The sequence below is a fragment of the Haemaphysalis longicornis genome, unplaced genomic scaffold (genome assembly GCF_048455015.1).
Source record: "Haemaphysalis longicornis isolate Haplotype H1 unplaced genomic scaffold, Haemaphysalis longicornis Haplotype H1 scaffold_10, whole genome shotgun sequence".
In the NCBI taxonomy this organism is placed as follows: domain Eukaryota; kingdom Metazoa; phylum Arthropoda; class Arachnida; order Ixodida; family Ixodidae; genus Haemaphysalis; species Haemaphysalis longicornis.
Genome location: NW_027526204.1, coordinates 115443030 through 115675856, shown reverse-complemented (window position 1 = coordinate 115675856; position 232827 = coordinate 115443030). Strand labels below are relative to the sequence as shown.

General features: G+C 46.9%; 2 protein-coding genes and 3 long non-coding RNA genes across 13 annotated transcripts; 2 read left to right on the top strand and 3 right to left on the bottom strand.

Moving 5' to 3' along the window:
• Positions 1-54004: 54004 nt before the first annotated feature.
• LOC144159165 (uncharacterized) lies at positions 54005-89203 on the bottom strand. The gene is made up of 4 exons (XR_013320261.1): positions 88817-89203; positions 86580-86961; positions 80444-80584; positions 54005-57487 (listed from the first exon to the last, which is right to left on the bottom strand). It is a non-coding gene; the product is annotated as an uncharacterized LOC144159165 (long non-coding RNA).
• A 339-nt stretch (positions 89204-89542) lies between these two features.
• LOC144159164 (uncharacterized) lies at positions 89543-97530 on the top strand. The gene is made up of 3 exons (XR_013320260.1): positions 89543-89656; positions 93768-94983; positions 96027-97530. It is a non-coding gene; the product is annotated as an uncharacterized LOC144159164 (long non-coding RNA).
• A 16631-nt stretch (positions 97531-114161) lies between these two features.
• Positions 114162-182223, bottom strand: LOC144159162 (uncharacterized). 5 transcript variants are annotated; one of them, XM_077690485.1, is made up of 6 exons: positions 182072-182223; positions 179735-179967; positions 150790-150954; positions 146928-147017; positions 118578-118695; positions 114162-115548 (listed from the first exon to the last, which is right to left on the bottom strand). In XM_077690485.1, the coding sequence occupies exons 5-6, from the start codon at positions 118666-118668 to the stop codon at positions 114560-114562; spliced, it is 1080 nt and encodes a 359-aa protein (XP_077546611.1). In that variant the 5' UTR covers positions 118669-118695; positions 146928-147017; positions 150790-150954; positions 179735-179967; positions 182072-182223; the 3' UTR covers positions 114162-114559. The 5 variants fall into 5 exon arrangements, with proteins under 5 accessions (XP_077546611.1, XP_077546614.1, XP_077546613.1 ...); XM_077690488.1 differs by lacking the exon at positions 118578-118695; XM_077690487.1 differs by lacking the exons at positions 179735-179967; positions 182072-182223 and adding an exon at positions 158947-159276.
• A 980-nt stretch (positions 182224-183203) lies between these two features.
• On the top strand, positions 183204-196398 carry LOC144159161 (uncharacterized). The gene is made up of 3 exons (XM_077690483.1): positions 183204-183411; positions 189836-191072; positions 195194-196398. The coding sequence occupies exons 2-3, from the start codon at positions 189868-189870 to the stop codon at positions 196140-196142; spliced, it is 2154 nt and encodes a 717-aa protein (XP_077546609.1). The 5' UTR covers positions 183204-183411; positions 189836-189867; the 3' UTR covers positions 196143-196398.
• A 2693-nt stretch (positions 196399-199091) lies between these two features.
• Positions 199092-231488, bottom strand: LOC144159160 (uncharacterized). Of its 5 annotated transcripts, none has more exons than XR_013320257.1 (4): positions 231194-231488; positions 220015-221597; positions 216177-216474; positions 199092-201332 (listed from the first exon to the last, which is right to left on the bottom strand). It is a non-coding gene; the product is annotated as an uncharacterized LOC144159160 (long non-coding RNA). The 5 variants fall into 5 exon arrangements; XR_013320258.1 differs by having other exon boundaries at positions 216177-216391; XR_013320259.1 differs by having other exon boundaries at positions 220398-221597.
• Positions 231489-232827: the final 1339 nt, after the last annotated feature.

Sequence of the window (232827 nt, the reverse complement as noted above, 5' to 3'; positions counted from 1 at the left end):
TGGCAAGCAGCGTCGAACGCAGGTGGCTTAGTAGAAAGGTCAAAAGAGCACGACTGAGGGCGTCTACCCTACGGGCGGAAGCGTGGAGGCATCGCGGTTACACGGCAGTTGGTTAGAACTTGGCCCTAGAAACGGTTGATCCCAAATAAATCTCCCAACGAGTCTTTATATATTGCAAAAGGGTGTACTGAAGGGCTGGTTGGCACATTATATCGTTTAAAAACAGCGCGGAAGAGGGGACTAACGAAGGAACAGACAACGCAAGCGCTGACGAACGACTGTGCGCATTTTAAAGGGACCCTGCAAGCTTTCCAAGTTTTTTGAAATCATAAATGCTTGCAGAACGTAGCCACCCAACACACCCAGTACTTAGACTGGGGGGTCGCAAAGTATCTCAGTCAAAAATTACTGCTCTATGCTCATCAAATAACTTGCAAACTCTCTCGAAAGATTTTTCTCTCTTTCCCGGTCTTGACGTTCTCTCACGGCTCGAATTACGTCACTAAGGCCATGTAGCGTCTGTTGGCCGGTTTTCCTTCAGTTGCAGCACTGAACGATTTTCGATAGCAAATTTAAAAAGAAAAGCCCCAAAAATAAAGCAGAAATGGAAGGCGTGTCTGGTGCGACGAGCTAATCACGCAGTGCCGCTCCGTTCTGGCGATAACTATAGCTTTCGCAGTGGTTCCAGACGCAAAGGAAAGAGGGAAAGCGCTTATCGAAAGTGTTGCAGGGTCCCTTTAATTCCCAGGATAATATACATGAAAAGCGAAGGGAAGAGAAGAAGAAAATAAAAAAAAACGAAATAAAAATTTGACGTAAAAGTGATAACAACAGATTCGCAGTATGGCAACAACCATTTTATCCGCCTTGTGGCGATTTGTAGACGTCTATGTTAGGTGCGCGATCTCCTTATCTAGCAGTGTATGACAGGCTTAACATTGTAACTCAACAATTTTGGCGCGAAAACGCTATTTCGCTGGAAACTTGTAACGCAGTGTCTAGAGTGCCGTCCCAAGGAGCTCCAGCTAAACACTGCAGTCTGGGCTATAGTGCCGTCCAACGACGTTCGAGTGCCTATGACTCGCAAAGCGCAGCGCTAAGCGTCTGCAGTTAAGGTGCACAAGTTTCGCCTTAGCTTCGTGATTGCAAGGACGGTGGTTTGAGTCCGACACTTGCCTCATTGATTTTTTATCTGTTCAGTTTCAGTTGTAGTTTTCATAACTTAGGTTAGTTCTCGTTGTTCGAAATGATTGCTTTCTGGTCGTTGGTGGATCTTTAATTAGGATATTGTTACGATATATACGTGACAGACGCGGCATTTCTTCTACGAAAAGAGAGTGGACGCTGCGCTTTACTGGACGGCTTATAGTATCGTCGGACGGCTTTTTAGACAGAGCCTGTTTCTAGAGTCTGCTTCGGGAAGCTTCCCATATTTTACAGTTTATAACTCGCCGGCGCAAAGAAAGCTAGCTAGGTCCGCAGCAGACGGAAAGGGAGCTGCGGGTTTGCGACGGCTCGCCTTCGGGCCTAACGTCTCTGTTTGAGGCCTACACTGGGAACTTAATTACACCCTTATGAATGTAAATCACTCCTTATAACTAATACTGTTACACCATGTAAAATAATCAAAGCGAAGAAAAACACCGTTTAAGGGTGTATTGTCGTTTCTACCACACACACACTAGCAAAAACGGAATACAACCCTTTAAAATGTGTTTTATCGTTAATTGCTCCCTTTTAAAGGGTATTTTTATTCGTGTTTTGATATGGTGTAAGGGTGTTAGTTATTGTGTAGTTAGTTAGTTAGTTAGCCAGTCTTTTTCATCTTTGAAAAAGACCGGTCCCCAGTCGAAACGCTAGAATAAATATTTTTATGTTTTTCAATTTGACTTCTCTATCGTACAGTTAGCCTTATAGCAAGGGACCTCTTCTCTTAACTTTACCACAATGGCTACAGACACAGTCAACGTGAAAGACACAATTTGTAAATTTCCAAAGTATCTAGCTACTTCAGTTGTCTTTGGAGACTCGCACTGCAAGCACCTGCATCACCACTTCGACCCAGGGCGGAAAAGGAACGCCAGCGTTCACCAACGCGCGTCGAGATATCCTCTCCAAACGTTATTGCAAAACACATTCGTGTTCAGTGCATCCTAGAATCTAACACAACCTCCATAGGCTCCCATACGCATACACAAACCCGAATTTCAGCAGGCTTCACTGAAACGTGCAGCATCCCACCACCTCGACTCTCAAGAGAGACACCACGGTGGTGGAATACCCCTTGCTAGGATTATTGTTCTCATTAAGTCCCCTGGATGGCCGCCAGTTCCTTCCCCCCGGGCGGCCGGGTCTCGCGAAGTCGCACCAACTGCGAACTCTCGTACACACTCAGCTGTGGAGGCCCAGCTCCGAGCAACGCTAATTGTCGTGTTTGTATACGGGACGCTCGAGAGATTATGAAGACGTGACATTTGTGGCTTCCGCGAAACCTGAGCACGATGCGTGACGCCCACGGAGCGTTGTGACGTCATAACACGTGCGCAGTTAGTAGCGACTATGTGACGGTGCGAGGACCCCAACACGTATAAGCTAGCGCCCACAAATGCGTACAGGTTCGCCAGAATCTGCATAGTATTTTCCAGAACCAATGCGCAAATTTTCTGCTGTAAACGTTTAACTAAACATTTCTACGTAGACTACCCGCCACGGCGGCTCAGTGGCTAGGTTGTTATGCTGGTGAGCCCAAGGACGCGGGTTGGATCCCGGCGGCGGTGGCCGCTTCTCAGATGGAGGCGACAAGTGAAAACGCCCGTGTGTCGAGATTTCGGCGAACGTTTAGGACCCCCGGGTGTCCTAAATAAACCCGCATCCCTCCACTACGGCACGTCTCATTGCCCAGGGGAAGCTTCGGTGCGCTAAACTTACCAAATTTAATTTCTTTATACGTAGACTCAACGCGAAAACCCGTCTCTGAAGCTGGGTCTGTCTGACACTTTCGCCGCTTACGAAAATGCGACGAACAAAAAGGCCCCCGGGCCTTCAAATGTCTGTACGGCTTCCTATATTGCACCTGAAAAATGTCTTCCGAGCATAGCATTTACGTATAAGGCGACTTCAAAGGATCTGAGTGTATTGCCCTCTGTACGGATAGATGTGATGTCAGGAAGTATTTAAAGGAGCAAGGCACTGCATGCTTCGATATTAGACTTTTTTCTCAGCAATGCAGTTGAGTACAGTATTGAAGTCGACTATGAGAGGGCTCGGTGTGTGGCGCTTGTTAGGGACGCGTGGAGTCCGATTAATAAAAAGGCCTCCCTACTTCGGTTAGCAGACTGCGCTTATAACGCCTCAAAAGATGTCTTTCCAGCAATACATGCACGTGCAGCGATGAAGCCCATCTTAAGAGAACTAAAGCATTCATTCGCCAATTCCCTCTTAGAAGTTGCGGCAACTTTTTTTGCCAGAACGGTTTAATTAGGACAGAGAGATTCCTAACAATACATATTCCCAGAAAATCCCGAGTTCGGTACAGCAGCTCACGATAGATACAGTTGTCATATCGTATCGCTGGCGCTTGGAAGATGCAATGAGATATATCCCAAGACGTGTTACTGCAGCTCAAGCATGATCTTCTCCTTGCTCCCCCTACTGCCCACTCGTCAGCTGTTCTAGCGCTAGACCTCCAAAAGGCTTTTGATCGGGTCTCCCACCACGCCAGTCTGCGCCATTTGGATGCTCTGTCTCCTGGAGCATGCACCTTCAACTACGTGCGGTCTTTTCTCTCTAATCGCACGGCCATCATTCAGATGAATGATCTGCGCTCCGACGTCATTACGCTGCCCTCCATAGGCACCCCACAAGGAGCAGTTCTCTCCCCACAGCTCTTCAACATCGCTATGATAAACCTCCCTCCTGTTCTTGCTAATATCCCCTCGCTTCGCCACAGTTTGTATGCCGACGACGTCACGCTGTGGGTTCCAGGCGGCAGTGACGCACACATTGAAACCACCCTCCAGCAGGGGGCAGATTGTGTTGCTGCCTATGCTCGTGATGTCGGTTTGACTTCTTCGCCCGAGAAGGCAGAGCTGCTGCTTCTCTTTCCCAACAGTCCCAAACGCGCCCGCGCAGCTCCGAACATTACCATCCGGCTGGATGATAACCTTGTTGCCCGAGTGCCATGCCTTAAATTCCTAGGCCTCAATATCCAACAGAACCGCGCCAATACCACATTCCTCGCTCACCTAATATCCCAAGTCAATCAGACCATCAAACTCCTCCGCCACATCATCACCCACCACGAAGGGCTCAAAGAGGCAGAGCGATTGCGGCTGATACAGGCTTTCGTCATAAGTCGCATCACTTACTCTCTTCCTTATCTAGCACCGTCCTCCAAGGAACTCAAAAAAGTGGATTGCCTGATTCGAAAAGTGTACAAGACGGCGCTTAGGATTCCTCAGAGCGCTGCCACCGCTCGTGTAGAATCGCTTGGTGTCTACAACACCGCATCTGAGCTCCTCGAAGCTCATTTTTTTAGTCAGTACGTCCGCCTTACAGCAACCTCAACAGGCCAATCACTCCTCCGGCGACTTCCACTCAACTTCCCTTTCGCTACAGAATCCTCCCTTGCCATCCCTAGCAATATCCATGACTTATTCATCGTACGGCCCATTCCCCGTAACATGCACCCGACGCACAATCGAGCACGCCGGGAGCAGCGTGCGCGGGCCCTTACGAAGCGATACCCAGTACATCCGGCAACTGTTTATGTTGACGCAGCCAGCTACAGGCACCACGACGCCTACGCGGCCGCAATCATCAACGGACCCAACAGTCCCTCTCTTACCACCCTCACCCTTCGCACTTCTTCCCCCGCGACTGCGGAAGAGGCGGCTATTGCTCTTGCATTAGCACTACGGCCTTCCCCTGCGATGATAATATCCGATTCGAAGACGGCCATTCGAAATTTTGTCCGGGGTCGAATTTCTCCCCTGGCACTCAAAATCCTTCTTCAAAATCCCCCTGACTCCCCCACCGAGCTGGTGTGGACCCCAGCCCACACGGGTGTGGGAGGGAACGAGGCAGCACACAGAGCCGCTCTAGAGCTCACCTTCCGAGTAGGTCTTAGCCTTGATCCCTTCCATGGAGCCCTGTCAGCTCGAGATCGGCTCCTTTCATTTCATGAGATTACGTCTCATTACCGCCTGTCCCGCCGTCTACTTCCCCCTGCACATCCGGCGTTCTTCCACGCCGAAGAACGCCTATGGCGCTTAGTGCAAACGTATACCCTTCCTTGCCTCTCCCGCCTGCACCACATGTACCCCGGTCTGTACTCTTCACCCCACCCCACTGCCCCGCTTGTGGGGTGGTCCAAACCATGGATCACCTCCTCTGGCAATGCCCCCGTAACCCATTCCCCCCATATCGAGGCGGTGAGCACTGGGCGAGGGCGTTGGGCAGCTCGGATTCGACGGTGAAAGATGCCACCGTCGCCCGGGCTGCCAAAGCCACCAGGGGCCTTTCTCCCTCGGTCACCACCCCTCCCCCGAATGAGCCCTTGCAAAAATAAAAGTTCTCTCTCTCTCTCTCTCTCTCTCTCTCTCTCTCTCTCTCTCTCTCTCTCTCTCTCTCTCTCTCTCTCTCTGAAATTAAACGGATTTTGAATTGAATTGCATATCTGTCACGCAATTCTATTGTCTTAATAGTCTATCTTTTTCAATTATATCGTTGATATAACGATGTTCTAATCCGGGGTTGAAACCACTCAGGTACGAATACCAAGGAGAATTCGCCATATTGAGAGCCAATCGTCGTTGTATAGTCGCGTAATGCAACTTCGACACACCTGGCACACAAACTACTTCACAGTAACTCATTTCCCATGTCCCCTTTGGCATTCTTGACGGGGAGCCTACCTTTCTGTATGCATTGAACGAGCCCTGCATTTCCAATTCTGATTAGTTACGCGCATGTATTGTTGGTTCAATCAGTTTTGGTGCCCGCTACCCGCTTTTAGGTTTACTCGCTAATCGACTGCTGAGTCCTGACAAGTAGATATTTGAAGGAGTGGAAGCGTGCGCGGGCGAAGTGGTGTGCTATGACTGTAAAACAGCGCATATAGACGAATACACCAGAGGGTGACCGACACAAACCGCAGCGTTCGAGTTGCTCCCGAGAAAGCGACGTGGAGATGGGGTCGGGGGAGGTCAAAAGAAAGCCCCTTCCCCCCAAAGTTGTTGGAGAGATGGCTACTACCCCCGAACGCAGGAAGCACACACACATAAGTGTACACAAGAAAGTGCACAAGGTAGAATATCGGAAGCATTGTCCGAAGATTGTGGGTTCGGATCCCACCAGGAGCGCATATTTTTTTATCAGCGAAGCTGTTTAACAAATCGTAATTTTTCGTGTCCGCTGTTAAAAATACCAAGATATTGACAAGCGCCCGCACGTGAACGCGGGCCTAGCGGAGGCCGCGCGGCAGTTAACAAAACGAAGAAAATGCTTGTCGCTTTTGTGTGCGTGCCTCGCGACGACTTCATAGCGTCCCCTGCGCCCGTTCGTCAAGCCGAGCATACCCACTTAGGGAGGTTGGCCGAGATTGCTGCGACGCCCGGCAGTTAAAAAACAAAAAAAAAATGGCAAGCGCTCGTCTGTACGTGCCTCGCGACGACCGCCCAGCGTCCCCTGCGCACGTTTGTCAAGCGAAGCATGCCCACGTAGGGAGATAGGCCAAAAAAACTCCAGCGACCACCGTAATCGTGCCAACACTTGCTCGGAACGAGAAAGACACGTCAGAGTGTACGCCCCTCCAAGGTGATGTCGAATGATTAGCAATTCCAAAAAATAAAATACGCTCACACTTACAGCAACGCTTGTGGAGTAAAGGTCGTTGCGCTAGCGAAGAAGCAAATCAATCGGCTGCAGTCGTGGACTTAAACGTTAGTGATGTTCATGAAAGTTGCGTACAGCTTGGCTACCTTCAAGTCTTACGTGTTAATGTGAGCTCCCTTAATTTCTTTCATTTTATTTGCTTACTACGATTACAAAATTCCTATTCTTTTCTAATCACTGTACTTCTCCTGCGCCCCCATTGACGTTCTTGACTGTTGGCTTTCCTCCCGTGGCTCCTCGTGTGTTCTAACTTGATGGCAGGACATCTGCAGAGAATGTGCTTCAGGTGCTCGCCAACTGCACAGGTCGGACACAGGGGGAAGGAGGGCTGTCAAAAAAAGCGGCAAGGCAGATAGAAACGGATAAATCAAGAAAGAAATTGGAAGCTAAAACGTCGTTAGAGATATACAAATTGGACATCAGAAAGGAAAATTTGTACGATAATTCACAGGGCAGTGTTTTGCTTTTTTGAGGCTAGAGCAGGTTGCTTGCGAACTAAGAGCTTTGTGGGGAAGTATTCACAAAATGATGGGGTATATGCGTGGTCTGCGGAAAAGAAACGGAAACTATGCGACACATAGTGTTAGAATGCGAGGGTATCCATCCAAATCTACACTAGGGAAATATTCAGCTTCCAGAAGCCCTCGGATTTAAGGGTAGCACAGAGGAAGTTAACTTCAAGGCTGTAGAGGCGACGGAAAGAAGATTAGAATGCTGGTTGACGAAAAGCAGATAGGGGAATTTTGCCTAGGGCAGCTACCACCCGTAACAGGGAAAAAAAGGATTTTGTGCCTGATACGTTTTTGTGCCTGCCCTAAGCAGCGCTAGTATTAAACCAAGAGTATAAAACAGAGTTACATTAGTTCTTTTTGGTAAAATGACGCGTCATCACCCCGCTACAAAGGGTAAACCAATACCAATCACCAATCATCAATCATCATCATTATTTAAAGAGAAAACGTTTAGTGTAGCCAACGTTGAGCCCACCTCTCTCTCTCTCTCTCTCTCTCTCTCTCTCTCTCTCTCTCTCTCTCTCTCTCTCTCTCTCTCTCTAACTCGATTGCAAGCGCCTACGCGCCAGCTTACTACCAAGGTGCCGTTTCCATACGTGTATACCTGAGCCCCACATTGTGGTTTCAGTTAAGGGCCGGCTATAAGCGGTCTGATTTGAGGCACGCCGCCTGTGAAGACGCTTCCGTGCGCGAGGGAACGTGAACCGTGATGTTAACTATACCTTCAGGCGCGCTGAATCACAGGGCTGCTCACAACAGAGTCACCACTTTGGGGCCAAATGTGTCACCAAGATTGGAATCATTGCAGTAAACATGGCTGACGAGACCTTGTTGCCGCACAGTGCCACTTGGTGGTTTGTGATTACTTGGTTCCCACTTTCCTCTCTCTCTCTCTCTCTCCGTTTTATCCGATGAGTGGCGAGTGATTCACCGGATCGAGAAAGAGAAAACGTGCGTGGAAGGAAAGCGGAGAACAATAACCAAGCGTGCGCGCACAACGAGAATAAATAAAATAACAAGAGAGAGCACGCGCTTGCGTAGTCACACAGCTGCGAATTATTGCGGGCACGCGAACGTTTTCCGGCACGTACAGGAAAGAAAGTCTCGACCGCGTCGCTGCAGGCCTGCATTTCGCGAGTTGTGTGGCGACACGAAAAACTAAAATAAGAGCCGGAGGTGTACACCTCTGCTCACGCATAATTATAATGAGAAGAAAAGTCTTGGGAGATAATAAATATAGAAAAAAAAGCCCACCGCTAACAACCTCCGTACACGGTTTACAGGAGCGCGTGATAAAGAAAAAAATAATCGGGGGAAAGAAAAATTATGCGGCATAAGGGGAAAAATAAATTACAACTTTCAGGCCACTCCAGCTCGTTGTCGCGGCTGCGGACGACGCTAGTAGCGGTATTACGCTTCTCCTGCGGGAAAATTTGCCTTTTTTTCTCTTACAGGCCTTGCCAACACATTCGCACTTACACGGCTCTACAGACGCACACTGGAGCGGGGGGGGGGGGGGGTGGATGGTGTACAATTGTCGGTCACGTACCACACGTCCGAACCCCTGTGTCTGCGTGCGCGCGGACGAGTGTAAGTATTCGCGCAGCACGCACAGGAAATGAGACGCGAAAAAAATTACGAAACAACTCGTTCAGCAACCAGCTCAGGTTTGTGCTGTGTTACAAGAGGAAGAACTGCCACCTCAATACTCAGCTCTCTTCGTTCCCGTTGTGAACATAGCAGGACTTTCAGTTTAAATAGTTTTTCCTTCGCTCAGGGAAGAATCGTCTCAATGGGTGTACCTCAGGGTAGTGTTTTGTCCCCAGTACTGTTCAATGTGGCCATAACTGGGCAACGTGGAGCACTAAGGGGACATCGACAACAAGCCCACATATCTGTGTGCGCTGGCAATGACTGCATTTAGTTGCCTGGATTTCACTTGGCAGCGATCGCTCAACAAAGTGTTCCCACCGTGGAGACATATCTGTCCTCAGTCGGCCTGACTCTCTCAGCACAGCAGACATGCTGACTTCTTTTCCCTGGGAACCGGCGAGGGTTTACACCTCTCAATTTATCATTGACAAGCCCGGGTGTTCGTCAAGCCACTCACGTGGTGTTCCTAGGAGTCACCCTAACAGCAAACTGTATTGGTGCCGGGTAGTGGACACAGCTGCTTAGGCTCTAGCTGTTTCCCTATGGGAACATTCTGAGGAACACCGCCGCAGCTAAGTTGAGGAATCACCCGATCCATGCTTAAACTGCACTCAGCCCTGATTTTTAGCAGGGTCCTTTATCCGCTGCCTTTTACTTCCCTTCAGACTACCAGCATGTGCACCTCGAAACGTTGCAACGTAAAAGGCTTAGAACAGCAATCGGTGTGTTCCTCAGGGAGCGGCAAATGAGAAGGTCATACGGGAAAGCCAATCTTCTTCACTCTGATCGCTGCGTCGCGTCGCGTATTCACGTAGAGAGCCAAATACTGCAGTGGAAAAAGCCAGGTACTTGGTGCTTGAACGCCTAGAGAACACGTATCCGACCTGCCTTCAAATTTTCGGATATGGTTCAGTTAATCAGCACCAAGGGGCTTGAACGGCACCGTATGTCATTCCGGCTACGCAGGTGTCCTGGGATGCCCAACTAGACCACAAGGTTTCCTCCACTAATACCGACTGCGTAGCCATCACGGCTGCTTCGAGGAAAAATAAATCATACAGGCCGCTGCAAGTCGTTATCCGGCAGATTCGAAAGCAGCACTACAACTTTTGCATCGTGGGAACCTCACGAAAACGATTCGTCGGAGTTAATTAAGGCTTGTGCAAGAGCTCAGCAGCTAGGAGTTCCCAAATGCGGTTTCAGTGGTTTTCATCCCATGTTGGCGTCAAGGGTAACGACGTTGCTGATCACATGCCCCCGACTACGCTGTCATTTGCACCTACTGCTTAATTACGTTTCGTGCGATCACCTATGATCATCTTTACGCGGTCAGTTATCTATTTACTGTCTTTTCGGGATAACCAGCATCAACATTGTGTCACAAAGGGACGTACAAGAGCTAAGGCAACTTCTTCGCTGCATCGCATCACAATGTGCTCAGGTTGACGATACAAGATGGGTCTCGTGCGATCACATTTGTGGTCGTCATGTGCAGTGCTAGGAGATGTAAAACGCTACTTAACGTCCTGTCCAGGGTATGGTACAGAGCGGATGACACTGGTCTCAGCGACGCAAATGTCAGCAGCCCCACACACCACTCTAGACCACATCGTCTAGACCACATCGTCTAGGGAGGAACAGCGTCTTTTTCTCGGGTTCCTTCGGAGGGCGGAACATGAGTTTCTGGTGTTCGTCTATGTCGGTAAAAGGCATGGATAGCTCAATGTGGCTGACGAAGGCAAATCAGCATAGTTTTAACAAGAAGTGATGAAGAGTGGAGCCCTTCCCGTTTTACTGGAGGCATGATCGGTAAGTACTTCAAGACGGGCCATCTTAAATGACGCGTGTGCTTCCCGGCTCTTTCAAGAACGTTTCCCACCGTATAAGCAGCGAATACGGGAAAAAATCAAGGGGGAACAACGTCCACTATTGTCGCCGGAAGGTGCATGGCGGTACGAAATGTTCCGCCTCGAAAAAAAAAAAAACCTAGAAGAAAAAGGGGCTGCAGAAATGCAAATGCTGCGAAAAAGAAAAAAAAATGTAATGGAAGCGCAAAAAATAGGACACGGTAGAGACGGAACACGAGAAACTCGGCAATAATATGTCAGCATACATGCATATACAAAAGAGGAGAAAAAGCGAAAGAAGGCGAAGAGTATGGCGCGGACGTGCATGCCAAAACAAGGACCACGGGGCGGGCGGGGCTCCTCCGGGAGCTCGTGTGGTTCGGAAGACAAAGACAGGAGCATCGCGTGCAGTTAATGACGTGCGCTAGCAGTGGCAACCACCCCCGCTGCCGGAGAAGACTGCGGAGGAGGGGGAGAGCGCGAGAGTGGAGGCGGAGCCCACGGAGTGCATGGCGGAACCTTTGCAAATTGGGCTTTACTGCGGAAATCTCAAGTCGAAATAATAAATTGCCCACGGGCCGTGTGCAATCTCTGCTCTGGCACATATCTCGGCAGCTTCTTTTACATTTGTTTCTTCGGTAAAGGCTAGGCCGTCGACAAGAAGCGAACGTGCTTGACCGCGTCTGGATTCATTCAGGTTGCTTCCTTATTTTTATTTTCCCCAACGCGGAAGCGGTCTTCTCAAATTGTAAATTATTAACGCGGCTAATTGCCGAGCCGAGGGTCGACTTCTACCGAACGCTATATCTTGCACGCGAGGACGAAGTGACGTGACGATTAAAGGGACCCTGCAACACATACCATCGACTACTCGGAATGTATTTTGGGTTAAAGTCTATTGTCCCAGCAATCTCCTCCCTGAAGAGTTATGAAAATCGGTTCACTATCACCGAAAGTACGTGCGATGAGAAATCGCGCACAATTGTTCCCTCTCAACTCGACCGCGGACAACGCGGCGAAAGCTGCGTGCTCTCTCCCGGAGAGGCAAGCTACTCGCGCCGTTCTCTTCGGTGGACTCCGCAATATCACATGCCGGGGAGTTTTCTCCTTTTCTCCACAACATGGAGGGGTCTACTTACGGTCTGGTGCCACAAAAAAACAGGCATGGCTGCCTGCTCGCATGCAAGCGCTCAGGCTGGTAGGGCGTTTTTGAAGCAATAAACGTTTGTTCCCGAGTACGCTCGTTGAAAGGGGAGTATTGAGTCCGCCACTCAAACTCCGCGCGCACTCAAAGCACCAAAGAAACGCCAAAACTGTGCGTACAGGTTCAGGTATAGAAGAGGTTGGTGCACAGCGCCGACGACGGCGGATCGAAATAAGCCGCGAAGTTGGCCATCGACAGCCAATAGGACAGCCATGGCTCAAATGACGTCGTTTAGGCCATGCCAGGGGTGCATAATGAGAAAGAGCGCGGTTGGTTTTTCCGCGACTTTCACAGCGATTTGCGCGCTTGGCGCTTCACATGCGCGTGTAATATTTTGCTCAGGTATTCCTGACAGTGTAATCTAAACGTCGCGCAGGTTTACGTGCGTTGTACAAGAAGAACGCCTCCGTGGGCTGTGTCTATCTGGTTCGTTGATACACGCCACGGAGAGTCGTAGCCTGAGTTTCGAATTGTCAAGATTGATTAAATAAATGACATTATTTAGATTCACGCTTGAGGAGAGGAGGAGCGTAAATGTTTATTGAGAAAGGAGAAGAGGTCGGCCTGAGAAATTGATCTTGGGCCTGCTACTTCCCTCTGGGGGGAGGGTACTGGGGACAGAAAGAGAAAGGAATGAATATGGACGGTATGGGGAATGACAATGAAAGCGACAAATGAACTATGTACAAGCAGTAAACCAATAAACGTCTCACGTACAACGGGGCGCTGAATCAGATGACTACAGTTCACTTTTAAGCACGCTTGAGGCCACGCGGTGTTATTTAATATCCGAGAAGGAGTAGCGAGCAAGTCTGAATTTAAATCTGATGTCATCCATAAACACGAGGTGTTGGTCCGTTCGCTCACCCTAGTAGGGCGCTCAGATCGCTCAGCACTGCTTCGTAAGAACCACGTAAGAACCACTGGTCGTAAGAACCAATGGGCTGATAAATGAGTGAACATCATCGTTTCTATCTTGGCGCCTTTTGGCGCAGTGAGCGCCGCCCCACCTTCGTTCTCTGCTTAAACCGGGACCGCTTCAATCGAGCGGCGCCGCTGCAATCAGTGCACTGAGGATGACCATCGGTGTCATGATTCCTCATGTTCACCTTCATAACTAACAACGCCCACGACAGCCACCACAATCATCGTTGTTATAAGCAAACCTGTCATCGCCCTCCCCTCACTACCACACCACCCCGCTGCCCCAACCGTCAAGCCACTCCTGGAAAAAGAGCTCTGAATCTTCCTTAGAGATACACCTGCTAATCCCGAGAATGAAACTGCAGGGGTTGAGTAAGCTTCTTGCCGAGAAATGGCTTTTATTTACAAATAACACTACATCGTAGCCCCCTGCAGAAGCACGGCAAAAAAAAGGTATGATTCGCCGTAAAGCACGCATACAGGTACAAGAATGGGTGTACGACGGATACGGTAGAAAGGAGTGTTCAGCTCAGCTCTATATGCCGTGCGGCCGCATTTCGGTAGACTGTAGATGTTTCTTTTTCTGCGTCTGCGATAATACCGTTTTAGCCAGTTCGGGGTAAAAAACCCCTACGTTCAGAGACGTGAAGTCCTGGCCAGGAGGAACGACCTGTGCACGGGGGTTATGAAAAAATAGATCGCCTGCAAAAGTTATTTTTTTCGGTTACAGATGGGACTGTTGCCTCCTTCGCTACATCTTAGTGTTGCCCGCACTGACAGCCAAGTAGGCGCCATCTAGTGCCATCGTCCTGTACGTTCTCTAGGGCACCGTTCCGACGGGGGCAGCGCGCTCCTTGTCGACACAAAGTCGAGCGAGTAAAGCGAGGAAAGTGGAGGGACGATGAGAACATGTGGCGCCATGTGCGAACACCAATTGTGGGATCGGGACAGCGTTGCGCGATCGATCATTCTGCCGAGGCCACTTGCGCTGTTTTTGTTGTTGTTTTTTATTCGTTTTTTCGCGGTCCCCGGTGTACTTCGGCCATACCTACTGCATGTCTGTTTTTTTTGTTTCGTTTCCTTTTTCTTTTTATAGGAGAGCGTCAGTTCGGTCCAGCTCACGGCGCTGTTCTAAGTGATGTCGACGGCTAACTGTATACGCGTTCACCAGCACATTCTCGCGTCGCTTAAGTAACAGAACTGCGAAGTAAAGTGTCATCTAATTCAATATCATTTGTCATTTTAGTGGAGCACACAACCCTGTGAAAACGAAAGTATTCCGCGGCTCAAAGGAAAGTAATTCATACCCTTTCCACTCTGTCAAAATGGAAGCCAGCGGAAGCTGCAGCTATATGTTGGCTTTGCTATCGTCGGGCTTTGATATAGTGAATTTATATATTTTAGTTACGGGCTCCCGCAATCGATCCAAGCGACCAATTTTATCTTCATCAAGGAGGCATTCGCAGCTACTCGACGAGGTAGAACTTGAGCATCAACGGAGGTGGCTGCACATTCTGCAGCAGTGGATTCCGGTTTGTTTTCGCTCCCGTTCCCCATTCTGTGCGCACCGAGGCTCCTTCAATTCCCACTCCTTCTCTCCTGAGCGAACGACGCGGGTTCGTTTCATGGAGAGTTAAAAGCGCAACTGCTCATAACAGTGATTGCGAAAACTTGCGAAACAGGCGTCGGCAGGGCAAGGGGAGAGGCGAAGCGGTGCTGAGTAAATTGTCGCCTCCGGAAGAGAAAGCCCGTATCCTAGCAATACACAGCTCCGCAGTAAGAATCAAACCAAAGAAAAGAGAAGGCAAACGTTTTGGTATTTCGGTTTGTTAGAGCTTGTGCGCGATACGCGGTTTCGTTACGTACATATCGGCAGACACTTCCTCTCGAGCACCATCGTTTAGCCACAGCAGAACGCGAACGTGCGAGCTTGCCCATTGTTTAAACTCGACCCTCTTAAATTAGTTGTAGTGCGGCCGCAATGTCGAGATGCGGTGGTCTTTGAAAATGTCGAGAATTCCGCAGAAGATGCTCTCTCAGTATATCGCGCAAGTGACGGGATTGGCCTTGACCAAGTCGACCCGGTACATGCTTGTCAGAACATTAACCTATCCCGCAGTCTCTACCGCGGTGCGTGCTCGTAGTAGCTCCAGCACGCCGACGAGACGGTCCCAGTGAACTTCGGAAGCCGACAACGAAAACGTTAGAAACGCGTGCGGCCTGCCAAATTATCCTACCCTGGAAATTAGTTCTCTCTTCGTATCCTGCCAGTACTGAATCGTGTTTGGTATTCCGCGCATGAAGGCCAAGTCGCAGTTCACGGCTTCTTCCAGAAATTGTTTGTGGAAGAACTGTTGCAACAGCTGTTTGGCTATAGATGGCTTGCACTGACGTAAACGTAGCTGCCATGTTCGTGACCCACAAGCACGGTGAAAGGCTGCACACTTATCTGGTGCTCTTATCCTTGGGAGCACTGAAAAAGCTAGAAGTGGGTCACAAGGAAGGGTTGCGATGACGTCATGTGCAAGCTATGTATAGCCAGAATTGTTTCATTACAGCGGCACGTCATCGAATTCTCCACCAGGCTGTGACGCATAACGTTCATTGCCAGAAAATCTAGCACAATCCGCAGCGATCAGCATCCTCGTATTCACCACTCATTATTATAGCCGGGAACTCAGGCGCTCAGCCTCGTTCGTCCAGCGAGGTGCCTGGGAACTCATCCTGCGGATCTTCCAAATACGCCGGCTTCCTTCTAGCAATATTATCTACAACATGCGGTTCTGAATTCCCCCGTTGAGTACTTCACGATGATGGAAAATACTGCACATAACATTTCACATGACTCGTTTGAAACACGCTTTCTAAACACGAAGTACTGTCCATCATTATCATCATCATCAGCCTGGTTGTTTCCACTGCAAGACGCAAACCTCTCCCAATTATCTTCAGCCACGCCTATCGAGTGCGAGTTGAATCCATGCTTTTCCCCCGAATTTCCACAACTCCTCTCGCCACGCTGCCCTCGGCCGACCCCTATTGCGTTTGCGGTTCATTGGAAGCCAATCTGACAAACGGATGGTCCACCTGTTGTCCGTCATGCGCATTATGTGACCCGTCCATGCCCATTTTCTTCGATTAATTTGAACTACAATGTCCTCCACCCCAGTCTGTTCCACAATCCACACGGCTGTTTTCCTATCCCTCACCGTGACCCCTAACATTCTCTTTTTCATAGCCCGTTGCGCCGATCTAAGTTTCCTTTCAAGTCGTTTAGTCATACCCCAAGTTTCTGCCCTGTGCGCCATTACTGAAAGAACGAACTGCTTGAATACCAGCTTTTTGAGGGACAGCGGAAGCTTGCTAGTTAGGATATCTGAGTTCTTACCGAAAGCAGCCCATCCCATGCTAGTTCTAGGGTTGAGAACCAGTTGGGCCTCTTTTTGAGAACCAGTTGGACATGTTTTTAGTTCTAGGGGTAATTTTCGTTTCATGGTTCGGATCAGCAGATATGGTTTGCCCAAGATACTCGTACTGGCGTACTGTTTCCGAGACCTCGTTACCTACCTTAAAGTCTCATGTTGTTACATGCTGATTCAACATTACCTTCGATTTGTTTGTGCTGATTTTTAAGTCTGCTGCCATACCTTCGGAGCACAAATGGCAGAGCATGCGCTGCAAATCCCTGCTGCTTTGACTGAATAGGACAATGTTGTTTACAAACCTTCGGTGGCTGAGATATTTCCCATTAATTCTCACCCCTGTTTTTCTTCAGCTAAGTTTTCTGAACCCATTCTCCAGACAGGCTGCGAATAATAGTGGGGATATTGTGTCCCCTTGCCGGACACTTCTACTCCCGTCTATTGGTAGTCTCACTGTTGCACAGCTGTGTACTTGTATATTCTAGGAATGCCAAAGACCTCTGACACTCAGGAAGCTTCATGACGCACTACGTCGCTACTCCAGGGTATACAACGTCATTCCCGGACAAGCGCGGAAATCTGTGTAGTCATCGCGTTTCCAGGGAGGCGCTATGGCGTAAGAACGGCCGGCGCTCTATCGAGACGTCTCCATGAGACGGGTTCCGACCGCAGGGGCAGAACGTGTGCACGCTCTGCTGGGTCCGCGCTCAGGGCGTTTCCGATGAGACGCGGTCGGTTGCCGTCGTCACGGCTCGCTGGCTTCTGGCTTCCAGCGCCCATCGAACAGACGATCACAACGCCGCGGTGCGATCTCTGCGCTCCGAAGGATGTAGTACGCGGCGAGGACGGCTGTCTGTTGCGGCGGCTACGACGTAAAGTGGCCGACGCCCCGGCGTCACACCGGTCCGCTCCACCCGAATGCCTGCCGTCCTGCCGAAGTAGACAGGGTTTCCGGAAGGCGGCTTTTGGAGTGCGTCATGGTCATGGCTCATATGCCACTGGTCCATGTGCCGTGAAATATCGGACGGACGTCGGCGGTTGTGGAAGTCCGCACCACATACCTCGGACGCGCACACGTGAAGAGCTGGATTGAACTGAATTGTGTTTATTTTCGGAAGTGTATACGGTACTACCATGATGCCGGGACTAAAGGGGACGTAAATATCGTCTAGCTTGACCTCCGGCACCAGGAGCCAAATTCTCTAAAAAAGGGGCGCCGTTTTGAAGCGAAACCGTGCTTGCATGCAAATGCATGTATTCCTGGGTGGTGGCATCGTTTTGAAAGACTGGAAAGTGTAGAGGAGACACGGAAAGACCTTCTGAATGCCCACTTTGCCGAACAGCCAAAGCCAGGGAGCATCTCTTTGCCGAACTGTTGGGCAAAGTGGGCATTCAGAAGGTCTTTCCGTGTCTCTTCTACACTTTCGCGCCTCTCAAATTGACGCCCCCACCCAAGAATGCGTGCGAACACCGCGTAGCTTCAAAACGACGCCCCTTTTTTGAGAATTCGGCCCCTGGAAACACTGGCAACGCAGATAGTGTCTTAAGCACCAAAACATTTCACGAAAAAATAATCCACCATCTTAATAGTGAACTAAATGAAGAACTGGAACGCGATCAAAGTCGAAATTTCATTAAGAGACTAGCGCACATGCAAAATATACATAAAAAATAATTTCAACAGACGGGTGTAAATAAAGATTCTTTTATCTATCTCTCCCGCTTACTTTGTGCAGTCCCGACAGGACCACGCAATAAATCCACGCACATATTGCAACAAAAAACTCCTAGTTGGGATTATTTTGTACTAAGCATGTACTATTATTTTTCCAAGCAGTCGTTTCGTTCGTAGAGTTGCGGGCAGAAGTTTACGAAACACGAGAGCAGTTGTTTTGCGGGGTTTATCTTCCTATAGGCAGCATGAGGACTATTCAGTCTGTATGAGTGAGTTTTCTTTGAAGTAATTACGCGTGTGCATATTTGCTAATTGTAACAACTGCCATAGTCCGAGAACTTCTGCTGGTGTCCTTACGTAAGTCTATACGTCACGGCATTCCTACTATCAGTGCCATCATCCATATCCCTTTATTGCCGGTTGTCGCGAATTCGCGACACACTGAATGAAGCTGGCCAACCAACTCGCGAAACCTTTGCTGCCTTCAGCGGCGGCTGTGATGTGTTTGCGGCAAAGATGGGGTGGTTGCACTCCAGACATGTAGCGCAATCTCGCATAAGGCGTTGAAAATTAAACCCAGTATGTCCATCTGTTGTTGTTGTTGTTGGTCAAAAAAAAACAACAACTGTTCGCGGACTGCGCGCGCCACGTGCGACAGCTCTCACCTCTTCGTCGTTTTCTGCCTAACCATACTGAGTACAAGATCCCCCAACTTTTTTTCTGTTTGCACGCATTCAGGAGACTTCCCATGAGGTGTTACATGGTCTAAAAATACGTTTTTTGTTGCATGCTTCTTGCTTTCATGGTATGTCGCGAATTCGCGACACTGGGCCATTTAGGCAGTTTTTGGTGACTGCAGGTATGACGTTTTTTTGTTTTTTTTAATTTTGAGGCAGAGGATGAATGTCGAATCGTTGTATGGAAGAAAAGGGCTTCGGACACGCCTGCCACCTCAGAATAACAGTGACGATAGCTGACTTAGTGACAGTGATGAGGATGATGTAGACTACGATCCTCATGCACAAGCACGAGCTGCACCCTTGGGAGAGCCTCCATCAAAGCAGTGAAGATGAAAACGGTGACATGGTGCCTTTGCCAACTGCCTTTGCAAAACAGACAGTGAAGTGCAAAAAAACAGACGGTCAAAAACAGCTGGAAATACCATCCTGGAATACCACTCTTCCTGAAACTGACACTGTGCGAGCACATAGTGAATATTTCAAAGAGTTTTTTGATGACAGCTTACTGAATCACATCGTCCAGCGGACCAATCTTTTTTGTAACGCAAAACACCCAAACAAAGAGATGGCCCAAGTAGGCGATAAGGACCAAGTAGGCGATAAAGTTGCATTCCAGATATTGGAATCGCCTGTTGTCGCGAATTCGCGACAAACCTAAAAGTGAGCGATTAAGTTGCATCCCAGACAATACAACTGTGGGATATAATCACGGTGTCTGTTTAAAGCTGAAACAGGAAAAAAAAAATTTGTGGCCTGTTTCATAATTCCGGCATTAAAGGGATATGGACGTGGCGGGTGAGCCCCCACTCATGGACTGTACAGAAATAATGAATGTGTGGGCTTTTTTCTCGCGAATTCCAACATTAGCGGAGGCGCTGGAATGGAAGCTGTCGTCTGGGACTGCAAAAACGCTTCTTAATTTGTGTGTTACGCAGTCTTCGTTTTGATTTTACTACGAATGCTACTTCTGTGTCTTACTTTTGTGACGAGGCTTGTGTTTCCCCTCTTACGAGCGTTTTTGTTAGTTTGACTGCGATCACCAGGGACGTCAATGCAACTATGACGTCGTGCTGTAAAGTAGGTCCACGGCCTCGATCCGCGCGTGAATCTTCTCGATGTATGAAATGTCGATAGGCCTACTATAGACCTAGTCTAGACCTTTTAAAAGGATACTATAGATGTTATCTAAACATACCAGAGACCTACTATACACCAACCCTACACATGCTACATACTTACTATAGACCTACTATAGACTATTAGAGGGCCATGTGTAGGCGTAGTTAATAAAGCTATAGGCATCTTTCGCACCACGACGTTACAAAACTATGCTGGTGCTGGTCAACATTCGTACGAGCGATTAGTTATACGGATGTATAACCCCGGAGACTTCCCACGAAGGGTATACATGCCACACAAGAACTCTCCACAACGAACTCAGGGGCGTTGCATTTTGTGTCATATAGCCAGAATTTGTCTCGAACGCGAAAAACACTAGAATACTTCGCAGAGCACTCAGTAATGCTCGCGGAATTTACAGTCAAAATTAAAATTTGTGGCGCAATGAGTTACGCCTGATGGCCTTATTACGCCTCGAAACCTCGCAGAACCATCTTATGAGCTTGAAATTGCCCACAACAGAAACTCTCAGCCTTGACAATGAATGGTTGGGCTGAAATACTCCGCGGTACACTCAAGAACTCCGGAGTCACCAGACCTGATGGAATTTTCATCAGCCGTAAGCGGGCGCGGATACTATTTGCCCAAAATTTTTACAAGTAGCACACAGAAGCTATTAGCTGTGGCTTTTAAGGCGCGGCGCAGGAAACAATAAAATAAAATATGACCAAATGGGAGCGCTTTAGAAATACTTTTCAGTTGCCGTCGTAAGGGCAATCTTATTTTGGAATTTCGGCTAGGTTCTAAACAGGGACCATGTCGCCGCAAACTAAACCACCCGCGTAACCACGCGCGATGTCACTGCCGAATTTTCGTCGTTGTTGTCGAAAGAGTTTTTAAGTGCAATGCACTTCTTAAGCGACCCTGAACCTGCGTCCACCGGCGATGTCCGCGCACGTGGAGATGGGCGCGCGCAGCCTGGCCGCTGACATGGCACATACCCACGTGGGGGATTGGCCAAGAATCGGGCGTGAGAAGGGCTAATGCACCCGCTTAAAGGAGTACTGACACGAAATTTCAAAGCTGAGGTCCGCTCTAGCAATCAAGTACAACGACAACACAAATAGGTGTCTGTGAATAAATGCATCTTTCTTTCTTTGTAGTTGTGTGTGTGTGTGTGATCTCTCTTTCGCGAACATTACCGAACCGCGCAAATTCAACTCGTGCATTCGCACTTTCACATTCTTCCCCTCGGGGAAATGCGGGGAATTTTTTATTTAAAGAGGCCCCGTCTCGAAAGGGGTGCGGCTCCTTTATAGCAGATGCAGTCCTTTCAGAATAAGCATAGGAAGGTAAAGAATAAGGCTAAGTCCATTTCACTCTAACGTTTACGATGAACAAAGTGGCTGTATTCAGCGCATGAATTGTGTTCATACGCGCTTGAGTAACCAATTAGCCTCATAGATTGCCGCCTTCTGTTGTCGGTAGCGTGTTCGGATGGCCAAGCCGTACAAGCAGCATAGTTGAACGACTTATTGAGCTGAGAACCGATATTCTACGTTCCATTTATGGCCGGCACACGGCACCATGAAAGCCTCCCAGGACAACACACTCGAGTCCCGCAGCGATAACCACGCTATCGCCGCGAGGCCTCACAAGGCCACTGTGTGGTTTTTCCCCGCACTGATCTTGCGCCAAAGACCTCTGACAGCAGAGATTTAGTGGGGCCGGTGTACGTGTTAGTTCGCCCGTCGGGGCCACTTGCTGAGCTGCATACCGAGTTTCACACGACTGCTTTATTTAGCAACCACACCTTTGCCCAAATTTAATTTTGAGGGAACCTTGAAGGTGGCAAGCTGCACTACATGTTCTCTCAAACGAGAGAGAGAGAATAAATATTTTTATTTATCCAGCGCAGGCTCATTTGTAGGACCCGCACCGTAGAAGGCATCCCTAGTCCGGGATGCCTTCACTTCGGCTGGCCGTCCGTGCACGGGTCACCAGTTTGAGCTGGATATCCGGGTCGGGGCTGGCCAGGGAAGCCCTCCACTGCTCGAAGGTGGGGTTTGAAAGTGGGGGCAAGTCTGGAGTACGTTGGCACTCCCGTATGATGTGGTAGAGGGTGCCAGGGTACGGACAGTAAGCACAGATGGAAGGTTGGTGGGTGGGGAAGACGAGGTGAAGGCGGGTGGGATGTGGGTAGGTATTCGTCTGGAGCCGTCTCCAAGTCGTAGCTTCCTCGCTGTAGAGGCGCAGTGTGGGGGTGGGAGGCTGCGGCGAGTTTGCTTGTAATGGGCGAGGATCTCTGGTAGCCGATCTTGACGGGGTAAATGAGAATGTCGCAGTTGAGTTGAGTCCTGCTATGGACATGTTTAGATATACACTAAAACCTGTTTTCTACCTTCCCAGACCGCAGGAGTGAGTGAGTGAGTGAGTGAGTGAGTGAGTGAGTGAGTGAGTGAGTGAGTGAGTGAGTGAGTGAGTGAGTGAGTGAGTGAGTGAGTGAGTGAGTGAGTGAGTGAGTGAGTGAGTGAGTGAGTGAGTGAGTGAGTGAGTGAGTGAGTGAGTGAGTGAGTGAGTGAGTGAGTGAGTGAGTGAGTGAGTGAGTGAGTGAGTGAGTGAGTGAGTGAGTGAGTGAGCGAGCGAGCTCTAAGGATATTCCTGGGTAAGCTCTTCGTAAGAGTTTGGATGTCCGACTGAGTAACCAAGCGTCACTTCGTTCGAAGAGTTGCCGCCCCTAAAACGTATTTAGATACAACGCGTCCGTGCTGATGCGCGTGACTCCATATCGATGTCCCAAAACCGGCTTTTGCGCCTCGCCAACTTACAATTATTTCTTGCTTGTAAATGTGCCAACAAAATAGAACGCTTGCACGTTTTTGTATGGCACATCCGCCATCGAAATAGCGGGCTCCTTACAGAAGACACGCCGAATCAAGGTCCGGAAGTCAACTTCGTTACGGTGCGTTCAGTAAGAGACGAACCCGAACGATCGACGAGGTTGCTACTGCAAGCTCGAAGGTGAACAGCTCTCCCGCCATATAGCGGCATACACGCCCTACCTGTGAGGTCACCTTATCATATATAAGGTCGGTTCACTCCTCGACCGACTGCCGCCGAGCCCTTTCCTGCGACACTCCCAGTTTTTCGATATCAGATTTCCCCTCTTACACGGCCAAACACACACGCACACTTTCAAACGCATCAAGAGCACCTCCTCCCGCCAGGAGATATCCGAAAGTATCTGAAGGGTTCGCCATACCGAGCTTTCTAATCTATAAGTACTCAAGACAAGCATATCACGGCCGCTCCAGCTACCACAGGGCTCCCGTACTACTACCAAATTCTGACTGCAACTCAAAGCGGGGAGGCAAAGCTAGGCGTGAATTTCGAATGGCATTGTGATAGAGATTCGAGACGAGTACTCTCTTTTTTTGGACGATACTCCTCGGGCTGTCGCCGGGCCCATTATATTGCTTCGCGCGCATCGTCTTCAAAGGGAGCCCGGCGGAACAGAAACACCATTCTTCTTGGATCACAATGGCTCAACCGCATATACACACACATGTATGTACATTCAGACGCGCACAAAACGACCGCCGACACTCGTGGGGCGTACAAAAGGCGAGAAAAAAGGGGGGATAATGGAAGAATGGCAACTTGAGAAGATAGCGCTGGTGTTTGAACGGCGTGTGCCTTCGATTAAGCCGTTTAACGTCGTCTGATAACTTATGCCGCCCGTAAATTGTAGTCTCAGCGAACCGGACTGGGACAAACGCAAAGTTCCATTTGCATTCTCGCGAACACTGTTACGTAGACTGGCTCGTAGGTGGCGCTACCACCGGCGTTCCCCAAAACTGCAGTACGCCCTCGCTATCACGAAGACCTCAGTACAAAAATAAACTGCCTTCGCTATAAGCGATACATTGTTATAAGTGGCAATTATTTCACCACTATTGGTCAAAATTAATCCGGAGCCCTCCACTACGGCGCACCTCCTCGCCTGCGTTGCGTCGGCGCGTTAAACCCCCACAATCAATCAATCAATCAATCAATCAATCAATCAATCAATCAATCAATCAATCAATCAATCAATCAATCAATCAATCAATCAATCAATCAACCAATCAATCGATCGATCGATCGATCGATCGATCGATCAATCAATCATTCGATTTCACCACTATGCATTGCAATTGTAACAACGAAGCACTTCGAATAAAGTGATAATTCTAATAAAGTGATTTAATGAAAGCGAGGGTTTACTGGATACAGAATAGTTGCAGCATTAACGCGAACGTTTGCACTCATTACAGAACAAGCAACACCGGTCTTCCTCCGGTGTTTGCGAATCACAATGAAGTCCCTAAACCCATTAACATCACGTACATGCATGCCCAGAAAGAATACGAAAGACAAACACCCGCGCCCGCCAAGAGCATGCAGAAGAGATCAGCGGTGGGAATTCATGAGCTCCGCCCCTACTGATCGCCACAACGCGATCGGCGAGCGCCACTATAAGTGGTGAGCGCACGTTGCACTCTCTCAAACAACTGGCGGCAACAGCCAAGAATCGGCGCGAATACTCTTCTCGCATGAGATCATGCACTGGTGGAACCACTGGCGGTTGCAATTCGATGTTTGCAATTGGCAGTTGCAATTCGCCGGATTCAATTGGAGGCTGAAATGGGGGCCTCGGATTGCAACCCCGTTTCAACGATACTTTTTTAATTTTTTTTCGAATTCAATAAACCTTTGATGTAACGGCTCCTTACGCGGCAAGCACATACATGCATAAGCAAACGTTTCGCAGCTTTGCTACCCACGAGGGATGAATCCGCTGTCCACGTGTTACCATGCATCTTCATCTGTAGTCTTAGTGAAAATGCTAGTTGGCAGGTTGCAGTGAAAAACACTACCACATGCGGAATCAGCGGCTTCGAAAAAATACGCCCTATCGCCATTAGGCGCTCGTATACCCCCACAGTTATTTTCGCGTTTTTCCTCTTCCTGCTCCCTTCCTCAGGAATAGATGAACCCAGTGAAATTGTAAATAAGAATAAAAGCAAACAATGCGCATAAAGCTAGTACACAAGAGAAGACGACTAGACACACAGGGCACAGGGTGATCAGTCGTGTTCTCTTGTATCCTCGTTTTTTGTGCAGTTTTTTTCCTTTTCGTAATGTACTAATTGTCCCTAGTTTGTATTCTACTTATGTAAATAAGAAGGCATGTTTGTAGACAAAAACAACGAGATTTCAATGCGTAGCATTCTTTACTGACTATACCCTCAGACACGCCCTGCATTTGCACAAAAATGCACAATTGGCCGAGTTAACACATTTATTGGTTGTTTTGGCGCAATTGGAGACAATTGGCCCATCGAAAATTTTAAAAACCTTAAAATACAAAAAAAATTGGCGCAGCTTGCACTAGTGGTACAAGGCTGGAGAAACAGCAGAGCTGGCGGCTTCTCTCCCTTCGTCGGAGACCCGTCTGTTGCACCGCACGTGGATTTTCAAACTTGCCGCTGAAAGTTCTCCACGACTGACAGGCCCGGATCGTTTTGTCCGCAGGCTTTCACATCTCTCCCAAAGTAGACCGCGAGCACACGCTAGAACCCTCGGCAACCAGCTCAGCGTACTCGGCTTCTGTGCTCCCCGCACCAGGCGCGAACGCACGTGAACTGGCGACGAGAACAGCGCGCGAGAGATCACGCCACGAACGCTCGGCAGAGTGTTCTCGATGGTCGAGCCGGCCGACGCCGGGTGCTCCTCATGAGGCACACGCTCACGCGCTCTCGGTATTTTTCTCGGTATATTTTGCGAGCTCCTCACGTGGCGAAAGCCATTGCGCAAGCCAGGACGACGCCGTATACTCGTCACGAGGCACACGCTCACGTGCGCTCGGCTGGGCTTAATTTCCTGGTAACGCTCCACGGTGGAACGAAAAGCTTAAACAGTTTTGCTGTTAAAATAGAAAGAATCAGAAAAGAAAATAGAGAACTCACGCACACATCGGCGTGCGCCTTCATCCCATGCGCTCGCGCAGAACATTTGTGTGCATGTAACAACTGTCGTGCGATAATCCAATTATCATAAATTGCACTCTACAAAATGTGTGCATGCTCTGCGAGAATATTAACGTCATGCACGTATCTCAGTTCCCAATGTCATCTGCTGGGGTGAACCTAATTAATGTATTAGTCCTAGAGCACCAATAGCAGTGGATTCGTCCAAATTAACGAAAAATTAAGCAGCTTTGGTGTAGCGCAAACACCAGTTCGTATTTTAACTTTTTCGAGCGCGTGTATACGCAGCTCTAATTCAAATTCAAATTACTGTTCTCATCACCACGAAACTGATCATGTTGCAGTGGACGGGGCTGTTGGTTCATGCGAAGTCTTCGAAGAACGCTTCCCAGAGTTAGATACGTCCCTCAGAGGCTCAAAAAGTATCCGTGCAGAACTGTGCTGACACAACGTCCACGGAGAGCTGACCACGCTTATTCTCTACTCATGTCATCAGTTTGGATAGGGAGGCTCTGATAAGCACTCCAGCCAACAGGAGAGATAATGACAGGCCCCTGGGCTTTTCGCCGCTTATCGTCGAAGCAGGAAGCGAATGCGGCGGTCATGCAGCTCTCAATCCTTCACTCTTCACAGTGGGAGTTACGACGAGCAGCGAAACGTCGGGGGTGTGGCGATTCAGTACTCGAAAAAGCAGCTTACGTGCTCGAATTGGTCACATTAGAAGCCCCGAGTCTCAAGTAGAGATGTGAGCGGTTGAAAAAAAACAGAAAACTTAAAAGAAACAGTTTTCTTCCCTTTTTTTTTTTTCAAACAGTATAACGTTGAAAAAAAAAAAAAGGGCCGCGTATCTGCTCCTTTCGTTGCAAATGTCGCCGAAAGACGATGGTCTTTCGTCGACCTTTGCGAAGTAAATGCCTCTCTTCGCTTTCCCGCTCACCTCTTATGCTGTTCCTCTCCCGTCTCGTTCCTCCCAAGGTAACACGCTAGAGGTTTGTTCAAATCAATTTAAATTTGCCGCGTTCCACTGTTCCAGGTCGGGTGCCTCGATGCCAACGATGCCGTACGGCGGAGACGCGCGTGAATCGAGGCGCCCGACTTCAACGTTGAACCACGTTGTCCTACTCCACGTGTGTTCCAAACAGAACGTGCAACCTATCTAGGATAACCTTTCGTTAGTGTTGCCGTTTCATTTCTTAAAATACCGCCAGGAGCTATAGTAGCGCGGGCAACAGCTGATGACGGAGTGAATTTTTTTGTGCAGGTAATGCACTATTTAATTTGTTATCGCAAAAACCAAGCATTCATGAGTTTTGTAATAAAGAAACACTGCAAATATCACTTGTGTATTGACTTTCTGCCTTGTACCTGCGTAATGTCTTGTTCTTGTTCAAGAATGTTGACAAGTATGAACATTGCCAACGTACTTAGATGTTAGACGTTTGATTTGGCCGTGGGTATATAAAACTTTTGCGCAGCTTCCGTATCACTTTGGCCGGGTGGCTGAATCGAGTCACAGACAGACAAACCGACATACACGCAGACCAAAACTTGTGCGTTTAAGTAGCCCAAGCAAAACTATCGTCTTTAAAAAAAACAGAGATCCTCCAGGGAAATTCGTTGTGATCGAACCAAAAAGCGGGGAACGCTTTTTGAAATCAATACGTGAAATCCTGCTTAGACTCTGAGAGCCTAAGCTCTGCTAGGACTTGTGATGCAGCCCGTAACGATATATTATTTTTTCAGTATGAATGGAAAAATTTATCCTGCGCCTAAGTCTTTTAAGGAATTTGAAGGCAGCAAGCCAGTGATTATCGAAGACTTCTTCTCTGGCGCATCGTGTTTGCGGTGTATTCACGTTCACCTGTCATGCGGCACGCATCCGGATAAATCTTGCTCCATCCTGGCACAGTACCGGGTTAGCGCTGTAGTTACGACACTTGGCTGCGGCTCTAGCGGCACAGGTTCAAATCCCATTCGAAACCAAATGAGTTTCTATGTATGTTTTATTTACTTATATTTTTTTACAGCGGCCGTAATTTGGCTTCATTCGTGTAGTCGCCAACAACTACGGCTATTTTTCGCGTTTGACGAGACATCTAAGGCTTTTGTCTTAAAGTAGTATTTCGAGTCCTTTATAAATCATTGCGGAATCGCCTTTCTAAAAATGTCTCACTCTTTTTAATTCATGAAATAAAACTAGTTTTTTTTTTCACGACCCTCAAAATTCCATGAAAACTTACATCTCTAGTCTCAAGCCCGGTTCTGCACACATTCCACGGCTCAGCGCGGCAGCTCATTGACCGACGGCGTTGCGGATACCAGGGCCAAGGGTTGTGACGCCTGGACGCGGCTGGTTGAAAGCGAAAATCTAATGGAAGCGAAAAATCGAATACAGCAAACTCTCGCTATAACAAAATCACTTTATTCAAAATCTCGTTTTACTTTTTATTGAAACATTTTGTCGGGGGACCGCGAATATCTCGAAATGCTGACAGAGAGTACTCAAGGCAAAGTCCGCTAGGGAAGCCTAATAAGGTCTCCCTTCTAACGCTTAGCTCCCACTACGCGCCAAACGCGGTCGTGAACGGCAAATTTACGCTGTGCAAGGCCGATGTTCCTGTTACTAAAAAGCTGTCTGACTCCTACATCGTTGAGAGAGCTATACGCGATGCAGCTGATCGTGAGGACGAAGAGGAGCCTCCAGAAATGCCTACAACGACAGAAACAACAAAAGTACTGCGCCTGCCTCGCAACAAGGTAGGATGTGGCGGTGACGACCAACAATTGATGCGATGCATTGAACAGTTTGACAACGCTTGTCTGGGACCACGTGCAAACACAAAACAGGCGAGCATCACGCAGTTATTTCTTCCGCAATAATAAAAATCCCTTATTGATGCGTGCTTTCTCCCCTTTATTACGAAAGTCCCCCGTGCAGAGGAGCTTTTGTTACCAGGATTGGCTCTTATTTCAGTGACGGTGCACAAATTTTTGATATTAACATGAAAGTGTTTTATTCCAGGATTCGCGAAGATTTCGCTTAAGTCATATCCGACACGGAAGTGACGCCAGTACAACGAAGCAAGCGGCCTGTAAAGGGTGCACCCCTGCCCACATGGTCTTCTTCCGGGGGAGCAACCTTTAGTACTAAAGAGTACGTTATGCTTAGGATTGTTCGTTTTCGGGTTTTATATTTTAACACAAAAGTATTTCATGCCGGGATACACCAAGATTTCGCTGACGTCATATCCGTCACGAAAATGACGCCAGTATACCTTTGCCGAAGCGACCCGCCAGCAGGACGCCACTCGCCAAGCACACCCGCAAGACAGCCGCTGACCCGCAAATCATGCTCAGCTGAAGATTTCACTGCACATTCACTCCACAGTTTTTTCCGCTTAACTTGAAGCTCCGCTTATCTCCAAATTTTAAGCGGTATTTAACGACTTCGAATTAACGAGGAATTATTGTACTTGTTTACGGCGCCATTGTTGCGTCAGTTCTTCGCTAATTCTTTATTATACGCAGCCACTATCATTCCTCGGGTTACTTTACGTCGACAGCTAGAGCACGAAACCTCTGCCCGTCGTATACCCACCGGTGCACCTGCAGCCTCGATGCTCTGTGTGGCGCCACAAATGATGGTGGCAACAAACGACGGCAGAGGCGGATACACTGCAGGCCGAAAAGATTCAAGTGGAGGACTGTGGGAGTATTGCAGACCACGCAACCAAACTGGGTTCCAGCTATACTCAGGTACAAGTTAAGAACGACAATATGTGACCGGTAAAAAGCGCGAAGGCTCAGGGGTACGTCGTCAGCTCCCGTAACTTCCGGTTCGAGATTTCTCCTGCGCTCCCGTACGCCGGCGGCTTTCAGGCGCGCGCGCGTGTGTTGTTTATTTGTCACAGGGCGCTTACCTGTCAGATAAAACCCTAGTAGGGTCAATCATTGTTAGTTTTGGAATTCCCGATGCATGAGCGTTTTTTTTCCCCGGCGGAAACAGATAAACAACAAGCAAACACGCGCGTGAAAGCCGACGGCGTGTGGGAGGCCAGGAGACCTCCGAACCAGAAATGGCGGCACTCCGCGGGAGAAAACAAAGTACCCATGAGCCTTTGCGCTTTTTAACGGTCACCTACGGCTGATGTAGCGTATCACTCCGCCGAAACGACGGCCCCTGATGTCAGCGAGGGCGCGTATTTTGAAAGGCTTTTTCTCAGGTAGTTTGCTTGTAGTCGCTGGAGCAATTTATAAACAGATTAAGTATAAAAAATGACTGAAACAACTCGCGTCATGTCCGAAATACTCGCACTGAGGCGCGCTCTGCGACGCGCGGAGGAACATCCGGCTGTGGTGGTGAGGCGCAGTGGCAAATTCCGTTGTCATTCTTGAGTTGCACCCGAGTATAGTTTCAGACGGTAACGCAGAAGAGCACGGCATAATTTTCTTCGAGAAGTAAAAAAAAAGGGGGGGGGGGAGGGAGGGGGCAACCCCGCTGATATTTGGGGGCATCCCACCTTAAATCACATGTATATATTTTGAATGCTTCGCATTCTTCTCTAAGTACCCCCTTTCACACACACACACACACACACACACACACACACACACACACACACACACACACACACACACACACACACACACACACACACACACACACACACACACACACACACACACACACACACACACACACGGACACACACACACGGACACACACACGGACACACACACGGACACACACGCGCACACACACGCGCACGCACACACACACGCACACACACGAGCACGCACGCACGCACACACACGCACACGCGCGCGCACAAACACACCCCCTCCCCAACCGCGCAACGCTTTTCATTAGCACAAAAATGTATAATTGACGGAGTTAGCACATTCAATCGCTATAAAAGCGTAGATGGAGATATATGCGACGTCTTGCACGAGGATTGCCGCAGTGCGTACAAAACCGCCATCGGCTCTGAGTGGTGAACGCTGGCAGTGTACGACGAAAGGTCAGAGGGCGTTTCTAAGCTCAACATTCCCGGGACGAGCGGGTCAACCACCCACCGCCGCCCCAGCTTCACAGGAGCGAGCCGACGGCGGCCGCGGGGATGGCAGGTGTTCTTGGCCGCTTGTGAGAACGGACGGGCACGACGAAAGAACGGTGGTACGTAGTGCTGTATGCACGCGGAAGCCGGGCGGAAGCGACAGGAGCTTAGAAGGACTTCGGAGCCACAACGCCCCAGAGGACTCGGAAGAGGATGACGGGAAGGGGGGATGATTTACGTCGGGTACAAGGCGTATACGTAACGCTTACACGCGGTGGCGAACGTCCTGGGAGGACGCCGCCGCCGCTTTTGCAAGCGACGGCGTCGGTATGTGAACGTATAGATGCGTGAGAGCACCTCGCTGCGTGGAGCGTTTAGTTGCTCTGAGGAATCGGCGAGGTGCTGACCAGTGCAATCAGACATGGATGTGTCACATGCTGGAGGTGAGGGCTCGTGGAAAGCCGTTACTCCGATGTGCATGTCCTGTGGGAATGAGCACGATTTTAACACGAAAGTGGTTTTTATTCCCGGATACACAAAGATTTCACTGACGTCATATTCGTCACGGAAGTGACACCAGTACAACGAAGCAAGCAGCCTGTAAAGGGTGCACCCATGCACACAGGGTCTTCTTGCAGGGAAGCAACCGTTAGTACTAAAGAGTACCTTATACTTGGGGTTGTTCGTTTTCGGGTTTTGTATGTTAACACGAAAGTGTTTTGTGCCGCGATACCCCAAGATTTCACTGACGTCATATCCGTCACGGAAATGACGTGTTTGCCGGAGCGACCCGCAAACAGGACGTCGCTCACTAAGCACACCCACAAGACAGCCGCCGACCCGCAAATCATGTTTAGCTGCAGATTTCGCTGGCCATTTTACTTTCGTGTTTTACAGGTTCCTATAACAAAGGAATCAACCACAGTTTTTTTTTTAGCAACTAGTGCAGTGTCTATGGGACGACCGGTTTCCATGGTCATGTCCGGCAGGGGCGTTTCGCGGGGCGAAAGCTCGGTTCACGCACTTTCGACGCACGGCACTGGACCGAAACCTGTGGGTTACTTTACAAATGCGAGAGCCTTATCATCATCATCATAGTCTCCGTAGTCGTCATGTTCATTTGCTTTGCTCTTTTTAGCAATTAGCGAAGCAGGCTAGATGTTTTCGCTGGCTAACATCGGATATTGTATTCATTTTATGCCGAACTACTTACCGGAGGCGTGAATTCTAGATTACGTTATTTCATGTTAATTGCGCCCTCTAGATGGCGACATCGACAGCTTGTGTTTGTCTTTTCAGCCGCCGTACGGGAGATATTTTAGCGAAGCTGTATATAGCTCAGATGCCAGGGCCTCGCGCCAGCGGCTACAATTCATTGAGAAGCGAGTGTCGAGCGTATGACGAAAAATATAAACAATACAAAAATGTGTGGGGGCCCCCATAATTTGATGATAGAATAATTATGAGGCTTAACGCGCCGACGCTACACAGGCGATGAAGCGCGCCGTAGTGGAGGGCACGGGATGAATTTTGACTAACCTGGGGATCTGTAACGTGAGTCGAAATTCCGAACACACAGGTCTTTTCGCTTTCCATATTTTGATTTGAGGCGGCTTAAAATGTCCCCGAGAAATGGCTATCTTGCAATGCATTTGTGCTCAGAGATGAAGCCGACTATCGCAGGATTAGTGTAAGCAAGCTTAGTTTTTGTAGGCTGGCGTTCCCACATAATGCGTTGCACAGCGAGGCATAGCTCTCCACGCAGAAGGCCCCGCATGATATGGTGGAGGGTGCCTGGTGCTTCGCAGAAGCGGCATTGCGAGGAGTAGAGGGTGGGGGCCAGAATGTGGGTTCTAGTGGGGTGGGGAAAGGTGTTTGTTTGTATGCCTCGGGGGTGGCGCTCTTGTGCTTTAGTGAGGCTTTAGTGCGCAAGAGGATATCGTGTTCCTTCCAGACGGTAATTCTGGATGATTTCGTGGAACGACAAGAACGGGAAATGTGGCGCCCGTGGAAGCGTCTTTGTTTTATGCACTTTCAGCCGTCGGCCATGCATGCCCTCCATCTATTGGTCACGACTCCCAGCTTTAAACCTGCGAAGTCTTCTAATGCCCTCACATTAAAGCTTTTTATGCCAGTAACGCTCCAAACGTTGTGCAGTATGGTGTGAGAGCTCTTTTGGGCCTCTCGACTACAGGCCATGGCTTGCGACTCGTTGGTTGTTTAAGTGTGTGCATTCATTTTCATTTACATGTCGTATTTAACCTTAACTTTATCTTCGCCAACCATCCGAAGTAACAAGACCAGCATTGGGCAGGGCTGACCTCCAACGTGGTAATAAAAAATTTCCTCCCTCCCTCTCTCTTACACACACGCACGCGCACGCACGCACACACGCACAGAAATTTAGGGGAGCGAATGAGAACAGCTGGCCTGACGTAATCAGTCATTTTATTGCAATTTTTCAGTGCGGATCAATATAGTCGGTGAGCCCAGAAATCCTCAACGAAACCAAATTTCCTCAGTGTTTTAAATTAACGAAAAAAAAAAGACAACTTCTACCACGGTTCTCGACCATGTCCAACTTTTGTGGCCTGCGCCACATATAACAGAGCTCCCTTCTAACAAAAGGATTGCGTTCGGATTATTTAAATTTCTTCAGTCCGCGAAGGCCCACAGCGGAAACATTTTCCTTTTGCTGCTACAACCCTTTATACTCTTGAATTCAAACCGCGTTTGAGGCGTCAAGTCAGCAATCGGTCAACTTTCTGCACCGCGTACATCGAGGCTCTTGCTAACGTGTCACGCCACCTGCCAGCGACTACACGACTGCAATCAGCTCATTTTAATGAGAGTAGCAACGACAGCACCCAACGTCGGCAAAGTAGAAAAATAAAACGGGTAATGGAACTTCACTACATAAAAAAAATGTGGAAAGGGTAGCAACTGTGGTCTTCACGAATGGGGCCCACCGTGTACAGTCGGGCTGTTGACTTCCCGCCGGCGGCCAACAGCGACGGACAAAGAACGCGTCCTCTTAGGAGCGCGCCAGAGCCGATATGCGCGCAAAACGCGCCAGGGCCATTAGGCATGCCAACGCGTCGCGGCGTTTTTCGCGAGGCCAATTTTCCTGCGGTCCACTCCAGTCATTCATGGGTGAAGCTTCTGGCGCGGCGGACTGCAGGCCATCTCTCCGGACGTTCCACCGCGGGAAAAGCAGGCGGCGAATCTCGGCTGCGCGCGGAGCATTATTTTTCTTTCTTTCATTTATCGCTTCCCACTCCGGCTTGATGACGACCCTGGGGTGACAAGTAGGAAAAATGGCTCGCTACCACAGTCATCATCAACGGGGGCCCCCATTCAGCGCGCTGAAAACACGTTTATTACAGCGCTTTCCTGCGCGAGCCCACTGCCGGCTGTTTCCGTTCCTTTTATGCAGTACTGTAGGCTCTCCTTGCCTTCTGCCGTACGCGCGCGGTTCTTGCTTGTTCAATCGAGTTTCGCGGCCGGCGCTTGGGTGCGACCACTGGCGCCATCTCTCGCTAGCGCCAGAAAGTAAGTAGCGTCTTGTGCGCGCTGCCCGCAGCTGATCGCGTTGGTTATGGCAGAGGCCACGCGCCTTGCGAAGTTGAGATGCCTGCTGATAGCTTCCTGTCCTTTATGCTTCGAATGAATGATTCCCTTATGAAGGAAATAAAAGCTGGCTTCCAGAATGGCTTCAACCGCAGAGTTTTCAACTGATGCATTCTGGACACAAGTCTGGAGCTGCTGCGCTAGTGCCTAGGCGAGCTGTGCTACAGCGAGCGTGCCGTGTGGTCGTGTACCGTAGAGATAACTTACATCGTTACTTGGCATGGCTCGCCAACAAGCTGAAAAGTTGCATGTGGCTGCAAAAAACAACAATATTGTTATTAAAAGATTATTTAAAGTTGTTTTATCAATGAAAACGCGGAGCTCCAAAAGCTTTGTGTTTCAAAGATTTTTTTAGAAAATTCGTGAAAGACTGGCACGAAGAAAAATGTTACCAGTTCTTGTTGATATGTTCTCTTCATTGGCAAGCCCTGCAAAGTAAGAGAGGAGCGCTTTCGGCTGCTATATGACGGCGCCAACGACAACATGTGACTGCGGTGAGAGATCCACCGTAAATATGTTCGTTTCTTGTACGCGCAACATATACGCATGAGTACATGAGGCATTTTATCAGCAAGCACACACCCACTAAAATTTATTTGTGCGCCACAAAAAAATATAAAGCGAACGAAGCAATGCAACAAAAAATCTTTCCGAACATTTTCATGAACGAATGTGAGTGCAATGGTTCTTTTAACAGCTATCCTGTTGAAGCTTGTGATTGGGCCGGCGAACCTGCCCAGAAAAACCTCGCCGAGCGATGACGCCATCGCGCGCGCCGGCACCGCTTTACATAGCATTGCCTCACCGTGCTAGGGCGGGACTCCTGTCGCCACCTGTCGGAGGCTTGATACATCTGGTACAAGCATGTCTTTGGAAATTTGGAAACGCGCCACGGGGTGGCTCGCTCTATCGCTTGTTGCGACGAATGGTGCAGCTTTGACGGTGCAAAGGGAAAACTTAATGCGAAAATGAAAGAATCCAAAAGTTAGAGAAGCGATAACGTTAACCAGCTTCTTAATTAGCGTCCCACAATCCGGACCACACAATGCAAACGGTGGCCACTGAAGAAGTTCCTAAATGTTGAGCAAATTCTCGTTCCACTGCGCCCTCCGCCACTCTCGGAGCTTCACCGCAAAGCCGGTGGGCACGCTTACATTGTACATACCTTAATGTTCAAGTGTTCATTGCTCTTTGGGGGGCTAACGACGACTCCTCGCAAAAAGCTTGACTGAGTCTCGGTGCATAAACACGCAGAAAACTTGACCTAGTCTTCAAGCTTAAGCATGCATATATAACTTGCGGAACCTAGAATAACCTAGGTGGGCCGCCAGCTTCGCTGTTTGACCGGTCTTCGTGCAACTAGTGCAAAGCTGCCCCAATATTTTTCCTTTTCTGCGATGCCTCCTTTCCCTCTACAGCCCAGGCAACGAAAACAGATATTTAGTACAAACTGTGGTGGCTGCTAGGAACGAGGTACCTTCTAAGTTCTTGAAAGCTAAGAAAGGAACCCGTGCTGTGCTGCTTTATACCTCTTTTTTGTGTGCGGTGTTTCTAAGCGTGAAGCTAATTGGAGAAATTGTTGATTTGTTTAGTTAGCAAAATATCGTTAGATATACCTATTTCAATTTCATTTGTATCTTTCGAAAAATAAAGAATGCGCGGTTTAGAGCGTCCACGCAAGTTGTGGGTTTCCCACAGGGCTCTGAAGTATAGCAGAAAAGCCACCTTACGGACAGGTGCTATGTGGTAAAGCTAGGCAGTGGCCCGAGCCTTCCAGCAAAACCAGCTTTCATTCGTGTGCCGAACCACGAATGAATGCATGCTGATGCATGCTATGCATGCTGATGCTGATGCATAGCTGATAATGAAACCGATATGCAACGGTTAATAAATATTTGCGGCCAGGAAGCCACCGACCTCGGATTAAATTTTAGTGCAGAAAAATCAGGAATAATTGTTTTCAATGATGCTACCACTGACGTAGTGCCTATCCAGCAAGGTGAATGACCCAGAGTGAAGGAATATAAATATTTGTGAGTGTGGATAAACGAAGGGGATAACTACTTAAGAACTCACGAGGAGCAACTTAAGGTTAAGGTAAAGCGAAATGCAGCTATAATTAAGCATAGAGCGCTGCGGGGGTATAACCAATATGAAGTAGTAAGAGGAATGTGGAAAGGAGTAATGGTTCCGGTTCTCACTTTTGCGAATGCTGTACTCTGCTTAAAATCAGACGTTCTATCAGGCCTTGAAGTGAACCGGAGAACGGTAGGACGTTTGGCCTTAGCCGCGCATGGAAAAACAACTAACGAAGCAGTTCAGGGAGATATGGGCTGGGCGTTTGAAGTTAGAGAAGCTCAAAGTAAAATATGCTTTGAGATGAGGTTGAGGGCAATGGATCAACGAAGGCGGGCAGCTAAGGTTTTTAGGTACCTATTCTTGAAAAGCACGGACACGCAGTGGTTAAGGAATACTAGAAGGCTAACGATGAAATACGGAAAGAAGAGTGGAGAATACAAAACAGCCAAGGTAACGAAAAAAGAGGCAAGGCAGATTGAAACAAATAAATGGAGGGGATAAATGGAAGCTAAAACGTCGTTAGAGATGTACAGGGCCGAGAAATTGAACATCAGAAAGGAAATTTCTACGATAATTCACAGGGCAGCGCTTTGCTTTTTGAGGCTAGAGCGGGTTGCCTGCGAACTAAAAGCTTTGTGGGGAAGTATTCACAAAATGATGGGGTATGCGTGGTCTGCAGAAAGGAAACATAAACTATGCGGCACATATGTGTTAGAATGTGAGTGTATCCATCCAAACCTACATGAAAGAAATATTCGGTTTCCAGAAGCGCTAGGATTTAAGGGTATCACAGAGGAAGTTAACTTCAAGGCTGTCGAGGGGACGAAAAGAAGATTAGAATGCTGGTAGACGAAAAGCAGAGAGGGGCATATTCCCTAAGACAGTTACTACCTGTAACAGAAAAAAAAAGTGTTTTGTGCCTAATAAGCTTTTTGTGCCCGCCCTAAGCAGCGCTAGTATTAAACCAAGAGTGTAAAACATCGGTATATTAGTCCTTTTTGGTAAGATGACATGTCATCACCCCGATACAAAGGGGAAACCAAAATTAGTTATGCAAGCACAGGCTGCATAACTTTGTTTATGTAAAACCAACATACTTCCATCGACATTATACCTTCGAAAAACTGCTTGTGAGCGTGCTTTCACAGCGTCTAAGCACAATGTACCCACGTACGTCCCAAAGCGAAAATTGGATCTAGCAAACTGGTAACAGAAGCCTATGCTTTCCTGCGGGGGATGGCGCTCATGTACCTGTTCATTTTTTGTAGCGTAAGCTACACTTGCCGAGGTTGATCAGTTTCGCGTGTGCCGTGAAGGGCCGTTCTGCGCAAGCGCGAGGGACATAGAATAGGATTGGCTTAACTTGGCTTGGCTTAAATTGGCTTGGATAGGATTAGATTTGGATTGGATTGGATCGAATTTGTTTAAATTGGATTGTATAGGATTGGAGCTCTGCGCCTCCGCTGCGCAGTAGCCAAGTCTGACGTTGCGGCGGAGCCGCTTGATAGCGGCTTTCATTTTGGGCGCATGCGCAAATGTATCAGGGGGGGGGGGGGGGTATGCATATAGCGGGGTGTTTGCCAATGTGGTATAGCCATGCAGAAGGAGAGCGAAATTGCTGCTTAGCGGCGCAGAAGAGCGAAAGAGCTTAAGTCATCGGATTCTGAAGTAGTTGCCTGGCAATTAACCATTGAGCGTAGGAGGAACGAACAGCAGAAGGCTAAACGTGCTGCGGTGACACCGGAGCAAAGGGAGGAACGTCTAACAAAGCGGCGTCGCCAGGACGCTGAGCGACGTGCCCGACCATCTCAACAGCAGCAACAAGAAGACACCGTCGATGACGTCAAGGCCCGCCGATTGACTTACTATACGTAGAAACTTAGCGAAAGCGCCAGTTCGACTCGGACCTTCGAGAAGGACTTCGTAAACAATCCGTTGGGATATGAGTGAGTGAGTGAAAAGACTTTATTCGATCATCCGGCGGACGACTATCCTAGCCCCACGTGGGGAGGGTAATCGCGATGCGGCCACACATCATCTCGGCGCGGTGTCCTTTACTCAGCGAGCAGCCATATGTGTGCGCCGTGTGTGAAAGCCTGTGGCACATGAAAGACTTGAAGGCGGTAGGTAGTGCCATGCGTGAAACGTTGAGTTTAGCGGCGCCGCTTGAGTGGGGTGAAACCGTGGCGCGGGTTTGTACAGCGTGCAAGAACTTTCTCGCAAAGCAGAAGATTCCACTCTTGCGTTACCAATGGGTATCGTTACCCGCCCATGCCACCACGTCTACCGGTTCTGAACGATGTGGCCGAAAGTTTACTTTCGTCACGGACTGCATTCGTTCAGATCCGTCGTCTAATGAACTGGAGAAATGGTCAGTTTGGCATTAAGGGACTCGTGGTGAACGTGCCATAGAAACGGACGAGATGCTAAAGCAGTTTCCTCGCAGCTTGGAAGATGACAAGTGCATACTGGTGAGCATAAAGAGGAGAATGTTTGCCAAGACTACCTATCTGTCGAACATGGTTTCTCGAGATATGCTTGGACCATGGGTTGAAGTACTGAGAGACTCGCCGCTGCATAAACACTACGGCATAAACACTGGCGAAGGACGTTTGGATAGGTTGTATAGGGAAGCCGTCGCGCCGGATGAAGACGTTAACGTGGAGCCTTGTCCGGATCTCGCCGATTTAGATGTTCCGATGAATGTGGCCACAGCTTTGACATTGAACCAGCATAGTTTGGTGTACGATGAAGACTCGGTCGTAACCATGGCACCGGGAGAGTGCAAGAGACCTGTCAGTATCTTGTATGATACCCATACTGAGGAGCTGTCTTTCCCCCAGATATACTTGGGCCAGGCTCGTTGTATTGCCCCACAAGCTAAGCCTACTCCGTTCTCCATTGCGTCGAGTGAGATTCGTAGGAAAGATAGACGGGGTGCTTTGCCGATGCACGTACTGTACATGGCTATGAAGGTGTTGCGTCACCGTGTTTTGTCGCAGATGAATATCATGTATCGGAACAACGCAACAACTCGTGGTCTGACCAGACAGGATGCTGAAGATCCTGACAAGGTTAAACAGCTGATTGAACAGTATTTGGGATTCATGGAAGGTGTCCCAAACACTGTGCAGTACTGGCACAAAAGCGAGATGTTCGCCATGATCAGGCAGCTTGGGAAGCCGACGGTGTTTCTGACGATTTCTGCATCTCAAGTTCACTGGCCACATTTTCTGAAACTACTTGCGAAACTGCAGGTTCGGCCCCAGTAGTTGGGCGTTGACGACGACGAGATGAACTAGAGCTACTCGGCGACGTGGGTGAATAACGATCCAGCCGCGTGTGCAATTTACCTTGAACACAAGGTTAGGGTGATTACGAAAGTGCTGCGAAACTCCCAGATTAGCCCATTTCAGGCGTACCACGTGGTGGAAAGTTTCAAGCGCATAGAGTCTCAGCAACCCCCATGCTCATCTGCTCTTGTGGCTGAATCAAGCCCCGAATGAGGTGTGGGGGAAACGACTTCATGCCAAACACCGTGAGGATGGCAGAGCACCTCCTGTCCGTTGATCACGATGCTTTGGAGAGGGCGAGGAGCCAGGAATACACACACGTGCTATAAAGGTGGTCGTAAGAAGTGCCGGTTCCATGCTCCGTTTTGGCTAATGCCGAGGACTAAAGTGCTTACTTCGATACAGGCCCCTGCCGATGACGACGAAGCCGGTTTGAAACGGTATCGCTTCCTGAAGAAGACTCATGATGCCTTGCATAGTGCTCTCGACACCACTGCCTATCAGTCCTTCGGTGAAATGCTTCACCATCATGGCATACGCGACTTTGACGAGTATGAGGAGGTGAATCTCAGTGGACTGGCCAGGCCTACGCTATTGCTTAAAAGGGATATGGATCAGACGAATGTCAACCCCTTTAACCCTTGGATAGCCATAGTGCTGAAGTCTAACATGGACCTCCAAGTAATTCTTGACGTTTATGGCTGTGCGTCTTACGTGGTGGAATACGTTAGCAAGGCTAACCGTGGCGTCTACAACTTGAGCAGAACCATTAAAGCTTTAATCGAAGAAGACCCATCGGCCCAGTTGTCGTTTGAAAATGCTATGCGGCAGCTAGGGGTGAAGATGCTGAATGCGATTGAGATGTCGGCCCAAGAGGCTGCCTGGTTTCTCCTGCGGTTTGACATGTGTACCACTAGCCGAGACGTCATTTACGTTAACACCCATTGGCCAGGAGAGCGCCATCGGCGCCGCAAGACGAAGGCCGAGCTTGAGGAACAGGGAGTGTTGCCCACGAGTTGTGACATTTGGCACAAGACACTGCTTGAGCGGTACGAAGACCACCCAGCCGAAATGGAGGGGGTGACGTTCGCCGAATTTATGGTCGAATACAATCCGAGTAGCTTGAAGAAGGGTCAGAAGCAAGCCATGCTTAGGTGTCGAAACTACAGCATTTACCATGTGTCATTCTGTACGTGCCGCTTCGCAAGGAAGTCCACATTCTGGATGGCAATGCCTTTGGCGCATACAAGAGTGGTATGCTGTAGTTCCGCTCCTCAACGTTCAATTTATAGCATGGAAGCGGCAATACGATTTTAATATTACGCCAAAAAAGTGGCGACCCATCGGGAATCTCAGAAGTGACGCAATAATGACAATGAACTTGTACGCCGTGGCTCGTAGCAAGCTCGATCTTTGAAGACTATGGCTTTGAGCCTTCAATGAAATCATAAACAGGAACAGATCAGGAAGCCTCTATCTCTGGAATTCAGTTTACAACAGCAGTTTCAATCACATTCACTGGTAGCATCACCTTCACTGGTAGCATATCAGCCCGATTCAACGTAGCAGCTCAGATGTCCTTTGGGGAAGAAAGCCATCTGAAGTTCAGTGTATTCAAGTTGACGCAGAAGTCACATAACATGAGGAGTCAAAATGAAACACTTGAGGATCCTTTCAATGGGGATGGGAAGGAGCATCTGTCTAAAGAAACAATGACACTGTGTCGGGGGGTAGCCTCCACGAGACACTATGGCTCCCCCACTCTTTTCAGACATGAAAACCCCGTTGGCTGCCCCCGAAACACACTGTCATTGCTGCTGTAACTGGATGCTCGTTCCCATCCCCATTTGAGGGATCCCTTTAGTCTTTCATCCTTGGATAGTAAAAAATGGGCGGGCACTGAGGCTGCAGGCTAATTTACTGCGCAAGGAATTCTGAAGTTCGAATAGAAACATTCAGGGAGTGAAGGAACACACTGGCATACACTGATGCCAACTGCCCAGAGGCCAGTGAATTTGTTTTTCTGCATTTAGCAGGTACTATATATAACAAAGAAATAAACCCCATCATACCAATAAATAAGAGGGAAACACGGCTATCCCTACACATAATACCAGTTTTAGGTATCAGCTGCTACAAAAAAATGACTTTCCTCCTTTCACATTTTAATTAGGGTTTGTGATTGACCCTTTAACACAGTTGCCAAATGGTGGAAATAAAATTAAATCAGGGGGCATACGTTTATGACTCTCTTATTTTCTCACTCTCCAAGTGTTCATGGGCGCACCTAAACAATATCATTACTTGTACAAGGTGCACGCGGGACAAGTAGTGAACATCAGCTTTTCTTTACCGACCGAAAGCACCAGCTCAGTGGAAAATTAAATGAGAAACGTACACACAGACCGTGCATTCACATACACATTATGACGACACATCACGATTACCCCTTTCCAAGAGGGCTGCATCCTCTTGCTTGGGTTGCTCTGCAAAGCAGCAGTGGGTACTCAAATGGGCGTTCTACAGTGGTCGCTTGACACCAACAGAAGACGCACCATCTGCCACAGGTCCCCTCCACAATCGTACTTTCCGCAGTGGTACGGCGAAATGGTCACCCAGCTGGTGAGTCCGCAATTTGATGAGAAAGGAGGAAATTTTCCCTTGAAGCCAGGCGTTACAAAATAGGCTCTCCCTCTACGAGTCTTGCACACCTTTTGGCGTGCTGCAAAACCCTTCTCTGCAAAGTTGCGCAAAGAGGAGCCTGCTCCTCTCTGATATTATTAAGGCAAGCGTTTGCGCGCACACACAGCTGGGCCTCCCGCTGCCCTAGCTGTGCTCCTTCGACTCATGTGCCTTCTGGTAGTGGCGGCGCGTGAAGGCCTTGGGGCAGAAGCGGCAGCGGAAGGGCTTCTCTCCCGTGTGGCTGCGCACGTGGCTGTCTAGTGTGGCCTTCTGGGAGAAGGCCATGGGGCACAGGTGGCACTGGTGTGGGCGCTCGCCTGTGTGCGTGAGCATGTGCATCTTCAGGTTGGTCAAATACAATGTCACGTAGCTGCACTGCTGGCAATGCAACAAACGACGCCTCCACAAGGGGCCCTGCTGCCAGCGGTGGCTTCCTGGGGAAGGGCCTGAAACAGGGAGGAAGGGGGAAAAACTCAGAGACCTTCCACTGGCAAACACAGTGGTGGTATGCCAGCAGAGAAGTTTTAAAGGGGTAGTGAAGACAAAATACAAGTCTGTTTTAATCGAAATATATGACATTTTATAATGTCCCCAGCAGCAAGAAATGCTTTATTAACTTAGAAATTAACTATTTGAATAAAAAATTTCCTTGCTAAACTGTGTGTTTTCAGACGTTAGCAGTGACGTACTAATGAAGGGTGTCTGAAAACAAAGTATATTGACTAACACCGCTGCAAATGTTGAAACATCTCTTGTCTCTATCTTTAGCCTCTGCCTTCATAGATGGTGCGACAATACTGCTCAAAAACCACTGTCCGCACTTTCTTTGTTTCTCACCAGATTTGTACCTGGCTTACTTTTGCTACGGTTTATAGTAATCAATCGTGAAAAATTGGGTATGCTCGACAAACAGGGTCACGTAAGTGATGATGTCACTTATGCCGGTTGGCCAGCATCGTGTCAGACAAGCCCGACGTGCCCGATAGCTGTGCAGAACACTTGGCAGATATATGAACAATTTTTCGGAGACTGTTAAGAAGTCCACCAGAAAAAAAGACGTGTCTTCACTTCACTTTTAACAAATGAGAAGATAAAGTTCCATCCACGGAATTCATGACAGGAATTCGCAAACACAAAGCTATAGGGGCAGTGAAGCAAATTATTCCAGGCACTGCGTTATGAAGTGTCTTCCGTATGATTAATTCGTTGTTTAGCAAACTCTTGTTCCAATTTATTTGTAACAGGTGGCAGATCAGAAAACCACATAGACTGATTGTAGCGCAACTAAACTACCCCAATGATGCCATACTAGATTGCTGTCTGATTTTGCACTGTCAGCCTTCAAAGCTAACTTTTTCTTTGTTTGTTATATAGACTGTTTAATACAAAAGCATTAGGCACCTCAGTAGCTCAGAAACCTGGTGTTGTCGCAATGAAAAGATAGCGCACAACATGGCTGATGAATGGTTCACACCCACACACACACACACACACACACACACACACACACACACACACACACACACACACACACACACACACACACACACACACACACACAAAAGGCTGATATATAAAGCAAATGAAATTGACGGCATATTTCTCAGAAAAGCAACCGTAAACAAACTAATGCAATTGAGCTGAAAAGAAAATTGAGGAAATATGGATCTGGGTGGGAGTCAGACCATCTCAAATACAAGGGCAGGCGTCCCCAACAACACAGCGGCTCAATGGCTCCAGCTAACGAAAGGTGCACCCAGTGAATGCACTGTGGCGCTAGAGGAGGCCTGCATTTGTAGTTCAGGAACGTAAATTAGAGAACTTATTAATCAGGCAACAACGCATGTTTCTGCAAAATGCCCCCTTTGCTCGGTGTTTCACAACCATGCCATCATGCGGCATCAACTGAAAGCTGCAGTCATGCGGTACTGTCCTAACTCAAGGTGGCCAGCAGTGCGAACATGGGAAAAGAATCATTCGGCAACGACACATTAATTCACTGCATCATAAGGCGTCCTTTTAATTTTGGATTTGTTCACTGCATGTTAAATACGCTAGCAATTTTGAAAAAATAGCCCTGAGAACTTGCCAGGGTGTCTTTATAGCCGATCTCAGCAATACAGAGGGCAGGGTTTGAGGAAAACAGTGCTCTCGACTGCGCTTTGCCCCCAATGAAATACACGTAAAACGCCCATAAAACCCCAAAACCGACCTTATAAATTCAAAAAGAGAATATTTCCAATTGACCTGAGTGGCCGTTTAGGCTATAAGAAATTAGAGACCAACAGACCAATACAGCTATGCAATGGCACATACATGGGTGAAATTGCTGCGACACTTGACGATAAATTATCATATCTTGTACAAATATTTCATCAACACATGGCATTCTTCGTACATCACCCAAGTAGTACATTTAAGTGTCCACTTATTAACAGGTGAGCACATCGGACATCCGCAAGACGACAATCACAGCAGCATCAGATGTCAACTGGAGGGCAATGAACAAAAGGGCAACCAACAGGAAAAGACCGAGCACTTCGTAACTGAGCGACCAGCTCAAGCACTGATGAATGCAGCAGCAATGACACGTGCAGCACTAGTTGGTGGTACCAAATGTCGTTAGAACACGTCACATCGGAACACAACAACAAAGTTCCAAGCATGGCCTTGTTTCTGGGTTGAACTGCTCGCCCATACCACCTCAGCAGATGATACAGCTAGGCTCAGGCACTTGGTAGAACTTGAGGAAACTGCAAAGTCGTGCATAATGGATTTGAAGATCACGGCCGTGTCAGAATGCAGACGGTGGGCATCTTCAGCACGAAAGCCTCGCCCCAACAGCTCAGGGGTTCACTGGCGAGCCTGATTCCTGTAAATATGAACCACGACATACGAAGCCGCTTCAGTTTTGCGAAGTTACAAAGCTTACTCTACAAGCCGCCGAGCAGGCCAGGGGCGCCTTCACGACGGCTCGACAATTCACAACTGCAACAAGCAGTTAGACGCGGGATTTCTTTGTGTGCTAAAGTCTCCTGGAGCTTGACTGTCAAATTAATCGCGACACCTAATGAAAGCGCACACTTTTCTGGAGACCACAGGCGCCTTTTCCTGCTGCTAGCTCGGATTTGACGCTGGTGTGACCGCCATTATTAGGGTGAAACGGACAGGTTTCGCTCTTACCAGCAGCTCGATGACGACTGCTTCGCTAGCGCTATCGGGTTGAGAAGTGCGTATGTCGCAACCCAGGCACTAAAATTGACCGCGTTGAAACTTACCGTTCGGAAAACGCTAGCAATCAAGACAGCGAAACTGAGTCACGGCGCGATCTGACGATTATTTGCGGGCGTCGTCCGCGTTGTCTCCGTGTAGCCGCCGACATGCAAAATGGACAGGGCACGGCCGAGCTTACCGACGCGTTCAGCAAAGATTTGCAAACTGCGCCAAGCAGGGCGTTATGGCTCTCAACGGTCGGAACATACACTGTCCGCAGCAAAAACAATTGAAGTGGCACGCGTCCAAAAATTCTGTTGTATTTGTGGTTGCCTACTGTCCTTGTTGTCTTGTCGATGACTGCAGTGACCGCGATTGACAGCTCGTAATCGTCACAAACTCCACGCTTTGCCAGTGCGACACTGCACAAGCACGCGGCTTTTCATTTCCTTGGCCACCCTGCCAGCGAAAGTCACCCCAAAAGTTACTGCAATGTATTTAAAAGACCTTATTAACTCTATGGCACACACACACAGAAATGGGAATCTAACAGCCGGCTGGGCGCTGCCATCATTGATGCCACCTTGATACGACTTTGCAAAGCCAGACTCTACGAAATAAAAGGATCGTGCCACGCGCGTGGTACGAGGCGCGCCCCCCTCACAGTGGCTGCTGCCACGCAGAAGTGACGTCAAGCTAAAGTAATCACGTGACTTTCTGTGACGTCACAAAACAAACGTCATATTTACGTTATTTGGTCATGTCGCTTTTTTGTGTTAACGACGACGGCAGCAGGGTGTTCACGTCTTGTGTCCCGATGTTCTCCGCCCGTGGTTCGAATGGCAGGCCTGACGCATCGTTGCATCCTTATCTCCCTGTACAGCGGCTGCCTCGCGGCGCTTTTTTATTGTTGGGAGGTGTGCTTGTACTTATATAGATTGGGTATTTTTCGTGCACTTGCTGTTGCACGTCTTGCTAAGCCTAACGCATTCTTTTCTGCACGCTGCTTCGCCCCGCTTTTTACATGCTCCTAGAACTGTACTGTTGTCGTTTAATATTTTGTAAGCTTCACGTTGTAAGCTTCAGTTTACGCGCCTACATTCGTTGTCTACTTGGGCCTCGCTTCTTCCATGTCAAGCCTTGTGTTCTGATTCTAGTGTGGTGGCTCAATTATAAAACATGGGGATCAGTATTTTCCATCGCGTCGCGCTGTGGCTAACGAGGTAGCTGTCTGATGACATGCCAACGCGAGCGACGTAGTGTCAGCGTGTGCACGAATCGAGTATCGTCAGGTAGCGCACGGCATCATCGAACGCAGTCCGACCTCGCATGTAGCTTCTGCAATTTTTCCCCCGGGGCAGTACTACTATCGCCGAGAAATGTATCCTGACTATTCCGCAGAAACTATGTGCACGCGGCGCTGCAGAATCCGTGCAGGGAGCGCAGCTTCACTTCCGTGGGTGGAGCCCAACTTCCCGTCCAAAGATAGATACCACTGAAACCATTCGCCGACTGGTTGGCTTCTTGTGCAAGGAGGCTCAAGCTCCAACTGTGCAAGCATGGGAGAAGTGCAGCCGATAAGAGCCAAGTTTGGAACTTCCGCTAATAGTCTTTTAAAAGTCTGGTGTGCATAAGGTTAAGTGACAGTTCAGTTATTCTTCATGTATGCTCAGATTTCTTGCTTAGAGTACCATTGTGCTTTCAACTTGGAAAGTCTTAATGAAATGATAAGCAAGCTTAAAATTACTGCTTGGCTTTTATTTCCCTTTCCTTTGCTCCAGTACGTTTTGCCTCCTCTAACCTGGTTAGGCAACAAAACTTCCTCCTTCATCTGCTTTGAGTATGTATCTTGATAGGCTCGTTCCTTCTTACTCTTGTGTTTGGCTTGGTTGGAATTGAACATAACCAGCCACAATACTTTCATTCACTCTCAGCAGGATGGGCTAATGATGATGAGAGCTTTATCTCGGAGGCTTGCTGTCTGCACAAATTCCAAGTGGCTGTGACATCTATATGCCCATCCCAAGCACTCTGCGGAGTTCAACTTGACACTAATGCTTGTATTCGCAACTGGTGAAGCGTGCTTAAGCGTCTACTGTCCAAGCCTTTGGGGTAGTGAACAGAAAGTTTCCAATTGTGAGGGGACGTTTCACATTCTATTGCTTTTTAACTCCGCACTGTGTACACTGTTTTGGAAAATTGCTCAAGTGAATTTACTCAGAGATAAGGGGCATTACAAAATGTCCCACATTTCGTTCACAATGGTGCAAGTCTCGTCAGAAGCCAGCTGCTAGAAAACACATTCACCGGTTGTGTGCCTATTGTTTCTTTTTTTCCACAAAACGGACATTTAAACAATCCTTTAAGCCAGCAGGCTTAAAAAATAGTTTATCAAGTACAACTTCGGGGTAATGGTTGGTGTCGAGCGTGACATTGCCCGCTCTCGAGAGTACTTCCCAATACCTTGCGCAAGAACTGGAGCCAAGGCCACATGCGTGGATGTGAATGTTTGTCGGCGTTTGTGAAAGTTGCAGTACAGCTGGAAGGGGTATGGATCATGGGTGGCTTTAACAATAAAATGACTGCTGAACGTACTTTTGCTCTGGTATCAATGAGCAGCATGTGAGCATTGATAAGTGCTTCACTGTTGACATTTTTGTTACACAAAAGCAGGCCATGTTAAGGCCCTCTGGCAAATATTCATAAAAAACACCGGACAAAAAAGCTGCCAACACATGGAAACCATGTTGATCAGCACCTTTCCTAGTACTTTAGTACCGTTTATCAGCGCTATTTTTCCCCCACAACTAGTAAACTATCCCAGCGTTGCACCTGAAGCCAGAAATCAAACGCTTGTCAATGACAAGTGATCTGCCGAACTTCCGTGTCTATGCAAAAAGTGAGTAGCTCTACTTTCTCTGCACTAGTTGTGGTGTGAAGCTCCATTTTCAGACAAAATGCCAGGGTTCTTCTGGGAGATGCACAGCATTAAAACCAACAAAAAAGGAATAAGAAAGCGATACTTTCTTGTACTACACTAGAGTCCTGCGGGAAAGCCAAACCAGCAAGTGATCTTTTTCTACAAAGCGCTGCAGAGGAGCCAAGAAAAAGATTCCTTTTTGTGGACGCCAAAGCTACGCTGGAAAGCCAAAATGTGTGGTGTCTGTTACTGCAGATGTGCTGCAAGACGGGCATGTGAATGTATTGCAATAAGGCATATATGTTCATGCAAAGATTTATGAACCAGGCTGGCGGGGTAACAAAATCATTGAGTGAGATTACAACAAAATGTGTTATGAAAAATGTTATAATACTGTTTGCTATAAATACTAATTAAAGGTATAAACTGGTTTTGACACTAGTTAAGTGGTTTGTTGTAAATCATTGGCAAAACCTAAAGAGCAACATTTCATACAGATGCAATTATGAAATAGCAAAGCGTGGTTGGGGCCTGAATTCAGCAGGCATGCTCCAGCTGAGAATGCACAATTGCAGAGCAAAACAATAATAAAGGCCCAGGGAAAAGGTGAGCTTAGTTGAGGTACCACCAAGGTATTTGGTAGAGAGAATAGTTACAAAAATAAGGAAGCAACATGGGAAGCTTGATTTTCCGATTTAAGTTTATCAGCACTGAGCTTCATGTTCTGCATGTCCCATTGAAGAATGTTACACCTGCATGCACTCGCCACATCCCATTTTACGGTATAACACAGTTCACTTCGAACATAGGTAAACAAGAGAATATTGCATAAGCAGTTCATGTATACCTGAAATAGAAACAGCAGGGTTATTAAAACGAAGCTCGTAAGCGTGCTGAATGAAAGGGACCAATGATGAGTTTATGTTGTTACTAATAACAAATTTCAACGACCTTGTCAGAAACAAACCCCTTCCATGGAGGGACTGTGTGTAATCATAAGATTTTTTTTATAAAAGGTTGTAAATGCCCTGTAAATATATGTCTAAAGGTATTTTAACGCCCTAGTCGTGGCCTGTAAGTCATCGGCGCTTTTTCTGGTGTTTAGATGATCAAGGGCTGTTGTACGGGATCCACCTTCTCTCTCACTTTGGTCACCATCTTCCTTAGTCACTGCATTCATGTGCTTGCTCAGGGAGCTAGCAAGCGAGGACGAAAGTCGGCACCAACTATTAGCCGAGTTCCTTCAGGCTAGGACAATTGCTGGAGAGGCTAAACAATGTTTTTGAGATCCCTAACTGAGAGCTTTCACTTTTTTTGTTAAAGCACATCTAGGCCACCCTTCAAGAACTGTCCGAAATAACAAAAATGATATATTGAGCCCCCTAAATAGTTCCATCTAACTGCCCCGACATTTTTTCTAACAGATTACGATGTTTTTTGTGCGTTCGAAAGGCAACATAAAATCACTGAATTTTAACTAGTGCAGAGATATAAATGCCACCGTTATAACAGGCCTTTTGCACGCATTATAGTAAAATAAGATTTTAACGACTCTAAAGGCAAGTTTGATGAATAACGGTGTCGAATCACTTATTTAATGCTTTCGTCGCAAGTGACCTTGCGAACTAAATTGCTAACATGCGGAGTACAATCAACATCTCGTGTTTAGTTAGACTTGCAAAGTGACAAGCAGTGTGTAAACCAAGCTTCTGGGACCTCACAGTGAGCACAGATTTTCTGTTACGGGTACACTGTTGACCATTTGCGTTCCTTTTAAAATCTAACAGGTGCCTAGAACAGCGAGATGTGTTTGCATTCTTGCGCAATGTCGCTTACGAACCATACAGATGGCAAATGAAGTTGCCCTATTGCAGATGTAGTAAAACATTTTTTATCGTTGCAAAACAGTGCAACAGGTTCCCGGTAACTACTATGAGTTGTAAACAGAACCTCGTTTTTGTCTTGGCATTTAATTCTTGAGGATTTGTTAAAAAAAGGCACGGATAAACGTTTTCTGTGAATTTCGATTTTTTGGGGGGGAGGAGGGGGGAGGGTTCAGCCAACCTTCTAAGCGCGGCAAGAAGAGAACGCATGTAACGCGAAAAGCCAAACTTTCCTTATCAGTTCCGTAGTGGTGAAAAAGCAACACTTCAACAAGTACACGCCAGTATTTTCAAAACTGATTAACCCCCCGTTTGGACAGATATTGTCCAGGAATTGTGGCTCGCCTTTTAGATGCGACTGCATCTCATTCACTCGCCTTGTCCCTCCATACGGCGTTGTCCGTCCACACCCCTCCCCCATTCTCCTCGCCTTGGAGCTGCGCTCTCTGCTGCTCACCCCCTCTCCTCTCCGATAGCGAACTCTCTCGCGAGGGGCATTGGATTGGATTCGATTGAATTGGCTTGGCTTGGATTAAAGTGGATTGTGTTGCGTCATGGCCGTGACAGGGGGTTCACGGCACGTTTCATGCGATGAGAGAATCAACTTAAGGGAAACAACAACGGAATCCCCTATGCATCGCATCTACACAGGGGTTCCCGCGAGGGGAGGTGGAAGAAATTTTTTCAAAATTATATTATTTATTTTCCCACGTGGGAAAATAAAAAAAATTAGCAAGTCATTGCACACACCCTCCACACATGTGGGCAACAAAGTGCGTTATATTAGGCGATTTTTTCTCGCCTTAAGGTCCACCTTAAGAGGTTAAGACGGGACCATATTAGGAATTCAGTTATGCTGAGCGAAACACGTTTATCTACAAGGTGATTCATGTCGGTATTTAAAATGGGATACATAAAAATGACCCACGAAATGCTACAGGACAGGCGCAATCTCAGAACTGCTTCATTTTACCGAGAAATCCCCCCGGAATACGCTTGCACGTCCACAGAAACGTATTTTAAATATGTAAAATTAGCAACACAGTACAAGCAACGTCTGTCCTAAAATGGTATACTTATTTTCGAAAAGGTACGGGAAGAATTCGATCACACAGGCGCTTGCGGGTGCAAAATACGCCCCCGGTAACGTATGGGCGATAGTGCACGGGTTGTGTGCATGGTAATTGTTTTTGTTTCTTCTTTCTACAAAGACACAGCGTAATTTTACAAGGGTGTGGCGAACGCACTGGTATGCACAGGTCCTGTTGCTTTTTAGCCGTTCCGTGTATTGAACTTTTATCCCTTAAATAACCACCACGCCACCTTCAAAAAGCACCCTTTGATGTTCCCGAAACTGCAGACTACTGTACTCATCAATAAGTACAGTCGCATCGCTATATTGGTGCTAAGCGACAATACAGGCCTTTTGTAACTTTTATAAAATGCTTTTCTGGGTCCCTTTAAGAGCACTGCTTTCCACCACAAATACATTTCTGGTAGCAAAACAATTTGAAACTCAGTGCTTCTAATGTATGTAGTTCTTTACCTTTTTTCCTTCACTGTAACAAAATTTCTTAAACATTAGAGTTAATCCATCACACTGACCCTACAAATCGGCTTATGTGCTTGAAAACATGTTGCGCTGTTATCGACTTAACACCACCTAGGGCATATTCGAAGCACGCTGAGATATGACTGGTGCAATAGGTTGCGTATTTGTATCTCAAACTGTTACATATGAAGAGAACGTCACTTGAACTTGCGAAAACGAAAACAAAAAACTTCAAAAACGGGCAGACCTGAAAAGACTTATGCACTAACAGGAAGCACACAATTTAATTAAGCACTTTATTACCAAGGCTCCTTCTTTTGGGACTTACGCTCTAAATTGCGATCTGTCTAGGAAATGACATCAATTGTGTTACACACACTGCTGAAGCTCACTGCATTAGAGTTTGCGTGCCAGTGTGTAGATCACATCGCACCAGAGAGTTTATACAGTGTAGACCACTTGTAACGTATGTCGCTGGAGCTGTGAAAATCCGCACTATAAAAAAAACACGAGCAAACCAAACCACATTTCAATCTACCTTACAGTCATCTTTTGTTTAATCATCACTCAAACGAAGGCCCCTTATTAAAAGCAGAGGTGTAGCCTTCATTCTGTCTTTTTTTCCCCTTTTAGCCGCTGCTGCAGGGCCTTACAAGCTGCTGTATGGTCTTACAAACCCCTAGCATGGCTTTAACTTCATTTGCGTATATGTTTCAAGGGAGCGCACGCCTGGGTGTCATAGCATCTATGAACGTATGCCATGAGACAATGTGAGAAGAACACAGGCGGGATTTTTTTGTCACCCTACCTTGCATTTGCAATGCCGAAGGCAATTGCATATCAGCACATTGTACAGGTAGTGGAAACCTCCGGTGTCACTGCTTGCTATTTCCAAATATTTGAAAAGGGATGGGACATTTGCTTATCTGCACGACGTTTTAATAGAAATAACTTGAAGTGGGGACGGGGGTGAAAAGAGGGGTGGCCCGCTCTCTTCCGAGACGCGTCAAACAAGGGCAGTTGTGGTTATCACGTGAGTGAAAGCGGAAAGCGCACACGAAAGGGTGCCTATTTTGTCTTCTTTTCGGTGTCGAAGTTAGAGGAAAGCAGAGAGCACGCGCTGCGTCAAAAGGTATGATTCCATCTTAGTTTTTTCTTTCTCGCAACCCTAAACCGATGCCTCAGCTGCACCAGTCGGTCAGCGTAGCCCCCAAAAAGCCGCACTATAAACGGTATTGTGCTTCGAGAAACAGTGTTTTAAGCAGTATGTTCATGCACAGAGTTCTATGGGAAACAAACCGGTGGTCACAATAACCTCCGTTATAAATGGTCTCCACTGTATTACCTAGAGACGAAACTGCAGCTGCAAGCGCATGCCTTCGTGGGAACCACGGGTAATATATGAATTGAATAGGCCGCCAGTGGCTGCTAGTGCAATGGTACAATGCGTTATGGAAAGGACTTGTTGGCTGTGAAGTTTGTTCCGTTAACAGCCTGCCCACGCGTTGCATCAGCTGTCCTACAATGCAAGTTTGAAAGCAAGCTTGAAAACGCTGCCCCGTCAATTTGGAGCTGTGGAGTTTACTGCCCAGCATTGTGATGGGCATGGGTCAAAGCATTTTTACAACATACCTGCATGACATAGAACTAGCAATCTGTGTACAAGCAGCGAGTGGTAATGAGCTGTTCACCAGTATTTATTTATTTATTTAGGAATACTGCAGGCCAATTCTTTGGCCCTGGCAGGAGGGGCATTACATAAACAATGATAAACAGTATTAATTCAAAAAGTATCACAGTGGACTACGCTAGTACAATGGGCAGACATAATGCCAAAACAAAAACAGGTAACAGAACCATCGTCAACACTGAAAACATTAGAGCGTAAACTTAATAAAGTGCAGAACACAAAACGCACAAACCATAACCTAATAAACCAGCAGAAAAGATGAAAAAAAAAGAAAACAGCATAAAATGTAATAGCACCTTAATAACCACAAAATAGCATGCACCGCCAAAACTGCGGTTTCTACAGATCACTAAAGAAGCGTTCCAACTCTTGTAAAAAATTGTTGGAATTGACAACATTTGGTGGCAAGTCATTCCATTCACTCAGTGTTCTGGGAAAGAAACTATACTTATATGAATTAGTCTTCGCAAAAATAGGGGTTAGGGCATGTTTAGCAGTGTGCCTTGTTTTTCGTGTCAGAGCAGGTTGGATAAGATTAGTCTCATTTAGAGCACAGTGTACCAACTCCTCGGGCCTCGATGCGCATTAAATCGCGAGAAATCTGATAATTTAAGATGTGCTCATGTTAGAGATAAGACACTTATCTGCTGACTCTTGGCCACCAACAATACATGGCCTCGGCCACTGCTAAAGCCGCAGAGTATCAGCAAAGTACAAGGCAGTTCTTTTTTCTGAATTATTAGAGAGGTTTAAATTAGCGTGTTACTGGCCATACCGTTTCCATTGTACCGGGACCCAACTGCACATGCGTGCACAGACATGGAGAGGCACGCCACCCCTCACTAGAACGCGAATGCGCGGGCGCAGTGAGCCGGGCTGCCTGTCCCCAGAACTAAGCACCCTAACGAAATGAATGCGCACGTGCCCCGTCGGGCCCAGGTACACCGGAAACAGTATGGTAACATGGTAAGCTAAAATTCTACTACAAGCTGGTAAGCTGAGCCAGTCAACTGACAAAATGTTAACACAAACAAAACCAACATTTTTCTTTGTGATCTTCGTCAACGCATGCAAATTTTAAGGAGCTAAATACATATTGCTGTTGCCAGCACACGAGGAGTCGGAAGCATCGGGCACGATTGCGTGAGCTAAGACTGGAGGCAAATATTTTTCTTTTTGTGCAAAACGACATTCAAAGCCATTTAAATACCTTATTTTCGTCAAATTACAAGTAAAAGCAAGAGATATGCCACTGGTCATATTGTTCATGCCTAAATGTAGTGGTGGCCCACTGAATTTGGGAAGATGGGCAAATGCAAGGCCAAATGCCCTTGAAATAAATGTTTTTCTTCATAAATGCATTTCTTTTGAACGTTGGATGGCTCAAAGAACCATTTAAATGTGAGGACTGTTATTACCAAAACACCATTCCAGTTTTCCAAATAACCTCATTTGCATAGCTACAAAGCCTTTGCCAGCCCTGCCAATGCTTGACAACAAAGTACCCATGATTCCATCAGTCACACAGTTCTTTTGCAAAATCCTGCTGATACTAGCAACAGATTCGCCTCTAGGTAAGATTGAAAAGCTCTATGCTTTGCACCAAGCATAGTGTGGCATAAAGCCAGTCTACAAGCATAAATTTAAGCACCTATTATACACTTGAAAGAAGGGATTGATTAAAAATAAAAAATAAACACGAGGCATTCAAGTGCAAGACACCTTCTCACACGAGATTCTGTTTCCTTGTAGGTACAAACCCGGCATTCTCTGTGTGCACGTAGCGCCAGCCAGCTACTGCTTCGTTTGGAGCACCCACCTTATTCATTGTATGGAGCTGCTAAAACATTTATTTAAAAGAAGCTGCTAGAACATTCATTTATGCAACTGCTAAAACAGCCCTGCTATTTTGCCTTGGTAACCCGAGGGTAAAATCATAGGTTTAAGAATGAACGCCCTGGGTTCGAGCCACAGACGTCTTACTGTTTGCAAGACCCATAATTTTTTTTCACAGTAAAATGTTTCCTTAGCTCAATTCTGTGCAGTCATCTCGTAAATAAAAAATTAAAGCCGCTCCACTCAATATAAAACCTGCCAGAAGTGCAGAGCAGTGATTCACCATAATGGGCTGTAGCGCCATTTTCCGCTCACTGCTACCACCCAATGCAACCCAAAGTTCCCGCTTTTGCAGTGCTCGCGCGCCCCTGCCAGAAACTGCGCAAGCATAAGTTCTGTTCTTTTCGTGCTTGCTTTTCCTCCCGCACGTGCCGGCGTTGCACTGCCACTTTTTTTCGCTCACTGCCACAAAAACCAACCCAACGAGTGTTCCTAACTAAATGAACACAAGCGCTGCCGGTTAATTACGTATATTTTGCTTCAAATGTGCCTACAGTTTCCTTTGCGCTAAACAAAGGGGAAATGTATGAAAAGCGCCAATGGGTCATGAGTTTCGAACGCGACTGACCGTATAAACCGCTTGGCTTTCGAAGCCCCTGGGTTACGCCGCGACAGCCGCTACGACGGAATGCTGTGGGGCTCTGCTTGGGTCCAGAGAGCGAGCTACGACAAGGCGAGCCCCTAAAGTGCTCTGCACTTGAAAGTGATTTAGATTCTTTTCGGTTGTTTCAAAGGTGGGGCCCAGCATGTCAGCACATTCAATTAACACCAGAAGTGCCGGGCTTGTGTTTATCTTGGAACGAAACATCGAACTTTTCACAACAGAACATATCTAATCTCCCTGAAAATAAACTTGAGGAGATGCTTCATTGCAATGACTTCTCTCCCTTGTGGGTGTTTAAGTGGCCCTGTAAGACGCCCTTAGATGTAAATGCTTGAGAACAGACATTGCAGACGAATGGCTTTTCTCCAGTATGCTTGCGCGTGTGGATCACTAACTGCATCTTTTGACAAAACGAGAGTGAGCAATATTCACACTGGAATGGTTTTTCACCAGTGTGGGTGGGAATGTGCGTGGCCAATTTAGATTTGTTGGGAAACGCTCGTGAGCAAATGTTGCACCGATGCACCTTCTTCCCAGTGTGCGAGTACATGTGCTGAACCAAATCAGCCTTGGTATGAAACCACACTGACGGGCACAGCTCACACCTGTAGCGCCTTTGGTGTGTCGCAGCATGTCGGGTTAAGTTTTCCTTGAGCGTAAATGCCCGGGAGCAAATGCTGCATCTGAACGGCCTTTCTTGCGTGTGGGAGCGGATGTGTCTCGTTACAATCGCTTTCTTGTATGAAGTGAAGGGACACAAAGGGCAGCAGATGCGGCCAGCAGATGCAGTAGCAGTCTGAACGGTCACGGCGCACAATGCGTTATTCAACCCCGCATCAATGTCGAGGCTTTCTTCAGCAACGTCTATGTCTCCAGCGCTCGAACTTCCACACCACGTGCCAGGATTTTGATGGAGGTTAGCATCAAGTCCTTGCAAGTCACCGCTTCCATTTTCAGCATGTGAAACTGCAACAACAAAGAAAGACATCTAAATAGAAAAGTGAAGCGTACAATTTTGATCAAATTAGAGGCGCTCCTTAGAAAAAAAAACGACTTTACCTGCAAAGAAACAGTAACAATGCAAGTTACATTAGAAAGTGAAACATCTGTGCGCTTGGTAATGCAGCAGGATTTGTGTAATATTGTCCTTCAATAGTGCACTGACACCACTGCTCCTTACCTGGTTACTCCATTAGGAATAGAAGGGTTATTCCGGTGGCAAGAAAGTCAAGGCATCTTTTCATGAACACAAGACAGAGGGGCGTGAGAGGTCGGCCACAAGTGATGCAGAGGCAAGTGATGTACAGCAACAGCCAACCAGCCATGCACAAAGAAAGGCGAGATCCAGCCTCGGCTTAACGTCTTTTGACAAACTGGAACCCTGCTATTCGGGCCCATTTGGACGCGTCTGACCCCTCCCCATAAGCGTTAATGCAGTGTGAAATAGAATGCGAATTGACCAAGAGCCAAGAAAGCAGACAGTGGAAGAATGCAATGCACGGTTGGTACAATGTGTGAGAAACTCATCAGCAGGCTTCTGAAGCCAAAGCAAAGCGTGCGCGTAGAGCCGATGCTAAGTTCCTGTGACGGCGAAATGGGATGCTAATGAATTTTTACGGGTCCACTCATGAACCTTCAATTGCTTTTATACTTTGTTATTATTTGCAGCTGACCCCGTGAATGCACACATGCAGCAAGCTTGTTTTAGGAGCAACCGGGAAAGTAGCCAGCCGTTAACTAGAAAGTAGCCTTTGGGCTAGCCGTTGTTAAATGTGCCAACGTTGATTAGTGTTTTTCTTTTAGATAAACTGATGCAAGAAATAACATACAGAAAGTGTGCATGTACATTGCCTTCAGTCAGTTCACTGGCACAACATGCGAAAAATAATTTGGGGCCATCTAACAAGGCAACTAACCCGACAATTATAACAGGGTCAATGAAAAGTGGGACTAGCCAAGTCTCTTTGTCAAAGTTTTATGTGCAAGCAAAAGTGGCCAATCTCCAAAATCAGTGCGACTGTATATAAAGGCTTGCGCATTTTCACTTTAGTTCACTTGTACAAAAGTTGAGTCCCGTATCAAGCGACAGCAAGGTGGACATGCAAAGGCTCGGTGTTAAACCGAGTGTTATGCTTTGGAGTCTAACATTGTCAAGCCATACCTGCACGTCCGCGGACAATGATTCTGACATTGCCTGGCATGTCATCAGGCTTGATGCTCGACTTCAACATTACTTATGTTATTACAGTTAAGCCTATACATACGATGCAAGGCTTAATGTCACATGCTGAGGTCTAACTGCTACTTTTTTGGAAAAGCATTTAGTGTACTCAACCAGCTTCGAGCTGTCAGCGCTGACCAACGTCCTAAGGGCTCAAAGCATGACGTTATGCCTAAGTACTGGCGCTTCAGCACATACCCGACAGTTGCTGCTATAAACGAGCAACGAGCAAAGTGATACTAAAGTCCTTCAATGCTTTACTCATCCTGAAACTGCTTCGTAACTATATGGGAGAGCTTCATATGCTTCCTTGGTGGCTGTGCAATGATGCCACCATCCATCTGAGGGCACACACTGGGCGGCGAAGCGCTGACTTGAATGATGAGAACACGGTCAGATAAGAGTGGTTGCGGCAGAAAAAAAACGTTCAATGAGTTTCTCACGCTACGAGCTATAATGTAGCTGATGTTGTGCGTGTGGAGAACAATGCCAAGTGTGTTGTGTCTTGGGCTAGCACTCCTGTTAAAGGTACACGGAACAGAAAAAGTATACTTGATTTATTCACACAGCAATGGTGAGCAGTGTAAGAGGTGGAAGCGGCCCATGCCAAGGGAAGAAACAAGTGGTCTCACTTTCAACTCCAAGTACACACGTGTAAATGAAAAGTATTTTGACACCGCTGGCATCATCTGTGGCGATTAATTTCTTTTCAAAAGTGATGCTGTGGAACTGCGGCACAACAAGCCAATCCAGAGGCCTAATGCCATCTATCTAACTTTCAACAGTTTAACAGCCTATTTAACCAAGCTGCAGCTGCGATCATAGACACTCACAACAAGATCACCAGCGAAGCAATGCTGTGAGCCGTCACCCCGCTGTTATGAACCACAAGTTCATGCCAAGAAAGTAACAAATGTGTTGCCATGAAAATTTTCTAAGCTGTGCTGCACCAGTTGCGCGGAATCGCTAAGACGTTCGCAAAGATTGCCAAGTGACCTTATACTTGTGGGGTCTCGGGTTATTTACAGATACCCTCCTCCAAGCTGTTGCGCCGGCTCCAATCTGCTGAAGGGCACAATGAAAAATTCACAACAAACAAAATTTCTTGTCTAAACACATTGCCAGGCAGGCTTTGCTGCATAGGCACAGCCCCAATCATTTTGTGGAAATGGCTTCTGAATTGATTCACTTTTCTCTTTGGTGCAACCTGCATTTTTCATGCTAAAAGAAATCATCAATATCATGTGGTGAAGTGAGCAACCCACCTAACAGGCGGAGGGAAAAATTAAAGCTGACAAAGCAGCAAATAAAAATTAAAGCAGTTCCACTCAACGTGAAAGCTGTCAAACGTGGAGTAGTGATTCGCCAAAGGGGCTGTGGCGCCCAGCAGTGCTATGTTGTTGCCCTTTACCTTCACTCAGGGCAGATGGTGATGATGCTTCGAGTTGTTCCTGCTTGCCCTGCGCTGCGTTTTGTTGCAGTGCTGTGACAGTGATGGTGATGACGAACCGAAGAGATGAAAGGAGACCTGTATTTACACTTTTTACATGTATTTACAAGGAGGATACTGTGAGCCCATTCGTCACTCTGTTCCCGATGCACCCCATCAGAGACAAGCCACGACCCAACCAAGAATGCCCTAACGTAGAACACTTTTCATCAAAGAAACCCCGCATCTTCTTAATTTCTCCCTCACCCCCACTCTCTCCTCTGCCTCCATCTAGGCTTGTTTTGGGAAGGAGGTCGCGCGGGTTCTACTTGCACCTCCCACGCACCTGTCTGTTGCAGCCCCTGTGTGCAAGCGTGCAATCTGCGTGCAATCTGGCACCTCCTCCGACCCGCCTGGCTGTTGCGGAAGCCGTGCGCAATTTCGCACAACCATGCACGTCATCAACCTAGTAGCTGCTGCACTGCGTGGAACGTGCCCTTTCTGCGATTGCTTTTGTCTTGCACTGAGGGCAGAAACGCAGCACGAGTGGGGGCCCTCTATGCCCGTGAAGCCGTTGCCCCATTGCCTTCCTGGGCATGCAGCAATGACAACATTGTCAGGCACACCTGACCCATACAAGCCCCTCCTAAGATAAACAAAAGGGCTTAAAGGCTTTATGGAGGTCCCAACAAGGCCCTGACAATAGTGAATATCACACCCCCAAAACCGAACAAAAAAATGAACACGATGCAGAGCAAACAAAATAAAATTCCGCACGGTCACCTCCAAGAGGTGACAGAGCTACTTGTCCATGAGCATAGTGTCCGTGGCAAACGTATGGCACAGTAAAACCCCTCACTGCTCTTCGAGTGGGTCCTTCTTGCCCTCTGTCAGGCAGCTAACACTGTCACCCGCTCCAACGTGCATTGGGCACTTTTTGGGCGAAGCATTTGTGTTTGAAGGGACTTTACCCTCCTCCTCCTCCTTCTCCTCCCTCCCTTCCTTCCCGACCCGACCCGACCCCCCCCCCCCCCGCGGTGTGGACCAAGTAAGAAAAGGTAGGGATTTGTGGTCGGAGATCACCGTTATCCGGGTACCGAAGAGCCAGACATCGACTTTCTTAAAGGGGCCATTAAGACAAAATACCAGTTTGTTTTATTTGAAAGATTTTGTGTTTTATAGTGCCTCCAGCGCTTGCCCGGATGAAAACAATGTTTTACTGACCGAGAAATGATTCAGTTCAAGTTAAAATTTTGATTTTCCCGCTAAATCGTGTGTTTTAGTGGCCTGCAACACCACAGGAACCGACCACTCTGCAGCCGATTGCAAGCCTTGTTTATCGTTAGTGAACCTAGATGGCGCCACCATACCACGGCAAGAAGTTTTGTCTTAGGTTTGTTTTTCACTGTATTTAAACCTGGCTTGTTTTTGTTCAGGGATAAAATAATCGTTTCGTGAAACATAGTGCTCGCTTGACAAATATGGCTGCGTAAGACACCGTTGCTTGTGTCAATTGGCCAGTTTCGTCTGAGACAACCTAAAAGCTCCCCACTGCTGTGCATCTAAACCAAGCATAGTGTGCGCAGTACCAACAGCAGTACGCATCAGTACTTCTCTATGTTTACGTGTGCTTTCATAACTTCCACTGTTCATCCCACCATTCTTACTGCTTTAAAAAGGATGTGCCCTAAATTTAAGCGCAATTAGCTCGTTCGGCAAGCTTATAAGCTCTGCCTAATTTGCATTTGCTTTTGCCGGCCTCGGCCAATCGCAGAGCTGGCTGGTATGACATCATAGGTCCTGTTGCAGGAAATGAGCTAGTGGGTCGCATGGCCATTCCCGTTTTTCCTAATTACATAGCTTATTTGAGCGAAGTTTACGTTAAAAGTGGTGTCAGCATGATCCTAACGAGGCAATCTTTTGAATGAACCAAACTTCTGTGTTGTCGTCACGGCCCCTTTTAAGCCCCCTGATAACCCTAAATGCCTCCCTCTCTATCGTAGATGATCGAGTCTGAGTGGGCATGAACTCATGGCTCGCGATGCTATCGGACATTCAGAGCCATCGTTGGCGCGCCGGGACAACCAAGCACCCGCCACGAAGACAGAGGCATTGGAAGACAAACAAAATGATGCGTTGGCGTCATCATTGCTAGCACTGTCACTTCTAAAAGTGCTGCTTTGAGTCTCTGGAACACGCCGCCAGCTTCAACCAACCTAGGAATCTTTTCTGAAATGCCCTTCTCTACCAGTTCCATAAGCGACCTCACCACCTCAGTATAGTTGAGTGTGTAACCCCAGCAGTAGCCACTCAGACCAAGGGAATGTGCATGCGGACTCTCGCATAAGCAAATTAAACCTGTCTAGCAATTCATCCACCTGCGCCCCCCCCCCCCCCACACACACACACTTCTCCCTTCAGAGCATTGGGGTGCGACACGGTTTGCACAGTTTCGGCGTGAAGCCCTCCTGTAACACTACATCGTGTTCATGCACTCTCGCCACCCCCCGTCTGCCGTCAAACAACCCGCTGTGCTCCAAAAACACCTTGCGGATCTGATAACGGTTATTTGCCTCAAGATGACCTAACGAACACGCCAACAGGGTCACGTCCCAGGCGCCTGCTTTCCCGGATCGGGCTGTGCACTCCACGTGAACACCTCACCCTCCTGAAGAGCAAAGCTTATCCTCAGATGTCGCCTATACAGATGCTAGTACCTACCCTAATGGTCAACACAAAGTAGCCGCAGTCACCACAAAGGGCGCCCCCATTACCTGTGCATCAATCAAGTCATCATCAACCTGGGTTGCCGAGGAGCTAGCTATAGCCTTAGCCCTCACACACACGAAGTACCCAATCATTATTACGGATTCCCAAGCTGCCTGCCAAAGCTTCTTAGCCGGGAGAGTGGCCCCTTCTACTTTAAAGCTACTTTTACCACACCAACCCAGCCGAAAAGTTAATATCATCTGGACTCCTGGCCATTCCTCCCTGACGGGCAACAACTTTGCTCATCAGCAAGCCTGCGCCCTTTCTCTCCAGGCTTCCGAGGAAACCACATCGATAATCCCGCTCGTAACGTATCAGGACATCACTCAATATTACCGGTCCGACAGACAACACTTCCCTCCTCCTCACCCTGCACTATCCAAGGAAGAAGAATCGCTGCTCCGCAGACTACAAACCAATACCTTTCCTCACCAAGTTCGCCTGCATCGTATATTTCCAACTCAATACTCTGCTGTATGCCAGTTTTGTTCACAACCCGGAACTCTAGCTCATGTTATAATACAGTGTGTGTGCAATCCCAAACTTCCACCTCTCCGATCCCCTCTTCCCACCCCTGAGCTGTGGGAGAATTTGTTGACCAGCGACCGTCTGGACGTCCAGCAGCTCCTGGCATCTAGAGCGAAGGCTCTCTGCTCACTTGATGGATTCCCGGACTAGGGAACCACTCCCACTTTAGAAAGCTCAAATAAACGTTTTCTCTCTCTCTCTCTCTACTGTTATAGGGTCACAGCTTGCTTCTGTGTACTAGCTGTCGGTTTTCTTCTGGCATGTCAACAAAGCATGCTCCCTGTACCTCTCAATTACCCTGCCTGGACCCTTCCACTCAGGGAACATTTTACACGGCGTCTTGTCACCAAACACCAACCCTGCGTCCCCCTCCTGAAAAGTCTTACTTGACGCCCGCTTATTGAACTGCCTTGCGTACGCATTCAGCTGTCTCAATCCTATCAGGTCTGCTGCAAGCGCTGCCTACCCCACATGCTCTTTCAGTTCTTTCGTGCAAGTGAATGGGCCCTGGTCCAGCAACCCAACGTTCCGCCTGTCAAAGCACGTTTTACGATGGCTAGCGATCCACTCGGCGGTCTCCCATATACCATTTGAAATGGAAACACTCCTGTGGTATCGTGCTGGACCTTGCTTCTCCGACTCTCTGGTAGCACCAGTTGCATCACTGTTTACCCCAGAGGTTTGTCTCAGTGGTAGAGAATGCCGTCCACCGCGACTATGCTTCCCTTTTTACAGTTGGCATTTTCCCAGGCTGCTTGCAGTGTCGTATCACTTTGCTGCTCGGCTTGAGACTACTGCGACGAGCTCTTTTCGCTGTTCCCCTCGTGAGCTGTTTCACTGCACTGCTCCTCACCTTCTGCGTTATGACTACCCTGTGTTCGTCAGGACTGATTGCAAACTGAACCGGCCCACCTGCATCCCGCTTGTCATCTGCTAGCCCTGCTAGTTCGACCTCCGTGTGATCTGCAACATCACTCCCGTCTGCACATGCCAGAAGTGCGCAAAGGTCCAAAAGCATGGTCCGAAACATGTCCAAAAACATGTCGGTCCAAAAACACGTCGGCTTTGCCCGTAATCGTCAACGACACCACTGCGAGCTTTGCTGCTACCTGTTCTCCAAATGCGGACGTCAAGTCGATTGTCCCAATGGCTCGACTACTTCCAGTAGGAGCCTGCTCTTTCATGACAGTCGTCTCCGCTCCCATGTACAGGATAGCGTCGATATTTTTGCCACGGCAGCCTAAGCTCCTTAGGTTTTAGTTCACTGCGGCCAGCCCCCGTTTCATTCGTAGCTACTTGGGCTGACAAACTATTTCCTTTTCCTTCCGAGGCACCAGCAGTCTGTTTACATTGTGCAACATTTCACCTCTAGATGGGTCCTAGAACCACACGTGAAGCACAGTCCTCCCTTCAATTGCATATCAGGCTTCTGCTTCACCGCTCCTTCCCTGCTCGGTGGCCCACCTGGCGTTCACCCCTGTGCGGCCTTCCTCCTCTTCAAGGGTTACACAACGCAGTGTGGACTCAGCCAGGTTGTTTTTAAGCTGGTCGGCTACAAGCAACTCAACCACCTCCTCAAAGGACTTCACCTTTCTGGCCTCCAGGTAAAATGAATGAAACTCTGGAGTCATGTCGCAAATTGTGTCCACCCCTCACTTGCTTGTTTTCTCACCCCAAGAAGCTTTCTCTGGTATTCTCCAGCTGGCAATTGAAGCCCCTCCAGCACTGCCTTTCTGAGCACCTCGTACTGGCTATGCTGAGATGACGTGAACTGCATAAACAAAGGCAAATTTTTCAGCAATCACTAGAAAGACAATTTCGCCCCATAACTCTTTAGGCGCGCCGTATGCCTCGAGCTTGTTCTCCACCAACTCAAACCATATCGGCACTCCCACTTTTGAAGGGAATTTTGGCACTACTCCCACCATGAGTTTTCAGAAATGTAGAAGTTCGTCATGCGTGTCGCGCTCGCGTTTGGTTCGTGGCTCGTTTTCAGCTACTCTCACTTGATCTACCACTTGAACACCAGGCACCGCACCTCCTCAGCCAAGCGTCACTCCTGTTGTATTGTGAGCTCAGTTTCCAATGTTTTCATTTGCATCTGCACTTCTGACGTCACTGGCTCGGGTGGATTTCGTGCCTCTGCGCATCCATCATCATTACCTATGACAGGCTCCCCTCATTTGTCCGGATTGAACGGGGCAAAACGTGTGATCATGGGTTACGCGGCTTTTGTTCGGTGGCAGTGATTGCACCCCCAGCCGAAAACAAAACGGACTCTTCCAGTGTCGATCCAATGCGGCTGCCAGTCTCGTCCATCATTCCCGCGCGACCGCGCAACTTTTCCTCTTGCTTTGGCAAGTCTGCGATGTTTGGACGCACTCATTTCCTTCGCCTTCACCAAGATGGTGTTGCTCACCACCTAGTATGTTGGTCTGCAATGACTGTCGGCCTGCTTCGCAACCACAAAGCCTCGCCAAATCAAGGAGGCATTCGCCTCTGTCAGCCACTCCTCAGAAGCCCCAGCTACTCAGCTCGTCGCCTGGGGTTTCCAGTTGCCCGCAGGCACTGCTTCGCCTGGCTGCAACCCAGCCGTCACCCCTCTGTAGGTATTGTGACGACTCTGGTGCTCTCGACCGCACCCAGGAAGTTTGGGTTAAGCTTGCCTTCCCACGTCGGCATGTTCTCCTTGGATTGACAGAGCCCTCCGACCATTGCTGACGTGTCTATCCTCCGTTGCCGTCCCCTGGTCACTTCGCCAAGCAGTATCCTGTCGAATGCACCAGTAATGTTCTCCTTCACCTCTGCTCAAGGCAGATGGTGACGATGCTTGGAGTTGTTCCTGCTTACCCTGCGCAGCGTTTTGGTGCAGTGTTGTGACAGTGATGGCGACGACGACCCATTGAGGTAAAACGAAAACTTCTGTATTTACACTTTTTACAGGTATTTACAAGGAGGATACTGTGAGCCCGTTGGTTACTCCCTCAGAGACGAGCCACAACCCAACCAAGACTGCCCTAACCTCGCGCAGTTCCCATAAAAGAAACCTCGTATCTTTTCAATTCCCCCCCCACCTGTGCTCTCTCCTCCTCCTCCATCAAGGCATGTTCCAGGGAGAAGGCCATGCGGATTCTACTTGTGTCTCCCACACACCTGCCTGTTGCGGCCCCCGCGTGCAACTGCATAAGACATACGTCACCCCAATCTGGCACCTTCTACGATCTACCTGCCTGTTGCAGCCGTTGCATGCAATTCCGTGCAACCACATATATCATCAACCTAGCAGCTGCCGCACTGCGTGAGAAACGCCCCAGTGTTGTCAGATGGTGAAATACGGCACCATATTGTAAAAATCTGGTGAAATTTTGGCGTTGCTGGTGCTGAGGTGCCGGTACGGCTACGCCAGAGATATCTCGTGAGAAGTGATGAAAAAAATTGCGCGACTGCTTTAAAACCATGCTTTCCTTTCCCTGAATCGAAGCTTTTCCCGGTACTTATTACCATAAGCCACTCACATACTGGACTGCACGCATATTCTAGTGTGCCCGATAAGTATTTTGGATTTTCAGCTCTGCTTGGAAGTAACGAAGATTCGAATGTGAAGTTTTGTAGTTCGAACAAACCAAATGCAGGACGTACCAGTACCATTTTTTCTCTAATAAATTCCTCAATAATTTTTCAAGGCTACAGAATCTTTGTATGGCTGCTAATTGTACAATAACCAGCCAAGTGTTAAATGCTCGCATTTAACATGACAGAAATACATGTAGCACCAGACCTTGCTTGAATATTAATACAGGTGAAAAGCACAGCGAGCGCAGCAACTTTCTCTGAGAGCACGCCCATAAAAAATGAAGTAAGTGCTCTATAAAAAGGCATTGCAATGAATTTGAATACGAAATTTTATTTCACCTCTCTCAAATTCATTTTGCTACAGTCGAACATCGATATAACGAACCCCAATTTAACGAAATTCACAATATTACGAATTTTTCCAGTTTTCTACCAAAATTTTGTTAAATGCATTTATATTTATTTCAATGTTACGCAGCAATCTCGTGCGGCGCTTCTAATTTAGTGAAGTCACAGCAAGAAAGCAAGAACAAGATTCCAGTAGAGGCATGTTTTAGTTTGCCGCTCAGAGACTACATTTAAAACATTCAGTATTTGCATTAACTCTCAAACCCTAAAACGAAAAAAAAAAGTTAAGCTAAAGCTACGGCTGAAAACAACTAGAAGTGATGAAAGAAGCTGCTCAAACTGCTAGCGGTCATAGACGGCTTAATAGTGCTTTCATCATTTTGACGCATCCATCATTGCCTAGCACCCTCTATGCTTAGTCTGCCGAAGCCTACTTCGAGTTTTTTTCTACGCCTCCTTGCTCCTTGGTCAGAGTGCCGCAGCACTAGGTTGCGCTTGCTGATAACCACATTAATATTTTGTTCAGGCATCATTAGGTGAGTCTTGTAAGCAGCATAAGCACTCCAAGGAAAAGAAAAATGCTCCGAACAAGAGCCTGAGGAAGTGTCGGTGAAACCAACAGCCACCAAAGTGATGGATGCCATCGATGTTCCGCGCAAACATGCAGGCCAACGCCGAGTTGGCGAGCGTTTAAGAGCAAGCCTTGTTAGTGCTGTCAGCATACGAGCGTCACGTAAAACCCACCCTGGTCAAGAAATGCCAAGCACTGCTTACGAACTCCTTTGCTACGGCCTAAACATCGAGTGCTGGTGGCAATAAATTGACCTCTTTGAACATGGTCATCTCCGTATCACCTGTGTTCATTTGACAGCTGTGATGAGGATACATCGGCTTCTTTAGGGCTTAGTGGGCATAAAACTAATTGCCTAATAGAATTTGGCCATAAGATATTTAATGTGAGCCTTCCGCTTTAGTGGGAACATGTTCTCCCTGCTCCACAGTGAAGCGGTCCGTGAGTACTCCGCTTAACTCATGATCATAGCTTTACCTCAAGTGTCATGGTTGCATCATGCACCCATACTGCAGAGCCTTTGTACATAAAAAAAAAGTCACTCAGAAGTTTCATAGCACCTGTCTGCTGTCGGCCCGGCACACCCCTCAACGCGGCACCTAAGCCTATTACTGAACGGACGAAAAGAGGCGTAACTTCAAACCACCACCTTGCCGAGGTGATTGATTGATTGTAGGGTTTAACGCGCCGACGCAACGCAGGCGATGAGGTGCGCCTTAGTGGAGGGCTCTGGATTAATTTTGACCACCTGGGGATCTTTAACGTGCGGCGAAATCTTGTACACAGGGGCGTTTTTGCTTTTCGCCTCCATCAGAAAAGCGGCCACCGCGGCAGGGAATCGAACCAGCGACCTCGTGCTCAGCAGCACAACGCCTTAGCCACTGAGCCACCGCGGCGGATTTGCCAAGGTGAAGTTCACGGGTCACGCACGTGGGTTCAACAAACTAACAGCGGCGTTTAGTAGTGACCGAAATGAAAATATAAGAATGTGGAAACCTAGTAAGGTCTGCTATCATATTAGTGAAGTGTTGCAGAAAAAGCACCGGTTTTACAACAACACATGAACTATCGTCGGCTATCCGAATTCCATTGTCGAAGTGTTAAAAATGTTAATTCAAACAACTTTCGCAACCAGTTATAGTATAAATTGCGGTTTAAATGGAGAGGTAACTACATAGCAGTTCCTGGGCGATGGGCAAGGTTGCCGAACCTCAATAACTAGTTAAAAGAAAACTGTAAAATTGAAACCTCGATTTTATGAAATTCGCGATTTAACAAAATTTGCGCCTCCAGGTACAACTTTGTTATATCGAGGTTTAAATGTATTTTAATTACAGAGGTAATCGAATCATTACCTCCGTATTTTTAATTATAGAGGTAATCAAGTCACCCTCTGTTATGGATGGTTTGCTATAAGCATTGGTGAACTGCATACGCAGAAATGATGCAGGAGCAGGAAATTAGTTATAGTGGGAGTATTTTAGGGTTGGTGAAGTCTGGTGAAATTTTCACCAAGAGGTGGTGTTGAAGTCTCTTTCCAATGTCGCAACACTGATGCGCCCTTCTCACGATTGCCTCCGTCTTGCACTAAGGGCAGAAACGCGGTATGCAGGAAGGGGGCCTTCTACATGCGAGAAACCATGCCCCGTTGCCTGACTGGGCATGCAACAATGACGACATTGTCGGGCATACCCGACCCTTGACTAGTTTCAAGAGACCAGTTTCAAGCCTGGCATTGATAACGAAAGTAGTCAAGAGGGGCACTGCAGCCTCTGAGTGCCACCAGTGCAGTCATGTTTTTTTGTGCTATGATAACGGCATGGACTACGGTGAAGGTCGGCAGAACGACAGAGACAGCAGAAGACAGCCGACGCCAAGTATTTACCTGCACAGTTCTTTCTCGTTGTGTCAGGTTTTCAATCAAGATAATGAATATGCGTAGAAAGCTGCTACAGTGTAGTAGCTGTCCGCTGAAAGTACGTGCAGAGGAGTTTCAGCAGGATGGCAGCGAGGCGAATGAAGGGGCCGATATATGTCGTCTGTGCTTAGTGGTGTTGCGGATAGAGCGTGTAGAAGCGGATAACTCAGCGTTAGCTAAGCGGGTTGCAAAACTGGAGGCAGTGCTAAGTAGCAAACGCTAATAACGCAGGGCCACTGAGTGAAAGTTCGAAGTAGCTGGGAGGGAGCTAGCAAAAATCGTCAGTTCCCCAAAAACTAACCAACGCCTCGGCACATGCAGCAAAGCAGAGGCAAGCACCGACGTGACACACATGGCGGAAGATAGGAAAGGCAACAGCTACTCCCATGTGCTGAAAGATACGCTTACCAAACCAGTCAGAGAGCAGGTTGGCACTAAAGAGCAGCAAGTCATACATGGCGTCGCAATCATTGCGGAAGATACAAACATGAGGAGAAGCGGCCTCCTTGCCGTAATGAAAAGGGTAGCGGGTGGTAATCGTCAAGGTTGGGTGGTTCCCCAGTCACATGATGCAAAGTGTGATGGTGAAAGCGAATGAGCAGCTGGTCTTGTCTAGACAAGCTAAGAACCTTGTGGTGACTGCCACGGCGCTTCACGACGTTCTCAAGGGAGAGGAGGGAAAATTTGGCCAGGAGGTAGCGAAGGGGTTAAAGGATCTGCAGGCGATGGCCACAAACGTGTGAACTGCAGTCTGCACCACGCAGAGGGGATAAAGCAGGGCGTGCACACCGAACGGGCAGTACTCGCCACTAACACTGAGACTGCGAGGGGCAGCAGAATAATCGGGTTTGAAGCGGTAGATGTAAACAGGATAATAAGCAGCATTGGGCACAGGCAAGATTTTCAGTGGGATGGGATTCACGTCAGCCACAGACTAGAAAACAAGGTAGGGTGGCACTTAGTAGGAGAGCGGTAGGTTTTTTAGGGGGCACTGTTAAGCTAAAAGTGGTGAACTAGGAAACAAATGTGAAGCAAGGGGCATATGCACAGAGAACACTGGGAGTCAGCCAGGCCTTGAGCTAACAGAAGAACCTATAGACGTAGCTGAGAACTAGACAAAAGCGATTTAAGAGGAAACAATAGAGTGACCAATTTAGTAAGCGACAAAAACAAACGTCATAGTGGGAAGCGAAAGAGAGAAATAAATGAAATAAATATTTAATCAGCTCCATAAATAAGTGTTCACCAGAGATTTCTCTGCTACGTCACCGCGCTGTGCTGCCGTCAGCATAATACCTTAAGCTAACTACATAGGTAGCAATATCTGCAATTTTTTTCAATGCAATAAAATGAATTACAAGCCTACAAACTATAGGCATGTGTTTGCAATGCTTCTGGAGTTAGCAAAGCTTTTTTTTTTACTTGAAAATAACATTTTTACCCATAAAAAAAAAGCATGAAATGCACGCGGTCTTGCACATTTATCTATCGTGTTGCATGCCAAAGAAAAAAAACTTTTTTCTAAATACTTCACTATTTGCACTCCTGCGTGCCATATTTGCTACAGTGGAATCTTGGTCATACGAATCGCAAGGGGCGGCAAAAATATTCGTATCACCCAAAAATTCGTATCATCAGAAAATGAGAAAAAATGGAATAGTGCCGCGCATGTGACAGGCGGCGGCAACATGGCGTCGGCTGTTGCCGTGAATAGGTGCAAGTAGCTTCAGCGACCGCTTTTAACCTGTTGTTAAAACACAGCTCAAGGTGTAAACTAAATTGCTCATGCGGGAATGAGCTCACAAAGTGGGAGAAAACTGAGCTATAAAATGCCATCCGCGCCAAATATGCGCCGCGGAGGTGGCCCAGCCAGCTGCTGCGAGCGCTTCAAAATTTCCGCCATGAGGCACACGTCTCCCCACTGGCGCAAGTCATGAGGCTCCTCCCACTGCCGCTCGCGGCAACGTTGGCGGCAACCGAGGCTGAGCACGGCCAGGCTAGGGCGGCGGCGCCCGCCGTGTCGATACCAACGCGCGCACGCCGCCACTCTAGCCCGGCCGTGCTCAGAGGTACCACCCCCCAGCAGAGGCTGGCGCCGAGGTGCCGGCCCGAATCGTCAACGCGGGAGTAAAAAGAACGCGTGCTCACCTTCGACGCGACGTGTGCACGCTAACCGCATGCCCCCGCGACAGATGCTATCTCGCTCGGAAAATGACGCCCGACGCGCGTGGCAGTGGGAGGAGCCTGCCGACTTGCGCCAATGGCGAGGTGCGCTCTTCATGGCGGCAGTTTCTCCGGTGGCCCCGCCGGAGATGTTTAGGCCTAACACCCCAGCAGATAATGAATGGGCGCTTTCACTAGCGGCGCGGACAACGTTTTATAGTACCGTTTTCACCTACATTATAAGCTCCTTTACCGCTCAAGCAACTTCGTGCATGCCTTGAGCGATATTTTAGAGAGCGCTTAGAAGCGGTCGCTCGAGCTCCCGACACCACTTCGCGGCCGAAGCCGCCGCCATGCTGCCACCGCCAGCCGCGGCCTGTGTAGGTGGTTATGCAGCAGGGTCAGCGCGCCTGTGGCGTGCGCGGTGCGTTTTCGCCAGCAGAAAACGCTCCATGCAGTTCATGCTCAATGCTTTTGTGCCCGCGTGCAACCAAGGCCGCACGGCCGCACCAACACTCCCGCCTCCCGTCCACGCCGCAGTCGTCTGCTCGCGGCTCGCGTGTTCGTATCACCCGCACCGGAGTGGTAAATGCGTACGGATCATCGAATTTTTTTTACATTGCGTACAATGCATTTTTGCCGGGGAATTTTAAAAATTCGTATCACAACGAAATTCGTATCAACCGAATTCGTATCACCAAGATTCCACTGTATATCTGGGCTGGCCCAATGCCACCACCACCCTTTAGACCCCTCCAACGGCTTGACAGTTGTTCTATGAGCGAGTATACGCCTCGAGCGCGGCCTGTAGGGGCGCCACTGAAATCCCCCTAGCGGCCCGTTTCGAAAGCAGGCGCGGGAGTCCCCGGCCCGTTCCGCCCTGTCGCCGTTGTTTTTTGGCTGGTTCAATACTGCGATTTACCGTTTGCCCGCGTTCGAAATACCGAATAACGTGGAGCAGGCACTCTGTTTGCAAGCGTGGTGTGTTCACGAGAGTAGAAACGTTTATGACGCGATCTTAGTCCACCGTCCCGAAGCCAGCATTTGCATGCAGCTGATTGCAATTCCGCTGCCCAGAAATTTAGTGGCAGTGTCTCCGTATGCGGCCGTATACACACTATGATGTAAATCGACTTTGTGCACTTACAAAATCCAGCGGAGCACTCATACCTGACAGCATGTAAGTTACGCCTGCCAATATCACATATCAGATATTGATCAGTACCATGAACAAGCCAATGCGGCATAAATTTCACAAACACTGTACCAAAGAAGTACGATGGATAATGCAAAATTACACCCCGGAGTCAGCACACGACGACAAATTTAATGATGGGTCGTCTTTTCCCGATGTGAGCGCTCGCAAAGATTCATATGTTACATTTATTCTCCACGAGGAGCGCGAAGATGGGCTTATAGAGTAATCCGCGTCCGTAACCAAACTCTTCTTCAAAACATCGTCATATGACACAGGGAGACTGCGGAATCTAGCATAAACCGAAATCAGAGACCCTTATCAGATACGACACTCTTCAAACGAGCCCGTGTGTACGAGATTTCGGCGCACGTTAAGGATCTCCAGGTGGTCAAAATTAATCCGGAGCCCTCCACTACGGCGTGCCTCATCGTCTCCGTTGCGTCAGCGCGTTAAACCCTGCAATCAATCAATCCACTCTTCCAACGACACCTCGTATCGCTTGTGAACTGCCTACCCTGTATTCTTCAAAAAATGCGTTCGCCGAGTGATCAGCCGTTCGTTGAAGGCAAAAAACAAACGAAAAGTGAACACGCAGCTTGTGTGTGTGAGATTACTAAAACGTTCAGTCGTTGATTTCGCTCCGCATTTGTAAACAAGGATAGTTGAGCGACCTCCTCCTCACCCCCCCCCCCCCCCCCCCCATGTCTAGCGAAATATCAACGCATTTCGCATCTAGTTGATCTGGTGAATACTGCCTTGCTCAAGCAAACGTCTTTAGCATTTCAGAAGCTGCACTCGGTTTTTTTTTTCATTGCCGTACGACTATTCTATTTATTTCTGACTTGCCGACCATTCATTTTCCCGTGGTTTCATATATACCTTGGTTCTTACTATAAGGCATGAGTGGGCACATATCTGACAATGCACAGCCCTTGAGTCTACTTAACATTTTCGCGTGGCTTATATTCCCATAAAAGGCACAAGTTTTTGTCAGCTATTGGGTTATCACATCCCCGAAACATATTTTTCTACGACGTACATATTCGAAGCAAAGCCGCATTTGTTGTCTGCGCTGCAAAACGAACCAACCTCTTACAGTGCCAATATCAGGTCTAAACGAAGCGGCAATAAATAGAATTCACTTGTGCTGACGTGTTCGAAGGTGACAGCGGTGATATGCTGCTGCCGTCGCCGACGCCCGCAAGAGCGGCCAAGACGCGCGCAGAACCGCCTCCCCGGGTAGCTCTTGTTGGCGTTAGAGCGCTCTACCAAGACGCAGCTGTTTTTTTAAGTGCCCTAAACATTCAGTTAGCTTACAGACGTCACCATAACAAGTTGTTTAGTGCGCGCAAAGGCAAAGAGAAGCGAAAGAGAACCAAAACACTGCATGACCAGCTATCAGCCACGCAGCGCTAATCCCGCTAACGCCGCGGAGAAGCGGCGGCAGGCGGCGCAGCGATCGCGAATCTCGAGGCGTATAGCCATTTGGGTGTATTTCCTCACACGCTAAATGAGCCAAAATCAGCCTTTCTCCTGGCAAGAAATATCCCCTCACAAACATTGGCCGTTGTCTTTGCGAAATTCGAAAGCTTAGGAAACTGCTCCTTTCCTAAATGATAAACTCCATTATTTTTTTTTCTAGTGGAAGATAAATTACTTTTGTAGAGGATTAGTTTTCCTGAAAGTAAATTGTTATCAATCTGCACATGTCCCTGGTGAAAGTAGCAAACAGCACTACATAGGTCACATTTTTCGTGCTTTATTGCACCATGTAACTGTGGAAGCTGACATACGGTTTCAAACCAATTTTACAATTTGATCCTCGATGTAAAGCAAGTTGAAAGTTAGTGGGCATATAATCACAAAGCTATTTGCACGTAAAGACATAGTAAAAGCAGTTTGTGATTGGTCGCCGTCCACGCACGGTTTGTTCCACTCAAACAAAGCGAGATGACAGCCAAGGCACTGGATAACCAAAACTGCTTTTCGAAATCATAAGAGCAAACAGTAAATGTGGACCTTTATTACTTGCAATGCCAAGGACCGCTGCTCTGGCAGGCAGGTATTCTGATGCAAAAATGTCCGCCGGGTGGCCTACTTCAACTCGGATGACAGCAACACGATGTCGGAATTCGTTTAACTCGATTAGCCTTGGCAATATGTTAGCAAAAGTTCTTTTGTGCAAATAACGGTGCAAAAAACGACGCTACCACACACATTATGAGACGGCTGTGAATGGCCACTGTAACTGGTGTGCCTGCTTCCGTTCAATCACCTGCGTCACGTCCAGCCGCGGGTCATGGCTGCTTTTAACAGCGGAGCTGTTTAAGCTTGAGCTCTGTCCGTGCAGATTGTTAACAGAAAACTATCATCACTGGCAAAGTGGAGTGGAGGACAATGCTAGGCCAAGAAATGCGAGGGGAAGTGGAGAGGTGACAAGAAGCCCAAAAGCGAATGATCAGAGTGCGTCCCTCAAGAAAAAATCCCGGGCCATCTCCGCTAACGTAAAACCTTAAAACCTGCGGAGGGGAGAGGCATGCTGTGTAGAAGTGTATTCTTGGCACCTTGGCGTTTTTTCCAACGGGGATGAAACCACTGGGGGTAGAGGTATACAGCTTTGCTGTAAAAGTCCTGTGTCGTTGAAGCACGGAGCTCTCTAGCATGAGGTGTAAACGAGTGTCCCGGTGCTTTTTTAGTACGTGTTACGTTCTAGCGCGAGGCGTAAACAAGTTTCCCGGTGTTTTAGTACTGTGACTACATGAGACGAACGACGATTGCGACGACGACGACAGAAGACACCAACAGCCCCAGCCCCTAAGAGGCTTTGCCCCTAAAAGAATACCGTCAACCTCACCAGTGAGCCACCCCAAAAGCCTGACAGGTATGGGGTTGGCAGCGGCGGGGAAGAATAACATGTGCAGCCAATTGGAAAGAAAAAAAGAAAAACGCTTTCTGTGGTCACAATCTAACCTGGGTCTCCTGCGGTATGAAACCGGCATATATCCGATTGAGATATCATCCCATGCAGGCGCTGAGCGATTCCTTTGGGTTCGTAGCGCAGGCACTGGCTTTAGACTTTGGCTGATTTAAAGTTGACTTTGGCTTCGGACTTTGGCAGTTTGGATTTTGAACCTTAGAAGGGTGGATCGGGGACTTTTATTTAACTCAGGTTGCGTGGAGAAAGCTTCGATTTGAACCATCATCATCTTAAGAAGGGGGCAGATTAATGAAGAGCCAGTTAAAGCTAGTGAACAATACCAGCTCTGCTGTTTACGCAGTCTTCACATCTCAACTGCAAAGGTGGCCCCCCTTTTTTCATTTTGTTTTAGTTTGGAAATGCCAATCTTTGTGTCACATGTGTTTTTGTTTGAAATGCAGTGTTCTGAAGTTAGCAAAGTTAGCTGAGAATTATGCTGTCAACAACTTGACTACAGTTGCCCTTTAACTGTACAGAAAAAATATCCATGAACACGGCGAGTATGCTTTAAAGGAGCCATGAAGACAAAATACAAGTTTGTTTTATTTAAAAGATTTCGTGCTTTATAGTATCCCCAGTGCTTGTCCGGATACAAATGATGCTTTATTCACCGACAAATTAATCAATTTATTTTAAAATTTTGATTTTTCTGCTAAATCGTATGCTTCATGGTCCGCAATGACATCCCAGGAACCGACCGCTCTGCAGCCGATTCCGAAGCCTTGTTTACAGTTAGTGAACCTAGATGGCACAACCATACCGTTCCAAGCCGTTTTCTGCCTTAGGTTTGTTTTTGACCGTATTTAAACCTGGCTTGTTTTTGTTCTGGGAGAAAATAATCATTTTGTAAAACATAGTGCTCGCTCAACAAATATGGTCACGTAAGACACTGCTTGCGTAAATCGGCCAGTGTCGTCTGGGACAACCCCAAAGCCCCGCAGCCCTGTGCAGCTAAACCAAGCATAGTGCGCGCAGTACCAACAGCAGTACGCATCAGTACTTCTATGTTTATGTGTGCTTTCGTAACTTCCACTATTTGTCCAACCATTCTTACTGATATGAAAAGAACGTGCGCTAAATTTAAGCGCAAATAGCTCGTTCAGTAAGCTGATAGGCTCAGCCTAATTTGAGTTTGCTTTTGCCAGCCTCCGCCAATCATAGAGCTGGCTGGTATGACATCATAGGTTCTGTTGCGAGAAATGACCTAGTGGGTCGCATGGCCATTCCCTTTTTTCCTAATTATATTGCCTATTCGAGCGAAGTTTACATTAAAAGTGGTGTCCCTTTGATTTTAACGACACAACCTTCTGAATGAACCAAGCTTGTGTTTTGTCTTCATGGCTCCTGTTTTGTCTTCATGGCGAGGACACAAGTGAAGTGATCAGCCATGGCAAGTGTAAGTCAAGGGCATCGTGAAAAAAAAAAAAAACCTCCCCATGAAGAGGATGCTGTATATTCAGGGAAAAAACCCAGTAAAAACAACCAACAGGCCCAGACTTCAACTTTGTTATGCCGTATATGTTTATAAAGATTGGGTGATTTATCATTTACTAGTGGGAGAAAAGTTGCAGCTAAATAAAAGTGCCGTGACTTAAAGCAACAAGCATTAGCATGCTGAAACTGAGCAAAAATTGTAGCGGCGTGCGGCACACAACAGTGCCTGTAGTGGCGCGAACTGGCCCTATGTGAAACGAGCGCTGCGGCCAGTGAAAGCATAGAAGGACCCTGGTGATACGTGCCTACGAGGTTGCCCATGCCCACAGCACGGTATCGGAATGTGCCTTATAAACAGGAATGTACGCTGCCACAATGCATGCTCCTCATAGTGTACATGCTACTAGAACATGTGCCAAGCAATCGGGGAATCAACCAATGAACTTACAGCACAAGCACTAGGCGGGACGACCAGAAAAAATCGATGCCCGCGCCCTGAATCATGTATGCATGCTCTTAATTCCTAGCCAAGTGTTATGAACAGACAGGCTAGCACATACTTCCAATGACGCACTGGAGAATGTTTTGTAGGCAGCTGCTTCTGCACATTATAATAATGCAGCCAGACCATCTATATGAAAGCTTTTATGAAACACTCGGCCTGTTCGAGCCCAACCTACGTTCCCAAAATGGAACACCACTTTCTTTGATTAGAGAATACTGTTCACACTTAACTAGTATACAGGAGCGAACAAATAGTAATAGTATTACAGCTTATAAAAGGTAGCAGTGGCCCGTCACCCTACTCCTCAGAAATGTGTGCAAGAAACAAGGTCCAAATGCACGACTTCACTGGTTATGAGGCAGCAATGAACGAGTAAGCAGTAAAGTAGAATGATGTCATTGCACCTTCAAGAAGGAGGATCATGATTCTTCTACGCAAAATGGACAGTGACGAGTCCTTCAGTGAAATCTGGAGCAGAATCAGGGCTCCTTTCCTAAAGAAAGATTACAGAAAGATTACCCGCTCTTCACTTACGTGGGCCGCCGATCGAAGAGTGCGTTTGCCTGTTATGCATACAGCTGCTATCATAGGTTGTTAATGCAGACTCCTTCGAGAGTGGACTTCATTCTGGGTTCCCCTTTCATCGCGGCCAAGAAGCACGCATTTTGTAGCAAAATGCCACCCCACTGCAGTACAGTCTGGTTATTACCAAGCGTGGTGATTACATTTCCAGGAAAGACAGCACGTGAGATTTAGTTACCAGTAATATACACCTAAAAACTAGTAGCATTAAGCAAAATAATGGAAAGGAAAGGAAACATTTCTAAACGGACTATGAAATAAATGTACAATACCATAGCTTGAAGAATAAAGCCCTGCAACATAGGCCCTGGTAAAGCTTTTGATAAATCATGTGGCACCTCAAAATCCTCACTCTTCCCCTGTCAGGGTAATATGCCTTGTCAAAGACCTTTTGCCGTTATAGCGCATTATCATTCCACATCTAAATGGGGCTGGTTACGTAGAGCTCCAATAAGGTGTAATTCTTGTACATTAACCCTTTCACTGTCGCTGATGTGCCGGTATGTTTTCAAATTTCTCCTCCGCAGTGGCACTGACGTACCGCACCATTGTGCGCGGTCCGTCATTGCACACAAAATTTGCGCCATTGCGCAAAACTGGCGCGCCCGGACTGTTTCCCCCATCTACTGAATCTTTCTAGTAGCCTGTATTTTAACTCAAAAGCTCTCATATGTCGGTATATTGAAGAGTACGAAGCAACCGTGCCCACCCTTCGTTGCTGGGGGGTATGGTCGCTCCGTGCGCTGTACTCTCTCGGAATTAGTGACCATGCGGCACGCGTTAGTTTACGGGTGCAAGGGTTGTTCTATCATCCGCAACGGATTTCTAGGTTTTTTTTTTCCATTCTGTTCCTGTGTCTGCTCCGGCGCACCAGGTTAGCCCAGTGCGCTGTAGCCTCTCCAATAGACTGAAACATAACTCAATCGCGGCTTTTGCTCTTTCACCGCGCCCTCACTTGCCGCTGTCAGCAGCAAACGAGGTTGCTGTATCAATGTTGTACTGTTTTCATCTCTATCTGCAATCATGATTTCGCAATGCGTCATTTCTGTACGTTGTGCAGGCTGCTGAAAGTGCTCCCTCCGTGCGCGCGGTTCCTTCTGGATGGCTGACCGCACGGGGCCTTCGAACGCCGACATGAGCGATGGTTCTTTGATTCCCTTCTGAATACAAGCCAAGCTCGGATTCGCATTCTGAGAGTTTCTCGTCCGAAGAAAAGGCGCGAGTTCTCCAGCGTCAGATTCTGATGTTGAAACGGTGGGGTTGTCATGCCGGAAGCTTGCACGGAAACTGAGAACGTCTGGAAGGAAGGCGATTTCTCACCCACACTCTTTCCTTTCAACGTGTTATGTTTTGGACGCTATCATAGTCAAATAAATTACTATGCTCCTTCCCTGATATTCCGGAAACCAAGCTGACACTGGGGGTGCATCACGGAAAGAAACACCCGACAATGAAAGGGTTAAAACAAGGTGACATGGGTTGGAATAATATTTGCACTTCTACAATGCGCCCATACGTTCATGCAAGGTTACACGTTTAAAAGTGAGCTAGTTTAACCCCTCCTTGGACTGAAATCCGTGCTTCAAGGTTTTAAGCAAATTTTCCACTAATAGAAATATCATACTTATGTCAAGCATGGATGATGTGAAAACTACGGACACTACACATACAGACAAGCAATTTGGCTAATTCAAACTGCCTCTCACCTCTGTGGCCTTTGATGTGATCAACCAAGGCTGGTTGAGACTTGGTACCAAATGGACAGAGGTGGCACCGGAACTGGATCGTGGTGCAGCCACCGAAATCTCCAGCCTCTTCTGTTGGTGCGGCTTCTACCTTGATCAGGCCTGCGTGTAAATCCCGTGATAGAACAATAGAGTCAGAACAGTAGAGCATCACTTAGAGGTAGAAGAACAGGTTCCTTATATGCTTTGTCTGGCCGTATTTTGGAAAGGCTGATATGCATACCAAAATAATAACACTGACTGCCACAAAAGCTCGTCATCACTGTCACGAAACCATTCTATGCCAACTCTACCAATACAGCTGCCACAAGTGAAAGGAATACACTTCCTGTTGTAGTTGCCGCCCTGTTTATTTGCTGGATTTAAAGATGTATATACAACTCAATTAAGAGGGGACACTGGTCAGGACCGAAAATTTGCCAAAAAATCAATTTTCTGTATTTATCTTATATGCAGTCTACGGGTCCCAAACAATGTACCTGCAAAATATTATAGCTCTACCATAAGTATTCACAAAGCTGTTGTCATTTGAAGTCAGCTAAATGATCACTTCCCCTATGTTTCCAAAGTTCGTGCCTTGTTTTCTTAGAACCAATTTTTTTTCCCCACGAGGTCAACTGGTGGGTACAATATCCAGGGATATACTCGTCACATCACTGTCATGTTCGCAGCATTCAAAAGCTTATGAAGTGAACAGTGCAATAAAACCACAAAAAAATAGAATTTCCTTTTGCTAGCGCAAGATTTTCTGCAGTTTGTTTTCAAATCAAACAAATTATGGAATCCAATACTAACAAAAATGAAGAGCTAAACAAAACTTGCACCATATAGGGCAGGCTGCTTCCTCAGCTGTAAAAACTAAATGTAAAAGCCAACATTATTCACCAAGTCAGAGTTACACGTCAACGGGAATATTCAGCAGCAAGCAGCTGGGTAAACTACAAATAAGTTTTGTAATCCAGGAAAAGAAGCTGTTTCATAGCTCTTAATCCGAGATTGACATCAAAAGAAATATTTAAAACTTCTGCTTGAAATGCTCGTGCATTTCATGCTGGGAGGAGTGCATGCATAGTCTGAAATGTAGCGCACAATTGCTGTGCCATTCACATGTAACAATTGCGAAATACTCAATTATTGACCAAGAATATGCTATAGCATGTTTCATCTTAAACAGTACGAGTAGAGCAAAACCACTTCCACATATGCATTAGCGGGTCGCGAATTTCATAAAAGAGTTATGCTAGATTAGCAGAACTTTGCTGAAGCCACCGATGCTTATCTCGAATCAACAAGCATTTAACAGCCAAAAAGGCAGTAGTAAATATAGAAAGATGCATAGCAAAAAACCCTAAACAGTGAAAGAATGGGAGACAAAGAGCACTGTATTCATCATTAAGGTTACTCATTAGGTCACTCGGCTTACTTGCAGGGCAAAAGTGCAGCCACATTTAAGGCCCGTTCACACTTTCAATGAAGCTACGCGATTTCTGTCGCTTTTGTCGCCTGGTGATCAATTTTGTCGTTTGGTCTCGACCAATTTTTGTTGCCACGACAGAAATCACGTCGCTTCGTCGCAAGTGTGAACAGGCCTTTACTCGTGGTGAAAAGTAGTTTTTGAAAGAAAACCATGCCCCTGATGTACTAAAAAAACTTCCCCGGAGTTATCACTTTTTTCCCAGCAGCTAATTAAAAGCTGCAAAGACCAGATTTTAGGTCTGTACAACATAAGTCTGTACAGAAAGAGGATTGTGAGGCTTCAAGGCAGCCATTCATTGAATAGTGAAAAAAAAAACTTCATGATGGGAACAGTGGACACTAGAAGACTTTGCAGCTGAAACAGGTTTAACATTAAGCACTAGAACTAGAATCGTAAATCACAGCTGTACACATTTCAGTGCTCATTTGTTCAGGTAGGCAGCCCTAGCGCATGTCATGTAGGCCGTTCTTATGGATGTCTTTGCAGAAAAAGCATGGCAACGCTCTTCTTGAAGAAGTGGGCATCAATATCCTGGAATAAAAATGGCACGTTCAGTTTAGTATGCAAGTCCCAAAAGCAAATTACCTTTCAACACTCATTAGCATCCTGGAATTAAGGACTAGTTACAGTTGAACATTCTTTGGCTTTCCACACCACAAAATGGAGAGAGACCAACAACCGCATTACTGAAGCAGACCTAGAATAACCACATCAAGAACACAAAAAAGAGCAAACCATTCGAACACATCAAACAGCAAAAAGTATGAAGCCAACACATTTTAAAGAAATAGGAACATTTTATGTGCCTTTGTCACACACATTTAGCTATGAAGCTGGAAGCAGGTAGTAATCAGTTAACCTGTTTGTTGCAACTAAGCATGACAAAGAAGCACACAATGATTCTCTTTTAAGGTGTACCAGGGACGTAGCCAGAAGGAGGGTTTGGGGGTTCAAACCCCGTCCAAAATTTTTTTTCAGGCAGCGCGTAAGCAAGGCTTAGTGTTTCCTTCGGCAGAACTCCTTCCCTCAGAAAAAAATTTCTGGCTATGGCCCTGAGCTGTACGTAATTCCTTTTAAATGGTGATACCTAAATGTTAAGTGGCAAGTTGACTGCTTAAGCAAACTAGCCTCATGTCTAACCGATCACCGTTCTTGGCACTTAGGACGGACTTACGAAGGCTCACAAAAACTCTGCCGTCTGAATGTCACAAAGAACTTTCAAGTGATTGACGTTACCGGCAACATTTTTTGCCTTCTCATTCCACCTCATGACAGTAAAATGCCCCTACACCCCATATCGAACCACTACTCCGGAGCATTACTACGCAGCAGTGTGTGGAGTTGCTGACCAGCGCCAAACTTTTCACACAGTGCGTAATGAAAGAGAGGGCAGCAAGGGCAGTCACCTTGTCACAAACATCTGGTCAGGCCATCTGTTTACTTGTTTGGGCGTCCACCATTTTGGCTTCCCTGCCGGAATGGCTATTGTTAGTCGCTCCTTCCTTGCCTCCCCCACCCACGTCACTCCGTTTTTTTGTGCGTTTTGCCATCCCTTCCTTCATCGTCGCCCCGAAAAAGGTATTGTAATCGGACCAAGGTGGTCCGGCACGCACGCGAGCAGCTCGTTTCCAAAAAGGCGACGTCAGCAAGCCAGAGATGGGGTCGGCAATGTAGCGGGACTGCGGCACAGTCGGCTCATCAGGGAGAGGATTTTTAAGAAAGCGCAAGGGGAGTCTCAGGGCAGTCTCCAGGAATTCGCATGAGGCGCATCACGCTTGGGAGACTGGGGGGGTGAGAAGCTTCATTAGCAGAAGTTCACTGGTAAGCTTGCAGCGGTTGGACCAGCACCTTGTCTCCCTGGATCGAGCTCGCGTCATTGTCATGAGCCCCAGGGCTATCTAGACACCTATTGTTTTTGGACTTATGGCCGTATTCTGAGACTGTCCTCCCATCTATGTTTCCTTCACTCCGATGAGTGGAGGATCCCGCAGTTCTACATATAAAAAGTGTTTTCAAGGATCTCTTCTACTGAAGGCTTGAGCGGAGAAGGGATTCAGAATACGGAGGTTAGTGTTAAGGCTATCTACACCTAGGATTAGCATGCAGGCCTCCTTTATACAGCCCATTTTTTTTGTACTTCCCCCTTTGTGTATGACTTTGTTGGTTTTTACTTGCTTTTTAGGCCACCTCCTGCGCATGTGCTGCCCTTGTAACGCATCCCTTATTTAGTGCCTGCGTGCACTAGTGCCTACATTTGCGCCAGTTTTTTCTTTTTCTGTAAGCGCTGTTTGTCCCATGCCTTCTATTAATCATCCTTTTGCGTTCAACCTCACTTTGAGCATGTGCGGGGCCTTCTACCTCCAGCGACGACAGCACACGTACACACGCATGGGCTGCCGACCGTGCTAAAATAAATATTGTCGCATCTCTTGCTTTGACTGAGCGAGAAAGGAGTTATCATGCACTTTCAGCGCATCGTGGACTAAGTACAGTCTCACCGGGTGGGTGCCCTAACATCACACTAGCTGTTTAGAACAAGGTTTACTCATTCAATCAATCATCACACCTCGCACTTCCCTGTGTGCTATGCCCCAGCTACACTAGGGTCTGAATGTCCCTTAAAACTCAATGCCATTTGACTCAAATGAGGAGCTTCAACTGCCATTCAGAATCCTCCGTGCTCCACTACAATTTTGATGGCATTTAAAAGCTTTGACAATCGCTCGTCAGGCTGCATGGCACTGCTGCTGTCGAGTTGTTTTTAAAACAATAATGCAACAATCAAATTTAGCGACCGTCTTTGGCAATAAAATGACATCAAATCATAAATAACATAAGCTTTGACACAGTTTTTGCTTTATTCTGAATCGCAATCGAGGTTTTTTGTGCGGCCTGGCCACACTGGTTTGTCGCTGCTCGCACTGGTGCTGACTTAGTGATGACTTAGTGAATGAGAAGTAAACAAAGTCCCACAATTAAGAATACTTTGTTTTTGTTTTAAGTACACCAGTAATGTACTTGTTTATGCTGAGTTGGAACGCTGCGCGCGAGAGTGCTAGAAATGGCATTCGAGAGCCCCAAAATGTCTCTCTGGGTGCTCATTTGGCTTGAATGTAACTTGAGCCGACTGACATCTCAAAACCCAGTGGAGCAGCACAACTTCACGTTTGAGTCAAATGACATTTCGTTCAAATGTCATTCGAACGATAGTGTGGCAGGGGTAGTACTTTGGCGAATCGCATCACGCAACGTTGAAGCTATGAACTCCAATCCATGTATATGCCCGCGATCTGAAACAGGGACCTGTGGACAAGTGTGCGAAGCTGGGCGAGTCGGTAAGGATTCATGATCCTTACCGACTCCTTACCATGAGCGCCCGTCTTTGTCAGTTTCTTCGCCCTGTCTCTTGCGCTGCTTCTAATAGTGACCTGTGCTTGCGGTGAAACAGTGGCAGCATTAGCTACAGGATCCAACAACACTGGAAGAAGTGCATGGCACTTGCAAGTTTCAACAGTTAGGTGCTGAACGGATTACAAGGCAGGTGTTGAAACACACAGGACCGCTATCAAACAGACGATTTCAACAAACACACAGCTATCAAAGATACGATTTCAATTTAAAGGAGCCATGAAGAGAAAATACAACTTCGTATAATTTGAAAGAACTAGGATTCAGTATTTCACTCAGCCCCATTACAGCCACAAAAGATGTTTTTTTAAGAAAAAAAAGCAAGAAGTATTTAAAAGCTTTCAAATTTTGCGCCACAGTGATGTGTTATGAGCAAGAATGACGTGATACGGGCTAACTATAAAACATAATTTTCAGTGCGTTAACTGCACGTTAGCATTCAAGTGATGCAGTCAAATGGAACTAGAGGCCCCATTACAGACGTCCAGTCATGTGTCATCGCGACAGCTCAGTTAGGCAGCCGCCAATCACACAAACAAGGTTTTGTGACGTCACAGAAAAGTTGCGGGAAATTGGCTAGAGGGTCGCGACTGCTTCACACGTTTTCTTCAATATCTCCGTTATTTGTTCGAAGATTGCGATGATATTGGTATCATTGTTATCGGGACTAAGCAGTCTTTCTAATAAACCCAACTTGTATTTTGTCTTCATGGCTCCTTTAAAGGGCAGCAACACATGCCTGGTCCCGGAGATGCTGAGAGGCGTCTCAATGCGAAGGATGGGAAGGCCACTACTGTTCGTTCAGCCTTGCAGGCATGCGATGCGCAAGAATGGAACTTAGGAAAAAAGGAAGAGAACTGTGGGCTGTATTTACAATTGTGAAAGGTGAAAAGGGAAGTATAGGGCAGAACAAGAAACAAGGTTCACAGCTAAAGTTCTAATGCAAGTGGGATGGAGAGTTGGGCGAGTTGGTAAAGCGACATGGTTGGTTGGAAACAGTGCGTTAAAACGGGATCACGAAGAAAAGAACCGGACAGGACGAGCGCTAACTATCAACCGAGATTTATTGAAAAAGAAGAAACCTTTATACATGAAAAATTAGCGCTCGTCCTGTCTGGTTCTTTTCTTCGTGATCCTGTTTTAACGCGCTGTTTCCAACCAATCATGTTTCTAATGCAAGTTCGAGTGAGGGGGAAACATGAACATTCTCACTGTCTCAGTGCTCTGGTTGCCGCTCGGTGGAGGGTGTAGTGGGCTGTCGTTGACCCAGGGTGAGACGGTGTGTTGGCCGTCAAGAAGTCGAAGGTGCTGGTACTGCTCAGACCAGCACCACAGGGGCGGTGACAGTTCTGACCTGGGCTGACACCTGGAACATCGGCCAGGTGAAGAAGCGAGCTCTGGTTGTCTGTGGGCCCCGCACACGTTGGCGGGCCTCGACTCGCAAGTCCGGAACCATGGGTAGGCCTTTACAGGAACAGTGGGCTCGTCTCCAGTCCCCGACAGCTCGTACCGGTTCCAGAAATCCTTTGGCAATTTCGCTCCACTCCTAGGTCACCTCTTCTTTTTCTTCTTCTTGTGGCAGGGTTCGTACAGGCTTCAAAAGCAAAAATTCAAGGGTTTTCAAGGACTTTCAAGGACCAGAAAACACATTTTCAAGGTCCCCATCTAATGTTTTATCTGGGATTATTTATAACTTTTCCAACACATTGCAAAAGTTTTTTATTGCACAATACCTAAGCATATTAGTGCACATCTAGATAGGTGATAACGGGTTCGTAAATGCTCCCCCAGCTTTATTTTTCTTATTTCATGGTTGGTATTTACAGGTTTTTCTTTTTTCTTTGTGTTTCTCTGAGGCAAAACTTGGTTAATGGTTCTCTGATTTCAAAACTTGGTTAATGTTGCCTACATCTCCTGCTTTGTCAGCAAGAGTATCACCTGAAATTAAATCGAGCAAGTGTTGCTTCAAGGCAGGATGAACTATGTACACGTCCACCATTTGCACGTAAAAGCAAATGTAGATGGAGCGTATGAGGCACAGTAAACATGCAATGAGCAAGTGTCCACAGACTTGATGCAAGATAGAGAACAGAAGCTGGCTTTTACTAGATTGTATCGTGATATGGATTGGATTGACAAGTGCCTGCTCCCAATCCACAAAACTTGTAATTTCACGCAATACACTGAAACGTGATTGTTACAATGTTTCTTTACATTTGTTAACACCTAAAATCCATGACAAACACCTTATAAATTCTTGTGCAAAGACAGGGCCATTGGTTCTCTCCGGAAAAATCAAGGTTTTTCAAGGACCATGTAAAAATTCCAGGACTTTCCAGGCCTTGAAATTGAAACTTCTAAATTCAAGGGTTTTCAAGGACCTGTGCGAACCCTGTGTGGCCTGCGCAGTGGACATTTCTCGGCCCTTTTGCAGCCGATCCTCACAGCTTGGATGCGTATCTTAAATAAAAAATCAAATGTGTAGTGCAGTCGGCTTTCCCTCCATTGCCTTGTGTTTCGCTGTTTCAATGTGATAGGTTATTCATAGATATAGGGCGCAAGAGATGCGACTCCTAAAATGAAAAAATTATCTCAATTTTTTTTGTATACCACAATTTAAGAAAACGAAAGCAACAAGCAAGGGGAAAAACAAAAAGTGGCACTCATTCCATTACCATGCACGCCATATTTTTTGTTATGTTAAATTGGCAGTGCTTGGTCATAAAAATATCTTTCAAACCTAAGAGGAACTTTCTGCTGGGCTAGTTGGTGAGTAGTTCTTCCTGTTTGATGCGCAACGAAAAACGCAGGCGGCGGCAAAGTAGACCGGACAGGCGCCAACTTCCAGCTCTGAGCGCGCACTGATGTAAAAAGTTAAACGGAAATACAGAAAGCTTGGCTGTGATTCCAGCCATTAGTCAAGGAGAGATGGAATTTCTGCTTACGAAGAATGCCTGTGTGAAGGCGAAACGATAACAGCGAACAAGGCGCACAGAAGTCGCTGTGGCTTGTCGGTAAAACGGAGCTAGCTAGTTAACAAAGGGGTGAACGTCACAAAGTAAAAAGAAAAAAAAAAAACTTGCGTCGTGCTTGAGGGAACAGCATAGGAGACGACTTCTGGGTATGATGCTTATTTCACCGGACCCTCAGGTCGTCGATCCTGCGCTACTACTAAACCGGCTGTACGCTCGTGCAGAGCTGTACCGGTACTTCGTTATACTGACGCAACAGGGGTTCTTCATTAGCGCTCTGTTAGTGCAGGCCGGATGTTTACTGCACAAATTTTTTTTAGCGGTGCATTTTCTACTGCCCCAATCCGTGAGCGGCTGCAGGGACTAGTTTTGGCCAGCGCCTTCCTTGGCCCAGCAGTGATTGACTCATTATTAAGCAAAACATATTATTCATGCCTACCTTAGCTACACTCGGAAACGCAAAAGAACAGAACATACATTCAGCCAAACCTGGACGGTTGAACGACGGTGATGTGTGCGCGTGCGTCCGCGCGTGCATGCGTGATTCGTCCCCGGCATGACGCCGTTCAGAGTTGGAGCGTGTATCCTTCGTGGCACTTCGACTCTTCGCGCGCCTCAGTTCCGGAAAGGCAAAAATTTTACCGACACGCACTGCGGCAATGCAACAGACCTCTTCGCTGTGCTTCACAACGCGCCGTAGGACCACCTCTTGCTTTCGTAGTAGGACTGTCGCCGATCTCTCCTTTTTTGTCGTCTTCCACAGGCACACAAACAAGGCAAAGTGTTCACAGAAGCACTGATGCTTTTGTTTTGATGACCAGTCGATGCTTCCAAGACGCGCTGCCATTGGTTAATTCAAGGCCTCTTCGAGTTGCCTTGTAAAAGTGCACGGTGCAAGTTCAATTACTCGCAAAAGTGCTGCCAGTGCACTGAGTTCACTGGGTGGCAGCACATTCTGGTCTGGCGCAAACTAACAACGATTCGTTTGAACAAACAAAAAACGTCGTGTGTGCCAAAAACTTTATTGCTTTGTCATTTTATTTTAAGTTTTTTTTTGTATTTTTACTTTTTTGTTTGGATCGCGGCTCAAAACCACACTGTAGAGGCCGCCCGCTACAAGGGGAAAATAAGGCGGGGAAAACGGAAAAGCGGGAAAAGAAGTCATTTTGGGCTTATTTTGGATGGTCCCCTTTGTGAATGCTGGTGAATGCATCTTTAAGTATGTGTGCGCGGAGGAAAACTTTTAGCGCGGTGAGTTACTTTACAGTTCATCAGCTCGTCATCCGTATAGTGACGTGAAAAACTCGACTGTTGGCGGTAAGTACAAATTTTGCACCTCCAAAGTGCCTTCCGCACCCCAGTGCACGTGCGTTCAATGCACGTGTTGTCATGACATGCATACAAGAGTCGACCCGTGGCGGCAGCGTGCTATGTCTGTAGTGAGAATTGATTGCATGAACCCCACGGCAGTTCAAAATGCAAAAACAGTGAAATTATGCTGATTATGCCCTCATTAATAAATTGCGCTAAAGTGCCGGCTCTTTGGGCGTGTTGGTTAGACGTGATCAAGAAGAAAACAGTGCAGAGGAAACACGGACGAAAGAGAGCTTGCTTGACATACGCAGCGCTCGTGTGTGTCAACCCTTCCTTTAGTCAGTGTTCTGGCTGCGCTGTGTTTGTGTGTGTACCCATATTTTTACATGGGCCTAGTCCAGCGCCCGCTGGAATTCAAGGTAGTGCCAATTACCTCTGGTTACGTTTTAAGCGAAGTTTTTTTTTTTGTTTTTTCATTTTCTGAGCTTTTACTATTTTTCAATCGTGCACTCAAAGGGCACTGTAGCGAAAAGTACGTTATAATGCTTAACCGTATATCTTGCGCGTTGCAAGTGACATCATGCTGCGGCCGCTCGGAGAACAGTACGAGCGAGTTTGTAGTGCAATACTCCCCCCTCCTGTATTTTGCCGAAATGTATAAATAGTTGAGAAAAAGGGCGGGAAAGGGGCTCTGCGACTTTAAAAGATGTACCGGACTGAATGGTGGAACACCCGTCAGTTGCAGGCTTTGAGACAGTGGCCGTTAATGGGACATCCTCTTTGTGGCTTTTTTGCCTCAAGGAATACACACAGGGACCTTTCCTTGGTACCTTGGAGTTTGTAGCGAAGCTGTTCAAGGTTGGCCGCATTGCGCTTAGCTCGTGGTCTCGTGCCAAAAAGCAGACGGGCCGTGCACCGAACATGGGTACCTGAAGAGCCTGCTTAGACCTGTGTGTGAAATGCTGCTGTATAGAATTATTAACGCCACGGCCACGTGTGAACACGAGGCTTCTGGCAGTTTCACCATACCTGTACGAGTTTTCCCACCCCTTGAAAAAAAGGGGGAACAGACGCAGCATTACAGCCATGCGGTGTTAGATGAACAGTCGTGCAAAGCTGCTTGTTGGCGAAAAGAACCCCCTCCTGGATGGCGCAAAGATGGAGCTTACTGAATCCCATTCACATGCGGGCATGTTTACCCCAACCAAATTTGACTGTGTAAAACAACAGGGAATGTGAACATGCAGCCTCTTCCCAAACAACCCTGTCCGACCACCTTACGGCACCTTTTTGTGACTGCATACATATGCAAAGTGAGCATTCATAACATTTTGGTCATCTGGAAAAAAACTCAGACAAGAGATTATAGAAGCCAATGCAATCAACGAAGCTGGGGAATCATGCATCAACTGATCATCTGTGGCCTTAAGCTGTGAAAAGCAATTTCGGTGCAGCGTACTGTTACAGTATGTATCAATGACTTGTACGTATCAAATCCCAGATGTGAATAACTTTTGTATCTTTTGAGTAAAATGCATTTGGTAGTCAGTAGCACAGCTTTCCTGTTTTTTGTACTCTGGACTTTTCTAAATTCAAGCTGCTTTCTACCCAGATATATGCACTAACTCACACAAGATAAAGTATTTCTTCAACTCCTTAAAGCATGAAAAGTTACGCAAAAGTGCGTAAAATGAGTGTGTGCTACTGGACCACACTTTCTAGGCAACAGGAATGAACAAGACACAAATGCCATTCTCTTCTTGTAACAGACACAATGCAAAATCCACGTTAGATTGATTTTTAATACATAAAGCAGGTTTTCCCATTCCCTTTCAGTTATATCAACATGAAGCTTGTAAGAAATTCAGTGATTGGTGACTTCCAACAATTATGTACTTTGAAGCTTGTATAAAGCCAGTTGCTATGCTCAGTCCTTGCTCAGAACAGCTAGTCTTTAAGGTGTAATTCGGTTTCAGTAAGCTGAGCTCTGATATCTTCGTTTTCGCATCGCAGGATGGCATTTGCAAGTGAAAAATGTTAGTAATATGTTACCATCTCCATCTTCTTTTACTCCAGTATTTTAGTCATAGTTTACAGAGAACAGAGAACTTACTTTACGGACTACAGAGAAGTAGAGTGATGACGGGCTAGTTGGTTCATACTGATGGCAAAAAACAATGCAAAGAAACTGCAAGGAAGAAAGTGCCTGTGTTTGTCTCTTTCTCGTCTTCCGTGCTGTTTCTTTGCGCTGTTTTTTTCCATCAGAAGTATTATTCTCACATCTTTACCAAACTTGCAATGACTGCGAAGAGGACTTTTTTTTTTCAGGATGTGATTTGTGACGTTAAATACATTTTTGCTGATCAGCAGTAGCATCCCATTTTGTGGGTAAATTTTAGGCTGGTGCTGATAAATCTGTGCAGAATAGCACGCTTATTAACTCAATTACAGTGACAGCACGAGCACTATCTTTGGCAACCTAATTGATCCTTTTTTGATACTTCGGAAACACCTGGTGTGTTGTCCATTGTGGGTCTGTCTGCTGCCTGTCAAAGCCCTAGTTGCTCCAAGATATTCTCCATTATTGGCTATGCGTTGCAGCACATTATGGTTTTCTTCAGCAGCTGATGCATACGCTCCACCCACTTCTGGTGGCGCACATTCACCTGCCTTCTCGCATTAGTTTTAGATAAGGGGAACCCAGTGTTTGGGAACAAAATAGGGGGACTCAAGCGCAACATGCTCGCCCACAACTTTTAGAATAGGGTTTTGCCAAACGACTCATTGTAATTTTCCTTGTGCTTGTGGCATGCAGTGTTTTCCCGGCAGGGCTCCGCCAGATTCCTCATAAGCCGGTCCGCGTAGAGAGCTTGAGGCTTACCATTACAGCAGTTATTCGATCCCCACTTTAACCAGCACTGCAAATGACGGTCCCGCATGTAGTTTCTCACTGCGCTATCATCCGCCGTCATACATGCCCAACTTTGTTTTTCTCGTGAGTGCTATTCTGCCGAGCCTCAACAAACTGTTGCTACAACTGCTTATGTCGGTTCATGCATGCATGCAGCACTATGCTGCTTCTGCGTCACTCACCACTCACTTAGCTGGGGCTGGTGTAGCGACACTGGCTCTGCAACCAACTTGCTCGCAGAGCATTTCAGCCTGCAAAAAATGTCCTAGGCCTTGCATCTCTACCCCTCTTTTGTGGATCACTTGCTGAACCTTCAAATCCGGCTAAGCTATTGCCGTAGTCCGCAGTGTTCATTGTGAAAAAAGCCAGGAGCCATAGCCCGTGCTTCAGCCATGTTCATGAAGTTTTGCCGATTGCAAGAATGATGCAAGAAATCTGTAAGAACAAAGCGATGTAAGATGTCTTGGGGCCTGTTTAGGGCATCTGTCATTCAGCCTAATTGTATGCCCACTCAACTCAAATCTAATACCATAAGAAATGCTCTGGTGAACCCAAAGCATAACGGGTCCCTGTAACTCCATGCGCAGCTCGTGCAATTGGGAGAAATAGGCAAGCCACCTAAACCACCCCAGTGCGGCCACTAATTAGCTGCAGCTTTTGATGGAACCCATCAATAGTGGTACTATGGTGTCGCAGCAGCTGCTACACTGCAGCCATGGAGTTACCATGTCACAGCCACTGTTAGCTGGCAGCAAGGGTTCAGAGGCAAACAAAAACTCAGTATACTTTCCGCATATTTTTATGGCTACTTCACTGCAACCATGTGTAATATTTGGTAAATATTATCAGGAACATGTACTCTAGTGATTGTGCACATGAAATTGCAACCTTTTCAGCCAGGGGCCCTTTAAAGAAGGAAGAAATGTGGGCAACTGCATTTTACCAGTCTTAATTGCCATTCCTGCTTATCTGTAGTCAGATCGATCACTCATACAGGAATGCCGTTCATGTGATCCACTTTTCTCTCACTACCCAAAAGTGCAAAGGCATTAGAAATATTTGCATGTTGTGGTTGCTGCAGCACTGAATACCAGGTAACCCACCGTACTTTTTGCCGCCTTGTAGTGCAGAATTGTACGAAACGCATTACCTCAGTCAGTGCTGCATTATGTTAAAGCTTTGGCTTGTTTTCAAATCCCACAGACTCAAGCTTATCATTGCGTGCATCCAAGATGAACGTGGAGCATTGGAAGACGAAGCTGACTATGTTGGACTTCACGAGCGAGTGCTCAGTGCCTACCTCAGAAGACAGCTGTTGGCTCTGTGAAGACCTCGCAACATGGAACGCGGTCCTACACCCTCTGAAACTTCACCTTACCGAGCAGACGGTGGGAGTGCTGTGCCTCCATTCTTTTCTATACAAGGCAAAGAACGCAGATGATTTTAAGGAGCTGGACACTCCTTATAACTCCTTCTTCTTCGCTGTGTGGCTTCCAAAGAAGCATAAATGTGTCCAGGAAATCAAGCTTTATGAGGGCATGCTGCACTCTGATAGGGTGACCATCCCTGATTCTGTTGCCCAGAACACATTGAATCTGCGCAGTATTTCAATTGAGATGTCATCACATCACTGGGATGTGCTTCTCAGTGCCTTGCATCCCATAGAGCAGCTTGAGGAGCTTGAGCTGGGTGATTTTACAGTGTCCGAGAGCCTCAACTCAAGGCTAGCCCAGCTTATTTTGACTAACAGTGATTCCCTCAAAGCAGTTCATTTGTATGGTACAGCCATTTCTTGCAGTATTGCTAACATCTTTGTGAGCAGCATCTTAAAATGCAACAAGCTCAAGGAGCTGTCATTTCATGGCGACGTGGGCTCAGCTGGGCTGAGAGACTTCGCAACACTGCTGAAGGCCACAGAAACATTGGAGAAGCTTTTTCTTGTGGAGGATCAGGACTCAGGACCAGATCAAGAGGAGAATAATGAAAAAATACTGGCTGCAGTTGGAGACCTACTGAGGAGAAACACGACCCTCACAGAGTTTCGTTTCCGTGGGCATCAACATCTTCTCATAGACATTTTGAATGCCCTCGAAACCAACAACGTACTGCGGTGCTTCTCAATTGATACTTACGAAACTGATTCAGTTGATCCTGGCCACGTATTCGCACTAGCACTGAAGTCCATGCTAGCAAGAAACAAAGGGCTTCACTCACTGTGTTTAGTGGACTTTGACCTTGATTACCACACTGCCGGACTCATGTCTGAGGGACTTCAGACAAACACCGCCCTAAAATGTCTAGACCTAAGTGGAAGTATTTTAGGCTTTCTGGCACTCCGCGCACTCTGCAGTGTACTGAGTGTGAATAGAACGCTGTGTTCCCTCATGGTTGGTGACTTCCAGGCGGACAAGAGTGAGAGGTAAGGATTCGATTTTATCTCGTTTTTATGTATCCAAAGACCCCCAAGGGCCCTTAAAGAGGGCATAAAAATGAAATACAAGTGTGATTCATTTAGAAAACTGTCCAAACAACAATGCTGATTTTTTTCGTAAACTTAAAGCAAATGTAGATATCAAGCAGATGAAGTAGTGATGGCTCGCTAGCCACTTCCTGGCTGCTATTTTCATGTAATGGGATTTCGCTGTTGCGATTGACAGCTGCTAACCAAAACTAGCTGTATAAACGTGACTGCAATTGTAGTGGTGCTTCTAGCTTTGTTTAATCGTACAAATTCAGTGGTAATGTGTAGTGAACACGCTGATAACTAAGCTTTTAGCATTACCCTAGGGCATCACTGCTGAAGTCTGCAGCATGAAATTTGAAAGTTTTTAAATGTTTCTTGCATTTATCTTTCGTGGCTAGAGAGGAGCTGAGTGAGTTACCAACGGCTAGTTCCTCCAAATTCTATTTTAAGGTTTTGTCCTCATAGGCCCTGTGGGCAGGGGCTTTTACATTAGTATAATTTAACATGCACTACAAATTTTGACAAACAATGCCATATCCTATTTTTGTCATATTGACACTTTTCAATTTTATATATGGTGTGTGTAGTTGAGATTTGTCCACCTAGAAATACTGACACCGAATTTTTATGTTTCCTTTTATTGCTTGTATTAAGGCCTAATGGCATGGTAATCCCGACAAGGCAGTTTAAATACTTGAGTGCGTGGTAGTTATTACATAGAACGGTCTGAAAATCCTCAGTTTCGGTTTGCATTGCCCGAGATTGGAGGACGCGTGTTTAGAGCTGTTATTTTTTCAGCAAAGCAACAAAAGGGACGCTTCCCCCATTTCACTGCAATCATGAGTTCTTGCGTTATGTGCCAGTATATAAGGATGGAGCATTTCTCTGAGCAACTAAAGAATAGCAACACAAAAAGTGATATGTATTCTGCCAGGCGACAGCCTTTGGTTCCCTTGCACACCAATGAATCTGTGTACCTCATTTGTGATCTTTTTCAGCATAGCGCTGTCAACAGAGCTGGCCAAATTGGGCTGCTACCAACGCGTACAGATGGCATGGCATCAGTGGGACACTCCAGGCTTGTCATCTGCAGTGCTCGATCTGTCGCTGTGTCCTACAGAGCTGACGCTCTGCACAACGCTCTTTTCTGAGGATGCCTTCTGTACCATCTGCAATGCAGTGGCCTCAAGCAGTAATCTCAAGAAACTGACAGTTTATTTTAGCAACGGTGATAGTACTCATGTGGAAAACCTATGCAAAGCACTGCGGGAGAACACGTCACTGAAGTACATAACCCTGCATGAAGACACTCCCAGCCTGCACTCTGCTGCAACTGCCGCAGAGAGTCTCTCCTTCAACAATGTTGTCGTTCAACTGCATGTATTTTGTAACGGCATGGATGAGACTTCGGCAGCAATGTTTTTTCGACTCCTTGTAAGAAACGATTCTTTACGGGAGCTTGAAATTTATAGTCGGGTTAAGTTTGCTCCATTCTGCAAGGATACGCTGTGTTTGGCATTGGCTCAGAACACTTTTATCACTTCCGGTTTCTTTTATGATGGCCTTCATGACTGTTCTGAGACTGTCGAAGCAGTTCTTCAGCGAAACGTTACACACCTTCACCAGGCCGCACGTTTCGTGCTGAGGAAGAACACTGGTAAGGCGTATGCCGAGGCGTTTGAGCACTTCAGCTCCAAGTCGCAGTTGCTGAGGCAAGTGATGTGGGCTTCGGACATGAGTAAAACTGAGGCAAAGGCAGCTGTGAAAGCAGCCAGGTTGTACATCCAGAGAAATTACCTGTTCATTAACCGAGTGGTCTGCCATGAGCTGGAGTGCCACGCAGGGGAAGGCACGCAAATAGACCAGCTCAACCACGACTGCTGGCTTGCCATTGCAAAGTACCTAAAAGTGTCAGACATCGCTGGATAACGAGATTAAGTGGAACAGAAACGTGGTGCAGTCTTAGTATTATGTGCAGAGAAAGTTTAGTAATGTGTGCCAGGATAGCATTCTTTTATTTTCATATTTTTGTTGGCACATGTCTATTGCCTATTGTGTTTCCAAGTTTTTTGTTTTGCTGCTAAGTGGTTTTGAGATGCTTTTTATTTTATGTCACTGTGCCTGTACTCCCCTGCTACTGTGCTTTGCTTTCGTGTTCCTTTTTTTTTACTTTTTTCTGAGTTATTCGTTCTGTGCAGTTGAAATCACAGATCTCACACTTATGAATTTATTGCCCCTTGTAGTTTTGTTTTCTGAGTTTGAAGTGTGGCCTGTGATGTGAATGCAATAAAGACTGTAGTTGCTAGTGGGCAAACTTGAAAATTTGGTGAATGGAAAGTTCCTTGGCAGTTTCAATCGTTTCTCTTCAGTCTGTTGTGCTAACAAATCTTGCAGCCCTATTCTCACAGTGCTTGAGGGATTTAATGCCAAAAGCATGGAAAAATGCGAATTTAGTTCTCCATAAGAAAAGTGATGCCAAAGAGCTTAAAAAATGACAGGCCCATCAGCCTTCTCTCTGTTACCTACAAATTATTTATAAAGGTAATTAAAGTGCCGCTTTGTACTTTCAACAGTCACGCGAACAGGCTGGTTTCAGTCTTGAAAGATATAAGCAACGGATGCATGGGAACTATACGGCTCCATCACAGAACTTGTAAATTTTTTATACAAAAGGGTGGCCCGAAAGGGGACACAATATCGCCGCACTTATTTACAGCCTGTGTGGAGGGTATGTCCAGAAAGCATAATGGGATGAAGACCGGGGTGCGAATCAGTGAGGAATATCAGTCACGTGAGGTTTGCAGACGACATTATCCTGTTGTGAAAGCAGCCGAGGTTTGCAGCGCATGCTTTGCCACTTGTGCTCAGAAAGTGTGGCTGCAGGCTTTAAAATAAACGGAAATATCTGAGGTTATGTCGAATCAGCAAGCCAAGGCACATCACTTCGAGGTAGGCAATGATGTCTTGGAAACAGTTGCTGAATACCTATACCTTGGCCAAGTCATAGCTGCTGATACAAACCATGAACGAAAAATTACCCGCAGAATAAGCATGGAGTCGGCTGCTTTGGGTATGAATTTGGATTTCCTGGCTAGTAGCTTCCTGTGTCACTCAAAACACTTGCATTTAATCAATGTGTTTTTCCAGTACTGACTAACGGGACAGAAACTTGGGGTCTCACCAAACGACTTGAAAGGAAACCTAAATCGACCCAACGGGCATTGAACAGAGAATGCTAGGGGTCACGCTGATAGGAAAACAGCCACATGGATTAGGGGGCAGTAACTGAGCCGGAGGAAGTATATGGACATATATGAAGTATATGACATATGACACATATGGAAGTATATGAACTGAAGTATATGGACATGGGCGGGAGACTTAATGCGTATGACAGACAACAGGTGGACCATCGTTTAACAGAGTGGCTGCCACTAGACCGCAAACGCAGTAGGGGTAGGCCAAGAACTCTCTAGGGATGAGCTATGTAAATTTCGGGGAAAGCATGGGCTCAGCTAGCACTCGATAGGCGTGGCTGGAGATCTTTGGGAGAGGGTTTCTTCCTGCAGTGGACACAACCAGGCTTATGTTGACAATATATATATATATAGTATAAGTAAAGAGTCGGATAAACAGCAAGAACAATAACAAAGGTTTACTCACGTAGCGGAAATGGGACTTGCGTTCGTCAGAGTACACTTACATGATTTTGCTGCCACAAACATATGGAACACATTTCTTATATAGCTTTGCGGAAAACTAAGGCGGGGAAGATGTTTCGGAAACGAAGAGTATGCATAGTCATTTAATTACAATCCACATATCATGGCGCGGTGACTAGTGGTAACAGCGCTGCCCGAAAACCAGAAAAAACCCAGTTTCCAAGTGCTCCCGGCATTCAACACTCTGCACAACAAATGTCTGTGGTGGTGAAACAAGCTATGCTGCAAAATTCAGAGAAAGATATCTTAAACTCAATACGGTACAATAGGTATGCTCAGAATGTTGTTCCTGACTATGAAGCGTGCGGACCAGCGTAACAGAAAGGCTTCTTCGCCTAGAACTGCCAACTCATTTTCTAAGTGGCTCACAAGGATCGACCGCACATGCTACAGCAGTGGAAACATAGTCCGTTGTGGTCGGGCGTGGAGACGCGGCACCACGATTTCGCCACAATACAAAAGCACCGGCACACACCAGGAAGTTCACCAACACGCCATTTGAACGTGTGCTCATTCGAAGTGTGAGATCAAACAACCTGCTTAACACGTTCCAGAACGTTGCCGTTATAACGACACTGGAACAAGGCATGTTCTAATGTTTCAGTGTGCCCGCAGTGCGGGCACCGTGAGGAACGCACAACGCCGAATTTCGCCAGACGGTCACACGTCGGGGGAACTTCCTAGCCACGCAACCATCCGAAATCAAGCTCCGCCGAAGTCAGCTGATGCCAACAGTTGCCACGTGATCTTGCTATCTGATTATTGTCCAACTGGTTTATGCCAATTTTTCGCACAGTTCGCTTACCGTACTTTTCCTAAAATTTAGGCTTGTCAAGGTAGACTGGACGTTTCTGAGTGTTTTAACAGCACGTCTGTCTGACTGGATTCAGCCATCCGGCGAAAGTGAAAAAAAAAAAAACTGCGCAATAGTCATATCCTCGCAGCGAAAACTAAACGTCTAAGTCCGGTATCATTGTTCATACTTGTCAACATTGTTGAACAAGAACAAGACATTACGCAAATATAAGGCAGAAAATCAATACATAAGTGATATTTGCAGTGTTCCTTTATTTTAAAAAATATGAATGCTTGGTTTTTACATAGCAAATTAAACTACATCAACGGCAGAAAACAGTCGCCTGATGTTGCCTGCGTACTTCCTGGTGAGATTTAAGAAATCAAACGGCAATAGCAACGATGGGATCCACGTTCCGCTTGGAACGTTCGTGCAGTAGGCCATCGTGGTTTTATAAATGTCATAGTGGGGTGCCTAAATTCTCACGCGTCTCCGCCGTGCGGCAGCGCTAGCTGGCATCGAAACACCCGACTTGGAGCAGTAGAACGCGGTAAATTTAAATTGATTTGAGCAAACTTCTACCTTGTTATCTTTGGAAGAACGAGACGGGAAAGGAACAGCATGAGAGGTTACTTGGCAGGGGCACCCGTCAACTATCGTCTTTCGGCGACATTTGCAACAAAAGGAGCAGATACGCGGCCATTTTTTTAGCTGCGGTCACCAAACTTTAGAGTACAAGCAGTGCCAATCCTGAACAAAACTCGCCGCGGTGTCGTAGTAGCAAAGGCGTTGTGCTACTGAACCCAAGGGCAAGGTTTCAATCCCGGCCGTGGAGGCCGCTTTTCATTTAAAGGCAGAAAGCAAGAACACCCCCGTGTCGAAATTTCGCCGCACGTTAAAAATCCTTCGGTGGTCAGAATTATTCCGGAGCCCTACACTACGGCGCGACTCATCAGGTCTTCGACGCGTTAAACTCCACAAACCTGAACCGGTTCTGAACAAACCTCTTGTACTGCATGGTAGCACAACAGGCGGCCGAAACCGACCAGTTTTGAAGCAGCAGAACAGTACACTTCATCACTACTGATTTTTCTCTACAGTCATGGTAAAGAAATCAAAGCCCCCTTTTTAAGAGAAAGAACATTAAAACGCGAAGATTTCTACGATGAAACCTCACTTAATGTCGAAGTGCGAAATCTAAACGGCTTCCGCCTTGCCGGAGTGGCGCAATTGGATATATCCGTCAGCTTTACAACGTTATGGACAGGTTCGATTCCGGCAGCACGAGGGTGTTCTTTTCTTAGGGCACATGAAGGCTTTGTTGAAGTCTCTTTTCAAATCACAATCAAATCAAAAGTTTATTTATTTCAACACAAGGTTTGGGTTACATAAGGCGAAAAGCAGTTGCGTACTGCTTGAGGGTGCCTGACGACCCTTGGACGACAGCGTGTTCACAATAAAAAGTGCTTCATAAAATGGCCTATTTATTTACAACGTAAAGTACTTGCGATAAAAAGTAGCATGAAATCGTACGCTCATAAAAAACCTACACTGCGCCAGGAAGAAACATGTGTACAAATGATTTGTTGAGAACGAGTTGTCTAAAAGTATTCCACCAGTCCTTTCCGGGTAACGCTTCCAATATCAACGCCTTTTTTCACGCGTTTTTTAGCAGAACAGGTAATGTGTATGCGAGTGACTGCAGTACATAGTGCGTCGGCGTGGTACAAGCCAGTTATCATTGCATCTAGTGCGTACATCCGTAACATGTTTGGATAATCCAGATACAGAGTGCGAAAAGGATTTGAAGCTCTGGCTTGAGAACAAAAAAGAATAAAGCAGACGAAACTAGTATGTTCGCGGAAGGGGTAATATCTTATAAAAACAGTGTCGTGTGCGCAGACGGGACATTGGCAATACTAGGCAGTGCTTTCTTCTGCAAAAGCTGATTTGCGTTTATATTTTTAGCTCTAGTCGTGCACTAAACAAGTGTGCAGTAATTGACATGCGAAGCGAACAGGGCATGATAAATTATCAGCTTGGCTTCTGTTAAGAAAAAATGACATCTGGCTAGCGCTCGCGAGGCAGATGGTAAAGATTTCGCTACATACTGCACATGACATGTCCAGGTCATATCATCACAAAAAGTTACACCAAGAATCTTGTGTCTGCTAACAAATTAATTTCGATAGGGGCAGACGCAAGTGTCAGCTGCTTATTTAACATTGTCTGTTTGTTCCTGGCCCTGAACATTATAGCTTTTGTTTTCTGCGTATTTATTTTTTAAGCCATTTGAGTTAGACCACCTGGATAGTTTTGACACATTTTTCTCCCCTGCTTGCTACATCAGTTGCATCTGGCCCTGAAATAAAGCGGCTGGTGTCGTCTGTATAAAGTACAAAGTCAACACTTGAATCAAGTTTACCCATGTCGTTGACGTAAACATTAAAATGGTACGGACTTAAAACACTGCCCTGTGGTACACCGGAACATATTTTGCTCTGCAATGAAACAGTTTTCAATTGCACCACACTAAATCCTATTACAAAGGTATGATTGAAACAGAGCATGTGCAACTCCGCGAACACCATACGCATCCAACTTACGGAGCAATATATTATGATTTAGGTAGTCAAAATCTTTACTGTAGTCTATGAATATACCAAGCGTGATCTCGTTGCGTTCAATATTTGTTATGATCAATTCTTTCATTGTTAAAAGTGCCGTATGAGTGTACTTTCCCTGACGGAATCCGTGTTGGCTTTCTGCGAGTATAAAGTGTTTGCTAAAAAATTATTGATACGCAATAAAATGGCATTCTCTAACCCCTTGGAAAACACTGAAAGTATGAAAATTGGCCGATGGTTATTTATATCGTTTTTGTCCCCTCCCTTAAAAAATTACAGAAACCTTCGCTATTTACATAGCATTTGGAAAACACCCCGACTCCAGAACAGGGTAAACATATGTGCCAGTCAAGGAGCAGTGAGATCAACGACATATGAACGGGCTTTATTTTGATACTACCAATGTCCTTGGAAGAACTGTTTTTCAGGCTATTGAATGTCCGGTATATTTCTGCTTCTGTAGGTCGAAGAAAAATAGACTTATCGCATCTATAGCTAAGCGGAGCCTCGCAAGCTTTATCTAGAGGTTTCACCATGCTACCGAAATGCGTGTTAAAACTTTCGGCTAACGCAAGACCAGAAATGTTTTTGTTGCCTATGCGAAGTTCCCAACCGCCAGAGTGCGCTTCTTTCTTTAAAGTTTGGTTAATTATGTTTCAGGCTTCATCAGGGCGCTCTCTGAATGTGTGGGAGAAAATGTATTCGAAATACGTTGCTTTTGTTTTTTTTTAACTCAGTGTTCAGGTTATTTCTCAATTTCTTAAAAGTTGCTAGCACAGTTGGATCTTTTACGGGGGCATTTTTTAAACACCTTGCTTTTTATTGAATGATTTTTATATGCTCTTGTGTCACCCACGGCTTTCGAATATTTTTACTGATTTTTTTTTTGAAGTTGAAGTTTAGTCATCAAAAGTAAACGGTTACAAAGGAAGTTTACAGAGAAAAGGTTACAAAGGAAAGGACAAAGGAATCTCGTTTATAAGGAAATGAGGCATTTTAGTGATAAAGAAAGATCATGAGAAATCCATTATAAGCACCAGTGAGATTATTCTTGGCATAGACTGAGGACCAATCTTGGTTCAAGATGCGTGAACGAAATGAATCCATGTCTGCACGTGTAATTTGCCCATAGATTGAGCTGGTTTGTTGGTTTCCTTTGTGTGACGTGGATGCCACGTAAATGACAAACACTGGGCAATGATCACTGATGTCGTACGATATTGTTCCAGCTGTTTTCACGGTGCCCCTGCTAACTATAAATAAATTCTCTAGGTTGCGACAAAATTTAACAGACTGCGAAATGTCTCAGTGGTTTTTGTTTTCATGGACGATAGTCACGTGCTGAAAAGTGAACTGTAGTCACCTGATTCCGCGCCCCGTTGTATGTGAGACGTTTATTGGTTTTACTGCTTGTACATAGTTCATTGGTCGCTTTCATTGTTATTTCCCATACCTCCATATTCATCCCTTTCTCTTCCTGTCCCCAGTACCTTTCCCTCGGAGGGAAGTAGCAGGCCCAAGATCAATTTCTGAGGCCGGCTCTTCTCCTTTTCAATAAACATTTACTCTCTCTCTCTCTCTCTCTCTCTCTCTTAAAATGGAGTGGATATCGCACGTTACGCGAGTGGGTGTGTCGATGACGTACAAGCCGGGGGCATCGATTACACCACCCACTTGGAGAGAATGACCAGTAGGTTGGGCTATATTAATGCTCAAGTCACCCCCAAGTAAAATGCGATAGCCGTGAAGTGAAGCCTGGTCCAAGGGTTTTTCTACGAATTCAAGGCATGCGCTAATGTTGCCAGATGGTGGACGATAGATAACAGAAAACATTACTGTCGCTAAGGACAGATAGACATTCGTAATCTGCAGTTATCTTCGTTAACTCGGGTAGCAGTTCAGAGGACATGCGTCGTGTAACATACATTGCGACCCCCCTCCGCGTATGCCAGTGCGATTTAAAAAGTGATTATAATCATTGAAGGACAGCATGTCGCTGTCACTGTGGTGCCGAGTTTCGGAGAACATTGTTACAATGGAATTAAAGTTGAATTAAAAAAATATTTTGATTTGGTCTTGCGTAGGAGAGAGAGAGCGGGCATTTATGTGAATGGCAGATAAAGTGTTTTTGTTGGGTTCGGGCATTTTGTAAGTAGGCTTTCCTGCAGTACGCTCTTAGCGTAGCGATTTAGATTTTGGACTTTAAAGACCGAGAAAAATGCGCATTTCAACCACCTTTCGCTTCACCTACGATCATCATCATCGTCAGAGGAAGTTGGCTTTCCAGAAGTGCGTTTTGGGACAACGTCGCCATCAGTGTGGCATAGCAAGCTTCGCTTTAAAAGCGAACTCTGTACAAAACGTAAATATAGAGGCGCTGTAATTACGGCGCTCACATTGCCCCTGCATTTCGTCTTTGTCGCAAGCATAGCGAGCAGTGAATTAACAAAATTGCTAAGACAGGTGCCAGCACTTGGTTCCGTTAAGTTGCCATGAAACGTCGCTACTGTATTATAAAAGAACACCGTTACAGCCCCGACGAAAATTCATGGGAACGTATCAGCTTGATTTACCTTCATACAAAACCATCAAAATTCCCGCGATCAGCTTGCTGCTGACTCCAGATTACGCAAGAAAACGGTGCTAATCGACCCCTGACCCAGTGATGCCACAGCGGAGCTCCTAGGGCATTGTCTCTAACTCCGCCACGAGAACGAACGAGACGCAGGCACGCACACCACCAAGGTACAAAAATTACAGGTACAATCGATTTAAGGTAAAAACATTTTGCGATGTTTCGCGGCACGCACTGTGAGGTACAGAAAATAGCAGCACCGGCGGAAGCATAAGCCGTCGTCGGTCATGAAAGCCTGCTTGAGAGGTGAAGGCGGCGACGGGTGCGAACGGGAGGCTCCTGGCACGGCAAGTGATGCGAACGTGCATTTGAGGGAGCTGGTCAAGTGGTAAAGGGCGTGGCCGCAAAGTTCTACAGAAACATCAAGGTAGGACCAACAGATGGTCCTACTAGGCTTTTGGTTTGAAATCTTCAGAAATACTGAAGAATATTTCTGGAGGCAGCTCCGCTCTACCTAGCATATGTATTTGTACAAATGTAGCGGGGGCATACTATGCCCCCGCTGTCTACTTCAGCGGGGGCATAGTATGCCCCCGTCTGAAGTCTGTCTACTTCAATAAAGCTTGGTGTTTGGCTAGTTGATATCTAGACATAATGGAACAAATAGCTCTGAACTTAACACGACAACCACAGCATAAATATAAAAAAAGGGCACACGAAACGTAAGATGCGCTACTAGCAACGGAACAAAAAGGGCACACGAAACGGAAGATGCGCTACTAGCAACTGTGAAAAGTTTGATAAACAAGACAACATATAAATTCCCCTGCCACATCGTGTCACTCAATTCCCAGTGCACGTGCGAGTCATATCACTTCATACAACACTTCTTTAGATTCTGAGTCTCTCTTTCCAGCAACGAGACTGACGGAGCACTGACGCACTCGCCTTCGAGGCCAGAAGCCATCAAAAATGCTTCGCATATTTCCCTTGTAACCGTGTCCCGTGATTTAAAGAGCACCTTCGTGTTTGGGAAATCTGGAGTGCATTTGCACTTGGCGCAGTGCTGTGCCAGTTTGCCAGAAATCGCCGTCTGCTGACACAGCGCACGGAGTTCCTTCAGCCTTTCATTCAGACAACGTCCTTATTGCCTTATCTATGCCTTTTTGCAAGTGCCTCTTTTTGCAAGTACCTCTTATGCCTCTTTTCTACCTTGTATACAATGCTAACAGAGCACTTCACAAACTTACGCATGTGCACAACACCACAACCAATATCTCTACTAGTGCCCGTTTTCTTGGTCTCCAGCGCTTTATCAACCCGATTGCACATGCTTCCAATCTTATCTGGCGCATAACAAACTACCTGTACCTAATGTCTGCCCCCTATTTTTTCAAGCGATGGGACAAACCATGAATATACGGTATCACCACCGCACGTCCATCTGGTTTCTCACACGTCGATTCTTTTCTACAAACAGCGGACATAACCGTTCTTGCAACAGAACCGATCAAAGATACCGGATAGCCACTTTTTCTGAGCCTGGCGGTTTTGAATATAAAGGCTTTCGCCCATGGCATGATAACACGATTTGTTTATCGCTTGCGTTAGGCAACCTCTGGCTATGCCTCGCTTTACTAATTTACTATGCGCAGAATCAAAAGGAAGCAGCTATTTTTCTCCCCTGGTATGGTAACACCAGCAAGTGTGCCCCTGTTCGAACTTAAGCCTTAAGTCTAAGTATTGAAGGCAGTTATCTGAGGGCAATTCAAACGTGAAATCCAACCCCTCGATCATGCGCTGCTTTAAACTCATTCCATACATTCTGGACAATGCCATCAGTATCACCCCCAGAAACCATGCACACAAGGAAATCGTCCACGTACCTGAAGCATCTAACCACACCAACATTCTTAAAGGAGTACTGACACCAATTTTCGGCGTTAATAGTTCGCTTCCTTGACTCAACAGAATACCCTGGCTGAAATATGAGCGGCCTGCGATGCAAAGAACCTACTTTAATTGGATCTCATTTATCGCGCTGATGGAGCAGCGAGCGGAGCGGCGCTCAGCAAATGGACATGAGCGTGACATCGTCCCGTGAAAGCCAAAAGAAGTGGCGCAATGCAATGCCATGCCAGCAATGCAATGCTGGAATGGCATTGCTGCTTATGGCGAAATGAATGCTTTACAAAAGGGAGGATTGTTCCCCGACTGTATGAAGTGGTGCGGGAAAATTGGAGTATAATGTGTTACGCTCTTTCCTGGATAAAGTCATCAACTTAGCGTACTGATCCGCAATAACCCGTCACTGTGGCTCAGGGGCTAAGGCGTTGTGCTGGTGAGCTTATGGACGCGGTTTCCACTCCCGGTCGCGGCAGCCGCTTTTCTGATGGAGGTCAAAAGCGAAAATGCTTGTGTTCGAGATTTGGGCTTCACGTTGAAGATCCTCGGGTGGCCAAAATTAATCGCGACTCCTCAACTACGGCGATCCTCATCACCTGAGTGCGTTAGCGCGCCAAACACCTCAGAATCAACTGATGCGCTATACCTTCCAGTAACGTCAACGGTTAAAAGGTTGAACGTTAACATTGTTGCTGTGATAACGGAAGTGTGGAATGAGAACGATCATCGCAGTATCTCGAATGACAGCGCGTTACCAAGTCTAACCAGGGCCCAACACAGACAATAAATGTTTCATGAAACCAAAAAGATATTTTTTGGAAAACAATTTCGAAAATGAGCCCATGCACTACCGTCTATATCCTATAATCAAAATAAGACGGTCAGAACTCCTAGTCCGGCAATTTCTCCGCAAATTGAACGCGGGGCAATGAATATCAGGGTCCGCTCAACGTGTTAATGGCGTAGGGGAGTCTATTGCCGTCCGTACACATGTACGCAATCAAGTTTGAAAAACTTGTGGTATCAGCCTTGGTGATATCTCACAACATTCCACTGAACTGACAGGTGAGGACTAGTAGGTGGACATCGTTCACGCAATAGTGGAATTTAATCGACAAAGCATGGGGAGCCTAGTTTTCTTGTGATGTCAACTTTTAAGGCTATTTAAATACAGACCATACGCAATACCCGAATAGCAACCTACCCGCATAGCAACAGAGAGAGAGAGAGACAGAGTGAAAATATTTTTATTTATCGAGCAGAGGCTGATGTGTCAGCCTCGCCCCCTGGAAGGCATCCCTAGTCCGCGATGCCTTGACCTTGGCTGGCCGTCCGTGCTCGGGTCACCAGTTTGGGCTGGATATCCGGGTCTGGGCTGGCCAGGGAAGCGCTCCACTGCTCGAAGGTGGGGTTGGGAAGTGGGGGCAAGTCTGGAGTACGTTGGCACTCCCATATTGTACGGTAGAGGGTGCCAGGCTGGGGACAGTAAGCACAGAGGGAAGGTTGTTGGGTGGGGAAGATGAGGTGAAGGCGGGTGGGATGTGGGTGAGTATTCGTCTGGAGCCGCCGCCATGTTGTAGCTTCCTCTTTGGAAAGGCGCCAGTGTGGCAGTAGGAGGATGCGGTGAGTTAGCTTGTAATAGGCGAGAATCTCTGTGTAGCCACTCTGTGGGGGGGGGGGGGGGGGGGGGGTATGCGTAACTACGCAGGCTACGTGGCCGGCGAGCCCAGGGTAGGGGGTATATAGGGCGGTGTGGTCGTTCCCGTATCGCGCAGTAAGGGCTCGAGCACAAGAAGCCCGGCGGCCAATGTGGTTGTTGGCGTGCATATTTCGAGGGATTGGGGCCACCCGGATGCGATCCCGCAGGGCTACAGGGATGAGCTTGTTCCCTCGGGGGTATCAGGCGCTGTCCTGATGCTTTAAGGACTTGTCGACCTGTGGGAGTCAATTGCAGGCGCCGTAGCTAAGCTGAATGATAAGCTTCTCGCAGCTATTCCCACGGGTTGTGAACTCCAAAAGCAAGTAGTTTATGGGTCGCAGTGGCAGTGGAGAGGCAAAGAGCTGTTTTATACGCTTGGCTTATCATGATGTTGAGTCAAAAATCATGATGTTGACGCAAAAAATGAAAACACCCGTGTGACGGGATTCTGCGGCACGTTAGAGGTCCCCAGGGTGTCGAAACCAAACCGGAGCCTACACCTCGCCTCAGAGGTCAGCTGGCTTCGGCACCTAAATTACCGAAATTTGAATATTTCCGATGGAGACCGTGAGCTTTGGTAGGATGGCGTCACTTTCGGGAACGCCTGGCCGCCTTGCCTACCGGGCATGCTACCACCGACAGGGCGAATGCGTATCCGTCTTTTCGTATCCGCCGGGCTATCATTCTCCTGTATTCCACCCTTCCGTTGCCGCTGCGAAATATTCTAGGGGCCGTATTCTCGAATTCAAAACGTAAGCAATCAGTGACGTGTGCGCGTGTAGCTATGACTCCATGCAGTTTATTTTGGCGCTTAGCTCATAAATATCAAAACCAAGCTATCAAATATTGCGCGCAAATAATATAAAAATACCTGTCATGTCTTCTCAAAATTGGGCGGCAGCTGAGGTTGGCAAGAGAAACATATTTTCGAAGTTCAAAATTGCCGTCAACACCACAAAGGATCAAGTAACGTTGATCCAAAAGCTACAAAAGCAAGTGAAAGGCGTGTGTTAAGCTATAAATCATCACACAATATTTTTGCAGTAACTATTTATTTCTTTCAATCGCTTCTAGTAGCATAGTTGAGCCCTCTGCTTCAATGCAAGCTTTGAGGCGTTATCCCCTTCCCGCCCGTCATCGCCGGCACGCTATGATCTGCTGCTATGTGACAAGATTATGGGGTGATCACAGAAAAAGAAGGCAGCGACCACCGGTGTTATGACGCGGTAAGGACGGCAACACGCTACGCCTAATAAGAGCAGATCGTACTGATGTCGCCGATTCACTCAACCATCGAGGCCGAACTCGATCAACACAGTAATGAGTAAAATAGTCGATTTTCTTAGTTATTTTTCTCTTGAATTCTATCAGTAGCCCACTAACTTACTTGATGTACGGATAATGCCATGCGTTGGGTTCACTGTGACGGAGAAATGTGTACTGCCCTCTCATGTCGCCGTTACGCCAAACAAATAATGACCATTTTATTGGAAAACATAAAAACAAAATACGGTGCGTTATTTTTATTCTTCATTATCGGTGTCTCGGAAACAGTACTCAAAACTATCATTTCTTTCATTAGAAGACAGCTTTAAATCGCGCGTCATGTGAAACTGCGCCTGCTGCGAATTCCTGGAGATTTAACGGTGCCGAAGGTCGTTCAAATTTTTTGTCCTGCTTCATGGCGACTGCAGCCGCTGTTGCAAGCTGTTATTAACACCACGCAGGCTGAAGTTGCCAATGTGTGACATAAACGTTCCCGCAAACTGTTTATATTACGTCACGTCTTCTGGGCCAATCACAAAGATGGCGTGACGTAGAAGCCTTATTGTTGTTGAATAGTAAAGACAGGCCTACGTTGTCACGTCGGCTGCGTTTCCTCTAGTGTTTTATTGCCGACCAAGAATTATGCGCTTTCAGTCAGAGAGAAATAAGGCAAACTTTAAAACTGTGGCTAGAGAGAGAGAGAGAGAGAGAGAAAACTTTATTATGAACAGATGGGTTAAGGAGACGGGGTGGCCACCAGGCTGGTGGCGACTAAAGCAGCTCGTTCAACCAAAAGCTCCTGGGTGGCCAGGTCGGAGCTGCCCAGCGCCTCCTCCCACTGCTCGCTGCTGGTGATTGGGGGGAAAGGGTCTTGAGGGCATTCCCACATGCAATGGGTGAGTGATGCATACGCACCACAAAGGGGACATTCGGGAGAGGGGAATTCTGACGGGCGAATGTGGTGGAGAAGGGATCTCGTTGGGAAGGCTCCCGTTTGAAGGAGTCTCCATGTTCGCACTTTATGTTGTGGAAGGGATGTATGGGATGGTGGGTAGATACGACGGGAGAGACGGTAGTGCTCTGTAATATCGTTAAAAGTGATCAGCTTGTCTCTGGTGGACCTGGCGCCGTGGTGGGGAAAGGGGCTCATGCCGGCCCGGTGTGTAAGCTCTCGGGCCGCCATGTGTGCCGCCTCATTCCCCTGTAGCCCTGCATGGGCAGGGGCCCAGACGAGTTCCACAGAGATAGTGGGTGGATTTTGTTGGAGAATTTGGAGCGCATCCGAGGAGATATTGCCTCGTGCAAAATTTAGAATGGCCAGTTTCGAATCTGAGATTATGATTCTAGGTTGTGGCCGACAAGTAAGAGCCAGAGCGATTGCCATCTCTTCCGCCTTAGCTGGTGAATCAGTGCGGATGGTGATTGCATTAACTGGGGGGGAGTGCGGGTGGTTGATAACTGCCACCGCGTAGGCATTTCGGTGCCTGTATTCTGCGGCATCTGCATAGACGATATCGGGCCGGATGGGTAGCTGTCGGGCGAGGGCTCGAGCCCTTGAGAGTCGTCGTGGTGCGTTGTAAACCGGATGCATATGCCTGGGCAGAGGCCGAACGATAAGATGCTCTCGGACATCTGTCGGGATGGAACATTCCTCCTGCACCAGGTCTGAGACAGGGATATTCTGCGCCTTAAGTATTTCTCGACCTGGTGGTGAGCGCTCTAGGCGTTCCCGCTGTGAGGAGAGGTGCGCCTCGATGAGCTCCTCAGCAGTATTGTAGACCCCAAGATTATTAAGCCGGGCAGTGGAAGCATGCTGAGGTAGCTGCAGAGCCGCCCTATATGCTTTCCGAATGAGGCAGTTGATTTTAGTTAGCTCCGTTTTGCTAGCGCGAATGTAGGGCAAGGTATAGACGAGCCTACTAATGAAAAATGCCTGTACGAGGCTGAGTCTGTCTTTCTCGCCCAGACCTCGATTTCGATTGGACACCCTTCTGATGAGAGCTATCAGCTGGTCTACTTGGGCACTTAATTGCCTTATGAGTTCCGAATTGGTTCGATTCTGCTGAATAATGAGGCCTAACACCTTGAGTTTTGGTACCTGAGGAACGGGGTGACCTTGTACCAGAATTTCGAACTTAGAGGTTGCAGAGGCTGTCTTTTTGGGAGGGAGAATGAGAAGCTCTGATTTCGTGGGAGAGCACACGAGGCCTGCCTTATAAGCCTCAGTTGAGACCACGTCTGCGCCAGCCTGAAGGGTGCTTTCGATGTGCGCGTCGCTACCCCCCGTGACCCAGAGCGTAATGTCGTCAGCATACAAACTAAAACGGAGATTTGGAATCTGTTTCAATTCGTGTGCTAGGCGAAGGAGAGCCAGATTGAAGAGGAGGGGTGAAATAACGGCTCCTTGAGGAGTGCCTCTGTTTGCTAGATTAAATGGACCATCTTCATTGTGACCAATCCGTATTGTTGCGGTACGCGCCGTCAAAAATGCTTTGACGTAGTTATACGTTCTGTGTCCAGGATTAATAGATGCCAGGCCAGTAAGGATAGCAACGTGTGTCACTGTGTCGAATGCCTTTTTTAGGTCTAAGGCCAGCAGTGCTGTAGTATCTACCTTGCTAGTGGCTAGTAAACGTCATGATACGCCAAAAGGATAAAATCACACACAACTGCTTTGTCAGCCGGAAGCACGTGACAAGAATTGAAAGATAATGAGACAGCAGTCTGACAAGGGTTCCGGCGAACTCACTGTTCACGGTGAGCTCGCGGAGTAGATAATAGGGCCCTAAATACAAGCGCGCCCTCTCATCTGGCTGCCTGAATTAGCTTCAGGATGGCAGCAAATGGCGTATTTCCACGGACGCTTCATGAGCACGGCTGATAGTAGCAGACGACTAGCAGCAAGGAGAAATTAAAAAAAAAAGAGCCTGATAACGCTATCGCGTTAGAAAAAAAAGTTGCGCATTGTGTCTGCGAGTAGCGGTGTCCGGTAATGTGTTTTGACTGACGCTGACTCCTCGGGCCGTGTTCTCGACTTTGTCATATCGTCCCCTATTTCTTGTTTTGCTTGGCTTGAAGTTTCATCTGGACTCCTGAAGAAAGCGCGTCATCCCTATTTCATATTTGCCGCGCTTTCGAGGCGCTTTTTCAAAGAAAGTGCTACGAGTTGTGCCGCGCCTCCGCCAGATGGCGCCACGGGTCCCGCGACCGAGAGAAGACGCAGTGAAACATCCCCTCGCGAGGGGCACGATCAAATGCAGAGCATTTCCGGGGGCGCACGACGTTAAGTAGTTTGCGTTACGCTAATGTTGTTGCACTTGTGGCAACTGCTGACGAGAAAGCGCTCGTCAGCAGTAATTTGAATGAGTCAACGATATAAGGCGCGTTCGTAGAGTCCTATTCTGTGTCGGCTTTGTGGCGCAGTGGGTAGAGCACCATGTACATTGCGTTCCGCCCGCAGGGTCGAGGGATCGAAACCGGGCGCCGGATAGTTTTTTTTTCTATAGTAGGGAGGGGTGCGGTGCGGACTACGGACGTCAACGCGGGTGACATCGTGAGTTACTGAAATGCTCTGCATTTAAAATTTGAAGCTCTCGTTGTTACTATACATGTAGGGTTGCGTAGTGCTCCCGTTTTGTTATGAACCGATCGTCATAATCGTCCCCTCGCCGGGCAGTGCCACGAAACGTATTGCGGAGCTCGTCGATTGCAGCGATTGTTTAGCCACGGCCATCGAGCGGCCGTGGTTTAGCAACCGAATCGAGTACTGGGAGAACCGCCCTAACAGCACATGAGACTAAGAGTTTGTTCAGCTCACTGTTTGCATTACTCACCGTGAATTCACGCTGATTAAACAAATACGTGGAAGTTGTGTTCGGCGTATTGCAACACCACACATGTGCCACTGAAGGCTTTTGTCCAAACATTTTCTCAATACTGATTTTTTTCCAGAAAGTATTTCTTATTCCGGAAACCAGCTGTTGCCTAAAACACCGCGGGCCTTGTGTGTAAACTACACAAGACATGGTGAATACGTACGAGAGTCTCTGGCCATATGATTGCACCGCTAAGCCTTGCGTTTGATCTGCTTGGAAGCCTTCTGCGTTTTCATAGGCCCCGCGTTTTTATAGGCCCGTTGTGGTTGTCCCGCATTCGTCGAAGTCACTCTCGGTTCGAAACTCGCCGCGTCGACCACCCACTGCTCTCTCTGGCAGCCACAGAAGCGCAGCGATGCTCGCGCCATAACGGCGCGGTGTTCACAAGTGCGAACTCCAGGTCCTTTCGCCCTATGCCATCAAGGACGTCGAGCGCCGATGCGACCATGTGCACTGCGCCCATTCGGTCGCAAGTGTAAACAGCGAGAAACGTGTGGTGAACGACGCGTTCCCCAACGCGTTTTCTCTCTCCGGAAATTTGCAGTGCGGCAAAAGTCACCGATCCGCATGAAGGCTGCCGGACAGGTTTCGGGGAGGGATAAAACGCGTGCGGAAACGCGACGTTCACCGCACAAATGTTTCGACCTTAAGAAAAACTTACGGATGCCTTAATCCACATCACTTTTATTGATTCGTGCATTTTCCCCCCGTAAAGTAACAAAATGGCTGCCCTTCGCAACGAGAGCGCAGACCTCAACAGCAGGTGGCCGGTGCATAGCTCCCGACACAAAATTAATTAGCGAATGTCGCGACTTGATGGTGGGTGGAGTAACTAACATCGCCGGTTTTTTCCCCTGCTCCCGGAAACGAAAATTTGGAGGGGTCTTCTCCTTCCCACTGCGTATTCGTGGGAGAATTAAGTAGGGTGCGTAAGATGTAGTGTAATTTCTTGCTACAAATGCTTGTTCCCGCTGAAGATATACTGTAACCGCTTATCCACTCTCTCATCGAGCCTCCACTGAAATATTGCCCGACGATACAGCTTGAAATGGTTTCTGCACTGAGGTTAATTTCGACTACGCTTTTTCATGAAAGTTATGGCGATGCACCCGGCAATGATAATACGTGCCACCCCGGCTGGGACGGAGCACAGGATTGCGAGAATGAATGTTATCCTGAGATACAACTTGGACTCAAAAGAAAGAAAATCTGCTATCAACCCTTGAAGTTGGCTTCGTAAATAACGCACGGTTGATTCCTGTGCCAGTGTATCGCAGCGGTCCTTGATGTCTTCCGTACTCTGCATCAAGTCGGCATTATTGCGAGAGACGATTGCTCCAAGTTCGTTCACCTCCCATTCAAGCTCATTCAACTGCTTCTTCTCTGCGCAACGGCGCAATTGTTCCTGCAGTTCATTGACCTTCCAATCAAGCCCATTCAACTGCTCCTTTTCCGCGCAACGGCGAACTTGTTCCTGCAACTTCTCTGTCTTCTTCGCGGCCGTATCCATGGATTTAAACACAGCCGTCCTGAGCGTGACGATCTCCTTTAATAGGTCGCCCATTTTAGCCATGACAGAGCCGGGTGAACAGCCGCGGGTGAACAGCCGGACAGAGTCCGGCTGTTCACCCGCGTCGACGTCTACCAGCTTTGCTTCAAGTGAAGCGATGTTTTCGGAGAGCTCATTCACTCTGGTCTCGACGACGGAAATCTGGTGCGCGGTTAAAGCAGAGAACATTTCTTTGAGCTCGACGAAAGCACGGTCCACGTCCCCAACAGTCAATGGTGAGTCACCTGGTGATACTGTTGCCGTAGACAGGGGTCTTGAAGTTGACTCGGCACTTACGGAAGCAGCCGCGATCCCGCTATAAGCTTCAGCACTTTTAGAGCAGTCCTGCCTCAAGTGCTTAGATATGTCCATCAGCAGGACCGGAACGTGGCACACGGCGCACGTTATCTCGTGGAAAGGGCAGTCCTGCTCCAGGTGCTGCAGAAGTAACGTGGAGTCGCCCGTAAATGTGCAGCCATGCTGACTGTTCCAGCATCTGACGTCCGCTGCAAAAAGAATGAAAACGAGATGCTGGTTAGGCAATGAGACCATTGTAGGCACGGGTAATTTATTGCCATTTTTTTAAGCGTAAGCCTTAATGGCCTAGTCCAGCAAGTTTCGCCGTGCGTGACAGCTTCATTTTAAAGTGGTACCACGTGACTCGCCGCAGTCGCAGCGGCCAGAGTGTCGGAAGGGACCGAAAACAGGAATCGAAAAACGAAAAAAAAGCTAAAGTTTTGGCCGGAACGAAAACGGAAACAGAACGTTATTTTTAAGAGCGAAGCGCTTTAGCAAATCGTAATTTGTCGTGTCCGTAGTTTAAAAAACAACAACAAAATGCCGAGTGCTCGTGTGTGCGTGCCTCGCGGCCATCCCCCAGCGTCCCCTGCGCACGTTTGCCACGACAAGCATACCCACTTTGGAGATTGGCCGTGACTGGCAAAAAAAAAAACTCACTGTTATCGTGGCAACACTTTCTCGGATCGAGAAAGACGGGTCATAGCGTACGCCCCTCCAAGGCGATGTCCAAGTATTATCACTTCCGAGAAAATCAAGGAAGCTCACATTTACAGCAACAATGATTTAGTAAAGGTCATTGCGGCAGCAGCGAAGAAGCAAATCGGCTCCAATCATGGATTTAAACCATCGTCATGGTCGCGAAGGTTGCGTGAAGCTCTGCTAACTTCAAATCTTACGTGTTAGTGTGAGCTTCCCTCGTTTTTTTGCTTCGTTCAGGAGCGAAACCGAAAAAAAATTTATTTTAGTTCTCAGTTTGAGTGAAAAGTTGAGGTATTTCAGCATTTATATTAACTTCCATGCAGCAAGGTGTGAGATTGCCATCATTTCGCTTGAAACAAACAAAAAAAAAATATATATATATATATATATATTTATATATATATATATATATACCCAGTCGAACAACACAAAAGGAATTTCTGTGGGGACTACAGGATGGTCTGTCGTGCGACAGGAATTTCTGTATTACAACTACAGAAAATCTGTCGTACGACATGCATTTCTGTCGCACGACAGGGACTTCTGTTGAGACTACAGGATGGTCTGTCGTGCGACAGGAATTTCTGTAGTACAACTACAGAAAATCTGTCGTATGACAGGCATTTCCGTCGCACAACTGGAATTTCTGTTGGGAATGCAGGATGGTCTGTTGTGAGACAGGAATCCCTGTAGTATGACGGCAGAATGTCTGTCGTACGACAGAAATTCATGCAGTACAACACACATGTCACAATACAACACACATCAGGGAACTTGCTTTGCCCTGAGGAAAGCAAGTTCTCTTTGCTGAAACGTAGGCCACAATCGTGCTTTTACCTTGTTCGAAGTTTTTCTTCTCTTGTGTTCTCTACCATCTTCAAAGTTCTACTACTCCCTATATATATATATATATATATATATATATATAAAAGACAGAATTAAGGGTTGGCAGTCAAAAAAACCTCGGAAAACAAAGGGGAGGACGTGGTAGGTCATTAAACAGATAAAGAATTTTAACGAAAGAAAGAAAGAAAGTGGAGAAAAAATGTCCGCCAGGTGGGATCCGAACCCACGAAGTCGGATCCCACCTGGCGGGCATTTTTTCTCCACTTTCTTTCTTTCCAAATTCTTTATCCGTTTCGATGCCCTACCACATCCTCCCCTTTGTTTTCCGAGGTTTTCTTGACTGCCAACCCTTATTTCTGTCTTATTTTCAACGAGCCCCTCATTTCTTATTCTGATTCGCTACATATATATATATATATATATATATATGTATATATATATATATATATATATATATATATATATATATATATATATATATATATTTAGCGAATCAGAAATGGGAAATGAGGGGCTCGGTGAATTAGGACAGGCTATGGATTGGCAGCCGAGAAAACCTCGGAAAGCAAAGGGGGAAATGCGATAGGTCATGCAAACAGATGAAGAATTTTTTGAGTCAGAAAGGAAGTGGTGAAAAAAATGCCCCAACTGATTAGTATGCGAAGCAGCCATGGGGTCATATTCAGATTCAGATTCAGTTTATTTCATGTACAAGTACATCGACTCATGGGTCGACTCAAGTTCCCCATAGTTTTCAGTTCGATCGCGGCGTTGCGGGAGGAGAATAAGGGGAGCGAAGCGCGCGCGCGTCATTTATACTGCTGAGCTACAGTGGCGCCCCCAGCGGAGTATGCAGCGGCTACCGTCGCGTCTCTATTCCTAAGCTGCTTCGCATTATCGCGTGCGGAGCCACAGGTGTTACCATTCGTTGTGCAATCCCGGAGAAGAGGAGCTTCGGAGAGGAGAGGAAGAATGCCTCGCATACTACTCGGGTTTCACCTACGGGAAGATGACGATGGTGGTTGAACGCGAAGCTATCTCGTCATGGATTCTTTGGTTGGCCAATCCCTAGGGGCATCCTGCCACAATCATCATCAGCGGTGCCTGGCCAGGCATGCGCAGTGGGTGTGCGGGCGGCGGACAACAACGACAAGGGAGGGAGGGACACAACCCCGAGCATAAGGTGCTCCGCATCTAAAACCGCCCATTTCCAGTTCCCCTCGTAACGAAAGTGCACTTTCAGGCGCCGGCTAATTAATTGAAGGGGACCTCATAGCTATGCTATCTATGGCTAACACTGCGGGTGTGTTTGTGCTCGGGGGATGGGGGTTTGGAAGAGATTGCACGCAGTTCAGAAAAGCCCACCTAAACAGTGGCGTAACTTAGGTTGTCCCGACACATAACGTAGACATTTGCCTATAGTTCGTTTCGGTAGCTGCGTGCAGCACTGTGGAGGCTACATTGTTGTCAACAGTCCGGCCACTGAGCACGCCTTACTCACCGTCTCTCCTCTGGGCACGTAGAACCGCAATTCCCCGGCGCCTATTGTCGCTTTTCTTCACGAACAGTTGGGCGCCCTCAGTGGGTAGGCTGTTGAAAACCTGTAGCCTCCATAGCGCTGCACGCAGCATCTGACAGGTACTATAGAGTTATAGACCTATGCTTCGTTTACTTGTGGCTGTGAACTCACCGTTTTGCGCGCAGACCGCTCCGTCTGCAGACTTCCTCCCTCGTCGCGATTTTTTCGATTTCACATGTCCCGGTTCGGATCCGCGTTGCATCCTTGTATACAGCAGTCAGAGGCGTTCCTGGCGCACAAAATGGGAGTGTGTTCGCATGGGTGAAACGAAAGACACAAAGGCACGGGCGTGAAAGCTAGACTGCACGCGCTCCCAACGAGCACTCCCTATCGCCGCGCTATCGGAAGCCGTATCAGGCGCGGATAACGCCTTTGTTCCTTCCACACCGCTGCTGTTCGGACGACTGCACGACGGAAGACTGTATGCGCCCTATCGCCATTTAAAGCGAAGCGGCGTTCAGTACACGTGCACAGTTCTTGGGGAGCAAGTTGTGAGTTGGTGATGTCGGAATATCTTTTCGCAAACCACTCGCTGGACGCCCCGACAATTCTTGCTCTGCGATTAGACGATTGGACTGATACGCACTAGGGTTGTTTGAGGAGTACACGGTAAGACCGCATTGAGGGCTCCACCAACCTTCTAAATTCGAAATTCCGTCTCGAAAGAACGATGATACCTTTTCCACGGGCTCTGACAGCGCATGTGTCTTTGGCCAACGCCGCCTGTATTAACATTGCCTGACGCGTCGCGCGCTTTTCAATGGGAAGGGTAGGGACGCTTAGTTCAGGTACTGATCCGCTATGTGGCGCGTGCCGGCGGACATCTCGCCTTACGTCACTGCTCGCGAGTCGCGAACGCTGCACCCACTTCTACGACGTGTGTCTGTCAGCTTGCCTGTTGGGCTTCAAGGGCCGTTTCACTTACATCTTAGCCGCGACGGGGCGCTAGTTCTGTGGCGCACTGGGGATCTCGTTCAACGTGTCGCTCGCTTCATACTTGCTGCATTTTCCCAAAGATAAAGACGGAGGCGGACTGAAATAGTGTAAGAACATACTGATTGTCGGGTAGACATATAGCTAACAGAAAAACGATATTTTCGGATGGCGCAGCCATTATTTTACTGATATTTTTCTTTCTGGAGTATTTAGAGAAGAAAAAATTGCGTGCACGTTTTTTGTTCAGGCGCTCACTTCTACGATTACTTTCCAATAATATCACGTGCTTGTAAACTATAGAAAATTATAGGAAACAAAAGGATAAGCAGCTGGAATCCCGCCACGCTGTCCGGGCGCTTCTACAGTACAGTCCTCAATTTTAGAAGTGCGTACCGATGCGGAGTGCGAACAGCGGGGTCAAAACAATACCTAAATGCGGAGGGAATAGAGGTGGGATGCCCCACTCAGAAAATTTCAGGGCCTGTGATCCGAGTAGATAAGCGCGCAAAGCCCGCATCAGCCTGCGGCAGCGCCAGGGATTTTGCTCCGTGACAAAGGAAGTTTTATCAGTGACAGACCAAGACAGACAGGCATGGTGAAAAACAAGAAGGCGTAGGAGCGCCGCCTCGGGAACGCTAAACAAACTTTCCACTATTTTGCATAGTTTCCGAGAAGCGGCACTGGCTGGTGGACACGAAAGCACGCTGGAAGGCTGCGGAGTGGGGAAGGGTAGGAGAGAGCAACAGGAGAGTGGCTGTTTGGCCATTTTTCGCTCACGCGTTAGGCACTGTTTATACAGGCGGCGTTGCTTTGGCATAGAAGTCGCCGTACTCACTCGTGAGTGCGCTCATTTGTACTCATTTGTACTCAAACTCACGAGTGAGTACAATGATGAGTGAGTACACACCCAGATTGAAAAAGTGAGTACGATGACGATTGAGTACAGACTTAAGTAGAGTACTCGTGAGTATAGTACCCATGAGTATGAGTACTCATGAGTACACAGTAGTAATGAGTACAATACTCATTAGTACACAGTACTCATGACTACATAGTACTCATACGCAATACTCATGAGTAGTGCTGCATTTGCGAGTGCTTGCAATCTTGAGTACAGTAGTGCAAACACGTTTTGTTCCCGAACTCGAGTCCGGACGCGCATGTACGAGTCGCATACATTTAGCGGTGCCGCTGTGCCACTTAATTAACTCTCGGGAATGGTAAAACCAGAAAGAGACAGAAGGCTCTTTACTAAAGAAGCAGATAGGTTTGCCGACATTTTGCCACCTACTTGCTTCTCTCCTGAGGATTGGGGATGGAGGAAGAAGAGGCCCAAGAAAGAGCTGGGCATGACAGAAAAAAACAAGAAAAATTTCATTGATGTGGCGCGATGACGGGCTTACATGCATTTGTTTTTTGTTCTGAACTGAAGCTACATAATATGCCATTTCGAAATTAGGCCAATATCATTCAAATAAGAGAACAAACTTTTTAGAGCTTGGCGCTGCTTCGAGGGACAAATCCTTGGTCCTAAATAATTTTGAGAGTTATTATTGGTTCCTGTTCTAGGCGTTCAACGTTTCCAAGAAAGTGTGATCTCGGTGCCGCGTAGGCCGCACATTCTAATGTAATGAGTTCAACTATTTCAACACAAGAACAATTATCGCAGTGCGGATTTGGCGTCGCAAGTTTGTGCATGCACAGTTTAGCCATAGACGATGATATAACTTTTTCGGATTACGAGGGCGCTGTCTTGGAAGCGTTGACTTTATTCTGGATCAATCGCGTGAAAACGGCGGCGGATATTTTGCAAGTCATTCCATAAACGGTTTCTTTCCATCGCGGCAAAGCGGTGACTAATGGCGGAAGCTTCCATTTTCGTAAGAAACACCTTGCGGTATTTCCGGTGCGAAGGCCTTTGTGAGCCGCTCCGTAGGCTTTTTGGTTCCCTTTGAGGCCGCTGTGTCCAGGTATCCACTGAAATTTAATGCTATGCCCAGCCAAGCCGGGAAGGTGGTGAACGTTTGAGGTGTCACAGGCTGTGATTTGGTGGGGGAAAACCTGCTTCTCCTCGATAGAGTCTGCAGAGCTGCCTTGGAGTCCGTGAAGGTGCTCCATGGGTTCGACACATTGCACATGATGCAAGGGATTGCTTTCTTTAGGGCACAGAGCTCAGCCGCTGTCTAAGATGTTGCTCCAAACGAAATGCGAGCATTTCACCAATTTTTGTGGTATGAACAAACCAGAAGAAGAGCTCTGCGTGGATGACGAACCATCGGTAAATATTAAGGTTCTCGCTGCATGCATTGTATAAATGTAGTCTAGAGCCATGTGGAGGATTTCTGATATATACATGGTCTTTTTAGGGCTAATTCCAGGGGTACCACATTAAATTGGTAGGGGAGAAAACTCCCAGGGAGGGAAATGTGGTGGCATTATTTGTGAGGGCTGCGTTAGAACACACAGCGCTATGCTATCAACCGCTTTGGCGAGACCGGAGCTACTGCACTTGGAGGCGATACGACTCAGGGAGTGAGTTCCTGCGTGTAGCCGGTGCCTCAAGTGCACTCGAAGACTCTCCGGTTGTCGAATTACTTTAAAGGCAAACAACAGGCCTCTGCTACGGTTCCAACGCTCGAAGATTCCTTCCAAGTCCAAGACAGGTGCGCAAGTTGTTTTATCTTGCCGTCTCAAGGCTTTTCTTGGTTATCTCAGATATTTTATGCAGTGTAGGGAGGCTGTAACGTAGCACTCCATTCAATAGCTCTTGTGCAACATACCCATTGAATGGCAATCGCTGCCCCACCGCGAACCTGCAAGACACAAAAAAACTTGAGCGGCGGAAGAAATGCGGCTCCGTACCTGTTTAACTTCGGGTGACCAGGCCATGGCGCGGTCTATTAAAACACGTAGAAATTTTTGAACTCGTGCATTTAGAAGTACGCGCCCCCCTAGTATCAATAGATAGCGATCCATTTTTCTCGTATAAAGGCCACGGCCACGCTCTTATCTGGAGAAAGTTTGAGGCTGCGTGCTGCGAGGTGGTTAGAGATGTTGTATAGGGCTCTCTGTAAACGCTGCTGTGTACATCACCCTGAACGAGAAAGCACACCACACACAGATGCCCCCCGCGTACAGCGTGATCTTCAATCCATTCGGTAGGATTCTTTCTAGTGAATTCACGGTCAGGTTGAACAGCAACGGATTTAGTACGGCACCTTGTGGTACACCCTTTTTTACGGCGTAATAAGAAGTTGGACCTTCCAGAGTGGACATAAAAAACTAACGTCCATCAAGGTGGTCCGCTATCTTGCCCCTAAAGCTGTCTTTCAGAGCGGCAAGAATTGCAGTGTGGATGACCGAATCAAAGGCGGCCTTTATATCCAGGAAAATTGCGGTTGGTGTGCAGCCAGAACGAAGTGATTCTTCGAGTAAGGACACTGGAGCAATGATGTTGTCTGTCGCTGATCTGCTCTGAAGAAAACCCTTCTAACAGTGCAAGCTGTGCTTATTAACCACGTTACCTACAGAACTCCATACCCCGCTGTCCAAACAACAGAAAATGAAGGAAGCTCACACTAACGCGTAAGACTTGAAGGTAGCAAAGGTGCACGCAATCTTCACGACGATCACGACGTTTTCAGTCCACGATTGCGCCGATTTGCTTCTTCGCTGCTGCTGACACGACCTTTACTCCATCATTGTTTCTATAAGTGCGAGCTTCCCTGTGTCTTTTTTTGTGTGATACTCATTAGACATCACCTTGGAGGGGCGTACGCTGTGACCTGTTTTTCTCGTTCCAAGCAAGTGTTGCCACGATAACGGCGAACGCTGGAGTTCTTTTTTTTTTTTTTTGCCAATGTTGGGTGATCTCCCCAGTGGTTATGCTTGGCTTGCAAGCGTGCGCCGGTGACACTGGGCGGTCGTCGCGAGCCCCGCGCTCACGTGCGTGCATGCGCTGGGCAATTTTTTGTTATTTTTAACTGCGGACACGAAAAATTACGACTTGCTAAAGAGCTTTGTTCTTAAGAAGGCTCGAGTCAACATCAACACCACGATTCACCAAGCTTGCAAAACCGCAGTGGTCCTCCCCATTGCTTATGTGACCCACTTTGGGAGTCACATTGGGAGGCTGCTTTCGGAGGCCGCTTTGGGAGTTCACAACACGGGACAAGAGCTGCAAGAAGCCCATCATTCAGCTCAACTGTATACGGCGCTTGCAAGTGACTCCCACAGGTCGACAAGTCCTTACACTATTAGGACACCACCCGCTGTTGTGGCTCAGTGGCTATGGCGTTGTGCTGCTGAGCACAAGGACGCGGGTTCAGTTACCGGGAGCGAAAAGCAAAAACGCCGCGGTGTGTTCGAGATATTGGCGCACGTTAAAGATCCCCTGGTGGTCAAAATTAATCCAGAGTCCTCCACTATACGGCGCACCTCATCGCCTGCCTAGCGTCGGCGCGTTAAACCGTATACAATCAATCAATCAAATAGTAAGACACCGCCCTATACACCCGAGGGACAAAAAACGCATCCTTCAACCCCTGCAAACTGCATCCAGGTAGCATCAATCCCTCGCAATATTTACGCCAACTGCCAGCTCGGTTGCCGGGCTGCTCGCGTACGAGCCCTGACTGCGCGATACAGGAGCAACCCGCCACCGCCCCTTGACAGATCCCGGCTAGCAAAAAAAAAAATGCCTTTAAAACGTCGATTTGGTGATACATTGACCGAAACAGATTTTCGACCCAGTTAGACGCACTTAATGCAATTGCGGAGTGAACGATTTATTTTCCCCTCTCAATTCCTAAAAGGCGAAATTTTGAATTACTGTTTTATCATAGTGCTGTTGTACTGATGCTCTCGACGTATAAAACGGTAGCGAGTAAAACGGTCCCGATAATTCGCCGAAAAGGCGCTTTTTGCAACGGCGTTATAGCTGCGAGGGGGAAGAAGTGACGCCAGTGCCAAGTTGTGGGCGAGGGGGTGAGCTACAGTGCATGCGCACATCGTTTTGAGAGGCATAAAGGAAACAAGAGTCCAGGGGCCGAATTCTCTAAAACGACGAGGCGTCGCTTTGAAACGACGGGGCAGCGCCATGCAAATGCATGTGTTCTGGGGTTGGGGCCGTCGCTTTGGGGTTACCCGCAGGGGCAATCACCGCAGAAAAGCGCTGTGGCAAGGGCTCGAAGTGACACCCACTGCTCCCCCGTCGTTTCACTTGTCGCTTCGCGCCCTTGCCACAGCGCTTTTCTGCGGTGATTGCCCCTGCGGGTAACCCCAAAGCGACGGCCCCAACCCCAGAACACATGCATTTGCATGGCGCTGCCCCGTCGTTTCAAAACGACGCCTGTTTTTTAGAGAATTCGGCCCCTGGAACGGACCGCGCATTTGGCGCGAGCGCTCTGCGAGCGGCGCATCAGGCCATGGTCAGGTGACGAGACAAAACGCCCTGTCTGATGACGCGAATTGACATTCGTTTCATTTAATCAATGCAAAACCTATCCGATGTCTTCTCTTTTCTAGTTTTGATTAGATGCATAACGGTTATACAGTGCTTGCGTATTTAAATGAATGGTACAGTTGTGTTTTGTTGAGACAAACGGGTGTGCAGCATGCCAACCCGCACCGCGCGTTTCAAGAAGGACGCGAAAAATATTCCGTGCTTGAATTGTTGCCGCTTTACCTCTCATTTTCTTCCCCGGTTCTTTTTGGGGCTGATTAGCGTCACTAAATAAGCTAGCGTCACGAACTAAAGCCTTTATTTAGTGACGCTAAGGCTGATATATTAGGGCGGTAATTTAGAATTTCCGTGCGGCCGGTCTGAAACGTAAGCGTCGCTTCTGGCGCAAAAAGGCGGGTAAAGTTGTTGGTCAGTATGTGTTGCTCCGCTGCGAAGCCAGTGCCGTTCTTTTTTTTTTTTTTTGCGGTGTTTGACGTGCTTGCTCTCTGGCTTTGGGGATATATTTGCGTTATCACGGCTAATCGGGGAATGTTTCACGGCTGTTCTGGTGTTAGGCGCAATTTCTTTGTTTTGAGTAAATGTGCACCCGCCAAATTTTTTACCAATATCACGGGAGCGTCGACCGTTCGGTCGATCAGCGCCGTATACCGGCGTGATACGGCAATCTCGGCGAGAGACAGCCGCATGCGCACTAAGCAAAGGCCGCTGCTGCCGTCGTCTGCTAAGCTGTTCCAAGAGCAGGAGGCCGCCCCTGATTTTTGTTATTCGCTTATCACACTGCCTGCCGTACTCGAATTTTTTCTTCAATACCACGCACGTGGTGCCAACTGAAAACAGTATCAGCGTTGCCGAACGCAGGGTTCATTCAGCGCAAAGTTCGTTCAGCAACGATGATTACTCTGTTTTCAGTTGGCGCCACGTGCGTGGTGCGCGCCACGTTCAGTTGGCGCCACGTGCGCGCAATTGAAGTACATCATTAATTTTATAACGCAACAAAACTTTAATGGAAGCAGAGAGCTCCAGTACGTTACTAAAATCGATTGAACGAAATAAATAGACAAGGCAAAAAAGGTTGTGAGGTTCTTTAGCATAACACACGCCTTTCTCTCGCTTTTGGATAAAACGTACATTACTTGACCGCTTTGTGGTGCTGACGCCAATTTTAACCTTACGAAATGTGTTTTGCTTGCCAGCCTCAACTGCCGGCTTAATTTTTATAATACACACCTGTTTTGATATTTTTATGCGCAATATCTGACGGCTTGGTAGTGGTCTTGTAAGCTAACCGTCAAATTAAAATGCCTGACGTCGGAGCTATACGTTCACACGTCATATTGATTACGCCTTGCTTGCTCAAAAAACATGGCGATTGCACGTGTAATTCACGAAGTCCAGATTATGGGACCTATTCTCGACCAGGCAAAATGCAATTATCCGCAATTGACATCTACCTGTCCTACTTTTCAGTATTTTAAGTGTTTATCTCGGCACGTGTACGCCGGCGTCTCGTAGAGGTAGATGGCCATTCCCTATCTTGGGAGTCGGCGTAAATACGAGTTTGGCAGGAGCAACTTCAGGAGAATTCCGCTAACCATTTTCGCGTCGCGTAGCTACTTTCCTGCCCTGTCAGGACGACTGTCCTCCCTCTTTTTTAAAGCAAAGCTTTACTACTTTCGTCCAGCGATTTCGCGGAGGATGCGCAAGGTGACCTTTTGACCGGATACTCACCCCCCGCGACACAGCCTTTGAAGCGCATCGCGGGATTCGCCGGGCCCGCTGTTGGCGCTGCGCGTTCTACGGCGGAGGCCGAAACGGGAGCGGCCGCTCAGCTGATCCGCAGCCTCCCATGCATGCGGCGCTGGGTTTTCTCGGGCAACGTAACTCGTCTGCCCCCGGGAGAAGAGGAACGGTGCGTCCGCTGTGAATGAACGCCACTTTCGCGCGGCCTCCTTTTGTGAGCGTTGCACGCGTCCGAGCGTCTTTGAGACATGGTCGGCAATACAGCTCAATCAAAGGTTAACTAAGCGAAATCATGCAAGACTCAACCAGACTAAGCCAAGCTTTTGCTTTGCATATCCGAGGTAAGCTGAGATAAGCCGCGGCCATTTTTTTTAACGTTTAGCTTAGCGCCTCAACCTTTCCAAAGCATTGCACCAGCCATTAAAACGTCGCGGAAGCACTGTTCGCTTCCTTTTGACCCCTGCGCTCATGCGTATAGCGGCGCAAACGTTAAAAAAAGCCGCGGTTTTATTCGTGGATGCGGCCACAGTACTTCTGATGCAGGTGAAATTCGGCAACCTCAACAGGCTGCTGTGCACATAAAAGGACTGCCAGTTGGGAAAGTTAACAATGTTCGTTACTAGGCACGCATGACCTTCTCACAGCGTCTTGGCGTCGCAGTGCTTACGCAATTCTTGAATGTATAGGCACGTTGCACCGGGCAGAGGCCGCTGTTAGCGCAGCACTTTTTCTACTAAAGTTCGTCTGTAGCGCACGCTAGGGAATTGGTAAAGGAGTGGCGATTCCTCGACCCATTCACCCACTGCTGCAGCATGCCTTGCGACGATCTATGGGGTTGACAATGAGACACGGTGTAAAGAAAGACGGCCGTGATGAATGCATCAGTTCCTTCCTGCAATTTGTGTTATCTGCGACCTGACTGGTAGGCTACAATATCAACAGCTAACGTATTTTCGTCTGGGCCACCTAAACTGTTCGTTCTTCTCGGCCTTGTTATTATGACGTTATCTTTTATGCCTTCTTTGTGTGAGCGCCCGTGCGTGACTCGTGCTGTTGGTGTCTGGGACACGGCGCCGACACTTACGTAATATGAATGCTACGAACGAGCCCGTGATATGCGTGGCATCTTTCTTACAAGAAATGACCCCCAAACCACCAGGGTATACAAAACGGCGCTGATACTTGCGAGGCAAACATCAGCGCAACGTGCGTATAGGCAGGCTTTTGTCTCGCAAATGTTCGCGCATGCGCGTCGAGATCGACTTTTTCATTTAATAGGCGGTATAGTTAAAAATGCTCCCACGAGTCGTGCATATCATACAGTACTTTTTAAGTGCGAATGCACTTTATAAGCGACCCCAAACCATCCACCGCCGGCGTCGGCGGCGGCGTCGGCGGCGGCTTCGGCGTCCGCAGTGCTCCTCTATATTTAAAAAAAAAGAAACAGCATCCGGCGCCAGGTTTCGATCCGAGGACTTTGCGGCCGCAGCGCGACGCTCTACCGACCAAGCCACGGACGCGACGCTGATGTCAGTGTCAGTGACGCGCCTTATATCTTTAAGGCATTCAAACTACGTCGTCAGCGGCGTGCGTTGGCGACTCAGCGGCGTTATAGCGGCTTGATAACTGCGTGGTGTACACGTGATACTGTCGCGTACTATAAGCACGCAGACACTGAGCCGGGGTCCTTGAAGGAGACGACCGGGTCAAAACAAGCAGCCGGAGCCTCTTTAATCGGATAGCTCGAGCACAGGGTTCCGAGCGCGAGCGCCAGAGCTCTGAATGACAATGATGAGAGAGCACGCGCACTCAACCACTTCTTCGTCCTCACAGTCGTCTCTTGGCGCCGATGAAACACGTGACAATACTACAAACCCGATGGACGAGATGGAAGAGAAGGCGGCGAGGCGGTGGGCTGCGGGGGCCGAGCGCAAGCGCCGCAAGCGGGCCGACAACCGTGCATTCGCACTTTCACATTCTCCCCCTCGGGGAAATGCGGGGGAATTTTTTTTACTAAGAAACGCTATGGCGCAGATGCACAAAACGTTGGCCGTATATCTAAATGCTGGCTCCTATTCATCCCATGTTCTATTCCGACCACGGGAAGCGGTTTTTCTTTTTCTTGAGGCGCTTGATGTGCCTTCGCTTATCAACATTACCGTTTTGTGAAACGCCTTCTGTAAAGTTAGCTTTCCTGCGGTGCGTTTTAACGCCGACGACCCACACCATCGGTGAGGCACCAGAAGCGTAGCTCTACCTGCTGCGCCACGCATGCGCAATGGCGCTCCCGCTTGCAATCGGAGCGGAGCGGACCGTAAGAAACGGTTAGTTAAAACTCTCTATTTACGGAACGTCTCAGATAGCCGAGTCGGCGCTCCTGCTTATATCTGCCTCCGTCGATTGGTTCCACGCGAGCAGCCGCCAAAGAACATTGCAGTTTCATCTCGGGAAAGCGTGCCTGCTGCCGAGATGTGGCCTACGCATCTCGGCAGCAGGCACACATGTTTCATGTGTCGCCACCAAGTAGCGCCCTCAACTGGCACTTTCCCCAGACGCAGTTCCATACTCCGCTAATCTAAACCACGCGATGTTTACGCGGGAGGTTCAAACACAATACGCAACAATATGCTCGCTGCTCTCTTGTGCGGGGTTAATCCGAACGATCCGAACCACGCGAATTTGCGCGGGAGGTTCAAACACGATTTGCAATATGCTGGCCGGCTGCGGCGGCGCACTGCGAGGTAGCAGCAGAGTAACGCACGCCGCCCTACGTTCGCTGATCACGCGAACACTTCCTGAGACGCAGCAGAAATGCGCCGTGACCGAGAAGACTGCAGCTCGCGCTGCGCACAAATTTCATATCAGGGAGTGTAGTAATCGTCAGTGCATTTTTTACGCCCATCCGTGCTTTTGTTCATTTTTCGCAATCATCTGATAACCACACACCGCCGTTACTGGCGACTGCGCAACTTGCCAAAGGGTCATCGGTGGAGGCGAGGGAAAAAATAGCTGTGAAAGAGCTGTCAGCGGTGGTGAGGAAGGAGCCCTGGAATTGCGCCGAGTAAATCGATGACACCGGAATGAAAACTGGGGGGGGGGGGGGGGGGGGGTTAGACATATACTGCTTCGCAGTAAAACGACCGTCTATGAAGATTTAGGCGCACGTTAAAGGTGCCCTGGTGGTCATAATTAATCCGGAGCCCTTCACTACGGCCAGCCTCATAGTCCAGGTGTCGCTTCGGTGCTTTAAACGTCACAAATCTCAATCGACGCTGAACAAACCGCCTTTTGTATACCGGAACGTATAACAACACCGTGCCGAAACTGACCTTCGCAAAAAGGAGAACACAACACCGTGATTTGTTCTATGCAGACATGATGAACAAATCAAAGTCTCCTTCTTAAGAGAAATATTATTAAAACCAAATCCTTTTCCCACGCAACCTGAGGCAAAGTCAAGTTCCGATGTCCGAACTGCTTCGACTGCGTCGGAGTGGCGCGATCGAATTGTCGTCGGCTTCAAACACTCCGACCGCGGCAAGAGTTTTTTGCTTGAAGCGCTTGATGTGCCCTTGTGGAAACCCATTGTGCAAGTTGGCTTTCCTGCAGTGTGTTTTGGGCGTAACGATTTGGATTTTCGAATTTGATTTTGGGCTTTGAAGACATTGACCTTCGACCAGCGTTTCAACCATCCTTCACTTCACCCACGATCATCATCATCGTCATGGTGAGAGAAAGTCCGCTTTGCTGTAGTGCGCGGTTTGGCGTAACGTCGCCATTAGAGCCACTAGATGAAGTTGAAGCGTAGCTTATTTAGTGGCTCTAGTCGCCACCGGTGAGGTGCGGAAAGCTTCGCTGTAAGAGTGAGCTCTGCATAAAACGTAAACATAACAACTCTGGATTTGTCGCGCGCGCGTTGATCCCGTGTTCCGTCTTTGAAGGAATTGCAGTATGAGTGGTAGAAGGTACACAAAATTGCTAACCCACACTTAAGCATCTCGTGTCGTGAAGTTGGCAAAAGAATGTCGGTACTCTACTTTTAAGACTGTAGGTATATTCTAGGGCTCCTTAAATGCAAAAACTTTGGTCCGTCTGTCTGACCCTCGATCCCACCGCCCGGCGAGGTGTTAGAAGAGTTTCTTGGACGCGACGTTCATATGAGCAAAACATTTCGAAATTAATAAATCTGGTGGCAATGTCTATACCTGTCAAAAATGTAGAGCAAAAAGATAAGCATTTTTGAGCAAGGAATATTACATAAGTGACATTTTGATTGTTTTTTAATAACAAACACATGGCTGCTTGATTTTTGCGACAGAAAATAAACTATGCCTGAAAAATGTTTTCACCTCACAATGCAAAAAGCGCTCCCGGCACGCTCTTGTGGCCAGTTCAATAGACACAAAAGGTTCCAGTAGATGAAGGGAGCAGTGGAACGCGGCAACAATGAATTGACTACAGCAAACCTCTACTGTGTTCTCGTAGAAGGAGAGCAACGGGAGGAAAAGAGCCCGAGATGTGGGAGGGAACGGAACGAGAGGCATCTGGGTGTCACAGGTGGCAGAAGACGATAGTCTTTTGACGCATGCAACGAAGTGAGCAGATACACGGCCAGTTTGCATAAAGGAAGACCGTTGCAGACTTCGTAAATGTACCCTTGATGTACCCTTCGTAAATGTAGCCGCTTGATTTACTTTAAACAAAACAATATAAATTTATGCGTGAGTGTAGTAAACAATCTAAATTTATGCGCGAGTGTAGAAACTTTGGTACCACCATTGCTCCTGCACCGATTACAATATCATCATCACTGCCGATAATCACGTAGGACGCTCGCTCGAGCTACTTCATCCTTCTCATACTCGCCGTCAAAGCCCTTTCGATCTACAAGGTCGCTCTTTTTTGCACGGAGGTGTTTGTCCCTTGGACTTAGATTCCCACAATCAGGTTGCTGCTGGCTTCAGATAACGCAAGAAAATGCTGCTAATCGACCCCTGACGGAATGATGGCACAACAGATCTATTGGGACATCACCGCGAACTCTGCCGCGAGAAAGAGCGAGAGGCAGGTACCCACACCAACAGCATACAAACCTGTTCCAAGTACAATCGCTGTATTTTGGGTGAAATCTCAGATCACTCTATGTGTCGTGGAATGCGCTGTGAGGCACAAACAATCGTGAGTTATAGGAAATACCAGCACCGGAAGCCGTCCCCGCACATACGGGCCTGCTGAGAGGTGAAGGTGCCGACGTGTGCGAACAGGAGGCTCCTGGCGATGGCGAGTGAGCTGAAGGTGTTGGAGGAGCATCGGATGGTCAAGTGGTGACGGGCGTGGCCGCGAAGTTCTATAGAAACATCAAGGGCAGATCAACAGATGGTCCAACTAGGCTTTTGCCTTCCCATTCTTAGAACGGTTGAGCATTAGCGGTAGTAGGGCAGGTCATCTCCCTCAGCCACCTACACGAATAGGTCTACGCTTTGCAACGTTAGATCTGACGGCGACGCACACACACGATGTTGCAAGCTCTACCGTCCCGTTTCTCAGCATCGAACCGTCGCTGCTGTCGCGGTAGGCAACGTGAATAGTGCTCCTCAATTCCGTACAGCGGTAGTCGCCCTTGCAACTACACAGGCTGTCCGGGCAGTTGCACTTCACCACGGGTAGCTCGTAGGGAATCCTAGTCGAATCGGCATCGGTCGATGTGGTGAACCGGCACGTCGCACGGTCTTCGATCCTCAAGGCCTCCGGCCTGGGTGTGCAGGCTTCCCTGCTGGCGTTGAAGTACCTCACGGCAAATTTAATTCCTTCAGCGAGGACAGGCTCCGAGGCCGGCACTGTCAGGAAAGCACAGACCAGAACCAGTTCGAGAAAGTGCATGTCGAGCTGGTGTTGCAGAGGACCTTCGTCAGACGTTGCCAACTCCTGAGCGAGGTACTAGGTTGTCCAAGATGCTGATGCTGAAGCTTCTTGACCACGCAGTAGCATTTTGTGGTGCTCCTTCGTGATCAAAAACAAAAATATACGTACAGTTTAGTGCGTAAGTCGACAGATTTTTAAACCTAAAAATGGTGTTAGCGGAGGCTAATATTCATGAATGTAACGATGCAGAGCAAGCTCAAGCTTTGAAAGCGCAATTGGCTTATAACAAAGACCTGTGTAAAACGCCGACTATACCAAGGTCACTCGGGGTTGCTTGAAGCGGATGTCGGATGAGCAGGCATAGTCGACGGCCTTGTCGACTAGGATGGATGCTCTTTATGTTCAGCGGCGTTACCGCGCCCGGAGAGAGAATACGCGCTAGCGTTATCTGCCCGCTTCCCATTGGAAGGATAACTGAATTTGTGCACTAGAAAGTGCCGGGGAAACCCTTTATTCCAGATATTTCAGTTCCGCTTTCCTGTGTTGTTGCTTTGATTTCGGTATTGTCTCTGTTATCCGAACGAAAATATGGCTTGATTTTTTTCTTGTGAGTGGCTTTTTTTTTGTTTTGTGCTGCTCTGCTTGTTATGCTGCGCTCCGAAGACGGAAACAAACCACTACGACACACAAAAACACGCCCCCTCCACGCGTTCGGGAATACACCGCGGTGCAATGTTAGCTTTGTATTGCTGCTAATGGTGAAATGAGCTAGTGTTTTAACAAAGTAGCGTTGTTCTCGATTGTACGATTTGTGGTCTGCAAAATTGCAGTGTAATGTCTTCTGCTTCTTACTGGACGATGCTATCAACTTTGCGTAGTGACGTCAAGGGTTAGAGGGCTGAACGCTAGAGAGACAGATAACCAATTTTTGTGGAGTACACGCTCTCTATCGCAAATGAAAGGGCATCAATTGAAACACTTTCAACCACAACGGGTTTCCTGCTAGGGTCATAGAACATGTGAAAGCAGACATTTTAGAAGACATTTTAGACAATTTAGATTTAGAACAGACATTTTAGATCTACAAGCCTCGGGTATGCTGTCAAAAGGAAGGCTGGCAACCATGACAGTGAGGCGTGTAATAACATATTTTTAACTGTACGTGAAATGAGAAGCGGTATTTAAAAAGTCGTCCCGAGTTACAGCACTAATAAAATGCCTTGTTTTTTTTTATCGAGACACGGGCCGGAGGCTGCACACCTCTGTAACCCATGCGGGGGCCTAAAGGGTGTTGGTCCATTTCGCTGGGGGAGCTGGCATGCCCCTGTAACCCTGCTTCTGGGGAGCGCGAGTGTCGAGTTACGGAGAGTGGTAGAACTGGCCCTCCTGGGTGGCCCCAACCTCCACGAGGTTCCCGCTGGGAAACGGCGGAACTTCCGAAAGGGGGTGAAGTCGGCTAATAGGGGTCACCCACTGGCTGCGCGGCATTGGACGGCAGTCGCAGGGTGGAAAGAAAGGTATCGATCCTTAGGCAGCCCGGGCAATTACCGCGGGTCTGCACACCCCCCTGCCGGGAGAGACGGGCGGTTTTGCTTTTCCGTCTCTCCGTCACAACGCGAGAGGAGACTGGTTGCATCTCTGCGAGTGGGTTGGTGGGCTGCTTCGGCGCCCCCCCTGCGATCCACGGGTGAACCCTGCAAGTCGGTCTCGGGTCTTGCGGACAAATCTCCCCGGGGGACGTTATCACCCCTCGGACCGATCACCCGCATGACCTTTGGGATGAGGCCTTCTTGTTCAAGCCTGTGCGCCTGATGCATGAGCAGAGCTTAACCCGCCGGTGGGACTTAGGGAGGCCCGGAGGGACTAGCCCCCTCTCCGGGCGGTCCGTTGCCCTGTGTCTCCCCCTTCGGGGATGTCTCTCTCGGTTGCCCTCGGGCCGGTGGACGATGTGCAGACTGCCCGTCTCAATGACGAAACGTGCCTCGGACCGTTGAGGCGGATGACCACTTTCCTTGGTTCGTCTGGTACGGCAACCTACGACTATTAGTCGTAGGCCTATTTCTATTTTTATTTCTATTCCTGTATGCGGTTTTTGAGTCCCGCATTGAAACCGACGGGGTTGTTTGTATACGTACGGTAGTGTCACGTTTACACACTACATGGCGCCACCTTTCAGATTTAATAAGCTTTAGTGCCGAATCAAACTTATTTCTTCCAATTTAGTTACATGTTCATGGTGGTTCCCCATTGTATAAAACGCTTGCTTTCATATAAGATAGAAGACATTGTTGGGAATCAGCCATCCAGACGCTGTCACCATTGTTGGGACTGGTCCATCTCACCGCAGCCACCGGCGCAGCGACGTTGCCTTGCTCCGTCCGCTATCGACGCGGCGCAGAGCAGAGCGATTAAGTTCTTGAGCCGATGAAAATTTGAAGCAACATTTATATACAGTATGTACAAGGGCAACAAAAGCGTTAAATGGCTCGCACAAAGGCGACAGCACGTCTCTAATCAGTGCCTCCGAAAAGTGCCGCGCTCGCTGTGCTTCCGGGTAGGTTTTATACAACCGGGAGTACGTTGCTGTCCGCGAGAAGTCTGAATCGCTCCAATCAGGACTCTCGCTAGCCGAAGTTTGAATCCGACGAATGGAGGCGAAGCGGTTGCGTCAGCCGAGCCACCGCGACGGGTAAAGGGAAGGCGACACAGCGGGCCCCTCTCCAGGCATGTGGCTGCGCGTCTGCCGCGGGCCGCTCGTCCGAGGCATGATTCGGCCCAGCCGTTGAGAAGTGAAAAAGAGAGGCGACTCTGGCGCCTGCAAGTTGGGGCACGTCTGCCGCAGGCGGTTTGACAGAGGCGCGAATCGGCCCCGCCGCCGTGCGTCGCCAGATGAAGCGAAGTTGGGCTAGGCGCTCTGGCACATGTACTCCACAAAAATCGGTTGTCTGTCTATTTAACATTCTTGCTTTGATAACCGAGGTGGGGAATAAGGACGATCATCGCACTGTCTCGTATGGCAACGCATCAGCAAGGCTAAGAAAGCACGTTGTCAGTCCAACCAGGACTCAACAGAGATAGCAAATTGGTTTCTTGAAACCAAAATAAAATACTGCTTGAAAAACTGCAAATATCGAAAATGAGCCCATCCACTATAACGTCTATTTCGTTGCGTAATCAAAACAAAACCGGTGTACCTCCTACTTCATGGAAAGTTCTTTGAAAATAACCTCGGTGCAATGAATATTGGGATCCGTTTAAGGTGACCGTGATGTAGTTAACCGAATTGCCATCATGTTAACATGCACCGCAATAAAGTTTCAAAAAAAAAAGGTTGGAGGAAAGATTAGAGCTTTAAAAGCTGATACCTCACAGCCCGCAGTTAAAGTTGCACGGTGCAAGCACTCCGTACAGAAGGTGACCATAGGCACTGACGACGGAAGGGGGGGGGGGGGGGTCCGAGCACCCACCAGTGCACTAACGCTACCCCCCCACTACCATAGCTGTACTACCTACATCATTTTAGGTTTCTTTTGAGTTCCTGTACCTTTGAAGTGAAAATTTTATTGTGGCTCAAAGCGAACTACATCACTGTTAGTGCGGAAGTGCATGCCTTGTAATGTATACTTTCTACTTATTCCTTCAAATCCCGACCATAGGCGGACAAGCGCACTCAAAGTGGCAGCTGAGGTTCGTCATCCGAATTTCTTTACTTCATTTATTTTAATTTTGAGTGAGCAGCATGCACACAGAAAAAAACTGCATTTAAATATACACACACGAACGACACTATCATATTTTTAAAGAGAAGGATGTAGACTACTAACAATCAATTTCTAATGTTAGAACTTTTTTATCACCAGCTTGTCAAATGCACGAGAGTGTTGTGTGCATCAGTATCACTGCTCTTTTTAGTAGGCGATACTAATGACTAATGGAAAAAAGCTGTTATAATTTACAACATTTATTAGGAATGAAGACATTTCTACTTGTATGCAGAGGTCACAAATATATGTAATTTATTCAGTAAACAAAATGGGGCCAAGCCGGATTTACCGTAAAAACCCGCGCATAGTTCGAGATGTAATTCGGGGATAGCAAACGCGAGAATAAACGTTTTCACGCAAACATAGTTCGACGAAAACAGAAAAATGCATTTATTTCCACACTTGATTATTCGTCGTCCTCGTCTGACGCACTCTTTTTCGAAGCTCCCTCGTCGGAAATGTCCTCCCACAGCACCTCATCCTCCGTGCCATCAAGCGCGTTTGAGATGGAGCACTTTTTGAAGGCATGACAAACGAGCACCTCGGGAATGCAGGCCCACGCTTCGGCGATCCATGAGCAGAGCAGAGCTGGCGAGGCCCCTTTTAGCCGTCCGGCAGGGGTCACTTCTGGCTCTCCGGGCCTCATCCACTCCATATTGGCGGTGAGATCTTTGAGTGGCGCCCCCTGGCTCTGACGTCGGCTTAGGGATTCGCGCCGCTGTCGTCTGCTACACTCCGCTTGTGAGGGGCAACAGTGCCTGGGCTAGAAATCGCCCGCTTCGTTGCTGTAGTGCGTTAAAAAGCGTATTTCTAGCGACTCAGTTATTTTGCCAGCTTCTGACGCATCTGAATAATTTGAAGCTGTATCCCCCACAAGTTTGCAAGACACGAAGAGATAGAGAACAACTTTCTTCAGAGTATCGCTCAGAAGATCGTGTGTAACTCGTCCTTTCTTGCTTATTAGCGAGGATCAGCGATCAGAGCTTCTCGATAAGTATTCAAAATGCGTAGGCTTCCCTGCAGTATTTTGAGATGCTCCTATGAAGACAGTCTAATACTACGTACCAAGCAGCAGCCTCTACACGCTCATCGCACAGCAGGAAATAAAGCGGCTTTCTTCTGTTTCTATCGTTGTTGTCTTGTATCGGATTAATGTTTCTGGCTTTTTTTTTCTGCCCAACGCATTAATTTTTCTGCGCCGTCACCAACTTCTTATTAGAAGGTTTCGGGATGTTTGGGAGCCTCACAAAGGTCGTGTGGATATTTCCTTCATTTTGTATGGCATACATTCCCTTCTTCAGAAATTGGCTTTCATTACGGCTGCGTGCAAGAAGCTGCATATCCGCAGCGTGCTTTGTTTATTCACATGCAAACACAATGAGAAGGTTTGTGCTACGCCACCGCGATCGCGCCCTAAACAACGTGGTCCACAGTACTCGAAGGCGGCTTTTGTGCTCCGAATTTATATCGTAATTATATCGTTTTCATAACGAACTGACATTCAACTCGAACAATGATGACATGATTACGGTGTTGAAGGCATGATATACTCGCTAACTAACGTAATAAATAGTATACCTGCATATATTATAAGACTCGAAACCGAAGGAGAATTCCAAGTAGCTCTTTATTGCTTTTCAACCCTTCCAGGCGCGAAGAACAAATCCTATTCTACTCGGGATGGCGTTCTATGATTTGAAGAAAATTACTTTTACTCTCTTGACCTGGACTGAGGACCCGGCCCACTAACCAGATCGATTTAATTGTTAAACAAAGTTTTCCCCTCCTCCCCTTACTCCTCCTCCTCCTCTTGAGTGCAGTTTTCCTATAACGCATATCCGAATATCGGGAAGACATGGCTGTGCAAAATGTTCCGAAATATCCCTCCAGGTCTTAACAAACATATATGTGTTACTATAAATTTAACGAAGACGTGACTCGTTTTGCTCAATAAACCTCCATACTGGTTAGATGCCTGGTATAGAATCAGCACGCGCGTATATACACACTGGGTTATTTGGAACTCAACCCACAGTTTTTGCAGTTTATAGTGCATGTCGGCAAACTTTCATGCCTTGACAACGTAAAGTGATGTGACAAAACGCGTTCGAGCGTTCGGCAAGGTTGCAAAAACTGTTTTACCTTACATATGATTACTGGGAATCGTGATGCCTTCTGCCAAAGCCGACAGCCCTGAAGGCCTAGAATTTGTTTTGGTCTTCCATTTTCGCTGTTGTCGGTTATTAGCAGCTGACTGTTCCTTTTGTTCGAATGCTTACATGAGAAGCTGACGCCTAGCTCCGACTCTTCGCGCTCCGCACAGGACCGGCTTCGCAAGGAATGGGGTGGCGCCGGCAATGTTTCTCCCGTAGCGGTACCCAAAACTATACTTTAATTGAACCATGAGCTGGTGTATGCGATTTTAAGCCTATTATTATGATAAAAAGTTACCCACACCCAATTCTGGTGCGGGCAAGCATCAGACGTTGACCGAGCGCAAAGAAGCAGCAGGGAGAGCGATCCTGAGTGAAGCAGACGACAAATGCGAGAATCCCCAAGCTGACGTCACGGAGGCGCGCTTCGCAGCGCCGCCTGTGTTCGCGCTCACCGCCAATAGGGTGTATTCACAGGACGTTGGGCCGCGCGGCGGCGCTACCTGCGCGGCGGCGACGACGCCATATTTGAGGTTGCACTCCGCCGCGCGGGCGGCGCGTTTCCCGACGCGAAACGTGGTTTGCAGCGTGCTGCTGGCAAGAACGTTCGTGTGGACGGTGTTTTTTCTGCGTGGTTCGTGGGTTTGCGAATGCCTCGTCGTAACGAGTAGCTAGCATTGTTCTCGCTTCGAAAATCCGGTCTGCGCTGGTCTCCTACAACCGCAGACCCGAAGCAGGCCGCACGACAAAATCAACGCGCCGTGTATTTTTTTTTTGTATTTTTTTTCTTCCTTTCGCTGTTTCGAAGCGACGGCTAGGGCAGTGCTTGAAGGCTGTCTGTCTTCATCCGACGAATTCCCAAAGAAGTTATCGATAATATGGCTAATCAGTACCGAATCTGTTGGAGCCCGTTTCATTCAGGTGGGCCCCGGGACGATGGGCGTCGGAGCTTTCACCTCGCACCTCGTCACATGTTTGAAACATTAGCATGCTTAAGATGTTCACAAATTAAGGCATCCGGCGTACTTTATGGATGAGACGGACCATACTGGGCTCCCAGCCTCAACATGGGCTACTTCGAGTGTTAAGGTGAACGCACGCGTACATGCAATATCGCTTCCCAGGTAATTGCGGGCATCCAAATTAACCCAATTCTTCTTCGTCACCTTCGACTGTTCTCTAATGACCAAGCGTGTTACGTGATCAGGCGCTAAAGCTTGACGCTGGGTACAGTGTGACTACTTCAAAAACAGCGCAGAGACTAAAACGTTAATGTATGCAGGGACAAACTAGAGCAGCCTTTATCACTTCTCTCTGCGCTGATTTCGAAGTAGCCAAAGCGTGTTCCATAATCTTGTTCTGCTTATAATTTCCGCTTCGTCTTTACCAAAAAAAAAAGACTTGAAAATCATCGGTGGGATCTTTGTCGTCACCACCATACCTAATTTTATCACGTACTTACACCGCAATGGTTTCCACCCAGACCCTGTGCGTAATTGTTCCGCTTCATTAGAAGCTCAAATGGACGACCTTTGTGCGTTTAAAGCACAGAACACTGTCGCCAGAGAACCTAGCTCGCCGTTTCTCTTACTCTTCAAGAAGCGCGCAACATGCCTGGGTGGCACGGTAAAACCAGCTCCTCATCTCACACGCCACCATCACATCAAGTATCCTCGCAGCCTTGGGTGAAGAAATTTTCTCAACTCACGCCACGGTCGCTTCAAGCAACGGAGGAAATCGGTGCACGGGGATGACACCGATCGAGATAGTGCGAAATCACCAAAACGGACAGGGTTATGCACGCCGCTGGCCGCGGCTGTCAAACCATCGGACAGTTGCATTCGTCGCACGAAACCATACCGTCCTCAAGCACTGCCCTGGCCTTCGCTTCGAAAAAAACAAAAAAACCGGCTTGCTTGCTTTCACCGTTCGGCCTGCTTCGGGTCTGCGGTTGTAGGAGACGTGAAGAGCGCATCCGTAATTTCGCAGCGAAAACAATGCTGGCTACTCGTTACGACCACGCATTCTCAAAACACACGAATCACGCAGAGAAAAACACCGTCCACATGCACGAACGTTCTTGCCAGCACCACGCCGCAAACAACGTTTCGTGTCGGGAAACGCGCTGCCCGCGCGGCGGAGTGCAACCTCAAATATGGCGTCGCCGCAGCCGCGCAGGTAGCGCCGCCGCGCGGTCCAAGGCCCTGTGAATACACCCTATACTGGCGCATGATGTGGTCCTTAAACGGCTTATTAAGAGACACATCAAGTGGCTGCAGCTGGGATGTCATCCTTCCCGGGATGACGACGAGTTCGGTGCGGGAGTCGCGCAGCAGTCGCTTCCCGAAGTCCGCCGGATGACACCGAAACGCGTTGAGCACAAGCATCGATGGGAGCCCCAGCAGTGCTCCGGGCCGTCGACACCACACAGACTTGATCCAGTCCAGCACTAGCGATTCGTCCATCCACCCTTTGTCCTGGCAGCGGACAACATTTTTTGGGAACGTCTCCCCCTTAGGCAGCGTATCTCGTTTAAACACCACGTAGTAGAAGTAGAGCCACTTTATTTTGCATAGCGTTCAGGGCAGAGGGGTGGCGGAGGCCCAAAAAGCCCCCGCGACGTCCTCAGGGCTCTGTCAGTGACGGCTTCTTACGTTGCGAGGTCAGAGCTCCCCAGAGCCTGCTCCCAGTGAGAGGGGGAGGGAAATGGGGGAAGGGGTCACGCGGACACTCACAGAGGGAGTGGAATAGTGTGTCCAGCGCGCCACATGAGGGGCAGTGAGGGGAGGCGAATTGATGTGGGTGGATGTGCACAAGGAGAATGCGGTGTGCGAAAGTCAGGGTCTGCAAGAGCCGCCACATGTGCGCTGCCGGCGGAGTAAGTAGGGTGGCAACTTGCGACCGTCTACCCTTCAGTACATTACAGTTACCCGCGTTTTCTCGTTCCCAGTTGATCGTACGGTAACTTGCCTGGAGCCTTTTTTATGCACCGTTAAAGCCGAGGGCATATCGAGGTACACCGGCGTCTGGTCAGCGTTGCCGATCTGGCCTAGCTGAAAGGGGACTGCCTTTTGCAATGAAATCACGTGCTTCTAAAAGGCCACAAGCAGCTCTTTGTAGCTTTCTGGCAGCTTCTGCGAGATCGACGTACGCCGACGTAGGGAGAACCCAGCGCGCCGCATGAAGCGAGACACCCAATGCTTGCTTGCCTTGAAGTCCGCCCGTTGAATGCCTTTGTCTCGAGCGATCTCCCTTGCCTTTGCTTGCAGCAGCTCGATGTTCACAGCGAGATGTGCAGCTCGTTTCTCCCGAACAAAGTCCGTCAGCTCTCGTTCCACGTCGGGAAACGCTCCGTGTTTTGGTCCCAGGAAACTCTTTCTCTGGCCGCTGCATGCAAAAAGGGCTTCCATCTGCTTCCTCCAACCGCGAATGCTCCGCTCGTTCACGCCGAACTGCCGCTCCGCAGTACAGTTGCCGATGGTTTCGGCAGCAGAAATAACTTTTCTTTAAAGGCATCCGAGTATTGCCTGCGCGGTCCTGACATGGCGTAAAATCACAGAAGTAAAATCGTGGCCCTCGTGATGTGCGTTAAGTGATTGCAATGGCCTCTGTTGCACGCCTGTACCTGTAGGTCTCTAGGACTAACGCCACTAATGCTACCTAACGCAGAAGCGCGCAGACACCTGATGATGATGATAACACCGCTTAGGACTAACGCCACCAACGCCTCTAACGCTACCTAACACAGAAACGCGCGGACACCTGATGATGATGATAGCACTGCTTAGGACTAACGCCACCAACGCCTCTAACGCTACCTAACGCAGAAACGCGCGGACACCTGATGATGATGATAGCACCGCCTAGGACTAACGCCACCAACGCCTCTAACGCTACCTAACGCAGAAGCGCGCAGACACCTGCTGATGATGATACCACCACCTAGGACTAACGCCACCAACGCTACCTAACGCAGAAGCGCGCAGACACCTGATGATGATGATAGCACCCCCTAGGACTAACCCCACCGCCTCTAACGCAGACGCGCGCAGACATTTTTAGATGCGACTGCATCTCATTCACTCGCCTTGACCCTGCATCCGGCGTCGTCGGCGTCCGCCCCTCCCCCATTCTCCTCGCCGCGCCAGCTGCGCTCTCCGCCGCTCACCCCCTCATCTCCGATAACGAACACTCTCTCGCGAGGGGCATTGGATTCGATTCGATTGGCTTGGATTAAAATGGATTGTGTTGCGTCATAGCCGCGGCAGACGCACTGGCGCCGGCACGTCCCCTCACCGTCATGTGCGCTATCAAACGCGGTGCCTGCGCCGCTCCGCTCCATCGTTCCAGCGCCGTTCCTCCGCTGTCCAACGCTGCAACGTGAACCCCCTATGCGTCGCATCTACACAGGGGTTCCCGCGAGGGGAGGTGGGAGTTTTTTTAATGCGATAGATTGCCCTACGGCATAACAGGGAGGTTTATAGGTGCGCAGACAACTGATGATGACGATAGCGCCGTCTACGACTAACGCCACCAACGCTACCTAACGCAGAAGCGCGCAGACACCTGATGATGATAGCGCCGCCTAGGACTAACGCCACCAACGCCTCTAAAGCTACCTAACACAGAAGCGCGCAGACACCTGATGATAATGATAGCACCGCCTAGGACTAACGCCACCAACGCCTGTAACGGTACCGAACGCAGAAGCGCGCAGACACCTGATGATGATGATAGCACCGCATAGGACTAACACCACCAAAGCTACCTAATGCAGAAGCGCGTAGACACCTGATGATCTGCACTGAGGTAACTCAAACAACAATAAAAAGCTGCACTGAAACTGTTTTCAATAAATGCTGCTAGGCCTCACATTACACAGAAAAAAGGGATAAATGGTTAATGGCCGAACGTTTAGCATTAACACAACTTTTTTTTGCAGCAAGCGCCCACAAAACAAAAGCACATCATGTTATAGTACTCACAAAACACTGACACAGTTCTGAACTTGGGCTGAGGTACAGCAGGCCAAGCAATAAAAGCACCTTCTGCGCATGAAAGCACTTTTGGCATATTCTGGACAATACTACTTTGGACCACCCAAACATAAAACGTCCGAACTTTTTATTGAGCTTGAGGTTTTAAAAACTACTGTTTTCTAAGGATGTTTTTATTCATTGTTTGACTCACACTTTCCTGGCTGGGAGAATTGTTTCTAGTGCCCCGAGAATGACAGTCAGCTCCTGACATGACCGTGCCTACGCTGATCTTGTTAGCCACTAGTTTGCTCTTTTAAACCATGAACACGGGTGTAATGGACTTCAGGTGCCATCAAAAGCGCAGAGAAAATGCAAAGAACACTTGCACATGTGCAGGGAGTTCAGGGCGATTAAAATTACTATTTTGCAATTCAAAATAACTTCCTACACATGCACGTACTGTGCTCTGAGCACTCCCAGTCCCTTTTTTGCTACTCCAATACTGCCAGTCAATACTGTTTTCCGTTTTCATCCTCAAGATCAAGGTAGTACAACATAGCGCTCTATTGTCTTTATTAGGCCACTAAGATGCACAACAATTTGTGAGAATTCCTGAAGACGAGTGAAAAAACAGCGCTAAAAAGACAGGACAAGAAATGACACAGGACCACGGCGCTGACTAACAACCAAATGTGTTTTATTTCTTCAGTCAGCATTTATACTTCACCATTATCACAAAGCAATGACAAACAAATTGATTGGAATACTCACCCTGCGCAGAGGCTAAGGGGCGATCAATCAGACATGAATTTTATCTCTTTTGGAAGGAGGGAATCGAGGGGAGGCTAACACATGCCTCGCCACTGTTGTGAATGTGATAGGCTTCTGAAATGAGACGCGCGCATTCATCATGGTATTTTGACAAGAAAAGGTATCTTCAAAAATTGGGTGGCACTTGCATTTCTTACAGTTCTTACAATGAATGGATAACTGACTATCAGCAGCTTGTTTTTTCATCTTATTCGAATGTTCCCGCAAGCGGTCATTCGCGCACCGCCCCGTTTGACCGATATAATAATTCCCGCAAGAAAGAGGAATTTTGTAAACAACACCTTGGCAACATTCAACAAACTTCTGCTTATGTTTCTTAGTACATCCTCTTGTTTTCCTCCTCCCCTCTCGATTCACTTTCTGGCACAGACTACCGAGCTTATTTTTGGCAGAAAACAATAGCTTAACGCCTGCCCTGCCGACCTTCTTGAGATTGTGCGCCACCTTGTGCACATATGGGATGACGGCTATTTTTTGCTGCGAGTTTGTCTCCGATTGTATGGCAACTGAGCGTTTTTTCTTAAGGCCTGCTAAGAGGCTTTCAGCAATGTTAGCCAAAAGCGTTGCTGGAAAACCTGCAAGCTTCAGGCATGCTACTTGCGACAGAAAACTTTCATCAACTTGGTGGTCACAAGACCTACTTAGCGCCGCCTTCATGCACGCTGTTGCAATGCCGCGTTTTACAATCTTCGAGTGGGCAGACGAAAAAGGAAGAAGGCTCTTTTGAGACCTTGGCGCATAACGCCAACAGACATGGCTATCTGAGAACGCGAGCTCCAAGTCTAAGAAGCGTAGTTTGTTATCTGAAGGGTGCTCAGTAGTCAGTTCAAAACAGCTTAGTTCTGCGACAAACACGTCAAAGACAGCCTTAGCAGCAGGCTGCTCGTCAGAAGGGTTAGTGCTGTAAAATATTAAAAAGTCATCCACATATCGCATCACCTTAACCGCGCTCGTCTGACTTAGCTTGCTCTCAAGCTTACGGTCGTAGCTGGCTAATAAAATGTCACTAAGGACAGGGGCGATACAAGATCTTATGCACACACCTTTCCACTGTATAAAAAGCTTATCATCCAGGCAGATGAAGGTGGATTGCATATAGAACTTTAAAAATTCTAAAAACCTGTCTACAGTGGTTCCACATGCGTTCTGAAACTTAATAGCCCCGTATCTGTCAATGCAATTGCTCACTTCGGTACATACTTCTTCCTGAGGCAGCGAATAATATAAGTCCTTAATGTCCACGGAAAACGCACTCACACCCACTGGACATTCCTCCCGAAGATAGTCAGAGACAGTACCTGGTGTCCTAATGAGGTAGGGGTCGTCGACTTCAAGAAGACACAAGCATCTCTGCAGAAACCTACCAAGTTCTCGCTGCCAGGTTCCCCGCTCAGAAACAATGGCTCGGAACGGGCATAGTTCCTTGTGGGTCTTGGCACTGAAGAAGGCCGAAAGACTGGTCTCTTTGCAGGCCTTCACGGAGGATGCAAGTTTAGAAAGTCCGGCTCTCTTGCACAGCTGAACAGCCCTTGCTTTTACCTTCGCAGGAACCACTCTTTTTACTTCGTTGAAGTTACCACGGATGGCCGCATTTGCTTTTTCTTTGTAGAGACTTCGAGGCATCACGACAAATCCTCCTTCTTTATCGGAAAGGAGCAGCTTTAGCCCATCTTCTCGAAGAACGGTAACCCCTGTGCAAAGCCTAGCACTACTGCCTTTTTTAACCCGCTGAGGCAGGCAATCAACGCCTTCTCTGATACACCTGTCCATTTCATCCAATCTTGCTATACCAGCAGCTGTCCTCACCAGGCTGAGCAGCTCTGTCTTATCCAGATCAGGGTGCTCACAAAATTTCGGCCCAAGCTTGAGATCAGCCACGTTCTTCGGGATTGAGGCATCACCAAGCACCATGAGTTCTTGACCTTTTCCTTGAATTCGTTGCTTGCTCCTAGCCAGTCGAACGACTACGTTGCCCCATAGGATGTCTTTTTAGTGCTGTTTTTTCACTCGTAATCATGAACCAACCAGCCCAAATGCGTACCTTATTGCAATTCCTGAAGATCACGTAACTAAAACCAGGTTATTATTACAGAGCTAAAATCAATGTGTTTCACCGTTTTTTTTCATTGACAAGTAGGACTCTAGCATACTCGCAAAAAATAGTCAAACACGAGTTCATAATGAGCCAACAAAACTACTTGTTGCCAATACATGCAAACAGGCATTCCACACAGGGCGCCTTTCTCTCATGAAGTTCTGTAAACGGACCACACATTACCTCTCAAGTGAGGACATGACGGCCCAATATTGGCACTTTGTCCCATGAAGAAGCTTGCAGGAACAACTGTTGCATTGAAACTTCTTTTTCAAACACACATGACAAGCGAAATCGGCCCTTAAATTGAACCCATCTGCATGGCACGTTTTACAAATTTAAGGCTTTTGATCAGCGTGTGCACTAGCCATGTGCTTAGTTAAATGGTGCTTGCGAAGAAAGCTGCTCGAGCAAAGGCTGCATTTGAACGGCCTTTCTTTGGTGTGAGTGCGGATGTGCCTTACCACCGTATCTTTGTGACTAGAACTGTAGGGGCACAAGTGGCAGGCAAAATACTTTTTCCGGCTTGTACTAGGAGCTTTCTCAATGTACTGGGCACGTCGAGCAGTAGTCGACACCACATCAAAGTTCATGCCACAGTTCGATGTTGTAGCTGCGACTCCCACATTTCCAGTACCTGAAGATTCACTCGTAGGGTGAGGATTTTGATGAAGACTTGTGGCTGACCACTCTTGTAGGTTGTCACTTGCAGCTTCAAGAGGCGAAACTGCAATGACAAATGTGTGAGCATACGTGAGCAATAGGGTAATTTTATAAGTGAAGTGAACAGTGATTATTTCAAGACATATTCTGGAGAGCAAAATTTTAAATGAGGTTTAAACACTTCAGCAGAACTTGCTCACAACAAAATTTGTTCTCTTCATAAGGGGAATTAGACAGAACAAATTGTTTTGAGCTACTCGTTCATTTATCGTTACAATCTTCACTTTTTCATCATGAAACAGCTTCCTGTACATCTTGTTACTTCTGCAGCTGAATGCTTCATGACACCTTTCTTCACTCCTTTCATCAGCCCTTTTGCTGCACTCTCTATGCCTTGCTTTTAAATCCTCAGTCTCCTATCCTCACAGAATAGGCTTGTTAATGCTTGCCATGACTGTATTGACAAAACTTGGCCTGTAATACAATAACCACTGAATTCCTACGACCTAAGACTGTTCTTCAACAAACAGTTGACAAACGGACAGCGGTGCTTTCTTAGTTGAAAGCTAGACCCCTCCGTAGCTAGGTATCAGTCACTTGATGTAAGCACAAAAATATTTGTAACGTGCACTTCAAGACACTTAAAAAAGGTCTGAATACATCATGAGTAGGGCAAGATTAGAGCAGCCGTAAGGCCGAATGGCCAACAGCACCTGGGCTAAGTTTTAATTACAAATAAGGTCACGACTCTGCGATAAAATTTGTAACCCCGCTCCTTCTGTTTTCAATGTCCTGCATCTATCTCATGTTCATGCATCATTGCCGTGTTCACACGTGAAGCAGCAGAGATTTGTTATTAGGCAGCTTTCGTGTGTCCTTCTGGTGCGAGAAGTGTTCTTCAGGCAGGCACCATCACTGTTGGTGCCTTTAGTCATTTAGCATTGTACACAGCAAGTTTAAGTGCCAATTTATTCAGATGGGTTTATCCCTTTTTTGGCAACTGCTTGTGACATTCATCATGGGATGGGTGGAGACAGCCAAAAGAGGTGTGTATCCTGTTTGCGTGCACCATCACTTGTCCTGTGCCGCCCCAAAAAGGCCTCCCACTGCTTCTAAAGGGTGTTCCCATGGGGACCGTGTGTAGAATATGTGATGCCACCTTCCGGGAGAGAGCAGCCGTGCCCTCTCATAAAAATGCTCAGACAAGCCAGGACAGCTGGGGCAGGCCACCTGCCACAGCTACCATGTCCATTTGCCCAGTGTTATAAACCAGCTGGTCTGTGCTTTGCTTACGTCCTGCGAGTTCCCGCATTTGCATGCAAAGGGGGAACTTTACTAAAACTGTTGTGCAGTGGCACAAAACCCTGTCAGGAGCTCTGTCAGCAGTTCTGCGTCACTGCTGCTCTGTCGGAAGCAGTGACGCAAAGAGAGCCACACCCCACATGCTTTGACATGCCGGCACAGAGGCGAGTGCTGCGTACGGCTAACAGCCTCCTGCGCATGCATGGTTGGCTGTGCTCTGCCAACACTGCAAAGGGGTGTGTGTTTTTACTTGCCAGCAGTTTGAACTCCCTTGCGCTGTCCAAAACCTTGTGATGGTTGAATTGGCACCCATAAATCCTGAAGATGTTGCAAGTAGCATGCCAATGCAGTTAAAGCATAGCTCAAGGACTGTTATGCTGTCGGTTTGACAAGCATGTTTGTATTCTTTGTTGCAACCCTGTTGCGCTGTAACATCATTAGACCAGCCACCATCGCTCCCAGTGCATTAAGAATCACACCGCTAGTGTGTGGAAAACACCCACATACCAAATGTGCGGATGCTGCTGTCGGCGACACCTGAATTCACTAAGTGATGTTGCTTGCCCAAACAATGAAACACACTAAAGGCAAGGTGCTCATCATAAGCGATTGATGTTATGCAGCTTCAGCACCGATGACATTACAACTAAACCTCCAACCAACTGAAACACCTCTCCCCTCAAGCACGTTACCAGTATTGAAGGGGAGACACGTCTTAAAATGAACATTTTATAAATACACCTAAATAATTAAAATAACTATGCATGCGTTTTGCCGTCTGTTTTTCTAATATGTAATTAGTTTTCAAGCAGCATAATTATTTTTTTGTTATAATAAAATACTGAGGGCTAATTAGGCATTTCTTAAAAGCAGCTAAGGAAATTTTTCTCAATTTTTTAAAATGTAGGGTATGGTTAATTTTACAGCGCAATAAAGACACACACAAGTACGAGTAAGGGACATACGCCAAACATACCAACATACCAACGAGTAAGAGACATAGCAACTAGCCCAGACGTCAACCCTACGAAGTTATGGTATGGATTTGCAGCTTAAAGGGACACTGAAGTAGTTTGCAAACATAGTGGGATTAGAAGTGCAAATCGTAGTCTGGAGTCTGCAGGCCATGTTTCCACTGCTCTCGCTGCATTTACACTTTATTCACCAGAAAAATCAATTCTAAAATGCTGTCTTCCTCTCTGCATCCTCGCCTATTTTCGACCAAGCTTCAAGTCCAGGTCACTCCACACAAGCGCTGCACAAGCGCACGTGACGCTTCGCAGACTCGTTTGCTAGTAGGAAAATCTAAGGCCGACTGAAGACGGGAGAAGAGTCAGCGAAGTTAATATAGGTACTAAGGAAATAAAATCACCCAAAACTTTTACTATACAGTGCAAAACTAGGGTGCAGGAAGCACTTTTTCTTGCACTAAGTGAACAAGTACAGCGGTCAGCAGCATGACCACGCATCTGCGAATGCTTTTCTATGTAAGAAATGCAATTGCTAGACATGAGATATTGTGAAGATTTGGGGGACACTTACTGCACGAGCGCTATACAACTTAGTCATCTAAGCTGCTTGAAATGCTAAAACTAAATAAAAATGTAAACTGGTCATACATTATATATTTGATATTTCCAACCCCGTCAGCGCTGCATGTTATTTTGCAAGTTGCAAGTTCAAATCTCTGAGTACATCATTTTTTTTGTAAGTTGATTTTTTCACTTTCGGCCGATGTTTTCTATATTGAATTCTCCTTTTTGCGCTGTCACATTCATTGCTCCATGAGGGAGTTCCAGAACACGCGCAGACTGATACTGACGCGCTAGTGAGTTCTCGTTGGTGTGTTGCCGTAATCCCCGACTGCTTGCAGGCAGTGGGCACAGGCCAGAATCAGCAGACCTTTTGCGTGGTGGGAACACGCTTTTTACAATACAGGCGTGAGTGAGGCAAGCTCCACGGTGACACGGAGGGCATTCATCCACGGCGTAGGCCTCGGCTAGTGATTGCTACAATTCCAAGCCATCCTGGTAGGCTTATCTCATGCATTTTACAGCCGACAACATGGCAGAAGTGCGGTATGGCGATTACTGAGATATCGAGAATACCCATTTAACAATAACGTCGGATGCCAAGCATGTTGCTTCACAGAATCGAAAGCGAAACTTGTTTGAATGCTAATCTTGGACATCGTCCAATCACGTTGTACCTTTACCTGACGTCACTGCGGTTAGTTGGTGCAGCCGCAGCAAACTGCACATTGTAGGTTTTCTTCTTTCAGGCTTTATATAAGAAATACCACCTTATCGCCCAGATAAACAATGAAAAGTTTGTTTATTTGAGCCAGACTGCGCCGTGCAAGCAAAAAAAGGAGCTTGACAAATTCACTTCAGTGTTCCTTTAAGCTACTAAATGAACTAAAATTTAAATGTATAGTTGCAACATTCAGAGAAAGAAAGTAGTAAGCTTAAGGTCAGGAAGTCTGCTGAAAATTCAAAAAAGCACCCAGGTAAGTAATTACAATTGCGTCTCACCAGTGTGGACTTCCGCATGATCGAGTAGGCTCTCTAGGGTTTCTGCCCTGAATGGACTAGGCTGGCAGCTGAACAGCGACAGTGCCTGGCCAGTTGTGACGCTGATTACACAGGTAGACTGAAGAGGTCCCGGCCTTTCCACTTCTTCTTTTACCATGACTAGGCCTGCGCACAAATCCATAACAGCTCACTTGAGTTGGAGCACAGGAATGTCGGTTACCAGTATATAGGAGCCCACATTGTTCGCACTCCATTTCAATATAATAGCAGAAATGGCAATGCCAAGAGACCTGCAGTGAGACAAAAGGCAGAGTAAAAAATATTTTAAAAAATCACAGTTACATTACATGACCTTTCTCAATTTCACCAAAATTTCATGCAAAACACTCTTCAAGCAGATTTACTCCGAATGCACATGAGAAAAGTTTCCAGCAGTTACTTCACAAGGGCAAGTAACTCTTAAGTATCTCTAAAAACCATGTATAAAACTGGGAGGTGCTCATCAATTATAAGCAAACTTAGCTGAAAATTCATATGTATACAGTAGGTACTGATACAGTGATGATGATGACAGTACATAAGACACACATGAAAGGACCATGCAAACTTGCTCGTCTAATCAGAAATTCACAGAAGACATGACAGGTAGCTCTCATTGTGACGCAAACACAGAGTTGACTAGCCGACTCCATGGCCAGTAGCTATGATGGCAGTGGCACTGTAGGTGCTGGAGACACGAGCTCACATGCTCCCGCTAAGGAATGGTATTGGTCAGAGGTTCCTTGTTCGCAAGTAGAAGACTCTTTGTCATCACATCCTTCTTACTTTCTTTTTCTGCTCTCCTTTTTTTTGCAAGGCCAATGTGCGCGTGAGTTGGTTTTTTTTTGTTTTTTCGTTTGATTTACTACCAGCTACCAGCTGCGCAGGTGTTAGGTGGTGGAAGTGGTGGCTTTATCTGCATGCCTTTCTTTCTAACTTCTCTCGATGTCTCGTCCCGTGGCGCAGAGACGGAGATTCGCTTCACGCCGTTGCCACATTTTCTCTCCTTTGTTTCCTTTTTGCTTTCCTTTCGGTTGCATGAATGGCCAGGCAAGCATCAGCAGTGGCAGTCACTGCACAAGTTTGTCTTAACACAAGAGTTTGTGGGAGGCGGTTAACCTTAAGCGGAGTTTCTTTTGCACTGAATCTGTGAAAAACCAAACAAATATACCCATGTTGTTTAGCATACCAAAGAATTCGGCTTAACCGAGTTCATCTTAACAGGAGTCTATTTTAAATGCAAAACAAAAGAGCAATAACCTGCAAGGTGCATGCTAAATAAAATATGAAACATTGCTGAGCACTTTTGAACAAAAACAGTAAAAAGCTTGAGCGGATGCATTCATGGGTTACTAAGTTAACACTTTCCTGCCCACACCTATTCAAATCGATAGCAGTTTATCGACACTTTCAAGTTCAAACTTTGACATTTTTCCATTCAAATTTGGGACTTTCCAAGTGCATTGGGAGAGCTGGAACCATCTACTGAGTATTAGACACACTTACATCCTCATTGCTTTTTCTTTGGCGCGGCGCTGATTTTTTAACGCACCACCGGAGCCATGTGGCGGGTGCTCTGAAGACAGGGCGACAGCATCAAGATTGCACCCAAACGTGATGCGAAAACGCCACATTTCAAGCAATGTGGATGAGCCTACACGTGAATTTTTGGGTGATATTAGCAGCACTGAATCCGAGCACAACTTTTATTCACCAGATTATAGTATGGCAAGTGAAGTGCGTAAAACTAGCCAGGAACCTGATACTCCTGTTCAACACAAGCCCCAGAAAATGCAAACATATCGAAACTGTAAACTGTGCTATGAACAAAAAACAGTGAAGCAGAAAACCAATCATTTCAGCAATGCATGTGCGGCCACCCTAGGTTTTGCAAGTTTGAGGAACTGCTTTCCCCAGTGGCACGAAATACACTGCCGTAAAGTTACGAAAGAATGCCCACCCAAAGTACAGAGATATCAAGTGAAAAATACATGATGGGCAAACTTTTGGGTCAGGTGCGATAAACTACAAAAAAGTGGCCACCCCACCAACCAATACAGCAAAGATATCAACAAAAAATACGAGATTTGGAAACTTTCGCGCCAAGTGCGAAAAAGACAACACATGAATAGATAATTCGCGTTTATTGTGCTCACTCATTGGCACTAAAGTCATCGATTTTAGGGGGTGGGTGATCTTTGGGGTGTTTTAGTAAATTGAATGTTTTACTCCTAGAGGAGAGTGGGCGGTTTCGGGGGAGAGCGTTCTCTTTAAGAACTTGACAGTAGGCTGTTTTTTATAAGTAAAAAAATTTTGCAGCTACATGTTTCACATTTTCAAGAGTTTTGCACTGCTTATATGTGTACTAAATGTATATTTTTACTCTTTTCTGTTTTTATGTAGAGAAACATGATGTTTTGCTTATTTTTGTTTGTCACAAAACTTTCCTGTACAGCTTTTTTTCTTTTTTTGTTTCACAGAAATATTCTTGTTTGAAACAAATACCATAGCAAAGGAAATTTATGCTTCTACATTTCAATACATATTTTCTGCGACCAGAAAAAATATATTTGCTAGACTACCAAATCAGTGCTTTTCCCATGGGCAGGAAAGAGTTAAACGATGATCTGTGCCAATACGGCAGCACTAAATACACACATACACATTTACTTGAGACGTAACATGCATAAGGCTAATCCTTGGCTAAACAAAACTTAGCAGAAAGCAGCACAAAAACAAAGCACGGTACACCGAAAAGAGGAAAGTTATTACAGCAAAAATGTGGCAGCAGAATCAAAGAATCACTTGCAAGTAAAGGGTTTAATTCTGTAAGCTTCAGCTCACGGTGATTTAAAGGTCAAGTGCCCTCAGAATTTTGACCTCTTTAAAACCTGATATCCCTCCCTATAGTCCCCTAATTGATTGATTGTGGGGTTTAACGTGCCGACGCAACGCAGGCGATGAGGCGTGCCGTAGTGGAGGGCTCCGGATTAATTTTGACCACCTGGGGATCTTTATCGTGCGCCGAAATCTCGTACACACGGGCGTTTTTGCTTTTCGCCTCCATCAGAAAAGCGGCCGCCGCGGCCGGGAATCGAACCCGCGACCTCGTGCTCAGCAGCGCAACGCCTTAGCCACTGAGCCACCGCGGCGGGTCTATAGTCCCCTACAAATACTGCAAGGTACAAAATATGACAGCAGCAATACATGTATAAACACCACAAAGCATGAAAAATCTGTGATACTGAAACCGAATTAAGAACAGCGCGGCCATCACGGGCAGGCTACAGCAAAATGACGTTGCAGCCGGCGAGCGAGCAGCTGGCAAGCCGGAGCAAACCTGCGTACAACCATTGTCGCTCGCAGCAGCCCCAGGAGAAATGCACCCAACACAGGCTGACTGATTCTCCTTGCTGACCGGTAATAAGCACCCAGCCGGCCGCAATGTTACTTTGGCTTGATGGCTGTTTGCACAATCTGCTGGAAGGCGTAGCGTCATCTGCGACAAAGCTATTTTAAACATTTCTAGTTAATATTTCCCGGAGCTACCAATCATGTCCTAGTTGTTTTGGTGGTATGTACTTTAAGTTCAAAGTAAATTTGGCTGAGATAAAGTTCGGATGCATCTGGCCTTTAAAGGAGCCATGAAGAGAAAACACAAGTTTGGTTCATTCAAAAGATTGTCTCGTTAGAATCATACTGACACCACTTTTAACGTAAACTTCGCTCAAATAAGGTACATAATTAGGAAAAACGGGAATGGTCATGCGACCCACCAGCTCATTTCCCGCAACAGAACCTATGATGTCACATGAGCTAAGCTCTGCGATTGGCGGAGGCTGGCAGCAGCAGACGCAAATTAGGTAGAGCTTACAAACTAGACGAACGAGCGATTTGCGCTTAAATTTAGGGCACATTCTTTACAAAGCAATAAGAATGATGGGACAAACAGTGGAAGTTACGAAAGCACATGTAAACATAGAAGTACCGATGCGTTCTGCTGTTCCAACGCAGGCGTTGGCTGTTCGTACTGCGCACAGCATGCTTGGTTTAGCTGCACAGCACTACGGGGCTTGGGGTTGTCTCAGACGACACTGGCCGATTGACGCAAGCAACGGTGTCTTACGTGACCCCGTTTGTCAAGCGAGCACTGTTTCAGGGAACGAATATTTTCTCCCAGAACAAAAACATGCCAGGTTTAAATGCGGGCAAAAACAAACCAAACGCTTGCCACGGTATGGTGGCGCCATCTAGGTTACGGAACGTAAAGAAACGCGGGAACAAACCAACACCGCTGTACAGGGTGGAGATAACCTTTGAACGGTCCCGTGCCGCCGCAATTGGGCCAACGGGCTCAACGCGTTATTCTTTTCGTTTCCCACGAGACCTAGCAACGCGAAACAGACAATATGATTCAAACTTCTTCAGTAAACCGCGTTGCGGCGATAATTTTAGCGCGGTTTTGACACAATGACTTGCTTCGGCGGCGAGCGAGCAACCGAAAATGGCGGCGCCAGCGTATACGTGTCTCTACCCTGTACGGCGGATGCATGAATGAAGGTACTCTAAACTGCAGAGCGGTCGGTTCCTGTGATGTCATTTGGGACCACGAAAACGCACGATTGAGCGCGAAAATCAAAATTTTAACCGAAACTGTTTAATTTCTCAGTGAATAAAGCACCGTTTGTATCCGGACAAGCGCTGGGGGCACTATAAAACACGAAATCTTTCGAATAAAACCAACTTGCATTTTCTCTTCATGGCTCCTTTAATGAACTGGAAACGCTGCAATGCTGACTCGATAATCACAAAAGCACATGGTTACAAAAGTTTTCACTAGCATGAAACAATTATGCAGTGGCCACCAGTCACAACTGTTCACTTGAGAATTCAGTTTCCGCCAGTCATTTTTTCAAATTGAAAATGCAATAGGACTTTACTAAAGCATTTTTAAAATGCAATGAGGCACAAAAAATAGAATAAAATCTACTTGGAACTGGCAAATAGAAAGTTCGTGCATGCCTCTGTGCTAAATCATTTTCATGTTAATTCACAGTGTGGGCTGCTTTCTCTTGGCAGTAGGCAGTGGCCCTGCTCATTTTTTATACATTTAAAGCCAACTGCGGAAAAAATTTAGATTACTTGAACATCTAGTTTTGATAGTCTATTTAAAAAGGCTAAAGGTTACACAATACAACCCATGAAATATGTTTCAACATGCCGTAATGCACTACTGAAAATCAGCAATCTTGAAACTAGAAAACTGACACAGCCAGACTGCAAAACTCCGCTTACGAATGCAAGGCCTGTGTGTCCCCCCCCCTCCTTTAACAAATAAAGGGCACACATATGGAGCCTGTCAAGAGGATAAAAATTTTTAAATGAAGCTGCTAAATGAAGAAGTTTGCTAAACATGTACTTTTACGGCACAACTTATTCATTAAAACTTGCTCCTCACATTAGAGAACACTGAATTGGGAAATGTTGCCTAATGTTTCAATAAACTTTCTTGCTAAAAAAATCTGCTTCAAGAGATAGCAGGCCAATCCAGTTTACCCTGTTCACCCCAAAGCCTGGGCAAACCAGGGGCTGCCTTTTGATACATAGAACCCAAATAATGATGATGGTTAGTGCTTAATGGCGCAAGGCCAACAAGGGCAAAGAGCACCAGAGAAGAAGTTACGGAATTTTTGATGAGAACATAGATACTAAAACATGTGAGTAAAAGTAAAAGTGACGCAAAACAAAAGACAATGGAGATGGCTGGTGTATAGGGCTAGGATGATTACACGTGATCTGACAAGAGCTGCAGAAACTTTACCTCGGCTAAAAACTTAAGAACGCGTTGACTACAAAACATAGAACCTAAATAACTGGTTACAGCCAGCTAAGAAAGTGGCACTAGCAAACCCGCCGCTGCTCCCTTGCTGCTGAGATGGAAATGTGAGCCCTCATGCAGCCGCACTAGGGGAAGCGTGTGGGGTGGAGCTCAACGAGATCTTCAGCCGCCTAGCTGCCCGGCATACCAGGTCAGCTCGGTCGTCACTACTGCTTCACAGCTACGACGGCAAATGCAGCAAATTCTAATACCAGGCTATTTTAGACACTTGAAATTGGTTAACAAGGCATTTCAAAGAGATCGTAATCATGCCTCTCTTGCCCTAGTGGTACCTACGGCACATTAAGAAAGGATTCGGCCAAAACAAAATTTTCCTGCCCTTGGCCTTCGAAACTTAGGCTGCACTCTAATTGCACCAGAAGACAGCACAGCAGACAGCTTTCAGAAGACAGCAGTACTGTTAAACTTTGCTTAATTTCCACGAAGGCATGGCAAAGAACACAGCTCAAGAAGACACCATGCGAAGTCCGAAATGATGCTGACTACTTTGCTACACTGTATAAACTTAAAAAAGGCACTAACATCACCTTTATTTACACCAAGCTAAAAAGGCTGTTCTAAAATAAAAGCTTCATGTAATTCATTGTGAAACTCCTCATAGTTTCCCCATACTTCCTACTGGCTTGGATCATTGGACCTTTGCTCTGGTGTCTTCATCTGAAGGGTGGTAGCTGTGTTGTTGCATTCTCGCTGCTCTCACACCCACTTAAAGGGGCCATGAATACTAAATACGAGTTTGTTTTATTCGAAAGACTGGGCATTTTATAGTGTCCCCAGCACTTGTCTGGTAAAAAGCAATGCTTTATTCACTGAGAAATTACACAATTTAAGCCAAATTTCGATTCTCCTGCTAAATCAAGTGTTTTGTGATGTCAGCTGTGATGTACCCAGGGCAGGTGTTTGAGATGAATGTTACGTGTGTCGACTAGGGCTGCAGCGAACGAAGAAATGTCTTCCATTGCTTCGTTTACCGTCCATCCTCTAGATGGCGCCGCAATACCACTCAGGTTCACGTCCGCACTCGCTTTGTTTGTGAGCGGATTTGCACCTGCTTAGTTTTGTTAAGGTCGATAGTAATTGTTTCGTGAAATAATGAGAAGGCTCGACAAACATGGTCGCGTAAGACAATGTAGCTTATGCCATTTGGCCAAAGTCGTGTGAGAAAACCCCAAAGTGCTGGTTTGCTGTGCAGCTATAAGCGTAGTGCACGCAGTACACACTGGTGCTTCTATGTTTACGTGTGTGTTTGCAACTTCTATTGTTTATCCCATCATTCTTACTGCTATAAAAAGAATATGCATTAAATTTAAGCGCAAATAGCTGAATAGCTTGTTCTATAGAAGCCCTGCCTAACTTGCTTTTGCCGGCCTCAGTCGATCGCACAGCAGCCCATAAACGTCGTAGGTTATAGTGTGAGAAGTGAGCTAGTAGGTCGCAAGTCCATTCTCTTCTTTCCCTATTATATAGCTTATTTTAGTGAAGGTTGTGTTAAATGTGGTGTCAGCGTTATTCTAATGAGGTAATCTTTCAAATGAACCAAACTTGTACTCTGTTTTCATGGCTCCTTTAAAAATCTACTTGAACTTGCTTCCTAAGCTGCCTATGATGCTGTCTGAGAACAGGGACCCACCTTGAATAAAGGCCATACAGGGCAGGTCCTTAACAGCCAAGTTATACAATTCTTCAAAGCCCAATCAACTTCAAGGGGGCATCAACCATAAGTGCGCATCAAAAAGTAGAGCTCAAAAATTGATCTAAGGACACTTTGCTTTAGCACATTGCCCATATACACCAGAAATGTTTTGTGTTAGCTACTGACGCTCGTCCGCTACCCCTGCCCTCTCACCCCCACAACGCAACAGCTTCACCCCCCTCAAGACAAACTCTGGAGATGCTCATGCTAAATGGGGCACTGAGCCCATTTCTGCACTGTAAGCACAACTCTGCAGAACATCATGTTTTTGTCATAGTGATTTTTTTCAGGTTTTTTTCGTAATCTTTGACCGCTGGGTGCACAAAGACCAACTTTGATACTTGTACACTCAAGGGGCCTTTGTTAAGTCTGAGAAACAAAAATGGGGACAGTCGCGAGCAGTCAGTAGAAAGATGTGGTCACACAATATCCACTTAAAATAAAAAATGTACATCACAGATACACGCTCAACCCATCCTGGCACTTGACGAATGCAAGATGAAGCCACAGGCTATGCGGTATGGACACTTTTCCTTGGAGGCCTTCGCAGCAAAAACAGTTTCAAAGAGCAGGTCATCTGTCCACTGCAATAAACACAACATGTTTAGTTCAGTACAAACGCCTTCGATGCATCATAATGCTCATTGCAGACCAGAACCATTTCAACAAGTTAACATCCTTCAAATTAGAAAAACCACATTGAGGGAGCACAGCAAGAATGTTACAAGACATGCACACAAAAAAATACGATGACCTTGTTACACTGTATGCCACTGAGACATTACGAACCGTCATTATTACATTAAGGCCATCTTTAAAGGGACACTTGGGTGGTTTGTAAACATTGGGAGATTACTTGTGCAGATTCCAGTCTGGAGCCTCTAGATCATGTTTCGACCACTCTGCGTGCGTTTACATGAATTCATTTTAGGTGCGGTCACACTAGCCCAACCATCGGTTGAATCGGTTGGCCAACACTGTCGGCGAGCTGTCGGCAGCAATGTAACATACCACCGATGCCGAGCATCGGCAAACTCTCTACGTTGTTGAGATATAGACAGGGCAGTGGTGTCTGCATGCTCTCGGCCGACTAGCCTGTCTCAACATGCCAACGACCGTGCGACTCCACCGCCTTGCCTATCCGCAGGGTATATTTCTCTACTTAATTTGGAGTATCATGTCACTGCTGGCGCGACTGAAGCCGTTCATGCGTACTTGCGTGTGTACTGCTTAGACTGTGTGTACTCCACAGCTTTGTGTTGGACCACAAACACGGAAGAAAAAAGAGGTATGTTTGCTGATCGGATGTTCCGAATGAGCCCCCGGCAAAAAGACCTCTCTAGCACACAGAATATGCATATAAATTAGCGCGTACATCAGTGGAAACTTAACCTCCTGTAATAGAGAAGGCCTTACAGTGCCACCATGGCATACAGTGGCATTTTTGCAAAACGGATTGCAAGAAAAGTAAAGTTGATCGCTGCGGCTAAGCAGCAGCTCGCTCTTTCAGAGAAAAAATGTTTTCTAACTAAGGTAGCTGCTTCTCAAAGTCATGCAAAAAATGATTTACAAATAGGATAAGCATACCATGCTACTTAAGAAACCGTCCAAAAGTAAAAAAAACAAGACCGTGCCCACCATGTTGATAGTGTGTGCAACGCTCGAGACCACTGTACCATGACAGAAACGGTATATTTTGGGGAAACAACCTGCAATAAACTGTATATTACATGGAGGCCCACCCTTCGTGTCTTATACATCAGTGTTTACTAGCTGGTTTACCGAATTTATGGCTGGTAAACTGACATTTCTTGAAAAACGCTTGCACTGCAATGTTCTATGAAGTACCCAATACAGCTAATCACCAACAAATGTGCTGCTTCCGGCAGAAAAAGAGATTGAAAATGTGTGCCTGGATGTGACTGCGATTTCGCACTGCTGGAACACCGCTCGCCATACTTAGGTTTTAAGCTTTACACTAAGAACTTTTTTCCTTATTACCTAAAGTACCTTCCGTAACTCTTCTTCTGTGCGCTGTTGATCTTATATTTGCCACAAACATGCCAGCTGCACATGCATATGCAGTTTGCAGCTCTGGGGTTACAAAGTCGCCAAAGCACACAGCCAAAGCGTCGCAAAGCCAAAATATGTTTACCATATTTGCGCTACTGCTAAATTTTACGGGCGTCATGGACCTTACTAAGCTTATTGCAGCGTAGAAACTAACAAAACAGTGCCACTATCCTTACGGCATGAACGTTGTCGGGGCGCAGTTTTCGCCTGATCGATTCCCGACAACACGTCGGCCGAGCTGTCGGCCGACCGGTTTTGTCGGCATCTTCGGTCAGCGAGCCAGTCACATTGCGTGGACTTTCCATCGGTCGATGGGTTTGCGTCGCCATTGGCGCAGCATGACAATGCAGTTTTCAGACGCCATAGTAGGCGACTCATCGGCATCGCCGTCAAGTCATCGTCATGTCGGCCTAGTGTGAGTGCACCGTTAATAAAAAAAATCAACTTAAAAGTGTTGTCCTCCTCTCTGCCTCCTCTTTGCCGATTTCCTATGACGCTTACCCTTGCAGCTTGGCTTGGCTGTGCATACTGCACAGCTCACCCAGCTCGCTGATTCTCTAACAGTCAGTCGGCGAGCCGCCTTCAGGTTGTCGCAGTTCAGTAGCCCAGTTAAAACAGCCATTATTTATACCTAGAAGAATGTGGCTTTATTTTGCTAGTTTGTACCCTATCAAGCTTAGTAAAGTCAATGAAGTCAGAGTAGCTCTGCACTCGTGCATATGCAAACCACATATTGGCTTATGATGCTTCACTGACTTTGCTTCACTGGAGCTGTAAGCTGCATATGCCTGTGCAACCGGTTACCTAGTAGAAAATCTAAGTCCAATAAAGGCAGGAAAAGAGTCGGCAACGTGAATATAGTAGTTAAAGAAATGAAATCAACTGAAACTTATATCTTAAAGCGTTAAACCAAGGCACGAGATGCACTTTTTTACAAGGTGAACTAGCACACCGGCATGCAGTGTTACAACCACACATTTGCGATTACTTTTGCTGACAGGAGGTCGCTGGTAATCAGATACAGTTCAACCTCGATATAACGAATTTTGATTTAATAAAATTCGAGATATAACAAATTTTTTCAAGTTTTCTATCAAAATTTTGCTAATTGCATGTATTTTTATCTCGATTTTACGAAGTAATTTTGTGCGGCGCTTCCGATTAACGAAGTCACGGCAAGAAAGGAAGAATGAAATTCCGGTCGAGGCACGTTTTATTTTGCTTCTCAGAGCCTACATTGAAAACATTCAGTACTCGCATTGACTCTTAAAGCAGGGTTCGTACAGGCTTGAAAAGCAAAAATTCAAGGGTTTTCAAGGACTTTCAAGGACCAGAAAACACATTTTCAAGGTCCCCATCTAACGTTTTATATGGGATTTTTTATAACTTTTCCAACACAATGCAAAAGTTTTTTATTGCACAATACCTCAGCACATTAGTGCACATATATATAGTTGCTAACGGGTTAGTAAATGCTTCCCCAGCTTTATTCTTTATTTCATGGCTGGTATTTAGAAGTTTTTCTTTTTCCTTTGTGTTTGCTGAGGCTGTTTGATTTTAAAACTTAGTTAATCTTGCCTGCATCTCCTCCTTTGTCAGCCAGAGTATCAGCTAAAATTAAATCCGCAAGTGTTGCTGCAAGGCAGGATGAACAATGTACACGTCCACCATTTGCACGAAAAAGCAAACACAGATGGAGCGTATGAGGCACAGGAAACATGCAAGGAGCATGCGTCCACAGACTATATGGAAGATGCAAGATAGAGAACAGAAGCTGGCTTTCACTGGATTGTATCGTGACATGGATTAGATTGACAAGTGTCTGCTCCCACCAAACTTGTAATTTCACGCAATACACTGAAACTTGATTGTTACGATGTTTCTTTACATTTGTTAGCACCTAAAATCCACGACAAACACTTTGAATTCTTGTGAAAAGACAGGGCCATTGATTCTCTCCGGAAAAATCAAGGGTTTTCAAGGACCATTTAAAAATTCCAGGACTTTCCAGGCCTTGAAATTGACACTTCTAAATTCAAGGGTTTTCAAGGTTTTCAAGGACCTGTGCGAACCCTGTAAAGGCTAAAATGAAAGAAAAGCGGTGAAATCTGCGGTTGACAACAATTAAAAGCGATAAAAGAAGCTGCTCAAACCGCTAGCGGTCATGGACGGTTTAATAGTGCGGCCACCATTTTGACGTTTCCATCGTTGCCTACTCCAGCGCCCTCTATGCTTAGGCTGCCGAAGCCTACTTCAAGCTTTTTTTCTATGCGTCCTTGTTCACGGTGCTGCTACTCTAGGCTGTGCTCGCTGATAACCACAATTTTGTTCGTGCATCCTTACGTGAGTCTTGTAAGCAACATGAGCACTCCAAGGGAAAGAAAAGTGTTCCGAACAAGAGCCTGAGGAAAGTGTCGGTGAAACCAACAGCCACCGAAGTGATGGATGCCATCAACGTTCTGCGGAGGCATGCAGGCACACGCGAATGTTTAAGAGCAAGCCTTGTTAGCGCTGTCAGCATACGAGCGTCTCGTAAAGCCCACCCTGGTCAAGAAACGCCAAGCACTGCTTATGTATTTTTTCACTACGGCTTGAACATTGAGTGCTGGTGGTAATAAATTGCGCTCTTTGAACGTGGTCATCTTCAATTCACCCGCGTTGATTAGACAGCTGCGATGTGGAGAAATCAGTTTCTTTAGGGCTCAGTGGTCATAAAAGTTATTGCTTAATCGAATTTGGCCGGCAGATACTTAATGTAAGCTTTCCGCTTTAGTGGGAGCACGTAAGTGCTGCTCTACACAGTGAAACGGTCTGCGTGTACTCCGCTCAACTCACAATCATGGCTTTATCTCGAGTGTCGTGGTTGCATCACGCGCCCATACTGCAGAGCCTTTGTACATGAAAAAAGTCTTTCGAAAGTTTCATAGCAGCCTTCCACTGTTGGCCTGCCACACCCTCAACGCTACGCCTAAGCCTACCACTAAACGGAAGAAACGAGGCGTAACTTTTCGAACCAGCACCTCGCCGAGGTGAAGTTCACGGGGCATGGACGCGGGTTCAATTGACTAACAGCTGCATTTAGTAGTGACCGAAATGAAAAAAAGAAAAAGTGGAAACCTAGTCTGCTATCATATTTAATGAGGCGTTGCGGAAAAAGCACCGGTTTTACGACGACGCATGAACTACCGTCGGCTGTCCGAATTCCATTGCCTAAGTGTTAAAAATCTTAATTCACACAATTTTCGCGGTCAATTTTAGTACAAATTTCGCTTTAAGTGGAGAGGTAACTACAAAGCAGTTGCTTCCTGGCGATGGCAAGGTTGTGAAACCTCAATAACTAGTTAAATGAACTGTAAAATCAAAGCGTTGATTTTACGAAATTTTCGATTTAACAAAATTTGCGTCCCCAAGTACGACTTCGTTATATCGAGGTTTAACTGTATTTGTGAGGGCTGGGGTGAAGCTTACTGCAATAGCATTAGCCAAGAAATGCTCTGATTAGGAGCTTGGGATGCCGCCATTTGAGCAACGTACATGACGGGGTAGGCCTCAGTGTACTATGCACATTTATTCTGGGCCACCCTTTATGTTGGTGTAGCTCAGCAGCAAGGAGCCCTATGCAAGTGCTGCCATACTGTGCAGGTTTGAATACTGAAGGGCATTTGTTTATGGACCAACTGTCGGCCTTGTGTCCACACACATTATATGCCCCAGTGGGCACTACAGAGAGAAGAAAGGTGAGCTCGAAGGTGCAAGATGAACACCTCCCATTTGAGCAACTCCAGTGGTGCGGAGGGCGGTCAGCACTGGATATGCCTTGACTCATCCTTCGTCACTGCATTTAACGATAGCTGCTCGCTAGAATTGGTGATAGGTTTATCCAGCCAATTTGAGAATACAGTCTACGCTCACTCCAGGAGATCTATCAACAATATTCTTCTGGTTACAACAGATTTTTTTTGTTGGTTTGTTTGGTCCCCACGCATTTTTAAGAGGAGTCCACTCCACAGATAACGGATCCGGCTTTATCCGACTATCGGCTACAAAAGACTAAATTCTACGCGAAAATTGTTTTGACTGAATTTTAATAGCGGACTAACACAACTCCCACACCCAGCATGTTTTTCTTTGTTAATTTTGGTGAGGAAACTACTGTCTCGCAACACTATCACCGTAGAACGGGTCGTTGGGGCAGCTGAGCCAAGCCAGTGCCGGTGGCCATTTTATTTGTATGTGACCAGCGGCATAACCGGCAGGGTAGCTGATTTCACTGTCGGATATACTAACCCTAATCGATGCAGTCGAGTATGACGAAAAACTGGCCGACATCGGGAGAAGTATGGGCCTGTCTAAGCAGATGGTTTGCTTGACCGTCAAGAACAAGGCCGCTGCCAAAAAACGCGGCTCTGGTGGGATTGAAGAACAGCGCTTTTGAATACACGAGGGGTGCACCTCGAGGCCAAGTCTGCCCTAGGCACAGTTTTTTTACATAATAAAGAACTCAGGTGAAGTTTGACATTCATTATTTCTGCGCACGCATTATTCCCATTCTGTTCAATGAAACTGGTAAAAAATGCCTCAAGCAGGGGGATGGTTCCCATCCATTCTGTGCAATCTGCCGCTGGTAGTGCGAAGTCCAACTGGTCTAAATTTCCATTTCACAGCTGTCCTTCATCAGATTATTTCATACCAGCTGTTTTACTGACCCGACTAAGATCATTAAAACTGCGGAAGCTGCCCTGGAGGACATCGGGTAGTGAGCCAAATTGTTGGGTAAACAGTTTCGGGTAAACCATCCTTGTCACTAAGGGTTTGAATAGAGCCTGGCTAATTCTGCTAGCCTTGACTGATTTTTATAGTCGGTTAGTAATTACTCCTAGTTATATTCTCGGTTTATTTGCTCACCTTAATGTGCGTTTCTATGAACTAGACTGCATGTGCTAGGCCTCTTCCAAGGGCTAAGCTTCAAAAACAGTGTTAGGCGATTCTTTTACCCCACCTGAATTCTGTGCACAGATACTGCACGCGTATAGAAAGTACCAACGGTCCGCAGCATTTATATGCAATACTGGCCAAACTTCCTACTTTATGCTCACATAACCCCACCCCCCCCATTCTGAAACTGCACACTTCGGATAAAGTGGACATTTTTTTCCGGATCAAGAGGGTCCGTTGTAAGGCGGGTACACTGTAGCACGAAATGGCAATTTCTAAGTGTTGCTAAGGCATGATTACAGATAACATTGGAAGCCATGAACGTGTTGCGCAGAACCGAAAGCTAAACTGGTTTGAAAAACTCTGAAAAAATGAACCACAACTGCAATCCGACACATGCTTGTTGCGAATTGTACTAAATTTCCTCGTAAAGAAAACAATAACACTGACCCACACCCAAGTGTGTATGCACGAACATCTTGAACATCGTCCAATCACATCGCAAGATGACTAACGCATCATTTCATGTCACTGCTGCAGCTGCTGTGGCTGCCACTGATGTTGCATGGTATTTTTTTTCTTTCAGGCTTTATAACTCTAGCAACTGGATACATGATTGGAAGCGTATTTTTTTTTAGCCCATCTATGCAATGCAAGTCCAAACAGAAGTTTGACAAACTCGCTTCGGTGTTTACGCAGGGCCACAAAAACAGCTTACAACTTCATTTCACTCACTCAAAATTGTATCAAGGCAGCACCACCGGATGAGCTGACACTGCTGAAAACATAAATTTGGAAGAATTATGAGCTTGTAACTCAAAATACTTGCTCTGAACTCTGAAATAGCAAAAGGTCAGCAATATGCTTGCGACCACATTGGCAGATGTGCACAACATAGCCTCACAAGAGTTTCTATGCATGCGCATCCATAGCTGTACATGTCAGCTATGCGCATCCTGCATTAAAGCAACCACACAATACTTACCACCGACTATTCCAAATGCCTTTGGGGTAAAGTCTATTGTCTCAGGAATCTCCTCTTGCAAGAATGATAAAAACCCATTCAGTATCAACGAAGCTACGCGAGATGGCAAAACGTGCATAATCGTATATTTGTGCCATTCTCTTTCAACACGACTATGCGTGCGGTGAACGCTGTGTGCTCTCTTCCAGAGAGGGGTCAGCTCGTGCCATTGTCTTCAGTGGCCTTCGATATAACACGGGCCAGTGAGTTTTCTCTTACTCTCCGCAACGGGACGTTGCCTATTTCCGGTGTGTAGGGTGTGGTGTGGGACAATGCAGGCATTGGCGCCTGGTCGCAAGCATGCACTCAGGCTGGTAGGGGTTTTTTGAAACAATAAACGCATGTCATTGAGTGTTCTTGTTGAAAGTGAAGTATTGAGCTTGTCACTCCAACCCCGCGCACACTCAAAACAGAAAACTCCCAAACTGCAAGTACAGGCTTAGGCACAGAAGAGGTTGGTGCTCAGTGCCTTTACCAAAGAGAGATTGTCAACGAAAATGCAAGAAAAATATATTTTTTTTGCCCTTCTTAGAGGGGTGAAAGCAGGCTTGAGTCTTTCATAGCAGCCAGGGAGCAGGAATAATGCTATTTTGAAGCAGCTTTAGAGCAATAAAAAGGGAGATTTTGAGCAGCCTTGCAGAATTAAGAGACGCTTTTCGGACCAGTTGCCGTTTGTTTGGGAGAAAATCTTACGGTCAAACATCACTTAACCTGATAAAAGTTGAACTCCATTATACACCAAACTCTTGACAACTAAAAGAACATGGAAACTGGGAGAGAAAAAAATTAACAGGAAACAAGAGATAATTTGATTCATTGCATACGTATACCTGACTATACTCCCGACAAATTTGAAATAAATGACGTTCATAAAACGCGAGACAGAACTACCCTAGCATATTACCCGTTGTATTGCTTAAGTAAGGCACGCATCTATCACCAAGAGAAGAGACGCATGCAAAATACCATGCAAATGCATTGTGTTTATCCAAATAACGAATCTAGCAGTGTTTATGAACTTTTTTCGAACACGGACAGTGGATTTAATGGAGGGAGGATGGGGAAGGAACCCCCAACCCCACCGTAATAAAAAAATGAACACCCATTGAGTAGATGACTTGTTGACAGCTACCTGCCGCAGCGGCTCAGTGGCTACGGCACTCCGCTGCTGAGCATGAGGATGTGGGTTCGATTCCCGTCCGCGGCAGTCACTTTTCTGATGGCGGCAAAAAGCAAGGACACCCATGTGTACGAGATTTCGGCGCCCGTTTAAAAGATCCCCAGGTGGTCAAAATTAATCCGGAGCCTTCCACTACAATGCGTCTCATTGCCTGCGTTGTGTCGGCATGTTAAACCCTACAATCAATCAATCACTTGTTGATAGCTGCTAGCTTAACAGAATCTTCTCTCACTTGTGCCAGGGCTGCACCTGCTATCTTAGCCTGTTCAACACAGCATGGTGTCATCTATCCATTGGAACGGCAAACACACTCACGATATGATCAAATGGTGAGGGTACGACTGAACAGTAAAACTAGTTTTTTTTTTAAATTGATGGGAAGATCGCAACAGCTGCTGGAGACAACGCGTGCAGCACGGCTCAGTGCGCAGTGCAGTGCAGCAGCATTTAGGGGCAAAGTCCTGCACCCCGAGTTCACTCTAAAGTCCCGTGAGACTGTGCCGCCACTTGGAAACCAGGACATTGTGACACGCGACCTGTAACGTTATTCCTTATTGAACAGTCTGCTGGAGCTCACCTTGTCGTGGAAGACAGTTAAACAAGTACACCTACACTGCTACCTGCGCACTGCAAATGGTATCGAACATCATCTCACAGTTGTCTCACATTTTGCGGCGCCGCTTGGGAGCAGTTTCCATGCAGTACTGCCTTTTGGAGCAGGAGGGCACAGGCAAGGCGGATTGGCGCAGCATGGCACAAATGGCAAAGCACTTCCACCCATTTTCATATTTTTAAGGTACCAATTTGGGTGGTGGGAAATAAATTTAATAAACTTCTAATTTACTCATGGCTGTATTACCTTTTATAAACCATGAGATGGATCAACAACAGCCAATATGCATCGAGCGATGCTGGTGGGGGCACCACTGAAATCCCCCTAGCGGCCCGTTTTGAAAGCCGCCACGGGACGCTCCGACCCGCCCCCCCCCCCCCCCCTTGTCACCGCTGCTTTTGAGGCACGTTCAAGGCTGAGATTTACCTTTTGCATGCATTCAAAATGCACATTAATGGGGAGAAGTCACTGTTCCCAAATGTTGTGTATTTACGAGAGTGTAACTGCTTCTGACGCGATCTCAGTGTGGGACAGTCGGTCTGTATGAGTGCCAGGTGTGATCACAGGCCGGTGTCGCGAGGCCGGCGTATGCATGGAGCTGACTGCAATTCCACTGCCCTGAAATTTATTAACCGTGTCTCCGTAAGCAGCATTTCCTCAGATAGTCATGCTACAGCTATACACCACAATGTAAATCGGTTTTGTGCGCTTACATAATCTAACAGAGCACTCATACCTGATAGAATGCTAGTTTTCCTGTCATAAGGTGAGCACCTGAAAACATCTGCTACATGTATCCTCCGGAGAAGTGCAGAGACGGGCTTATAAAGTAATCCGTGCCCTCGGCTAAATGCTTCATCAAAATATCACCCTGTGACACAGGCAACCCGCAGAAACTAACACAAAATAATCAGAGGACCTTATCAGACACCACGCTCTTCCGATGACACCTATTTATCGTCTGTGAACTACCTACCCTCAACTTGAAAAAATGCATCTGCCCAGTGATCAGCTATTTGATGAAGTTGAAAAACAAAAGGGAAGTGAGCACGCAGTTACGCATGCAATTAATAGAACGTTCATTCCTTGATTTCGTTCATCATCGATAGTTAAGTGTCTCCTTCCTCCCCCTCCCCACATCATGTCTTGACAAATAGCCATTCATTTCATTTCGCATGTAGTTTGGTCCGGTGAGTACTACCTGGCTTAAGTTTAGACGACCGTCTTTAGCATTTCCTAAGCTGGACAGGGTTTTTTCATTCTCGTATGAGCTATTCTGTTGCTTGCCAACTTGCAGACCGTTTATTGTTCCGTGGTTTCATTAACTTTCCTTGGATCTTCTATAAGGCACGAGTGTGCACATATTTAACAACGCAAAGCCTTGCACTATGCTCAATATTTTCGCGTGGCTTATATTACCTTAAGGAGGGACATGGCTCTTACAACAATTTCTTTTAATTTTTAGGTAAACTCGGTGAACCTTGTCAGTCTTGCTGCCTTTTTCCCATTGATTTCAAATATGGCATTATTTTTTTTAGTAAATCAGTTAGTTACCAAGATAATTAGAGATAATTAGCCATGTTTGGAGGAACAATAGACAAAGAAGTGTTCGTGATAAAACTGGCAGCAGTGGCAAGGAACCATTTCGAGTGCCCAATTCACACACCGAAGTTCAATGAGCTGTAAATTTAGTTCCAAGTGGTGCGTCAAAAAAACGATTCTCTTATTGCACTCACCAGGCTTCATAGTATTGGAAAATATGAAGAATAAAGTTTTATCGCTAACACTGCTTTGTCTATTGTTCCTCCAAAAATGGCTAATTATCTGTGCTTATCTTGGTGACTAATTGACTTACTCGAAAAATAATGCCATATTTGAAATCAGTGGGAAAAAAAGCAGCAAGACTGACAAGTTTCACAGAGTTTACTAACTTAAAGGAATCTGTTTTAAGAGCAATGTCCCCCCTTAAAAGGCACAAGTAGTTGTCAGGTGTTGGCATAATCGCGCCTCTGAGACAGACTTTTCTACTACGTATATCCGGACAGATGGTTAGTGCTGACCCCAACCACGAGAAAGAAATCCGGCGCAGGATAGGTATGGGCTGGGGAGCACTCAGCAAGCACTCTCAAATAATGAAAAGTAAGCTACCTCTGTCCCTCAAAAGAAAAACCTACAACCAGTGCACACTGCCGGTGATGACATATGGAGCTGAAACTTTTCGCCTTACTAAACAACTAGAAAGCAAACTTAGGTCGGCTTAACGGGCCATGGAACGAACAATGTTAGGGATATCACTCAGGGACAAGAAATGAGCTACCTGTATCAGATAACAAACTAGATTAGAAGATATCATAGAGAAAAAGAAATGGACTTAGGCTGGCTATGTAGTGAGATGAACCGAAAACCAGTGGACAATTAGGGCAACAGTGGATACCGTGACATGGGAATAGAAGAAGGGGCCATTAATCCGATGGAGGGACGAAATAAATAAATTTGGGGGTAAACTGTGGAATCGAGTAGCGCAGGACAGGAGCGGTTGGAGGTCATTGGAAGAGGCCTTCATCCTGCAGTGGACCTGAGCAGGCTGATGATGATGATGATTGTGATTATGTATATAGCCGGTATTCAATGGCGTGGAATGTATGCAGGCAACTGTGCGAGTGCGCCGCCATATCTGTGGCCAAGCGTCTGTTGCCAAGGCGACATTGTGCGCACGGCCCACAGATCAGGCACCCCTCTTCTCCTTCATGCCTTCATGGCGGCCAGGCAGGCCGCGGGCCGCGACGTGATCTTGTGTTTCCGTGCAAGGCGTGTGCGAGTGATTCGATAGTCAGCTGTACCGCGATAGCGTTGTTTACGCGAAAAGTCATTATTCTGCTCATGAGTGTGACAACCTTACCTGCAATTCAACCCCAGCCTCCGCACACACTTACGAGCGAGTGCGAGTCGTGGCACAAAGGCTTGAACGCGAGCGCAGTGGTCCGTTTGACAGCAGGAACTGCATCATTTCCAAACTGTTGCCAACTAAACGCAAAGTAATACCTCGACGCCAAGTGCTGTTGGTTCCAGCACAATACGATCTACCTATCGCCAGACGCGTATGATGCAGCCGCCGCGCTCTAACGTCAGACGCGAGTTGTTTTGCTGAGTGAAACATTTAGCGCACGAGAAAGCCGTGTAATCGGTGTACGCATGAACCATTTCTCCAAAGACATTATTCGATTTTTGTACTCAACTACGTATTAGAGGGCACATACCAGACAAAGTCGTGGAAGCGGTGCGGGTGCACTTGCGTCGACATTCGCAGCGCGTCGAACTTATGCTGCTTATACACGCTGTTCGTAGCCGCGGTTTCATGCTCCGTGGATTCGAAGTGCCCGAGGGTAGGTAGAGCGCCACCACTTAATGTGAGTGCGATTAATATTATATCTGTTGACGCCACTACTGATAATCAGGCTGAAACGCAGCAGACGACAAACGCTGCCATGGTGTTTTTTTTTTTTTTTTTTCGAGATGCGGGCACAAATCGCATGCGCTGGCATGGTGCCCACCGACATGGCGGTTTTTAGTGTGGCCAGGAGGAGAAATCGCCCGCTAAACTTTTCATTGAATACCACCTATAGAAACGAAGCCACATTCATTGTCCGCCCTGCAAGACGAAACCAACCTCTCAATGTGGCAGTATCCCGTTTAATCAAGGCGGAAATAGAATTAACTTCTGCTTGATGTGTTCGGAGGTGAAAGTGGTTATATGCTGCTGGCATCGCCGACGCCCATAAGAGCGGTCCGGAAGCGCGCAGAACCGTGTCCCTGGATAGCTTTTGTTTGCATTCGAGCATTGTACGAAGCGACAGCTGTTTTTTGAAGTGCACTAAACCTACTGTTTGCTTATAAACATGTGCATAAAAAGTTGTTTAAAGTATGGAAAGGCAAAAAGAAGCAAAAGAAAACCTGAACATTCAATGAACCCCTATCAGCCGCCCCGCACTTATCCTGTAGACGTCGCAGAGAAGTGGCGGCAGCTGGCGCAACCATCGCGAAGGTCGAGGCATGTAGGACAGCCACTGCTCTAATGACAATTAAAATGCAGCATAATCAGGGAAATTGAAGAGCGCAGTTAGTTTTCCTGCATATTTCACGATTTGAAAGCTTACCGCTTCACAGGCACATGCAATATTTGTCTCAGGTATTCCTGGCAGTGAAATTAAAATGTTGCAGAGGCCTATTTGCACTGCACAATGCTGGCAGTGTAATCTAAACATCGTGAAGGTGTATTTGCACTGCTCAAGACATGCTGCAAGGTCCCTTTAACCCATTCACTGTTGGGTGTTTCTCGCCGTGACGCACCCCCAGTGTCAGCTTGGTTTCCGAAATATGAGTAAAGAAACATAGTGATTTATTTGACTATGATAGCGTCTGGAACGTAACGCGTCAAAATGAAAGAGCGTGGGTGAGAAATCGTCTTTCTTCCAGATATTTTCAGTTTGCCGTGTACGCTTCCGGGACGACGACTCCACCGTTTCAACATCTGACGCTGTGGAACTCGCACCCCTTCCTCGGGTGAGAAACTATCAGAATGCAAATCCGAGCTCAGCTCATATTCGGATCGGAATCGAAGAACCACCGCTCCTGTATGCAGTTGAAGGCCCTGCGCGGTCAGCTATCCGAAAGTATGGAGGGAGTACTTATAGCAGCCTGCCCAACGCACAGAAATAAGCGAGTGAAAGCCGCAATTGAGTTATGTTTCGGTCTATTCGAGAGGCAACGACGCACTGGGCTAATCTGGCATGCTGTAGCAGACGCTATAACAGAATAAAAAAAACCTAGCAACCCATTGCGGACGGCACAACAACCCTTGCACCCGTATTTGCATGCATGCCACATGGTCACTCATCCCGACAGGGTACACCGCACAAAGCGACCAAGCCCCTTAGCAACGAAAGGTAGGTGTGGCCGCTCCGTACTCTTCAATATACTGTGTAAGTGCTGGTGAGTGAAAATATGAGCTAGCATCAGAAAGATTTGACAGATGGTGCGAACAGTTCAGGCGTAATCAAGCGTGTGCCGCACAGTCCCTCATCGCTACAGAATACAGCACCCGGAGGGACCAAGCCCCCCCCCCAGCAACAAAGGGTGGGCGCGGTCGCTCCGCACTCCTCAATATACCATTGCAGAGAGTAGCGAGTCAAAATACGAGCTACTTGAAAGATTTGACAGATGGCACAAAGTCCAGGCACACCCGCTTTGTGCTATAGCGTGCATTTTTCAGCCAAAATGGAGAACGTACCAGTACGTCAGTGACACTACGGAGGGAAATGCAAAAACATACTGGTACGTCAGCGACAGTAAAAGGTTTAAGAGGACAAAGAAGTGTATTTGTAAAACTTCCATTTTTGTTTGCATTGCATAGACTTGCTCAAATAAACACTTTTCATCATTTATACAGTTGATAAAGCAGTACTTACTTTACAACGCCTGTAAGGAAAAAAGACACCGAGCAATATTGCGGCGGCCACAACAAAAAACAGAAGTGATGCATACTCCTCTTGCAAAGTGATTGAACGATGTCCAAGATTGGAATTCAAACCGATTTAAGTTTTGGTTCCGTGTAAAAACAGCTAGCATCTGACATTATTGTAGGATGGGCATTCTCGATATCTCAGGAATTGGCATACCGCGCTTCTGCCATGTTGTCTTGCTGCACGGTGGGTCAGATAAGCCTGCCAGCATCGCTTAGAATCGCGACATTCACTAGCTGAGGCATACGAAGTGGCTGAACCCTCTCCATACCATCAGAGACGATCAACTACGAGGCGCTTTGCCCCCACCATTGGTGCTTGCCTGGCTCGTATCTGTGCCGTAAGAGGTGTATTCACACCACACTAGCAGCTGGCCAATTCGGAATTGTGCCTGTAAGCTGTCAGTGCTGATGTCAACACCATGCTGAGAACTCACCAGTGTGTCAATGTCAATTTGCATGTGTCTGCGAACTTGCTCATGCAGCACCGAAGGTTGCAGCACAAAATGGTGGATGCAGTATAGGAAATACTACATAATAAAAGGAAACCAACTAGAAAAACATCTAAGCAGCATTCCCAGCAGCTAAGATGAGTATTGTTTGAATAACGGTTGTGCAGTAAGTGTTCCCTAAATCCCCACGAATATCTTATCTCTAGTGACTGCATTTCTTAGGCAGAAGACGCGACTGCAAATGTGTAGTCGTGCTGCTGACCGCTATGCTAGTTCATCCTACACAAAACACTGCTTCCCGTACCATAGTTTTATGCTTTAAATAAAAGTTTCAGTTGATTTTATTCCCTTATTACCTAAACTTCGCTCGCTCTTGTCCCGCCTTTAATTGGCCTTAGATTTTCTACTAGTGTACCAGTCGCACAGGCATATGCAGCTTACAGCTCAAGTGAAGCGAAGTTACTGAAGTGTTGCATGAGCGCTTGTGTGGGGCTACTTTGACTTCATAGACTTTACTAAGCTACAAACGAGAGCCACATTCTTCCGGACACAAATCTTGTTGTGGCTTAGTTTTGACCGAGCAAACGAATTGCGACAACCTGCCGTCGGCCAGCCAAATGACTCAGTTGGGAAATTGGCAAGCAACTCAGTAGGCGCAGTCAAGCTGAGCTTGCTTAAGTGTCATACGAACATCATAGGAAAATTGCAAGGAGGATGCATAGCAGAGGACAGGACTTTTGCACTGAATTTTCTACTAAATAAATTCCCGCAAACGTACCCAGAGTGGTCGAAACATGGCCTAGGGACTACATACAAACTTCAATTTGTGCAAGGAATCCCACAATGTTTATAAACCACTTCAGTCTTCCTTTAAAGGAACATTTCAACTACGTAGTGCCATGTCACAATAGTTTCTCTGCCTGTACATCAATTGCTGCACACATGAGCTATGTGCATCCCGGGCTAAAGTGCCATTGCAAGTGTGTAGCACCACTGGGTCTCCCTTGTCTGCATTGTATTCTACTGTGATAAGTTTTAATTGTAAGTTCAAGGTGAAGTCAAGAAAAGCATTAGTGCTCAGGCATAGCAAACCGCCGTAACAGCTGTCTTCCCATACAGAAGTGCCCCGGTTTTAATAAGGGGCAGGCTGATAATGAGAAAGCAGGCAGGAGATGGGCTCATCCATGCATATAGAATGAGATGCAGCACAAGCCTGAACTAATGCAGGTCAGCAGTGCACCAGCTTGCGAACTCTTCGATGCTCCATGGGTGCCGGCCATAGTAGATTAGCCGTTGCATCCTCGGAACCTGGCCTGGCCGCTCCAGCAAGCCCAACTACCATCAGCTGGCTGTCAACAGACCGGCTGCAAGAGTAGAAAATCCTGCATAGACCCGCATTCAGATAAGATCCAAGCCAGCTGTGCTTTGATGAGCATGAGCTAGCCAAACCGAAACTTGTCTCAGACAGGCCCAACATAAGTAGAGTATCAGTGAATCTTAAATCATCCCTACACAGCTGCGATGAGCCCAGCAGCCACTCTCAAAAAACAGTAAAAAAATGGAGTGCACGGACTGGTACGACACACCTTTTCTGATGTTGAGAAACATTTGGACTTGAAGTCTTCTTTGTGGTTAAGTTCCTTTAATTTTACTTGCTGCTTATTATTTAGATTCCCAGAACATTCATGTAGTTGACTATATAATTAAATTTTTGCTAACCGCCTGATGTGTTTGATTGGATAGCAGTTCACTGTGGCTTGTTTTTAGCTTTAGCAATGTTAATAAATCAGCGTGCCTTGGTTTATGCACCATCTGTGCTTTTTTTTTTCATGTGCGAGTGTTTTCCTGGGTTCATCGGATTCATCTAAAAAATGTAGAAACCCAACTACGTGGTATTAGGCCATGGCTGGCCCTCGCCCAATGATGCTGTCTAATACTCCACTAGATACTTGAACGCTGATGAGGAAACCCCCCACAGTACATGTGGGCAAAGGGATTGTAGAACAGCTTGTGCGCTGCAAGCTGTTCTTATACTGTGCAAGCCATGTGTGGCTGTAGGGCTCCAGCATTGAGATCCCAATGTACTTAATGAAAGGGACACTAAAGGCTGAACAATATTTTGTTTCAACTGAAAGCTCACATGTTTTGTAGCTCTCCCTGCTTTTGTTCAACAGCCAATCATGCCTTATTCGCTGAGAAATAAACAAATTAAGCTGGCATGGCATTTCTTTCATCTGTTTCTCTTTCGTTTCACAACGTGGGAGCAAGGCACCGCCGGTGTGGCTAGCAGTTGGCTCTAAGCGCTCCCATGCTGACAGCGTTAACTTTTATGCTGCCAAGTCATGCCCCATTCTGACAACAAAATGAAACTCGCGCCGAGGAGCCTGGCCGTCCTTTTACCACGATGGAACGAACAATCCTTCTGCACGCTCAAGCGACTGATACTGCAATGTGGGGAAGCCACCCACACCCCATCCAGCCGACCTCAAGCGAAGTCCCTGCTCAAGTGACAAGCGGCGGCCCTATTAGCCAGCGAGAATGTTGGAGCTAAGAGAACGCACGCAGTACGCTTTATGGACAGCGGCACCGGGACGCAGGAAGATGGGCTCACGGGAAGTTTGGATTTACATATATTTTACGTGCTTAAACATTTAGGAACTGGTTATTTCAGGAAGGCATTTATACAAGCTTCTTCAATGAGCTGTCGCCGTTCACAACTTCTGTGATGTCACAAACTGTAGTACCTAAAAGCGTACGGGGTGTCGACACTTTTTCATGTTTGTGGAATTTTCTGCCTTATTAAACAATTGCTAGTTGCGAGAAAGGTGTATTTATATTCTTGGCACTATAATCTAGTGATGCAGGCCAACTTGTTTCCACTTTTTGGTGTCCGTTTAAAACACAGTAAATAATACCTGCTCTAACAACAAAGAAAATAAATCTAATTAGCCCTCTTCCCAAGAGAAAATGGTAGCTGGTCCCAGCTGGTTTATGGTTAAATTCCCAGCTGGGACCAGTTACATTTTCTCCTGGGTTGTAGTAAATGTCACAAGCACATTTACTATCACTAATACTCACTAGAAGATACTTTCGTAGCATGTTAGCGATTTCCTATTCAGCAGACCTTCACACAAGCTCAGCAGGGTTCCCACAGCCTCATAGGAACAGTGCAGAAAGCACAAAAACTACGCCAGCCCAAAAAAAGCAACACGGCTTTCATTGTTGGTTCCAAGTGCTTGTGGTATGGAGTTGAATTGATACCTTTAATGGTGCCCGGCAGATATGTAGAGATCTAAAACCAAGCAACAAGAGTAAGATCTTATACACCATATGCTTTAAAAATTACCTTTTTTGATGCATTTTCTAACTAGCTCTTTCAGCATTATTGAACAAAAATATAAGCAAAATATTAAAAGAAGGACAAGTATAAGGGGGGTGCCTAAAAAACTTCCCCTTTATGTAAATGAAGGGTTCATGCAGAGGTAGAAAGAGCACGGGAGCAGTGGCCACATTGCATCACGGCACCGCCTGCGTAGTCTGACAGGAAGCAATGGGCAACGTCCTGACAGGGCGCTCACTGCACCTACTACCCTATCGGATATGAGTATTTTGTTGCGTTGCTCACAATAGTCACCGGTGACCAAATCTGCCAGTGCCGAGCTGGACAAAGCTACGGACTCGCTAACAAGTTGCTCGTTGCACCGTATGAAATTCAACATCGTCATATCCCTGCTCATGGGTGACACATTACTGTCAACTTAGTATGTGGTTTCCGATATCATGCCTTTGCGATATATATTGTAAGCCAATAATAAAATGGCCTCCGACAATATAGAAATCCCACTGAGTGAAAGAATCACTACAGAAATGTTCGTTATTCCAAAAAAGAATCCCGCTTCTAACAGTCTTTTTTATTCGGGGCTTGCACCCAAGTTATTGCTATCAGTCAGTTCATAAAAACATGCATTCTATGAGGGCCTCTGTAACAGATGACTATAACTTTTCATACCCCACAGCATTCTTTAACACAGAGCAAGTGGGGATTTTGTATTTTTCCTTTGTTCAACTGAGTAATGACCGCAATAAATTGGGACTGTACCCAAGATAAAAACCTAAAATTTATGTGGTTATTAATTCTCCGAATGTGGCTTCTGTATTATCCAGGGCAATTTTGTTGTAGGCTTACAATGTCTAATACCAGAATGACATGCTATGGAAAACTGAATAGGCCACCAACACTGTAGAACCCCGCTTTTACGTCTTTCACGGGACCACGGAAAAAAACGTAGTGGCCAGGGACTATATAACAGGAACATAGAATTAGTACTGCAGAACATGCTATTAAATATTATATAAAAGACATAAGCCATGGCTCAAACACAAAATAAATTTAGTTGGCATTTTCAAGGTTTAAAAACCTCTCTGATACAAGTTCGGCGCTTCTTATGGGGCAATGGGATGACATGGCCCTTCTCCAATTGTTAGATCACCTTGTGGCTATCCGTATCGCCAAAGTGGCTCCCGTACCTTGTACAACATGCAGTTCAATTGGATTCTACAATTGAGTTCAAAGTCGACAGTAGCAGTCCAAACTCTTTCGCGGTACGTATTTTTCCCATGTGTGTTCCGTGTCGACTACCCACAGAATGTCAAGTTTGTCTTTGCGTGACAGGGCTTTCCATTTTCTTGATGCCATCAATGGTCGTGGCAAAGGAAAACAAAGTCTGAGACATAGCAAACTCCTTAGCAGGAAACACGTGCAACAATATGTACGAGTGGGGTCACAAGTGAGGGTTCCCGTGCGAATTGGGCAGCGACAACTGTAGTGTTTTATGCCGTGCACTCCTGTTTCTACGATTTCAGTAATGCACCAACAGCACCCGCTAGGGACTACACATTTCCGTGTTTTTTTTCCATGCACTTATGTTCTTTTACGTCTATTTTTCATTATTTCTGCCCTATAATTGGAACGTATAAAGCAGGAACATGACAACGTATTAAGTGGGGTTGCAATAAAATGTGAGTCAGGAAAACATAATAGTGAGCAACGTATAAGCAGGGTTATACTGTAAAATGTTGACCGTGAAGAAGGCTTCGACAATGTTACTTAGTAGCATGCAAAAAGAAATGTGTAAACACTTGCATAGCTTTGACCAGCTCAACAGCAACAGATTCGGTTGACGCTGGTCGTTGCGAATGGCAATGAAATCAGCGCAACTCCCTAGCCTGGCACTGCCGTATGAAAACCGTCATGCTCAGTGTGACACGCCAGCAGAGCAGCGATTAAACACATCACATAGGGGAGTGGGGCAGAGCAAGCGAACCATCAGAACACTGCCAATTGGTTCCCATCAGTCTGCCTAGCTGGTGCAGCGATGCAATGTGGCCACTGCTTCGATGGTCCGTTTACTTCTGCTTGAGCCTGTACATGCATGCACAAAGTTCCATGCACTTGCATCAGAGAAGGAGGAGGCTTAATGCACAGCATGTACAATGGGTGCGGTATCAATAAACATTACCTGTAAGCAGTTGTGATAATTGACAACTCCGGGTCGCGAGAACGCGCCAGCAGACGATGGAGGCAAGCCGGCGGTGGAAGACGACGACAAGCAGGACCACACGGAGCGGGGAGCATGAGAGGGATCGCAAGACCGGCTGGAGTTCGGGTGCCCTCGGACAGGCGACATTCACCTGAGGGCGACGACCATGCAGCAGCGCTGGGACGTCTCCCGCTCCGCCGGCACAGCGGGGCCTGCGCCATAGGACCGGACACCAGTCCATCTTCAGGTACCCAAGCTTTGCGCCGGGTAGCCTGGCCATTGTTCCCTCCTGCGAGGGCCGCCACGTCATCGGGCGGACCATCTGCTCCTCTTACAAATTGAGGCACCATGCAATGCGTCGGGGAGCCTCGGCTCGGGAATTAACAACAACAAAAATAAACATTCAGTTTGTGTCAGTAGGGTGATTAAAAAGACTGTTTTCTTGACACTAATTCACTTCAATGACGCCAACCTCGTACAGATAATCGAACAATGCCACGAGTACTTTGCGTTGAGCTGGTCTTTGGAGTAGAGGCTGCGCCTGCTTATGGACTTCAATAGCCGTGGGCTTGCACCTCCCACAGGTTTTTTCTTTTTGTGACCATGGCGCTAGTGTTTTGTGACATAGCTACATTTAGGGTAGAGCAAGAGCAGTTTGGCCGGTAGAGCAAAAATCAAGGCCGACTGCTTTTGCTGTGTGTCGCAAAGCATGTGAGAGGTATCGGCTTGGAGTTCCATTCCGAGTGAGCTACAGTTATTCTGGTCATCTATAATTATTAGTGGTAATTATACTCAAGAGTGATTATGTCTATTCTGCAAAAACAAGCAGTTTCGCAGGTTGGGTAAAAATCATGAGAGACTGCTCCCACCACAAGTTGTGAAGCCAGTGTTAGGTTGGCGTTTCCCCTGGTGGGATCTTTAGAGACAGCTGCCGTTTCGTCTCGACGAAACTCAACACTTTTCACTTCAGGTTCTGTCTGGACGGCACTTGACCATTTCTTGTCGTTTCATCTGCGAGGAGTAGTAGGCAAAGCCTTTTCTACAGGCTAATTAAGTTATCCAACTATATCCTTTTTTCAACTGCGCATGTGTGCTACCAACGTCCGTAAGTGCAGCCCAGTGGCGTCGAAGGGTACCAGACAGATATCCCCGGGCATACTCTGGAAGGGTGTTTTGGCAACAGCATGCCTTCACAACATACGCATTTTGCTGTATTTCTCTGAGCTAGCATGTGGAACAGGCCAACCAAGAACAAAAAGCAAGCAGACAGCTCGGCGTCTTGCATCGTATGTTCCCTTCTCCCCAAGTGTGCGTGTTTCGCACTAGCTTTTCCAACATGCTTTTATTCCCCCGTACACACGTTATGGATGAGCGGGCTTTGAGTGCACATGGCGAATTGTCACCCTTGCATGCCAAGTGTTACTAGTTCAGGCTGTTAGGTTGCGTGTCTGAAAATGATAAAAAACAATGATTTGGCGCGAATTTGGCGCAGATTACCAAGACGTAGCAGGGCTTTCGCGCAGTAATTACATCACTGCACACTTCTAATGGTGTTATTCTGAACGGTTTTGATCTGTCTGACAAATACAAACACCAGCCGCTCAATAGTGAACTGATCATGGCGTAAACATAACTGTGGTTGACTTGTTCGCAGTATATTTACTATTTTTCGTGCATAGGTTTTACGATCTATCGAAGAGATGCTGCCTCAGACTCCCACTAGCAGACAACAGCGAAACTTCAGCCGTCCTGAATCTTGAAGCCAGCGCGATGCCTTTGATGGGGCTTCGACGTCTCACGAACCCCGAGCGTGCAGGCACATTAAGAGTGCCAGGGGCCACGAGTGGCATGTTCAAAACGCCGCTAGTACGCACAATCGTACGCGTACATCACACAGTTAACTGAAACAACGCATACTGCGCGTAAGGCTGGCAGTACCGTCGTGCCTGTCAAACCTGCGCTTGTCTGTGTTGCGTAATTCGTTAGGGACCCTGCAACACTCTTTGAGCAGTTCAAGTAAACCTGCGCGACGTTTAGATTACACTGCCAGGAATACCTGAGCCAAATATTACACGTGCACGTGAAGCGGTGCGCGCAAATCGATGTGAAAGACGCCGAAAAACCAACCGCTCTCTCTTCGGTTGTCCTCATTATACAACCCCTGGCATGGCCTAAGGGACGTCACATAGGCCATGGCTGTCCGATCGGCTGTCACTGGTCAACTTCGCGAACCTTTGCTTTCGGTGCAGCCTCGTTTGATTGTCACTGCTCCGGATCGGCCAAAGGGCACGGAACGACGCAAGTCTCGGACAGTACCTTCGCTGCAGTTGCTTCCACACAATGGGAATAGTTTGATGAGAAGTGGCTGCCGTGACATATCTGTTTTGGTGTCAGCCTTCAAAGAGCACAATAACCACTGCCACACCAACAAACACCCTGCGAAGGCGCGAAGAACCGGACGAGCGTAAACGCAGTTTCGGGTTGTTTTGATGATGATGTTGATGAGTGCAGAGAAATCTAGAGAGATGATAGACACAGCAGGTTGCAGTTAACAAACGCATCCCTAGCAGATAACAAACGCACTTCCCACAGAAAAAAAAACCGTAAAAAAGCATCGCGACTAAAAAAATTTGCATACAAAAGAAGAAAAACGTTTCATTCATTTATGCTTTTGAAGAATGAAATTCTTTAAGCGGAAACGGCCTAGCAGACGACTCACGTCTGTTGGGGTGATCGACCCAGAGTTCATCGAACGGCGTATGTTGCCCTTCATTCACAGTGGGGGCGTGTATCCGTCGCAGCACTTCAACTCTTCGTGAGCCTCATTGCCGGGTAACATGAAAATTAAAGTGTCATGCTTCCAAAATGTTTCCACAGGCACCGCGCACCAAGGCAGCGCTGCGGACCTCTTCTCTGTGCTTGTTTTAAGAGTAGACCTTGTTTTAAGAGTAGAACAGTCTCTTCGTTTTTATCGCCTTCCATTTCAGCAGCATAAATCTGCATCCAATGGTCACAAAAACTAGACAGGCACACGAAAAAATGCAAGCACAGGCGACGATTATTGTTTTGGTCAAGAGACCGACGACGCTCCAGAGGCGCAGTGCTTTTGGTTGATTTAGAGTGCGTTCGAGTTGACCCATAGAAATGGTAAAAAGCTCCAATATATGCCGCCAATGCACCATAGAGCTGCACTGAATCTAAAAACGTTGGCTGCACTCGCAACTTGTGCTGTAGAGCTGTAGCGTGCACTGGACTGAGTGGCAGCACCACAGTGTGCTAATGATTAGTCATTTTAGCAGACAAAAAACGTTAGTTATTTACATTTAAATAAAGTTGTGTTCTGTCTTGTTATTTTAAGAGTTTCATATTGTTAGTTTTTTTTTTTTTGTTCAGGTTATAAGGTGCAGAAGCCACACTAGAGGACGCCCGCTACAAAGGGAATTTCAGGCATTTCTTTCCTCTATGATTTCAGGTGGTGACGGTCCCCCATGGAGGAAAGATGCGGTTCCCTTTGTGGAGTCTTCCCTCATCTGTGTTGTGTGTTCGCGCGCTGCGTGCGTGGACCAAGTTTTGGAGCAGTAATTTACTCAACAGTTTCTCGGTTTCTCAGCTCGCCATGCGCATATTGACGTGACCACTCCATGCCACTGTGAGCGGTAAGTACCCAATCTTTCCTCCTCTAACGCCTCGCTGTGCACGTGCGTTCAATGCTCGCGTTTTCACGACATGTGGGGTTTAACGCGCCGACGCTTCACAGGCGATGAGGCGCGCCGTATTGGAAGGCTCCGGATTATTTTTGACCACCTGGGGATCTTTGACGTGCGCCGAAATCTCATACACACGGGCGTTTTTGCTTTTCGCCTCCATCAGAAAACGGCCACCGCGGCCGGAAGTCGAACCCGCGTCTTTGTGCTCAGAAGCACAACGAACATAGCCACTGAGCAACACCACCTTGAGCCTCCGCGGCGTGTACAGCCGTGAGCTGAAGTAAACGGACCACGGGAGCGGTGGCCAAAACTAATCGCTGCGCCGTCTGCGGCGCCTGCTGTCGAGACCGCGCACAGCGCAGGCGCGGCCTAGCAGTACAGTACACATGCCGCTATCGCTCGCCTCTTCACGACTGCTTCTTGCTTCGATAAGTCAGCGCCAGGGGAACCGCGCTGCCCTTTTGCTGTCTGCTGGTCAACACACCTGTGGGAACGGCGCGCTGGCGAAAGCGGCGGCAACGCGGCTCTGCTGGCAGGGTGGGCGCGCTTTTTTTTTTTGCCCCCTTTCCCCCTCCCCCATTCTCCGCTGCATATATTTTGAAGCAGAAAAAATAACTTTGCAGTCGAAGAAAATAAGACAAAACACCATCTTTATCGGTTTTGAGGATAGATGCGAAATTATAGCCTCCCGAGAATATCAGCGAACTCGAAAAATTACTGATGCTGAACATACATGCTAAGGCTTTGACAAATACTGCTGTGTTTAGGTATCTGCTGCACTGCTTTATGAAACTTCGTTTGCCGTATGCGGCATAAGTGCCACTTCGCAAATGCTCAGGAAAATCCAGCTTCGCAATTTTTTTCAAGTTCGAGGCACCGAAACATACATTTAATGTTAAAAAACTATATTGCGATATGAGATACGATTGAACCACGCCTTGAATGCGCAGCGACTATCGAAATGAATGCAAACTACATTTTTCGATTAGATTTATTTGCACTTGAAAACATTATTCATAGTTCTTGCGCACTTCTGTGACACGAGTTGAAATTGAAGGATTTCATCCAAAGGGGGGTCGTTCAGTCGATGATTGAAGATAAAAAGATTACTAGCTTATGGTCGACGGCCGACCAGGTCGACTGGATTCGCCGAAACCACTGTGAAAATCGCCTTACAGCATCCACATTTCTGACTGCTAGGATAATTCCAAGTTTCATCTATCACACAAAACTAGGTTAATGGCCGACTAGAAATGATTCCGTTTAGTTTCTTGGGCTAATTTGGTTAGTACCTTCGTAGAAATTTGAAAAACTCGTAAGCCGTTTTTTATATATCCTACATCGTAATAACTTCAATCTAATAAACTGCGAAACAAAGCAACGTGGAAACGCCAGCTTCGCTGGATGCATTCATGTCATCAATGAATTAGCGGGCCGCTATTTCTGCCTTTTGGTTTTGATAACTTCGAAGCAGTAATAAATGCTCCAAAAGCAAGATTTACTGTGTTTCACGTAACCAATCCCAGGGGTGAGACAGCTGCGCATATTGCGCAGTTTTGATACAAATTGGTTTTTCTGCGCCAGGCTGCTCCAAAAGCTTGAAAATTACAAAAATTGCGCCAAACTGCTCCAAAACAGACTGAGAGCCAAGGATTTTAATGCTCCTGTCAGTTTCAGTGGGGAAAAATGCTTACTGATGGCGTAATTTTCCAGCACAACCAAGGCGATGCTGTTTATGGGGGTGTCTGCGTTTACATTAAGTCATTTGATCTGTTGCGGAATGTTCCGCGACTCGAAAGACGGGAGTTCATCAAAAACAACGTGGTGCCCGTGAATTCGTCTTTCGGCCTTGAATGTGAAACGCGGTGCGTGCTTGAAGTGAAATTTCGGGCTTATTGCGGTGTTATAAAACGCAGAGTTATTGCTGCCTTTGACAGCGAGCTTGCGAGCGGCGGGAACTGGACGATCGACACTGCAGAAGTGGTGGTGCAGGCCACATCGCCGCAAAATGTTCAAGTAGTGTCCGAAAGCGGGACGGGCTATTATTCGCACAATAGTGATAATGGTTCATCTATCTGAAGTAAAATTCAATGCCAAGAGGGAGGTGGCTAAGGATAGCAACGTTACTCAAATTACGATCGTAGTGAACGTGCACCTTGGGGATTGAAATGGGAAGGCTGGTCGTGTGCGACTACTTTCACCTCCCTTTGCGCAACTTTTGGCGTGGCTCTACACTTGTGCGTAACGCCCATTCTCGGATTACAAAAAGAATAATTTCGGCATTCACATGATAAAAAAATGCCTTACAGTTGCTTAGTTTTTCAATTTGGTATTCTCAATGGCGCTCCACGCTATCTATGCATAAAGCCTAAGAATTTAAAAATGGTTTGTAAAACGGTAGTGCAGTTCGTACCTTGTGATACTCTGCAAGAAAAAAAACTTTATTGAAAGGCTGTTTCAGTGTTATGTACGTTCAAAACGAATTAAAAAGTGCAGATTTACCCCCTGAGTTGCCAAAAATTTGATTTTTTTAGGCTCCTAAGGTGGCATAATAACTGTCGTTCTGCTGCTCCAAATCAAGGTTCTTCTGCTCCAAAATCAAGATTTCGCTGCTCCAGAAACTGCTCCCAAATATGATTCAGCTGTCTCACCCCTGCAATCCCCCGTGTGGTATTTCTTTTTGAGCCGTTCAATTTATAGGAAACATACGAACTGCCCCAAGCACACACACGCACCGACACATTGTTCACAAACAAGCTGCTATGCTCAATTCGGTGGGTGTCCTTGGCAAAAACCTAAGTGCTATAACAAGGTGTGGTGTGAACAATTGCGGGATTTGGTGACGGGGCGTAAGGGGTTGTGGCAGTTAAATACGATAGGATTCACTGTAATGTGATCGGAATCCTGTTTCGGGGACAAGTTTTCCCTGCATGAGGCGCAAATATACCAAAACAAGCAAAATAGCCCGTACACCATCTTGATCTAAGAGAAAGCACCCACGTTGGTTGGCCATTTTTTCGGATGTATTTGTGATACTGAATAATACAAAAAGGCTACGAGACCAACACAGCTATAGCACACTATGTGTGGTAGCGCAGCACCATTGCCGCATATCAGGTGAGTCGCATAGCTTTCAATGATAGGGCGGCACCCGGCAGTGTTCCTCTAACTGCGGGGCGTGATTCCCCCGGCGCTGATTTATCGAATCAAGAAGCAGTCGCAAGAGGCGAGCGATAGCGGCATGTGTACTGTACTGCTAGGCCGCACCTGCGCTGTGCGCCGTCTCGACAGCAGGCGCCGCACAACCAGACGGCGCAGCGATTAGTTTTGGCCACCGCTCCCGTGGTACGTTTACTTCAGCTCACGGCTGTACATGTGTGAACAACAAGCTTCGTGGCGGCAGTGTGCTCTGTAGGGTGAGCATTGAACCTCAACAGCACTGCAAAATGCAGAAACAGTAAAGCTACACCCAGAATAATAAATTGTTGGTTAAGCATGATCAACAAGAAGATATCGCTGTTGGAAGATGACCGAAGACTTGACATGCAGCGCTGGTGTGTGTCGAATTCTTTTGCTTCGTGTTCGAGTTGCGCTCTCTTGGCCGCACACGCACGCTGACATGTGTCAGTGCCGATAACCTCTGGTAACGGCTTAAAAGCAAAGTTTGTTCTTTTCTCATATGTTGCTTTTCTGCTGGAGGCGAAAAGCAAAAACGCCCGTGTGTGCGAGATTTCGATGCACGTTCAAGATCCCCAGGTGGTCAAAATTAATACGGAGCCTTCCACTACGGCGCACCTCATCGCCTGTGTAGCGTCGGCGCGTTAAACCCCGCAATCAGTCAATTAATTTTCTCGTGTGCTAGTACTTTTGGATGGTGCACTGAAAAGGCACTGTGGCAAGAAGTGCGTGCTAAAGAGGTCGCGAAAAAGTAAACCGGCAGTGTCGATGACAGCGACAGACGGAAAACTTAATGCACTTAAGTCGGGCTCCTTTCGGTAGTCTGTCGCCGCTCCAGCGACAGAGGGCCTCAGCGGTAGTGTATTAATTTCGGCAGCGTCTCGTTCCCCGCACGGGGTACGAGACAAATCCCCCACCCCACCCCCCCCAGTGGCTCCTGCCCTGCATGATGTCGTAGTGATGTAATAATAATTGTGATTATTTCGTGTAGTGGTGTAGTACGAAATACATATTTTTGTTGGGGAAAAAGCAGTGGAAACACGCTACACAAGAGGAGAGGCAAGACAAGGACACCAACAGGCCGAGACTTCTACTTTACTCCGATATTTTTGTTTATTTGCAATAAAAATTAAATATCTATTCAATTGCTAGAAGTTTACTAAACAAAACCATTTTTGTTCTTGCGGTAGCAGCCGGTGCTCCTGCAGCAGCCACTGCTGGGACGGTGCCCCAGTTTTCTCAGGCCGATAACGTAGATAAAGCAGCGTTCGTATTGTTAGAGGCACTATAAGAAAACGTGAGAATGTTGCTTGTGTTTAAGTATCATGGGGACAAAGCCAGCCTTTCCAGACGGTAGCAAAATAGCCGCTCTCGAATAATGTTGACGTGTGACCGCCCGCCTGATGTACGCCGATGGTACCTGCATACAATTTAAGCGTATGTAAGATGACATTGTGCAGCCAACTGGCCTCGTTCGAACAACCCATGTTTCATGCAAGAAAGGACACAGTATCAGCATAATTATGTGAACCTGCTGAGGCATGTCAACATGGCGGCATCTGCTATCAATAGTTTGCACTACGGCAAGTTCAGAATGCTTAAATGGATGGCCTGAAACCACGGAGTGTTCTCCAAATGAAGACACCTTAGCAACACCAAAAAATCAACCCACTAAACTAGATCTCCCCCCTTCAGGAATATTAGCAAGGAAGACTATCAAAAATCGAGTATTTCTTATTTTCAGGTGGACGAAATTGTCGCTTAAAATTTCCGTTACACCCAGGAGAGGTTTTGTGAGCATGCGCCACAAGCATCATAAATGTGTGATATTTAGCGCTTGAAAAGATTTTCATGGAGAAAGCATTGCAGCTGTAGTGGCAATAAATAAATTCACTATAATAAAATGTGGCAAAAATACATCTGCGGCACAAAGGATGCCGAAAGAGTCAGACCGGTGGCCGTCTCTCATATTTGATGGCCCAGAACGTGGCTGGGTAGTTTCTGTCATGCATTCAGCTCCTTACATTGGCACATACATGATTCTATGACAAATTAGGACCTGGGTCCTTAAAAGGTGCGCCAGCTAGGCGCTTCATGTCATAGCTACTGCACTGGCACAACTTTCGTGTCTCGCTGTATATCCTGTGGTATGTGCTATGTTGGCCTGACTTTACTGAGTCCCTTCATGCAAAGGGACTTAATTAAGGACACCCAGACAATTGGGTCAGAAAAGAAGCTGTACGGACGGTAACAGGAGGGGTATACACCTGGCCGCCCATCGCGTCCTAATACATGCACTCCAGCATATGAAAACCCATGGGTTTCCTGCAGGCTCAATAATCAGTGTCAAAGAGAATCTTAAGATGTGCCTGGAATGTGAAAGCATCTATGGATCAAATAATTAAATATGATGTATATTTAGTGACTTCACAGGAAGTCACATGATTAGGGGGGGTCTGTCTAGTACTGTATCCAGCGCGGGGCACGAGAAAACTGCACATTCTCGCTACAGCCACACCCGAACTGCTGGTAAAGCCAAAGCCCCCTTTTTTATGGATAAAGGAGGCTATCCCAGATCGGTGATAATTTAATGATCTCCCAGAAATTGGTGTCTTGGCATTGTACCGAAAAAGTAGAAAAAGTTGTTGCAAACTACAGCAGGTCTACTAGGGAGGACAAGCTAGGAATTGTAATTATGTACTAGTGAATTTTCTGGAAGAAATAACGGACGTGTTGTTGGCGTAGTCAGTAATTGTTCAGTGGTGAATGTCACATCTTATCTATTGCATGACAGGGCTTTAATATTTTTATATGTGTGCCTACGAATGTTTTGGTCTATTGCTTGGCCTTTCAGTGGATCACTGTTTGCCTCTGCTTCTTCATGGTGACATAGCGGTTTGCCTGATCACAGATTTTTAAGACACAACAGTTCGAGCACAAAGGTCCAGGTGTTCTGGGCAATCACAATAGACAGCTTTTGATGGCTTGTCTTGTATGCGTCGCTGGGATATGATATATCAATCATAGCTAACTTTTTCTATGTTGCCCGTTGTCACGCTAATTGCCAATATGAATGGATCTGCTTTTCACGGTTGCTTCTGTAGCACCGAACGACAGGAAGCCCTCCTTGTTTTTGTCCTTGCAGTGCACACTGACTTCGGTTGTACTGATTTGCCTAAATATTTTTGCATCCCAGAGACTCTCTGAAGTTTGCTGTGGGCATCCAAGATGAACGTGGAGTGCTGGAGGGAAAAGCTGGCAGCACTGGACCTTGTGCGCGAGTGCTCAGTGCCTACTTCAGAAGACAGCTGTTGGCTCTGCGACGACCTCGAAGCATGGAACAGAGTCTTGCAGCCCCTGAAACTCCACCTTTATAATACCTGGCACGGCGTGCTGAACCTTCGTACTCGAGATTACAAGGTCACGGCTGAATTCGAGGAGCTAGACACTCCTTACGACACCACATACTTCACTGTGTGGCTACCGAAAAAACACCACTGTGTTGTGGAAGTCAACCTGAACCAAAACTTCCAGTGTTTCAGAGCGGTCTCCATCCCTGACTCTGTCGCCAGGTCACCATCTCATCTGCGTCGCATTTCAATTGATGGGGATGCATCGTTTGACTGGTCTCTGCTTCTCGATGCCTTGGGTCCCATAGAACAGTTGGAGGAGCTTAGACTTGATGAGGTTATGGTGAGCAACAGCCTTGCCTCGAAGGTGGCCCAGCTGCTTTTGGCCAATGCTGACTCGATGAAGGCATTTTGTCTGTCTGTTACCAGCATTCCTGGCAGCAGTGCTGACATCTTGATGAGTGGCATCTCAAAATGTGGAAAGCTGAGAGAGCTGACGTTCTATGCCAACCTGGGCTTAGCTGGCGCCAAGGACTTCGCAATGCTTCTGAGGACAACGGAGACATTGGAGAAGCTGAGCGTGATAGAACAGAGAAGTGATGGCGTGCCTGATGACGAGGAGATAAATTACGAGAAGAACAACGAGGAAATACTGACTGCAGTGGGTGACTTACTGAGTCGGAACAGTACCCTCACAGAGCTTGCTTACAGCACGCAGCAGCATCTTATTGTTGGCATTTTGAACATTCTCGAAACCAACAATGTGCTTAGGTGCCTTACAATCACTACTACTTACATGACTGACTCCACAGAGCATGACCACAGAGTTGGAACAGCACTGAAGTCAATGCTGACAAAGAATACTGGGCTTCGCTCGCTAATACTCGAGGACTTTGACATTAATTACGACTTCGCAGGACCTGTGTCTGAGGGACTACAGCAGAACACTACCCTAGAATGCATCGACCTGTATTACAGTACACTGAGCTTCTGTGCACTCGAAGCATTCTGCTGTGTGCTGGGCGTCAATAGAACGCTGTCTTCACTCAAGGTTGGCTACCATGAGGGGAACTTCACTGAGAGGTAAGAATGAAACATAATTGTTAAAATTTTGAAAGTGCAATGGAAGCATTTTTCAGTTACCATTTATTTGTTTGTGCTAAAAGGCTTTGTTCTAAAATTTTGTGCTGTACTTAGTGGCAATTTTCCCACAAATAGCATCAAACTTCACAATCCATATTACCTTGATAAGGTAATGTAATGTGACGTGTAAGATAATGTGACATAGAAAAGGAAAAATTATAAATTTCTACGTCAAGGACCAATTTTATTCATTAGAAATCGTTTTGTGGGTAGTAGGGTAATCATGAAGACGTCTGCTAAAATAGTCAAACCAGACTTGCCTAGCTTCCACAAAAATTTGTTGTGGCCCCTTCCAGAAACAGCATGCAGTGATGCTCCATGCAAAAAAAACTTTTCAGCTAATTTTGCTGTTCAGGCGTGAAGAAAACTCATTGTCCTTGATATCTGCAGTGAACTTTCATATCAGGTTGCTGTAACTTTACCTTTGAGAATTAGCAACTCCAAGTTCATGTTGCTGTCTTAAAAAATGGGGGAAAACAAGCACATCTTAATTCGTGGCAGAACTTCCTCTTGCACCCCGAGATTTCTTCATTGCAGTACCTGGGCATTGTGTTCCACAATAGCAAAGTGCACTATTGCTAGCAATATCGCACTCTGGCTCAATGCAACCCTGAGTAATCTGGAGTGGCGTTAAGACTGAACCAGTGATAGTTGGTGGGACGAGACATCGGGTTAGCTGAAGGATCATGCAGTATTTTGATTAATATGAGAGGCTTTTTCATTCATCCTGAGCTGTTGAAAGAGGTTGAAATTGTGAGAAATGTCTGTTCAAATGGGACACATTAGTGCAGCCTTGATGCACCGCTTCACATCCCAATACATACATAGAAAATCTGGCTGCAAAATGGTTTGTTGCGGCTGAACTAATGGCACTCATTGTGTATACAGACTGCATAAAATGGAGTTTGTGTAAAGAAACGAAGGTAGTAATTCTTGCATTTTTTTTTTTTCTTTTTCACGTTGAGTGCTAGCATGTGCTTCAGTTACGTCTGCAGCGGTGGTTCAGCGACTACCCCATTGAGTCATGCAGTTGCTAGTTCGTTATGCGTTTTTTTTTACAAAGGTACAAGCATTCGTTCGAAACTCTTGTGCCTGTTCAATGAACCAAAGGCAGTCTATTACGACGCTTCACATTGTCCAGGTTGTGCACTCGGGACTACTGGCGTGTTAAAACCAAATTAGCTTGCATGCCAGTAAAAAGGAAGGGGAAATGATGAGTAAGAGATAGATGCCACGAATGCTGCAGATGCACGTGTCTGCATGAACTGTTCTGCGATGCCACACACAGCATTCGTGTTGCCCATTGCTTATTTGGTCCTTTCTTGTGCTCAATACCGTATCTGCACGATTATAACGCTCCCCTGATTGTAACGTGCAGGAAAGTTTGCTCAAGAAATTTCGGAAAAAAGTTTGTTTTGATTGGATTTATTTGCACTTTTGGGGGCGTTCGTATACATGGAAACGCTGCTTGTCGCTTTGAAGCCAGTTTTGGCTTCAAGCCCGATTGTAATGCGCACACAAATTTTAAGGTAACTTTTAGCAAATAAAGATGTGCATTAGAATCGTGCGCATATATGGTGTTCTGACTAGCGCAAATTTCTCCTCTGATTCAAACCCCTTTTTGATTGTTCTGTTATACTTTCTAATTAACTAAAGAACATAGTGGGTATTGGTAATGAATAGAAAAGCATATGAAAATGCAACTCGTAGCTACAGGAGACAAAGTAGGATCAACACAAAGCAAAAAATATGGCACCTTTCTAACAACCTTGCTGTTGTGGGCATCTCCTTGCATTTAGGGAATAGAATAATGCTCTGTCGTTATTCTCCCTGCTCTCGCGCAGTACCGCACTGCCAAGAAACTGCCCACAATGGGTTCGAGAGCGAGCCATGGCTTTCGCCGTGCGTGTACATCTGTCACTCCTCAGGGAAGCGATAACTTTCATAGTACAGGGGTTAATTACGTGGACTACCACAATACAAAACATAGCTACACTATGCACCTAACCCCTGGAGGGGTTAGGTGCATAGGGGTTAGGTGGAGGGGTTTGGTCCCCACACTCTTCTTGGGAAATTTATGCTAATTTGTTTCAGGGTGAACCCTATCATCAACAAACTCACTGATGGCATGGTATACAGTACTTGGTTTGGTCTGTTACGTGAGCGGGCATAAGTGGCCTACACGGTATACAGTACTTGGATTGGTCTGTTATGTGAGTGGGCATAAGTGGTCCACTCACCTAACCCTGAGTTTATGAGGACACTTGCAGGAGGACTTGGAAGCTTGACACTTCCACAATGCAGAGGCGCAAAGGGTTTGCGGAGGCTTTGACACTGAGACACCCTGCACACGAAAAATATTGGGTAGGGGATTGAAGGGACACTGAAGGCAATACGCAACCTGGTTTCAAACAAAAGTGTGGCCTTCCCACAGCCGTTTTAGCTTTTATTCAGTGCCAAAAGGTGCCTTAATTGCTGAGAAATCGCTAATCACACGCTGGTCAATTATGATGCAAACAGCGACTGCAGCCGCTACCACGTATCGAGTGGCTTGGTCCACTTTGATCAAATCAGTCGTGCTTTCCTCAAATTCTACTTTTTCGCAGCTCCGAACCACTAAGCAAAATTTTCCTTCACGGGACCCGCGATCAGTATTTGTGCTTTGTTGAAGGAAAAATCCCGCCGTCTCCACGAAGTGAATGATGATGAGAGGGGCGAAGCTAAAATGCTTATCGGTAAAACTGAAACATTCGCCCACACATCACATGAAGACTTGACATGTCAAGCTTTCTACCGCTCCGTTGACAAGCCCGTCAACGACGTCAATGTTTGTGGTAATTATGTGGGGCTTGTTTTGGACGATGACAATCTCCGTGGGTAAGTTGGCGAATTCGGTGTGTGACATTTTAGCCACCTTGGCCGTCGCCTTCTGCAGAGCGTCTTGTGTCGCGTACCCCCGGTACGTGTCTTCAGCTCGCAGGCGACGAACAACCTCTTCTTCTTCCTTTCCTCCTTGTTGGGCAGCAACGAATGCGTTGAACGTTTTGACCTCTTCGGCCAATCTTTGGTTGGCCAATCCCTAGGGGGATCCTGCCACAATCATCATCATTCCGCCGTGTATGGCAGCAACAAGGGACGGGACAGGGCCCGAGCAAGGGTCTTGAGCTCGCAGGCGACGAACGACAACCTCTTCTTCCTCTCCTCCTTGTTGGGTAGCAACGAACACGTTGAACGTTATGACCTCTTCGGTCAATCTTTGGTTGGCCAATCCCTAGGGGGATCATGCCACAATCATCATCAATGTGCCGTGTACGGCCAGGACAGGGCCCGAGCAAGAGGAGCTTCGCCCCTAAAACATCGTCATTTTGAGGCCCTGTGAATGTTGACAATGAACTAACTGCTCATTCATAGCTTGCACGTTTCTTCAAAAAGCAGTACCGCCGCTCGAAGTATGGGCGAGTAGCGCCGCCATCCAGCAACAGCCAGGAAAAACGTTGCGTACGCTACACGATTTCAGCAATTTGTGCCACTTGTGCAGTATAACCAGTGGCAGCGATACCTGCATTTGCGTTTTCACTATTTCCTACCTCATTTTAAAAATACCTACGTGTAAGAGTGGTATACTCGTGTTCTCGGTGAGCTAATCTATCAATCTAGAGCATCCTGTATTTTGACTTCAGTATTTCTTCAGGTGCAACTGTTTTCTCTACGTGTTGTGACAATGAATAGAAGCATATCAACGAAACAGAAGAAACGTTGAATAACTTCATTTATGTGTACTATGTTCTTGTTGCCGGCTTAGATTTTTTTGCAAAAAAAAACACAGCATTTACGCAAAGCAAAGGGATTGCCTCCTGTTGTGGGCCTTTGTGTGATTAACTGTTTGACTGGTTTTCTGGGTGAGACTGCAGTCTCACTGAGCCACTGGCAGCATGGACTCCTCCATACTAAGCTGCAGCCTTTGGCTTCCTGACCCCTTGTGCCGTAATGACTCTATCCATGTCTTAATGACCGTGAACACAGCTTTATCTGAGTTTGGCCTCATCTGTGGTTTTTTGCAGGAGAGCGCTGTCGGCAGAACTGGCCAAGACTCAGTGCTATGGACGCCTACAGATGTTTTGGAACCATTGGGATGCTCCAGGCTTGTCTGCTGCTCTGCTCGAGCTCTCCGTGTGCCCCACACAGCTGGGCCTTGACACCGGGGTTTTTACGAGGGAAGCCTTCTCTGCCGTTTGCAATGCAGTGGCCTCGAGTGTTTGCCTGAAGGAACTGAAAGTCCACTTCCGCAACACTAGCACCACCCGTGTAGATACTCTGTTTGGTGCATTGTGGCAAAACAAGTCGCTGGAGCACGTTATCCTGCATGAAGACACTAACTGTGAGCACTTTGTTGCAACTGCCGCAGCTAGTCTCCATTTCAACAAATATGTAGCTCAACTGGAAGCTCATTGCAGCAGTGTGGACGAGTTGTCGGCGATGATGATTGCTTCTTTGATTTTGTCAAATGAATCTATCTGGAGGCTTCAGTTGTACAGCAAGGTTGAAGTGACACCCGCATGCAAAGACATCATTTCATCAGCGTTGGTTCAAAACCAGTTTATCACGTACTGCTTCCCCTTTTCTGTCTGCCATGATGACAGCTTTGCAACAGTGGAAGAAGCTCAGCAGCGAAATTTTGCGCGCCTTCGTCAAGCAGCACGTTTCGTGATGAGGCAGAACACCGATAAGGTGTGCGCTGAGGCATTTGAGCACTTTAAGTTCAAACCACAGTTGCTCACATGCCTGATGAATGCTGCCAGCATGACCGAAGCAGAGGCACATGCTGCTGTGAGTTCAGCCGTTCGGTTTATTGGGCGGAATTACTTGTTCATCAACGAAGTGGTCTGTTGTAAGGCCGAGTGTCATGCAGGAGAAGGCACACAAATAGACCAGCTCAATGATGACTGCTGGCTTGCCATCACAAAGTACCTAAAAGTTTCTGACATTGAAAAACGGTATGGTCCGGGTTAGGGACAGACTGTGACTGCATTGTGAGCACTCGATGTAGCAAAATAGTTATTTGGAAGCTTACCAGGATGCTGTTTAGTTTCTTAATGGTCATTGCATTTTTATTTTGGCCGACAGAAAAGTTTTATCTGATGGCTTTTAAATTGACCAGACTTGAAATTTCTTTGTCCTCGAGGCAGGTACAAACTCCAGAGCTACACTTCGTTGTTTTGGTTTTGAACTGTGATAACTCTGCAATAAAAAATGTTACCGAGCTACACTTTGTTGTTTTGGTTTCGAACTGTGATAACTGAGCAAAAAAAATGTTACTGGAAGGTGAGAAAACTGCCGTGCATATTGTCTGCGTCAGCAGCATTGGCTGTGTCCGAGCATTGCTCTTAATCTTGCAGCAATCAAACTGCTGTTACGAAAGAACAAATTTGCAATTCGCACTAACAATGAAAGTTAAGACAGCGGTTCTTGGCTTAAAGCTGCCGGTATAACAAAATCATTTTGTAAAACTGTATTGTGTGAGGTTAAACTAACACATTTTTCAACTGTTCATTAGTGCCTCCTCCAAAAATTCTTTTTCTGAAAAATATGTCAACGAAACTTTGAAAACTTCACTGAAGGCACCTGTTACAGAAATTATTTGTTTCATTGAAAAGTTGTCATTTCATAGGCTCTGCTATTTGTCACACAGCACTTGGAGCAGGATTCTCAGTTTTGTCCATTCCATGCCCGATTCAAAGTGCCCGTTTTGAGCACATCGTGATTCGCTGAAATCGGGTGACATGGCTTTGACACAGCTCAGGCAAGACGGCATCAGTTTTTGTGCATGTCTCGCAAGTGATACTGTGTCAGGATTGAAATGGAATTTCTTATGCATGGAAAACAGAAATTTGCCCGCACAAAAACTTTACTGTAATTTGGTTCCAGTTTCAGCGTTTTTAGTCAGCAGCAAGTGTAAATGATCACTACCTTATGGCCCCTGAACTTCCATGACTGAAACGTGAAGACAGATGGAATGCAGCATATTCTATTGCTGCTTACTGGTGGTGGATTGCTGCATGTCAGAGCAATATAGAAGCATAATTCGTAGTATCACATACTGTCCTTGCAGCCCAATGCAATTGGAGTGCTGCCCTACAGTTGCAAACTCGGCAACCAATCAACAATGACACTAGCCTCTACTACGCGCCCTTCCACAAGTCAGGGTGGTTAGGGAGATGTTTGCTTTAGGGCCGCAGTCTCTTTCCCCAGACATACGTCTGTGGTTATTTCAAAGCATCACTAAAAAAGCCGGCACATGGCACATCAGTCTTGACCGTAGATGGTCTCGACTCTGACCCACGCCTAGTGCTAATTGGGTTTTGGTGGGAAGTTGGACCTACAATGCGTGCAGAAGGCATTGGTTAGGCTGACCTCGAAAAAAGTTTTGTTATACCGTAACCATGAGGTGGCCTCCATTTGCCCTACAGATCAAAAGCAGTGTAATTTCTCTTGGCAAGATTGGTACCTCGAATTACCTTGGATTTCGGTGTTAGCTGCCTTGTAAGGGGGGGGGGGGGGTGGCTTGCCACCGAGATTTTAAAAAGACCTCTAGGCAGACGACTGGAAAAGTACTTAGTTTTCGCGACACTGAGTACAAGTTGCCTACAGCCATGAGCACCCTGAAAAGTGTGGTAGCCTGAAATGTTCCCGGTTCGACAATTTATGAAATACTGCTCTTCCTCAAACTGATCCTGGGGACGGCACATGGGATAGTGGCCTAGATCTGGGTACCATCGCAAAACAGCTATGCCACATCCTGGACTTCCATACACGAAGTAATGCAAGCATGCCCGCCTGGGAACCTATAAACTGCAGAACTGACCTTTTAAGGACCGCACATCCTTTTCACAACCAGCCTTACAACCTATTCACTCCATGTAGGCTACATTGACAAACTGCAGTGCTACTCGCTTTGTTGTGACCTGGGACACGGGAGGAACTGCCCTAATCCAGAGGTGACGTGTGCGCAGTGTCGTAACCGAAATTCTGCACTGGACCATCCGTGTACCCCAAGTGCAGGCTGCGTGGCTTAGGCCACCATATATTGACAGCAAGGAAAGCTGCAAGAAGCTTTAACATTGCCTTTCTTGTCACGTCGTAACCGTTCACACAAGCTCGTGCCACCTTCGGAAACATCCAACAAGCACCATGTGATGTGGCAGACTCTGCCTATGAGGATGCAGCAGTTGTAAGTACTAAAACAAGTGTTCGCTTTTACCATTAAATGCATTCTCTCTCTCTAAAACAAGTGCAATAAACCTATCACTACAGCGCTCCAAATTCTTGGCACAGCTATGGCTGAAGTGAAATATTACAAAGGAGAAGTGCTTCTGGAGTGCGTGCATTTGTTAAAATTGTGGTGAAGTTCAACACAAGAATGCATTCAGGCAGTAGGAGGTTCATATAGCTCAGCAGGGCATAGATTTTGTTGTGAGATGATTAGCAGTTTTTTGTAAGAGACAGACCCTCAGGCGACTATTACTGGAGATGTGCAACACGTCAGCCACTTGTACTGTGGTTGGTGCTGGCTTAACGACAGCTTGTATTGCTGTGACAGGTAACGTTTTTAAGCGGTAAACGACAACATGCTCCTGTGTAGTTCTGCTCACATCATGATCCTGCCGATACGAAATAGCCTTTCTGTTCATTATGTTTATACTCGCTGATTTCAGCCCAACAGTTCAAAGGGGTTACAGGGAAATTTGTACAAACCAAATTTCTCGTGGTTTGCAGTCCTATGCATGCTGACGAAGCTTCGTGCTTCCGTAAATAACAAACTTTCCCATAAGTAGGTTGTGCTACAAAATGAAAATCCATGCACACGTGCACTTACAAACTCAACAAATAAGAGCTCGGCATATTGTGCCTGTAAGAAGCAGGAACACAAAATTTCATTACAAAAGCCACTAAGAATTTTCTGAGAATTTCGTATTTTATTGTGCAAAGCTTCTTTCATAACAAGCAAGAACAAAGTCAAACATTTATTAAACACTTCATAATTAAAGTTTGACTATTACAGCACGAAGTACTCCACTCTCAAGCTTAACAAAGCTTAATGCGAGCATTTGATTACTTGAAATCAACGGATCAAGTACTGCAAGAGAACGTGCCTGCTCTCACAAGTCTACACTATGAATTAAGCTTTCCTGGAAGAGAATGCACAGAAACAGATGCTGCATGTGAGAGCTCTTCCACCCAAAAGCTGGCTTGTGGGCCACTAAGTTGTGGGACTTTTGAGTGAGCAAAAGCAATACTCATATTTAAATAGTGTGTTGCCTGTGTGAGCATGCATGTTCCCGGCTAAACCCGACCTTTTAGGAAGTGCGCATGAACAAATGGTTCAGTTGAATCAATCTTCTCCAGTGTGTGAGTACATGTGCAGAGCCAAATCGACCTTGGAACTGAACCGATCCGGACACTTTTCACACTGGTAACGTTTTTGATTGGTGTGAGAGAGAGCATGTTTGGTTAAATGCTCCTTCTGAGTAAATGAATGTGAGCAAATTTCGCACCTAAATGGCCTCTCTTTTGTGTGGACACGAAGGTGCCTCGTTAGATTGTGCTTGGTACTGGCACTGTAGGCACACATAGGGCACACGTAAGCCTTTTTGCCACTCCGGCTGACAGTTGGCTCAACGTTGACAGTGCACTCAGTGGTAATCAATACCACATCGCTTTTCCTGTTACTTCCAAGGCCTGTTCCTGTGACTCTATCGCGAATGGTAGAACGTCTGCTCCAGGTGTCAGAATTTCCGTGCAGACCAGCATACAGCCCTTCTTGTAGGTGATCACTTGCGACTTCATAAAGTGAAACTGCAATAAGAAAGTCTCATAAATATGAATAAAGGAAAAGGGGTGATGGGAGCAAACGTACAAAGCGATTATTGGTTTCCATTTCTCTAAAACAAGACTGAGGCCTCATTTAATTGTAAATATCTCAAAACCTCACCAGTGAAACATAGTTTCCCCTTTTACGCAACACTGCAAGCTAAACACATCTTACATCCTCAAAATATACATTTTATTTCAAACACACTAACAAAAGTTTTTTCCTAAACTTTGCTAGTTTTTGAAAAAACTGTTCATTAGTAGTAAGAGCCTTTTTCGCAACTTTATTATATTTCTGGCTCCTAACAGGAAAGAATAAATAAAGCAAATGGTTTATCACTGCATCATTAGCCAGTACAGTAATAAATTTACAAGACCTAATAATGCCAACACAGCTGCAACAGATTAAAAAGGCTAATTTTTTTGGTGCTCTCACATTACAGCACTGCAGGCCTTGTTACTTTGTAAAAATGTGCATCTGTCTTTATGAAACAGCTAAGCGAGTAACAAGCCAATGCTGAGAATACAAAATGGGCTTTTTAATAGTCATTGGCAACTCCCCGAAAATTCTCATTTGAAATGGCCCTATCACTCTGAATGGTTAGAGAAGCTGAGTAGAAGGCAACCTGTGATTCAGCAAACACATTGCAATGAACGTCAGCAGGGATAAGACTCAGCAGAAACAACAGCACTCTTAGAACAAAACCTCCATTTTCTAGCAGCCATTTGTACTAAGTTCATCCCACAAAGAGGTAGCAACATTTTTACCACCCCTGCGCACTTGTTAGGCCCTCCACATTAGCAGGACCTGGCCTCATCAAAACAAAACAGAAAACTGTATAAGCAAATCTTTGGTTACCGTAGGTGAATTACTTCGCCAGTTCACTCACCCAGGATCGTCTACCACTACGGCTTTAACACAATTCTAGCTTTCAGTTCTCAATTCATGAATATTAAAAATTCACTAAAGCAGGCCATCGACACAAGGCGAAATCCAGCTAAATATAAGGCATGTCACAACACTCACTCATACACAATTCTGCCAAAACATCAGGTTAGGCATATGCAAATGTACATTGCAGACATTGAAAAAAAACATTTCTGTGCATAGTAAGTAAACAGATAGGCTCAGCATATCCGATTTAAAATTTTATGTGCTCCTCAGCATGAAAAGGACTTAAAATTCTTCTGTTGTAAAGGGTGGCCGCCATTCCCTGAAAAATGAAAATTGCGCATTCAGTTCAGCATACAATCTCTCAGCATACAATTTTCTCTGGTCCTCAGCAGGAAAGGAATTAAAATGCTTCTCTTGAAAAGGGTGGACGCAGTTTCCTGAAACAAAAATTGCACATTCCGTTAGAATTGCATGTTCAGGTAGAATCACAGCCAGGAGAGTGCCGTGACACACAAACAAGAAAATCCACTTATACAAATAAAAGGCATCAAGCAAATATGTTAATTAAAAAGGCAATTTTTGCAAGTAATTTGAGCCAAGAACAGGCCAAATGCCATTTTCAGATTCTTCATGGGACCCCATAGTTGGATTTCAAAGTTTCAGATAGCAAGTGTTTTGACCAAAGAAACAGAAACAATGATTTTTTTTTAGAGGGGCACTGATGGCAACCAGCAAGTTGGTTTCAGACGAAAGACTGACTCTAGGACGAAGGAGACAAGACGGGCTCCTTCGCCCGAGTTTTGACTTTTCCATGCAGTTTTTCTACTTAAAGGATGCAGCACCAACTAGGCCAACAATATGCGAAAAGATTGACCTTCCTATAGCAATTTTAGCTCAGACATAGAGCTGAACAATGCTTTAATTGCTGAGAAATCGCTGATCAAACCTAAATGCCGAGAAATCGCCAGTCAAACAACACATTTACTTCCTCACTTCCCTCACAGTCATTTATGACATAAACAGCAGCTGCTGCAGCCACTGTTTGAATGATAATAAGGCATCGGTGATGTATAGCGGTATTAGAAGCAACCGAATACAACACTACCACGTGTCGAGCATTCTTGTCTGTTTCGGTCTAATCAGCCATACTTTCCCAAACTGTCAAGTGCTTTGCTTCTTTGGACTAGTTAATAAACAAAATGCTTCTTCATGGGGCCATGATCAATACTGATGCTTTGTTGAAGAACAGCATATTGTTCTTTCTAGACAGCGTAAATATTGGTGTCAAACCAAGCACTCATGCAAGACCCCCTCACGCCAACTCGCATGGCAGCACTGCTGCCAGCATGGACGAGTACTGCCTTCCAGTAGCAGCCAGGGAAGACGTTGCACTTGCCCGAAGTAGTGTACATTTTAAAATACTCACTTTACCCACAATAAGCATTCCCGCGCTTTGTTAGCAAAGCAAAAGCACACAGAGTCATAACAGTGTCTATGCCCATAGTACTGCACAAGGGTCGCCCAATCATCTCGCCAATTTTGAGCCAGGTTATGTACTAAAACTGAAACAAACTTGCTGGGTTTTGGGGCTGCCCATGATCTAGCGGCTGGGCTCCCATAATATAGTTCCTTGCTTTTTGTTCTTTAGCATTCAACTATGACACTACATAACCTTCCAGTTAGGTTTTCGAACAATTGCTGAAGGCGTATTGTTAAAATGTTTGTCCCGTAATTTAGCCATTGCCGGTGTAAGTTCCGCATATTGGCCAGTGGCGGTAATACATGTATTCACGTTTTCACTATTTTCTACCTTATTTTAAGAAAAGCCGTGTAATAGTGATGTATTCGTAAAGTGACCACTCCCCTGGAGGTAGAAAACAGGACATACCAGCGGGGGGTACGTGCAAAAGACAAAAGGTTGAGATTGGGAGAAAACATCTGAATGCAAGAACCGCTCTTTTTTTAAACGTTACATTTTTTGCACTAACCCCCCCTTAGGCCTAGGGAACATTCAACAGTTCAAATACGTGTATTAATTTTAAAGGTCCCGCTTCAGGTCCTTCGTTGGTGTATTGTGCCAACGATTGACTTTTTTTAGGCAGGACTATCGCACAAGACTCGGTTGTAGCGTTCTTCGCACTTCTACAAAAAGTTCAGCCGTACAAGCAACATTGCAGGCAATGTTGATAGCAGGTTGATTATTTCGAGTTCACAATTGAAAAAAAAAAAACATCCTCCATACAGCTGTGGTTCCAGAAAAACACAGGGCCAGTTCCATGATGCACGAAATCTTAGCGCAGTGTGCACATCCCCTGTTGACATCTCTTTGAAGACTTGCACCCACCTCTCAGAGACTGAAATACCCGAAGGGATACCTGAGGAATTCCCATCTTTTAGTTTCTTTTCAATGTATTGCTTAAAAATGGTCCACTGGTGAAAAAATAATGCCTCTTCAACATTGTCTTCGGCAAGAAACCTGAAAGCATTCTTCGGTAAAAATAGATGTAAAATCTACGTTCTTGGTAAATATTTAAAGGTACTTAAGGTCATATTTGTAAAATATACTTGCAGCGAGTCGGCACACTTTTGGTTCAATGAACTTGCTTAGCGCCAATTTTGAAACCACGCCATCGCACGAAAACGGAACATGATTGTTGATTTAGACAAAAAGACAAGACAACAGAAGCGGACCTCAAAAACAGGACTGTTCTGGGCAAAACGGGATGTCCGGTCACCCTACGTATTTGTGTTCCCATGGAGCTCATCTATTGATCTAGAGCAACTTGTATTTTGTCTTCAGTGTCCCTTCGGGTGGAAAGTGCATTATAATGCGCCCTGCATGACAAACACAAGTATACCTGTGCACCTTATAAATTTGCATGTTTTGCTTGCATAGACAGCTAAGTAGGCCACTATGTGCAGACCTTTTCAATTTGCACAGAGGCAGCAGGCCTGAGTGGGAGATAAAAGGGGTCATGAAAAGAAAACACAATTCCAGCCGCTTCATTCGAAAGAATGCCAAGTTGAAATAATGCTTATGTCACATTTAACACGAGCTTCAAATGAGTCATATAATCAGGAAAACAAAAAAGAGCCAGAGTTGCTCATGGGGTACTTTTCAGCATTAATGATAAGATGCTATACAGCGCACTTGTCCGATTGGCTGAGGCATATGAAATCAAGCAAGGATTATTAAGTTTGAAAAATGAGTTATTTTTACCTTAAATTAAGCGGGTGTTCCTTTTATCACAGTAGGAATGGTAAGGTAAACAACAAACTTCTGAACAAACGTGTAAACATGCATGCAGCTGCACGGAATACGGAGCTGTCACCGGCCGATGCTGTAAAACCACGCCATCGTGACGACGGTGTTAGGGTGCACGAGCCCTCTGGGCCACTGAACCATGCTTTCATGGGCATCGGGAGGGGGGTGCAAAAGGGGCACTTTCCCCCCTCAAGCAGCACCAGAACTTGCCCCCTCCACCGCACCCTCATCCTCTAACCTCACCATTCAACACGTTTGCCCCCCTCGAGACAAACTCCTGGCGACACCCACGACAGCAAACGCTGCAGCATTCTATTCATTGACACCTACGTCACTTTGTTGACTGCTCCACCACGGCTTTTGCTGTATTCCTTGATCGCTTAGCAGAGCACAACTTCGCTACAATAAACATTTGTTCATTAAAGAAACCTGTGTCGCCCTTGCCTACATGATAATATCAAAGCAGCTGCATTCCACCTAGGATGGAAACTCCGGCTGCCAGCTTGGCAGGATCCTCTGAGAAGGTATGCGCCTTTCCATGTGATAGAGAGTAAGTGCGATTTCCGGCATCCGTGGGGTCTGCCCAAGCACACTGAAGGTGTGCTACACTGGCTGCGACTTAACGTTACACCCGAACCTTCTTATTTAAGCTGGGCTAGGTAGAGTCGCCATTGTGCACAGTGTGCTCTACTACCGACAAATTTAGGCACATTTTAAGTCGCTGCCCGCGATATGCTAGTCTACGGGCAACAGCATCGAAGGCACTTGTGCGACTACGACGTGGAGGTCCTCTAGAACTCTCACACTTCCTCAGACTCTGGTGAAATCATGATGAGGCAGTGTTGGGAACAAAAACTCTGCTTACTTCTCTCACAGAAACAAGGCTAAAAGAGGCCGTATGAACCTTTTGAACATACACATTTTATATACAGGGTGCGCGACGTATTTGAGAACAGAACACTGGCGTCAGGCACAACAGAATATCTCCAGCAAAATCAGACATATTTTCACCAAACTTTGCGAAGTACTTCTCTTATGGTTTATTTAACTACTGAATGAATACACCATCGGCCGCAATAAGCGATCCGATTCAGCTTCACAAATGGCAACACGCACGGATCAGGTGCTCCCTAGAGTGTTGGCCTTGGAGTGAGAAATGGCAGCCTTCAGCAAGTCTTTTGTATTATGCGGCCCTTTGTTGGCCTCTCCCTCAACGACGCCCCAGGCATAGTAATCAAGTGGATTTAACTCTGGAGAACTAGGAGGCCACAAGTTAGAAGTGACGGGGTCGCAGAAGTTGTCAGCCATGCCAGCTGACGCAGGCGGTGTGGACAGGAGCTGAATCTTGCTGAAAGGCATATGGTCTTCCCTTAAAAACACTCTATCCATGGCTTTACAACGGTGACAAGCACATCCACGTAACCGGCGCATTAACGCGTACTCCTGCAAAAAGATTGTGGCAGCATGACATCAGCCTCATTGTGGACAACGGATAACACCACCACTGGAGAAATTAAAGGGTTATGACGATGTCTGACCATTGACTGTGCTTCATCCTTTTTGCCACAGATGCCACGTCACCCCCACAGCACATCAGCTCTGTCCGCACCTTGTAAATGAGAGATTTCGCTACTTTCAGAAAGGTGGCAATTCCCAAGACGCTGGGGAGCACAGCAGGGTTACGAGGACTGCATGGCGTTTTTCCTTTCCTGCTTCAACTTGTATAGTTCCATTTTTGAACTGTGCAGTATGAACAAAAAAAGGTTGACGAACAAGAAGCCGTACGCCTAGATATATATAATGAGGCTGCTGGTGTGTATGGTGACAAGTAATAGCGTACTCAACTACCTTGTGCACCCGGTGTATGTACATCTCCACTCCCCCCCCAGCACCCCCTTTTTTTTATTGCGAAGCTGTATATGGCTAACCCCAAGTTTTCGTTTCAGTGTAGCCGGTTTACTCCGCTCCGTAGCCTCACCACCGCCGACACCACTTTTTCAACTGTTATTCTCCTAGCCATTACCGATGCCTCTTTAAAAAGCTGCACCATCACCTGATAATGGCGGTAGTGCCCTTATGAGTTACCAGAGCAACCTGCCCTCTTTGAACGTCACCGTGAGCCCATAGTTCTTTTTCAACATGAAAGGCTTTCCGCGCGACTCTTGCTCGTGTATTTCACGCCTAAGCACGCGCCCATCACCGCTTGCCAATTTACGCATGTACTTTTTGGGGGAGGAGGCAAGGGGAGTGCATGCACAGCTACTTGCCATTCCGCTACCGATGACATGCACGCTGTGCTGGCAAAACATTCTTCAAAACCTTCACAAATCTAGCAGCAAACAAGCAGTGAACCTTACCCCCCCCCCCCTCAAGCGCACACACCTAATAGAATTCCGAGGATGCTTAATGGTTTGTTATGAGTAGTGAATTTTAAAGAATTATTGTTCAACTGAACGCCACTGAGTGCTTCTTCAAGTGCACTGTTAAGCTACAGGCCAATTAAAATCAGTGAATTGACCATGCGCCTGTGACGCCAGCTGTAATATTTCCTGGCCGAACCCACACGAGCTGACATGTTGCAATCACTATATGGCGCACTACCCTACTGTTACTTTATTGTTAACGACGTGCCAAACCATGACTCTTTGAACAGTTGACTGCGTGTACACTTCGTTTTCTTAGTAGAAGTTCACAGCGTATTCAGTTTGATCACCCTCAGTAGGCTTCAGTCACGGTGCCTAACTGGTGCACTTCATCTGTGCTAAACGGGCATTCCAGAGTTCTGAATTTGATTTCCACCTGTCTTCAAACTCACTAACTTTGGGCTAAACCAAATTCCTTTAATTTTGCTTTGTTTGCGAAGTCTACCATGCTAAGAGCTGTTCGCTGCAACAGACAATAAACGCTGGCGGTTGCGCTGAATGGGTCATTGTGTTTCCCCATTGCTTCCTAAACTAGCTGCATCTTTTAGATGCAACGCATCACTTTCACCCGCTTGTCCCTCCGGCGTAGTCCGGTGGCGTCCGCATCCCTCCCCCATTCTCCTCGCCGCGCCAGCTGCGCGCTAGCGCCGCTCTCACCGCAGCGCCATCTGCGTGTTAGCGCTCGGCCGCGCTCGCTCCGTCGCCGTGCCAGCTCTGCGTGGGTGCAGGTTAACACATGCGCATGCGCTGCTCTGCGCTGCTCTCTCTCATTCCCCTCACCGTACATATAAACACGGTAACTGCGCTGCTCCGCTCAGTCGTTCCGCCGGCGCTCCTCCGATGACATCCTCTGGTGACCGCCAATGATTTGAAATGGAGACTAACAGGCCTGATATCGCGATGGTTGCCGCAACCGTAACAAGCACCGGCCACCCCAATAAAATTTACACCATCTTCCCGCGAGGGGAACCATGGGGTAGATGCGACACATCGGGAATGAACATGCTCCGTAAATAGGACACACAACAACAATCCACACGCTAACATAACGGAAACGCAACGGCAACCCCCGATGCGTCGCATCTACCCCATGGTTCCCCTCGCGGGAAGATGGTGTAAATTTTTCAAAGCCACGACATTCAGAATAGCTATTTCGTCCGTGCTTAATGTACTTGTATTTTGGCGCTACACATGTGGACGTTTCGCACAGTTAACCTTAACGTCGGTTATCTGCACCGTGCCGTGCTGTAGTATATGCAGCTTTTCATAGTCAACAAACATGACAGTCACCACATCAAGCTTTATCATAGCAGCTACACTGACTCGTCGCTTGGTAAGGTACATTCAAATAGTGGTGAGAAATAAGTATTATCTTGTTCAGAGCCAAAATGCATGGGACAACAAGAGCACGAATGAGGGACACTCCCGTCCCATACCATAATCCCAATTATGGTCTTAACCATACAATCCTAACCATAACACCACTATCTATGGTGATGATATAGCTTTACTCATCTCTCATCACATTTTAAAGAAGCCAAAACTACAGCAAATTTAAATTACAGTGGTGTGCCAGTAAGAAATTACAGTAATACCTCATTATAATGAAGTCAGAGGGATGGCCAAAAATTTCGTTATAAGTAGTGTTTCGATATAAGCGACAACTCGAGAAAAGCGAAAGCATTTGAGCTTTAATTGTGCCACAGCTGTGGGGAATCAAAGCACAATGTATTCAGTGAAGCAAAACTGTATTCAGGTGCAAAAAAGGCAGGTAGCTTTGGCTGTTTCAAGTTCTTGCTGGGCGTGAGCCACCCCTGCTCTAATTTGGCGAAGCATTCCATGGCGCTGCGGTCGCCGCACATAAAAGTGGCAGTGGCAGTGGCCACTTTTATAGGGGGCGTGCAGGCGTCACGGAACGTTACGAGAGTTTCGCGCAGGAAAGTGCCAAAACGCAGCAGCTCGAGTTTGAGGTTGTGTTTCTTGAGGTAAAAAACGATTAACCGCTCATTGCGGATACACAGCGCAATTATGAAATCCGACAGGTTTTTCACTAAGGGCTCTGCATGATCACTGGGCAATTTTTTCCCAAGCTGTGCAGCCATTAAGTTTGCGACACAAGAGTTTTTTGGTGCCCCATTGTCGACGACACTGCTGATTCTATGGAATGAGTGTCAGTGTTCGCGCACCATCTGGTTTACGCCATTGACCAATGTCTAGGAACAAAATTCAAGGGCCCTACCCCGCATTTGGATCATTTGTCTAAAGTCGGATGGGGAAAATAGAGCATGACAAGCTCGACAAAATCGCAAGGGAAACACCAGCTTGCGGTGACCAGCCGCGGTGACCAGCCACGTTGACAGCCTGAATATCCACTGAGTCGCCGCTGTTCGGCGACGCCTCTGCTCACCACTTCGCTGTAAGTGGGACAAGCTCTTTGTGCGCTTCGAGTATTGCGGCCTAAAATGCATGTGTTTGGGTTGGGACCAGAAAAAATTTCAAATAAAGTGATACTTCGAGTAAAGGATTTCGTTATAACGAGGGATTACTGTAGTTGCAAACATTAAAAAAACAAAATTCCTAGTTTTCTTTTTCAAAAGAAACTGATAGAAGACTTGAAATTCTTCAAGGGAAATATAGCACTTAGTAAGGTTGAGAAATTAAAACATTTAGAAGTAACCTTTAATAAATCACTAAACTGAGCACTTCATATAGAAGAAATGTGGCTTGAGTGCTACACATAATTTCAGTGCACAAACACTGACAGTAAAGCATAGCGAATCGCACACTTCCGTAGTTTTCACTGTCACCTCATTTACTGTATAGTCTTGGGGATTTACATACGGTTCACGCAGTTCCATTATTGCCAAACCCTAAAAAACTGGGCGTTGTACAGGTGATTTGTGCAGTGGCCGGTGTCATCTGACAACCTGTTTCCAGACTTCAGCAGCACTTCCAATTTTACGTCAGAACAGTCAGAGGAACTTTGAGTCGGAGGACGATGCTCTGAGTTGACCACCCAACCATAGTTCGAGTTTTCGACTTCAACCACCCGACTGCGCAGCCGGTTTTCAGAGCGCTCCAGAGCCTATAAAGTGACCATCCAAATACATAATCAGAAAAAAATTCCCCCGCATTTCCCCGAAGGGGAGTATGAGGAAGTGCGAAGCACGGGGTGATGCTATGAGGGGGAGTTTGTTGAAGTTTGGTGGCATTTTGCCCGTTAGTTACATTAACACCCCCTCGTGATCACGTTCGGCTTAACACGCCTCGTTTGTCCCTCTGCGGAAATCTTGGTGAATTAACGTGTACGTTCGAGAGGAGGAGCGCACCGCACCGCAGCGCACCGCAGCTGCGAAGCGCCGACCGGAGTGAAGGGAGAGGAGGCGCAGTCACGTGAGAGAATGCAGAACTAGCGGGTTTGTAGTATCACGTGTACACCACGCAGTTATCAAGCCGCTATAACGCCGCTGAGTCGCCAACGCACGCCGCTGACGACGTAGTTTGAATGCGTTAAAGATATAAGGCGCGTTACTAACACTGATATCAACGTCGCGTCCGTGGCTTAGTCGGTAGAGCGTCGCGCTGCGGCCGCAAAGTCCGCAGATCGAAACCTGGCGCCGGATGCTGTTTTTTTTTATATAGTGTAGTGGCCTGGCTGGCGCGCCGAGAGAGGGTGTTGCGAGCTGGAGAGTAGTAAAGGGGCTTTAGGAGAGTAGGCGAGGGGGGAGAGGAGGCGCTATGCGAGCGCGACGATTCAGGCTCGCTTAAGAAGTGCATTCGCACTTATTCCTGGCCAATCTCCCACGTGGGTATGTGCCATGTCAGCGGCCAGGCAGCGCGCGCCCATCTCTCCCCGTTGCTAAGGAAGACGAAAAGCGCGCGCACCCGCAGCTGTTGCTATGCGGACGGCGGAAGGTTCGGGGTCGCTTATAAAGTGCATTCGCACTTAATATGACTTTCTTCTCTTCCCATACACAAGCTTTTCATAACCAATCGCTTTCTCACCCGTTACCGGGGGCTCAGTAAACCCCGAACCAGCATGCTAGGTCAAGAACTTGTGAAATTATGTTGCTGCCCCAATAAGCGACATTTCCCCTGCTGTCTCGTTGTTGCTCTGAGATAGGGGCCCATGCAATATTCTGTCTTTCCTTCGCTTTTTTTTCTCCTTGTCAGTCTATTGCAATATTATTTTGGTTGCACACATGACAACAAAAAGTGTTTAGGATCCATTGGAAAGATTGCTTTGTCAGGGGGATGCTTTGACACAAATGAAAACTCACTGGCAAGATTACTGTGCTCATTTCATCCGTGATAATATGATAATACAAGCGATATGGCTACAGCAGAACACCAGAGTTTACCATCACATAAAACTGTACCCAATATTGTCCCTTAGTTTACATGAGATCACAGGATTTGGGCGCTGTTATGCGCAGTAGTAGGCTGGGCCCAGCGAATCCATATTTTAGTCCACATGAGCATGACCTCATTAGAAAATAGCGAACACAGAAGCATATACACAGGATGCATTAGTGTTCAATTACGAAACATGTCCTTGTATGATTATCATCCTTTTCTATTCGTCTTTTTTTCCTGTTCACTATGACTCGGCACTGTCCGCATTGTATTGCGAAGCACAGGATAATTTACAAGAAATGTACTTTCCCGCTAGCTGATTTGCTACTTCTGTCATTATTATGCTTGAATGATTCACTGCGGCTTCATTCAGTACATGCCTTCAACGCTAATTTGTAAATTGAAGGCTACAATTCCTCCATTCGGTGTCCTGGTTCATAGGCTATCCTCGAAGGGATTGCGATGAAACGTACATGAGCAAATGGTGTAAAAGAGGATAGTGGAGCACTTACATTGGCTGCAAAGAAGTGAATTAACCACAGAACACCACAAAGAAAAAACAGGAGGCAGAGGCGAATAAGGCAGTGACCCGTGATGCTCACAAAAAAGACTATGATTAGGTAATGCAATGACTGGTGAGGAAAAAGATTTAAGTGCGGGACAAGCATGCTGAGGGGTAGCACAAAGACAACGCAGGAGAAAGCAGCTTGAGATGTTAGAGGAGCAAGCCAGGGGTACGTGAGAGGCCAGGTCATCAATTATGCCATGCAAGCGCTTGAGTGGGAGCAAGCCGATATCCCTTTCAGCTTCTTCACTGCATCGCCAACATGTGCACTGGCACTTGCAGTGGCAACAGCCATGCGGTTTAAAAGCTCCATCAATCTGCCGCCTTGACCACTACTACATGGCAACGTTTCCAAATCCAGGTTGTGCCTCCTGCCGCTAGAACTACTGAAAAAGCAGCCACCAAGAGCCCTAATCCTGACACACAGCACAACTATGACACCAGCCCCACAACAGCCAGGCACAGCGATGACACCACAGCACCAGACAACAACGGCTACCACCGTGTCACAGCCACGCAACATATACCATGTCAGCACCAGTGGTAGTGGAAAGGTCGTATATTCCTTAGGACATTGCAGGGAAAGCATTTAGGACTTGCAGTTTAAAGCATGGTCAAGGGTGTGAAAGAAACGAGTCCGAAGCCACAGAAAAAGAAAGAATAACTAAGAATAACTGCATTTTACATCAGACTGAACTGTTAATACTACAAAGTACAATGGCATCCACTGATCCTGGTCTCTCTCATCTTTAACCGTCCCAGGCAACGTGCTCTTCTTCATTCCGATAATTATCTCTGTACAGAGCAATAAAACGCAACATCCTCCTGGCATCACAGAAAAATAAAGTTAGCCAATCTCCCTCAAATACCATAAATCCCAGTCCTCTAATCTTGTTTTCTCAGAGAATACGCCATATAGGCTTTAACCCCAATGTGCAATAAATCCGTTCCTGTTGATTCAGATGTACAAGATACCATTAGGGTTCGTCTTTTGGGCACACACCCAGAGTACCACTGCAGTTGACGTACCCCAGATTAATTCGCATCCCGCCTTCTACGGTGTTGAACCCTGATGCAAATTCTTCAAATTTAGTGCCACCGGCCTTAAAGGAGCCATGAAGACAAAACACGAGTTTGCATTATTCGAAAGATTTCATGTTTTATAATGCCCCCAGCACTTGTGCGAATGCAAACGATGCTTTATTCACTGAGAAATAAAATAATTTAAGTTAAAATTTCGATTTTCCCGCTAAATTGTGTATTTTCGTGGTCTGCAGTGGCATCACAGGGCCTTGTTTACCGTTAGTGAACTTAGATGGTGCCACCACACCGTGGAAAGCCGTTTTCTGCCTTCGGATTGTTTGTGAACGTATTTGTACCTGGCTTGTTTTGTTCGTGAAGACAATCGTTTCGTGAAACATGGTGCTCGCTCAACAAATACGGTCACGTAAGACATCGTCGCTTGTGTCAATCAGCCAGTGTCGTCTGAAACAGCCCCAAAGCCCCGTAGTCCTGTGCAGCTAAACCAAGCATAGTGCGCACAGTACCAACAGCAGCACAGGCATCGGTACTTCTATGCTTACGTGTGCTTTTGTAACTTCCACTGTTTGTCCCACCATTCTTAGGGTTTTCAAAAGAATGTGCCCTTAATTTAAGTGCAAATAGCTCATTTGGCAAGCTTCTAAGCTCTGCCTAATTCGCGTTTGCTTTTGCCGCCCTCCGCCAATCGCAGAGATGTCGGGTATGACATCATAGGTTCTGTTGCGGGAAATGAGCTAGTGGGTCGCATGGCCATTCCCTTTTTTTCCTAATTATGTAGCTTATTTGAGCGAAGTTTACGTTAAAAGTGGTGTCAGTATGATTCTAACGAGGCAATCTTTTGAATGAACTAAACTTGTGTTTTCTCTTCATGGCTCCTTTAAGAGAGTTGTTCAGAACCTTCCACTTCTTTCTTGAGCTTTTGGTAATTTGATTTGCCATGAATGATGCATTCTTGCTCTTCTGACAACGCCCACTGTGGCCTGTTTTAATCAACCTGCAACGTCTGTTATGGGCAATAGCAGTCTGGATCTTTAAACAATCATTGTCTGCTCACTACAAATATCTCACCTCGGCGTTGAAATTCCGCAGGAAAATCACTTGTATTTTTATGCTCAGGAAATTCGCTACATAGGGCTTGTGAAGATGTTACGGGGCTCGATGAGCTGACTATGTGTGCTCCCGGTCATCTCCGAGGACTCTTCAGGTGAACTTACAAGCAAGGCATCTTCATTTTGGATGTCAAGTGTAGTACGCGAATGTGACATACTCTCCCCATTTGCTTGTGGTAGAAAATGTGATTGTGCTGCTGAGCCCGAAAATGCGGGTTCAATTCCCGGCAGTGGCGGCCGCTTGTCTGATGGAGGCGAAAAGCAAACACACAGGTGTTCGAGATTTCGGAAACGTTAAAGATCCTCAGGTGTAAAAATTAACCCGGAGCCCTCCACTACAGTGCACCTCATCGCCTGTGTAGCATCGGTGCGTTAAATCCCACAATAAATCAGAAAATGCAATGGGAGCGAAGTTGCTGGCAAGTTTGGTTTGGCTTGCCTTTGCGACGCTTGGGTAGACAGTATATTAAAGCAAAAGCTCTACTATGCCATGTCTTTCAAAGTCATTCATTGTGTCACAATGACCTGAAGCTGCCAACAACCAAATGTGGCAGGTCGGACACCAAGACACGTAATCCGCAGCACATGGGTGTTGCAGCCGCGTTCGTTCAGAGCCTTGCCGGTCTGGTACCACGTGACTAGGTGAGGGTTTAACGGCTCCTTCACCAGTGTTTGGTTCCTAAATCTCCCCCACAGATGCTGTGCCACCGCCAGAGCACCAGTGTGGCTTTTGTGACCAAACTCTTATGATCATTTTGTGCAGAGTCCTTGAAAAACCAAGCCCAACATACTTTTTGCTCATGAAAAGGAGGTTTACAAGTGTTACAAGAGCAGACAACCGATTTTTGTCAAAGCTATTTTCAGTATCAAATAAAAGGGCATCACATAAAACAACTTAACCCGAACTGTTTTAGTGATAGCACCCTAGAATGTTCGGAGCCAATTTTTCTACCAGCCATACCCTCTAAACCTGGCGAATTCTTGTTGTTCGGTTCCTAATTGTTTTTTTTATAATAAACGCTTGTCATTTCGAACTCCAATAATTTCAATTTATGATAATTCGAATTGTATGATTTACCCTGGCCAAGTCGGTCTCCATAGAAGTCAATGTATAAAGAAGCCCATTAATTCAAACCCGATCACGTTTTGGCCCGGATAATTCGAACTATGCGCCACTGTGCCGGCATCTTGATGCCTGGCATAGTCAATGCTTTAACCCTGCCCCCTGGCTTGCTCCTTTGAGATCTCAAGCTGCTTCCCCCTCAGTGTCCTTGTACTCCCCCCTTAGTACGCTTATACCAGGCTTAAATCCTTTCCCTGACATTACCTAATAGGCTTCCTTTGCGTCAACCGCCCGGGCCACTGCCCCATTCGCTGCTGCTTTTTGTTCATTCGTGGCATTTCATGGTTGATCCACTTCCTTACGGCTAATTTATGTTCCCCATCTTCCTCTTCCTCGGCTTTTTGCTCCAATATGCTTCATCACAATGCCCCTTTAACCACGACAAAATCTATTTTTAGTCAGCTCAGTTCAATGAGCTGTGAAGGTGCTAGGGACGAATATCAGCTTCTATTTTGGGGCACCCTGCTTTGAATCTCACTGAGAAAATTTAAGCAATTTTTCTGACAAGTCACTTAATTTATTGACAGGAACTCCACTAAAAAATTTGGCTTCATCTGAGCATTATTTGACGTTTTTTTCTATTGCCTGAGCCATAACACATTTGGTGTGCCATCTGTCGGCCATTAGGTTAACCATCTGCATGTGAAAAATGCCCGATTTTTTACCTCCCGAGCTAACTAACGTTTTTTAATTACTACATGAAAATGAAAAATTGTAGCTACAGGCTCTTGAATGTTATGGCCGCTACAAGGGAAAACAGAACGATGTGTGCTCGTTTTATGAACGTAATGATAGGGCGCTTTTAGAGGCGACTGTGACTGTAGCGGTTCTAAAAGGGGTGCTTGTCACTTCACTGGTGTGTGTCCCATCGACAAGCAGGTTAGGACATTAATAGCAGAGGCGAATACAAAAGGCAAACTGTCGTTAAAGCACTTCAAAACTGTGCACCAAGAGTGCACAAAAGAAATGTTCTAGCATCAACTAGACGAAACAAAAATCGACCAGATTTAGGGGAAATCCCCGAAGTTCCTACGCTACATAGGCGGTGGTCCGGGGTTCGAATACCGGACCAGAACGAATTTTTCTTCAACTGCGAAGTTTTTGAGAAAGCTGTACAGCTTTCTTTTGTAGCTGTATGGCTGCAATTGAGGTGGATGTCAAATTTTCCTTCGCATGAAACAAAAATGCAGTTTAATTGCTCATGAAATGAACCTCATGACCTCTCAGTTAAGCAGTATGGTATATTACTAGGCGAGCGGAGCACAATATGGCCTGTCGATAAACTATGCTGGAAATCATGGAAATCCACTAGGCTAACGCGTTGTTGCCTCCAGCCCATTCACAAATGCCGGCACCCGCCTGGCATGCCAGAGAATGATGTGTCTTGAAAATGCCTCACCTGAGAAGACTTGCCTTCAAACATGGAGACGGACTCGTGCCGGCTTGCACTTGCTAAGCAGGTAGGTTGTTGCCTGCAGCTGCTCCACAAATGCCAGGCACCAATTCAGTACGCCTGGAGAACAACAGGAACACGACAGTATCTCGTCCATGTCTGGCCTTGCAACGATGAGTGGGCTGCCACACATCAGCCGATGACCCAAGTCAGCACCGACCCTGCACATTTGCTGCGTTCCAGACTGCTTGCTGCTTCCCAGCGCTTTGCATGCTCCTTTTCGCCTTCCTTTGTCTTCCTCGCCCTTGCATAAGCAAAAAAGGCACAGCTTTTAACAGCGCACAGCCAGTCTTCACGGTACATTTCAGAGCAGGGCTCATCAGCTGTAAACTAGGCACAAGCAATGTCTGGGACTGTGTGAAGCACTTGCAGGCAGGAAAACATTTAAAGTCAACGTCCACTATAAAGCTTCGACAAAAAATTACAACATCCGGCAAAATATAAATTACAGAAGGCTCTCGATAATCGGGACTTCAGGGGACCAAAAAAATTAGTCCCATTTAAACGGGGTTCCGTTTATTGAGTGAAATGTGCAAAAGTGCAAACTTATGTGCATACACACTCTTAAGGGCATTTTATAAGCACTTGAAGGTGAATGTAGCAAGAAAACTAAAAGAGGTTTAGGTACGACATTCACAAAGTTTATTTGGCAACAATCAGTTGCTCTGCCCTTGAAAATGCGTAAAAATGCATTAAAGAGCCGCTCTCGAAGTCAAGAGTGATGTTTTTTTAACATAAGCCCATGGCGTGCATGCCTCAGGCCTCGACTTCCCGAGTGCTTACGAGCCACTGAATTTAGAAGACGGCAACGTGGTAATGAAGCGCGAATAGTACCACGATCGCACGAACGAGGCGGCTGGAGCTGAATCCTGTAAACTCAGCGATGTGAATCGAGACTGAACAACTAGAACAAGAACAGTAATGTTGCATTTGTCGTGCTAACATGGCTGACTACTAACGAGATGAGGCTTACGAGGCCAACGAGGCTAAAAAACAAAAACAAAAACTAAACAGCCGAATCCGGAAAAGGCTGACGCTATGGTCCATGGGTTTGACAAGAAGTTCCATTTTTGGTTCCGTTTACACAGTGAGGCGGAACTTTTAGTACCGATTACCAAATTTTTTTTTACCTTATCGGAATGCAAAATCAAATGACTTACAGGCAATAGTTCCAACTAATCGGAATGCAAAATCAAACAACTTACAGGCAACAGTTCCAACTAAGCGGCAATTCTGTTAAAGCTATCTCCATTTATCGAGATTCTACTATACGTAAAACCACCAAGTCATCCCCACCCCAGTAAATGGAAACTGTGGCTTGCAATTTGCGAAAAATACTTCTTGAACGTCACTACAGTAAGTACGTAAAGGTTTTTTTGGATGCCAAAAAAATGCTTTCCCCATCTTCCATGAAGGCTGTTTGTAATATGGCATCAAGGTATAGGTTAAGTGATACATCATCCACACACTTATCTGACATCGGTGTCACATGACAAGATGGTTGTTTTCTTATCTGCCTTAAACATTTGAACTTCTGTCGCTGTTTTTCTTCTCTTTATTTTTTTGCTCTGCATTCACTGTGAAGCACCTCAATGCGCTCGTCACATCCCGAACTTGTCACTTGGATGCATTTCTCCTTTAGCTTTTGTATGGTTGCTCACTTCTTGTTCGATCCTAATGTTCGGTCGATATTTTTGTCTTGTTTCTGTACCGCATTTGCTTTAGGCCATAGCCTTATCGCATTAACGGCTTCGACGAATCGTGCTCATCTGGAGCTACCCTCATGTAATGTAAGCAGTGAATCTCGCAGACAGTAAAACATTGCATTGAGTCATGCGGGCAAGATGACATCCTGCAATTAATGTTAAGTGTATTTCCTGTCAAGCTTTGGTAGTTCAAAACCAAAATTTACAGCTTTCCTTTTGTTTTTCTTTGGTCCCTGAAACATGGCTCACATTGCTTTTTCTACAAACTTAATCTTTCAGGGGGTGGCAATGATGTAGGATATTACAGCGGAGCAACAAGTACTGCGATGGTGAAGGCCAGAAATAAATCACCCCCTCACCCCCACAAGACCACTCATACTCACCATTTCACTACTGTCGGACAGGTGTTCAATGCACATAAACCCGGCATAAGGCAAGTCTACGATAAATATGCTAATTTCGTCAACAATTTTAGGCTACTTTAAAACAGATTGCTTTCTGCTTTGTGCTTGCGATAGTTTACTGGCAAAGTTAGGTTTGGATGAATTATTTCAGGAAAAACACTGCCTCAATTACTGACCACACAATGAATGGTTCTTTTGAAAACCTTGCCCTTTGAAAAATTGCATGCCAGCTGATTAGTTTTTCAGGCCAATGCCTAGGAGTCTTCAATAAAACTCTTTTTATACAACGCACTAATTCGTCCGAAACTAGAATACGCTGCCTCTGTTTGGGATCCAGCCCAACATAACCTGATCCATTCACTTGAAATGATCCAAAACAACTCGGTCCGTTTTGTACTTACTAACTATAATCGTACAGCCAGCATAACAGCAATGAAATCTAGTCTTAACCTTCCATCTTTATTATCTCGACGCAAAATCTTTCGCGTCAGCCTGTTTCATAAAATATTTCACCATCCAATCCTACGTGATGAGCTCATTTTGCCTCCAGAGTATAGATCTCCTCGTTTAGATCATGTTCATAAGGTAGGAGTGTCATTCATCATGCCGAACCAACAGTTCTTTCAGTCATATATACCTCGTACATCCATTGAATGGAACCACCTTCCCGCACTTACGGCCACCATCCAAGATCACCAATTATTTAAGAACGCCTTAGCTAATATTGTATAATCTAGATTTTTTTTGTATCTTATAATGCACTATTCCTGTTCTGTTTCTGTTAGCTAACATTGTATAAGCAAGAAAATTTTTTGTATCGTATAATGCACTTCTTCTGTTCTGTTTCTGTTTATAACCACTCCCCTCTGTAATACCATATGGTCCTGAGGGTACCAAAAAATAAATAAATAAATAAAAATAATTGTGTTTTGAAATGAAGCAACAGGCTACACTTTCATTTGAATATCTGCAACAGTCACCTACTTGTAACCTGTAGGTAATACAAAAGATGTTCCTAAACCCACCTCATCAGTACAGCTCATCTGGCAAAATCCTTCTCATCCATTCTGATTAAACAGAAATAAGATAACTATGCAGCGTTTCAGGAAGGAAGCCCATTCACAGAGCCAGATTTTAAAAAGGCTGGCCTCTACTTTGCTCTAAATTTACAAACAAGTTGCCAGAAGCACCACAAGAAGATACAATAAACTGTTCCATTATTTTGTTCTGTACTTCAGTCAAACACAGGCAAATACGCATGAGACTGCATGCGTTCCCATCGTCCCAGACGCTACACCGCTTGCAACTGCACCAACACGTCACTCCCCTCCTGCTTCATATACATTGCACCTTATTCCCCAAGTGAGAAAAGTAGCTATCAATTGCAGCAGCCGCTGGCTGAGCACGCAGTCAGCCCCAGTTTTACATTTAAAGCCTTTTATAAGAGATCCTCTTTGTTAAAGAAAATGGTTACCTCTCATCGCTTTCAGTCTGCACTCTCGGGCAAAAGCATACATTAGCATTTTGGAGCCAACTGTGACAATGCGTGCTCTGTCACTGTTTTCTTAGAGACACATGAAGACAAAATACACGCTTGGTACTTTCAAATACTTTGTGCCCACAACAATGATGTTAATATTCACGCAAAGTGAGAGGAAGGCTGTAGTGGCTTACCACACCCTTTCTTGCCAGGTCCTTCCAACACCCCAGGAACGCGTGCGATTAATTCCATTCGATTCAGGTACAATTCACGGCAACGCCTCCACTGGTGCACAGTGTGTGCATTAAAGTACTCAATTCATAGCAACAAGAATGGTGTCCTACTCCTCGTTTCTCGATTGCTCATGGTGCCGCCATGAAGCCGTCACGGAGGAGAGAACTATTGCACCTGCTATGGAGGTGGTGCAGCAAGTTGGTGCCGTGAGGGTGCTCCATAGTTCGGGTGTTGTGAGTTGCCAGACAGCTACCGGCGGTTGCGGTGACCACGTGAAAAATCATTGTCGAATTTGAAGGAACACTAACCTGGCTCCAGCTGGTTGTTGATGCGTTCGGCTTACCTGAGATGATCGTCAGCTCCGAGATGTATATGACAGGCGAGGATAATTAGCAGATAACTAAGCCTGCACCTCGCCCAATTGCAAACGCATGCGTGGGCCCTGCAGAAAATGCAGACAGGTTGCATGGTGCAGAGGAATTGTGCCTGTGCACTGCACCACCACCGCCACCACAGAAATTTTTGTGCACCGGTGCCGTGAACCGCATCTAACTCAAATGAAGCTATTGATGACTGTGGGCCAGGCGTTCAGTGACCCCATTTGGGTGCTGGCTAAGCAAGGCGTGTGATTCACAGACGGGGAAAGTGAAGATCGAGTGATTGGTAGCGGCAGTGATGGTAGATGCAGCCAGCCTCTCTGATCTGGTAGAACGGTGGGCAACGATCCGAAGTTCACACACGTCAGTCAAATTTCTGTGGGTACAATGCAGGTGGATGGGTGGGTGACGATAGACTGTGGTATGGCACGGCCTCCTAATGATGAAAGGCACACCAGCCACGACACACGGCAAGATCATAGAATACGGCATGCGGCTCATGAAGTGTCTCCGGCAATGTAGACGTGACCAGTGTGTGTAGCATCATGTTCTCAGATTGCATCATTTAGGGCTGTGACTTGGGTCTGCGGCAACACTGGGAAAAGTTGAAGTTTCTTTAGTCCTTTGTCAACCACAACATGTATGGTTTCGCATAGTATCAGATGACACTCTCACGGAGTCGGTGAAGCGCACCACGATTGGGCTAGCTCAGCAGTCACACTGCAATTGTCGCACAGTTGAAGGTCTTCATCACGGAAAAATCACCATCTTCAGGGTTATTAGATGAGGCCACCAAAGAAGCTCACCATTTCCATGTAGTGTAGCAGCTGGTTTACAAAACTTCCCATTGGGCGGCGGAATAAGGCCCCTTCGGGAATAGTATGCCCTTTATGCCAATGCAGAGAAGGCCTCGACACTGGAGCACTCAGTGGAGCTCAGTGGTGCTGCAAGCTGGGGGCAGCAGCAGAGTAAGTGCTCTAACGTCTCTGGTTGCTGACAGCCCCCACATGTGGGGGAGCCCTGGCGCCAATGACAGTGCAGGCGCTCTGCCACATTGCAGCTCCCAAGCCGCATGAGCAGCAGCAGACGGCGGGTGTCCCTGGTATGCACGCAGGCAGCAATTGTGACGACGCGCCACTCGCAATCCGGGGGTCAGGGTACATCGTCTGCACCATACAAAACAGGACAGAATATAAGCATGCTGTAGCAGCTCAGGAATCACTTCATCTCAAGAGCAGGAACTAAAGCACACAAGTGAAGACTAACAGCTAGACCCGCAGTGTGACCTGCATATGATCAAACTCCGAAACTACCACCACTAATTACTAAACCTTCTATGCAACCACTAACCACTTAGCAACGCACTGAAAAGTCATGCCGGAAACATCAATTAAACAAGATGACAGTGTCTGTGGGAGCAACCCGCACCAAAAATGCGAAAAGTTCAGTGAAAAAGTAGGGGAAAAAAAAGTGGAAAAGAAAGTGTGGACGATGTGCAGGTTTTTTCTTCACAGTGTCTAGAGTTACGTCCGACAGAACTTCAAACGAGTCAGCAGAGTTCCGTCCGACGGAACCTAGAATTGAAAGCTAAAGTTACGTCCGGCGGAACTTTAAGCCAGTGTCTTGAGTTACACCCGGCTTAACCTGTAAATGATAAAAGTTACGTCCGACGTAAGTGAAAATTCAAGAAAGGTACGTCGGATGTATCCCGACCTCAGCGGCTAAGGATACGTTGGACGCACGCCGACCCTGAAAATCTTACGGTACGTCGAAATAAAGTCTCTTCTCCGGTGAAAGGACCTTACGTCGGACGTACCTGATGCCCAGAAAGGCACGGTGGACTTAGCCGGTGGATGACAATACAGGCCCGTTAGACGCGCCCGCAGGTGTATCCTGAGGTTGTGCTATGTGGTTCCCTCTAAAAAATGCGAATCTGGTGCCACAGAGGAAGAGCCTCCCAACTGGTCTCATGCGATTTACATCTGACGAGATTACTACTGGGCAACGTGCTACTGGGAAATTGGTCGCTCAAGTGTTCGTCTTGTTAGGCATCTGTTAAGAAATGATTCAGTTTGGCTTCGTGGCGGCAAGGTACCACCTCCCGCTCGTCTACAGAAGTCCTAGGTTCGAATCCCCCAGCCCCAAAACTTTCTTTTTTTCCATTTCTTTTGAGCCAATGACCATTGCTACGCATTTCTGCCTCATGCTTAGAAGATGGACGGCATGGTACGTATTGTGCTGCTTTCATTACACGAAGCACTGCAATGATCACTCGATTTTTGGAGGCTGACGTGGAGCGATACCATTTAGCTTATGGTCCACACAGCATGAAAAAAAAACACGGTTTAAATTTCGGGAACTTGGGACAGGCTCACCATAAACTTGTTACGAAAGAGGAACAAAAGTTAAATTTGTTACAGTGCACACAGAGTGAATTTTTCCCAGTTGTGCCGGTGAAACACACTGTTTCGGCTGGTCAAGGAAGCACAGACTTGATTAAAGCAACACAGACATAGTTCATAAGCTACAGATGGGTCCTCTTTTTTTCGCGCTGCGTGCGGGGAAAACTTACGAGTGGTGGCTGGCACCTACAAAGGTTCATCTTATAAAACTGATAGAAAAATGCATAGCAAAGGTTATTGTTTCAAAAAAAAGAAAAGGAAACCAGGGGGATTTGACCCTAGGACTTGTGTTCACGAGCGCGAGGCGGTTTCTCACCGCAACGAAGCCAGGCGGAATCACACGCCCAACAAGGAAACAAACAGCGACAAGGGAACCACATCGCACAACCTCAGGATACCCCTGCGGTTGTGTCCGACGGGCCTGCACTGCCATAGTCCAACGTGCCTTTCTTTAGCCTCTGGACATCGAGTGCGTACGACCTAAAGTATTTTTAGCGGAAGAGGGACTTTATATCGACGTACCGTAACATTTTCGGGGTCGGCGTACGTCCGACGAATCTTCAACCGCTGGGGCCGGGACACGTCGGGCGTGTGTACCTTTCTCTAATTTTCATTTCTGCGACGTATCTCTAGACACTGGCTTAACGTTCCGTCGGACGTAACTTTAGTTTTCAATTTTGGGTTCGTCGGACATAACTCTAGACACTGGCTTAAAGTTCCGTCGGACGTAACTCTAGAAACTGAATTTTATCTTTAGTGCAGCTTCCTGGCAATGCACACTGAGCCATGAAGCTCCTACACCGTAAGACTGACTAAGTCTTCCATGGCAGCGATTGCGCAAAACAAAGACAAGGACGACAAAAACAAGAAGGAGCGCACTCTAACAACTGAATTCTATTAGTGAATTGTGACTTTCGCCTTGCAGTCAGTGTATTCTACTTGCTGAATATACGCTTTTTCTATCTACATAGTATGTGATGTGTTGCTTGAGCAGTAGCCTTGGTGCAGCCTTCCCTGTATCAAATGTGCGGACAATACGAGAGGATTTTTTTTTCTTTCCTGGCCGGCTGAAAGTGGGGGTGCAGATTATATGCAGGGGCGGGTTATACGCGCAAAAATACGGTATATTGCGATGCAATGTCAATAGCTTGCATGCGTGGCACCCTTTAGATATCTGTGAAACACTGCGGGGGCATTTTCAGCATATCTGCACAAGCTCTATCACCTGTCCCACAAGCGACACACTTCTAACTTTAATACGTCCAATTGGTGATTATTAAACTACTGGTTTCTGCTGGACTCTCCTTATCTGGAATAGAGTAAGAAAAGAAACGACTCACTCACGCCTATTCAAACATAATGCGTAATGATGCTCTAAGTTCGCCATGGCAGAAGTGGTGCTTTGAAACCTGTTATCTACGAACGCCAGTGCCAAAGTGTTGGCAGCATGCTTTCGTGACAAAAGCTACGGCAAAGTACAGTCGGCAAAAGGCTTGTCTATAACGCTCGAGTGGCGTGCTCCGGACTGCGCAGGAGGCACCTAGTGATAACGCCTGGTTTGAGATAGGTAGAATGTGAGCATGCGCGGCCCGTATCAGCTTGATGGCCGTGCCCCTCCTAGCTGTGCCCGTCGCCTTGGCTTCCACGCATGCCTGTGCTGCCGGGACAGGAAACAAAAGCTGAGATTAACCAACTTAGCGCGAGCTGTGCGAGTTTTTTGTCGGCAGTAGCTTTGGCGCACAGCTGTTCATTGCGTCATCGTTCTGCCAATACGCTGCACGAGTACCGCGTCAAGGCCGCTCGATGGAAACAAGGTCATGGTTCCATCGAGCGGCCGTGACCACATGCACCACTACCCGGTTTCTGTGCTCAGCTTTTCACGTCACTGCGACGAGCTAACGGCACAATACTTAACGTACTGATGATGGTTGGTGTTTCATGGCGCAAGGCCAGCGAGGGCAAAGAGCGCCAGAAGAAAAGTTATAAATGAAGCGAAGTGATTACCATAAAAAGGTAGGTATAAAAACATGTAAATCGGACATTGTAAAATCAATTAAAGGTAATGGTGATGGCTGGTGTATAGGGCCAGATTTGATTATGCGTGATATGAGATAAGGTTTAAAAACTTAACATCTGACAAATAATCAAACACACGTTTCATAGAAACACTGGCATCGTCACCTAGAAACAGCGATGGGTGTAGTGGGATATGTTGTCTGTAGAGTTCTCTGAAGTGTTTGTGTCGTGTTGTGTGAAGTGCCTTGCATGTTATTAGTATGTGGACTACGGATAGGCCCTCCCCGCACCTGCTACACAGGGGTCTTGGAGATCCCGTGAGCAGGTGGGAGTGTGTTGCATGCGTGTGGCCTATCCGTAATCGAGCCAGGGTAACTTCGTTGTGTCTGTTGTGAGTATCAGTGGTGTATGCTCCCAAGAGTGGCTTTATAATGTGTAGTTTGTTGTCAGTCTGTTGATTCCAGTGCGCTTGCCATGTTGTGCGAAGGTGTTGTCTGATGTGTGATTTGAGGTCGGTGTAGGGTATTGTTGTTATGTCAACTGTTGTTGTAAGGGCAGCAGCGGCCGCCATTCCGTCTGCGGTCTCATTACCTGGAATTCCAGAGTGCCCTGGCACCCAGCACACGGTCACCTCAAGGTTTAACGCATGCACAGACATAATAGTACTAATGAGAGCACTGACCACATGGTTTTTAGACTTCTGTGAGGATAATGCACGCACAACACTTAAAGAATCAGTATAAATTACAGATTTCGGAATTCGACTTAGAACAATATGTTTAACTACAAGAAGTATGCCATAGGCCTCTGCCGTAAAGATACTTGTATTTCTATTCATAGTTCTACAGACATTAAAGGTACCACCACCATGTGCAGCACAGGAAACAGTTGTGGCAGTTTTAGAAGCATCTGTGTAAAATTCAGCACAATTGTATTTGTGCTGAAGGGACAAGAAATGTTGCACGATCGCGCTTCTAGGCACTCTGTTTTTCTCGACACTTGTAAAAGATACATCACATGATATCGGGCGAAGCTGCCACGGTACTAGAAGTTCAGTAGCGGAGGTTTTGATGGTGTCTGAGAACATGACATCAAGTTGTGACGCTTCTTCTCTTACTCTGAAAGCGAAGGGAGCAGAGACTGATGGGCGATTTGCAAGAAGTTGAGATATTGATGTATCATAAAAAACTGACGTAAAAGGATGGTGAGGCATTGATGAGATTTTAAAAGCATAAAGCAGGTCTGTGTAGGCTCGCTGACGTTCTAGGCTCCATTTGTTGCACTCTACATACAGACTTTCGACTGGACTAGTCCGAAAAGCACCACACGACAAGCGGAGCCCTAGATGAAGCACAGGGTCCAGCATTCTGAGGGATGTTTTAGTGGCTGACCCATAGACAACGCTACCATAGTCCAGTCGTGAGCCTATCAAGCTGGTAAAAACACGTAAAAGAAGTTGTTTGTCAGCACCAAAAGAAATGTGCGACAGAACCTTCAGGATATTCATTGTTTTTAAGCATTTATGTTTTAGTTGTTTTATATGTGGGATAAACGTGAGCTTTTCGTCAAAGATTATACCTAAAAACTTGTGTTCTTTCTTGACAGGAATCGAGACACCATTGAGATGAATGTCTGGATCCGGCCGGATGCCACGCCTCTTGGAAAACAAGACACAAGTGCACTTCCCTGGATTAAATTTAAAACCGTTGCTGTCTGCCCAACCAGCTAGCTTGTTAACACCAAGCTGGATTTGGCGCTCGCAGACAGACAGGTTACAAGACTTAAAGGATAATTGTACGTCGTCTACATAAACGGAGCAGGAAATCGACGGTGGCAACGCCTTCCTGAGGGAATTCATTTTTACAATAAAAAGGGTGCAACTTAAAACTCCACCTTGCGGCACGCCGTTTTCCTGCACATGAACCCTAGAAAGTGCCGTTCCAACTCGCACGCGAAATGTTCTTTCAGACAGGTAACTTGCAAGCGTGTTCATCATGTTACCCGACATGCCAAAGGACTTCAAGTCGCTAAGGATGCCGTACCGCCAAGCAGTATCGTACGCCTTTTCAAGATCAAAGAAGACCGTCATGCAGTACTGCTTGTGGAGGAAAGCATCTTTGATATAAGACTCTAACGCAACGAGTTGATCGTTGGTAGATCGCCCCGCCCTGAAGCCCGCCTGGCAGCTCTCGAGAAGACCATTGTACTCTAAGAAGTACACAAGTCTCCTGTTTATCATCTTCTCGAGGAGCTTACACAGGCAGCTTGTCAGAGCAATAGGGCGATAACTGGCAGGAGAGGAAGGGTCCTTCCCTTCCTTTAGGACAGCCACTACTATGGCCTCCCTCCAAGAGCGAGGAATGTGCCCCGAAAGCCATATTTTATTGTATAGGTGTAAGAGTGTTTCAAGAGTGTCTGGGTGTAGGTGTTGTATCATGGTGTATGTGATTTTGTCTGCACCTGGAGCTGAAGGCTTACATGTGCTCAGAGCAACCTTCAGCTCATGAATTGAAAAACAAGAATTGTAAGAAGTGTGCGACTTGTTGTTATCACGCAGGGACTTCTTTTCTACAGATGTTTTGTGTTTCATGAAAGTGTTTGTGTAGTGTGCTGAACTGGACACGTGTTCGAAGTGTTGTGCAAGTGTGTTAGCCTGGTATTCCAGTGTGTCCCCTGTTGTACTAACCAGGGGCAGGCTGTGTGTCTGTTGTCCTTTTAGTTTTCGTATTCGTGTCCAGACTTTGTGTGTATCAGTGTATGAATTGATGGAAGTGAGGAAGGTGCGCCAACTCTCCCTTTTCGCCTCACGACGCACTCGCTTCCCAAGAGCCTTTGCCCGTTTAAAAGAAATGAGGTTGTCCGACGTGGGGTACCGGCGAAGGACACCCCACGCCTTATTCTGGGCCTCTCGCGCCCGCCTGCAGTCCTCGTTCCACCAGGGCCTCCTTGGGCAGCGGGACCCACTGGAGGCCTGGGGAATGGACTTTTCGGCGGCGTCGAGGATGTGCGCCGTGACGAGTTGGGCGGCTTCCTCCACGTGTAGGTGTTTTATGGATGTGTGGTGTAGTTGAGATGTTTGTGTGAATGTGCTCCAGTTTGCTTGTGATTCATTAAACCTTTTATGGGAAGATGGACTGCTCGGGCCTATACCTATATACGTTAATGAGGTGGGGAAATGGTCACTACCATATGGGTCTGTTCCCACACCCCAATCAAGACATGGAAAGAGAACGGCGGAACCAATAGCCAAGTCAAGATGCGAGTATGTATTGTGTCCTAAGTTATGGTATGTAGGCTGTTTTTTGTTGAAAAGGCATGCTCCGGAGGATGTAAGGAACTTCTCTATCAGGCGACCTCGGGCATCCGTTCTGGTGGAGCCCCAAAGAGAGTTGTGCGCATTAAGGTCGCCTGTTAGTATGTATGGTTCCGGCAGCTGGTCAACCAGTGCCTCGAAATCAGAGCTCAGAAGTGCAAAATCAGGAGAGATGTAAATAGAGCATACCGTTATCAACCTATTAAATATTATGGTACGGATCGCTACAGCCTCGAGGACAGTGTTTAAAGGGACAGGGTGGCATGCTAATGATTTCCGGGCGATAATGGCCACACCTCCTGAAGAGTGGGTGCAGCCAACCCTGTCCTTTCTGAATACCATGTACCTATTTAAGAAATTTGTTTGTTTAGAGTTGAGGTGGGTTTCCTGGAGACACATAATACTTGGCTGACTGGCATGCAGAATCTCATACACATCGTCAAGATTTTTAAGGAGGCCTCTGCAGTTCCATTGGATAATATTTTCTGTTCCCATTATTTAAATTTAAGAATGACTGGAATGTGTGTGTTCGTGTGTGTTCATGTGTCGTCTTTCGGGGCTGTTACTCTTGGATTGGGCTTTTTGGGCCTTTCTGTAGGCTTGGAAGTCGGTGGCCGCTCCTTGCGCTGCGTTGCAGGCAGGAACGGCCCGACGTCCATCTCGTCGTCAGATGTCCGAGGGGTGCCAGACGGACCGGGCCCCCCGGACTTGGCCCCCCTTCGGGAGCCCTTCGCTTGAGCCGCCACCGCCGCGGGCGTCGGGAACGCCAAAAGTGGCACGGGCGGTGCGGTGGCGGTGGGAACCGGTGCGGGGCCCGTGGTGTCCATCACCTCGGTACCCTCCAACGGACTGGAGGACGGGGAGACAGAGGCGGGAGCGGCACCGGTCCCGACGGAAGACGTGGCCACCACAACCGCTGCTGCCTCAGCAGGCGGCGTGGTGGCAGGTTGGGCTGCCCGAGGCAACCCAGGGGGGGGCGGGCGAGGGACCAGGTCAGACTCGCCGAACTGGGTCCCTGTGGAAACCAGACGCCGCTCCGCCCCCCGGCGAGCTGCGTCGGCGTACCTCCCCAGAGGGAAAGAGGCGAACCTCTTTCTCGCCTCTGGAAAGGTGATGTTCTCAGTGACCTTAATGTTTATGATCTTTTTTTCTAGTTGGAATTTTTCGCACTTGCGGGAGTATGCTGCATGCGGCCCCCCGCAGTTTACACAAGTGAGGGTTTCGGATGCGCAGTTCTCGCTCGGATGATCGTGCGCCGCGCATTTCGCACACGTCGTTCGGCCACGGCAAGAGTTTGTACCGTGCCCGAACCGCTGGCACTTAAAACAGCGCCGCGGGTTCGGGATGTACGGACGGATGGAGCAACGGATAAAACTTGCATTTATGTGTTGTGGGAGTACTGCGCGGTCAAAGGTCAAGATGATGTGCTTGGTGGGAATCTCCTTGTCGTCTCTGCGGATAGTGATGCGTCTCACGGCAGTGACGCCCTGATCCTTCAAGCCGGCAAGGAGATCCGCATCCGTTTCGTTCAGGAGATCTGTTTCGGATATCACACCCTGCGAGCTGTTGAGGCTCCGATGGGGTGTGACCCTGATGTCGAGATCAGCCAGTCTACTCTGAGCTAGAAGCTTTGCAGACTGCTGCTTGTCATTTATTTCGATGAGGAGTTCACCAGACCTTTGTTTTTTGCACTTATATGATTTTCCTATTATTGCTTCAAGATACTTGGCGATCAAGAAGACTGACTGAGATGCTAGAGGGTGTGTTGGATTGAGCGATTCCATCACAAGAAATCGAGAGAAATTATCCGGTTCAGGAAATGTTAAAGATGGCAATTGGGGAAAAGATACTTCGGTGCGGCCCCTTTTCAGGGACCGATCACGTTTGGGGGGGGGTTTTGAAAATGCCATAGAGCATAGTATAAAAGCAGGGAGACTGGGGTACTTTCTTCTTTGACCTTACCCTGGTAGCCAAAGAGGTCCCGGAGCTCCCTGCCTGGTAGACAGACAGGGAGCCCATCCGCCGGAGCTTGACCTGGGCTCCGACGGCCACCGTTAGAGGTTTCTACCCTTCACCTTAAAAACACATCACCACGGTTGGATCCAGCTTATGTTTGGGGGCTCGGGGTCCGCGGTATCGCCAGTACCGTCACCAAGATTGCTCAAGGTGCCCCGTGCGGGGTACTTAACGTACTGTGCAAGCGATCACGGACCGATATCTAGTCACTCTAGAACACCAACAGCGATACGTTTTCGGCGATTGTTGTTTGTTTTCTCGCATACAGAAAATAAACAGTCTAAATTGCGTAGGGCGCCGCGAAAATTGAGCGTTGCACGTAATTATAAACGCAGCCAACGCTGTACTAACAATCGCTAATCTCCGCTACTTCCCGGCCCGGTAGCGCGGGCAGCACTCCTTATAGCGAAAGAAGGTACGGAAGCCAAGGCTACGGGCACTGCGACAAGCGAAACAGACATCGCGCTGATGCGGGTCGCGCATGCTCACACTCTACCGGTCTCAAACCAGGCGTTATCACTAGATGTCTCCCGCGCAGTCCGGAGCACGCCGTTCGCACGTTATAGACAAGCCTTATAGACATGCCCACCCTTTCAAATAAAAAAAGTTGCGTGTCGTCTCCAAGACCCCTTCACAAAGAGTCAACGATGGCTCAATTAAGAACTTCAGTCAGCCTCGATGCCGGCGAATTCCCAAGGCAGATACCTAAATGTTTCCAGTGGCGATCATAACACTCTCCTGAATGGAACCGCTGCGGTTCCATTCAGAATTTTCACTGACTTCATTACCATACCAGGTGCCTAGACGTCAATAAACATGACCTTGCGCCGGCATCTGCAGCTGACGGTTACATAACGCACACTGCGCAACACGAAGCAAATGCCAACGGAGCTTTTTTTCGTTGACGGCATCACTCAAACTTTGCACCTCCAATTCTGTCGCTAAGGAGTACTTCAAACACTTACATTTCGTGTGATAGCACTTTTTCGACCACATGAATCACTTGAGTGGGTACCTTTTTCCGCAGCTGTAATCAGCTGTTTCAGAACGAAGCCGATGACTTGACGAGAGCCGCCCACCTGAAAACTTCTCTCTTTCTGTCGGTATTTGCGTTCTTCCCTCGCAACGCGAAAAAAAGCACGAAATAACTGTTCGGCGGAGGAAACCACATGGAAACCAACGCCAACGTAGACTGCGAGATGTAAACAAAGAAAAGGTCGCTTCGATTAAGCAACCCAGTGACTCCGCGGGCAGTCCGAGGGCACTTCCGTTTCAAAATGCACTGGGTTTCACCGCAAGCAGTTCGCGGGCCGTCCGGAACCACTCTTTTAAGAACAGCACTACCAGCGCCTAGTATCTTTCTGTGCCTGGCAAAAGAACCGGAAATACACGGGCCGCGCCATCGGCGCTAGTGGATGGCCTTGCCGCTAAGCGCCGCCACTTACACAGAAAGAGGCGTCCGGCGCGTCGTTCAAACGCGCTTGTCCGCAGTAAAGTCCCTTAATCTGCTCAGCGCCGATCAAGGGACTTCAGACCGCAGTAACCCCAAGCTTGCCGCGTTGGCGACGCCGCGAGTTACAATAGTTGTTAATGCGAAAACAAAGTAAAAAGCACTCCAAAGGCGTGCACTGGGAGTAACCAACCACCAAATACTTTATTTCCCAGCTAACTGAAGTGACATTAGGAAATCAGCCGAAACAGATGCAGTAAAACACGTACATTGTTTAAGCAAAAGAAAAGAGAAAAAATGAAGGAAGCTCACACTAACGCGTAAGACTTGAAGATAGCAAAGCTGCACGCATCCTTCATGACCACCACGGAGGTTCAAGTCCACGATTGCAGCCGATTTTCTTCTTCTTCGCTGACGCCTTTACTCCAAATTATTGTTGCTATATAAGTGTGAGCTTCTCTCATTTTTTTTTTTTTGGAAGTGATAATCATTGGACATCACGTTGGAGGGGCGTACGCCATGACGTGTATTTCTTGTTCCGCGCAAGTGTTGAACGCCGGAGTCTCTCTCTTTCCGGGCAAGTGTTGCCACGATGACGGCGAAAGCTGGAGTATTTTTTTTGCCCAATCGGCCAATCTCCCTAAGTGTATATGCTTGGCTCGAGAAACATGGGCCAGGGACTCTGGGTGGTCGCCGTGGCACGCACGCACAAGCGCTAGGAATTTTGTTGGTTTTCTTAACTACCGCGCCGTGGCCGCGATACAGCGCTCACGTGCGCGCGCTCGGCAATGTCTTGGCATTTTTATCACGGACACAGAAAATTACGACTTCCTAAAAACATTTTCCTGCTGCTGTCTTTAGCACACTGACTTCAAAGTTCGAGGTACTTGAGGATATAGGTACATGTAGACTGTCTTTCGGTGATTCCTCACAGCTTGAGGTACTTTTTTGACAATGGTTTTTGTTGTTGTTGTGATGAACTGGAAAGCATCATGCCTGTCTTGGACACTGAACGCGTAGTTCGCGAGGACTCAAAAGACGCACCGCAATCAGCTTCCTTGAGTTCAGTCGGTACACTTAACTGCTGCGCATGCACTTGAGTAGCTTGGAGATACAAAGAATGGGAACTACGCTGTCCACCAGCGCACGTGCTAAGGGGTCTTGGCAGTGTATGGTTCTCCTTGAGTGCTTGCTCAACC

Coding starts and splice junctions, on each gene's coding strand:
- LOC144159162 (XM_077690484.1), bottom strand. CDS start 159,022: ATGTTGTGTTTATTGCAGTGGACAGATGACCTGCTCTTTGAAACTGTT. Junction 150,955..158,946: donor GAAGGCCTCCAAGGAAAAGT/GTCCATACCGCA, acceptor ATTTGTGCGCAG/GCCTAGTCATGGTAAAAGAA. Junction 115,549..146,927: donor CCCTACGAGTGAATCTTCAG/GTACTGGAAATG, acceptor TTCTTTTTGCAG/CGGACGTCAGATGCTGGAAC.
- LOC144159161 (XM_077690483.1), top strand. CDS start 189,868: ATGAACGTGGAGTGCTGGAGGGAAAAGCTGGCAGCACTGGACCTTGTG. Junction 191,073..195,193: donor GAGGGGAACTTCACTGAGAG/GTAAGAATGAAA, acceptor GGTTTTTTGCAG/GAGAGCGCTGTCGGCAGAAC.